The sequence below is a fragment of the Acomys russatus genome, chromosome 12 (genome assembly GCF_903995435.1).
Source record: "Acomys russatus chromosome 12, mAcoRus1.1, whole genome shotgun sequence".
In the NCBI taxonomy this organism is placed as follows: Eukaryota; Metazoa; Chordata; class Mammalia; order Rodentia; family Muridae; genus Acomys; species Acomys russatus.
In genome coordinates, this window is record NC_067148.1 from 47,538,058 (window position 1) to 47,762,942 (window position 224,885).

General features: G+C 39.7%; 1 protein-coding gene across 10 annotated transcripts; it reads left to right on the plus strand.

Moving 5' to 3' along the window:
* The first annotated feature begins 12,529 nt into the window (after positions 1–12,529).
* Pam (peptidylglycine alpha-amidating monooxygenase) lies at positions 12,530–191,868 on the plus strand. Of its 10 annotated transcripts, none has more exons than XM_051154406.1 (25): positions 12,530–12,824; positions 13,781–13,901; positions 48,336–48,393; positions 58,357–58,444; positions 70,358–70,443; positions 71,676–71,759; positions 97,434–97,482; positions 98,427–98,494; positions 99,619–99,699; positions 99,980–100,056; positions 101,141–101,244; positions 113,363–113,547; positions 123,151–123,222; positions 135,449–135,766; positions 147,487–147,616; positions 158,779–158,895; positions 170,427–170,499; positions 171,755–171,965; positions 172,195–172,395; positions 172,927–173,042; positions 176,485–176,584; positions 181,302–181,355; positions 187,345–187,548; positions 190,339–190,392; positions 191,026–191,868. In XM_051154406.1, exons 1-25 carry the CDS (start codon positions 12,730–12,732, stop codon positions 191,205–191,207), a joined length of 2,928 nt encoding a protein of 975 aa, XP_051010363.1. In that variant the 5' UTR covers positions 12,530–12,729; the 3' UTR covers positions 191,208–191,868. The 10 variants fall into 10 exon arrangements, with proteins under 10 accessions (XP_051010363.1, XP_051010364.1, XP_051010365.1 ...); XM_051154407.1 differs by having other exon boundaries at positions 187,348–187,548; XM_051154408.1 differs by lacking the exon at positions 190,339–190,392.
* Positions 191,869–224,885: the final 33,017 nt, after the last annotated feature.

Below are 224,885 nucleotides of genomic sequence, written 5' to 3' on the forward strand. Positions count from 1 at the left end.
TCTTGTCATTCCTTCCCAGATGCCCTGGAGTAAGCAGCTCTGCTCTGTCACTCCTGTCTCAAAGACAGTCTTTGTCTTAGCACAGGTACAAAACTATGAGGCCAAGACACAGCTTATGGGGTATAAGCCTCAGTATCCTCCTCTTAAGTTGTTTGCCACAGGTATTTTATCACAGTGGCTGAGAGTTGAGGTGTTGCTGTTAAATTATCGTTACTATTAGGCCTACCACGTTGGGTGCCACTTGTTGTTTATTTATCAATATGGCCTAATAATGTTTATTATTAGGCCTATAAGTATTATTATGGCAGTATTTTATAATCTGCTAGCAATCAATCAAGACACAGACACCTGTTATATTTTAAAATAGCCTTAGTTAACCTGGGGCAGGGCAGATATTATTCTTCTAAACTACTTTCCGTAGTAGGTCAGGTACGGGATCCCTGCCCCAATCCCATGCCATCTGCCTCTAATAATTTCTATCAAGCTACCTCCCATCCATAATCCCAAATATTTGTTAATGTTCTACATCTGGGCCAAATCCTCCATCCACGCTGGCCATGTGCTGCTCTTCCATCTAACCCATGGTGGCCTTCTCCTCCTCTCTTCTCCTCTGGGTCTCTCTTCTTCCCAAGATTCTCTCTGTCTCCCCAAGACCAGGAACCTTAGCCATGCCTATCTCATTTGCCCTGTTCAGGTATGATGGCATTTTATTAATTAGCATCAAAATACGTCAAACCAACATTGAGGAATAATCCACTGAGTATAAATTGGAATAAATATTGACTAGGTTAATGAAATGGTACATGTTGAAATTTTAACTGACAGGGTTACTATGTTTGCTCTCCTGCCACATTTTGCGCTCTCTCTCTCTCTCTCTCTCTCTCTCTCTCTCTCTCTCTCTCTCTCTCTCTCTCTCTCTCTCTCTCCCTCTCTCTCTCCCCTTTCTCTCTCCCCTCTCTCCTCCCCCTACTCCCTCATCTGTGTGTGTGTGTGTGTGTGTGTGATAGGAAGGCTGAATTGAACACTCAAGGTGTGCTTTTTCTCAACTCCAGTAATTGTAAAGTGTCTGCTGTCTGAACATGGTCTACTGTCTGGAAAGCTACTTGAAGATGAGCTATAAATAGAACCGGAACGAACAGTGCTAAATTGGGAAGATCAAAGAAAGATTTTATATCTTATCTGCTGATAAAGCCTAATCTGGAACCCTTAATATTATATTATGATTTCACTGGTACTTTATTCTTCAGAATTGGCCCCAATTGTTTTGTTTCTTTCAAGAACCCTTTGATGGACCGTTTAGCACGGCCCTCACTTTAAGCGGGTGTGAAGTAGATTGCTAAAATAAGACTAGGATCCATGTTTTCTGACTCCACTTCTAAGATTTTTGTCCTCTATTTCTTACCAGTAAGTTTTTTTTCCAAATGCCCAGAAGAGAGAGGGGTGGGGGTGGGTGAAATTAACTATAGGAAACAATTAGCATGCCTTATTCCTAGGTGTACTATTGAAATTAATTATGCATGATAAAAAATGAATTCACTTAGGAGCATTGCTGAATCAGTTATTGTTCAGTTAGCTTTTATGTATTTTCATATAATACTAGAAGTATAACCTGGTGGCTGACAGCAGTTCCTGCCTTTGAGGTTGGCTGCACTTAAATTTTAGTCCCTGTCCCTCTCTTTAAACAGGGCACCAAGCTTCTTAACTTGTCAGTTTCCTTATCTGAAGAGGAGGTAATAGTGAAACAGTTTGCAGAATGTTGTGAAAATTAAAACACATTGTATGTACAAGGTACTTAATGCACTGCCTTCTATAGCTTTTATTCTGCAGTGTTAAATATTGAATTCTTACTAGTATCATTGTTTTGTTGAGTTTTCATCCCAGCACTCTAGAGGCAGAAATAAGCGGATCTCTGTGAGTTTAAGACAAGACTGTTCTACAAAGTTCCAGGTCAGCCAAGGGTACATAGAGAAACCCAGTCTCAAAAAGAAAAAGAAAAAAGAAAGAGAAAGAAAGAAAGAAAGAGGAATACTGTTTTAATGTATAGGTCCTTAAATGTCTTTATGTTTAAAGGGGAATTTTCTTCTTTAATAGAATGAATCACTTTTCCATGTAATCTTACATCTATCTCTATTTTGATTGAAACTGGAAAAATGTAACTATTTCACATTTTCCCCCATGAAAACTTGAAAGTCCAACACTTAACTATAAGTCAAGTTCCAAGCTAGAACTTCAGTAATGCAGAGAGAAGGAAAGCGAGATGAACTAAGTATGTTCAGGCCTGAGTGTGGAACCTTAGCGCTGGGACCTGCACCGAGTGGTCTCTCACTTGGAGGCTCATGGGCATCCTCTTTTCTGAGCTTTTGGGTTCAATTCTAGGTGTGTTGCAGCTCTCTCTGGGAGACCTTGTAAGAACGATTAAAGGTAGGGAAGAGCAAAGCCATTCTGCAAGCACAGTGTGAAAGCAAACCACGTCTTCCTAAGCTCAAGACAGCGAGGGACAGTTTACTAACAATGAAATAAACTCGCCACCTGTTTGTACAGCAGCGTCAAAGAAACACGAGACTGCTTTGATCATTTTCAGGCAGAAGAAAATTATGACGTTCTCCACCGACAGGTTCATGGGGAGTCTGGGGAAGCTGATCAAAGAAAACTGTTATTAATATGGACCAGAAATTTAAATCTGCATCCATGCTGCTGTACTATGCTCTGCCTCTTTCACTGAGAAATTGCATATTTAAAACTTGAGGTGGTCCCCCTTATGATTAGACAGAACTTTATTGTAGCTTCTGTGCTGTCTAAGCAACTGTGTTCAACCATGTCCATTTGATAATGACGTTCAAGTTGCATAGTTTGGAGACTGAGTGAGCAGCGTGTAGCATATAGTTTGTTTAATCCTTTTAGGTTACTGTAAACCCGATTACACAGAATTGTATAAGAGAGAAAATGTTTTGACATCCTTTCATGATCTTTAAGAAAAAGTCCCGTAAGTTTTCAATTATGTAATAGAACTATAAGACTATAGATTTCACTTTGAACACTATAATTATATAGCTGAGAGGCTTAAAGAAAAGAAGAGCAAATTTTATAAAAGGAAGAGCAGTGTTTAGGGGGCATTTTATTGTAAGGATTCAGATATTTGAAATGGCGAACAAAGAATTGTTTGCAAATACCATTCACTGCTGTTAGAGGAAAAAAATTCTTCTGAGGAACACAAGAAACAAAAGAAAATTCACTATTGTTTTCAATAGATTTCTTGAGACAGGTTTGCTCTGTGTAGCACTGGCTGTCCTGGAGTCACTTTGTAGACCAGGCTAACCTTAAGCTCACAGAGATCTGCCTGCCTCTGCCTCCCTGAGTGCTGTGATCACAGGTGTGTGCCGCCAAGCCCAGCTTCAATAGAGTTCTTAAAGAAAAAGAATATATATTCTGCAAGGGCATGGTCTAGGCCTGAGCCAGCCTAATGTGTAGTTAGAACTGCTGCCTCTGAGGTTGCTGGGAAGCATTTAACAAAACAGAGATGACAGTGCTTCAGGGATAAGTATGCCTGAGAAGGTAGAGCGATGCATAGCAAAAGTCATCAGCATCTCATTAAGAAAGTGTTGACTAATGGCTAGAGAACACAAGGACAGCAGGTCCCTGTCTCCACACTGCATCGTCAGGAGTCCAGCAGACTGACATTTGCCTTTAAACTCAAGAGGCCACCCAGTCTGTGACATTCTAAGTTTCTCTTGAGTAGAGGAAACTGCTAACACAGAGAACCACAGAGGAAGGTGTCAGTGCTAACGCGAAAGATCTTAATCTTTTAATACCTGTCAATGATTCGGTGATCCATACTTTATTGCAACAACCAATTTGACATTTCAAATTTAGTCCGATCATTGGGATTAGTTCCAAACAACTTCCTGGAAAAATTCACTGAGGATGAAGAAGCAAGCTTATTAATTTCTGAAGTGTTCTTTGGGACCGCTTATGGACGTGGCTCTTGCTTGCTTCTTTGGGCTAGGACAGAGGTTACTTAGAGAAATCTGTACGAAATATCTGTGAAATGATGTTTACACTCAACAAGGATGCTGTTTAAAAGAGAAGCAAGGTAGCAGCTGGAGAATGGTTTTTACTTTGCTAAATCTAAATTCTATGCTTATAAATCAATAAACTACATGGTGGGCAGATGAGCAGGATGCCGAGGCACAGTTCCACCTCAGTGACATCATTAGACACTGCTAATGCTTTTCTGTACAGGTCAGGACACTCAAGGCCCTGCCAGTGCAGCTTGGAGAGCTGCAGGACAGCACTGCTTGAAAAACCAAGGATTTCTTATTTTACAGGAAAACATGCTGGCAGTGAACTAGGTGCATGTGTTCACAAGTAACGTTTATGTTAGCCGAAGCTGAGAAACTTTATTAAGAACTATACCTCTTGCTATTTTACGAAACCAACTCATTTGATGACTAAGGGACATAGGTAAAGGGTGTGCTGTGCAGCAGATCCTGCATGCCATAAACAAACAAACAAACAAACAAACAAATGTGTGTTACTGTTGACAATTTATAAATGTAGTGGTCCTGTGCTGGAGGATGCCTCTGGGACTTCTTAGCATATATATTCGAACAGATTCAAAGCCCATTTTGACTTGCAAGTGAAGGATATTTCAGAGTGGCAGCGTGTTAGGAGAGATGAGTCTCAAGTAGATCCAAGAGCATACCGTGGTACCAGATGCCACCAATCTGGTGTCTTGCTAATGAAAAGAACTGCGGAGGGGGAGTGATTTAGCATTTGTATATGATAAACTGCATGAATACGTAGGATGAATTATCCTTCCTACATAAAGAAAAAAAAAAAAAGAAAACAAAAAAAACCCCTAAACATCAACGTTCACAGCATAAGTGAATTTAAAGTATCCGCCAGTAAGTGGAGGAGAAAATGGCCTAGCTATAAAAAAGCAAATAAAGGACAACTATGATGATGGCATGTTTGTAGTGGAACAGCGAAAACTACTTCCGACTTGAAGGTCTGAGAGCATAGAGGGAGCAATGGAGACTGGCCATCCAGACTGCCAGCCGGACTGAAAGAAAAGGCGTGACTTGCCAGAGATGGTTGATGCCAGGTGGAGATGCTGGGAATTTGACTTCGATGTGAAATTTCGTAGCATTTGCTCCGATTTGGGGAAGCAGTTGAGAAGACCCTTGTCAGCCAAACATAAGCTACTCTGGAATCAAATTTGAAGCGCAGCCATTGCCTTTGCTGTTTCCCACTGTGCTATCCTGATGAGCAATGTCTGTAAGGTTGTAGAGGAAGCGTTAACATTTCCCACTAAAGGGGGTGGGGTGCGTTTTCATTGTGCAGCTGAGCAGTTAATGTCTTGAAGGGTGGTGTGGGAGCGCCATGCTTGTATCCTGGCTGTCTCCCCTGAGTAGGGTTGCCACTTCCTGCCATATTCCGCTGCTACTTCTGTAAAACAGGAATAGGCCACACAAACGTCATAGAGGCACACTGAGAATTAGGAAGAACTAAAACTATATGAACTGCCTACCACCCAGGACCCGGGTATAATGATTGCTCCATAAATGTTGACTGTGATGATTTCTTATGAGAAAACAGTATTCAGAAGATTTGCTTATTTAAAGAGAACCTTCTCTGTAAACGTGAAGGGTTTGTTTATTTGTTGGATGGTAGGAGTTAAGAACATAGATGTCGCCAGGCGTGGTGGCGCACGTCTTTAATCCCAGCGCTCGGGAGGCAGAGGCAGGTGGATCTCTGTGAGTTTGAGGCCAGCCTAGTCTACAAAGTGAGTCCAGGAAAGCCAAGGCTACCCAGAGAAACTCTGTCTTGAAAAAAAAAAAGTAGCCGCTCAAATCCAAAAGTCAGGATTGGAGTCCAAGCTCTACCACTATATTATTAAAACAGTAAATGAATTTTTCTGAGACTTAGATCTATTAAACTGCAGTGATAACCCAAACTTCTGTCAGAATTCAATGAAATTTATATATATTTATATTGTTTTTATATTTATATATTTAGCATATTATATTTTTATATTTATAATATACTATATATTATATAGTATATTACATGTTATTATATAATGTATATGTTATATATAATATTATATATTTATATTATATATATTTATGTTATTTTCTGTTTATAAATACTCTTCAGACATTCCATATTCATAAACACATTCTTAGACTTTCATGTGTATTAAAAAGGAAATGACTTTGCATTGGTTAACAAACTAAACTTCATCTTAATGAAGTACAGCAAGAATTCTCAGGCAGGGTTATTTTACCCTTCAGATGACATTTGACAATGTCTGTTGACATTTTTGGTTGCCACAGCTCAGAGGATTGCTGTTGGCTTCTAGTGGATGAGGGCCAAGGCTATGACTAAACATCTGGTGATACATAGGACAGCCTGGCACATCACAGGACTCTTCAGCCCAAATGTTAATAGTGCTGAGCAGCTGGGACACTACACTACAGCTGTGTCACCACCATAGCATTTAGTCTGTAATCTTGCTAAGCAAGGAACATAGTATTGTTTTCTCTAAACATTACCCAACTGTAGGTTATAAGGTAACCTATAAATTGAAAAATGAAGAGCTTTGTTCAATAAAATATGTTTTAAAGACACATATGTTTATTTTCTTGTGGCCACAAAAGAAACCCTAGCTTATGAAAATTAACTTTAAATTTTTTACAAAAGCATATCAGCAGAAAGCAGTAGCCTGTCACACTTTCATATAAAATACTACTTGAAATGCAATAGTTTAAGTTGGAGGATCTCTGACTTTTAAATACATACATTTGCTTTCCCTTCTTTTCCATCCTAAATCCATTAGGTAGAGCACAGCGGGGTAGACATCAGGTTATTGGACAGGCTTTGAATAGCAGGGAAGGAAATGTGAATGGGTTGGATTGTTGACATGGTGTTTTACTCAGCTTTCTGTCTGTGTATCCTGTACTTGAGATAATCAGTTTGTAAGGGGACCGGCATCCATCCACAATAGGTTGGCTCATTGCTTTTGGGCAAGTGTCGAGGCAGCAGACCTTTCAGAGAGAATTGTAGAGCACAACCATTAACGTCATGGCTAGGAACACAAAACAGAAAAGAGGAAGGATCTCGTGTCTCTCCTTATTGGCTTTAAAAGCATGCAGTCAGATACTCAAGACTCCCTTTAGGCTTTACCTCTTAAAATAAAGGTCCTGTCACCTTCAATTAGTGCAAAACTGGCCACTGATTAGTGACATAAGAATTGTGGAGAGCATTCCAGTTTCAAATAAATCATATGGCACTATCAAAATCCAAGTAAAGTCAACAGTCTATTTGGGGATGTCAACCAAGGCTGAGTGGGAGGAAGAAGGGAAGGGAAAGTTCTGATAGTCTAAGAGTCATGGGCAGTTGGCAGAGAGACACAAGGGTGCCTTTGAAGGACCACAGCCCAGATAATTTTGGCGTCAAAGCAATGTACTTAAAGATGGTAACTGATTAAAACCCACTGAACAAAACAGAACCATAAGCCCATTGTGATGCAATAAGGAAAATAAGTTGAAAACCTGATGAAGAATTGAATATCTAAAAAGTAAAAAATAATCACCACTACCACCACCATCACCAAAAACATTAATTAAAGGGGAAAATGGTAACTGTACAGTAGAAACCATGGTGGAAAGAACATTTAAGTAAGTCAACACGAACATGATCTCAACAAGACAAAATGCTCTTGCCGTCTGATGAAAGCTTCCGGGGTAGAGCTCATCTGTGTGGCCAATAGGAAGGTATTTTATAGATGTTTTTGACTTTTGATGCTACAAGCATTTGGATGCCACTACACTGGGAGAAGCCAGCTGCCATTTTCTAGGGATACCCAAGCAGCCTTCAAAGGACGATCGCAGAGTGAGGACGTTTGTCTGCCAATGTCTAGCACTGGCTGATAGCCACGTTGTAGGATGCACTTTTTAGCTTTTGTGTATGTACGCATGTGTATGTGTGGGTATATGTGAACATATGTAGAGAGCTGGGTTGCTTCATGTGGATCTTGAGGATCCGAGCTTCAGGTCTCCAGGCTTAGCAACAAGGGCCTTTGGATGATGTGGCATCCCGGGCCAGATGTGCTTGTTCTACAAAGGAAATCTCTCTCAATGTCCTAGCAGTATTGAAGCAGGAGGTGAATGCTTTTATCATTAGTGGTTTTAGAAAAAAGATTATTTGTACTACAATTTCAACTCTGTTTGAGAGTCTTAAATTTTTTAGTTATGCAAAGTGAAAAATAGTGTATTCCAGGCCATGCTCTTGGCTTTAAAAAGAAACGTGTGTGCTTAAAAGGAATACCTTCATACCTGGGTTTTCTAGGTTTTATTTTTTTTTAAAAACTTACCAATCTGCTTTTGATGTACATTTAAGTGGCTTCCAGTGCTACTATTAAAAACACCTAGTTCTTTGTTACTTTGAACAGTACTATTGAATATCTTTATTGACATTTTTGTGCCATTGTTTAAACTTTGTTCAAGAATAAATGCCCAGAAATCAAGTTACTGTGTGAATGGATATGCATCCTTTGGTCAGTCAGTCATGTCATTCTAGGAAACCTCATACAGTCTCCCTCAAAGTTAGAAAAATTCATAACTTGTTAGATATTTTGTTTCTCTCACACACTAAAAAGTACTTTCTGTAAAACTGGGAATTTATCTGTCTGATTATCAGTCATGAACATTATGGCACTGAATATGTATTTGGAGCAGTGATAATTGCAAGCATTTGGTACATGCTTGGCTCTGTCCTTAGGAGATTAATTCACTTATTCCTGGAATAGTTTTTATGAAGTAAGTGTCTGATCATTTCTGCTGTTGAAGAAACCGAAGCACAGATAGACTTTGTACTCAGTCAAGCAGAGCTAGACACCAGGCAGTTTTCCTTCAGTTTCCCAGTAGCCATTCTTCTGTTCATCTCTCCCATTGAGTATGTCAACCCATAAAGAAAACAAAAACAAAAACAGTCAGCATGTTTTCTTGAGTCTTTGACCAATTACAGGTTTCAGGGATTTCTTTTTTTCTTTGTTAAATAAAAGCAGCAATAATGACCAACTATTGCCAGTTAGTTTTACAGTCCTCCAATGCAGCCCTGACTTACTACCTAATGGTCTGTTTCTAGAATTAATACCCATACAGGCATAAACTGTAAATCACCCTTGCCTGGTGAAATTATGGAGATATAAACAGGATATGTGCTTTGTATTACAGATAAAATGGGGCATCCAGGCTTCCTGTCTCCAGGAGACAGAACCTTTATTACTGCCTCTCAAACACATCATGTCCTCTGCTGCACCTGGGCTCCTGTGGTCCTGCTGTCCCCTGTACCAGGCATGCCCAGGCTGGGCCTTCTGTTGAAGATGTTTATTTCATCTTGAAGATGCTTCTCTTTCTCAGATATTTGAGTTTCTTTAATGATCTTCTCTAGGGAGAGTTCTTCCACCAATTATGTGAAGTTCTCACCTCCTTAATAAATTATCCTCTTTTTAGTTTTAGTCATCTTAAAGAAAACCAAATATGGATTACAAAGTTTTGTGCAATACACAAAATTAAGTATTTTTGAATGAGCATTATCTCAGCAACATATAATTTGAATAATCTTGAGAGAAAATTTGGACTGTTCCATACACTATATTAATTGGAAGTATGAACTAAAAAATGAAATCGTTAAACATATTTATTTTCATATTATAATGTGTATTCCATCTTTGAAAGGCCTAAGAAGCATAGTTGGCTTTCATTCCCATAATAAGAGGTATTGTGTTTATGGTAACAGATACTATCCTTGCTTCCACCCACAGCTTCAGGTGTCTGTAAATAGTTGGTTTGGGGACATCAAAGATAATACAATCAATCAAACAGCTAAATGGAATTTTATTTCCAAGGATAGTACTTGAGGAAGGGCGTGTTCCTGCTATAGAATTTTAACAATGAGTTTATATTCGAGTGTTTTGTTTACTACTAAGCCTTCTTGCCAGATAAAACAAGGGCTGTCCTTGAGTCCTGTTCTGAATGAAATAGAATCCATTTCCTAATAAATACATTTAAAAAAAAGAGAGCTTTGGAATGTTCTATATTGTCACTTGACAGTACAGTACTTGGTTGGGAGCAAAGACAAAAACCCAGCCTTCAACGCCAACACCCCAGTCCCTAGGAGGCCATGGGTGGTGTTGCTCATCTCAAACAGGGAGCCAAAGACAAAAGTTCAAACAAACATTATCAGTCTTGTAAAATGTCAGTGGGCATATAAATCACCTGTGATCCTTGAGTGCTGTGAGCCTCAGCGTCCCTGAGGTACTTGAACGTTAAATTTTAGTTTATTAATATTTGGTGTGTGGTGTGTAACTTAGTGATGACTGTGATGAATTTGTTCTGTTTTACAGTTAATGTTTATTTATGTTTTGGGGGTTTTACACACACACACACACACACACACACACACACACACACATACACACACATGTGCACATCTAGTTTAGCTTCCCTATACCATGAGTTCAATAGGGCAGTTTAGAAGCTAACAGATTATTGTCAAGAATGGCTAAATTATCCAAGTATCATTCATTTTTCTGGTACTAGTAATTAAACTCAGAGCCCACCGTGTGCTAGCCACACAGGGTGGAACAACTGTCCCCTAGCTCCTGACTTTTGTTATATTTACTCTAGGTCATCAGATCAACTGATTTGATATTTTTCTGGACTGTATGGTATCTATGATTACAGATTAAAATAGGCACTTAGAAGCATTATGGTATAGAGGTTATCTCACAATGCGATACGCTTTAAATAATTTTCAGACTTAACACATAATCTGAAAAATGTTCAGCCCAGCTAGTGACGTCAAAGCACGATTTGAGTGTTTAGCCTACATAAGTCCTAGAATTCCACCTAGCTGAGTGTGGAATGTCCCTCACACTCTTTCTGTGTGGCTTCCGCAGACAACAGGGAGAAATTTCCCCTAAGCCCAAAGTGGTTGACAGTGAAGAGCTTTGGACAAAGATCAGCCCATGGAAAAAGCATACAAACTTAGACACTTGCGAAATGGGAGGTGAAGGGAGGATCACAGTACAGTAAGACAACGTTAGGATGGGGACTGTCCCACTAGCCAGAAATATTCAGAGACATACCACTTTTTCTACAAGGGAGGTGATGTGTGCAGAATATGGACTATAAATTTTTACTGGAGTAATTAAGGCCCCAGAAAACCATCCCTTTGGCATTTGTATGTGCCTGGGACATGACCTGGCCATGGGAGTCTGTCCAGTGGGGTTGCATTCCTGCTTTCCCTACTTACTGAGTAAATAGGCCTTCAGGCCTGAGTGTGGAAGACAGCTGTGTTCCTGTCTGCAGCTGAGAGTATTTTTATGGGGGTGGAGGTGAGCTTGTGAGGAGAGGAGGAAGAAACGTGAGAGGACCTTAATCTAGAACCGTCTTTTAAGGCTGTTAATTTCCTTTTGATAACAGTACTCAACAAAGTCGGCCCTGGTTTTGAGGTATCCTTCCCTGAGCCCGCCCTCACGTCTCTTATTTATATTACTAGGAAGTCCTTGATCTTGGTTTTTCTAGAGATACTTCATTCGGTGGATGGTTAGATCCTCCCCCACTCTACTCCCACCCCTTTCTAATTCTGTTATTAGTTTCTAAATCTTATTTATGATAGGGTATCTTTGGGGATGCATGCCGCATTCGGAAGAAGTTATTGCTGTGTATATTACATGCCAGATTTTTAATGAGCATTTGCAAAGCACAGATCATGTTAACTGTAGAGTTTTAGTCTGTTTTAAAGTAATTCTGAGAACTTGGGCAATTACTTACATAGAGATACCTGTGCAGGCAGCGGGTGGCTTTGCCTCTTCTCATCTGTAGCCCTGTGGTGCATATACATGAAATGCCTTTGTTCTGTGTTTTCTGCCCGATTATTGTGGTTTCTAAGTGCTTTGTCTTCGCCTCTCTGGTTTATTCCTTGTGCCTTAGTCAGTGATTTGAGTGAATAACTTTGTTTACATTCAACTGCGGTATGGAGCAAGGCGGGTTTTTGTTTGTTTGTTTGGTGAGATGAGAGAATGATAGAGGAAGAAGCCTATAGTGGGGTTGATAGAAGGGGAAAGCAGAGGGAAGAGATAGGTTAAAAAAAAAAAAAACAGTAAAATAAAAGACAAAACAGAACCCGGAGTGGGTGTAGGGGAGGAAGAACAAGCTGAAGGCAGGACAGGGGCTTCACTGCTCAGGGTCTGTGAAGTCGCAGGGGCTTGTCGCGCAGGGGTAGAGAGAAGATCAACAGACCAGCATTTTCTCCAGGCTTGGGCGCAAGCTTGTGAAACTCCTCGTGTATTAAAGAACCTCGGCTGGGATTTGCTGAGGACAAATGCTGTAATGTGTTAGTCATCCATTATCGGCTTCTATTTTTACAGGTTCCGAATGATGACTGACGCGGGTCTGCGCGATAGCCTTCACAGACCCTGGCGTTGCGAGCGATAAGGACCTCGCGCGCCGCGTCCGTCTGTCCATCCAGCAGCCACACTAGCCGCTCTGGAGGGCGGGCGGCTCCCGCGGGCGGAGCGGACTCCAGCGCCGCTTCCCACGCCTTGGGACCAGACCTCGCGGACTCGGCTGGCCGCGCGTCTCCCGTGGCCATGAAGTAGCGCCGGCCACCAGCCCTGCTCTCCAGCCCGCCTGGCCGCTGCCGGGTCCCTGTGCGGACATGGCCAGACGCGCCCGCAGCCTGCTGCTGCTGCTGCTGCTCGCCCTGCAGAACAGCTGCCTGGCCTTCAGAAGCCCACTTTCTGTCTTCAAGAGGTGCGTGCTCAGGCTTGTTTGTTTCCTTTAGACAGGAGGAAGGAAGGGGGGGGGGGGGTGGCAGGGAGGGACGGGGGTGTGCACGCTCCTTAGAAATGTAGTCACTTGTAGTAAACAGGTTCTTGAAAAAAAACATCTCTACAAGGCTGATTTTTCTCTACCCCAAAGAGACTTGGAATTTTAGCTGAGGAACTTCTCCTGAAGTGCCCCTTGCAGAAAAAGCCCACCCATCATCCTGTAGCCGAGCTGCTACCCTGGCTTTCAGAACTCCAATTAGAAGTTGTGACTTCCAGAACTAATCGCTGCCTCTTGGGGAAATATTTTAAGAACTACAATATAGTTTAGACTTGAATGCCTTCCTATATGTAACAGCTGGAGGAATAAAATATCAGGAGCGATCGGTGGTGGGGAGAAGATCATTGGCTGTAATAGCTCACTAGGAAATAGAGAGCTGTATACACGCACCTCGTAATTACCATATGAAATATTTATGTACTTGTACATTTGTAATGAATATCCAAGTCTTTACTTCGCCGCCATACAACTGTACCCAGCAAGATTATGCTTAGGTTATTTTTGTTGTTTGTTTCCGATTAGTACTGTTGGACACTCATAAATGTTACCAGGGACAGTTCATAGTCTCACCACTAGAAAATCAGCATGCATGTGAGGATGAAAACGTCTTCCTTAAGTAGAAATAAATATGTATTACAAGATTTTGCTAAGCTGAACTTTAAGTATACCCTGCTTAGTTCCGTTGATTTTATTTTGCCTATGAATTGGTTGTATGTTGCTCTTAGACAACAATGTGATTCTGGGTGTTAGGATTATAACAGAGTCATTACATCTTACAGTTTTTAATAGATCTTACATTAATAACCCTTAAACGTAAGGTCATAGGACTTATTTCTGCCTTTCCAATTATGTTCAAGAATGTTCAAATTTGTCTTCTTAAGGTTTAAAGAAACTACCAGGTCGTTTTCCAATGAATGCCTTGGTACCACCAGACCAGTAACTCCTATTGATTCGTCAGATTTTGCACTGGACATTCGCATGCCTGGGGTCACACCTAAAGAGGTGCGTGGACTTCTATGCTTTATTATTATATTATATTATATTATATTATTATATTATATTATATATTAAGATAAGGAACTTGCACGTAAAGCTGTGGTAAATTCCTTACTTTCAGACTCCCTAGATGAGGCTACAGTACCATCAAGTACTTCAAGGCAAATAAATATTCAGTCAAATTATGTTTGTGAAAACGTTACCCATTTTGTTATTTGTGACTTGAAATGGAAACTTGAAGTTTTACATTTTGAGATTCTCTATGGAGGAATGGCCTCTGCAATCCAGCACCTAACTATGCACTAAAATAAGACAAAACGTCCTAATGAAGGGAGCAATGTTGATGGGCTGCATACACCAGATCACTGTGTTTTAAAATGCCCTTCCAAAGCAACCACAATTAAGACAGAAAATTCTGTTTGCTGCCAAGGATTTGAAAAAAAAAAAAAACACCCCAAACATTCCAGTGTTTTGGAAAGTTTGGGAAACTATTCATACAGGTGGCGGAGTGAATTTTCTAGAGGTATATTTTGAAGGATTAGCAGCAGCAGTGCTCAAGTCGTGTCACAGAGCACGTGAAGTCGAACAAGGTTGCCAGGCATCCCATGTCTTAGCACACAGGAGAAGCTAACACCACGACTGCCGTTTGTAGAAGGTGTTTCATTAAGCATGAAAAGGCCAGAATTCATTATGCTCTGTAGCCAGGCAGTGTGGGATTTATGCATGTCATTAAAAGATAGCCCTTTGCTTTTAAAGGGCTGCAGACAGAAAGAGGCCTGGACGTGGTACAGCTGCAGTGGCTGATGACTCATTCTTGCAGATAATGTACTATTTCCTCTTTTTCCCTTTCACCACTGGGAAAATAAAAGTATTCTGTTTATTGAGGGAAATGACTGTTGAAATGGACAAGCAGAGCACTAGAAAATACTCAGGGCCCTTTATTTCAGAGTAAAACCTGACAGTATTTGAAGACTCGAGCATGGTTGTCTGTACCCACGTTATAGCTGTGTCAGAAATGTCCCTTACAGTCTCCACATATCCTTGTCACCATGCAGATACCTCTCCTGTACATCTTGATAGTTCTGTCCTGGCCCTGAATTTCACAATTACCTTATTTATTATTGAACTAAGATACTAAAACCAGAACACAAAAACCACTGTCCCCCAATAAATGAACTGTTTGTTGGTTTGTTTCTTATCAGTTTTAAAATGGGGCTTTTCGGTATACTTCTTTAAACATATATTATTGGGGTTTTTGTTTGGTTGGTTGGTTTTTATTCTTGTTTTTCGAGACAGGGTTTCTCTATGTAGACTTGGCTGTCCTGGACTCACTTTGTTAGGCCAGGATGGTCTTGAACTCACAGCAATCCTACCTGCTTCTGCCTCCCGAGTGCTGAGATTAAAGGCGTGTGCCACCACTACCTGGCAAATATATATACATACATACATACATACATACATACATACATACAATTTTCACTAATTGGTCGTCTGTTTTTCTTTTTCTTCTCTTTTGTTTTTGTTTGTTTGTTTGTTTGTTTTTTCCTCCTTATGATTGTCTCTATACTGTGAGCTAGCCTAAAGCTCCTGGAAATCCTCCTGCCTCAGTTTCCTCGTTACATGAAATGCAAAAGTGTGTTACTATTCCTAACTTCAGTGACTGGTCGTTTAGCATGTTCCTCACAAGGACATTATTGTTTTAATCTCAATTAGCCCTATTTGAAAATACCCCTTTGTCCCTATAACAACGATAATAGACAATTCTGCTGTAATCACTACTCCTAGAAGGTGTAACCATAAGAGCTGATTTTTTAAAATATGGAAGAGCTCAATTTTCATAAATCTCTATTCAATTTTATAGTTTTATGGTTATTAAAACAACCACATGGAAGGAGAGCATGCAATGTTTAAATGGCTGCTGTTTATTTTCACTATAGACACAAGATTTCACTTTGTGCAGTGAGTGGCCTTTGCAGCTGAGTCTCTCTCCTCCTTGCTTTTTCTCTAAGATCATGTGGTTCCCAGGAGCCATCTCCAGAGGAGGACTAAATGTACTATTGCCAGCAGATGGCTGGGTCTTGCCTCCCTTCCACAGTGATCAATTCAGAAAACATCTGAGTTCTGGAACAGCCCAATCAACTTTTAGGACTTTTTCTAAGAATGCACTTTTCTGTCTCATGTGTGTGACAAGCATGGAGTCCTGGCATTCAATGGGCCTATGAGAAGACTGTGCCTAGCATAGCACAACCGAAGAACCACAGGAAGACCGAAACAATGCAAGTTCTTGGTGATTCATTAGTGGTGGCCTTTCCTATTTCTTCCAAGCTGGGTTGAGGCTTGTCTGACCTGCCATTACCACTATCTAACTGAGTGAGGGAGTCTGTCACTGTGAAACAGCGTAGACCTGGTTAGAATGTGTCCCCATGTTCTTCGGCATGTTTGATTTAATGTGTTCTGTGTACTGGCTGACCTACAGATGATGCAGCTTGTAAACAGTCATGAAAAATGACAGGCTGCCCATGACTTTGCTGTTGGTTGTGGCTCAAAAAGAGACACAGAATTCATACAAGGTAGCAATGGAGCAGCAGACTTTAGTGTTGCTAGCCAAGAGAAGTATATCATTCAATCTAGATTTCAGGAAGTACTGCCTGTGTTTTGGAAATAATGAGAGTGGCATGGATTTTTTTTTTTCTGACAGAAGTCTTTTGCTTGAGAAATGAGTCTGTAGGCTGGGGTAGGAAGGCAAGCAGATGGTTAATACGAGTGGAGGAGACCTGAGGCACAATTCATATAGTATGGCTAACAATTACATAGGTGGAATACAGCCCTAGATTAGTATCATGCCAAAACACACCTGTTATGCCAGGCCTCTGCATCGCCGTGCCTCCTGATGCTACAGGAGTTCAGAGAGGCCATTATAAACATTACTCGATAAACCTGAACCAGTTTGTTCAGGAAAAGTAACTGGGACTCTATTACAAGATCATTTTAAGTTTTCATTCTGTTTATAATTATTAGTATGTATGTGAGTGAGGGGAGAGAGAGGGAGGGAGGGAGAGAGGGCGGGAGAGGAGGGGGAAGGGAAGAAGAGAAAGAGAACAGAACAGATGAGAAGAGGAGAGATGAATGTGTGGGGAAGTCAAAGGACAACTTTGTGGAGTTGATGCTCTCCGTCCACTGTGAGTTCTGGCAACCAAACTCATTGTTGGGTTTGTGAGACAAGCACCTTTTACCTGGTGAGCCAACCTACAGCATAAATTCTTTTTTTCTGTTTTAGCCTTTAATAATCTTCATATAATCAAAACAAAACTCCTAAAGTAAATTCGGAGGAATTAGATGATCGGTAGAGCATGTGCTTTGTGTCCACATGGCACTCTAATCAGTCCTCAGTAACAAAGAGCAAAATCAAGAGAAAAGCAAACAAACAACGGAAAAACAAGACAACAAAAAAACCTAGACTGAGAACTAAGGCGTGCTGAGAGCATGAGAAATTCCTTCCCCAGGGAAAAGCACCAATTGGTTATCTTGTACCAAGTGAGTGGCCAGCGCTGAAAACAGAAAGGAACATTATGTAGTCTAAGCAGATTGCATGTATATACCCAGGAATACCTACACACACACACACACACACACACACACACACACACACCACCACCACCACCAACAACAACAACAATAACAACAACAACAACAGCTAAAGAATCAAAGGCCATGAATGTGGAAGAATGCAAGGAGGGCTATATGAACGAGAGGGTTTGGAGTGAGGAAAGGGAAAAGGAAAAATGATTATTATACTTTTAAAAATAAAACAATGTAAAATTTAAAAAATATTAAGTAAACAGATAATAGGAAAAAGGCTTTTTCAGCACATATTTCTGAAATTCACAGTATCACTATCAACAAAACAGTCAAAGGCTAAAGGAATTCAATAGAATTTTTTTAACCTAAAAGCTTAATTAAACAAAGAACTAAGTAACCAGTCTTTCTTCTTACATATTGAAAAACTGGATAAAGGCAAAAGGCCCTGGGAGTTTTAGATCCTTTATGTAAAACAGCTTCAAAAGAAGGAGGTGAAAATTCAGAGGTGCAAACACCACTGGTATAATGCGATCAAATTCTGAAAGTCTCTACCCGGTTCATCAAGAAGTGTTTTTACAGATATCAGTGCCATGAGATGCAAACCGTAGGGCTCTAAGCATGGGCTTTTCTATATCAACATACAGCCTGTCGATGAGAATAATACTATAATGAAGGCTCTGTGGCTTTGATCATACACAGTTAAACTCACTCTTCTCTGACGTGGGAAGTTCTATGTGTTTCCCACTCTTTTATTAGTTTCCCAGTCATGGGTGCTTGGGCTTTCATTTATTGGTTCGGTTCCAGATTTGAGGAGATGATGAGGAAGAGTAGCAGCTTTAAAGCTTCCGCTTCCTGGTGTCCAGTGATGCTGTTTCAGACACTGCAAAGCCAGGAATTGACAATGCATTAAGACTCCTCATTCAGTGCTTTTTCTTCACTGAAGCCCTTAGTCATCTGGGACTCTGAACCGTGGCCGTGGCCAACTCACATCTGCAGTGAAAACAGTTTGGTAAACTGCGTGTTCATTTATGATCAGTGTATCTGTTCGGTGAGCTAACTATCCCATGGATGGTTGGCTTTAAAATAAAATAATCGAGGCATAATTATGAATCAGTTTACATATAGTTTGTTTTCTAAACTAAGCCAGATCCAGGAGTTGAAAGCCAGATTGGCAGTGGCCTTAGCCCAGCTCTTCTGTGACCGATTCAACCACGCTTCTTAGCTCATCGGTAACTTACTTCTGTCCCTTCTCCTGCCTACAGAACGGAGGTTTGCCTGACCCAGGGTGTTCTGAGGAGTGAGAGTTACCAGCAGCTCTTTCCTCTCAGTTTTGTTGCCCACGCTGGGTAAGCGGTCAGAATATGCCTGCGTCCCGGTGTTGCTGCCCTCGGCGTATATGTTCAAACAACCGAGAGATGAGTTTTAAGATGAGACGTGGCTAAGCCTTGTGCTTTCCACTGTGACCCTGTGCAGTCAGAGTGACGACGTAAGGATTTTAAAGGTGAGGGAAAGATCTTAAAATTGAGGCAAGGTAGAAAGCATCAGCCTGAACAAGAGAAAGCTAAGTAGAGTAAGGAGAAGAGGCGGGACTCAGTGGGCTGGGTCACAGCAAGGAATCCAGGGACAGTGGCCCTGTGAGCAGAGAGGGGAGGAACATTGGCATTAAACACCTGTTCCTCAGCCTTTACACATCTGTTGGAGTCCTTGCAAGAGACGTTTTCCAAAGAAGAGATATCAGTAGGAGTCTCATGAGTGTGTTAGCTTGACTTGTCCTAGCTTCCCCTTCTGACACTGACCTTATAAAATAATAAGCAACACCAGCAAAGCCTCACTCATTTCCAATAGAAGTGATTTCAAATCCCGAACTTACATAGAAGTTGCCATCCATTTACTGTTCAGCTGACATTGGTCCTCTCTGTTACTAATGGCAGAGCTGGCAGTGATAGGCACTGGATGACTAAAAAGGAAAAGCCACTACCTTGATCATTTAGCTTCTTGTCCTTAAATTGTTATGAGAATTCTTTTTCATTTTAGTTAAGACTGGTGCTATGTGCCAAATTTACAAATTATATTTTATTTCTGTATTGAGTTCTTGCTTCATTAGTTGAAGCCAATTATATGTATTAAATAAAACACAAAAAATACTAATAGGTTCTTGTAAACTACAAATTACAGTGGTGTATAGTTTGTTTTTAACTAATTAAGCTTAAGTTATTATATTTTGTCTGTGTTTTCATGGAAGCCTGTTTGGTGCTCAGTTATGGAAGTCCTCTGATGTTTCTTACTTACATTTGGGACTGCACATATGAGAACACACTGATCATTTTCCATATTCTCTTCCTAAAATATAAGCAGAAGAAAAACACTGTGGGCCAAGTGATATGGCTGAGAATGGGAGGGCATTTGCTGCCAACCCTGATGACCCGAGTTCAATCCCTAAGACCTGTATGACTTGTATGGAAGAAGTAGATAACTGGTTCCCATAAGTCTTTCTCTAGCCTCCACACACCCATTGTGGGGGGCACGCGTGCGCGTGCACACACACAGACACAGACACACACACACACTAAAATTAATGTAGATTTTTAAAAGAAGGTTAAAATTTTTAATTCATCTTATATTAATTTTTTAATTTTATCTGGTGCCGCAGTGGATGTCGGGGAGGCACCCGTGCAGTGGAAGACTACCTTGTGACTCCATTTCCTCAGTGAGATCTGCCTTCTCCTTACTATGTTCTGTTCCAATTAAGCATCTTTAAGGAGAGAACATATTTTTGAGTGTTCATTATGGACTACTATTATTGGACACTTTACAACCACTGCCTAACTAATTAGCATAAAAATCCTACTCAAGGACTTATTATGTTAATTTTTTTTTTGCACAAGAAATTGAGAGGGAGAGATTAAAGTGGTCTGCCTACAGCCAAATGGCAAGTAAATAGAATACAGCTTCAAATGTATATTAACTTGAATCTGAAACTAATGCTTACTTGATAATTCTGTGCCACAAATCTGTTAACTGTTGCTGTGAGGAGAAATTTAGCTATTATCAATGGTACAGTTTACTAAAAGACAAAGCAGCCATATACCTTGGACACCAAGAGCCATAACGCCAATCATATACCATAAGTAATATATAGTAACAGAGAGAATGTTGCTATGTTTATTTTATATAAACATGTATTTTAATTATACATACTTGTAAAAAATATATATATAATTATTTTTGTTAAAATAAAGATTACTGACACCGTTCTAAATCCCCAAACATACTCTTCTTAAACACTGTCATGTAAAAAGAAAGAAATGCTGTTGGTCTCAATTCTTTCAGTCATTTCCCACCACCTAATTGTTCACGCATTATAAGCAAGTTTACCCTATTTTATCCCAAAGTTTTCATTACTCCTGTCTAAATATAAACCATAGTTTAGCCAACTATTTCTTAATATTCTAGATAGTAAACACTTTCCACTTGTATGGCATACAGTCTCTTGTCTGTTGTAGTTTAAAAGCAACTATAGGTAATATATAAATGAATGGATTGGCTGTATTCCAGGACAGAGTTGTATCTACTAAAACAGGCAGCTCTAATTTCTATATCCCTGATCAAAACAACTGCATATGTCCATCATTTCGCCTGATAAATGGATTTAACCTTTGGTATCTAATGAGCTGTGTGTGACTTACAGAACAGGAATAAAATTATCAATGCAAGGTAAACAGTGCCTTAATCTTTGTTTCTTAGTTACCCATTCAATATTCATGTTTAAATGACCTTGTAAACCTGAGTTCTTTTATTTGGAAAATGCATTTCCCACTTCACTATCTCAGAAAGTAGCAATTCCTGTCATATAATTCTTCTAGATAAAATATACTAGCATCTTTATCTATGTGCCGTTCTCCGTCATGGTTTATAAGCAATATGCTAGTCCATTCTGTTGGCATCATCAGCAAATATAGCAGCATCCAGGCTTTCTGTGACCACAGCCGTCTTTCTCATTCTGGTAGACAGCCTTGTGTTCTTTCCACACTATGATGGTAGCATCTATGGCCTACGCATCCGTAGAGTGTGGTCCATGCAGCAGCCACGGGGATCTCATTAAAGCACAAGTCAGACCACATCACCCTCATAGAAAACACTTCAGATGCCGCCAGCACCACTCACACTTAAAACCAAGTCCTTTAAAGTGACCTCCATGGCCCTTCATTTTCCTGATACCTTTCCCATTCTTTGTCTCCTAACCTTCATGCCTGTGTTATAAGTCATGTCAAAGGTAAACAAGACTGACTGCTGTAAAATGGTATGACACATTTTGAAAAGTAATAACTGTTGCAGCAAGGTATAAAATCTGATGTGAACTGAGCTCAGCTGCAATATGTGCTGACGGGACTGAGCGTGGTCAGTGGGGACTGGAGAGTGAAGGCATGTAGCAAACAAGCAGGGACTCAGCAAAGTCACAGAAGTAAGAAATCACAAGGGTTAGCCAGAATCAGTGTGATCAGGCTCAGTGTGTCCGCTTGCTGGCAATGGCCAAGGTTGCGATTCTGTCCAATTAAAGGGTCTGGGATCCAAAGGCTTTATTTTCTCAGGTGTGGCTGGGGTGGACAGCAGCGAATTTGTTTCTTAAACTAGAATTTTCTTAAGCAAGCTCTTTAAGAGATTTTTCCCAGTTCATCTTAGGGATGCAGGGTTGAGCCGTGAAACGTTGTCAGTGCTTGCCCAGGTCTTTATAGGTGAAGATTAAGCTGAGCTGAGGAGAAGGAGTCTTGGAAGAGCCTGGCTTGAGCTGGGTCGTAGGTATTCTGTAGGCACAGGGCTAGCTGCAGCATCTTAGGGTAGATACTTCCATTGTTTCAATTATGCAATGGGAATTACAGTTTCTGATTGGATTGAAGGGAAATCCATTAATATGTATAAAGCTCAGTAAATGTTGTTATCATTTCTGCTCTGAAAAACATTATGATGGATAAGTTAAGATGCACTCAAGTAGGCCGTAGAAGGCTCTGCACAGTGAGCCCTTCACTAGTGTTAAAATGAACAGTGAGGGTCTTCTGGAGCATCTAGAATTTGCCTTGTTAGTTAAGAAGATTACAGTCAACATTTTCTGGAGCACATTGTAGAAGCAGGTTAGTGTCTACATCTCTCCCACATGTGCATCCTTAAGAGAATGTCTATGGAGACAGTAAAAATTGAAAAAAATGAGGTAAGGAAAGATAATTGGAAACAAAAAACCAGCCTGTCTATAAAGATAGCTCTAGAAATAAGGTTATAAGCAGATGAGTGATCAGAACTATAACCTTCATAATTTCATGTGTTTAAAAAGATCTAATAATTGAAAAGTCAATTATCCAGTAACAGAACAATCATATACCTTAAGTAGCGAAGTATCATTTCAAATATGTAAAATAAGCATTCAAAGTAAAGTTGATTGAAATATAATTATGAAGTTACATGTATGTGCTTGGGAGACGGCTTCATCAGTAGAGTGCTTGTCACAAACTGAACATGGGGACCTGAGTTCAGGTCACCAACATCCATCCAAAAGAGCTCGGTGGGTGAGAGGGCTTGCTGCACGGGCATGGGGCCCTAAGTCTACATCCCAGCAAAAGGGGAAAAGGCGGGTATGGCTGCCTCTCACTCACCTGTTATCCAGTGCTGTGGAGTACAAAGGCGGAGGGTTGCTGGGGCTTGCTTGCTGCCACCGCAGCTCCAGGTTCAATAAGAGTGGGGGAGGTAAGAGTAGAACACCTGACACACGTACGTGTGCATGCGTCATACAGGTGTGTGTATATATACGTAAAAGTAGTGTGAAGTGTGAGTCCACCTTAATTAAAAGCAGTTTAACACAGTGTCCTGATACACACCCGTCTGTTAGACTAGATGTTTTTCACATCCGTTTGGTTGTATTTTTACCCAGGTGATGTAGCTGTGGGCAGAGGCACTTGTGATTCTTACCCTTTGTTTCCTTAGAGAGGGAACAATGGAAGAATATGACAGCAGATTTTTTGCATTATTTATCATTAAAGAGATTATATATCATTTTACAATACTAATTGTAAAGTTGCCTAAAAAAAATAAAAACAATGAAAGAAAACAAATAAGCAAACCACCATCCCCAATGAAAACAATGCAGCTGGGCCTTATGTTTGTCTGATATAAATCCCTAATGTTTAGAAATCTCTACAGGGGGTTTTTCCATACAGTGCCTCTAATTGATAAATTTTTAATTCCTATTCCTCTGCTTTGCAGCAGTGCCATTAAGAGACTCTGATTAATTAAAGAATTTAGGAATTTGGTACATGTTTAGAAGCAAATAGCGGCGGATTTGTAGGCTCCTTCTTCTATTTAGTCAGTCTGAAGATATTTGTAGAAGGTGACCTCGCATCGTTTCCACATTAGCAAGGGAAAGGACCCTCTCTGCACCGATTGACCGCCAGTAAGATCCTGTTGTTTCACTTATTTTCAGGTTCACGTAGTCTGAATTAATATTTCACTAACTCTGTTCAAGAAAAGCCTTTGGAGTCATTCTGCATGGGTGTCACATTCTTTGAAGAAAGTACAGGCTATGCTCTTTCAAGGCAACGGTAGCTCTTCACAGACAGTGCAGCATACTTGGTTGTGTAGAAGGAGACAAATCAGATACGTACATTCCAAGGCTAGTTGCCCATCCAGCAGCCCTCAGAGCACTGTAGGAGGGCAATGTATATATAAAAATAGAGGCTACTTTTCTGTTGTACAGTGTGTCTCTCTCCCACCTCCAGCTAATCCTTTATTAAAGGAAAACATTTGCCATGGCAACATTGATTTACAAAGGGCAACTGATGTTTCTCAGAGATTGAAGTATTTCTTTTCATACATCTCCTGTACACATACAGCCAACACTGTAACAACCTTATTTCATAATTTTGTAGATAACTAAAAAGGCATTACCTGATTAGATATTACAGTTTGGAAATAGAACTATGAAGAGTGAACTCAAAACAAAAACTTACATCACATAAACCACAAATTAAAACACCACTGAAGTATTTCATTATTTATAGGTTATGAACATTTTATGTTTTAAGCCTACTGAATTAGGGTTTTCTTTTTTTCCATTTAGGTTTATTTGCTTCCAACTACATGATCATTTTGCTATGGAAATGCAAATACTTTAGTTCCCATAATTGATTATCCTGGATATAATATTAAGTTTGACATTGAATGCGTGTTAAATATCAACTTTTTCTCCTTATTTTTTTCATATTTTTTCATAAATGCACAGCACTCTTCACAGAGAATGTCCTATTGCCTTTTCGTTTACTCAAGGCACAGTTTGAAAGCAGTGCAGACAGGAAGGAAGACAGAGCAGTAGCCAAAGTAAATGTAGGTATTAGCAAGGTGACCATAGCGGGGTCAAAGAAGTTTACACGTTAACAAATAGGAGCTAGATTGTCTTTCTACTATTATGAACACTCCATGGTACCAAATACAGAAAATTGTGCCTGGGAGTTAGGAAATTAAGTTCCTGCCCTAAATAGTCTAGAGCTGAGAGCAAAAATTTATCTCAACATGATATTTTTTGTCTCTGCCAGAGGTGAATATCATTCTGCCTTCCACCTATTATTTCTTTAATCAGCACAGTAAGCTTGCTTTTGGGAACCCACAGATACCAAGTGAAGAATTCTAGTCTTTCAATCAGCTGTGGCGGGAGTCAGCTGAAACACAAAAGGCACTTCATACAGTTACTTCCCATAGTGTTTATTCTGCTTTCCTCTTTGGTTTGTGATGACCTAAAAACAAAACAAAACCCTTTTGATAGCCAAGGAACGTTGAAGGACCACTGAAGCGTGAGAAACCAAGAGTGTGTTGTTTTAGTGCTTTGCATTCTGCTGCATGCGGAAATCACTATTCATTAGAAGGTGGTGTTTCCCTTCCTTGCTCACACCTTCCTTCTGCAGTGTGTATGCTGCAAAACCCAAAGGTGTCATTTATAAAAACTTAGAGGTATGTGAATCTCAGGTGGTTTGCTTACTTTTAAAAATAACCCCTCGGGGCTGGAGAAATGGCTCAGTGGTTAAGGGCACCGCCTGCTCTTCCAGAGGTCCGGAGTTCAATTCCCAGCAACCACATGTTGGCTCACAACCATCTATAATGTTATCTGATGCCCTCTTCTCCAGATAAAGTACTCATATGCAATAAATAAATCTTAAAAAAAAAAATAACCCCTCGTAGTTAAGGACACCACAGGAAGACCGACAGAGTAAACTAAACTAGTCCCATCAGGGTTCAGAGACTGAACCACCAACCAAAGAGCATGCATAGGCTGGACCTAGACCCCCAACACATATGCGGCAGATGTGCAGCCTGGTCAACATGTGGGCTCCTTAACAGTAGGACTAGGGGCTGTCTCTGACCCTGTTGCTTGCCACTGGATCTCTTCCCTCTAGCTGGGCTGTCTTGTCAGGCTTCAGTGGGAGAGGATATGCTTAGTCCAGCTGCAACGTGAGGTGCCAGGATGGGTTGGTACCCATGGTGGCCTCTCCTTCTCTGAGTAGGAGAGGGAGGAAGGAAAAGAAGGGCGCGAGTGTAGGACTGAGAGGAGAGGAGGGAAGGGGGCTAAGATCAGGCTGTAAAGTGTATGAATGAATGAATGAATGAGTAAAAGAACCCTGTCTAGAATATATTTATTGTAGCTAAGAACTTTTTAAAGACAGCGGAGATTTGCAAACCTATTTTCCCTGCCTGCTCACACTTGTCCCGAAGAGCATTAATTTAGCTAAGATGATGCTGTCTTTTCCTGTCTGTCAGTGCATGACATCATTGAGGAAGAGCATCTTCTGCAAGGTGAGTGGGAGCCTAGTGAAATCTCAGCATGTATGTTAGTACTCACAGAGTCAATTCAGGTACAAGTACCAGCTTTTACAAGATACTGTGGCAAACAGCGCAGGGCCTCACATTAGACAAGTCCTCTACTACTGAGCTATACCCACAACCCAATGGCTTCAAAAGCCATTTATTCTAGAACACGGAAATATACACAAAACTATTGTCTTTTATTAATTTATTTAGATTACAACTCAATTGTTATCCCATCACTTGTATCCTCCCATTCTTCCCTCCCTCTGGCTTTCACCCTATTCTCCTCCCCTAGGTCTATGACCAAGGGGGACCTCTTCCCCCACTATATGGTTATAGGCTATCAAATCTCATCTTGGTAGCCTGCTTATTCTTTCTTTGAGTGCCATCAAGCCTCCCCACCAAGGGGAGGTGGTCAAATATGGGGCACCAGAGTTCATGTCAGAGTCAGTCCGTGCTCTCCACATAACTGTGGAGAATGTCCTGACCATTAGCTAGATCAGAATAGGGGTTCAATATTTCCTACTTGTATTGTCCTTGGTTAGTGCAATAGTTTGAGCAGACCCCCCTGGGCCCCGATCTACCCATCACGATGTTCTTCTTATTAGTTTCCAGGACCCTCTGGGTCCTTCTATTTCCCCATCTCCTATATTTGTTTTACCTAGAGTCCCAGTAGGATGTCCTCACATCTATTCCAATCTCTTGGTAAGTGAAGACTTTCATGGGACATGCCTTTTGAGCTAGTGCCCAATTATAAGTGAGTATTTACCATGTGAGTCTTTCTGCTTCTGTGTTAACTCACTCAGTATGATCATTTCTATTTCTATCCGTTTGTCAACAGATTTCAGGAATTCTTTGTTTTTAATAGCTGAATATTATTCCATAGTGTAAATGTTTTCAAATCTTGTCTTAGTAAATATCGGTCTTCCGGGCTACTTCATAGCCCCCCCCCCCCCCCGGTGCTTCTATATCTTGTCATTATTGTTCCTTATATTTCTTCTCAGTATTTAAATGTTGCTCGTTATCATGCACTTAACATGTTATATATTATAATGAGTATAGTAATCTTACCAGCTAGCCATTATTTATAATATTACCTTTGCTTGGGGAAGCAAGAAGAAGTCTGAATCTGAGTGTGTAGCACTCCAGGGCATCTGCATTTCATGCCTCTTCATTGAAATACCTGCACTTGTATCTTTCTTGAGGTGCACCGTTGCTCTGAGTATAAATTTCCTATGTATGTGCTAATCACAAAAGTGATAAAAAGTGAAACAGTGCATTAGTGTGTACTTCAAAACTATGTACTTCCCATGATAAACACGTGCAATTTTGCCTACCAGTTAAAATAGATCCCTGAAGACAATAGACAGACACGGAGCATGTGGCTTTACGATTGTGTGAACCCCCCACTACCGCCATCTTATTAAATCCTGACCCATGTTGATGGCAACACCTCCTCGTCTTGTTCACTACTCTGTATACATCAAGCCTGAATAGTTCTTGCTACCTAATAAAGGTCCATTGAGTAAAGTTAAAATGAAAGAAAAAGAATTCTTTCCATATCATGAACCCATCCAACTCACAAGCACATCAGTGTTTATTAACGTGGATGATGAGTTAGGGGCCTCACTCTCAGCCCACTCGGGTATAAGTGGCATCCTTAAGTTAAGTGCTTTTGTTCCCACTGCTTCCTAATTTTGCACTTTCGTGTGATTTTTTTTTCCTGCTTTTGATCAGCTTATTTGGAATATACCTAAAGTTCATGAATTTTAAGTGTATAATTCAACAAAAATTTGCAAGTGTGTGCTTCTGCGTAATTAACACCCCAAAAGACATTTCTCTCACCCCAGAGAGAGGTCCTGGCCTCTGTGCATGTCACTCATTCCTTACTCACCTGCCCGCTGGTCTTTCTGTTGCTGTCTTGGCCTTTCCTCGACGTGTATTACTTACAGACACATACACACAGCAGAGCCTTTCACCTGGCAGTCAAGATGCATCTGCAGCAAGTAGTGAAGGTCCTTTGTGCCTTAGTTTATTTAGAGGCGTGGTTTCAGAGAAGCTGTTCTAACTGCAATTGACTCAGGAGCCTGTGCCTTTAATCTCATGCTATGGTTTTGATAAAACTTTCCCAGTCAAAAATCTCTTGTCTATATGCATTTCCTATATCGTGGTATGGCATTATTTTCCTGCCATATGCCCCTATTTGTGACACTTTTAGCCACTGCCTGTTTGTTCTTCCTTGAATCCCCATTTCTACCATATTTGGTAGATTTGTTATTCTTTTTCTATGTGTGTGTGTGTGTGCGTGTGTGTGTGTGTGTGTGTGTGTGTGTGTGTGTGTGTGTGTGTGTACACAAGTGTCTGTGTGTGTGTATATATTTGCACTGCATATGTGTCTGGTGCCCACATAGACCAGATGAAGGTTTCGGACCTTGGAACTAAAGTTGCAAACAATTATAAAATGCCACGCTGGTGTGGGGAGCCACGCCCATATCTGCTGCAGGAACAGTGAACATTCTTAACCTCTGAGCCATCTCTCCAGCCCCACCTTTGTTCTTCCCAGCAGCAGCTGTCTCTGACCATCTTGATACCCTTTGGACCTTGTGCTGTTCACATCATCACCTGCTGAGATCATCTCTCACTCACGTATAAATCTGAGAACCTTCTCCTGTGAACACACCAGCGTCTCTCAAACTGATGGGAACGCCATGCTTTACACCACTCTTAGAGACCTACTCCACTGTCACTTGTGGCGATTAGCTTTTCATCTTTTAAACTTCTCACAGTAAGACAACAAACTGATGGGAGTGCCATGCTTTACACCACTCTTAGAGACCTACTACTCTCTCTCTTGTGGCGATTGGCTTGGCTTTTCATCTTTTACACTTCTCACATTAAGACAACAGGTCTCTGGAAGCAGCGATGGCATAGCATTCCTCCTAGTGCATAGTCTGCCAGTGAACACTCAAACTGAACAAACAACTGTCTCCATCTGTATCTCCTTCCTACCAGTCCTTCAGAAGATACTGCTTACATATTGCTTTGTACTGTGTAGGAAGATGGCTCAAGGCCCAGTACCAGTTGTCTGAGTTATTAGAACTGAGTTCTAGAACTGAGTTATTAGAACTACATCTTCAGTGCCTTGTAAAGTCCTTGAGACTTTGGAAACATCACTAGGTACATGTTAAGGATTGCTGCATACTAACCTAAGGAGATAGACAACTCAGTGTGTAAGGTGTTTGTCATGTGAGTAAGAGTGGACTGAGGTGGATTCCTAACACCCATGTGAAGAAGCCAGTTGCTGCAGTCCATGCCTGTAATCCCAACACTGGGTAGTCAGAGGCAAAAGGAGCTCTGCTGCCTGCTAGTCTGCCAGTCTAGCTGAACTGATGAGCTCCTGGCTCAGTGAGAGGTCCTGTCTCACGCAACACTGAAAGTGACCGAGAAAGACAGCTACTGGCTTCAGTTTCTGATCTCCACAAAGCTCACACACCAGAAGAATGGTTATTTGTTGGTTGTGCTCTTTGGTCAAAGCACAAAGCATATTAGCAAATCCACATTGATTAGGCAACAGAACTTCCAAGGAATTTATGGTTTAGTGTGCCTCTTGTCTCTTTGGTTAAAATGGTTGGAATTACATCAAACTGTTTAGGGCCTTAGACACTAAATTTAGACCTTCCTTTGAAACCTCATAAAAATCTGTCCCTTTCCTGCTGTTTAGTTCCCTGGACTTTCTGTATTCATTCTTAAGACTCTTGGTCATGTTCAGCCTTTGCATGGCACGCCACCACCACATGCATTAAAAAAAAAAACAAAACAAAACTGTTTTTTAAAACCTTACTTTTTTTTTGCCATGCTAGCTTCTAGTTCCTGGGCTCAAGAGACTGACCAAGGCCTCAGCCTCCCAAGGTCAGGGACTGCAGGCAAACACCTCCTCCCTAGCTGCGTCCCTCCTGGTTAACATGTTGTCATCATCCAGATCTCAACCTACACATCAGTGTCTCACAGAGAAAGACCTTCTACTCCCTCCAGCTTTTTAAAGTGTTCTCTTCTCTCTGTATACTTCTTCTGGGTACCTGCCACTCACAACTAAAGGAAAAACTCGTTGGTAAGTGCCTGTATTTCCTCAGTAGACTACCTGCCGCACAAGGGCGGGAAACACGTCTGTTGCTCACTGTAGCTCACTTCTGTCCAGTGTGTGTTAATATGGGCCTCGGTATATATTTCTATAATAGACAGGCATACGGAACATATGGTTAATAAGTGGAGGAGTCTCCACTGCTGCTGCTTTGCTAACGTCTTTACCCAGATCGATGGTAATGACTTCTGGTCCGTCTCCTTTCTCACTGTGCCTCCGCTGCGGCTCTTCAGTTTCATCCAAGTTGTCTTCTTACAGAAATGTGTTCGTGACTCATGGCACGTGTTTCCCTCACACCCCACAATGAACACGCCATCCAGTACATCCAAATTCAAATTTAGATCATATTAAAATTCTCTCATCTAAACGAGAAGACATATTTTAGTCAACTCCGAGTCCTCCCCATCGCCCACACCCTTTTATGTAGCTTTCTTCCGTCTTTGCAGCTCCTAGTCTCAGAGTTTCCAGACCTGTAACTTTGGTGCCCAATTAGCAGCTATCAGCGTCTGCTCTGTATCTCAAGGTTTTGTTCCAATTAATTTTTCAGCTCAGAGAGTCTTTCTCTTATGTTCTTCAACCTTTTCCCCTCCAGTATTTCAGTTCAGCCTCTCTCTTTGGAGACCCCAGAAGCTGAGAGAAATCTATGTCACTGCCTCTTGTTCTCAAGGTTTAGATTTTATAATTTTCTTAAAAAAAAAAAAAAAAAACAAAAAACAAAAAAACAAAAACAAAAAAAAAAAACCTAGTGCCAGAGCAGCGCAGCGATACAAATTCAGGGATGGATTTTGTGCTCTGGATATTCTCTGCTGACTTACCAGATGGACTTTTCTGTCCTACTGCAAGCTCCAAGGGACAAGCTGTGTGGATGTGCCACTGAGATGCTGCCTTGCTTTCTGGCTTCTTTATTGACTTTATTATTCTGAGGGTCCAATGGCCGTAGCAGTTTCCGGTTTGGGTAGTTCTTCCTCTCTCGCTTGATAAGACCGGGTGGGAGTAGGTTGCTGCTTTTTCAACCTCTTGGGTGTGTTAGCATCATTTAGCTGCTTCCTTTCACCTAACCGGTAGCTTAGCATTTGTTTTCTTGGTTACAGTTTCCTCAGTTGCCCCCTTGATTTGTACTTTGCCACTCCTAAGAGAAATTTGGTTAATTTGTTTAAAGATTAAGTGTAACATGTAATGCTCTCACCCGGAAATGACGGCGTATAAAGTTCTGTTCACAGGGTCTGGAAAATACGTGAGCTCAGGGTGCCTTGCAAGTGCTGAAGTCTGGTCACGAAGCGAAGGCTGTGGCCAAATTTCTTTCAGTCCTTTCGTTGGTGTCTCACCCTGTGTAATCTTGTGAAGTGACAAGGCCTCTCTCTGAGAATGGCAGATCTAGTTGAGTAGGTGTCCTCCATTATCTCTGGTGACCTTTTTCTGGGACCAAATAGTTTCTGTTCTCCTCCTGAATTCCTGTCATGTTTCTAGTCCTCGAAGCTCCCCTATTCCTCATGGTGCTTTTCGCCGCCTCTGTGAGGCGATGAGATTTCTAAAATTTTACATCAGTACACGTTGTTGTACAGTGTGTAGGGTTTATTTTTTAAGAAGCAACAATTTGTGGGAGAAACTATATATTTCTATTTCAAATTTCGATATGCAACATCGAAAGGCTTGTATGATGAGCTCCCGTGTCTTACCTGTCTGTATTCCTCCACTTCACTCGTTCCTCAGCACATCTTGAAGTTATTTGCTGTAGACCATGTGGTTTCCCTTCATAGTATTTTTTAAAGATAGCACCCTTATTTTTAATAACATCACATAATGAACTCATTGTCAAATGTCTCTGGTTGCTGTATTGTTTGAATGTTAATTTGTTTCTATTAGGCTCTAATATGTTACAGATAGCAAATCTTACTAAAATGTCTCATAAGAATTGTAGGGATTCCATTTTCCCCTCTTCCTTGTAATGTGTTTGTGAATAAAAGTACTCAGGGTGTGTCTGCATTTTAGGGTTTGCTGACTGCATCACTGCTGAGCCATCTATCGTGTCTCTATCCTTTGTGTTCCTTCCTCTGTTACTACTAAATGCTTGGTCCATTCAGGTTTAATTACTGTGCAGTACTATTTCTTAGGTAGTAGGTGATATGTGCCACCAGCAGGAGATGCATGATATTTGAGTTTCTCTGTTCTTGTGATATGGTAGCATCCTTTAATGATTGTAAGATTTATTCACTCCTATACAGTCCCCTACCAGCTCTCACCTCCTGACTTTAGTTTGGATTAGTAGCTGCAGATGACTACCGTTGCCTAGATTCATTTAGAAGTGGTACATGACCAGTATTTTACTCCTGTTATTCTTTACCAATTTGTAAGTGGGAATGTTTATGTACAAAGTAGATTTCTCTCATAAACTATTTAATCACCTCTTAACACAGTATATGTTGTTTATAATAATTATGGTCCAGAGGTATTGGCTGCTACATAATAACAATATAAAAGGCAATTTTCTTTTAAATTAATTCACAAGTTAGTTAATTTTGAGTGAGAACTTTACTGTATTACCAAAGTATATCTTTAGTACTTGGCACCAGCAATCTTCTTCCTGTAGCCTCAAGAGGAGCTGGGATTGAGGATACCCAAGTGCCACACCCAGCCTGAAGTTTTCTTAAAAGAGCCATGAAGGAAGCTTATTTGTTTAACAGTGATATTTGTTTTAATCAACACATTGTGTATATCCATGTATATTGTAAGCCTGAGATAACAAAGGAAAAACAAACCTTATTTTAAAGCACCAAATTTAGCTTTCTACTATTAGCAGATTCTCAAACTCTAAAGAAAAAGGAATATCTACTGAAGTGAGATGGAATATTTATGTTTACGGTGTCAGGTGGGCTGATAGCGAGTAAAAGCGTATCTGGAAAAGGGGAACTTGCAGTGTCCACAGCTTCTTGGCTCACCTTTACTCCATTGGCTGTGTGACAAGTCCCTACCCTTTATAGTTTAGAAGACAATATTTGTACAGTTTTCCTTCTCAATTATTGATATTGAAGTTGGGAGATTACAATGAGATAAATTTGATTTGATAGCTTTTTTTTTTTTTTTTTTAAAGCACAAATAAAAATGCTTAAAGGAAAAAAATGATCCAGTGGCCAGGGACTATTTTTGGAGCAGTAAGCCCTTTATAAACAACTCTTAGTCATGTACATAACAAAACCAACAAGCGGACTCAGCCAACAGTTCCAGTGCCACATGGTCCCTGAGCACAAAGAAGAATTAACCAAGGCTCCAGCCTTGAGAGCAGGGCGCAGTACCTGGAAACAGAGTGGCTGAGCCAGCTTTGTTGTAACTGCCTGTTGCTAAAATAGAAATGTTTATTACATGCAGAGGAAAACCAAAGAGTAGTCCAAAGAATGCCTTCATGTTTCATTTTATAGTTCCTCTTAAAAGTTCAAGGAAAAGGATGCAAATTTCTTGGAGTGTTTCTTTTATGGATGGAAGTTTGAGAACAATGAAAGTGTCACTCAAGGACAATAGGGACCAAACGGAATGACTTGACCTTGATCACTGTAGTTAAATGTATGACACCATCTTTAAATGCGAGTACCCCATGCATGTTGCTTCACAAGCCTCAGTTTTTAGAAGGCCCAAGTCCCTTACGTTAGGCTGGACCGACTGACTGACACACTCTCTCCCCTGGCACTAGAGTTACAGACAGTTGTGAGCTGCCATGTGGGTGCTGTGAATTGAAGCCAGGTCTTCTGGAAAAACAGCTCATGCTCTTAACTGCTGAGCCATCTCTCCAACCTGCCTCCATTTCTTACATAGCTAAAGATCATTAAGCTTACTAACTTGGGCATAGACATTTTATATTTTTTATTCTTTGTTCACCTTACTTCACAAATTAATCACTGTAGCTGGAAAAGTCTAGATGGATATATTGAATTAACTTTGTTGTATCACTAGACCAAAGGAAAAGGATTCCCAAAAGTTCTGAACATTCCAAGCTAGTGAATTAAAATGAGCTCAGTTGTTCAAAGATTAAAATTAAGATATGAGGATTTGGTTTTGATTTCACAAATGTGCTGTTCTGACCTTTTTGTTGTCCATAAAAAGACTCTTTCTTTGTGCTGGCATATGTTTACCATGTCCTAGTCTAGTATTTGCCATGTTTAGCCCAACTCCATCTGGGTTTGACAAAGACAGTTGTGTTCTCTGCATTTTCCTTGTTGATAGTTGGATTAGAATTGGGCACTGAGGTCTGAAGGAAGTTCTTCTGGAGCGAGCTGTACTGCTTTTATTCTTAAAGAAGGGTGTTGTGGAAGAGGCTGCCTCTGTGCTGGCTTTGGGAGCTGGGTTGTGTGTTTGTGATGCTGAGCTCTAACTGTGTTACTCCACCCATCATGCTTTGAAGAGACAGTCTCAGAGACAAAGGGCACAGTTCTGCAAGCTGAAGTGACCTAATTCCAGCTGGTTGAAATAATGCTCCCAGATGTGCCCCAAATGCAGTCATGCTACTGATGATTCATTCCTAGTCTTCTTACATGCCGATGAGATGGTATATATGATCTGCGAGTTAGTTCAGTGTTCCTGATGCTGTTCAGAAGACCATGTGCTTGTAGGTTCTAGGAGCAAACACTTCAGAACTCTGACAATGCCCTGTCTTTTTGTGCTTAGCTGGTGCGCCAGCTTTAATCACCATGAGCAATGAAATAAAATATTGAAGTGGAAATTTTCAAATGGAAAATTCTGCTAGTAATTGCTATGTATCAATACATATATTGGAGCTTAGGAGACAACCATTCAGGAAGTGGACTTATGCAGACTCCAGTAGTCACTTTCTAACAACTACTATGAGTGCAAGTAGCACATTGTTATGTAAATTCTTATGCACACATATATGTAACAGCTACAACTCATGTACTATTAAAATGTACAAAAAAATTAGTCTTTCAATTTCACTGTATAGCCCACCCATGTTGGCCTTGGACTTGCAGGACCTCAGCTTTCTAAGCACTAGAGTTTCAGGCCTGCATCCCTACACCTAACTTTTACTCAGCACCTTGATCTCCTGATCTCATAACAAGGAGGCAAATATTTATTTATTTTTTATTAATTTATTCATATAACATCTCAATGGTAAGGCAAATATTTTAAAATTATTATTCAGAGTAATTCCATGTCTTCTGGTTCAAATACTCGATAGAACTGTTTATTGAGCTGTTTTTTCTCCTCCTCCTCCTCTTTATTTGTCAGTAGGGCATCTGGGTATTTGGAAAGAATGGCCTTGGGCATTTTATGAATAACCTTAAGCGAGAAAGTCTCAAATGAATAGAGTGTATGGCTGGCTGTCTGGAAGCTATAACTGGAACTGCTCGTTCTTTGTTCAGGGGTCTTTCTTTTACATCTCCGCCATATGGTTTCTCCCTTTTCTATTCCTTCAGGCCATAATGACATGCCTGCTGTAGAGCCAAATATGATTTATTTGAGGGAGGAATTTGATAACAGTTTAATGTTTTACAAATATTAGTCTCCTTGCAAAAATATGTTGTGTTCTGTAGAACTGAAGCCTTGCCCAGAGCTGTCAGAATAGTCTAAATACTCTGAAACCTATTGGATTGGTACTTTAAATCATCCATTTTAATCTCGTTTTTCCTTATTCTTTCGTTTGAAAAAGTATTCACTTTTATAGTGTATCGCTTCATTAGTTCTAATGCATAACAATACATTTAAATTTTGTATTGGAAGAATTCAGCGTTCAGATGCTAAGATGTGTTGAGCCCATTAGTCTATGAACAGAAATGGTTTCCTGGGTTGGGATAAACTAGGGTCCATTGACTGTTACTTCTCTGTGTCAGTATATTCTGATAAGTATATCCTACTTAATGATGTCACTTATTTCAATTTTGTCCTACATCTTTCTGTTTTGAATATTGGCAAAATTTTAAATGACCTATTAACATATCCTTCAGCCTTCTAAATATATCTGATTTTTGTTGGCACTACTGCAATGTTTATTGTTTTTCTGATTCTCTTGATGTTAATATTCTTTTATCCTTGTTGTGCATGTCACCTTGGCCATGTGGCCATCACTGGGGAATCCAGCAGGAAATGCTTGTGGTAACTGCCGTATATAACTGTTGCAGGCCTGGAGACAGTACAGGGCTAGAAATGTCAGGGAAAGTCACAGGTGCAGTGAGTGTAGCTGCAGCTGACCTTACCTGGCCTTGAGAAAGGCTTGAATCATGAGAACAGAGTCATGGTCATAGTCCTTCCATGAAGATCCATAAGGAAAAGTATGTTCTTTAAAATACATTAGGGTCAAAAACAAAAAGTAGATGTGTTGTTATAAAGACAAAAAAATCCCAAATGTTGGATTTTGCCAATGAAGATTCAGGAGCCAGATACTGGGGTGAAAATGTACAAAGAGGCAGAGAAAGCCACCCAGCTGAAATTCCCACTCAGCTCACATGCCAGAGGGAAATGCCCCAAAACCTCGCTAGCTCAGCTGACATCCCAGGAGGAAAAGCCAAAGTGCTTGCTAGTTCAAAGTTCAAAAAGCCCCTTCTTCTTATCTGCACTATCTTAAATACCCTTCAACTCAAAGTCCCTCCTACTCCTTAATCCCTGTCAACTGGTTTCTTGCTCTGCAAATTAACCTGGGGTTAACTTTATTAAATCCCGTGTACGGAAAGCTCTTGGGTTAAAGGTGTGTACTAGGGCTGGCTGAACCATACCATAATCACCTGTTTACAGTAAACAGAAAGTTCTTGGATTAAAGCTGTGTGTTAGGGCTCAACCTTGCCAAACAAGAAACAGTTATATAGTTCACAGTCTCGGAGTTCACAATGGGATCAAATATCCTGCAATATAGATGAATATGAATATTTTATTCTAACTGTACTTTTGAGGGCACCACTAACATGGACCTAGCTTGGTACCCTCGCTCAGGATGTCTGGTTCTGAGGTGTTCTCCTCCACTGGCTCTCTGGCACAAGATTCACATTATTTTCCATACTACTTCCCCATTGTTCCTTGGCCACTGCATATTCCTGTCAATTCTTTTTGACTTTCCTCTTTTGTTTTTTTATCTTTTACTCTCCTTTCTCTCATGAAGCAAAATCCTAGTCTATACTCATCCAACTTTTATGCTATACACATTTATTTCTTAGGGTCAAAGTTCCTCCAAACTTCTGGTGACCTCCTACCCTTGAAACTTGGGTGTTGAATTTTCAAAAGAACCTTAAATATTTTAAACTTTGTCTTCTTGTGTTCTGTATCTCAAAGGGTGATACAAATTGTACAAACCACGTATCTAGACCACTGGTCCTCAACCTTCCTAATGCTGGGACCCTTTCATACAGTTCCTCATGTTTATGGAGATCCCCCTCCATCATAAAATTTGTTTCACTGCTACTTCATAACACTAATTTGGATACTGTTATGAATTGTAATGTAAATTGTTTTTTTTTTTAATAGAGGGTTGACAAAGCAGTTGTGACCCACGGGTTCTAATTTCATTTTGATGACTGTGATAAAACACTCCTGGGGGGGGGGGAACCTTAAGGGAGGAAACGACTCATGTGGCCTATAGTTCCAGGTCATGGTCCATCACTGAGGGAAGACAGTGCAGGGATTTAAGGAGGAACTTGAAGCAGAAACCATGGAACATTGCTTGATGGATCACTTGCAGCTTCATTCTTAACTCGCTGTTGTGGATAGCTCAGGAAATGGTGATGCCCACAACATACTGGGCCTTACTCCATCATTTTTTTTTAAACAATCAAGACAGTATGCCACAAACATACCTATAGGACAATGTGACCTGGTTCGTTCATCCATTGGGAATCCCTTCTCAGCTGTAAAATTGGCAGCTAATGCTAACTAGGACACAGGCCATCCTTGACTCTGTTTCCCCTTTCCACTCAAGCACACATACAAGTCATATTTTACCTTTTAACCATCTCCAAAATCCATCCTCTTCTTGTCTATTTTACCGTCATGTCATAGATTCAAACTATTATCATTTCTCTGAACACCTAAATATCCCTTTACAAGGTTCATCTAATTCTTCCATCCATGTCAGTTTCTATAAGAAATGCCAGCGGTTTGCTGCTGCTGTCGAGAGAAACAGGATAGCTAAAGCCTGTGTCAGTAATGGCAAGCCCTATGGGTGCCTCATCTGCTTTTCCAATTCAGCTAAAAACATTGTACTCTGCCTTATGGTATGGCATCTATTTCCTCCATCACGCCAAATTCTCACCAATGACACAGCCATTTTGCTGTGCTAAACCATTGGCAACTCTGCTCCCATGGACCATTTTTTTATAGCTACATGTGCTTTTCCTATACAACATTTAAAACAAAAACGTAATATTAATTTCTGTGATTATTTTCTGAAAAATGGCAGTATGTAAACTATGCAGTGCAGATGAGCCTTACGCATGCGTACAAAGCATAGTGCCTGCTTCTTGGGATTTGCACGGCTGTTGAAGTTTATCATTTGATTAAGTAAATATCGTGGTAAAAAGATACATTTCCTTGTGGTAGAAGTGGAGGTGTAACAATAAACAAGTGTTAAAGATGTGACTATGATAAAAATAGATACATTACAACAGGAGAAGATCATACATAAGCTATTTGACATGGAAATGCTGTGTTTAGGGTAGAGATGGTGGGACAGAACTTTTCAAGGTGGATAGAGTGAGTACATTTGACTTTGAGATTTAGGGTACATCTCTCTCTCTCTCTCTCTCTCTCTCTCTCTCTCTCTCTCTCTCTCTCTCTCTCTCTCTCTGTGTGTGTGTGTGTGTGTGTGTGTGTGTGTGTGTGTGTGTGTGTGTGTGTGTGAAGGGTGTAACTAGTTAGTGTTCCCATAAAGTTCAGAATTGTTTACACATTTCAGAGAAACTTAATGACAAATAAGAAGCCACTAGGTTCAGGTTGGGAAAGCCCCTACTTAAGACAACAGAGTCTCTGTCACATAAATGTCACACACCCCTATCTAGGGACCCAAGTACAAGTCTATTACTTTTATGTTAAACCTTGTTTTGGAAAGCCCATTAATTATACCCCGATACAGTGAGAGGTATGACAGCATGGAAAGATTCTGAGTGGCGTCTTCCTTCACCAAACATCCATTCCCTCCATTGGCTCATTCAAGTTTGTGATTCCTATGAGCTCTTGCCAGGAAAGTCACTTCCATTGAGCTACTTGGCACTGATAACATGTCACCATCAGCCACAGTGTGATTATAGTCCAAAAATAAAAATGGGATTCTAGAAAGAAGCAACCTAAGGATAAAATCCACTAAAACTTGATTCTATATAAAACTCTAATAAGGGGTATCTATGATACAAATTCAGTTCAGCCTCTCTTAAACCATGAATATATTGACACTAAAGAAGATTAAATGTTGAGATTTCAACAAGTAATTTTAGAACTCCCAGTGTTTGCCAGGAATTCTAAATGCTGATGTTTGATGACACTGGTGTGAGAGAGTTACATTCTAGACTGGCATAGCTCTCCAGAGTCGGTAAGGTACAGTTACATACAATGAAGAAGATGAGAAAAGACTTAAAGAATCACTGCAGATGGCATCATATAAACCGTTCATCCATGGCTTCTGCTTCCAGACTTAAAATGGAGGAAGACGAGTAGGACTACATGAAAAAGTGACATCTTGGCATTGTATCTGCAACGATGGCAGTGTATCTGTGTATGCACGTTTGTGCTTGTGGGTGTGTGTGTGTGCATGTACACACATGTGCTTGCATGTGTACATGTAGGAGCCTTTTCTAAATCACTCTCCCTAGTTTTGGGGGCAGAGTCTCTCACTAAATGTAAGACACACTAATAATGCTGGCTGGCTATCTAGTGTGCTCTCTGCCTCCTTTTCAGCCCTAGTACTGCGGTTATATGACACCACCCATGTATTTTTTTGGGGGGATGCTGAAGATCCAAATCCAGGTCCTCCTGTTTGTACAGCAAGCACTTTAACAAATGAGCCATCTTTCCAGCCATTTTCAGTGAACTATTTTAAACTCTAACTTGAAAGAAAAAGTAATTTAGCCTGAGTTTAGTGTGTTTGCCTGAGGAAATCTTTTATTCTTTGAATGATGTGCCTTTGCTCCCGGCTTCTTTTTATCCCGGGGTGGGATGGACGGTATATGTTCCTCCGAGTTCAGCTCAGCACCAGTATTTTAGTCAGCAGATCTGCTGCTGTGATGAAACCATGACCAAAAGCAACTTGAGGAGGGCGGAATTTGTTTTGTCTTACACTTTGGACTCCGTCCATTATTTAAGGAAGTCAGAACAAGAACTCAAGGCAGGAGCCTGGAAGCTGGACCTGAGGAAGCTGTGGTGGAGTGGTGCTTACTAACTGGTTACTCAAGGCTTGCTCAGCCTGCTCTCTTGTAGCACTCAGGACCACACTGCCCCTAGTAAGCTGGGTCCTCCCACAGCAACTATCAACCAAGAAAATGCACCACACACTTTTCCATTAGGCAGTCTGGTAGGGGCATATTCTCAATTGAGATTCCATTTTCCATCGTCTAGAACGATTGTAGCTTGTATCAACTTGACATGACCACTAGCCAGCACAGTTTCTTATGAATATATTCAAGTCACTTCGAAAAACAGCAACTTTATTCCATTACCTATTGGGGTTATATATTTGGTCAAAGTTCTCTAGAGATACTGACGTGATAGTAGGTACTCAGATTTTCATCGGTATTGATGCCGTAGCTTGAGATGGAGTGGGAATACACATGGGTAATTGGGTCCCATAGTTATCAAGACTATGAAGGCTGATTGCAAGATAGAGGCCCCGTGTGACTCAGCCCAGATCAAATGTCCTGAGAATCTGAGAGCAACTGCCATAAATCCTACAGTCCAGAGGCCACAGAGTCTGGAATTCTGATGCCCAAGTGCAAGAAATTACATCCCAGCTCCAAGTAGGAGAGAAAGCGACAAGAAATTATCTTTTCTCTACTTTTGTTCTTTCTGGGTCCCTAATTGATTGACTTATGGTCTGCCACATTGTTTATACCAGTTCACTCAGAATAGCACACAGATTACTTCTACAAAGATGTGCGCATGCGTGCACATACACACACATACCACACACACGCATGCACATGCGCATACACACTTGCACTCATGCAAGTATGAGCATGCGTACATACACACAAGCTTTCCCACCTCTCTCAAATTCCTTAATTCAGTTAAGTATGAAGTAAATCAACCCAGATAAAGTAAAAATACTGAAAAATATTTTATAAATGTTTTCTTCCTTGTAATAAAAATTCTTGCCAGAGAAACCTGCTCTTCTTCAGTCTTTTCCTCATTTGTGCTGACAGAAACTCCAGTCATCCTGGGACCTCATGGTCTTTGCATAGAGATAAGTGATTTAAAGCACAGTGAATGTAAAGAGCATGGAGAGCTTTGTGGATCCTTTACGTTTTGGCGTGGATTGTGTGTGTGTGTGTTTCTAAAGAGGTTATGACCTACTTTCTGAGTAACTACTTACTCTGAAACACAAAACAAGTTTCTATGTGAGACGGTTCTGCTTTTGCTGGGCATTGTTTTCTTCATCTATATTTTATGGTATACATCATGGTGATTCAGTGTGTACACACGCGCACACACACACACACACGCACACACACACGCACACACACACACACACCATTAAGCAAATTATACACTACTGTCCTTCATTGTCTCACTATTTTGATAGGTGTGGTTACTTAACAACAGATAATTATGGTAAGTTACCAGAAACTATGCTATACACAACAGAATATTTTCCAAAGACCAGACAGTTGCAAAGCCAGGAAACTGAGCCATATTACCTATTTGGAAGCCTATATTGGTCACTGCATCCTCTAGTCTTCCCCGTAAAGCCAGTCTGGGGAATTCTTTCGCCTGCACAATAAAATGATATTATCCAATCAGGATCAAATCATAGCATTCAACATTAGAATGGAATGGTACCTTTGGTTTCCCAAAACAAAAATTACTGGTTTTATGTTAACAGCTTCCACATGTAATAGTATACAGCTGGCTTTGTTTGTCCCATAATAATTTAAATAAGCAGTTGGCTTTATTAGCCTCCTTTTCCATAGAAACTATTGCATCTCAGTTTCTTTGAAAGGACAAAATAAAAACAAAGACAAATATTTCTTAGATTAAGACGGCCATTCCTGAACCACTGTCTCTATAAGTACTCATCGTTAAAAATGCTTAGTAATTGTATATGACAGGAGCTCCTAAGCAATAAGGTGTGTTTCTAGCATATCATTTTCTTTTTAAGGAAAAAAATATGCTTTTTCCTATATAGTTCCCAATAACTGCAGTAAGGAGGCATCAGCATTACCATATCTCCCTTGACTCAGAGTTGGCTGATGTGCCATAACAGATAGCACTAGAAACTGTGAGTATGTAGATTCCTATTATTTCTCCCTTTTAAACATCTGAGCCTTATTCCAGCAGTTGGAATTCGCAGGACTTTGCAGACAGTCCCCTGGCACGAAGCTCTAATTCAGTGTTCTTCCTAGTGTAGAAACAAACATTCACAATGATGCTGATGTACAGAAGAACACCGCATCAGAGCTTGCTGCTGGCAACTGGGTCATTATTGAAGCATCCTCCCCAGGACCCTGTGTTCAAAGGAAGAGACAATTATGGTGGGCAACAAGGTCCTATTTTGGTGTCTTCCACAGACATTAGGGAGAAGCATTGAAATGAGTTATGAATATGTGCTCAAATAACTTTACTTTGCAGAAGCTCAGTGGTGACAACTGAATAGCTGTGCGTCTGCTCTAGGCCACTGCCTTCCATCATCAAGCTTTTATGAAACATTTGCAGGTGCTACTGGGAATTTAGGGGACTTGGATTCAGCTTCTTACTAAATTCTTATATGTCTTTGATTTTTTTTGTGGCCTCCATTAATCAGATAAACAATTGAAGTTGTGTTTTAAGAATGATAGTTTTCAAATATTAGAGACATTAAAAAATAATCTTTAACTGTTCCTTTTATTATTTTTCTGTTTTGAGATAACGTCACACTATATAATCTTTGCTAGCCTGGAACGTGTATGTAGACCAGGCTGGCCTCAAATTCAGTGATCAGCCTGCCTCTGTCTCCTGACTGATGGAATTAAAAGGGGTGCACTCCCCCACCTTGCTTCTTTTTTCCATATTGTAAAGTAAAGCACTTTAGAAAACTGGATATAAATTTTATTTTCTCAAACCTAGATCATTGCTTTTCCTACATACAAGTTGATAATCTTCCGTGGTTTAATTTTTACATCTTGAACAGAATTCTGTCATGAAGCTATCTGATGGTGTTACCGTGGTAAACAGCTGAGATGAAAACTTCTGAGAGGAAACCATAGGCTCAGTAAATATTCCTTTAAAAAGCGTAATAGGCTAAATTCTGACAGAGTGCATAAACTATTTGAAATTTCATTACCTTTTTATATTTGTGTATGTGTATCTAAGTGTATATGTGTGGGAACTTGTGTATTATGATGAACGTGTAAAAGTCAGGGACAACATTTGGCAGTCACTGCTCTCCCTCTACTAGGTAGATCCTGGGGCTTGAACTCAGGCTGTCAGGCTTGACAGCGAGCCCCTTCTAACACTGTTGAACAGCAAAGGCTGAAAGATCGAGATATTGTTAAATAACTAGTGTTCTTAGTGTTCCTCATTTAAAAAGCGTAATTGGTTTTGTTGGCCCATATCATTGGTATAATGATTTCCTCAGTTATTTATATGTCATGAGAAAGGATCTTGCTGTGCTGTTCATTCTGGCTATCCCAGAAGTCACTAAATAGCCCAGAATGGCCTCAGACTTTTGGCAATCTTCCTGTCCCCAGCCTCAGGAGTGCTGGGGTTATAATTGTGAGCCAACACCACTTGCACTCACTCTATTTAACAATGTGCAGCCCTCTTTTCTTAACCACACTGCCAGTGTGCTGCTTTGTAAAAGGTTGCTTGATCACTGATTTATCACAGTTAATACACAAAAGACACATAGTTATAGTACTTACATCTAGACAGACTGGATCTTACAGCATGTGATTTCAGCTTAAAGCGCATGTGTTATTGGTAGCCAACTATAAAATTAATATGTTCCAATATAAAATTATAATCACCAATATAATCTAATGCTTTGACAAATACCATTGCCCAACCAATTTTCTAGTAAACTATACCTAAGGAGAAAAAATTATACATTTACTTATGAAGAAATTTAATTTTATTTGAATATAGAATTTACTCTTTCTAAAAAAGAGTCATGAGATTTTTAAGGACGAGTCATAGTCACAAACTTAAATAGATTAAATTTAATGCCACAAAGAACTAAACCTCACTATCTCTGATGGTCTTACAGACATAAACTAGAAGGTTTTTAATCCAAATCTGACACTAACCACCTTGGTGGCCTTAAATGAATCAACACAGTAATTGTTCTGTTAAAAAAAAAAAAAAATAAAGAGATGTCCTGTCAGCTAAGCGTCGGCAAAGAGTGTGCATACTCACTCCCCCCAACCTTGAGAAGAATGAAGATGTCATGAATCATATGTACCCCCATTTGTCTCTCTAGTTGCACCCCGAAAGCGGTGAATACTTCACATAGATTTTGGACTTTTACCTTAATTCTAAGTACCATATTGTGGTAACAAAATATTTCAAAACAGAAGTCTGTGTGGTTTTCAGAGCTTTCAGCCAAAGGCAAATTATTGATTTGCTATGCTGTGTTTTAAACGTCCTCAATTTTAGGGAAATGCCAAATATTATTTTCTCCATGCAGAAATTATTCTTTATCTCAAAAATAGGGTAGTAGTCAGATTGTACATCAGTCTATTATGGTTCATGGCAGACACTGATACTGATCCATTATAGACTTTCTCTCCCAAAATAATTGAGTAAGAGACTTGTCTCCTGCCCACTTCATTGTTTTCTTCCTTTCTCTCCTTCTAGCTCTCATTCTCCCTTCTCTCCCCACCCCCACCCCATATTTTTATTTCCTTTCCTGTCTTTATCTTTTTTGCAATTGGCTTTAGCAGCCTAGGAAATAACCAGCAGAAGTGTAAGCATTTCATTGTTAAAGGAGTTACAGTGGAAGGATATCAATTCCTGAGAAAAAGACATTCCCAGATTTCCCTGATTTAAATTCAGCAGCTCATGAGAACAGGAAGCCCATGGATCTGATTTCCAAGCCGTTTTCTGTGTTGTGTGCATTAATATATATATATAATCTTCATTTATTTCATTTTTGCTGTAGCTTTTATCCAGCGAATCAGGTCATACAATTTGATATATCTTTTAACTCAATAACTTCCCTGTTTCAGAAGTCACTTGAACTGGATCACAGCAAAAGACTAAAGCCAAGATTTATTTTTTCAAATTAAAAAGAATTTTGGTTTCATTTCCATTTCATGCCAGCCATTTGGATTTTGTTGTTGTTGTTGTTAATATATGCTTAACTACTTTGATGTACTTTTGTTGCCATGTTTGCTTTTACGGCATTCTTTGTCATACAGTGTTGGGTTCTCTGTGACACGTTAAATAAGCTGCTGTCCTTGGGGGTCTCCAAGGCCTGATGCGAGTTAAAGTAGATGGGCAGACTCTGTCCTCAGGAAAGCTTATCCACGTTGAACTACGTGAACCTTGCCTGAGCAGAAAGGAGGCAACCTTTTAGATTTGGGGTGTGCTGGCGATCATGAAGAGGTTTGCCTCTGTGCACAGCTCATCTGGATTTGTTAATTGGCATGACTGGGAGGAGAAACAAGCTTATTGTATCTTTATGGCAGGATGCCTTAGCGTGGGCCAGAGCAGGGCACCAGAAGCTGAGCAGTGTCCCTCCAATGGGAGAAGACAGTTTGAGACAATAGATTTACATCTTAAGAGGCGGAGGAAGGACTTAGAATCGTAACCTTTGCAAAGTACCTAGTTTAATAGGCATCCAGGGACCTAGCCCTGTGTACTTATTTTAGGCTGGTGCAAACAATAATTTTTGTTTGTAGAAGGAAGCAAGAGTCTTAAGAGATGGTGGAAACTTGGGTTAGTGTGTGATCAAGTCTCTTGTGTATATTTATATGAGAGAGGCAAAAAAAAAAAAAAAAAGGTTTGAGCTGAGAATCTGAAATTTTGGAAGTCTAGGGTTGTTGAGAAGAGAGCTCCGAAGAGTGTGACTAGAATTTGATCAATGGGACACCTTTGTCTATAGAGCATCCTTAAAGCACTATTATACCCCGGATTGCATTGGATTCCCTGTGTACCAAGTACATTATAGCAGTGTGTTTTGAGGTTGAAAGGAACCAATTTTTGAAAAAACATGGCACTTAGTGACATCACAATAAATGTTAATTATTTTTATTACTAGGTTGAAGGTGGAGTGGCCATGTCTGCCCACTGCGTTGGAATCTCTTTAAATAGCACAAAAGAAGGAAAACAGGAAGCTTGTGCTTGACACAGAATAAGCATGATTCTGGAAATAGCCGCAGAGGTTATAGTCACAAAATAGATGTGTTCTAAATTTCTTATAGCTCTTGATGTTCAAATACAAAAGAATATCAAGATAGTTACTTTCGAAATAGTAATGTTTTATAACATTAGTTCTATAACATTATAAAACATTTATGAATTATTTTAGCCATGGTTGTAAGATGTTCAGAAGCTATTTTGTCTGTGTATCTCTTGGGTTCTGTATGCAAAGCTCATTGCTCCAGCCCTCTTGTGCCTTAGCCTCCTGTGTAACTTGTAGCATTTTGCCACCTATTTTCTAGAAGAGATGTTAAGAAATGAAACTGTTTTCTCTACTTTAAAAATGTCATAAACAAAAGCAGTAATAATGACTGAATCATATTTTCATATTTTTTCAAATTTTACCCTACCTGTTTTGTGTGCTCCAGCCTCTTTGTTTTCTAAGACAGAGGTTTAAAAAAAAAAATAGCTTAAATGCATGAGTTTTAGCTGCTAACTGTACTTTAGAGCCACTAGGATGGTCTAGGTCCACATTGCCGGGGTCTGTTGATTCTAGCACTTTGCAACAGTAATGCATGAAGGATGAATTATTAACTGAGTGCAGCTCCCTTTGTGTTATGAACCACAGCACACACTTCACTGCATACAGATTTCCACTCAGGCCTGTTGCAGAAGCCTGCTCACCTCAAGTTGAAGCCTTTGTTGGGCAGCCTCTCTTGTTTAGTTTAGAAATAGACTCTTGCTATAATGTGCAGGCTGGCCTTGAACTTGGGGACTCAAGTGGTCCTCCTGACTCGTTTCCAGAGCACATGAGACTATAAGCACACACCAGTACACCTGGCTCACTAAGTAGTGTAAGGTTAATGTACGTGATAATGCAGGAGGAGGGGCAATTTAGAAAAGAGGACACAGTAACTGCGAAAGCAAGGCTATTTTGATATTATGTTGATTTCCTAAATGGATTACGTGAAAAGTTAAAATAAGAGAGTAGCCATATGCAGTATTATCTCTAAAAACCAACTTTTGCTCTTAGTATTTCTAGCATAAGTAAAATGATATGAGAAATTATTTAATTTTATGAATAGCAAAGGTCAGAACCACCTCTTACAGTTTTCAAACCAGATCCATTTTCTATATTTTTACTGAAGCATTTAAAATGTTGCCTTTTAAATATAACTCATGATGGTGACCCTTGTAAGCAAGTTTCAAAATTGTTCATAAAAGCACCAATGGGGAAAAATTAGTATATCTAAGTTATTCCAACTTAGTCCGTCTGCGTTCCTGCTGCCCAGCCCTCAGCAGGCTTTCTCGCTTCAGAGGAGCAGTTTTCCTGCTGTGTATTTAAGAGTTCTGATTTCACCTTTAGTCTTCGTCACTTAACACGGATTTTATTATGTTCCTCTTTTTAACAGTCTGACACGTACTTCTGCATGTCCATGCGTCTGCCTGTGGATGAGGAGGCCTTTGTGAGTAAGTACTCCTTGGATAGCGGAGGAAGGGTGAACAGCCATTTGAAATCAGTAAAAGCTTCTCTCTTTGACGGTTCTGAGCATATTAATCTTCTGTTGTCAATTTCCAAAATGCATTTATCATGCCTAATGCGAAAAGAAACTACAAGCAGCCACTGGAGACAAGATTACAAACTGGATCTGGAGAGATTTATGAGTAGTGGTAGTTAAGGAGTTGTGTGCAGATGTCAGCGATCACCAGGGCTGTGTGGTCCCTTTTGTACAGTATTGGCTTTCTGTCTGTGTCTGGATTCTTAATTTCTCTTCATTCAACAAAGCTGTTGACCTGATGGCTCATGTTATAGAGAGACTATGGTTAGACTCAACAGTGGGAAGGTGAATATTTTACCCATCAAACAGGTCGGTGTAGAAAACAGAGAGAAATGGAAGAGAGGGCAGGAGGGAGAAGGAATGCCCAGTCTCTTATTTGTATAGTAGGCTAAGAAGACTCTTAAATGACAGGCCCTTTCCAGGTGTGTCTTTCAGTCACCTAGGAGAAATGACAAGGTGCCATCTGTTTCTATCTAGATTGTTTTAATTTAAGCATCCCTTGTGATGGACGTTTACTGTTTAGGGAAAGAATGAGACTGACAAATTATTTGTGTTCTTTTTTTTTTTTTTTTTTTTTTTTTTTTTTTCCTTTTGTTTTCTGCTTTGCTTTTCTGGTTTAAAATGTTGATGTTTAGAAGTTAATGATAATGAGAGTTGTACTTGGGTCCCCTGCAACTAATTTTCAAGTGGGTTGCCAGAAACGGCTATTATGTGACGAGCAGAATGTGTACAGTGTAGCCATGGGGCAGACAGAGAATGAATTTTCATGAAGTGCTTCCCACAGGGATGCCCATTATAGACCTGCAAAGCCAGAACGATTTGCATGTAGCTTTTTTTTTTTTTTTTTTTTTTTCTCTTCTCTGCACTCTGCTGCAACGAAGACGACGACAAAACACAACCTATAGCATCACTCTGTACAGGATTGCTCCGTGGTTGATCCCTCGGAATGAGAACAGCACCTCGACAGGCAGAACATGGCCTGAGGGGCTTTCCAAGAGCAAGCTTAGGGACGTCGGTGTTTTCCGAGTCTAAACTGAGTAACTTTAAAAATAGAAAAACAACTTAAGTCCCCAATTATAGTTCTTTGAGTAACTGCATATGTAACTTAAAATATGTTCATTCACATCCCTGTGTTTGGCAGCCTACGGGAGAATAATATTTGCCTATAAAATGTGTGTGTGTGTGTATATATGTGTGTGTGTGTGTATATATATATATATATATATATATATATATATATATATATATATATATATAAAATCAGTATTATGTCTTCTCTGTTTAAAGTTCAGGGGTGGCTTTAATTTCTCCTGTTTCACATTTGTTTTATGGCGAGGGCCACCCTGCGCACCTGTGTAAATACAGTTGTCATAGGTTCCAGCAGTATTGGGCAGTTCACACTAACAGTTACTGATTTGTCTCTGGAGGTTGGCAGTGTATGGTTTCAGGGCTGGTCACTCTAAGGACTATAAATACACCCTGGAATGTGTTGTTGCTGCAGGAGTATTAACGTGTTTACTTTCACATAATTTAAAATATGAAGTCCAAGTAAACATCTTCAGTCTTGGGGAACACATGAAGCTCTGTGTTAGAATCAAGCTGCCAGCGTTTCTTTATTTCCATATGCATCGCCTTTCTAAGGTTAAACCATGTTCCGGCTCGTAGGTCATCACACAGTCTTCTGTGATGCTAGCACTTTTTAGCATTTCTTCCTTTTTTTTTTTTTTTTTTTTTTTTTTTTTTATTGCTCTCATGCTCATATTTTCTTACTTGTTGGACAGAGGATTTCTATCAAGATGAGTCTTTTGGGGGTGCCACCCAGCAAGTAGCCTATCAGAGCCACTGCCTCTGAGTGTCTCTAAAACACCTTTTAGGGCACCGCAGTTCAGTGGTCAAATGCAGATTTGACCTTTGGCAGTAGCCACATTCCAAGTGTAGAACTGAAAGCCAACTGCTAGCACCAAGTGATCATTTCTACAAAGGCCTAAGTAAGAGAGGGGCTCAGTGCCAACACTGCATGTAGGCAGGTGACTAGATTGGCCTTCTCAGAGTCCAGAAGTATAAGCTGTGGTTGTGTGTTAACTGGAGCTCACCCATTCTGGAGGAATCTCCTCAGACATGATCTCTGTACATTTTTGTGGCCTGTTCCAGAGTCTGAATCTCAGAATTTATCCTTTCTGATAAATAAGATTTAGTGAGTCTCCTTTAAAGATTAGGTTGGATTTTTTTAAAAGTTTTTTTTATTTTTAAAAAAAAAAATGGATTATGTCAGCTCTATTTGCTCTTCTTAAGGTGCTTGGCTCCTGAGGACAACGTCCTCTCTTCATGTATGTGTACACACATAGTACCCACACATGCATATGCATGTACTCATACAAAATATTAATAATTCTCAGTATTTGTGCCTATGTGACTTATTTAACTCATTAAAAAAATACATGTACTTATTGAGAAATACCATGACCACCATAATGAATTTAATGTACATACACATATGTCAAACTTATGTGTGAGCATATAACAACTATACCATATTTTAGAATTATGCTGAAATAATAAATTTGAATTAAAATAGGTATCACTCTAATGACAATACGGAATTTTATATTTTGAACAAAATTGGAGCTTCTCATAAAACACTGACTTTGTTTATAACAAGAGTTCAGAGACTTGCATGGATGGAGGTAAGATAAGATCTGCATTTGACCACTGAACTGTGGCACCATCTAAAAGGTGTTTTACAGACACTCAGAAGAATTGGCTGTGACAGCAGCTCACTCAGCCAAGAAATCTGACTGTCATCTTCATTCCCTTGCGTCCCCTCACATGGATGGCCAGTAAATAAATGTGTCTTTTCCTTATGGCCGCTCCCTGCCTGCCAGATTACTCTGTAGACACGTAGCTGAACTCAGAAGCAAATTAAATTAATCTAATGATTCACTGTTTTTCTTTTTCTTGCACCTTTGTGTTGGTTATCAATGGACTTCTATTACAGAACTGCAGTTAGAATCGAGTCTTTCCAAGTGTGACTCTTCTTAAACGACATTTATGCTGAGGTAAAAGCTATAGAGATGCCGATGTTAATGGTGCTGTGAACCCGCCAGACACTATGTCAGTGAAGACCAGGGGCTAGCAAGATGCAGTGCTTAGATGCACATTTTAGGACCTTGACAGCAGTAAACAAAAAGGTGTGTGTGTGTGTGTGTGTGTGTGTGTGTGTGTGTGTGCACGTGCACACGCACATGTCATGACCCTCCTGATTCCAAACAGGTGACTTGGTAGCTTTTCTTTTTGTAGTAGACTTTTATCCAACATAAAGTACATAGCCATCTGTCTCTCAGATGACCACTGAGATCCTGCCACCGGGCACCATCAAAAGCTCTCCCAGTTTGTTGTTGTTTAGTGAAAGCTACTATTGATAACAGAAATAAAGTAAATGATATGAGAGGTCTCTGGTGAGTGCACAGAACCTCATTTCCTCAATTATAATCATGAAGTAAATGTTATAACTGAACTTTCCCTCAGTGTATTTTTCAATGCCCTCAATTCTTTAGTCACTAAAACGTCCGTGTTTCTGACATGACCATACCTCATAGCTTCTAAACTTCGTTTGTATAATAAAGAAGTGTAACAACAGGAGTAGGAACTGTTTGATTATGTTTTATAAGTCTTTAATTAGATTCAGTAGTAGAGTCTGCTCGGGGAAGTTCCCAAGAGGAATGTAGGCAAGTTTTGATCCGGGCCTGGGAACTTGACCTACTGCATATAAACAGGGCTGTATAATATTCCAGGGCTCACCCAGAATGAGCACCGAGGAACTCACTGAGCACAACTATGAGCAAAAATATCCAAGTGGTTAGAAGTAAGTTGCAACTAGACCACTGCCTTCAAGTCCCAGCCTCCTGTGTTCTGGCTGCATGATGAGGGATGGGCTGCTACACTGCTCTCTCCAAGATGCACCTATCTGTAAGGAAGAGAGTCCTTACTTACAGTGGTTTTTAATGAGAAGTAAAGATGTGTCTGGCAAGGGTACCACCCAGCAAATGTTGGCAGGTGTATTGCTGGGAAGGAGGGTGTATAGGGTATTTAGCGTGCTGAAATCTGAGGTAGGAATTGGCCTAATATTATGAATGGCCTCAAAAGGCCAGAGCAGGAATATAGGTTTCATTCTGTAGGAAATGAATCTGCGACCACTAGCGGAATAGCATACAAAAATAGATCGTAATGCCTATACCATTTTGTGTCTCACAGCTTGGCTGATAAAATCCATTTATTGATTCTTTAGTTTGTTCTCCTACCATCGTTAAAGACAGTTTTAAAGGGCCTGTCATCTGGAAGTGTAGTTCCTTTTAAATGCTGAACTTTTTTTTTTCCGTTCATCAGGATTATTCCATTTGTAATGGATGCGCCATGTGTTTCTTCACTAATCCTCCAACAGCAGCCACTAGCCCTCATAAACTATGTTACAGATTCATTATAACTCGTGAATCATTGTTGGCATTGGTAAGAGTAACAGCAGCTCTCTATTAAGCTTATTGTTTAAAAATCTTCAGGCAGAAGAAGGTCCCGCAGTGCAGCATTGCCCTGTGTCATGGGGCAGCTGGTAGAAGAGGGCAGGGTATGCTCGGCTTCGCACATGCTGCCAATGGACCATCATGCTGAGATCTTTACAGCTGGGTTCTTTTCTCAACTGAACATTAGGTTCATCATATCCTACATTTAAATTACAGTCTTCAGCTCCTTCAGCAGTTTTGAAGTATAATCTTTATTTTGTGGGGATGAAGAAATGCTTAAGGGAGTAATACTAAGAACTGAGGGCTTTTTCCCCCCAATAATATCTCATTCAGTTTCTTAGGCTATAAACTTCCCCAGTTCTATTGAATATGGTTTGAATCACTAGAATATTAATACAGTAAATCATTTTAATGTTTTAAAAGCCTTTTTGAGGAGGCAGATGCCATAGTGCAGGTGTAGAGGTCAGAGGACAACTTCTGGGAGTTCTCCTTTTAGCACCTGGGGTTAGGAATCAGACTAAGTTTGTCAGGCTTAGCAGACTTCCTTGGGCTGCTGAGCAACCTCTAAAATGCCTGCTCTTTATCATAGATACAGATTTAGTCAAAACCCACTCCGTGTGTGTGCTGGCTACCGCTCATCAAGGACATGACGTGGTCTAGTATAATAAAGCTTTAGGGATCTCTCAGTAGGGCAACTAGAAAAAATCTCAATTTTTATCTTTAAATTTTATTTTTCAAAGAAACCTTATCTTACTCTGTAAAGTTAAAAGATCAAGGAAATCTAAAGTTTACTAATAGTAGTTAGTCAAAACATGAGTATGCAACCACAGCAGAATATATTCAGCTACTAAAAGTCTTGCTGAAATTAGGATCACCTGATAGACACTGGGCTAAAACCCAAGCCTACATTAACAAACTTCCTAAGTAATTCTGAAGCATAACACAGGCTGCGAAGTGCCATTGAGGAAAATGAGCCGACAGCATCTGGTAATGGCCATAGTATACTAAAGGAACCCTTTCTTTATACAGAGTCATCCTACTGGGAAGACATGGAAACAGTAAAGAACAGATGTCTCAACAGCCTTACGTAGGCCCAGGCACGTGTGCATGTGTGTTCCATAGGCTGTACTCAAGTCAGTTTCCCTCTAATCCATGCCTTAACCAAACAGGGCTGTGCAGCCCCTTCCCTTTGTAGCAGTGCTGCTCGCACGCACCTGGATATCTTCCGGGTCGCTGGTTCCTCCAGCAGTGCTCTCTACAGTCTTTCCACATCACGTGTTTGACGCATCCAATTTGACACGTAGCCCTAGACCCAGAGATCCACTTGGAAAGGAAATACAGAGAGAGAACCACGGGGTCAGTGACAAATTCTCCCAGATCACAGTCCTAGAAACCTGCGTGTCCCTGGTAACAGTCTGATGCTAGCCAAAGGAGGCCATACGTCCCCCGAACTTCATGCAGTTAGAACAGTCTTTGCCTAGAGCTCCAGAAATAGAAGTCATTGTCTGTCTTTCTTCTCATGTTCTTCCCACACACTGTTGTCTTTCATTTTGGGTGACATTGCCCTCTAGGGGGTCCTCCAACCTGTACCTTTCACTGTCACCTCTTTCCTTTCATTGACGTGTCTGAGTTGCTGTTTCTCCAGCCCCGTTTTCCTTCAAAAGTATTTAGTTCCCAGGGCTTAATTGATACAATTTTCCCTGCTCAGTTACAGCATCGTTTCCAAGTAAGCCGCTGCTATCTTCCTGCCCACCTGGAAGACTGGGGGCAGTTGCTATCTCCTCTGCTGTAATGCCCCCTCACACCCTCTCAAGGTTGTGTTCTAAGCGATCTGTCACCCTTCCAAGGCTTTGTTTATTCTCCCTGCTTCAAGAGAACACTCACAGGACACTTCTTTTTATTATTATTACCTCCCACCTCCTTTTCCCTGGGATTCTTTCTTTCTTAGGCATATTGTCATATCAGAGGAATAGAGGGAAAGGAGCGATTTCTTTTAAGATTTGATTTTATTTTCATAAATTTTGTTTCACATTGTGTTGAGATCTCCAAAACTGCAGGAATGGCTTCCGCTTTTTAATCCTAGTTACAGGGGGTGGAGCCTGAGTATTTCTATAGGAAGTAGGAATCAAAACAGCCCAGGAAATGAGCCTGTCAAACTCTCTCAGCATATTTATCGAATTTAAATGGAATTTTCTCAGCACTGCCTTATTGTAAGTCATCCGCTATTTGCTTTAGATTTACATTTCAATATGACTTTGGGGGGCTTTTTTTTCTGGAGATATTTTTCATTTAAGTTTGCAATGAACTGTACTGTGAGATATAATTATTAAAATACTTAGATACATTTTTTCATTAGGATATGAAAAGAGATGGCTAGCATCATGTTTTCACCTTGTACCTATAATTTCTTTAGCATTTAAATTACATCTTGAGTCTGGGTGGATGTATGAATCAAGAATGTGGAGAGCAGGACTGACTGTGACATGAACTCTGGTGCCCTCTATTTGACCACTTCCCCTTGGTGGGGAGACCCGGTGGCACTCAGAGGAAGGGTAAGCAGGCTATCAAGATGAGACCTGATAGGCTATGATCTTATCATGGGGGAGGGGGGTGGAGACACAAGGTCCCCTTTTGTCACAGACCTAGGGGAGGGGAATAGGGTGAAAGAGAGAGGGAGGGGGAATGGGAAGATACAAATGAGGGGATAGCAATTGAGATATGATCTGAATAAATTACATAAATAAAAATTTTTTTAAAATAAGAGGAAGATTGGGGGTATTTATTTTAGGATAGTTCTTATGAGTGGGAACTGTGAAATCTTCTCTTGCCACTGCTTCATGATGGATTTTTCTCATTTCAGAAGAAAATTCAAAGTCATATCTAGTAAAGGTTTGATGTAAAACTATAAGTACTTAAGAAAGTGGGTTTTTTAAAATAGATGATTAGGGAATTTCCCTTTTACTGCACAGAGGATGTCAGAAGGTCCTGGGGTCTAAGCAGACACCTCGATATGCTTAATCTTTCTTTCCTTGTAAAAGCCAAGACATGGCTCATCCTTGCCTTCACGAAAGACCCCTCTCGCCTGAATCTCCTTTTATAAATCACTGATAGCTCACCTGTTTTCTCCAAGAACGGGTTTTTGCTTTGTTTCTCCGCAGCGGCTTCACAGCGTTAATTAATATTAAACAATCCAACTGATGTTTTCTAAAGGACCCCTGACAGCTCAGGGCTTTCTCTGTCCCTCTGTCCTGAGCCCTTTCCAAGGTTCCTACTTCTGGCCATCCCTCAGCTCCACATTTAATCTGTGAATGACTCCCGAATGGAATGTTCTCTCTCTCCCTCCACCCCCGCCTCCAATAGTCACACTCAAATTCTGCATTGATTCAATGGTAGGAGAAGTATATACTCCTAGTAAGATAATCTAAGGGGTTGAAATCAAAGGTTAAACAAGAGCCCAGAGTCAGCCTCTTGAATGCCAGTCACAGATTTTTCACGCTTACATTGTTTGATGGGAAGATAAGCACCAAGTAGGGCCTGGAGAAATGGGTGAGCAGTGAAGAGCACGCCTTGTTCTTTCAAATTACCTGAGTTCTGTTCTCAACATCCACGATGGGCAGTTCACAAGCACCTGTAACTCCAGCTCCAGGGCATCTCACACCCTCTACTGACCTTGTAGGCAATTAAAAATGTATGGCATGTAGTCACACAGACGCACATAAATAAAAATAAAAATAGACCTTGAGCACTCATTAGAAGGTTCTAGCAAGGGTGCAGTTACTTGTTTACCCTGACCAAAGACTGGTCCTTTCTATTCAGGGAAGTTCTTTCTCGTGGGATCATGTAGCTTCTGGAGCCGTGAGGGAGGAAAAGGACACACACCCAGCCAGCCAGATCAGCCTAATCAGCCTTAGCCGTCCATGGGGTGACAGATGTCACAGCCAGGCTGCACTCACAGCCTTTTCCCTCTTCCATTTCTTTTCTAACAAATAATGAGTTTCCGTGGATTATGAGCTGTTGTCGCTTTCAATTTATTCTTTGCTTCCAAAGCAGCTTCAGTCTCCTAAAGCTCCACTGTATTCTTTGTTTGAGAAAACAGAGCCTCAGGTTATAGTAAGCCCATGTTCCAGGCGTCCTCTTTGTTAGCTTTTTAAGTGGTGGCACTTATGCTTCAGACTCTTATTTTCAGTGCAGTAAATGAAAGGCTATGGTTTCCCGTGAAAATGGTAAGTCAGGGTAGCAGAGAGTACGTACTCTGTACCTTCTGACCTGCCGTGCCCTACAAGTCCTGTGCCACAATTTGATATAGAAAGGTTTTTATTTGATAATACTCATGACTTAGCATGTGTGTTAGCAACAAGTAATGCTTTACCAATTTTGTCTAGGAGCCAGATAAAAATGGACAAATTTGCCTTAAGACACAGTTGATATTGGACAACTTAGATTTTTTTTTTTAAATATAAAGTGGTGACACATAAACATCACAGGTTGCACTTTCAGTGAGGACAAAAGGGGACAAAAAAATGTCATCCATGAAAGGGAGCCAAACAGAGCTCAATGTGAACCTAGTACAGCTGTGAAATGTATATCTGTGTTCTGCATTGGGTTTTTTTTTTTTTTTTCCGCTTATTGTAGTATCTTCCACTGCTGACTTTGGGAGAAAAGGAGAAATACCTTTTCTAGTGCCATTCTAGCCTCAGGTTCACCTACAATAGAATTCCACTTCCATTTTTATAAAGATAACCTTTGCACATATATTTGTGTTTGTGGGGGAAATATCTGTGTGTGTGTGTGTGTGTGTGTGTGTGTGTGTGTGTGTGTGTGTGTATCCTGGCTGTGCACAATGACTGCTATTCTTATTTAAGGTGATGTAGATACGTTGTGAATCCTCTTGCCCATGTTTTGACTCCTCACTGTGACTTCCATTTTACTGCACCATTGTGCAATGTTTTCTGGTACACAGCACTCTGCTGAAAGTGGAAAGGAAATACATTGTGAATAAACAGCCTGGAGCTTTCACGTTATACCCACATAATGCACTCACCACATTAAAAGGGGCAGTCCATTTTTAAATGTGTGTGTGTGTGTGTGTGTGTGTGTGTGTTAATAGCAGTTTTCACTAGCCTGTTATTATTTATCTTTTAATATGCAATAGTTTACTATATTCCTAAATCAAATTATTAACTTATACTCATCTTAAAGAATGTCAAATATCAGGGCATTTTGTCATCAAAGCATCTTTTTTATGTAGCTTTTTAAAGACCTAGTCCCTTGTAACATTCATACACACACACACACACACACACACACACACACACACATACACCCTGTATTCACATTTGTGTATCATTTTCTCTTGACAGTTGACTTCAAGCCTCGTGCCAGCATGGACACTGTCCACCATATGCTACTCTTTGGATGTAATATGCCTTCATCTACTGGAAGTTACTGGTAAGGACTGATGGGCTCCCATAGAATACCTGTGCTTTTCACAAGTACCAAGTGTATTTGTGTAAGGATTTTACAGTTGATTAATAGGCAGCTAACACTGTTCGTTGACATCATGTAATTAGCATAATTATTTAGCCCACTGTTCAGTGTCAATTTTTGTCACTGACTAAATGTTCATAAAAAGCCTGTAAGTTTAATTTTCCACCCCAAAAGCATGACAGATCTGTGCATTGATGATTCTTTGGTCCTGTATGCTATGTGAGGTAATCTGTAGATAAAATTTCATTTATCCTGATGTCTCTGAAAAGCAAGGGTTCTTATTCAAGTTTCACAGACAAGAAGCCACAAGTTCAGGTTTGCTAACTTATTCAAGGGATCAGCTGGCAGGGATGATTTTAATCATTTTGTTGAGCTTTCTATCGTGCCATGGTTAATCAATAAAACATTATTAAATGCCTATTGTAGAATTGCAGTAGATGATGTGGGGAAAGTTAGTTCTACGGTAAATATGCCTTCTATCCCAGAAACTTCTGCTATAGTTATGTCTTGAAGTTTTCCTTTTCATTTTGTTCTTCAGTGATATTGAAGATCTGTGAAATCTGAAAATATCAGTGCATCCAAAGCCTTCTATTTTCATGGACAGGCAGAATCAGGATTACATATTCTCAGTCCAGAGTGACTGCCATGTTTTATTATGCACCGAGAAGCGGTTTGTGCTGGTACCCTGTTCCCACCTAATCATGTAGACGGGTAGCCCTTTCTCAGTGTACCCTAATTTTCACTAATCTGATGTGAGGCTTGCAGCAACTGCTTTCTAGTAATTTTTATAATAAACAATTATAATATGTTTTTGAAACTGTGAAAAGCATGAGGCAATTAGTGGAAATCTCCACGGACCAAGTGCCATCAAAGCATTTGTTAATAGGCTTAAGTCATTTAATGTAATGGGCATATCACAGAGGAACCAAACTCACGTGACTAGGCTTATATAAAAATGGAATCAGCAAATCACACTTAATACCCTTTGATATCAACATTATTGTTTTATCTCTTTCATAAATTTTTATAAGTAAAATTCTTCATTAAAAGATTATTTTTGACAGTCCTTTCTGAATGTTGTCAACAAATGACACCCTTTATTTCATATGCTTTAATAATATTCCTCCTGCAACTAGTAATGTAGACTTTTAGATTAGAGTGATTAAATAGCTAGAAGAAGGAATGCAAGCTCTTTATATGTGCTTTGGCTTCTCGTGGCCTGGGAGGAATGCTAAATAACACAACAGCACTTAAAATGCTGTGACGATCCTAACTGAAAAAAAAAAACCCTATGTAAGATGAAAGGTCTGTTTGCTGTCTTCATAGCAAAGGAATATCAAAATAATCACATTATTTTGGCACATTAAGTATTTTTTGGCATTCTTAAATATACTATATTGAAACTTTCTTTTTGTAGAACCTTTATATATAAAATGTACTGCTAAAGATTTCCAGGTTTTGGGGGGTGGTTCTAAGAAAATACCCTTGAACGTGGAATTGTGTGATGATGTCTGTGTGTCTGTGTCTGTGTCTGTTCTGCTAAAATTAGTATTTGAAAGACAACAGGAAAAAAAAAAAGTGAAAAAGCAGCAAACCCATGGCTGGATGCCCTGTGGAGACTACTTAACTTATTAGGTTTATTGATGTTTAGATTTATGCTGGGTCAATCATAAACCCCCTTTATCCTAATGTTCCATAATTCTGTAAGTATGCACTGCACACTTCTATGAGTCAACTCAGAAAGGCGTGACTACAAGAGGCTGGAGACGTGTTCAGAGGGTGACTCACCTCAAGCACCTGTCTCCTGTGCTTTGTCAGTGTGAGGCACCATGGAGTAATTAGAATTTTGTGTAACACTGAATCCATATCATTTTAAATGTAATTGAAAATATCTGCCTGGTAGCCTGCATTTCCATTTGATCTATAGATTTGTAACAATTGGCTGTGTGGCCATAAAACAAGGAAAATAATTGATGCTATTATTCATCTTCTCTTAGCTAAGCCCAAAGCCTTCGTTTAACATTTGAAAGTAGATACAGGGGCTGTTCAATATGCAAAGTAGGAGACGTGCACTACGTAAAACTGCCTTCCTCCTCGCTTGGACTTCACAGTTACAGTTAACATAGATTATTTTCTCTTCATTACTTGGCAGGCTCCATTCCTCTCTTTAAAAAATTGGAATTCATGGCACTTTTTGGGCTGAACCGGAGGACAGTCTCCCTCCCACCCCACTGCTTTGTACACTAGAGTCTGTGCATGTTTTCCCAGCATTTGCCTCCTTTTCCTCCCACCCAAGTCAGTGTCAAAAGGCCTGTGGCTTTGTTCTGAAGTGTGAGTGACAAGTTTTATCACATTCATTTTAAGTTGCAAGTCTAGTATTCAAGTCTTCCAAAATAGACAGCATTTAAATAAACTCCCCGACTCTCACATATTTTTTTAGTGTGACATCTGTACTGATTTTTAATATGTAATGATATCGATAACTCATTTATGCCCTAGGAAACACTTCAGGGAACACAAATATATTTTAATAAAGTCATAACACATAGTAAGATTTTTTTTTTAACCAGTCAAGCTTGGATTTTCTGTTTCCTGTTGGCTAGTGGGATCCTGTTCTGTCCTTCCTTCCTCAGTGCCTTTTTCACATGCAGTTTTGTTTTTGTTGCCAGCTCATTGGCAAAAAGGCATGTGTCTTTAATATAGAAAGCATTTTTTTCTAAAATTATGAAGTTGTAATTCACCCTCTGTCTTCAGGCAGCACTTTTAATACGGAGGCAAAGAGCTGCTCTGGTGTTTCACTGCGGAGCTGCCCTCCTTGGCTCTTTGTAATTGCCTCTTTCTACTGTTCATTAAAATATATTTACAGTTATATTAAGTTTACATGAAAATAGTAGACACAGCATGAAGCAGTTTTCATTATGTAGTCATTTTAATTTTAAAGGTTTCTCTCTTCCACACACATTCTAGTCTTTTGTGTCTCATTCCAAATTAGCAGCTCACACTGTTAATGTGTCTAGTTAATTATATGCATGTGCACTTAAATTGCATACATTGATGCGAACCTTTTAATATACTGTGGGGTGGTCTCTTTATAGTTCGAGTGGGCCTGATGCGCAATTCCAAATTAGCATACCACTGGAGGATGCAAATAGGGACCAGGTGCCGGAGCAGCCTCTCTGATGACCCATGTAAGGAAGGCAGCGGTACCTGTCAGTGCCTGTTAATGCAGGAGATGATTAGCCAAATCTAGAGACCAATGGTGAAGATGGGAGCAAAGATGGCAATTGTATGATTTGGTGGATTGTATGTGAGCATCAACACTTATGCACAGCAGATCTGTTGGCTGATTTTGAGCATAAGCAAGTGCTCTGTTACTTGGCAATCTCTAGCCCCTCTTTTAAAGATAAAAAAGAAAATGTAGGTTGTAAATACTGCTGAATTTACATGTATATACCTCTCCTAATAAGTAGCAAATAGGTACATCTTGGAAAATAAAATTTGCATTGTTCTGTTCCACGAATGTGTTATTGTATCTTCACTTGTACAGTATTTTAATCAATAAGTAGTTATTCACTGAAGGCGTCAAGATTAAAATTCACAATTTTTATTTGGATAAATTATTTGGCATGCAAAGTAGTCGTTTTGAAGTACTATCTTTTTTAAGGTTGCTCTATTTTTATTTTATGTGGTGTGCCTGTGTTCATCTAATTCATGTATGTATAGCATGCTCATGCATGGTGCCCACAAAGCCAGAAGAAAGTAGTTTACAGAGGCCTGTGAGCTGCCATGGATGTAAAAGAAACCAAACTCAGGTCCTTTGTAGGAGCAGGGAGCCCTCTTAACTGTCAAGCCAACTCTGTGCCCTATAGTGCTTACTATTACTATTATTATTATTACTATTTAATTTAATTTTTTAAATATATGATTGTAGGGTTCTACACTTTCTTTTCTGTTGAGTGCAGAATGTGGTGCTTAAATAACTTAGGCTGAGGGGCTGGAGAAATGGTTCAGCAGATAAGAACACTGGCTGCCCTTCCAGAGGTTGTGAGTTCAACTCACAGCAACCACATGGCGGCTCACAACCACCTATAGTATGACCTGATGCCTTCTTCTGGCCTGCAGGTGTACATGCAGATAGAGCATTTGTATACAGACCTTAGGAAGCTAAAAAACAAGGAGGACCCTAGGGAGCATGCTTAATTCTCATTCCAAAGGGCAAATAGAATAGATACCGGAAGCAGTTGAAGAGAATTGAACAGTCAGGAGCCCACCACAGAGGTCCTCTAAAGGATTCCATCCAGCAGGGGATAGAAGTAGATGCTGAGACTCACAATCACACTTTGGTGTGGAGCACAAGGAGCCTTGGAACAATTGGAGGATACAAAGACCTGGAGGGGACAGGAGCTCCAAGGGAAACCAATGGAGCCAACAAAATTGGGCCCTGGGAGGGGGTGTGCCCTGCAGAGACTGATGCACCAACCAAGGACTATGCATGGTGAGGACCTAGGCCCCCAGCTCAGATGTAGTAGGTAGGCAGCACCGTCTCCTTGTGGGTCCCATAATAGGGGGAGTAGAGGCTACCTCTGACATGGACTCTGGTGCCCACTCATTGAGCATTTCCCCCTAGTGGGATGGCCTTGCCAAGCCTCAGAGGAAGAGGATACAGGCAGTCCAGGTGAGAATTGATAGGGTGGGGGTCAGGTGATAGGGGAGAAGGGTTCCCCCTTTCTGAGGAGTAGGGGAGGGGGATGAGGGACGGTGGGAGGGACTGGGAGGCGATGAGGGAGGGGGCTACAATTGGGATGTAAAGTTAATAAATTAAAATTTTTAAAATTCAAATAAAAAAGAACAACTTAGGCTGAGATTTTTGTCTTCAAAATATTGGCTGAATCAGGGTCCTAATGCAGAGACTGTGACTGCGGATAATAATTGTGTGCTGCATACTTTAAGAAGATAAAGGGCTTATTTCAAAAGTTTGATAAACACTTTGAATGTTCAGGGGCATACATAAGTGTAAACCAACTTAGACATCAAATATTGCATGGTACTCCACTAATATGAACATTTTTATGTTATTTGTGTATCAGTGAAATTATTTACATGACCCAAAACGCCATGATGACAAAAACACAGAATAATAAAAACTGGGGGAAAAAAACCCTAAATATTAGTCTGTTAGAGTTAATGGACTTTTAAATTTGTGTCCAGCCTTGTGCTTTAGTACGGTTGTCTGTGCAAAGCAAAAACTATTTTTGGCTCTTATAATTAATTTTTTATTTTAAAACTATTCCTAGTTATACTTATGACCAACTCATCTAAAAATCAAAGAGGGCTTCTACAAGTTGTTTGATGTTTTTTTTAAAAGGAGAGTCCCAACTGGCTAAAGGAGGCCATATCCAGCTGTTCTAACTTAGCATCATTCCCAAGCTAAAGCAGTAGAGTGCTTTCCTGTCCTCTGAAGAATTAGCTTAAATCCCTTTCAACTGCGTCTATTTATTAACCACCTGCTGTGTCTTTTTAAATGCCACTATCTCTACAGGGTTATAGATGCTGATGAGAGGAAAGAAAAAAACATAGCTGGAGCCTATGTAGGCCTGTTTGTAGCACACTCCGCCTGGTTACTCATTTAAATGGCTTTTCATCTTAGTGATGACATTTCCTAGATAAAGCCACAGCTTTGCTGCTTGCTCCTGATCATAATGATTGTCTGAAAGCAGGGTTTGCGCATCCTGCCTTGTGCAGCTTTTCTGCATCCTGGATACTCATCATCGCACTCTCCATAGCAACATTCAAAAATGTTTTCGGCTGTACTTTCTCTGTTTCTCCTGCCATAAGAAACTTAAAAATAAAAATCCAACAAATAGGACATCTTTCTCAGCATAACAAAAAGTTGCAATCCTCCAAAACCCATACCGCCCTTCATTTTACACACTATATGATGGGCATTTAAGTGCAGTGTTCTGTCACAGGTTTTTGATGGACTTGAATTAACTGCCTTCCTTTTCCCTTTATTCGTTATGTATTTGCAAAGGTCTCCACTCCTTGCTGACCTTGACCTGATTCTTGACTCTGTCTTGAGTGCTAGGGTTAAACTGCATAGTCTTGCTTATATTGTGTTAGGGATAGGGCCCTTGCCCTCTTATAAGCCAGGTAAGAAATCTACCAACTGAGTTGCAGCCTCAACCCACCACTTCCTTTGTTTTAGCTTCATATTGTAACTGAGTCACATTAGGAGAGGACACATATATCCACAGGTTAAAACGCAGTTGGTATCTGCTCTAACTCTGATTCAGCAATGATGACTACGACCCTGGTTAATAATTTTCATTGTGTGCTTTAGAGTTGATGGTAGGTGCTCCTTAGCATCTATCTGGTTACTAGTGACATGCTTGTAAACATTTCTATAGTTTCCACAGAAAAACACTACACACAAGGGGCTTGAGGCTTGGGTGGGCGAGAGACATGGTTCAGCAGTTAAGAACACTAGATGTTCTTCCAGAGGACCCAGGTTCAATTCCTAGCATGCGCGTGCCAGCTTGCAACTGTCGGTAGCTCCAGTTCCAGAGGACCAGACAGTTTCTTCAACATCAACACAGAAGAACACCTGCACACACACACACACACACACACACATACACACACACACACACACACACACACACACACACAGAGACACACACACACATACACAGACACACACAGAGACACACACACACACATACATAGACACACACACACATATACACACACAGAGACACACACACACACACACACACACACACACACACAAACTATTTTTAAATGAAACATGCTGTATGGTTTGGGTTATCTTTCCTTACAAGAGTAGCATCCAAGTCAAACAAAACAGTGACGTTATGCCGTAAAACACAATTAAGTACCTAGGGTTCAGATTTTGCCTTAGTAATTGTCACAGGCATTATTTAACCAACTTAGCCTGTATTGGCGTTTCTTTATCCATTAGGCAGGGCTTCTAACCTGCCCTACTGGCTGTGAAAGAGGAAGCTCTGAGAGGTACATAACATGCTTGCTGTGCTGCTTCCTTAGAAGAGATGGCTTTGTTCGGAAGGCGAGCTTGAGCTGCGCACCCTCTGTGCTTACAGACTTTATTGCCTTTCTCACTGGGGTGAGGAGTTGTCAGAGGTAGTTCCTATGATTCTGTTTATCAAGCTGTTACCAATCTTATTTAGCTTCCTAATAAGGTGGTCTTCAAATCACTGTACAGCTGCATACCTGCTGCACTCAAGTTCACAGAGTAATCCGAATTGACAGAAATAGTCCATAGGTTGTAAAGCGGTTAATGATATTTGGATATTTACCTCAGAGCAGTGCAGTTTTGAAAGGTGACAATATCCCACCCGTGACATTTATTATGTTGTGTTTCACAAAACAAAAAACCTCTAGCCTTGTTGATTTTCTGGCTATGGTTGCTAGATACCTAATGCATTGTAGTTGGAATTTAAGGCCTACCCATATTATTTTCTTTTCCTGTTTCTATAATAAAATTCTCTTACAAAAGCAACTCAAGGGAAGAGGATTTATTTCAGCTCACAGGCCAAGCAGACGTCCACATGGCAGGGGCGTGAAGGCAGCAGGAGCCTGAAGCACCTGGTCACATCACATCTCCAGTCAGAAGCAGAAAGTGCTGAACGCTAGGGCTCAGCTCAGTTTATCTGTCTAATACATGATCGAGGGTCCCCTTCCCACAAGATATGGTGCCAGTGGCAGTTGAGAGGAATCTTACTACATCCATTCACCTGCTTAAGGCGGTCCCTCACAGGCATGCCCAGCAGCTGAGTAAACCTACAGGGCTGTCTCTGGAAACGGTTTCCTAGGCGACTCCATATCCTGTCAAATTGACAGCTCATACAAACCATCACAGATTTAGCTCCATGGCCTGACAATTTGGGTTTTATTATTTTAGCCAAAAGAAATGATGCGGTCTCATTGCCCGTCTCGCCTAAGCAACCTTAGATTTCAGATAGCCTTCAACACATATGACCAGAGCTTGCTTTAACAGTCACTCATATGGATAACTCAACATGACAGGCTCGCTCTCCTCAGTGCTTGGCACAATCAAAATATCCGTGCCATCCGAAAGGTTTCCTGTGCATGGGAGGTAAAAGGGCTTCCTTAGGGAGAGTCCAAGGATCCAGAAGCATCTTAATTTCAAGTGTTAATTGTTGCCCTGCTCTTTGAACTATCAATGCCATGTTTTTGTTAACATAATGTGAGGCTGTTTTGTGCCACTCAGTTGTGTAACCATCAAAATCCATCTCTCTTGACCTCTCATTTTACTTTCTTATTTAGTTCTCACACTAATTACGTTAAAGATTATTTTCAGTACCTTGGTATCTTTCTGTGAGTCATCATAATTTGGTCAGGTATTCAATACAGATTTTTAAGTATATATGTGAAAGTTGTTTTAAGTAAACCAGGATTTAAAAACAAGTATTTTATGTGTGGGGTTCTTTTGCCTGCCTGCATGTCTGTGCAGGCATGACCTGTATGTAATACCCACAGAGGCCAGAAGAGGGTGTCAGACCCTCTGGAAGTAGAGTTACATCTATTTCTGAATAGCCATGTAGGTGCTGGGAACAGAACTCAGGTCCTTTGAAGAATAGTCAGTACTCTTAACCACTGAGCCATCTCTCCAGCCACAAGCTACGCTTTTTTTAAAAAGTGTGTGTGTGTGTGTGTGTGTGTGTGTGTGTGTGTGTGTGTGTGTTATGCAGGTGCCCATAGAAGCCAGAAGATTTATCAAGTGCCTTGGAGCTGGAATTGTAGGTGGTTGTGAACCCAATGTGGGTGCTAGGAACCAAACTTAGGTTTTCTGGAAGAACAGTGAGTGTTCTTAACCACTTGGTTGTCTCTGTAGTCCCAAGATCTGTTTCTGAAGTTGTTGTTCTATCAGACCTGAGAAACATAAAATGTGAGATTGTTTGACTTTGTGATTCCACCTGAAATTTGATTTTGGAACTGCATGTACAAATTGCATCAGGAACTAACAGTTTTCTTCATATGGTATTCTCTACCTGTAAATCTCTGCCTGTAAATCAGTGTCATGGGTTATGATGGAAGTGTGATTGATTAATGGCCAGAGCCCTGAACTGTGGCTTAGTTGTCTGACCACTGGAAACACTTGAATTGAGCAACTCAGTCTCAAAGTGCAGCCCATTTGCAGCATTCCTAAGACAATGAGGAGAAGCCGGGCATGCAATGATTCAAATATGTCGGTGTTTATATTTTGCTTTTATCGTAAATGGTTTAGTTGGGTTTTTTTTTTCTTTATTTTTTATTTGAATAATTTATTCAGATTACATCCCGACTGTTATCACCTCACTTGTATCTTCCCGTTCCCCCTCCCTCCCTCTTTCACCCTATTTATCTTAAATTTTTAATTCTTATTTCACATGTGACAGTGCAATACCCCAGTCAACTGGGCTATTTAAGCATCCCAATGTGTAAAGTGAAAGAATCAAACTGCGCCACCTATTGCTAAGTGCCAGGGGCCAGGCAGAATCACCCCAAACCTCGGGAGCCCCCAATCTGGCTGACAAGACAAATGAGGAGGCTGAGTCTGGGACTGTGCTACAGTTAAGGAAGGGGATTGGTGATGGGGTCAGAGGAGGCTTCCCTGGGGGGGACAACTGACATGCAGCCTTGAGGTTGACTGCGTACTATCAAGCAGAGAGTTAGGAAGGATTCTTCCAGACAGCGATCACAGTGGAAACAAGAGAAATGAGGAATGAACAGTGGCTTGAACACAGGCGTTGTCTCTGGAAATATAAGGTTCCAGATCATAAGGGGTCTTATGTGCTCTGCTACAATATTTCAGTTTCATTTTGGGGAAGCATCTGAAACATTTTGAGCCAGCAAATGGCAGAAATGTATAGCGTAGAAATATTTACCAAACCGACGTTCTCTGCTTTGTGTTCATCTGCTTCTACATAGTCATACACTGAAAACTGACTTCCATGTCACAGAAAACAATTATCTTAACAATGTCATCACACTGACGCTGGCTGGCACTTGTACATTTATGATCCTTGTTGAAAGGTATGAAAATTGCCACCCAGAGATGTAAGTTTTCAAAGCTTACAAGAAGTAAGATAGGAAGTCCATCACATCTGACAAAGAAGCCAAGAAAATGTTTAGACTTTTGGGCCTCTTCCAATACCCTCAGTCCTTTAACACATTTGGCATGAGGATGTCACAGACTTTGTTCCAAAATGCAGTTCTCATATGGTGATGATCCTTCATCTTTAGCGTATGGCACTTGACAGGAACAGTAAGAAACAACTGCTTGATGTGTTTTACAATGCACATTACACAGTCTCTCTGCAGCCTAATTTATAGAACTAAGAACATTTTCTAAGCATAACATTTGGGACGCCCTGGTGCTGGGTCTCTTTCCTAATTCTGAAAGAGAATAACACTGTCTATAATGACTTCAGTTTTTCTACCCCCATTCCTGTCTGTGACAAGATTTCCTGCCTCTGAGCTTGAAGGAGAGGTGGACTCACTGGTGTTTCTGTGTACACAGTTACCCAACCTATGCACTTCCAGGTCTGTAGGCTGAGCCTCTAACCTGTTTAAGAAGCCATGGCATCTGCCTTTGCAATCTCTCCAGACCACAGGTAGTGCGTATTTTCCCCTCTGTGAACCAGCTACTGCCAAAGAAGCTGCATTTGTCTGTGTGCTTGATAGTTTTCAACCTTTATGATCAATTTTATTTTCTGCCTCTGACCTAGTTTGGCCTCAATTTTTCAAAACACAGACATAAAAGCAGTATAAAAAAATGTATTGTGGTCATGTTTTAAACAAATCCAATTCAACAACAGGACAAACTGAGAGTTACAGTATGTTGGAAGCAATATGAGCTGCCATCAGCTTATTATATATTAAATTAGGTCTACCAAATTAGTATACCAATTAGTATATGAGTTACTGTACATACATGCATCACTACCGTAGCCCTGTCAGAGGAGTTTCCACCTACGAGCTACTGGACTTTTCAAGGGCTGATGACCACACCCAAGAATCCCAGCTGTTGGGGGTGGTCCAGGGGTGGAACTGAAGACAGACCGTGTGGCTGCGGGCGCTCCTTGCCATCCATCTCTATCCTCAGCAGGTAATTGTTTACAGAAAATGTTTTATTAAATAGTGCATCACAACATATAGTGCCTTGATTAATAAAGAGCTTTCCTCTTATATTTCATTTGATTTGCAGAATAACAGTGAGGCAAATATCCCTGCAAAAACACTAAGTCAGAAAGACTAAGTAGTGCTTGTACCCCCACGAAATGATTTACAAATGCAAGCCAGTGTTTACAATCTTTTAAAAGTAGTGTGTGTGTTTGTGTGTGTGTGTGTGTGTGTGTGTGTGTGTGTTGTCAAATGTCTAACGTGTGTACACATATTATGTTTTTCCTTCTGACCACACATATTTGTTGAGAAGGTCAAGAATGAGTTGGCAGCATCACCCCACTGGACCCTGAAGGTCACACATGGATGATGTTCTTGTCAGCATTAGCCTTGGCTTACACAGTGCAATGTTTGGAGTTATGATTTGGTGTCCACCTGATCGCATAGAGTACATTTCAAACAGCAGTGTATCCAAGTGTAGGCTGTAGAGCCACAATGCGGGATTGTTTCAGCTCCCTCTTCAGGTGCTTTTTCCTTGCAGCAATTGCTCCAGATTTCCTTAGGTTATTAAGCCTAACAATAAATATCTATTGACACATCTGACTTTCCCTGCCCAGATATGGAGCAGTTAATATATTTCACTACCTAAGTACTCATTATAGCTCCTTTTCTTTTCTCTTCTCTTCTCTTTTTTTTTTTTTTTTCCAGGTTTTGTGATGAAGGAACCTGTACAGATAAAGCCAATATTCTGTATGCCTGGGCAAGAAATGCTCCGCCGACCCGGCTCCCTAAAGGTAAATCATCTGAAGTGTCTCAGATGGTGTAACTAGCATTCATCGGCTTATTAATGGTCCTTTCTAAGAGAGTGTTGCCAGTGTTCATGTTGTAGTTTCTCACTAAAAGTGCCAGAATCACCTACTTTACACTGAAAAGGAGTTAGCTACTTTTTCTCTCCTCATTGGTAAGAAGTTTGCCCTCACGGCAGTTTGGGTCAAATTATAGAATGATCAGGGATACTTCAAGCCATCTGTGGCCTGAGGCACATCAGCCCTTGTCAATAGGACCATTTCATGAGCCGAGAGAGCCCCACATAGTAAACAAATTGCTATTTCGGCAGCAATAATATTTTAAGTCCTGGAACCTAGGTATTTAATGTAATGCCAAACCTAGCTGGTTTTCTGACTTTGCCTGAAAACTGTTGATGTTTCCAATGTCTGAGTGAACTGCCATCTCTCTTCTTGCCTAAATGCTTCAGAATATTTAGGAAGGTGTATGAATCTGTTGTGGAGTGCGTGTGCTGTGGTACAAAGATGGCTTTAAGATCCTCTCCGTAGCTCATGATTTCATCACTAATTGAACTCTACTTTGCCTTGCTTCAAATCAGCCTGAGAATCGTCTCTGCAGGTTGCTATGTACCAATCAATTGGCCTAAACACCACAGAAGGTCTGATATTTTGAGAGCAGATACATGTTTCTCAGCCTGTGAACAGTATGTCTGTATATTGTAGACACGTCAGTAACAAACCCCGTAGAGCCAGTAAGGCCATCCCCAGACACCTGGGCTTTGTGACCTAGTTGGCAACCAGTTTCCTCTATGTCACTTTTGAAAACCATGTTGTCATACGGGAAGGAAAGTAGTTACCCTAGTATACTCCTAGGAGTCTATCTCCTATAATTACTTAGAAGATGTGTTTTTATGGATATTTATTAAACAAAAATAGAATCATTTGCTGAGTCTGTTACAAGGTCAACAGGGACAGAATTATGTTGCACTATTCTTTCAGAATGAGTGATCTGTTCGGCTAAAAGACCAGGGCCCATTCTGGTTCTAAGTTGGAAACTCTGAGTGTTCTGGTTAAACATTAGGGCCTATGTAATTTCTTTTATCGTCTGTATGCTAGTTTTATATGGTATAAGTTATTTTATTTCCTGCGTATTTCATGACCAGCCAGCTAAAATTACCACTATAACTCATTTAAGCATAAATTTCTGTGATGCCAGTTTACCTTGTTTTATAACTATTTAGGTGTTGGATTCAGAGTTGGAGGAGAAACTGGAAGTAAATACTTTGTCCTTCAAGTTCACTATGGGGATATTAGTGCTTTTCGAGGTAAGTTTTGAAATGTTGGGATGGAGCAAATTGTCCAATACTTTATTACCTAACCTAGGCATGCCATTATCTGTGTAATAAAATGAAGAATAACACATACACTCTGCCCAGCAGGGATAACTGCTTTTAGCTGCTTTAATCCACAACTACTGAAGGAATGACTTTTTTTTTTTAAGTTATCTCTACAATGCAAACTTCATCCCACTGTGCTTGCTTTCTTTCTTTCTTTCTTTCTTTCTTTCTTTCTTCTTTCTTTCTTTCTTTCTTTCTTTCTTTCTTTCTTTCTTTTTCTGGTTTTCAAGGTGTTGTCTTATCTGCTTGTGTCTATGCCGATCAGAAGTGTCACTCATACTAGTCAATATCATTAGGCTTATTGAATTTACTGTGAGCAGGATACAAGGGCATCTGCAGGTTCTGCAATACCCAGGAGGTCTCCAACTGTCGGGCACCTGCTGTGTTTCATGTATAATTCACACCCACCATTGTGTTCATGCCTCCATTGTCCACTGCAGCAAGGCACAGATCTCAGTCACTGCTTAACACACCAAATACTCCTCCACTAGTCTCTCTGTCTGCCATCACCATGCATTTTATTTAAGTGCCCCTTCTCCTCTTACAGAACCATCAACACCAGGAATGGACCCTGTCTCCAAGGCAACCAAAATTTGTGCTTCTTATAAGCTCTGTGGCCTGTAGCCACATTCCAGCTAGGTTTTGATTTCATGCCCTTGGTTCTACAGGAACAGAGCTCTCTTTGACTTATTAGCCACTTTCCTTCCTGTCCTGTGCTGACATACACTTCCTCCAGAATTCTGTAATATGCTATGTGTCATAACTGACCTCACACATATCCTTCTTAACACATTTGATTTCTATCCAGTTACAAGTCCCAGAGTCAGGTGTCTCTCTGTACCTATGAAATACACTCTATGACAGTCTTTCTCAACCTTCCTAAGGCTTCAGCCATGTAATACAGTTCCCCATGTTGGGGTGACCCCCAGTCATAAAATTATTTCCATTGCTACTTCATAACTGTAATTTTACTGTTATGAATTGTAATGCAAATATCTGATATGCAGGATATCTATACGTGACCCCTGTGAAAGGTCATTCAACGCCCTCAGAGGGGTTGCGACCCACAAATTGGCAACCACTGCCATAGAGCTTTTCCTGAGAGAGCCTCTTGTGGTGTCGAGACTTCGTAGATTCTCCACCCCCAGCATTGAAGCACTACCTTATCCTCCTCTGGAAAAGTACATTGAGAGAAATAATTTTATGTAACGGAAAACTTTTAATTAGACACAGCATCAGCTAAGCAAGAACCTGCAGACCAGTGTACGACCCTAACTTACAAATATTATATATAAAAAAAAAAAGAATTCCAGTTATAACAAAATAGTTTTCCATCTCTGCACCAGAACTTAATCGTAAATTGCCAGCAGTGGAGATTGCTGAGAAAAGGTTTTACTGAAAGCAAAGGAATAAAATAATGTTTGTGCTTGAGGAACAAGGCCAGAAAGCATTTGCTGTGGAATGCTGCCTGCAAAACACTGACAGAGCCTTGCCTTGGGAATGGCAAGCTTGCCGCCCCTAGTCCCATAGCTGGACCAGCTGAGCACACCCACGCACACACAAACCAGATTCTCCGTCCCTTAGTGAGACAGTGAATTTCACTGTCAACGTAATTCCTCATAGATTTTCTAGAACTCCTGACAGGCTGGCTTATATCTTAGAGAAAATGGATGATAGGCACTGATGTTAGCAAAACATAACACTTTAACAATTTAATTTCTTACTGATGAGTTCATTTTTTATAGTTCATGTTTAATATTAGGACAATAATATACTGATGTTTTAATATATAAGTATATAATTGTTTTTACTGTAAGAGACAGATAAGAAATTTCATGTAGTGACTTTTTTCTAGACTAGTTTTTCCCAGAGAGGCTACATAAAAGCAGAAAGTGTGCTAGCATTAATATTCACAGAGTGTACTATAACATAAAATAGTCTATCACTTTCTCTTATAGAAAAGTGTTAAGAATCATGCTCATGACTCATTCAGTGCCATTAGTTGCCTGTTACATGGTATAGAACATAAAGTAGGCACACGGGAGAATAGCAAATCCCGCTGAAACAATGAAAGAGACGTTTTACCTTTATTGAATTTGGGATGAATAGGAATTGAATTATAAAACTCAAGACTACCAGACTTGGGTAAACCTGCTATAGCTTGGGAGGCCTTATAAACTAATATACTGTTTTTAAAAGCAGTCTTTCCATTTTGTAAAAATTTATTATTTAGTAGTAAAAGTTTTCTAGATGATGAGGTTTTTTTTTTTTTTAATGAGCTACATATTCACAGTGAGGTACCATTAAAACTGTTAATATGAAAAGATAGACAGCAAAAAAGGTACGTAATAACATATAAATGGACTATATATACTTTATGTGTGCTTGTGTGTTTAGGAGGATCATACAGAACACAGAAAAAAGGAGCGTTGGCAAACAAGAAACAGTTGTGTTACGTTTTGTAAAGAAATGATCATCAGTGTCTTTTCAACACTGTTTTCATTCCAAAAGTAGAATCTCCACATTACTCCTAAGTATGTGTCCATGAAGGTTCTGTGTTCCCACCATACTAGCTGACAACAAGTTCCTATGCTTGAGCATAGGCTCAGGCCCTCAGGAGTTCCCTGAGGAGCCTCGAAATGGGTTCTGTGTAGGATCTCTTAATTCTCTTTGTAAGCCATTAGGAGAGGAGAAAACAGCATCTTCTATATTAAAATGTGTGCTGTGTGTCTGTAACTGTGCACACAAGTACATGAATATGAAACGTCACTGCTTTGATATCAATGCCAGTGCAGATTTTAACTTTATGATTTAAAAACTAGGGATGATATTTCATGTATGTAAGTTGTGGATCAGAAGGAGTGTGACACTCCTCAGGAAATGTCCGTTTCCTACCGAAAATTTGGCTATTTGGCTATTTGGCATAGGCGAGTAAGCATTTTTCCATTTGCAGAAATGACTTTTAAAGAAACAAATAAACCTCCCGCAGTGACAGTAAAGGAACTCCCTAAACTTGTGGGACTGTGGACAATCGGAAAGCAGGGTCTGAAGCCAGACAAGCCGTGGACTTTAGTCTCTAGCAGGGGGAGGAAGATGGCCTGGGAGTTCTGTGAGATGATATGCTTGTTTGCTTTGTTTTATAAATCACCCAAATGTGAAGCTGTAAAAGCTTCGCCCAAGAACACCTGGCTTTATTAAATACCATGCCACTCGTAGGAAGGCCTGTGCTGACACAGGATGTGCTGCCCTTGCTGCCAGCCAGAGCTTATCCTAGCACTAGTGCAAACACAGGACTGTGTGTGCAGGCAGTAATAGGCGAGCATGTCATTTGTGGAGGCTGCAAAGAGGTAGGGGCACACAGCTCAACCCCGGGAGGACAGGTGTGAGCCGGAGGAGGAGGCTTCTTGGAAGGTGGAAAGGAGCTAGGTTCTGAGAGCTAAACTAGAGCTCCCGGGTCTGAGGCTCAGGAGGGAAGATCATTCCAGACAAAGGTAAAAGCCCTAAACAGCCCTATGCATGCCAAACTCTTGGTGATATGATGCTACCAGAGAAGGGAGGACTGGCAAGTAATTAGAAAAGATGTGTTCGGAGAGGGACGTCCCTGGTAAGAAGAGATCTGAGAACACTCCCTCCAGAGCTGTTTGAATCATAGTCTCAGTTTGTAATGCTGGACAGTCCCATGCTTGAGCTTGCAGAAGAGTTACAAATCCTGTAAGCTGGTGGCCAGAGGAAGGCAGGATGAGGCTTAGGAAAACCAGAATGATTTATTTACTTTTCTCTTCTTTCTTTGTTATTAATTTTCTTTTTTACATATACATTTTATTTTATTGCACATAATATATGATAAACTACCTACAGCAAGAAGAACCACAAAACAACCAAGAATTATATAACTGTTACCATTCATAGTGTTTTGGCTATTTGTATTTGGCAACCTTGATGAAAACATCTTTTCAGTTTTGGTGTGTCTAAAATTCTGGATGTAAATCAATATCTATCATATTTCATCTCTATCAACTTAAAAGATCTATTGAGACCTAAAATTGTCTTAACTCCTAAACAACTAAGCTAAACTGTAAAACTAAACTATCTGGTCTTCAACGCCGTCAGACTTGAAAAAGAATAAAATTAATTATCTGAGTAGACAGGAAGTGCAGGTTAGCAGCTCCCAAAATGAGAAAAATGACAAACACAGTTTGCTGCCTGAACAGTCACCCAAAACTCTATAATGTTGGAGCATCACCTTCTTCTGGCCCAATAGATCTGACAGACATATTTGTGAGGCAGGAACTTTTGAGGACGTGCTTACCCTGTCTTGTCAGGTTTGGCCATCAACTCTGCCTGCATCCAAGCTTGCCCAGTTTTAGGCAGAATTCTGTCTGTGGCAAAAACGAGGACATTTTGCCCAGTGGCTTGTTTGCCACATTTGAAGCCAACTCCATAAGGAGGTTCACTGATGCTCATCATCTTCTTTGAGATAGGCTGAGTGTTAACCTATCTTACTGTCAAAGAATCTTTAAAATAGTAAAAACATCTTTAAATGGCATATTCTGTAGGTCTTTGATGTTTTTGAAGACCTTATCTAATTATTTTACCCTATCTATCTATAGAATCGTATCTATCAGTTAAACCTAGGGTGCATATTCTTGGGATACAAATAGGCTAGTAATTGACATGACCATGATTTTATCAACTAACAATTAACTTGTATTACTTAATTATCCTAAGAGGCTTGCAAAAGCACTTTCAAAGTATTGGAAGTAAACCTTGTATTGTAGTTGAATTAAATAGCTACAATAATTCTTATTAGAGTAGAAATATAAACAATGTGTGTGAAGACTAATCTTAAATTTGAATTCTATACCAATGTATCAAAATTAAACTTATTTTGCATCGATATACAAAATTCTATACCAATGAATTAAAAATAACCTTGTGAGTAACAATTAAGGCCTTAAGTTGAGGAGTAGATTCAATCAGAATGATTCATTAAATGTACGCTGGTTAATTATTTATAAATTAAATTCCATTGAAAACTGCAGATAGTCTAATAGAAAATGATAGCTTTATGTGGATAGTAGCATGGCTCAGCATTTAATGACTCTAAATCCAGATGGCCTGATAATGGCACATGCTAAGTTTGTTACCTTTACCCAGTATGCAGGCATTTCTTTGCCGTCTTCATCTATAGAATTGGCCCAGTCAGTGGCTCACACAGAATTAGCTGCATTCATTACTGCCCATATAAACATATACTCCTAAGCAGAATCTTTTGCTATAACTGTCCACAATATAAAAAGGGATATTTACTGTTTTTCAAGGGCATTAGGGTTTAGACACAGAACATAGATGTTCCTGTCCATCAGTGTTGTAAGGAGTGGTCCAGTGATGTGACGTTCCCTGGTCCCTGAGCAGTTTTTATTATTTACAGTTAGCTGTACAAGAAGCAAAACCCAACTCCCTACATTATGGCTAATATTATGAGCTTGACGGGATACAGTCATCGGGGAGATGCCTCCAGGCATGCCTTCCGAAAATTTCTAGACTCTGTTGACTGAGGTGGGACACCCACGTTAGCTGTGTGTGCACCACCCATTCTGTGGGTTTGGGCCTAGCCTGGATGAAGAAGAGAATGCGAAGCAAGAGCATCATTCCTGACTGAAGACAGCGTGGCCAGCTGCCTCGCAGCCCTGCTCCTACGATCCTCCCACAAGGGACTGTGAACCCAAAAAAGGCCCTTTCCTTCTTAAATTTCCCTTTTGTCACAGCAACGGAATGAGTAGCTAGTGTGTTCCTGAAAAACATTTTCTTTTGTCTTTAGTTTTTCAACAAATCTTGGTCTGAAAAGAAAATTCTCCTGAGATTCTTCGCAGAGTTATTGAATTATTTTCTGCAGGATTTTAGCCCAGGGGAATATTGTCAAAACTGCCTCTCATTTCTAGGGCTCCCTGGCATGGGTCACTAGGGTTGAGCATTGAGTCAGTTTCCAGGTCAGAAGTGTATTGGACTCACCAACTGAAGTTTCAACAGTCAGAGAACTTTTATACTTCAGCAAAGTCCCAAGACACAAAAAACATCCCTTGTCTACTGTCTTGCTGCAATAGAAAGACCCCACAGATGCATGCCCATAGACACACACACATATACACACACATACACACACACATACACACACATACACACACACACACACGCACACAGACATCAGTCAACATTGTAAGAAGTGTTCCAGTGGTATGCTGTTTCCTGTTTCCACACCTCCATCGCAACCCTCAAAACACACCTGTGTTTCCTGCATTTTAGCATGCTTTTGGGTATAGAGGTAAAGATTCATTTTCCTGAGATGAGCTAATGCCTGCATTCTAAATTAAATGAATTAAATGGAGAAATCTTAGGTTTTTTTAAACTCTCATTGTTGAGAACTCTAAAAAAAATAATAAAGTTTAGTTTCTAAATTTCTGAATTATATGAGTAAAATCAGATCGTCAAACTTTAGTGAGAGCCTTCGGGGATGATCTTTTTTTTTTTTTTTTCTGTTTTAAAAGACCTTTTATTAATGAGTAATTGTTTTAAAAAATATTGCCGTGGAAGCTGTAGTGTGTTACCATGTGATCATTTTTAAATAGCAGCATTTTCTAGAAAGCCAACACTTCAGCCTGTTAAGTACCATAAAACATTTTAGTTAGGAGCTACAGAGATGGCTCAGCCTTTAGGAGACCCCATGGGACAGCTCCCAGCACCCATATCAGGCAGCTTACAGTCGCCTATAATGCTAGGTACAGCAACATCTGACCTGCATGGGCACCTGTTTTATGTGCACATAGTGCACGTACCCACACAGAAAAAGACACACATGAATATAATTAAAATAATAAAATTGTAAGTAAAGACTTCTGGCTAGCTGTCACCACAGAATATATGATGCGTTTTGTGAAGTTAGATACGATATGTTAGATGCCTACTATAAGTGTCAACCTGCAGCCGATATATTGGCAATAAATGTTAACTCAAAATTTGCGTGCCCACTCACCACTTTCTTCATGATTTTGGTGTATCATACTAGACAGTAACTCTTGTTCTGTGATTGTGCATAGGGTTTTGCCACGTGACTGGGCATTAGGCGGTGTCTACCTGCTTTTCTGTATTCTCTGTGCCTTCATTTGTTGTCCAGTTACCGGTTAAGCTTATTTCATTTCAAATAATGCATTCTGTGGAGGCAGAGAGAAAAGTCTGCCCTCTTGTAATTTCCTGGCAAATACAAGTACATGCAAATGAAAGAGTAGGCATAGTAATGGAAGCCCATAGATGGGAGGGCTGGGAGACTGCATGATCCTGCCTACTTTATTTCATTTTTTAAAATATATAATTTGTGTGTGTGTGTGTGTGTGTGTGTGTGTGTGTGTGTGTGTGTGTGTGTGTGTGTGTGTGTAGGAGCATATCATTACAGATCCCTCTGGAGGCCAGCAAAGGGCATCAGGTCCCCTGTATCTGAAGTTACAGGCAGCTGTGAGGCACCCAACACGCTGAGAACCAAACTGAGCCTTCAGTAAAACCAGCATGTACTGTCACCCACTAAACAATCATGCTGGGTCTCAGTCACATATACTTTAGGAAGTTTTTGCTTTGTTTTTGATGTGTTTCATTTTACATCCAGATTGTAGCCCCCTTTCATCATCTCCCTCCCTCAGAAAAGGGGAACCCTCCTCCCCTATCATCTGACCCCACCCTATCAAGTCTCATCTTTACTGCCTACTTCCTCCTCTTCTGTGGCCTGGCAAGGCCACCCCACCAGGGGGAAGTGATCAATGAGTGGGCACTAGAGTCCATGTCAGAGGGAGTCCCTACTCTCCCTATTGAGGGACCCACAAGGAGACTGTGCTGCCTACATCTGAGCAGGGGGTCTAGCTCTTCACCATGCATGGTCCTTGGTTGGTGCATCAGTCTCTGCACCCCCTCTCCTCCGCCCGGATTTGTTGGTTCCGTTGATCTCCTTGTGGGACTCCTATCCCCTCCAGGTCCTTCTGTCCCCCAGCACTTCCAAAAGACTCCTTATGCTCCACCCCAAAGTTTGGCTCTGAGCCTCAGCATCTGCCTGTTCATTCTCTTCAACTGCTTGTGTCTATCCTGTGCTAGGTGGAGTCTTTCAGAGGACCTCTATCATAGGTTCCTGCCTGTTTCTTCTCTTCAACTGCTTCCAGTGTCTATTCTATTTGCCCATCTGAATGAGAATTAAGCATTCTCCCTAGAATCCTCTTTGTTATTTAGTTTCTTTAGGTATGTGTATTGTAGAGGGCTAATATCCAAAATATATAAAGAACTCAAGAAATTAAACACCACCAAACCAATAATCCAATTCAAAAATAAGGTATAGAACTAAACAAAATTCTCAACAAAGGAATCCAAATGGCTGAGAAACACTTAAAGAAATGCTCAACATCCCTAGTCATTACAGAAATGCAAATCAAAACAACTCTGAGATTCTACCTTACACCCATCAGAATGGCAAAGATTAAAAAAAAAAAACAAAAACAACTCAAGTGACAACACAGTTGGTGAGGATGTAGAGAAAGGAGAACACTCCCCTATTGCTGGTGGGAGTGCAAACTGTACAACCACTTTGGAAATCAATCTGACACTTTCTCAGAAAACTGGGAATAGTGATACCTCAAGACCCAGCCATACCACTCCTGGCCATATACCCAGAAGATGCTCCACCACACAAGGACATTGCTCAACCATGTTCATAGCAGCCTTATTCATAATAGCCAGAACATGGAAACCACCTAGATGTCCCTCAACCTAAGAATGGATAAAGAACCTTTGTTACATCTACGCAATGGAACACTACTTGGCTATTAACAACAAGGGCACCTTCACATTTGCAGGCAAATGGTTGGAACTAGAAATGGTCATCCTGAGTGAGATAACCAATACCCAGAAAGACACTCATGGTATATACTCACTTATGGGTATATATTAACTATATAATGCAGGATAACCACACTTGAGAAGGTTTTTAGCCTGCAAGACTGACTTTCTGTAGCAGCCCTTCTCCCGTATTCTGATTTTGTGCTTTACAGTTGGACTCTTGGCACCTAAGTTTCATTTCATTTCGTTTCTCTGTGAATGTAGAGATAACTGAGTTGGGACCTTTGCAGGGAGATATTTGTATAAAGTGATGGGCGATGTGGATGTCTGGGCTTGGTGGCCTTCAGACCGCATTTCTCCTTGTTTCCCAGCATTGTTCCACTCTGCCAGTGACCCATCTAGATACGGCTTCTCCTAATCTTAGTTTCAGACAATTGGGTGTTCCTAAGCATGGTCGGCAGGCCCACGCATGCATTTACATCCAAGAGGAAGCTGCTTTGCTACCGAAGTAGAGCAAGCGAGCAGGAACGGGAGGAGCGGCAGGATGAAGCGAAATGGGATTTTAGAGGAATTGTAATTCTACTGGTTCCAGCCATCTCCAGCACTTACAAGGCTGTGGCCACAGGAGTATTGGTGGAAAGCTTTGAAATTGTGAGCCCAGGAAAAGAATCCCTTGCTAATGCATTTTTGAACAAGATAGAGCAGAGATCAGTGGCAGAGCAGCTGCACTTAAAAATGATTGCATTCCAGCGCAAAGCAGAGTGCTCACTTGAATGTGTGTGAGTGCCCCCTACTCTCTGATGCCTAAGTGCCGAGCCACAGGGAAATTGGATCAAAGATTGCTCTCCATCGCTTCCTCTGCTGTCTCCCCTCCGTCTCCACAAGCAGCTTCCACCTATATATGTTTTCCTGCAGTATGCACCAAGCCTGTTTTTACTCATTCCTCTGCAAAGTGAGTGCTACTGTGAATCCTAGTGTTTAAACTGGGTCTTTTAAAACCATTTTGTGTTAATTTACTTATTTAAAAACCTCCTTTGACAGCAGGTGACTGCAATCCCCAGGACCTACATGGTAGGAGGAGAAAAGCGACTCCTACAAATTTTCTTGTCACTTCCACAGGCACACTGAGCCAGCACACTGACATATGTGTACACACACATACACACACAAGTCAGGGTGTGAGAAAGGAAATGAAAGAGGAGGGAAATCTTTGACACTACAGTTTCATGCAGGTGTGAGAAAGTCTTGACTCAGAGTTGCTTAAGTTATACCCCCCCAACCCCCAACCAGTGAATAAGGTTCAGAAAAATTTGGGGGGTAGATATCTAGATATGCTATTTTGGATCACTGAATGTTTAAGAGATTTTTCCAAATTATCCAACAAATCACTTTTTATACTTTACATTCCACAATAAGTAAGCCAACTTCATTTTCTCATCTACACTCAGTATTTTAATGCTGTGTTTTTATGGCTTTTTTTTTTTTTTTAACAAAAGAACTACTATAACTTCTCATTAAAAGAATTAGAATGAACTGGAAGTTCCTAATAGAGTCACCTCTAAAGTGCATAGTCAAGCCAAGGAGAACCTAATCTGAGGACCGTTTACCTAAGACTCCTTTGTGCTTTGTAATAGACCTACTAGATGCTGTGCACAGTCAGGTGCAGGTTGTGATGCTCTGACGTTGTCTTGTATGTCACCAGAGCCAGCAGGAAATACTCTATTAAATATACAGCCATCATACTTTTTGTTTGTTTTGTTTTGTTTTGTTTTGTTTTTCAAGACAGGGTTTCTTTGTGTAGTCCTGGCTGTCCTGGAACTCATAGAGATCCACCTGCCCCAAGGTGTGTGCCACCACTACCTGACTTCAGCCCCACTATCATTTAAAAAACTAAAGTGAATAAGTATTGATAGTTTACCACTTTGTTGATATTTTGCTATTCATTCTGCTCTTGGTCACATTTACATATGCTCAAACCATTGCAATAGTATACATTTCTTCCTAGCTCCATGTTCAGTGACACTGATAAGAAATCAGCCTTACTGTAAACATTGACACCATGGAAATGAAGAGTTCTTCATGTCAATCATTTACATACTGGCTTTTTTTTTTTTTTTTTTTTTTTTTGTTTGTTGTTTGTTTTTCTTTTTGCTTAGAGCAAGTAAAATACGGGAAAATAATACTCATGCAGATTATGGTGAATGACTAAAATAAATAAATAGCTATTATTCTAATATCCCCATTTCCATGATAGCAAAGATTTTTACCATGACTAAAGAACAAATGCAGTTCCAACTCATATCTTTATTGCTTCAATGAACCAAACAAACAAAAAAAATCACTAGATGTTCTAGCTGTAACTATACATTGCCCATTTATAGCCACAGGTATATTGTGAAATGTTTAGAAAACCCAAGAAAATAATTTGTGAGGCTCAACTATTTATATAGAATTTATAATAAACCATATTGTATATTTTATCAGTTTTTACAAGTTGATGCTACATATTTTTGTGAGTAAAACCTACAGTAAACATATTTTCATGTGCATATCTCTTCTGCAGGGCTTATGCATTATCAGCCCATCCTTAGACCCAGGAGCGTGACATCTTAACAGGCCTTCCCGTTGATTTTTGTACAAGCTAAACTTTGAAGGCAGGAGCTCAGATATTACCATTAAGGGTTGAAGTTGGTCCTCCTCTGCTCCTTATTCTGCACGTGTATCCGCGCAATCCCCTGGGTTTAGGACATGAGCAGAGTAATGTTCATTGACCAAAATAGGTTTAATTAAATCTCAATTCTCTTAAGAGAAGGGGAACTTTGAAAGGAGAAAATGCATTAATTACTGTCTGGTTCTTCCCTCACTTAATTTCACTTAGAAAATTTTAAAGATAATTTATTTTTATTCCTTCAACATTTACCCACAATTTGAACTTTGGATTTCAAAATACTATGAGAAAAGCCACTCGAGGTGCATGTGTGACATTCTTGGGGACTCTCTTCCTGCTTTATGCCCACGTATGGTGTGCAGATATCCTGAGTCAAACTTTTTTTTTTTTTTTTTTTTTTGAGACAGGGTCTCTCTGTGTAGCCTTGACTGTCTTTGACTTGCTTTCTAGACCACGCTGGCCTTCAACTCACAGCGATCCACCTGCCTCTGCCCCCAGAGTGTTGAGATTAAAGGCATACGCCACCACGCCTAAGTCAAACATTTTGAAGCTTCATGTACTTTTACTTTCTATGTGAATCCCTACATGTATGTATATGCACCGAGCGCATGCCTGGGGAATCCGAAAGAGGGCAGTAGTTCGCTTAAAACTGGAGTTACAGGCAGTTGTGAGTCCCCTGTGTGGGTGCTGGGAACTGAACCCAGGTCCTGTGCAAGAGCACCTAGCACTCTTCCTTAGCCACTGAACCATCACCTCCGCAGCCCACAAGGCAAGCCTTTTGAAAAGACCAAAACAACCATAACCCTCCATTTTTATGAGATTTTTAAAACTATAAGTGAAATATGCGAATGGCAGACTACAGAGGGAAGGAACGGAGAATCGGCGCTAAAAGAGCCCTGAGGGTCCAGTGGATGGCCTGAGGGTCCAGTGGATGGCCTTCTAACCTTCACTGGGCCTCCTGGGTCTTGAGAGATGTGATAGGAATTCACTTCTCTTCAAAAAGGAAAGTAGTTAAGCCAGTAGGTTTTCTGTGCTGTGAACTAATTCATTTCTAAAATCAGAGATTGGGACAAGTAATAGAATAAGGACACGGAAGAGGAGGAATTAGCTAACCCGGCCCTCCCACCTCACAGAAATGAAAATCAATGATCAGAAAGGTTATGCTTTGCCCAGGGTATCATAGCAGCTAGTTCATGCTATCGAAACTGGAAGAATTAGGTTTGTGTTGTAGATCTCATTTGTATGCGTGCCAGAGTTCATGCCCTAACCATGTAAGGCAAGAGTGTAACAGAGGCAGTGTTTAGGACAGCCCTTTAAGCTGTAACTACCTAGGGAAATAAACTCATGAAAACACGGAATGTGAGTAAAGATCAGGATGGGTCAGCTCACTTCATCAGTGCCCTTTCTTTTTGATTATGAGGTGATGTATCTCCTGCATCCTTAGGGTCACTTGTACATCAGGTTGTTTGACAATCTGACTCATTTCTGGAGACTCTTGCCGGATACTCCTCTTGTTTTTCTGTGGCCTTCACTGAAAACAAGCAGCTGATATGAGCCCCATGCATGTCTTAGGACCATTGAGTATTTCTAAAATGATCATATAGGCAAACCTCTGTCCCTCGGCATGTTTTTCTTCTTCTTCTCAGTGTGTCCATAAAAATGAGAGCTCCATAATTCATTAGCTCCCTGCATTTCAACCTTGTTAATCATCTGCATTATGAAAGACTAGCTGGTCCTTATTCATCTCATTCATGCCATTGGATGCCTATTTTTTGTTCATACCTTAGTGTAGCCACTAAGCACAGAGATCACTCATTTAGTTATATAAAACACTGCAATAACATTTATTCTCTCAAAGACTGCATTCAGAATGTAATACATAGATTTTAAGATAAGACAATTTAAGGTATTTAAGTGATCTTTTTCTTAGGGGCAAGGAGAACCTTTATAAATGTACTTTAGTTTTTCAAGCTTTATGTGTAGTTTTGCGTGTTTTCAGAATGCCTATGCTTTGCTTTCATTTATCCCATTGCAGCTTTTTTTTTTTTACATATTTATAATTATGAGTTCCATTTTCTTTTAGTCATGTATTACCTTTATTTATTTACTGTGGCATGCCGTGGCATACGTGTGACGTTCTTGCACAGTCTTTGTCTTTGGAAGCTGTCAAGTGGTTTTCTCCTTCTAGACTTAATTATGAGTGTGTGAGGAAGAGCTTATGAAGACACAGGGAGCCATATGAAAAAGGAGACTGCTCTCTTCTTCCATTTGGAACTTTGTTATTTATCAGTCTGGTTCAAGTTTAGTTGTTTTTGTTTTGTTTTGTATTAAAATTGCCACCAACAATTTTGTTCTGAACTGTTAAATTTTGAAGTTATCTTATGGCTTTTGAAAATGTAAAACTTCCAATTTTCAAAATGTTGTGGAATGATTTTTCTGACAAGTTCCCTTTGTTTATCATTCTTAACCATGGAAATTAAACAAAAGTAAAAGACCACATTGTTGCACAGAATAGTTAAGATTACAAAGGGTTGGAAAGATAAACCTTTTTATAGACGACTAAGGATACCCATAAGATGATTCAAAAGCAAAAAGTAGAGCGCTGTTAAGAGGAGTATACTTTCAGTTTTATATTTCAAAATGTATGTGAAAGAATTCCTCTGATGACCCCTCTTCAAGTCTCTTTTGATTCTCTAACCTGTTTTGCCCAGTTCTATCTGCCTGATCCCTAGCCTGTGTCTGATGCTTTCTGGTCTCAGTGGGAAAGACAAATAATAGTTGGGAAATTCATTTAAAAAAACATTTAAAATATGAATATATGACATATAATAGCAATAAAGAAGTGGAAAGTGATTGGAATGGAAACAAGAAAAACTTATAAGCAAGTATCACATTTAAGCTGTCCAACAAAACACACTAATCTAGAGAACAAGTTGGTTGTGAATATATCTGTAATTAGCCACAGAGCAACGTCTTTGGTATAAATAAACGTTTAAGTGTGGGATTTGTACAATATAGAATATTTACATCTAATGCTTTTGGAAGAGACAAATCGGGTTTTTTCTTTTTTGATTCAAGTGCTGACTCTGTGTGTGTGTGTGAGAGAGAGAGAGAGAGAGAGAAAGAGAGAGAGACATAAAACTCCTGTATATGTCCCATTTGATTTGTGTGCCTATCTGTATATTATAGTTTAATAAGGAGTTTTAAAATGACATTTAACATTTTATGACATTTTAAAATTGAATTTATCTAGCCTTGATGGGCTGTCATTTTACTTCTGTGGATGAATGGATCAAGTAGGTGTGTAATTCTGAGAGAAAAAAAAATGTGTAAATTGATATTTTTGCTGCAGATTCATTTCTTATTTGTAGTCCTGAAAGGTAATAACAGGGAAAGACTCTGACAATAGTTATAATCCCACACCTTTCGCTCGCACTGCCGTTGTAAGAGTAGGGTTTTGAGCCTGCCCGCCTTCTATTTGATCTCTTGTGGGAACACACGGGCCATCATTTCTAAAAAGTTGTCTTCTTGAAGGCTGGATAAATGCATTTTCTCTTCCTTGCCACAAGGCAAATGGAAGCTAATAATTTCTGTTCCCGTAGCACTGAATACAAAATCAAAAGAGTCTAACTTACTGCCTTGACAACTTCAAAGAGAATTCCTTTTTGAAGTTCGTATCTCTCCTTCACTTAGTACTGAGGCTTCTCCGCTAAGCCTGCTTCCAGTGGTCGCGGGAACCCTCTGCTGAGCTGCGACATGGTAATGGTACCAGTTTCTACGTCCTGTTTGTCTGAGCAGATGCACACAGCTGTGACAGCTGAAGGCAGCAGTGCTTTGCTAAGGGGCTGATAATCTAAGAACATGTTCTCAGGCATCCAGAAATTTTCCAGGAGAAATTTGATGATCTAGGTTATGTTTTGAAGAAATAAAAACTAAAAATAAATAAAAACCAAAAAAAGTAAAACTTGATATTCTCCTTCATCTCCTTAGGTGATCACCTTCTTTTCCTGAGCTATATTGAGTGGGGTTTTGTTGTTGTTTGTTTGTTTTGGGTTTTTGTTTTGTTTCTGTTTGTTTGTTTGTTTGTTTCATTATAAAACCAGGGTTCATTCAGGTGCCTTTCCCCTGAGTAAGCAAAAGGATTGATCTTTTGCATTCTCAGTGGTGTTTCTACTGTTGGCCTCTTGGGTCTGTGTCCAAGTTTCTGCAGCGGGATTTCAGTTGCACAGAAACAACCTCCATAATAGACCAGTACAAAAATACCTTTACAAAAGTCAAACTCAAACAAACTCACACAAAACAACAACAACAACAAAGCATGGTCTGGTTGACAGCACTCTCTTCCAATGCCAAGGAAACTGGATTGTGCTGGTGTGTTAAGAGACCCCAGTCTTCATTCTCTCTAGGGATTTTCAAAGGAATTTTAATTCTGTGAAATTTTCCCTGACTTCAGAAAAGGCTTCTCAAATAATCTCCTATTTCTGATCACCTTGGGTGCTATGATTTTGTTTCAGAAAAACATCACCTGTCTCATTAAATCAATGTTACTAATAAGGAACAAAGAGCTGTAAGGTAAAGATCAAGACAACATAACAGATATTAACATATCTATGTAGTGTTGTTTGCTCCTGCTGTGACACCTTTTATTTATTATTGTTTGTATGTTCAAGACAGAAAAGGGTTCTTTGTATTTAGAACATTTGGGGAGGCAGGGAGAGTTGATAGACATGACAGAGTTTGGAACTATTTGCTTTTTCGCACAAGTCTTATTGTTAAAGATGTTACCTCTTTGTTTTTCTAACATTTGTTAATGGCCATTTCCTTGTCTTTCCATGGCTTCATAAGGAAAATATCCATTATCTAAACTGTGGCTTAGGAGACTAGGAAACAGATGTACTTCCTCACTTCCCTTCCCTTCCAAAGGGAGTATAGGGAATTGAAATCTATTCTACGGTCTTTCTGAAGGACTTGTCCAATTAGTGGGATATAGTTTATAACAACATCCTGGCTCCCTAAGGATTTATGGCTGACCTATTCTTTTATTGAAGCAGGAAACAACCAGGACAAGATGAGCTCATGGAAGGAGAGCTTTCTCTAGAGAGAAAATCAGGAGAGGCCAACAGACTTCTAAGAAGCCGAGATGGAATGGGCTATGGTCATGCATTATTCTACATGCTTACTTGACTGCTTAGCTATGAATCCAAGCAGGAATTGCAAGCTATTATTAGAAAAGCAAGCTAAATAGTTTGGGATGGATAACCTCATATCCCATGCATTCAACTTCCCATTAAGAGAATTCAGCCTCCTGCCTAAGTGGATGTCTTTAAGTACTACTGGCTACTTATCCATTCTAGCTGGAGTTCTTTATCTGTGTTTTGGGGTATTTCATAAAGAACATGCCTCTGACATCTCTAAGATATAGGCCTCTCTTTCAGAAATATGTTTTTAAACATTAACATTAGAGAATTAGCTTTGATATACAAGTTTGTCACCAGTTACTTGAATTCCTTGAGCAAAACTCATTCTCTGAAGCCCATTTTCTCCTGTACATAAAACCCAAGAGTTGGCATCCATCTTCTCCAGGGTCTCTTTCAGTTCCTGAATTCTATGAGTCTATGTAGTTGATAAAATACCTTGCTGTGGTCATCCATCTCTGGTCAGGCAAAAGAGAGTGAGTTCTCATAAAAAGCAAGCTGGGAGTCTTATGAGGTGGCCATCCTGTCTTCATCGTGCTCAAGATTAGATTCTGATAGAGTGCTGATTCTGAGCCTCCTCCGTGCTCTGGAAAATACTCTTTTCTCCCATTGCTTGACTGCATATTAGCTCTTCAGTGGTATCCTGGGCTGGGAGAAGCTCCTAAGGCATTTTTAAACTTTGTTATTTTATGTGTCCCTTTTAAAATTATATTTCACCTTTTCCATTGCATCCTGTTACTACAGCTTTTTATATGTGCATACAACATTAAAAGTGGGATATAATGAGGCAATTACTTATCTTCAATGTCATCAGCTATCTAGTAAATGAGCCTTCCTCTCCACATTTTGAAATCCATTAGTCCACACTGCTTTCCTCAGGGCAACAGAACAACATCCGCAAAGTTCTCCTTTAACATGAGTATCCTGTATCCAATTCCCTATAAATATGGAGCTCAATTAAAAATCAGATATTTATCATTTTATGTCATTGAGAGAGTAAACTTGAAGACCAACTCAGTGAAGGGAATAATTCACTTTTTAGTAAGAATACATGGAAATACCTCAAAAGAATAGTACTTGAGACTGTGCCTCGAATCTGGGTTGAAACTATAATTTCAGCACAGACAATACTGGCCTTGGTGCTTTTTGCAAACATGGGGTCTTATTGGACTGGCTGTAAGTCCAGAATGCAAATACAGTTAACCTCAGATCTAGTCAAGAGGAACACTATTACTAAAGTCAATGGTCTTGAAACAGCGTGTTGGCACATTTGTGGCCTTCTTGACAGACTCAGGGCTTCTAATCCAGGAATTTCAATTTAACTGGGCCATGGCATTTATCTCACTAAAATTTCCCTTCTTCACTGATGACTTTGCTTCTGCTAGTTAAAACTTGAAAATCTATATTCAATATCATTGACAACAAATTACAAGTGTAATTTTTAAAAGGAAACATTTATGCATTTATTTTGTGTGTGTGTGTGTGTGTGTGTGTGTGTGTTCTTGGGTGTAATGTACACCACATGCATTCAGGAACCTGTGAAGGTAAGGAAGGGGCCTAGAGTCCCTGGAACGGGGGTTACACAGCGTCACGAGCTGCCATGTGGGTACTGGAAATGGAACTCAGATCATCTTGAAAAGCCATAAGCACTCTTAGCTGCTGAACCACCTCCTCAGCTCTGCAATTCTTTTTTAAATAGTCATCTCTTCACCTTTTTCTATCCCCATGTTATTTTCTGTTTCTTCCTATTATGAGTTAGAGAAGTTGGGACTGCCTTTATTTTTTCTTCTATCTAAAATATTTTAAATTTTCAACTTTGAAAATACATTCCATCATAAGCCGGGCGTGGTGGCGCACGCCTTTAATCCCAGCACTCGGGAGGCAGAGGCAGGCGGATCGCTGTGAGTTCGAGGCCAGCCTGGTCTACAAAGCGAGTCCATGATGGCCAAGGCTACACAGAGAAACCCTGTCTCGAAAAACCAAAAAAAAAAAAAGAAAATACATTCCATCAAAGTAAAACATTTTATAGTAATTTTTAGTGTATTTGCTCAAAAATAAATAAATAAATAAGTAAATAAAAATAGGCTGGAGGGAGGGCTTAGTAGTTAAGAGCACTTGCTCCTCTTCTAGAGAAACCAGCTTTGATTCTCAGCACCCACATGGAAGCTAATAGCCATCTATAACTCCCACTGCAGGGGACTTGGTACCCTCTGCTGGCCTCCTTGGACCAGGCATGCACATGATGAACACGCTTTTCTACATATGAAGTGATAAATTCTCTTTATTTTTTTTTATTTGTTTTGTTTTTCCTAGACAGGGTTTCTCTGTGTAGCCTTGGCTCTCCCGCACTCACTTTGTAGAGCAGGCTGGCCTCGAACTCACAAAGATCCATCTGCCTCTGCCTCCCTGAGTGCTGGGAGTACAGATATGCACCTCCACGCATAAAATATTTGCCAAATTCCCCCCAAGTTCCCAATCTAATGCCAACTTCTTTACTCATCTCATCTGTGCACCAGGCTTTCTTAGTGCTAAAAATATTGCTCGCTAAGACTACCAAGAATGAGTGTAGATCACACCAGTATTAAGTGAGAGGCCTCTGAAAGCTACCATCTTTTTTTTTTTTTTAATTTCTAAACTTGGCCATAGAGCTGTATGATTAAAATAGGCCAAGCCCAAACTTTCTCTCTGACAAAACTAGAATGTACAGCATTATTCTGAATGCGTCCTCCTCTGCCTTTGAGTCACACAGATCAATGGTACAACCATTTCAGACCGTTTTGGTTTTCACTTACTTCTGCTCCCACCTTTTTAACACGTTGGGTTCTGTTTGTCTGCCCCGAGTTAACTTTCCCATCTATTCTTTCTTCCCTCTGTATTCTTGAATTCTAGTCTCAGAATAAGGATGTGTCCCCAGTTTTCACCCAGTGTGTGATTTTGATGTGCCCAATCCCTTTTCTACGTGTGCCTTAACTCTCTCCATTCTGACTTCAGTTTCTTTCCGTTTTATTCAGTAATATGTTAGCAGTCATTGTATTGCTGTTATGGTAAACTTTTTTAAAAAGTACTTTTCATTTTAATGATGGTACATATCAGAGACAGATGTCGCCTATAACCTAGTGAAATGAAATTAGTTCATTTTTATATCGGTTAATTATCATGTGGCCTAGTGGTCCATGCCCCGTGAGTTACAGCAGCAGGGCAGTCAACACCAGGGCACGCTGCCTGTCAGTGAAGTATGCAAAACTATCTGGTTTATGAGTTTACCAGAAGATCGGGGTGGAGGTTATGAAAATAATAATGAATCACAGTGGCAAGGGATATGTTGGTTTGAAAGGTCATGGTCGTTGCACCAAACATTAGGGCTGAAATGTAAGCCGCCATCTTCTGTATGGGCTGCCATGGGTCTGGAGCGCACACACACTCTCCCTGACAGATGGGGCTCAGGTGGCTCCACTAGGACTCTTGCTGGGAATGTGCAAGCACATGGGGTCTTTAGGTCAAGCTGCAGAAAAACATACTATTAGAGGTCAGCATTGCTTCTAGCGATAAAATTTGATTTTGCAGTAAAGAGTAGGAATAGACATCAGCAATGCCTAAAATATATGTAACTAGGCTGTAGAAGTAGTTTCTTTGAAAGAGCTTTTAGAATTTTGTTCAGCAAAAGATTATTAGAATAGTTATTCATCCGCTACATAAAACAAAATCAGCATCATTATTTTTTTCAGGTTTTATATAGTTTTAGCTTAGTGAGTTCCTCACTGACATTTTCGCACATATGTATCTTTGTACTTTATTCATGTTCATTTCCTGGTCATCTCCCCCAATTTTTTTTTCTCCGTCATCCCTGATTCCCTTGTTCCTCCCATCTGCGCTCTCTCTCTCTCTCTCTCTCTCTCTCTCTCTCTCTCTCTCTCTGTGTGTGTGTGTGTGTGTGTGTGTGTGTGTAGGGCCTGTGGTGTGCATGCATGTGTATTAATTCTAGATTATGCATATGAGAAAAATATGTATGTTTTGGCTTTCTTCTTATTACTGTCTTGTTCCCTCCCTCCCCCTTCCTTGGGATTCTTCCCCCTTCCTCGCTGCCTCATTCTACTTTCGTGTATAGAATATATATGTTTATAAACAAAGTATAACTTTTAAAATTCACATTTTAATTCTATAAAACCAAACCAAGATTTAAAAAAATGATAGATAACCTGAAGGATTATCCATAATTTAAAGTCAAGATCTACACACACAGTTTTAAATGCTTGGACCAGACAAACTTAGTGGGAACAAATAATTTTGTTATTATTCATCAACTGTACAGTAAAGTCTTGAAGTGTTTTTGCTTTTGTATGTTCAGATTTCTGGAGCTTTTTGTAAACTAGGCAAGGGTTTTGTGCTGGATCTGTGTGGCAGCCCAATCCTACGCAATGTTTACCTTCTGTAAGACAGAGCTCTGAGTCACTAACTCTGGAGCATCTCTGTAAGTCACTGAAGGGCAAAAGCACCAAGGATCCATTGTGTTTGTCTCCAGGATGTTTCTTGCATTACTATTTGATTTGGTGCTATTTTAAGACTACTGGAAAATCCTTTGATATTTTTATAGGATATGATATTTATAACAGATTATTATATTTTTAGCTAAACCCCAAAGGAAGAAAACCATAGGGGCTGGCAGGATAGGTCAGGAGGTAAAAAAAATTCTGTTGCACACACATGGGCGACCTGAGTTTTGTTCCTAGAGCCCTTGTAAAGGTAAAAGGAAAGAATCAACCCCACAACGTTGTCGGCTGTCTTCCACGTGGCGGGTGTCATTCAGATACCCCTCCCTCCGTGCACATGTTACATCACACACAATAACACTGCATTTCAATGTTTTGGAATTTAACATTTAATTTGGAAAAAATATGATAAGAGGATTATAAATGCTCTTAAATTTTGCTCCTAATTGATGTGATTTTACAAAAGCTATTTGAACGCTTCTAATACACACTGGTAATGAGAATATGCACCGTATTATTGCCCTTGGCAGGAGCTCTGTGACAAGATGCCATGAATAACGTTCCTACTGCTCTTACTTGGTTTCAGCTTTAACGCTAAAACCTTGATGTGTGTGTATTTTGAAACGACTTTTAGAATTTTGTTCAACTTTTTTTTTTTAGTGTTTTTAGTAGTCCGTAAATGTCTATTTAATTGCCAAAGTAAAAAAAAGAAAAAAAATGTAAAATGATGATAAAGATGATCAGCCAACTTATGTAATAAAAGTCAAACTGTGATTCGCTCACTGATGTCAGGCACAATGTAATGAAAGTACAGAGGACACTTCATAGTGCACGTTGTGCTTGGTGCTTACATTCATATTGCATAGGAGGCAAAGCTGGCCCTTCAGATGGAGTAATTAGAATGAAAACCAGTGGGTAAGGCGTGGCTCTGTGACCAGAGCACCTGCCTACCACATGCACAACCTTTGGTTTCATACCTAGTGCCACAAAACCACCAACCAAACAGCCACCAAACACTATTAGACTTGACATCCCGTAGTTAGCGATATAATCCATAAGCCCCAGGTATTGCTATGTGGGCACTTTGCAAGTCCCTTTCACTTGTTGCGTGGCTTCTTTGCACATAGCATAAAACTGAGCCTCAGAACCCACTATGCACACACTGAGGACTCTCAGTTTCCAACCTCCTGTCATCCCACAGCCCATGTCTACTAAATGTTTTGACACTGGCCCTCCTGTCCCACAAACGTACCCAGTCCTTCTGAAGCCCTTTAATACCTTCCTACCTGTAATGTCCGTTACCAGATCTTGCAGCTGCATCGTTTCACTCAGCTCTGGGCTCCTGGTACTTTCCTATGGGCTAAGCTCATATTGTCTTATTGCGTGCACTTTATAGCCATTTGGTGGTGTGTTTTTCTGTACCTCTCCTCCTCCGTTATGTCTATTAGAGAGCAGGAAATCAGTGAATACCCTCCTTCACTGCCTGCTAGCTACAGCCCAGGGCTGAGTTGTCCACATGGCTCCATATTAATTGAATGAAGATGGTTGTCATTTCTTAAAATGACCTTTAACTTCAGTAAGATTTTCATGCACATGAAAAATGCTTCTTGCAATTATCTAATTGGGCAAGTCCCTAGAGTTTGGAGTTCATCTGCTGTGAATGAAGGTCTACTTTAACTATCCTCTGTCAATCACCATGGATATTCACGTTTCTCGATGACATCATCAACTAATCGTTTTGAAAGTAGCATTGACTAGATATGTTTTCTAAGTTGCATGTACTTCATATAAGGAAGTCTATTCTCGAAAGTCAGTGTTCTTATAAAACAATGAAGGCATAACATCATCTGTTGTTTTATTTTTTAAAACAAGCAAAGCTTAAGATTTGCTTGTGTTCATTATTCAGTATTATTCTTTGCCGCCTCGGTTTTTAACCTCCCTTTAAACTCTCATTCCTTTTTTTAATTGAAAATAGATTTTTTTCATATAATATATTCTAACTATTTTGACCCCCCCCTCCTTCCAAGTCCTTCCCACCTTACACACCCTTCCTTACTCTCCTTAGAAAAATAAAATAAAATAAGATAAAACAAAAACAAGTTGGAAAAAAAAAAAAAAAGAGCAGAAGACAAAACACAGACCCATACAGAAATTCCATAGAAACACAAAACTGTAAACTATAAAGAAGGGGGCATGGAGAAAATGCCCAGACAAACCATGATGAGGGAAAGGGCAACCTTCAAAAGGACCATTGAGCTAGTCTTGTGTTGACCATCTGCTGCTCGGCGTGGGCCTGCCCTCAGTTCTGGTTTGTATACCAAGGGAGATTCAACTGGAGAAAACTACATATTCCTTTGTAAGCAGTTGTCAGTTGAAGACAGCTTCTGGATCAAGGTCTGGGGCTTGTGTCCTCTTCCCCTCTATGCTCTGAGATGCAGTCTGACTTGAACCCATGCAGGCCCTCTTTATTAATGCCATCATGAGCTCATATGTGTGTCAGTCTTGATGTGTCTTGAAGTCCTTGTTTTTCTGTGCAGTCCATTTCCTCTGGCTCTTACAATCTTCCCACCTCCCCTTTCTCAGATTCCCCAATCCCTAGGGGAAAGGATGTGATGGAGACATCCCCGTTGTAGACTCAGCACCCTAAAGCCTCTCACTCTCTGCACGTTGTCCTCATGCAGGTCATGGTGTTAGTTCCCATCTACTGCATAAAGTAGCTTCTCTGAGGAAGGCTGAGCAAGACGCTGATTGATGATGAGTACAGCAGCACATTGTTAGGAGCCAGTAGTCTTTTCTTTTCCCTTGGGTCCATGGCCTGCTTAGTCTCAGGTCCTATGCCACCTGAGCAGCGTCAGGCATGGGTTCCGTCTCACAGAGGGGGCTTTAAGTCCAATCATATAGTGGCTTGTTAATTCCAAAACTTTAGCGCCACTTTTACACCAGAGTATCTTTCAGGCAAGTCACCACTGTAATCAAAGGGTTTGTGGCTGGGTTGGTGTCTACTTTTCTCCTTTGGTATAGTGCATAGTGCCTTCCGGTACCACAAACACTAGTCAGTAGCAGTGAGGTCTCAAGGTGGACACCAGCGCATCTTCTCCATCTTCAGTGAGTTGCATAGACACTGTGTTCAGCAACAGAGTCTTGTTAACAGGTTGTGGAGAGCAACCAATAGCCTTGGCAATAGCCTGAGTTATCGGCGGCTTCCTAGGGTGCCCCCTTGGTCAACAACTTGACTAGGTGTACCTCCTCCTGTCAATGGAGGCTTCATTTTGTGGCATAAACTCTCATTCATTGAAAAGCACTTTAAATTATCAGGAGAGAGAGAGAGAGAGAGAGAGAGAGAGAGAGAGAGTTCTCCGAAACTTTTTTGAAAATCGCACTTCCAAGAAATTGATTAAAGGAAGTAAAGAGAGATAATTGTAAAACAAAATGCTAAAAAATAATAATAATAATAATAATAATAATAATAATAATAATAAAGGAATAAATATTAAACACTGACTTAGCTTCTTTTCTGGTTAGTGTCATAAAATACTCTGATGAACTAAATTTATAGAGAGTTATGGGTGACTGTTTAGGCAGTAAACTGTCTCTGTCATTGTTTTCAATTTGGAAGCTGCTAACCTGCACTTCTGGTTCACTCAGGTAATTAAGTTTTATTCCTTCTCAAGTCTCTGATGGGGTTGAAGACCAGATAGTTTGTTTTACAAATAAGATTAGTTGGTTTGCAGTTCAGATGCTTTTAGGCCTAGATAGATGTTTTAAGCTGATAAAGATGAGATATGATAGATATTGGTTTACATTCAGAATTTTAAACTCACCAAGATAGGAAAGATGTTTTCTTCAAGGCTGCCAAATACCAATAGCCAAAGCACTATGAATGTAACATTTATATAATTCCTGATTGTTTTGTGGTTCTTCTTGCTGTATGTAGTTTATTATGTATATATACATATATGTGTGTATATAGTTGCATATGTAAAAAAATAAAATATTTTAAAAAGAGATGTGGACTTTCTTTTAGCTCACAGTTCAGTTTCCTGACCATCATGGCGGGAAGTCAGAGCAGCGAGGAAGGCTGACACAGCCGGGGGTATCAACGTCACCAACTTTCCCAAATGTTTCTGCAATGAAGCCTGTGCAGAACACGGCAGCTACTTGCTCCTGTGCCACCCTGTCTGCTGTCAGGAGGCAGTTTGTCTTCACTCTAGTGAGTGTTTGGTGGATGTGTGAACTGATGAGCACAAAGCTGCCGTGAAGTACTTCAGAGAACAAATGTCAGAGTTTAGTGCTTTAGGATTACTGGTTCGGTATTAACTAAAACACATTACCTTGAGGTCTGTTTCCACATGTTCATACGTAACATGTGTTTGTGTCTTTTCAGATAATCACAAGGACTGTTCTGGTGTGTCTCTACATCTCACACGTGTGCCGTAAGTGCCTCCAGTGTTCGCAGATTAGATCTTTGCAAACCTGAAAGTGTTTTCATTATCTGATGTAGATTAATTAACCTGAAATGACAGGATCAAATCAGTAAATATTTATTATCTCGGTGTCAGGGGTCTGGGCAGACGTCTTAGAAAAGGGCTTCAATGAGAGGCTGTATTGGGGTTCAAGCATGAAAGAGCCACCTCCAATTTCTCACATAGTTGTCAGCAGGGTCCACGTCTTTGCTGGCTGTTGGCTGGGGCTCACCCTCACTCCCCCCACCTCACAGAATGTAAACAGACCAAATGACAATATATTGCACGGAGGGAAGAAGTTAAAGGAATGAGGACAGGGATGGGGCGGAGGGTGGGGACAATGAGGAGACATTTCATGGGACTGACAGGTCCAAAGATGTTGGACTAACTGGAAACTGAGGACAGAGGTGACACAGCTGCATTACTGACTCAAGGGGCAGTGTGTAGGGAGAATGTCATCATTTCAAGGGAGCTCAGTCTTCTGTCTTAGGACCTTCAAGCCTGGAATGAGACCTACTCACATTATGGAGATTAATCTGCTTTATTCACTGTTTAGTTTTAAATATTAATTACATCTAAAACAACAACAACAACAACAACCAAACCTTTCCCAGTGATACCTACATTGGAGTTTGATTGAAAAAACAGACTCCTTAGCATAAACAAGTTCACATATAAAATTAGCCACAGTATACCTTCACAAAATGAAGGAAGCAGTGGTTAAGGAAGAAAGATGCATGTTCTCTCTCTTTTCCTAATCAGCTCATTTTTATTTACATGAGAATCACATTTATATACCAGTATCTCGTTTATTTCCAAGAGAGTATTTTGGCTTTATCATGGATCTGAGAGAAGTGTTATTTTTATATATATATATATATGCAATATTTCAATTTTTTATTTTATGTTTTCAGACAGCCTTTGATTGCTGGCATGTACCTTATGATGTCTGTTGACACTGTTATACCACCAGGAGAGAAAGGTGAGTAATGGCCACTTAGTATTTACTGTTCTGTCACCAACTAATCTATAAGAACATATGTATAGCACATTCTGTGCACTTATAAAATAGTCAATATTTACATGCATATCTGAAAAATAAATCAGCTTTTTAGTGTCCTTGGATTTTTAAATGGATTTTTAAATGGATTTTTAAAAATCATTATAAGCCAATAACATATTGATTTTTCAATATTTATCTATAGATATGCCAAGAATAAAGGTCCATGGGTTGGTTGTGTGTTGTATAAAGACTAAATTTTATTTTATAAGTCAGCTATTCACTCTTTTCATGTAAAAGTTAAACTGCATAATATACAGTGGTATGAACTATTGTGTTTGGAAAGCTTCAAAAATCAAGAGGCTAAAAAAATCTGACATGGCTCAGCGTGATCCTTAGATGTAGTAAGTTCCCTGTTTGCAAACTGGAGATAGCACCTGATACTCCTAAGCCTGAATGAACTACAAGAATACATATAGTATCTTTGGTCCAACAAAAACGTCACACTGCATGTGGCATACATGTGTGAGTGACAGTCTTTTAAAGTTATTCTTAATTATGGTTTATCTATTAATATTTTAGAAGCATATTTATTTGATCTTTATTATTTGCTAGACTGTAAGAAATGCAAAGTATATAAAATGTTTTAAGCATAAGCTACCAATGTGTTCATTCTAGGCATTTATATTCAATTTTCAAAGTTCTTTTCGCATTAACATAAAAATAAGTTTAATTTTTTTTCAGCAGAACAAATTTCAAGAAAAAGATAACAAAGAAATCATGCCTCTGCCTTTATTCAGAGCTCTTTGCTTTGTCCCTATCATTGTGCTGTTGAATGAAATAAAAATTTGAGGGGAAAATAGGATCAAAGCATAGTGTATGAAAAAGATTTGAATAAGTAAATATGAGGCAAGAGGCTCTTAACACACGTTAGTGAAATGTCAGGCACAGAATTAATGTTTGATGTCTGCTTGGTGATGAGTACGTGTTTATTTCATGAGAAAGCCAAGTGCTACTACCCGAGACTAACCAAAACAAAAACAAAAACAAAAACAAAACAAAACAAAAAAAAAAGTGACTGCTCTCTCTGGTTTTGTTTCCCACAGTAGTGAATTCTGATATTTCATGCCATTATAAGATGTATCCAATGCACGTGTTTGCCTATAGAGTTCATACTCACCATTTAGGTAAGAACTCAAACTGCATGCTAATTTATAAATATCTGACATACGCTTGCTGGTACTGTAAATATACAAATTGAATTATACTTGGCCTTAAGAGCATTTCATTAAATTCCTTGAACTTTTATGCTGCTTCATCATGATTTCGTTAAGATAGTCAGTACTTTGAATTCTGTACCTTGAATAGTTAGACTTTATTTTTTTGAAAAGGAAGTAAATATTAAGTATGTCTTTTGCTTTTCTAATAGTTTGTTACATTGCACGATTCTGATTTGTGTTCATTAAGGTAAGGTCGTGAGTGGATACAGAGTAAGAAATGGACAGTGGACATTGATTGGACGCCAGAGTCCCCAGCTGCCACAGGTGTGTAGAGTCTAATTTAATCCCAAGAGGAAGTAAGTTCCTTTTAATTCCTTATGTAAGTCTTTCATGAGTTTTTCTAGGATCCAAAAGTCTCTGACCCTGTTTTCACGGTATCTATGTACTATAAATTCCAATTGGAACTCCAGTTTGATGTTTTCCTTATCAGGTCTTGCAATGTGATGGCAGTGCTTTTCTTTTTTCTAAGAAGTATTTTTATGAATTCTATGAGACTTTCATATCATTACCTTGATCATTCCCAGCCCTCCCCACAAATCCACCAACCTTCCCAGGCACCCAACTTCAAGTTCCTGTGGAGTCCCATTTATGTTGCTGACTGCATTTCTGAGTGGGCCCTACCCAAGGGTGTGGTCAGCCTAACCCAGAATCACACCATTAAAGACTACTGACTCTCCTTCCAGCAGCCATCCACTGATAGTCCTCAGTTGGTGGAGGGACTTCCTGGCACCTTCCCCACCTCCATTCCAGAACATTCTGCTTTGAGCTTGCACAGGCCTTGTTCATGCTGTCACTTCCTATGTGCAACTTGAAGTCATCCAGCACCTCTGGCAGTTAGTCTTCTGCACTCTCTTCTGAGGAGGTCTGGCGTGATCTGGACACCCCATTTAGGGCTGAGCATTCCAAGTTGTCTTCTCTCTGCTTGCTGATTAGCTGGGGGCTCTGTGAATTGGCATCTGCGCAAGACAGAGCATTTTGATGAAGGTTCTGAGATGCAGGGATCCACGGCATAGTAACATCTTTAGGAGTCATCTTAGGGTGATAGGATTGCCCACCCCGTCATTCCTATTTCAGAAAGTTCTTCTCCCAGTCTTACTGGGGGTGGCGTGCTTTATAGTGTTTGTTTATTTTAAAGGCTGGCACCTGTGGTATAATGTGGAATTGATGAGTTAAAGGGGAACTCATTTTATCTTGCTATTACTTGTGAAAGAACAGGAGAGCTATCCATGTGTCTGTCTTCATCCTTTCTACCCACAATGCTCCAAGCCTCACATTAGTCAAACATGTAGTTCTAGGTAGTAGTAGTAGTAGTGATTTTACTGAATTGATGAATTTGTCTTCTGGGCAGGCTTTCTACCCTGTGGAACACCCTGTAGAAGTTACTTTTGGTGATATACTGGCAGCAAGGTGTGTGTTCACTGGTGAAGGAAGGACGGAAGCCACCCACATCGGGTAAGATTCTGCACTCCCCTATTCAAAGAGAGTATATTAGGTTAAGCCATGGTTGTAGGTAACAGGTATCTCTGTGGATGAATGATACACGTGTTTGATATCATGATAAATCATAACAAACTAGCATTATATCACTCCCTAACTGACTGATTTAGGAAAGTCCTAGAAAATGTCCTCGCTTTTTCCTACATTTCTTCCTGCCTTCTTGTTGCTTTGCATAGTACAGTTGCTGCAAGACCCTGTTTCCTCTTTGGATTTGTCTTAGTAAAGAAACTAAAACGATCGCGAACATTTTCTTTTCACAAGAGTCCTTTTGCCCTTCTTTTAAGGTTAAGCAAACTAATCCTCAGACGTGGTTCTTTCGGTGTGCTGCAGCTGATTTCAAGTCTGTAATTCTCAGTTGCTTGTCTACTGGGCAGGGATGGCATGCATTCCCTTTGCAATAAGAGATGTCAAGACATGTAACCACTTTTGAAAATGCCTAAGCTCCTTCAAATAATTTTAATTCATGTCATAAAATATATTGACAATTTCTAAAGCATCAGGAATCTTTTTTGAAATAGATTAGAAATATCAAATGAAAGGAAATTTTTCTTAGGCTTCCTGTTAGAAAAAAGGCAGGTGCCTCATTTCCATGTTGAAGTCAGTTCAAAGATACTTCCTGAGTCTGTGTGGAAGTGAGAAAGAAGTTACAGAAAGTAAAGTTGATACAGAAAGAGGATTATCAGAAGAGTGGCAACTGTCAACCAGGATCCACCCTGGAAGGGAGAGAGGAAGGACAGAGGAGCATTTGATGGACTTTTCATGTCACTCTAAGATGCATTTTCATTTTATCTTAATGGGAAAACACTGTCAATTTGTACTTACGAAGCTTTCCAATAGTCTTCCTATTGTATAACGTTTCTTAAATTTTTGGAGGAGACTGGAAAAAAGCAATAACATTACTGACAGTATCGTAAGAATGATCATTCACGGGGGAGCCTTGACAACTAGAGACAACTACAGGGGGAAGAGGGAGCAGCCACTCACCCTGGGTCAGTCTTTGACACTGGAGGTAAAGTGACCCAGGGCCTATTGGTCAGCTGCTCTGTGCTCTGTGCTCTTGTGGGGCCACAGGAATGGTAGTTAAATGCCAGGGGTTGTTTTGTTAACCTTCTCAGTAAGTAAAAGATGTAGTTCAAAACCGACACTTTCAGAGCCTTGCACGTATTGATGCGCAACCTAAAGTGCGAGGCAGAAGATTTTAGCCTCGAGGACCTTAACAGTTTAGGTAAGGGGCATAATTATAGCCTTGGCCAGATTGTGTCCTTGGAGTTTCCTCTCTGAGGTAATTTCTGCCATAGACATTAATGGCTTGTTATAGTGCCAGAACAAGGAACTGGAGTGGCCTCCAGGGACATCTTTCTGATTCATGAGTACAGAATTCTTGTCTTTTAAAATTGTACATCTTGCTTTAAAATAATACCCCAAAATGATGACAATACTCTATTCTTTTGTAGCTTTCTTGGAAGATAAAGCAAATACTATTTTTAATAGAATTGAAGTAGAAAGGATTATAGGAAATTAAGTTATTAAAGGATGAGTGTATATTTTGAATATTTAATTTATACTACTGATACATTTTCCCAGAAGAATGATAAACTAATAAGACAAGTTTGCAGAAATCTAAACCTGGGTAAGATTTTTATTATAGTGTTGCATGCCTATAGTTCTTACTGTGCCTTTTAAATTTAGAAAGAGAGCCAGGCTCAGTGGCACATGCCTGTAATCCCAACACTCAGGGAAGCAGAAATAGGTGGATCTCTGTGAGTTCAAAACCAGCCTGGTCTACAAAGTGAGTCAATGACAGCCAAGGCTCCACAGAGAAACACTGTCTCAAAACAAAAACAAAACAACAACAACAAAAAAAAAAAACAAAAAAAAAAAAAAAGAAAGAAAGAAAGAAAAAGGAAAAAGCTTAGAAAGATGCTGGCTGCAAGTGTTTCTGTTTTATACATTAACAGGTGTAGTCTCCATAGGGTACTATAGGGTGATAGATGAAAATGTAAACAGAAAAAAATGATTCCTTATTAACCTATACTCAGTAAACCTCCCTCCTTCTCTCCCTCCTTCCAGCTAGCACATACATGTTTAGGCAGCCAAGCTCACTGGATGTAGGTCTGACCCAGCTTGAAGCGGTCAGGTGCAAATCACAGTTGCTTCAGGCTAGTTGGGGGCCCCTTGGTGTTCCTAGAGAGTTATCAACTAGACTTGGGAAGAAGTTTGCCCTATACCACCCTGAAACCAAGTTGGTTGGCCCCCTAGGAGCATTTTCAGCTAAGTGATATTTCACGGCAGCCAAGTTAAATTCCTGTTGTCTTATGATTTTAAGAATAGAGAGAATTTGGCTTAGATGAACCGATTCTGATTAACTGTCAAAAGGGACTTTAAAAATGGAGACTTTAAAAAAAAGAAAGTGTTTAGGTAATAAAAGCATGAAATGTTATTATATTACTTTACATTTATTTCAAATATTTTATTAAAGAAAAAGTAAAATAATTTGCATGAGAAAATGGAGACTTAAATTTCATATTAGAGATTCATTTCAATATATTGCCATTGAGAAATAGATGCAGGCGTGGTGGTGCCTACCTGTTGTCCCAGCTCTTTGGAGGCTGAAACAGGACGATCGATCACAGGTTTGAGATCTTTCCGGGCTACCTGGTCAGTTCAAAGCCAACCTTGGGTCTGACATGACTTTGTAGGAAAATAATGTCTCCAAACAAAACAAAAATAGGTTGATTACCAACCTGCATGTCTATCATGAGTGAATAGAAAAAGAAAATATGACCACCAAACCAAATAACCCAATTGAGAAATGGGGCTTGGAACTGAACAGAATTCTCAACAGAGGACTATCAAATGGCTGAGAAACACTTAAAGAAATGCTCAACCTCCTTAGTCATCAGGGAAATGCAAATCAAAACAACTCTGAGATTCCATCTTACACCCATCAGAATGGCTAAGATCAAAAATTCAAGTGACACCACATGCTGGCGAGGATGTGGGGAGAGAGGAACACTCCTTCATTGCTGGTGGGAATGCAAACTAGTACAACCACTTTGGAAATCTATCTGGTGCTATCTCAGAAAACTGGGAATAGGGCTTCCTCAAGACCCAGCTATTCCACTCCTTGGAATATACCCAGAAGATACTCTAGCACACAACAAGAAAATTTGCTCAACCATGTTCATAGCAGCCTTATTCATAATAGCAAGAACATGGAAACAGCCTAAGTGCTCATCAGTAGAAGAATGGATAAAGAAACTGTGGTACATATACACTATGGAATACTACTCAGCTATTAAAAACAAGGAATTCCCGAAATTTGTGGATAAATGGATTGAGCTAGAAATGATCATAATGAGTGAGTTAACCCAGAAGCAGAAAGACTTAAATGGTATATACTCACTTATATCTGCATACTAGCCCAAGGGGCATGTCCCATGAAAGCCTTCACTTACCAGGAAACTGGGACAGAGGGAAGGACATCCTATTGGGACTCTAGATGAGAGAAGCATGGGAGAATAGCAAAGTAGAAGGATCCAGAGGGTCCTAGAAACCTACAAGTAGAACATTATGTTAGGCAGATTTGGGCCCAGGGGTCCTGCTCAAACTAAGGCACCAGCCAAGGACAATACAGGCGGTAAACTTCAAACCCCTACCCAGATCTAGCCAATGGTCAGAACATTCTCCACAGTTGAGTGGAGAGTGGGATATGACTTTTTCACGTACTCTGGTGCCTCACATTTGACCACGTCCCCTGGAGGAGGAGACCTGGTGGCACTCAGAGGAAGGACAGCAGGTTACTGAGAAGAGACTTGATAACCTATGAGCATATACAGGGGGAGGTAATCTCCCTCAGGAAGGGGAATAATGGGAAAATGGGAGGGAGGGAAGAATGGGAGGATACAAGGGATGGGATAACCATTGAGATGTAACAAGAATAAATTAATTTTAAAAAATTTAAAAAGAAAAAGAAAATATGGCATATTACACAATAGGATACTGTTCAGCCTTTAAAAGATAAAAGGGAAAACTGATTTCTTGCATGGATGAATCTGTCTTTGTGCTAAGTAAAATAAGCCATGCAGAGAAATACTGAATGATATTCCTTTTAAAAATACTACATTTGTGTGTGTGTGTGTGTGTGTGTGTGTGTGTGTGTGTGTGTGTGTGTGTGTGTGTGTGCCTCACAAACATCTGTGCCCTACAGCATATGTGTGGAAGTCAGAGGGCCACTGGGAGGAGTCAGTTCTTTCCTTCTACTCTGTGGGTCTCAGGAATTGAACTCAAATCTTTAAGGTTGTTGGCAGGTGCCTTTATGCACTGAGCCATCTTGTCAGGCCAGTGATCTTACTTGTATACATGCAGTCTAAAAGTGCTGAACTGAAGCGTCAGAACAAAGGTCAGCGGGGGTCAGAGTTAGACAGAATAAAGTAGGAATGAGGAGAATTGTTGACTAGAGGATGGATATTTTTTAAAAGAACATGAAAATACATTTTTATTTTCTGTTAGACAACAAAGTGACTATATATAATATGTTTTTTTTAATAAATAAATGAATTGCAAGTGCCTGACTATTAAGAAGTGGTAGTCATGAAAGGTGGTGGATATACTAAAGTAATTTAATTATTCTTCGTTGTATGCACATGTTCCTAATAAACGTAACTAAGTAAGCTTCGTTAATCAAAAGTAATGTTAAGTGTACATTTTAAACAGCTGCATTTAAGTCTAGATCACCTAACCAGTATACTTAAGAATAAAATGTTACATGTAAATGTGTATTTATCTGAAATCATAAAATAATGTATTTTAGAGAAGGCTGCATAAAGTATATGCTAGAACATTGTTCCAGTGAACCTGATATGCCGGACAGTGGTGCAGATTTCACATTCAGTGAGACTTCTCTAAATTAATTTAAAATGTTTAGTCAGGTTCAAACAATTAGAATCTATTTAAGCAGTCAATTGAGCTAATTAAGTCAGCTAATCACCCAAAAGTTTTTAGAGTAAAATATCTAAATCCTGAGGATTATTAGGTAGCATTTACCTATTTGATCATTTCATTAGTCATATTTTCACTTTGAATGTGTTATTTCTTGAGAATATGAGCAGAAGAGAATATGACTATGAATACAAGATATTTATACAAAACAAGTACAAAACTTTCATTGCCATTTTAACTTACTTTTCACTGTTATTTTATCATAAACTAAATAATGAAAGTTGATTGTGAATTTTTATTTTTAATATATTTTATTAATATTTTCATATTACATCTCAATTGTTATCCCATCCCTTGTATCCTCCCATTCCTCCCTCCCTCCTGCTTTCCCCCTATTCCCCTCCCCTATGACTGTGACTGAGGGGGACCTCTTCCCCCTGTATATGCTCATAGGGTATCAAGTCTCTTCTTGATAGCCTGCTATCCTTCCTCTGGATTATGACATTTTATATATGCATATAATATACTCTATTCATAGTCACCCTATACTACTTTGTCTTGTTGCCTCTCGTCTTCTCCAGTCCCAACTCCCTTCCAAAATAGTCTCCTTTCTACCTCATATCTCTTTATTAATTAACATTTTAAAGTACAGTATTTGCAAGCACAGTATTACCCCTTATTGTATATCTTTAAAAGGATGTAACTTTGATAAGACAAATTCTTTGACATTTCATATTAATTTCCCAAATGTGTATGGCCCGTTGTGTTTGTACCGAAACCTAGCTTCTGCTGACTGTAAGAAACAGGACTTGGGAGAAACAACCATGTAGCTTGCAGAGTGTCACTGCCTATAACCTATGCACAACCCATGGACTGGAGAGGTTTCTAATGATCCATTTGAGAACACTTGCCACTTTCTCCAGTCTCCATTTTGTACCTTTCCGTTAAAGCTCCTGTGACACTGAGATTAATGGTAGATATGTAAATACAGATAAATGCTTTTCAGAAACACCACAGAAAGCATGTGCATTTGGACTAACTCACCATCCAGCAGTGTGGTGTATCAGAGCCAGCGCATTAGAACATGAAAGACGACGGGCAGTTAGTTAGTCAGCAAGGTTGTTCTTCATCATTCCCCACTTGTTTCGAGGTGTTCTTTCCTTCCAGGCTCAATAAAGCACATCAGATTTAAAGCTACTCATATTAAGTGTGCTTAGTGTAAAGGAGAAATTATGGTGCGGGCACTTGATTGTGGAATAAGTGCAGCGCTGTAGTGTAGGATTAGTGCTGGTACCCACACTCATCATTTTAGAGAACACATTGGCATTTGGGAATGTTTAAACAGACAGGGGCCTGGGCAGACACGCAAGCACAGCCTTGCTCCACCACTACTTTTCCATGTGAGTAACTATTCGCATGAGTGGGTGAATTGCTTATGTTGACCGCTGGAAAATAATGGTCTGCATGTCAAAATACTCCCCACCCACCCCCGGGAATACAGAAAGCAGTCCTTGTGATTTTAAGCTCTGGGTTTGGGTTTTTTTGGTTTGTTGTTTGCTGTTGTTTTTTTAAGTGAGGGTGGGGGGGAAGCCAGGAATGATTGTGGAATAACGCTAACCAGGTGTGGGTCTGCTGCTGCACCCTGAGTTCTACCCATCCTCTGCATGGGCTGGGCTCCTGTCAAACAGAAGGAGGAGCTCCGCTCCCTAGACTACAAGGCCAGTTGGTGGTAGATAGGAATTAAGTGTGTTCCTTTGTATTCAGCCTTTCCACTGAAATTTTCCTTACGACAACCAATGTTTATCATTTATTTGCCAACTCATTTTTGCATCCCAGAGTCAGTACCTCAAATGAACTCTGTTGGTGAGCAGAATGTTATTTCTCACAGAACCACATGCTTAAAGATGAGCATGTTTATATGTCTTCCTGATGAATACATGCTATTAATTATATTAGTGTACCATGTGAATAGGTATGTGTGCGGTATAAGCACATACATGTACAATATATGCATTTGTATTTTTATGTGTAAATTCTTTCAAGCAAATATATGGTAAGATAATTCATGTTGGAAGTTGCTACATTATATTTTATTTTTTAAAAATTTACTAAAATAATAAATAATGATATTAAGGAATAAAGAACAAAGTATTATATTATTTTAAAATACTTAACCGTTTGTGTATAACCATATGCATTTTTCTTATTTTTGCTTGTTTTATTTTCGAGATTATAATTACAACATTTCTCCCTTCCCTTTCATCTCTTCCATATACCCATCCTTGCTCTTTTTCAAATTCCCGGCTTCTGTTTTCATTTGGTTATTGCATGCATATATGTATGTACATATATATTCATAAATGCAACCTGCTCAGTCTGTAAAATGTAACTTGAATATATGATCTTATGTCTGACCACTGGGTATTAGATAACCAATTGGTACACTCTTCCCTAGGGATGACTATTACTCCAAGTGTCAGCATTCCTTACTCCTTTATAGCAGTTCTTTACGTAGAATTGATGCCCCATGGATTTTTCCCCATCCAGTCTGTCATGTATATTTCTGTCCGTGTTCAGCCCATGTTTGGACAGTCATATTGATGAGACTTTAATGGGTGTAGCCTCTGACATTCTTAGGAGACACCATACCACACCTGACCTTCTAGTTAGCTGAGGTTCTTTCTGACTCCTCTTCCGCCATGTACCTGGAGCCTTAGCTGCAAGAGTGATTGGTAGATGATTCAGATGGACTGGGAGCTGACACTCTGCATTTTGATTGGTCTTCTCTTGGGGTCTCCATCTGTCCCTTAGTGAGGGGAAAGGTCACACTTCTCTGTGTGTATAAGAAACAAATGTAAGCAGGTTACCAAGAAGAGACTTGATACCCTATGAGCATATACAGGGGGAGGTAATCCCCCTCAGGAACAGTCATAGGGGAGGGGAATAAGGGGAAAATGGGAGGGAGGGAAGAATGGGAGGATACAAGGGATGGGATAACCATTGAGATGTAACAAGAATAAATTAATTAAAAAAAAGAAACAAATGTATAGGTTATTACTAGGGGTTGCATTGACTCAGTGGCACCCCGCTATGATGACCATGAACTGCAGTGGCATGTACAGCATGACAACTGTAAGGGCGCAGTAGTGGCACACGTACTTTGGCTCTCTCATTGGACTGAAGACCCACTCAACGGGAGGGAAACTATGCTTGGTAGTGGAAACCTAGCTGACTTCTCAGAGCTAGTAAGGCGTGGATACTGGAGAAGAACCTACAACCAAATGCATTTTTCAAATGTATCACCTTGTACTTTTCCACATATAACTTTTAAACTGGTCATTGTTCTCCTTGCCTCTGGTATTAGTGTAAAATTATTTTAGTTTATGCTACTTTCTTATTTCATATTCTAACATTTATTAATTGCTATCACTGACTTGTTCCTAGTAACAGGAGTAAATTATTTTCCTTATCACCGTATGGGCTGATAATTCTATTTAGCAAACATTTCACAGTTCAGTTCCTTGTTCCCAGATTGATTACCGTTTGTGTATAAAATCATATTGTCTGCAAATAAAGATACTTTGACTTCTTCCTTTCCTATTTATATACAATTGATATCCTTCAGTTGTCTTATTACTCCAGCTATTGAATAGATATGGGGAGAGTGGACAAACTGGTCTTGTTCCTGGTTTTAATGAAGATGCTGAGTCTCTCTCCCTTTGAGGTTGGAGTTAGCTGTGAGCTTCCTGTACCATGTCTTCATCATCTTGGGACATATTTCTTGTGTCCTGTAGTGGCCAGCTTTATATCAACTTGGCAGAAGGTAGAATCTTTGGAGAGGAAAGAGCCTCAGTTGAGAAAATGCCTTCGTAAAATTGGACTGTAAGCAGGCCTGTAGGGCATTTTCTTCATTGGTGATTTATGCGGAGGGTCCAGCCCATTGTGGGTGGTGCCACCTGTGTTAGTGGTCCTGGGTTCTATCAGAACGCAGGCTGAGCAAGTCATGTGAAGTAAGCCAGTAAACAGTACCCCTCTGTGGCCTCTTCATCAGCTCCTGCCTCCAGATTTCTGTCCCGTTTGAGATCCTGCCTTGACTTCCTTTGATGATGAACTATAATGTGGAAGTGTAAGTTAAATGAACCCTTTCTTCTCCAACTTGCTCTGGTCATGGTGTTCATCACAGCAATAGTAACCGTGACTAGTACATAACCCTGGTCTCTCTAGGACTTTAATTATGAAGAGGCACTGAATTTTGTCAAAGGCCTTTTCTGCATCTAACACAGTGGGCTTTATCTTTCAGTATGCCTATGTGGATGGATTACATTTATTGATTTAACTGTTGAACCATCCCTGCATCTCTGCAATGAAGCCAACTTGATCATGGTGGATAATCTTTTTGATGTGTTATAGGATTTCGTTTACATGTATTTTACTGAGAATTTTTGCACTTGTTTTCAAAAGGATATTGATAAATAGTCCTCTTTTTTGTATAATCTTTATGAGGTTTTAGTATCACAGTAATAGTGGCTTCATAAAAAGAATTCCTTCAGTTTCTATTTTGTGGGAAAAGTTGGGGAGTATCAGCATTGCTTTTCCTTTGAAGGTCTGATAGATTTCTGTGCTGAACCCATCTGGCTCTTGCTTTTTGTTATTGTTGTTTCCAGGCTTTAGTATTTCTATTTCAATGGGAATTATGGGTCTTGGGTTAGACAGAGTTCTCTAGAGGACAGAGCTTCTAGAATGAATCTATGTGTGTTAAAAGGAAATTTATTGCAAAGGCTTACAAGGCTGCAGCCCATCTAGTTCAACAATGTCCGTCTGCTGATGGAAAATCCAAGAATGTGAGAGTTGTTCATTCTACAAGGCTGGGTGTTTTTGCTTCTCTTCAGTATGCCTTGGAATAGGTTCCAGTGCTGGTGAAAGAATGGCTCTGCATCAGAGATGAACCTCTCTGCACGAGTGAGGGCAAGCATGTGAAAACCAAAGGCTTCCTTCTTCTGTGTTCTGTTCTATGGCACCACTTGGTCCCTGTAGAGCACACAAATTTTTGACCAGCCCTAAAACTGCCACATATAAAATTTGGATGGTGTTTTGACACTATAAAGAAATGCATAGTGAACAGGTGTTGTTTTGGGGTTGCTTCACTTCACCGTTTGCTTTTATTTCATGGAAAAGGCTGTTAAAATGACATTTATCAGATTTGCAGTAGGAAGCCAAATGATTTCTAAAAGATAACCAGAGCCTGTCCTCATTGCAAGAACCAATTCCTGAGGCCTCACAGGGGCCATCCATTTCCACAGTTTACAGGAATCACATCCTATTTGGAAAAGGTTTTTCCCTCTTTTCTTGCTGATGTCATCTATGTTGCTATGGAAAGGAATTGATTGCTGCATGGCACTGCTGGAAAAATCAACACTGATGAAATTCTCCAGAGCAAACAGTCTGCTTTAGAAAGCTGGGTTTTGATTAGGCTTGCTAAAAATTGTTATAACTAATAACCAAAAGGAAATGTTGTTTTTCTAGAACTAAGTTGCTGTGCAAAGTGTGTGGCCACAAACCTCCTTAATTACCACCGAGGGACATAAATACCTGGTAGTCTGTGTTGACTGGGGAAGGGAGCATGCTTTGTAGAGGATCAGGTGTTATTTCTGTTACTGTTTTCTTGGACATGGCTCTTTCGTTGTTTTAAACATCTATACTTAGCATTATCTGTTGGCTGCACAGTCCTCCCCGGGTATGATGTGCACCCCTTAGAAGCTGTTAGTCAGACTTCCATGGCAGTCTCTGTTGGCCATTCTTTTCCTTCTTTGCTACCTGACTCTAGTTGCAATGTCACATATCAGGGATTATACTTAGGATGCTTTAGGTGGCCCATCAGTATAAAAAGGAGGCAGTGAATCCAAAACAAGCTTCTAGATACTGGACAGTCAGGGTACTTGCAAATAATGCGTGATGTTCCTATTGAAGTGTTTTAAGCTTTGCCATCTGTTCTAGTTGCGTTTCTGTTTGTTTGATAGCATACCCTGATTTAAAAAAAAAAAAAAAAAAAAAAAAACAGCGCAAGGAAGAACGAGTTCATCCACTCCCAAGTGCAAGCTGCAGACCACCATTGCAGGGACGTAAGGGCAGGTGGAAAGTGAAGCCGTTTGTGACACCCACAGTCAAGAGCAGAGAGAAGGCAAATGCATCCGTGCTCTACTCAACCTCTTTTAGCTCAGGGCCCAGCCCAGGGAGGGTACCACTAATGTCATGTTCTTCCCATGTCATTTAAATCAGCCAATCACCCACAGTCAAGCCCACAGGTGAATATTACGTAGATCATTCTCATTGAAAGGCGCATCCTTTCCCAGACACCTGACTTAGTTTTGACTATCTACGTGGTACAGGCTACAGTCATCTGAGAGCCGAGCCTCAACTGAATGATGGCACAGATCAGAGTAGTCTAGCCTCTTGCTTGATTCTTGGTTGATGTAGGAGAGCCCAGTCCACCATCTCTAGGCTGCTGGCACTGGGCTTCTAAGGAAGTTGCCTAAGCTTAAGCCTGCAAATGAGCCAGAAGATTGTGTCCCCACACCATTACTGCTTCACGTGCCTCCTTGAGCCTTGGCCCTGACATCCATTAATGATGGACTGTCACCGCTAAGCTTAAAACACACCCTCTCCTCCCAGGCTTTGCTTTTGGTCAGAATGCTTTCTTTCGAGCAACAGAGATGACGCTAGACTACCAGATGGATCTAGATTGTTGCAAGTTGATACTCAGAACTAGCCATGGCACCAACATCAAATATACGATGTAATTTATTAAAAATGTGACTGGTTTATGTATGGGCTTTATAACACAGCAGGTAAATGAAGAACAGAAGGATTTAGGAAGGAAGCTACTTAGATACTATTTTCATCTGGGATACTGGGTGATGGCCACAGAGCAACCAGAGACCAATATTTCAGTGCGAGAGGGAAATATACCTTTGTGTTGGAGTCTATGTTAGGTTTTAATGAAAAATATAAAGTAGATGCAGTTTTTTGCTTTTGAGTCCATCGTTGGCAGTCTTTCAGGCTGCATTTTTCCTGCACTAAGGATGTGTTTTATATGAACAGTTTAAATGGTGTGTCTCCTTTATTCCCCCTACAGTGGCACATCTAGTGATGAAATGTGCAACTTATACATTATGTATTACATGGAAGCCAAGCACGCCGTTTCCTTCATGACCTGCACACTGAACGTGGCCTCAGACATGTTCAGAACTATACCAGCAGAGGCCAATATTCCACTTCCTATAAAGTCTGATATGGTGATGATGCATGGACACCACAAAGGTGAGTGCAATGTTTACCATAGAGTACCCTCTGGTTCTGTGCTCTGTGTTTTCGTTTGTGTCTCATGTAACTTGATGTTGACTCTATTTCTTAGCAATTAAACTTTATTATGCAACCCAACTAGCTTATAAAAGAAGGAAAAAGGTTAAAGGGACGAAAGAGTGAACCTTCCGGTAGCCGTTCCACGGGACGGATCCTTAGGTGTCTCTCTGGCAGGCGTGCTGATCCAGCTTGTCCGCTGCTCCTGCACCCTCTCCCTGCAGCCGACTTTGTTTTTCTCTCTTCCCCAACTCCCTCAGTCACGTGGGGAGGACCGGCTCCTTCTCCCAGTGAGGGTCCATTAGAAAGACAATAGACCAGGTGGGGTTCCCAGGTCTGCTTCCAGAATTCCAAACCCAGGATGGCTCCACTCAGTCTGTCACAAGGTATTCATGGGGTGCCCAAGGGTAAAGCCCACCAAGACTGCTCCCACCTGTGACAAAGCTTACTCCTTCCCACACATCCCCCTTCTCTTTAAAAAAATTAAGAACTATAAACACACATATACATATATACAAAATCATCAGGTATCAAGTACATAACCAAGTCCTTTTATACTAGTTAACCTGAGAAAAAATATTCCACTATTCTACCAAAGAGAGTCCCTTTTTTTTTTTTTTTTTTTTTTTTTTTTTCATGAGAAATTTCAATTATCCATCTATAAAGGTGTTTTTAATTCTTAAACTAAAGCTTCTAGTAACACTGTGGCTATCTAGTCTTCAATCCCATCAGAGATCCAAGAAGGAAAATCTATCTAATAAAGGATGTGCTGGCAGGCAACTTTCAAGTTGCATAGGACAGAGAGAGCAGACTGCCTGGATATTCACCGAAGTCTCTCCTTCATTGGGGCAATCAGTCTTCAGCCTTATCGGCCCAAAACATCCAACAAACTGCTTTTTGAAGCAGGAAATCCGACGGTCCGGTCCATCTAGTCTCTTCAAAGCTGGACAGTCAACTTTCCAGCATCACTGTTGATCATTGCAGCCAGTCAGCCTGTCATCAGCAGTAGAGATAAGAGCATTTTCTCTGTCCAGTGACCATTCTGTCACCTGCGTCTCTTGAAGCCCCCATCTTCAGTGATGCAAATGGAGAAGCGGCCAGGAGTGGATGTCCCTCTCTGTCAGGAAAGCCCTCATCTTTAAATGCCATATTCTGTGGATCTCTGAAGAGTTTGAAAACCAACTCTATCTATTCCTACAGTTAGCTACTATTCCTATGGAGACATATACAAGAAATTAAACAAACCTGCTCTATGACAAAGTAAGTTAGTATCTAGTAGGATTTCTTCGTAACTAAATATCAACTCTTATCCCCAATCTTCCTGAACATTTTTTCCTAAGACATTAGTGGTACATGAATAATACATTAAATAAACATTGAATAAAATGAACTTAAGTTTCTAACATACAATATATAATATTTTGTCAACATATAACATACAATACATAAGGCAAAAATGAAAGACAATATACAATTTAAATTTTTATCAATGAAGCAAAAGTTGAAGTCTTAAATTTCCATCAATCAAAAGTCTTAAATTTTCTTCAATCTACAATACCAATGTAAGATTTTTGAAGTTAGTAGATTCAATAATCTACTTTTAGTCTACAAACATGTGTCCTCCCTTCCTTCCCCCCTTTCCCTTAATATTAAAAGGGATAGAAAGTAAGAGAGAAAGAAAGATAGAAGAAAGAAACCCCCAAATGAACGTTTATTAATTGTAACTAACCCCGTTAGGCAAAGATGAGCATTGGTAACCCACCAAAAACACCCACTCTACCTACTGGGAATGGGGGCGTCGTGTTCTCAAAATTACTTTATGCTGTTTCGGAGAAAAATCTTTTTCGGGTACCCTAGAAAAATAATATATTGGCCAAGTGCTGGAAAAGCTAGCTGTTTTTGTCCAGTCCTTTTGGGATCGATCTTTTTGGCTAGCCGATTTATTGTTAATATGCATGTAAATTCGGGAAGAAGCAGTAGTGCCAGTGGCAGAAGTTCGATCTTCATAATTGTCCTGTTTTTTGCTCTGAAAGTAAACAGACTTTTGAAATCATTAATATGGATGTTAGTACATGTATAATTTTTCAAGGAAACATCAGTTGAGGCACCTTGCTCAAGATGCCAGAGGCATGCTTTTGAGGTTAAATCACCCATGCTGTCTGCTTTGTCTACAGCCTTGTCCTGCTTTTTGTAAATACAGGGCTCTACCTGCATATACACCAACAGGACAGAAGAGGGCATTAGTTCTCCAAGCTGTAAGAAACAATGTCAAGTTGTTAAGGACCAGGTAGCTCTTAAGACTCACTTGCTATATGGTCAGATCTAATCTTTATAAGTTTAGTTGGTAGCCATATTTTTTCATTTTCTGTGGAAACATATGCATACCCACGACCCCATCTCAAAACTACCGCAGGTTTTCATTTCATACTTGACAAGTCCTTGTAGAATATTGGTTGACCCAATTCCTCAGTTCTTTCTATCACCCAATGTCTCTCCGCAGCTGACGTCCCTTCATCATTTACATTAAGAAAATTTAGAGTCAACAAAGCATTATTTAATCGGTCCCGGGGTGTCTTTACCCTTCCCTTTTGTTTAATAAGCATTTCTTTTAAGGTACGATTAGCTCTTTCTACAACTGTTTGTCCTGTGGGGTTGTGAGGTATACCAGTAACATGTTTTATATTATAATACATAAAGAAGTTTTTCATCTTAAGGGACACATATGCAGGAGCATTGTCAGTCTTAATTTGTGCAGGTATTCCCATAAATGCCATTATTTCCAGCAAATGAGTAATCACACAGTCAGCCCTTTCAGAACTTAAGGCAGTTGCCCACTGAAAACCTGAATATGTATCAATGGTATGATGCACATACCTCATTTTCCCAAATTCTGCAAAATGAAACACATCCATCTGTCAAATTTCATTCCTTTTGTTACCTCTAGGGTTAATTCCCACAGGTAATGGTAGTTGACTATATAAGGAACATGTAGGACACTTATTAATTATTTTTCTGGCTTGTTGTCAAGTGATAGAGAATCTTTTCTTCAACCCCTTACCATTGACATGATGTTTTTCATGAAATTTTGAGGCTTCGAATACATTACCTATTAATAATTTGTCGATCTCTTTATTTCCTTGTGCCAATGGGCCTGGTAAACCTGTATGGGATCGAATATGAGTAATATACAAGGGATAATTTCTGCTTCTGATGACCTGTTGCAGTTCTATAAATAAGGTAGTCAATTCTGTGTTATCAGGGGTAAATTCAGCAGTTTCTATATGCAAAACAACTCTTTCAGCATATTGAGAGTCAGTAATTATATTAAGAGATTCAGGAAAATCTAACAATACCATAAGGATTGCATATAATTCTGATTTTTGAACTGAGGTAAATGGGCTTTTAATCACCTTGGTCATTTTTTCAGACTTATAACCAACCATACCTGATTTATTTGCGTCAGTGAAAAAGGTGGGTGCCCCTGAGATTGGTGACCTCTTTACAATACGTGGAAGGATCCAATTAGTTCTTTTTATAAACTGTATACGTTTGCTTTTTGGGTATCTATTGTTAATGTCTCCCAAATAGTTACTACAAGCTCTTTGCCAATCTTCATTAATTACCCATAAAGACATAATCTCAGAATCAGTAAGAGGCACTACAATTTCCGTCGGGTCCATCCCTGACAGTTGGCGCAATCTTATTCTTCCCTTTGTAATCAATTCAGAAATTTTTTCTATGTATGTTTTCAATTTTTTGTTCTGTTTATTTGTCAGAAATATTTATTTTATGATCTTGTCTTCTCTTTGCATAAGAAGCCCAGTGGGAGAATGTTTTGAAGGCAAAATAACCAGAATGCAACCAAGTTCAGGATCGATTCTATCCACATATGTCTTTTGAAGTTTTTGTTCTACCAGAATTAACTCTTTTTTTGCCTCAGCGGTCAGACATCTAGGACTGTTTAAATCTGAATCCCCTTGTAAAGTTTGGAACAAGTTACTTAGCTCATAGGTAGCTAACCCAATTGTAGGCCTTAACCAGTTAATATCTCTCAATAATCTTTGAAAGTCATTAAGAGTTTGCAATTGATCTCTACGGATCTGTACCTTTTGTGGTCGAATTTTTTGTTCACTTATTTTATAGCCTAAATAGGTAATTGAATCTCTTCTTTGTATTTTTTTCACAGCAATCTGTAATCCCCAGTATGGTAGAATTTTTTGTGCTTTCTGAAACATTTTTTCTACAACACTAGGATCAGAATCAGCTAGCAGAATATTATCTATGTAATGGTATATGATAGATTGAGGAAATTGTTTACGAATTATTTTTAAAGGTTGCTGCACAAAATACTGGCATAAAGTTGGGCTATTTAACATTTCCTGTGGAAGTACTTTTTAATGATATCTCTTCATTGGAGAATTACTGTTCAGAGTAGGTACTGAGAAAGCAAACCTTTTCCTGTCCTTTTCATGTAAAGGTATGGTGAAAAAACAATCTTTTAAATCAATTGTAATTATATGTCAAGACCTAGGTAGCAAGGAAGGCAAAGGAATTCTAGGTTGAAGTGAGCCCATGGGTTGAATCACCTTGTTTATGGCCCTCAAATCTGTTATCATTTTCCATCTACTTGATTTCTTTTTTATCACAAACACAGGGGAATTCCAGGGACTGGATGATTTTTTGATGTGTTGAGCCTCTAGCTGCTCTTTCACTAACCCGTGAAGCGCCTGTAACTTTTCTTTTGTTAAGGGCCATTGTTCCTGCCATACAGGTCTGTTTGAAATCCATTTTAGAGGCAAGGCGGTTGGTATCTCAGCAGTGGCCCCTCTTAAAAATTTTGACATTCTAAACCTGAAGAGTTTTGAGGTTGGACAATGGGCATAGCTTGTGGTCGCCCCTGATCACTTACATGAATCTCTTTCCCAGAAGCATGTGCCAGTTCACCCATAGTTTTAACCTTGTTTATCTCAGTATTTGCAGGAATAGTAATCTGAGTACCCCATTGCTGTAAAAGGTCTCTTCCCCATAGATTTATGGGAATGTCAGCCACATAGGGTTTTAGCCTCCCTATCTGCCCATCTGGTCCCACACACTCAAGCCACTGTACACTTTGTTTTATTTGAGATAGCTTACCAATTTCTACAATTTCTGTACAAACCTTCTTAAGTGGCCAATTTTGGTTCCAAGACTTCTGGCAAATGATGGAGACATCGGCTCTGTTGTCTACCAAGCCTTTTATTTTAACACCATTTAATTGTACAATTAACTTAGGTCTCTGATCATTAATTATTGTTTGTCAGAACACCCGGGTCCCTGTGTTTTTGAATGCACCAGTCTTTTTCACTGGAGCGGCTTTGTCCTTAATGTAAGGAAACAGTAGGAGTTGAGCAATTTTATCTCCGGCATTGATTTTTATCTCTTTTTTCACACATGTCATGATTTTTATTTCTTCTTTAGAATCTCTGTCTATAATACCGGGATGTACAATAAAACCATGAGAAGTCAGCCCACTTCTTTTTAGAACCATTCTTACTGTGTCTGAAGGCAAAGGTCCGAAAACACCAGTATTTAATTTGTAACATTTAACCTGGGGAGATAGGGCAAGAGACATATTTGAAGCCAGATCTAAGGCTGCACTGCCTTTAGTAGCATGCATTAGATCACTAACACTCAGTTCCCGTTTTCCTGTGGGTTTGTCACTTCTTGACTGGCCAAAGGAATTCGGCTGGCATTGTTTATGGGGGCCCGAGCCGATGGCCCCCTCCTGCCGTTTCCCGTCGGCAAGATATTGCCTTGTACATCTCTCTTAGACTGACAATCTCGAGACCAATGTTTCCCTTTTTCACAGCGACTACAGTACCCTGGGAGTCTTGGCACCTCATTATCATCATAACCAGAACCTCTTTGTTTTTTCCTACGAGTTACGTTTTCTCCTGGGTTATTGTGCCTTCTATCTCTACAGTTTCTTTGCACATGACCAATTTTACCACAATTGAAGCACCGAGTATTAGGATATCTGGGCTCTCTGGCTAAAGCTTGTCCCACAATATTATTTTGATACTCTTGAGAGTTGATATTAACTGTCTCCTTTACCCAGTCATCTAGTGGAGCGCCTCTTTTCTTTAATGGTCTAAGCACCCTCTTACAGTCAGCATTTGCATTCTCATAAGCCATGATAAGTTTTAATGTCTGTTTGTTGTCAGAATCTGGCATCACCTTATCCATTGCAGATCCTAACCTCTGCAAGAATTTTGTAAAGGGCTCCAAGGGTCCTTGGAACACTTTAGTAAAGGGAATAGTTGTTTTTCCAGGTTCCTCTACCAGTTCTCAAGCTCTCAAGGCTGTCTTACGACATTGTTCAATCACCCTATCTTCAGCTTGAATTTGTTTTCTAATATTAGTATATTGTCCTTCACCAAGCAATTGATCTTTATTAATATTTATTCCCTGTGTCGTATTTTCCTGTTCTATTTTTATAGCCTCTGTTTGCCACCATGATAACCACTGTAACTGTTGTGTTGCTTCCAATACCGCTGAAACTAAATTTTTCCAATCTTGGGGAACAAGTCTATTTTGTGTGGCCCAGCTATTTAACATTTGTTTAACAAATGTAGAGTGCATACCATATTTGACGACGGATTCCTTAAAATGTTTTAAATCCATCATGTCTATAGGACGCCAGGCCATTTCATAACCCTCAGCACCATTTTGCTCAGGCACATGTCTTATAGTGACTGGAAAAGCTGAAGGTGTCTGGGCGACTGTGGAGGTATCCTCCACTGGGACATTTACTTTCAAAGACCTTTTGGTCGGTCTAGCTTCCTTTGTCTCTGGTTTTTGACCTTTTCTATCTTTTTTAACCACAGGTGCCTTCTGCTTTTCCAGCCTTTCCAGTTTTTTCTGTATTTTGCCCATTTGTTCAGTCAAGTCAGTAATTTTTTCCAAAAGGATAGAGCTTATTGACTCTTTTGATTTTTTTTGGCTTTTTGGTCTCTCTATTTCCTGTCCTTCATCACTACCAATTACCAAAAATTCTTTTTGCTTTTCCATCTCTTTATTTTCTTTTCTCAGCCTTTCTATCTGTCCAGTCAAATCTGCAATCTTTTCTAAAAGGATAGAACTTACTGTCTCTTCCGGCTTTTTTATGTCATTAGCCTTTCTTTTAATCTTTTTAAACATGAAATATTGTAATAAAAGGATAATGAAAAAACAGAGAATTTCCTCTAAGTATAATGCAGGAAAAAGTTTTGCAACAGCAGTTGTAACTTTGTTGATACCCTGAAACAGCATTTTTATACCTTTGAATACTGACTCTTCCTCTGTACCCTTAGGGACTGTGGAACCCATCGGGCCCCACGTCGTGCGCCAGATGTTGACTCTATTTCTTAGCAATTAAACTTTATTATGCAACCCAACTAGCTTATAAAAGAAGGAAAAAGGTTAAAGGGACGAAAGAGTGAACCTTCCGGTAGCCGTTCCACGGGACGGATCCTTAGGTGTCTCTCTGGCAGGCGTGCTGATCCAGCTTGTCCGCTGCTCCTGCACCCTCTCCCTGCAGCCGACTTTGTTTTTCTCTCTTCCCCAACTCCCTCAGTCACGTGGGGAGGACCGGCTCCTTCTCCCAGTGAGGGTCCATTAGAAAGACAATAGACCAGGTGGGGTTCCCAGGTCTGCTTCCAGAATTCCAAACCCAAGATGGCTCCACTCAGTCTGTCACAAGGTATTCATGGGGTGCCCAAGGGTAAAGCCCACCAAGACTGCTCCCACCTGTGACAAAGCTTACTCCTTCCCACATAACTTCATGATGAATCTAAAATTATTGTAGCCTCTTTAGCCAATCACTATGTACACATACCCTTATTTCCTCTTTCTTTTGTATATAATCTCCACTCCCTGACATATCTCCATCAAAGCAGTAAATGAAGGCACTGGAGAAGTGGCTCAGCTGATACAGTGCTCGGCACAAAAGCATGAGCCCCTGAGTTCACGTCCCCAGCACCGGTGTAAAGGCTAAGCACAGTGACACACATGTATCATCTTAGGGGCACACATCTTTAATCCTGGTGGCACACTAGGAAGGCAGAGGCAGAAGGAACCTAAAGCTCTCCTGGCCACCACCCAGCATGACCAAATCGCTGAGCTCCTGATTCAGTAGAAGACCCTGTTTGGAAAAGTAAGAGTAATTCAGAAAGATATCCGGATTGACATCTGGCCTCCACAAACATGCACACTCATGTGCAGAAACAGCCATATCCACACACACACGGACATAAATACACATAATCAATGAATGAATACACACACACATTTTTTTCATGTACAGATTCGGGCGCGGGGAACACGAACAGAAAAGGGGGCTTGAGAGATGGCTCAGTAGGAAGAATGCCTATCATGTAAGCACAGTACCTGAGTCTGCTCACGGGTCAGTAGCCCTAGCCGTGCAGAGGTGGAAACAGAGGCTATCTGAACTTTGCTGACCAGCCCGTCCAGCTGAATGAGCAAGCTCCAGGTTCAATGAGCTAACTCCATCTCAAAACCTATCATAGAGAATGCTTAAGCAAGACACCTGTAGTCAAGCTCTGGCCTGCACGCGCGCGCGCGCGCGCACACACACACACACACACACACACGCACACACACACACACACACACACACACACACACACACGCACGCACACACACACACACACACACACGGGTCAAATGTCAGCCAGGAATTAAAAAACTGTTACTTCTGTGGCCAGTCCCATCAATGTAAACTTTTCTTCATATAAGTTCTGTTGTTGTCACTTTCCTTAGGCAGAAATGACTTCCATGACTTAAACGTTGTGCTGCACCCTACATGCTTAGCATCCTCAGCCATATCTGTGTAATGTGCCTTTTCAAGGAAAAAAGTAATTCTTGGCATTGCTGGTCTTTGCTCTCGGGCCTTGAGTCTCAAGCCCATGCTTTAGCTAATTGTTCATGTGCAGAATGGTTGCACTCGACTGTCATTCCTTCAGTTTAAAATCCCAAACCAGAAAATAAAATAAAATAAAATCCCAAACCACACACTCTGTCTTGCTCCACAAAGTATACTGAGACTTTATGGAGTTTTATAAACTCAACCACCAAATGCCAGGGCGGTTAGTAACCATGTCCCTTACTAGGGAGTTAATATATTTAGAGAATATAAACTTATATTTTTAAAACTGTCTTAAATGTATCAATTTAAAGATAAATATGAAACATTTTAGTGCTGTGTAATTTACGTGTTACCAAAAGTAAAACAAACAAACAAAAAACAACAACAGTTGGCCTGGTTATGTCACAAGCCAGGTAACTGGTAGTTATGCTGGGGGTAGGGGGTGGAGAGTACATCTACCATGAAGTTCTTTTTTTTTTCTTTCTTTTTTTTAATTAATTTATTCTTGTTACATGTCTCGAAAAAAAAAAAAAAAAAAAACAAATACCATGAAGTTCTTGATCATGTAAATGAACATGAGCTCCTGCCGTTTTGATGGTAGAATCCCAAGTATGTAATATATGCTGATAATTCATGACAACTTCTTTGATCCTTTACAGAAACAAAAAACAAAGATAAGAGCGCTTTAATACCGCAGCCAAAACGGGGAGAGGAAGAGGTATTGGAGCAGGGTATGTATACTAACTTCTGTAATCGGCCTATCAGAGTACTTGTTATCAAAGCAGGCAGCCAAATTACGACATTGCTATTCTTATATGATTCACAATTCATTTATAAGAAAGTGGTCATTTATTGCTCTTAGACATGAAACAAAAATTTATTAGTGTAATTTACTCCTGTTAGGCTTTTCTGTCTTTGCTTCAGTTTGCTTACTATTTTAAACTTTTGATATAGTTTATAGAAGGTCAGATAAAACCTGTGAGAAATGAGCATTGGGCTGCTTTTGAAATCCAGTGAACTTTTCCATTTAAACATTTATGTTACTAACGATATTTGTATTTTAAGCAACAAGAAAGTGAGAGTTAAGCCTGCATCTTCTGTGGCCTCAGCAGGACTGGATGGTCTGCTGCTGCTGCTGCTGTGCCCTCATAGTCTCCTGTTAAGTTGCCATCTGATGAGTTAAGACAGCATCATTCTCCCTGTGTTCCATGTATTAGAAGTAGAACTGTTTGAAGCTATAACATTGTAAACCACAATGGGACAGTGGTCTCCAGAATTTTGGTCTCTTACCAGTTGTTTGGAAGATAGGGTTTTATGCCTGGTATTAGAATATATCATCTTATTAAGTCACCTGGACCTAAACATGATATGCTTTTAAACATTCGCTTAATATTTATACAAAGATATGTCAATTTAAGACAAATGAGAAATGGGTGTTTTCTATTCACAATGTGTGTAAGTTTGGGCCAAGGGAAAAACACTTGTTGAGCAAGCACAAGGACAGAGTTCAGGTCTCTCCCACTCACATAAGAGGAAGCCAGGCACAGTGGCCCATCTGTAATCTTAGAGCTGCTCGCAAGGCCAAGACAAAGGCTCCCTGGTCAAAAGAACTGTGTAGACCAGCAAAATGGGTGAGCTCAGCATTCAGCAAAAAACAAAACAAAAAACTTTCAGTAAATAAAGTATAGATCAATGGAATAAGATACCTACATCAACTGCTGGCCTGCACACTCACAGGCACATACATGTGTACCCCTACACACACAAGTGCAAACACACATATGTGCATATACACCACACATCCATACATAAGCAAAAGAAAATATTGTATTAAAATGAAGCATTTTAAAATGCAGCTTAGACTGAAATATTTCTGTTTATAAGTTAAGCCAAAACCAGGGAGATGACTTTACACACAAAAAAAAAAAAAAAAAAAAAAAAAAAAAAAAAAAAAACCAACAAAAACAACAACAAAACTATGGGTATAAGTTAAAATAGCTAAATTTATCAATCCTGTTGATACATTTCATAGGAACTCAGGAGTAGCAGCCTAATTACAGACCATATTAACAGCATTTACTGCAGCTATACTGAAATTTGTCCAGATTTACAAATAATCTGAGGCTGGATTGTTGTTTCCTTTTGATGTTATTTAGTTGATCAATGTTAAAAACCTAAAGACCTTATGAGAAAATCGGTTTCCTTTCTAATCACTAGGGTCTCGCAAGTTCCCAGTATGTACACTGTTGTCCCATAAAACACCTTCCTGTTCTGCTGTGCGTTTATGCCTTGTTTCATAGCATCAAGCTTTAAGTGTGCCCACACTCTTAGAAATTCCAAAGGAAATTTTTCCTCGTGTTTCTGTTTTCTTCTGTTTATAACTGAAAGAGAGGGAGGGGGGAGGAGAGGGCAGGAGACTGTAAGGAAAGTAAGACAACTTGGAAAGAAATATTATTCTGCCCCGGTTGTAGAAAATAAGCTGTGGTGCTCGCACGTTGAAACGTGTGTGTCTATTATCCCCTGCACATTATCCCCTGCCGTGTTCTGTGAAGTCGTGACCCGCAGCGCCAGGCCAGGGGCCACTGTAGTCTGTGTTAGCCTGCTGGTCACTAGAGACCATCAGCTGAATATTTCAGTGGAGATACAGAGATGTGCACATTCATACATATTATCAGATTTCCTACTGACGTCAGTCTGTTTCTTTACAATGCACAGGACAAAGCTACTCGTTAATGTAAAGCAGCTGGTTCCTTGAAGAGACATTTGTTTACACAAAATATCTACTTATTTCATTCCCTAGGAAGTCATGCTGACCAAATAGATACTAGGAGGACTGTAATCATTCAAATAAACTATCCCATGTCTTATAACTTTTAAAGTAAGCCCTTAAACTAAACCCATAACTTAATTTGTTGGTCGGGCCCAATTTGCACCCATTTATTCCTCAAAATTGCATTAACTCTTTCAATGTTTTTACCTTCAATTTAAAAAGTATTTCTGTATGGCTAGTCACAAGCCAGCAGATATCATCCATACTGCTTCCACAGAAAGTCTCGGAGTATGATAAGGAGCAGAACAGTTGTGAAACAAGAAAAAAAAAATGAGCTGTAATATCAGGGCCCTGTTCGCAAAGGCAAGCTTTGTACTGACCCCAGGTTGTTCTATACAGATAGATCTACAAACATACACATATATTTACACATACACATAAAATAGTAATATACTAGCTATCTGTAAACCTACATATAAAAGCATGTATGCAGCATTCATTAGAAAGCCAATAGGTGGAGAAAGGACATGATATGTAATACATAATGTCTTTTCATGAACCCATGTTTGATCACTTCCCCTTGAGGCCTGGTAGCACTCAGAGGAATAATAGGAAGGCTACCAAGATGAGACTTGATAAGCTGTGATCATATGGTGGGGGAGGAGGTCCCCTTCTGTCATAGACCTAGGAGAGGGGAACAGGAAGAGACAAGCAAGGGGATAAAAATTTAAATGTAATCTGAATAAATTAATAAAAAAAGGAAAAAACAAACCAAACCAAAAAAGCTTTTTAAAAAAGTATTTTAAAAAGGATAAACTTAACCAAGATAAAATGCACGAGGAATGTTGATAAATGTAGATTCAGGGGCTTGGGCGATGTCTCAGTGGGTAAAGCTCTTGCCATTGCAAGCATGACTAAATATCTGAATTTGTATTCCAGCACCCACATAAAAGTAGGGGGGTGGCATGCATTTGTAACTCTAGCACTGAGTGCGTGGAGACAGAAGGATCTCTGGGGCTTGCTGGTCATCTTGACTAGCCAATCAGAGTTTGTCTCTCACATGGAGAAAAAAAATCCTATTGAATTCAAAGTATACTTTTAACATAGGTCCATCTAATACTTTGTTTCTTTCTTTGGAAATTCTAATCACTAAAATTGCTAGCTATTAACCTTGTTCCCAGAACATTGATTTTGACTGAAAATCAACTGACATCTGAGTCACGTGAAGCCATATGGTGTGGCCTCTGTTCTTACTCTTATCACACTGGCCCTCCACAGCATCCTTGACAAGCAAATCTCAGACTCTGACTCAGATGTTGTCATATCTGAGACATCAAAGAGTCACTATGACATAATAGGTTTACTCTTCAAATGCAACAATTGAAAACATCTTAACGAGCTGTTACACAATTCTGCAGTTTTTTAAAATAATGTTTACCTTGAGCCTTTAAATATTTATTATAGACAATAACCATACAAACTATAAATAAACAAAAGATTGATAGTACAAAGAAACACCTGTATATGATATATAGTAAACATATATTTAAATATGTATACATGCATATATTTTATGTTAACAGTATTTCTATTAAATTATAATATATATAATTATATTCATTTAAAAACTATCATATCTTATATATATATATTTCCTAAAATAGTAAAACTGTTGGCAGAGGTGATTGATTCCAAGTAATGCTAGGCAAGTATTAACCACTGAGGTACGTAGCCAGCCTGCAATTATTTTTAGTGGCTGTATAATTAGGTTATACTCCTATTGATTTTTAAATATCTCATTTCTCTATATATGAGCTTATATGTAAACTAATTAGCTATATGTGCTTACATACATAGATAGCAATATCATCAGCCCTTAAATCATTGTGAGGAATTACCTACATGTATAAGTACAGTGAACAGTAAAAAATTACTTGTATTTAATAGAGTAAATAAGTGAGCTACGGCCTACATGTATAGTAAGTACAATGAGTCAAACAGTGAGCCATTATATATGTGTGAATCCAATTACAGTGACTGTGAGTGAAGGCCAAAGAGCGCTCGCAAGCTATCTGAAAGGAAGTGATGTTGAAAGCTTTCAGAACAGACATGGACACAACTCACAGACATGTCTCACAGGCCTCAGATGACACTTTGGGAAACTAATGCATGTTTTCTATGTTTTCCTTACTTTGTCTTACTCTTGTCTGCTGTAGCAGAGGTACAGCCTGAGGTCTCTGTCAACTTTATTTAGGAATAAGAGCTTACTTGCCTCAAGCAAGAATCTATATAAGTGTATCGAGAAGCTTTGGAATTCAGGATTGCTCTCCTTAAGATTCGGAATGCAGTTGTTGCTCTGAAATTGTGTTGCTTGCAGCAGTGTGGTTCAGCATTTCCTACAACTCAGGGCATAATGGAAAGCTCAGGTGCACAGTCCCAGCACATCCTAAAATGATGCATTTTCCTCTGGACAGCACTTCTTTTGCTGTAGAAAGGACCTTAGATGGTTTATTCGGTTTACTTAAAACTCTTCTCCCTGTGGTCTTTGTGCCGTCCTGTAATCAATCTTCCTACTCAAAGGGCAGATGGAGCTGCTATAATCCCAAGACAGGGAGAAAACGACAAAAGTACAATTTGTAGCGGGAAAACACTCCATGGCCCCAGACAGTTAAAGGCCATCAGACACCTTCTGTAGAACAGAATAATTTCAGAGTGGTTTTATGCTCACAAAAATGAATTAACCCTGGCATGTTTTATCAAATAAGCAAAATCAAGGAACAGAGTTGCAAATTAAAAACCGCACCAGTAGATGGAGCGCCTCCTGGAGGAAGAGCTGGTGAACTGCAGGAGTGAACCGCACCCAGGTGCGATGGCTGAAGTGCGTATCTGTTTGCCTTGTTCAGAAGGAGACAGTCCTTGGATCTCCTTACAAAGATCGCGTGATTTCAATATCATCTTCTTAGCTGATTCCAAGGACTCTCACTACCATTTGGCCTGGTTTTAAATAAAATATAGTTTTTAAAATGTGCTCTCATTTGTTAAAATGTATGAGTTTGTGGTGATTTATGAGCCACTCATAAGTCTTTATTTATTGAACTCATCTATCAAACACAATTCTAAATACCCGCAAGCCTCTGGGAAGCTACTGAATGCTGTTTAAAACTGGTCCCCTAATAACAAAATAGGCAGCTGTGACGATCATTAATCACATGGCTGTCTTCCCATATAGATCTGTATGCGCGGTTACTGCAAGAGCCTCCTCCTATACGATATTTCTCAAATATCTCCTGTAATAAGATTCATTTCTTTTGTAAGCCTTGAGCTGGGCATAATGATCTCCTGCTTATTTCTCTACAGCTGAAGAATAAATAGTGTGAGTTAATAACAAGTAAACAATCAATAAACCAAATTAAATCAAGCCAATAGAGAAAGTCAGTTGATAACTTGATTATAAAAGAAAATATCAAACTATTTTTAAAATAATGCTTTCTTTTTCCATTCCACACATCCTTATCACTAATCGGTTATCTTAACATTATTATTGTCGGGTTTACTTGGCATATCTTGTCAGTGCTTAAACTGCCACTGGCTGCGTATTTCCTCATAGTGTGCCATAGAAGCCACATAGCAGTAATGGGAGCTGTTCTCTGTGTTTAGTAAGCTCCAGTGACTTATAAATAAATGGTTATTTATATCCTAGAGAATCACTACGAGCTTCTTAGTCATTTTAATTTTTCATTTCTTTATTGTATGCGTATGAGTGTTTTGCCTACATGTATGAAGTGTACCGCATGTGTGTAGAATCCACAGAGGCCAGAGGTGTTGAATGCCTTGGATATGGATGGTTGTGGGTGCTGGGAAGCGAACCTGCGTCTCCTGTAAGACCAGTCAGTCCCGGTGACTGCTGAACCATCCCTCCAACCCCTGCTCCTGCTCATTATTTTTTAAGGTGAACCATCTGCCACAGTTCAGATTTTACATTTTCTAAAAGTTAAAGGCAGTTATGTTTTTCATCCAATTATCTTTCTTTAAAAGAAACTCATACCACCCTTTTTTCTTTTCTTCTACATTTTTCCCTCTTTTATGAGAGGGCCTTTTTTGAGACAAGTGCCATTCTGTGCCCCATTGCTGACCTAGGCCTGGAATCTCCCAGCCTCCACCTGCTGAGAGGTGGGGTTACAGATGTGAACCATCACATCTGGCCTCATGGCTCATGCTTTTTTTTTTTTTTCAATGCCTGTTTTCATTTATTTTAGGTTAGTCTCACCTTGTTTATGGAAGTATGCAAGAGAAGCTCTTTTCAGATAGCAGGGAATAGTAAATGGTTCCTACTAAATAGAAAAAAAATCATATTGCTCCCTTAAGTAGTTGATGCAAGCACACACGACTTGGAAACATAGTTTGATCGGTTGTGTTTACATTTGAGTGTACTGTGCACTCCCATTATTCTCAGCACATTAATTGCCACTTTAATTGTGTTTTCCAAATATCAAATGAACACAGTGAAATTAACATCAGAGACTTGCCTGTGCAATTCACAGGAATTAAAGTATTAGTGGGTGTTGGAGGAACGAATGAGACTTCTCTGCAGTATAAAATTATCAAGAAAAAAATCGTTGTATCTACTGATACAGAAGCAAAGTCACTTCTCATGCTAAAATCATTTATTGGACACTCCCATGATAGGAACCTTACTGAACAGTAGGAATATGCCAGGGAATGAGAAAGGGGAGTTATTTATTTGTTGACATTTATGTATTATAATTTCAATATTCCCAGAGCTAGTTCAAATGTGTAAAGATTGTTTTAGCACATTATGTACAAGTTGATCGTGCATGAAAGGTTGTGTTGATGGTGGTAAGTAAAATTGGTGAGAAAAACAGTGTACTCTTCTACTTTTTCATAACAAGGAAACTAGTAATTATCCTTTAATTCTGTTTTATAAAATTACTGTTGTGAATATGCACTAATTAGTTTACAAGTTTCACGCATTATAATAATGGGTTGGAACAAAGAGAAAGTGATTTCATTAAAAAATAAACCTGGCTTCTGAACTTGGAAGAAAGATAATTTAAAAGAAAAATTATGTAGATTGGCAGATTAGAAGTAAAGTTATAGGAAGGGACTTATAGCCACTACAGGCAAGAAAAGGACCCTGGATCCAGTACAGGGAATCATTTAAAAGGTATATTTGTCTCCTTTATTACTGTAACAAAATACTCAAAAAATGTAACTATATTTTTAAAAGAGGTTTATTTATCTCACATTCTGGAGGCCAGATAGCCTCCGTCTGCTAATGGACTTCTTTCTATAGAATTCTGAGATAGTATAATCTGATTAAAAAATCTCAACCATATTAATAATTAACAAAAAATAATAGTGCTTGACCTGTAAATACTTAGGACACACAATTGTACCCAAACCCCAGTGGAATGGAACTCAGCAAGACTACGTGCTTAGATAAGTCCCTGCTTAGCCTTCTACCAGTGGGCAAGATAGAATTGCCTTTAGTTTTCACACAGAGAATGAGGGGAATAGTTACGGCTATGTGACAGAGATAAAAATGTGTTCAATTATCTGAGGCGGTCAGCAAAGTTATGAGGTCATACTAACCTAAGACACAGAGCTACTGCCTCCAGGTCTATACGCTACTTGTAAGATTGTTATCTACATGGTAACAAACCAATTCCCTAGCGTTGTCCATGCCTTTCCTAGTGTAAATATTAAAGACATCCCAGTTTGGGGGGCATGGGGGTTGGGGGCGCAGTTTCAGCATCATGATAGGCTTCAAGTCCAGACCGACTGGGATCTGTTGGGAGGAAAGGTTTCTAAGCATGACAGACAGAGGATGATGGGAATCCCTGATGAATACTTCCGGCCAGAAAGCAACAGATGTTCATAGACAGCGTAATTTGGACTTTGTAGTAACTAGTCAGAGAAGGGCAAATTCAGTAGATTGAGAGAATAATTACGAAAAGATATAAAAATGGAAAGCAGAAAAATAATTCATTTAGACTTGTTAAGTTTCCAATGTTGATGAAAAGACATCAAAGTAGAAATTTTAAGAACACATGAATTTTTAAATTTTTTTTTATTAATTTATTCTTGTTACATCTCCATGGTTATCCCATCCCTTGTATCCTCCCATTCCTCCCCCCCCCCATTTTCCCCTTATTCCCCTCCCCTATGACTGTTCCTGAGGTGGATTACGTCCCCCTGTATATGCTCATAGGGTATCAAGTCTCTTCTTGGTAACCTGCTGTCCTTCCTCTGAGTGCCACCAGGTCTCCCCCTCCAGGGGACATGGTCAAATGTGAGGCACCAGAGTATGTGAGAAAGTCATATCCCACTCTCCACTCAACTATGGAGAATGTTCTGACCATTGGCTAGATCTGGGTAGGGGTTTAAAGTTTACCGCCTGTATTGTCCTTGGCTGGTGCCTTAGTTTGAGCGGGACCCCTGGGCCCAAATCTGCTTATCATAAATGAATTTTAAAAATATTCTTTTTAATGTGTGTGTGTATGTGTATGCATGTATATGTGTGGTGTGTGTGTGTGTGTGTCCACATGAGTGCAAGTGCCTTCAGAGATCAGAAAAACTCACATCCCCAGACACTGGAGTTACAGGTATGTGTGAGCATACCAACATGGTACTGGGAATTGAACTCAAGTTGTCTGGAAGAGCAATTTTCCCTCATGTGCAAGGAGTCTTCTCTCTAGACTTCCGAGTCCAGTTTCATATGTGAGTTTGGTGCTAGCACAACTGTAGATTTAGGTGTAATTTTCCTGGAGGTAAGAACTTTAGCAGCAAATGAGTAAGAGCACTGAGAATGAGGGGGGAATATCCAGGGTAGACCCCGAGAGATACCAACATTTCTGTATGCCCATTACTCAGTGTTTTTTTATAGAGCTACTGAGTCTAATTAGGCTTGTTTCCACGATCAAAGGTGTGCTGTTATTAACTGAACATGGCCAACATACCAGTGGCTACATCACTGAAGTAAATTCCTTCCTTCTCACCCATGCCAGTTACTGCCAATAGCTCCCTGTCTCCACATCCACGCTAGAATGTTGGGGTTCCATCTTGTACGGTAGCCACAGTTGCTCTGAGTTCAGGAGGGCAGTGGTCATGACCACAAGACAGCATTTCACAGCAGCAGCCCTCCACATGAACTGGCTCTCACATTCTCTCTTCTGCCTCCTCGGAAATGACCTTTGAGCCATGGAGCAGGTTATGCAGGTGACTCATTCCTAACACTCTGCAGTCACAGTTATCAGCATTCCAACCTGTATATTACGAGTCTCTGTACTAACCACCACTTGCAGGAAGCATCACTGATCTGTGGGTGTAAATGCCCTTGTTTCCCTAGTAGCCTGCACATGCTCAGCAGGCCATCTCACCACCCTGATCCAGAAAGGGATCCTCGATTCACATTACCAGCTCCCACTGCCTGAGGGAGAAGGCCTGGCACCATGAAAGCTAGCCTGCAGAGAAATTTCGAGCTCAGTGCCAACTTGATGTCCTTCATGTCTTGTAATGAAAGTGAACGGTGTCTTCAATGATAGTTTTTTCGCCTCTAATTCTGGATGAGCAACCAAAAGCAGGGCAAGAGCCTCCATTGATTTGGGCATCCGCACCCCCCCCCCATCCCCGCAAGATGCCCTGACACACCTGTTCATAGGGAGGTATCCCATGCCTGGTTCTGGGATTTCTGTTTAATAATCTGTGACTTCTGGGAGCAGCATTATCTACGTATACATGGTATCTCAATTTGAACATCTTTTAAAAGTATGGGTTTTAATTAGCTTACAAAGGAGTGAGTTTCCAGACAGCCTTCTCATGTATCCTTGGTTTTGTTTAACCCTCCCCTCCACTTTCTCCTTCCTTCTATGCCTTCAGCCCAATCCCCTCTTAAAGAGCCATTGCTAACACAAAGGTGTCAAAAAGATACATTGGAGCCTCCTCAGTAAACACTGTTGAGAAAGCTGAATTGCCAATATGTAGATGAATTAAACTAATCCTTGGCTCTTACCCAAATCAATTGAAAGTGGATCAAAGACCTTATGGAAGATAAGACATTCTGATACTGGCAAAGGAAAGCTTGGATGAAACACCTCAATGTGTAGATATAGCCAAGGACGTTCTCAGAATGACTCAGCAGCTAGAGAAATAATAGCAGGACCTGACAGTTGGGGTTATACTACTAAACAACTTCTACACAGCAAAAGAAAACAATCTGCAAAGTAGGAACACCTTACACAATAGAAAATCTTTCCTGGCCAATTTCTTCCTTGCAATGTGGTCATCAGACCTGTTTCCTAAGTTGAGACCTTAATGTGTCTAAGAAAACTGGTTACCATTGCAAGATCCCATCCATCCAGAAGCCGCCAAGAGAGAGGGATTGATGAGAGATTGACTGCTCTTCCGTTCCTGCATAAAAATGTGAGAGATAGTGAGGCAGCCATCTACTGGTGTCTGGAGCTGTGTTTTCACAGTTCGGTCCGAGCAAGCCTATCATGTTGCTTTAACATTTTGCTTCCCCGACCCAGAGATGATTTTAGATGACTGGTTCCAAGGAAGGCTGGTGTTTTGCATTTGGTATCTTACAGCAGTAGTGGAAGGACTTTGCCAAGCAGTCAGTCTGTGTTCCTTCTTTCACATTAACCTGATGACATTGAATCCAGTTTGAAATAATGTTTTTTCTCTCCTTGAAATAACAATTGTCTCATTCCAGAAGTGTGATGAACTGTTTATACTTTGTGAGAAAAAAGAATTTAGCTGAAATGGATTAACTTTCTTCTGCAAGGCAGAGTGTGACTGTGACCTGACTGGTTGGGTTGAGGCATGATTTGTTTTGTTGCCTTTAAAGAGATGGCCCCATAAGGTAGTAATTGTTTTCTGATTGAAGGTTTCGCCGGGGTTCAGCTGATTTCATGGGCAAGAATTGCAAACCTACTTAGAATTGTTAAGACATGATTATTTGTAACTATATAAAATAGTTACAAATTATTATATTACAAATAGTTATAGTTACAAACTTATGCTAGCCTAAGTTTGGAAAGACTTTGTATCCTTTTGCAGGAATGTCCTAAGAATATATTCTTGAGTGGCCAGCATCACAGCTAACCCATTTATGACTTTTTGTCTTCTCGTGGCCATGAACCAGCTTTATAAATATTAACCAGTGTTTCTGTGGATGTAATTAAAATCTACAATCATGATTTCCTAGTAGCCAACCTGTAGAATACATTGAGAACAGGAAGACCTGAGGGTTACCAGGGGACCCACATGTGTGTTCTTCATTCACATAGCAGGCAAAGGGGGGTTGACTACATAGATGATGGCGACTGAAATATTGTATGGGCTTTCTTTAGATGTTGTATCTAACCACAGTTTATGCATGGTTTTCATAAGATCCTACCCAAGTTTGTTCTAGTGATATTGACAGATAACCTAGCTAATGATTTTCAGGGTTTTTGCCTTTTATGTTCTTTGTTTCCCACTGCTTTTAAAGGATTATTATATCAAAAAATAATTCTTCTGGAGAATCTTCACTTCCTGCTTAAGACGAACAGTTGGAACTACTTACGGTAGCTACTAGGGAAAGCCTAAGACTGGTTTATCATTTGCCACATATATACGTGTCCAATAGATTGCTATGTTTCACAAATATTCTTGAAAAAGGTACTTGATTTCTTGTAGTTTATGCTTTAACAGATTTTTAAGACAAATTTGAATTGTTTGGTTGTGATAGTAGCCGTCTCTAACGCATGGGTGGCTATTTTAGTTTTGAAACCTGATGGATTCCTAAATTCTCAATTTCCATATCAGTTCATCTACTCTGTGAAAACCAGTGATGAAAACATGGCATGCAACCATATGTGGATTATTTTGTGTTATTTCTGCTAATCCGTTAATGGTCAGAGTCTGGGGAATAGCAGGGAGAAGACAGTACATAAATGAAATGTACATTATGTTTCTGATGTTTGAGTTCCTTCTCCCCTTTTCTCTGTCCCTTCTTCTGTCCCTCCCATCCCTCTGTCCCTCCTATTTGTGAAAGTGTGAGAGGCAGCCCTGCCTTTTTCTATCACGATCAAGAGACAATGTTTCTAAGGCACCACATTTTGTACGTTTTACTGTCTTATAAATATTCTGCCTCTTTATTTCTCTTCCCTTCCCCCCTACAGGTGATTTCTATTCACTGCTTTCCAAGCTGCTAGGAGAAAGGGAAGAAGTTGTTCATGTGCACAAATACAATCCTACAGAAAAGGCAGAGTCTGGGTCCGACCTTGTAGCCGAGATTGCAAATGTAGTCCAGAAAAAGGACCTCGATCGGTCTGACGCCAGAGAGGGTGCAGAGCTTGAGGAGAGGGGCAATGCTATCCTAGTCAGAGACAGAATCCACAAATTCCACAGACTAGAGTCAACTTTGAGGCCAGCTGAGAGCAGAGCTTTCTCGTTCCAGCAGGCTGTCGAAGGCCCCTGGGAACCAGAGCACTCAGGAGGTGCGTTCAGGGTTTCTTTTAAGCAATGAAATATGAAAAACTGCACTCCACATTAGCAAAATCTGAAGGGAATAAAAATAGGTAGTAAAATTCACAGTAAAAAGAACTTTTGGGAACAAATATGACTCAGATTTGAGCTGTCAAATAGCACATTTGTTTTTCTTTTATTTTGTGTTGGTCCAGTACTATTCAAATTTTACATTTATTCAGCAAGTGGCTCCAAAGTGGACGACACTTGAGTCATCTGGAAAGGATGATATGTGAAATTCAGAGTAATAAATCAACACTTTCCCCTTGGCTCAATGAGAAGAAATTGACATTTCAAAACCTCACCTGTAAATGCCAGTGTATATAACGCATACACTATCTTCTCAAGTAACTAATGTCTTCTCAAAGGAATCAAATACTCTGAACATTCTCATCCTACTGACTTGTAAAATGTAACCATTTTACGACTGATTTCTTAAGTTCCATAATCAGGTATTATCTTAATTGAAAATTGAATATACATTTCTGAAGGGACCTCCAGTAAGTCAATAATTATCAGATTTATCTTTATTTCTACCCAGGATTGGTTTCCATAATTACAGAACAACTTATTCCCTTCAGGTTTCTGTACCAGCAAGCAAGAGATGCCTCGTCTTTGTCTTTAATTGTGCTATGGCCTCTGTGATGTTGATTGTGTTTCGTGTGACTTGCTAATGTGGAAAGCCAAGTAATAGAGCATGTGGAGAGACTCGCCAAAAAAAAAAAAAAAAAAAAAGTAACAGATATGCGTGCATGGCAGCTGTCCACGAGTGGGCTTGGATGGCATGGGCTGCCAGCTTGATGTTTTCAAATTCAGCTTTGCAGGAATCCATGAATTATTCAGCACCCAGCCTATTTTTATTTATAATTGAAAAAAATTAGCATGCAGTGCCTTTGCTCACATGGAAGTTTCAAGTATTGTCCATTGGGACTGGCCTAATGGTCTGTATGAGGTGTTAAGTGGAGCCTACATTTTTACCGCCTTATATTTTAACAGGCTCTAACTGGTTCCAAATTTGTCTAATAAAACTGAGGGGAGTAAGGGGAAAATGGGAGGGAGGGAGGAATGGGAGGATACAAGGGATGGGATAACCATTAAGATATAATAAGAATAAATTAATGAAATAAAAAATTTTTAAAGTGAAAAAAAGAAAAGAAACTATTTCTCAAGAGGCGATCCTGGGACTCTTCTTGAGAACTACCTAAGATGTTTAAGAAAAACATAACTTCCATATCTTAACAAAAGAAGGGGTGAACTGGTATCTGTGAGTGGGGTAAGAGATGTGCAGTGTATTGTGCCCTCTACCTATCTCATAACAGGCGGGAGGTCTGTGTGAGCCTCTGTGCTAAGAATACCACCGACACATACAAGGCAAAAGGGCCTCCTGTCAAGCGCAATTCTGTTCACATATTAAATGTTAAAACTGCAGCATGCGATAGTTCATCACTTCTCTTTTTAATGTCTGAATTTGAGCTATCATGATCACTTTTTAATCAGCAGAAGCAGCAATGGGGGGGGGGAGGAAATCACCATTCACGGACTAGAGAAAGGTTTCAGTGGTTAAGAGCACATAGTACTCGCAGGGGACCCAGGTTAGATTCTGAGCACGCACATGATGGCTTCTAGTTACCTGTAACTCCAGGAGATCCTGTACCCTCTTCTGACTTCTGCAGCATTGAGCATGTGGTGCCCATAAATACATGCAGGCCATCATAATAGATGTTTTTTTAAAAGAAGAGTGTGCATTTCCGAAATCTTAGTTTTTCTGAAAAAGTAGGAGATACTTTTGCTCCTTTGTCATTTGCTATTCCCAGAGCTAGTCATGAGGCAGTGCTCAGGAGAAATTTCCTCTGAAGTTCTCCCTGGGGAAGCTCCTCTTCCTCTCATGAATATGGGTAAATGCCACTAAATTTAATGAGTCCTTGACTGTTAGACAGCACATCTCCCAGTTGTTGAAAGAACTATATGTGCATTTTCTCTCTGAAATGGTTTTCATGTTACTTGACTATTCTATCTCCAAAATCTTTAAAAATATAATTTACATTTAATGAGTCTAGTTGTAGTAGTGTGGGCATGTGTTTTTTATCTAATTTATTGAGATTCCTTATACCTCTACCTCCCTTCCAACCCCCAACACTAGGTAGGAGAGAAAGGTCAGAAGAAAGGCGGGCAGTGTATGCCTCTTTAGACTACTTCCTGCTGTATAGGGATGTAGTTCCTTGGAGCAATCCAATCTTTATAGTCAGGACACCCATCATCCATCCAGTAAACCAACAGTAGCAATCGCAGCAGCAGGATGAAACCGCAGCAGCGGTAGGTGGCAGCAGGTAAAGCAGCAGCCCCCACAGGCCCTCTTTTGGTTCTGACATTTATACCCCTTCATAAGTTCTCAGAACTTGTGATCATGCCCCTGCTAGTGCACGAGACAATCATAGTTAATGGCTGTGGACAAACTGGAGCAGGCCCATATTCCATACTTGGGATTAAAACAAAAAGCATATTCACATAACATAACTGGATTTTTAAAAAAACCAAAACTCTCACTACACAACCACCTTTTTCCTAGTCCCCTGTCCTGTTTGCTGTTATAGAATGCACCATGCAATAGCAAATAAGGTTTGCTCCAGTGTCGTTTCATTACGTAAGTCAGAGGAAGCTGGAATCCGCAGCAGGCTTTCATTCTTCCAAAAGAATGCAGCAAGTTTTGCACCATAGACAATTAGTATGTCTAATTTATGTGTGCTTCTCTCAGTATTGGCAAGGAGAATAGACGTGATAGATAAGGTCCTATTGTTTATCTTCTGCCCTTTCTTTACTCCACTCAAAACTGGGAATGACCCTAATGCTCTTATAGGAATTAACTGTCTCTTTAAGTGCCTAATCTGCTAGATGGAATTGTATTAGCTGCATTGTACTGGCATTGCACTGAAGCAAAAATGCAAGGCTATTTGGTCACTTAATATTATAGCACAGAGTCATTTCAGATATCTTCAAGGCATGTTAATTTTCAAGATAAACCAAAGCCGAGAGAAGTTAACCAATTGAATGAGGTTCCACAGACTAGATTTAAAACTTGAACATTATGATTTCCAGTATGCGCTGTCTAGTGCCTTAATTTCCATCAATTTTGGCTTGGTTGAAGTTGCTTGCCCAGTTCATGGAGTGTCTCTTAGAATTCTGGCCCCTCCCTGCTCAGAGGCTGAAGGTGTCTACTCGAAGCCCTGTCCTGCATCCCTAGTTCTTGCTATCTGCACAGCCTGTGCCAGTGATGTGTTCAGCAACAGCACTCCATGTCAGCAATTCATGTCTCCTATGCCTTTGATTTTTCTTCTCTTCTCCCTAACTTGGAACTGTGATGTGAAGCTGGATCCCATCTTGCCGACTTGAGGATTCAAAGGTGCAGTGAGTAGTAGATCAGCTCAAAATTTTGCAAGTGACACGATGCTGAAGGCCCAGGGGCTTAAGGGTTTCTAATCAGTGCCATCTATGGATGCTTAAGTTTGTCAGGGTTATACTTTGTTCCTCATCCTATATCTGCCTTCATGCAGGTTTCTCTACTTCCTTGAGGGTCATCTACCAGTAGGCTTAGCATTCCTCACAACAGAGCTTCTATGCTGCGTGATCTCTGTGTTTCTAAAATACATACCCAGTAAGTGTAACTCCCCACTTCCCAAAAAAGTCTGCGTTTAGCCCAAATAAGATTTGAAAGCCCCTTACCAGAGGTCATGTGATGCAGCAGACTCAGCTATTGGTCCTGCCTGCCTGCCCTCAAAAGTTCCAGCCATATCATTTACTCTAATACCTTGATTAGTTTTATTTTTCTTTTAATTCTCTAAGCTTTGGTTTTCTCATCTGTAGAATGAGGATTACAATCTTCATAGAGTTGACACGAGGCTCAGATGAGATTATATAAAAGTTGCACATAGAAAATATTGAATAAGGGGAGCTAGAGAGATGGCTCAGAGGTTAAGAGAACTGTTCTTCCGAAGATCCTGACTTCAATTCCCAGCAACCACATGGTGGCTCACAAGTGTCTACAATGAGATCTGGTGCCCTCTTCAGGTGTGAAGGCACACATTCGGGCAGAATACTGTACAAACAATAAATAAATGTTTTTTTTTTTTTTTTTTTTTTTTTTTTTGTTTTTTTTGTTTTTTTTTTTTTTGTTTTTTGAGACAAGGTTTCTCTGTGTAGCCTTGGCTGTCCTGGACTCACTTTGTAGACCAGGCTGGTCTCGAACTCACAGAGATCCGCCTGCCTCTGCCTCCCGAGTGCTGGGATTAAAGGCATGCGCCACCATGCCCAGCCAAAAGAAAATATTGAATAAATATGATGCTTTAATAATGATCATTAACACATTAATATATTAGATTAATAACCCCCCAAAGTTAAGCAAAGCATAAATATTGTTTTAATCAGAACTTCTGAATAAATATTCTTTCTTAGTGAGAATCATTGAACAGTTTTATTTTTTGATAATCCCATACATGAGCACAATGCATTTTGGTCATATCTGCACATCCCTGAAACTTTCCTGAGGCCCCTCACTCCCCTTCGCAAACCTTTTCCTCTTCGTGTGTGTGTGTATGTGAGTATGTGTGTCCATAGCTTTTGAGAGGTCATGGGTTCCGCATACCTATCATGTTGAGAAAATATGACCTTGCTCCAGTCTTCCTGGCAGTTTTTAAAGGAGGGTTATAAAGTGGCAGGTCTCCCCGGGGGCCTTTCCACACAGTCCCAGCATTGTATATGCCTCCTCCATGCTCCCTCAGCTTTAGTCTCCCACACTCTTCCCTACTGAAGTCCTCTACCACCACCAGGCTTCTGTTTCTCCCCTAATGGCTCCTGCTGTCCCCCACTCTACAGAATGTTCTCTCCTCTTCCCACAATGCTCCTGTTTTACTCTCCTGGTCTCTACCTTACTCAGAGTTATGCACTCCAGAGAAAAAAAATCCAGAGCTAAGGATCCACAAGAGAGAAACACACATTTGTGTTTGTTCTGCATTGCCTCATGCAGCACATTTTCTTGAATCATATAGAAAGGAAGAGATTTTTCACACAGTAGTGAATTGTGGATGTTTGGTAGTATCTTATCATAGAGAGTTTGTGCATCCTCAAATCTCTGACCAATTTCATTGATCTGCATTGGTGTTTTATGAGATACATGAATTATAGGATGAAAATCTTCAACTCAGTGACTGAAACAAATTTTTGCACGTTTTTCCTTAATCTTGCTTATTTGTTGTCATTCATAGTTTAATGTTTGTATGGAAATCTCATGATAGAGTAGAAATAAAATCTTAAGTCGCCTTCTGAAACCTGAACAATCAATGAAAACTTAGTTCTATTCATTTTAAGCTGGGAGATTTTTATCACACAGTAGTATTAGCATATGGAAAATTGGTTCAGCCATTGAAACCCTCTGTATATTATAACATAGTTCCTTGTTTGGTTGACACTTCTGATTCAGTAGAAGAATCCAGAAGTCTTTATTCTCATGATTCATTACATTTTTTGTGACTGCTAAAATCAAGATTCACTTAATTTTTGAAGCCCTCCTCAATACGCATTTCAGTCATGTGTTTGTATGTGGCGAAGTCTTACAGACTTCCTAGGTTAAAATAAGGCATTTAGCTATGACTTTTCACCTTTGGATTGGATGAGGATGAAATGCTGACAGCAGACAGCTACTTAGTGCTTACTTTGAACAAGCCTCAGTGTCTTCCATGTACTCACCCACTTAATCCTCACAACAGCCTATTGATAACCACATTCTAGAGAGGCAGAAACTAGGGCATGTGAAGATTGCATTACCTGCTAACTGAGCCAGACATCTGAAACCAAGAAGCAAAGCCATGCAGATCTGCTCCTGAGTCTTGCTTTTCAGTAAGTTTGTCAGTCTGTGCCCTCATGGGAATACAACCCAACTGTAAAGACAGACAGACAGGGAGATTTCTCCCCACTTACCCCATCACCCATCTCAGCCCACAATTATGATAACCATAATGTAGATTACTTTTCTCATATGTTCACTGTCTATTACTAGTTTGGCCACAATGAAACCCTACTTGTTTCTCCTTTCTGAAGAGACTATTAAGAGTTGTTAGAAGATGGTGAGTTTGCTTTCAGGGTGTGGCCCCTGGTGGGTTGACCACAGTCTGGTGGATGGCCGCACACCTGAGTCTGAGGGCTGCTTCGGAACTTAGACTGTGTTATTAAATAAAAAAGACAGAAGACATGAAGTTATGAGGTGGTAGGGGTATTTCTGGGAGGACTTAAATGGAAGTGTTGGAGTAAATATGATCAGAATGCACTGCAGACATATATGAAATTCTCCGAGAATTAAAGACTGGTTGAGTCTCAACTAGATCCAACTGGCTACATCTTTCTAGTTTTAACATTATTCCATGAGAGTGCCGTTTAAAGTGTACTTCAGTTTGAAATACATTTTCAAGTAGTATAATAAAAAGGTTGTAGCAAACTAACTCTTTGCTCTTAAATATATATAATTATAATTCTTAGACATTTTTCCACACTCATTCTGCCACTGTTTTTTAGGCTCTGGCTATCTCTTTCCTCTTTCTTAATCCAATCCTTACTCACTCATTAAATGAGACATTTCAATAATGCTTATTTTCTTTTTGACTTTGTCATTGATTAATTATACTTATTGCTGGCACTTTAGATAAATAAAAAATCTGTCAGGTATAGATCATATTTACTCAACTAGTAAGAAATGACAAGTATACAGGAAGCAAGCACAGCACTTTGTTGAAAAGTAGTGATTTTATCCATTTTTTTCTTGTCAGGACTAAATGTGAGGAACCTTGCTATACTGAAATCAGGTCGCAGTCCCGTGCTTAAATTTTGTCAAGCTCGAGTTTTATGTGGCTGTGTTAGTCCTCCCATGGCACAGATAAGTGGATGCCCTTTTAAATGCTTATTAATAAGATCATGTGACAGTGGCACTGATCACTAGCATTAATCTCTTTCTTGGAAAGGTGTGGGATTCTTTTAGTGATTTATTGATATAATTTTAATAGTAATGCCTAGTTTTTCTATCAGTAATTTTTTTAAATGTCTGACAATATGAAGCTACACATTGTTTTTATAATAAATGCAAGTGTTCCTGGGAGAATAATATAATTTGTTACAAAAGCCTTAGCTGTCATTTGGAAAGAATGTCATCTAAAGTCTCAGAGGAATGATTTCATCTTTCTTGACATCTTTTTTTTTTTTTTTTTTTTTTTTAAGATTTGTTTGTGTATTATTACATATATAGTGCTCTGCCTGCATGTACACCTGCAGGCCAGAAGAGGGCATTAGATCATATTATAGATGGCTGTGAGCCACCATGTGGCTGTGGGGAATTGAATCAGGACTTCTAGAAGTACAATCAGTGCTCTTAACCTCTGAGCCATCTCTCCAGCCTTCTTGACATCTTTTTAAAAATGTTGAATTGTGCAGCCGGGCGTTGGTGGCACACGCCTTTAATCCCAGCCATCAGGAGGCAGAGGCAGGCAGATTGTTGTGAGTTTGAGGCCAGCCTGGTCTATAAATTCTAGGACAGCCAAGGCTACACAGAGAAACCCTGTCTTAAAAAAATCCCAAAAAATAAAAACAAAAATGAACTGTGTTAAGGCTCCTAGGATGTGCAACTAATATGTATTTACTTTATTTTTATAAAATGTTGTTTCTTCTATAGTATTTTCAAATCTAGGAGTTTACAAACAAGCAATTGATCTTAACCATGTTATTTGCTGTCTGAGTTTAACGCGGGTTACATTTTAAGAGTCAGGGATGGTTTTTCAAGGTTATGGGTGATGATTTTTTTTTATTTATTATCTGGTTTAAACCAGAATTCTGTAACATTTAACTAGTCATATGCTGAATCACCTACATGAAGAATAAATCTGAAGTACATTTTCCCCCATGATTGAAAATATCAAATTAAAGATAGAACCCAACTATGTTTTTGTAATACCATTTCTTTGATGAGGATTTTAAATGTTCCTATTTTAATAATTAGAGAAAATCATTGTTTGCATTGAGATATAAAGTCTGACTAAAACCTAAGTTTCCATTCCTTCAAATGAGAAAACAAGGTAGATTGATTCGAGTGCAGTTGGAGGGCCCTGACTCTTGAGAGCTTTATAGCAGGGATAAGAGCAGTCACTATTAGATCCATCTTCACTAAGTATTTCTAGATGACTTTCTTAATTTTATTCATTTTGTCTTAAAGGAAGTAACCTTTCATACTAATAACCTTTCATAATCAATAATGATGATGATGATGATGATGATGATGATGATGATGATAATAATAATAATAATAATAATAATGTTACACTGGAAAGGAAAGCATTCATTTCCTGATCCAGAATGCACAAAGGAGGACATGAACTCACAGGGCCCAGGAACCTAACTTTCATGTTTTAACTGTGTAGTCCTAACACCTGCAAAGCTATTGTAAATGAAATTAAAATGCTTCCCAAACATTTCCTGCTAAAGGCCAAGTTCTTCATAGTGTTAGAGTTAATTTCCATAGATACCAGCTCTACTGTATTGAAAATTCCTGAAAGCGGACCTTTCAGTAAATGCTTTCTAGATATTTATACTGCCTTTGTGTTTTGAAAAATCCCTAACCATACTGACAAGTACGTTGATGTCATAATTGGTGTGGTTGGGCCAAAAACAACTTGTACATAGCTCTCCTTGCAGACTGTCTGCTTAACCAAGTATGGTCCTATGGTGTGGGACTGTTCACAGCCAGACAGAAGTTCTTTATACAGTAGTTCCAATATTTTATAAAAATTTATATTTGACACCGACGCAATGCGTGCTTTTGCATGTTGGATACTTTTTATCACAGTTAGTGGCATTCATCCTGATGGGCACTTAACACCACCCATGTTTGTGGTCTAATGAACTAGAAGCTGCAGAGCAAGGGCCTATGTGCATTCTCTTAAATGAGAGAAGTTAGTGAAGTCTCATCTTTACTGAGCAGTCTTAGATGCTTGTCAGTACTACGTTAGGGTAAGAAGAGAGAGAAGTACCCGTAAACTATGGGAGTGTAAGAGTGTGAAAATGCTAGCTTTCCTGACAGACACTGGAGCAGACATGAGACTTGACAAAACAACAAGTGAAAGGTGTGCAACTGCACTCTTTCTCACCTCCTGAGAATCTGATTAAAGCAATTAAGAATCCACGTTGGTCTATACTTCAGATTCACCTAGAGTCCATCTATAACTTCCAGAGTTGGTTGCTCAGGACAGAATGGTGACAACTAAATGCACCAGCCACAAACATGATAAGAATGAAATACACCTGAAATCAAGCATCTTAAAACTACCTATTTGTAATGTCTATTTATAATCTCTAATTATAAATATATGTATGCCCTTGTTTCTAAGGCTAAATTTCAAGGGCACAATTTTAATAATATCATCCCATGCTTAGAAACCTTCAGTGACTCAGAGTTAACTGTAGCATCAATTTCCAGGCTTTTCTCCCATTTGACAAGCGCATGTGGCAGGTGATGAATGCTGTTCACTGGAAAGCTCCATCACATCCACTGATATGCCCAGGGTTATTTGCAGATTCAGGCATGCCAGCTGAAACTCTCCCCCACTTCTCTCTAACCCAAGAAAGCCTATCACAGCACACATGAGAGAAAATGCCATCAGCATGTGCTCCAATATATCTCACAGTCAATTGTTTCCCAACTCTGTGCTTTACTACTATGCAGAATGTATTTCATCATGCCTTAAAAATAATTATAGTATATGTCATCACTAAAAAAATAAAAATAAACCAGCAGTCTCCTTGTTAAACCCAGGTTCTTTGCATGGTATATAATACATTTCCTGTCTGAGTTCAAATCAGATGGTTGGCTTGCTCTGTAGCCATGCTTTCCACAACCAGGTCACACAGGATCCATCTCCTAGATCAGGATTCTAACATTCTGAAATATACGTGGAGTTATAAATGTCCCTTCACTTTTCTTTTTTCTGAAAAAATATTCTCTTCCAGCTTCTTAATTCCCCTCAGCCTCTGCTCACCCATGCTTAACTTGACATAAAAGCACATTTAGTTTTCACTATCTAGAACTTCTAAAGAGACAGTCACTCCATGCTCTGCTAGCCAAAGCATCAAGACAGACCATGGGGCCACCTCTGTGTTCTTATACCCTTTTGTGTCTCAAGAATATGGTACCTGTTTTCCCCTGTTATAGTCATCTTCCTTTTTTCATTCTTCTTGTATCTTTATGTTCCTCAAGACCAAGAACCATGTGTTATATCCTCATGTTCCTAGAATTCAATGCAAAGAATGCATTTATCTGTTGAAATGCTGTATTAAAAGTCATTGGTAGGTAGTAGCTTTTTGTTAACTTATACAAAAACCTGTGTGTGGAAAAATAAAATGACTTACATGGACAGGTGACTTTACCTTTGCATAATTGAAGAAGATTATTTGTAAGTGCTTATTCTTATATTGGCACTCTCGCAAGGGTCCCGGTGCCTGTCATACAAGATCTGTGCTTTGCTTTCTTTGGCCAGTCTTTGATGCCTCTTTTTGAGAGCTTCCAAGTGCGTCATCGCACTCTTCAGAAAGTGGAGAAAAGCAATGGAACTTGGGTTGATGCTTTAAATCTCTTGTTGAAGCATTTTGGGGTGGAGGAGGGGAGGTAGCTGTGATGCAGCAGCTTTCTAGGCTCTCTCAATAGTTAAATATCATCAGTACAGGTAACACTGGATTCAGTAACTGTTCATGATGAGCTGGTTTATGACATGGATTAACACAAATGAACTCAGGTAGTCTCAGAAGATTGTATACTTCAGCACACAGAATAGGAATGACAGCATCAGAAATAAAGATGATTTGTTAGTCAGTAATAGAGTTGTCAAGGTTGAAAACAATGAAATACGTAGAAGGACAGAGAACCCCAATTTTTATATGAACACTGAAGCTAAGACAAATGATACAGTTGTCCTACATAGTTCCAGGTATAGTGGATAATCAATAAATAGCTTATCCTAGGAACTGCTGTCTATTGATCATCCAGATTTTGTTCGGATGGATGGTAAGGCAGGCAGGCAGACAGACAGACAGACAGACAGAGAGACCAGCAGCAGAAAGTGATACATTGAGGAATTGGCCTTTTGCTTATTCCTGCTGTTTATTTTTGTTTTAAAAATTTATATGGCTCAGCAGTTGAGAGCACTGACTGCTCTTCTAGAGAACCCAGGTTCAATTTCCCAGGACTCACATGACAACTCACCACTGTCTGTAACTCCAAGATCTGACATCCACACAGACATACATGCAGACCAAACACCAGTGCACATAAAATAAATAAATTTTTAAAACCCCTTCAATGTTGACATAGTTTTCAACGATACTAACTTAAAACTACAACTCGTATCAAGGAGGGAGAGACTTCGGGTTGGCTTTGCTGTAGCTTGAGGACTGTTTGATTTTGCAGGTGTCCCATAGCGGCAACGGTACGCAGGTGATCTCAAGACAAGTTCGGTCATTTCCTCTTATACCTCAAGAGGCTGTTTGGCATGTGCATGCACTGGATTTCCTGCTCGATTTTGGTTTTGGTGTCTTTGCATGAGTTTTTAACGCTGATGCTGAGTCCTTGTTTCTGTTTTCTTATGCTGAATACATGTGTGGATTTCTCTTTTAGATTTCCATGTGGAAGAGGCTCTGGAGTGGCCCGGAGTGTACTTGCTTCCAGGCCAGGTTTCTGGGGTGGCACTGGATTCTAACAATAACCTCGTAATTTTCCACAGAGGTGACCATGCTTGGGATGGAAAGTAAGTAGTATTTTTCTCCAGAATGTGTATGAACATAAAATAATATGCATTGTTATTCATTAAATTAAGAATACTTACAGGTGAACTTTTGCTTCAATTTTTTACTTTGATTTTCCCCCAAAATTCTGAAGGAGTGCAGGTGTATCTGTCTGGAAACATATGAGAGTTAGATGGCTCTCCTTACCTGCTGTCAGCTCATGATGAGTGTTTGCTGGAGTCACGACTAACGTTCCGCAGAATGGACGCTCTGCAGCATTTCTTTGATTATTTCTTTCCTTGTATCTCTATAGTATAAGGGAGTTTCTAGAGTTACAGTGTGATATGTGGCTTGCATTTTCATATCATTCTGTTTCTGGGCATGATTTTTATACAGAAAACGTGTCATTTTAACATACAACTATGATACATAGCAGTGGCGAAACCTAGTGCATTTTCAAACAGAGCAGTCCCACCCACCGTCTATAGGAAAGGAAGAAACAGCCTGCCACCCTCCCTGCTTACTCTCCGCATCTCTGCGCCCTGATGTTGCCCTCCTTTCCCAGGTGAAAGCATTAAGAGTTCATCCCTACACTCAGGACACGTGTCAAAACTTCAAAGAAAGCAATTCAGAGAAGCAATGTCATCTAGGGCGTTACTAGTTGGCTACAGAAAAGCATTTTGTTACTTCCCTGGTTGCTTTAAAAGAACCCCAAGACCATCTGCCTCCCATGCAACTGACAACAGTGCCCCTTGTGGTCACAGTGATTGCAGGAGTTTGGGCTGCCACGAGTGTGGGAGCCATGAGTTCCATGCCCTAGGACCACTAACTTCTGCTGCGTCTTCCTTTGCATTTCCTTTCTGACCTTTCATGCCTTATTCCACTCTATTCTTGGACACTAAGAATCATGTCTGGGATTTGTCGTTTCCTGTAGGCCTATGGTCTATGCACGGTTTACTGTATGCCTATTAAATGTTATCACTGTGACCATTCACGTTTTGCAAATGAAAAGCAAATGCTTCCCAAGGTGGTAGGCAAGTGGCAAAGCCAGGGCGAGGTCCTTTACATCTGAAACAGAGTTGGCCACTTAATCACTTGGTGATGCTGCCTTCAGTGCGTTTATAAGTATACCCAATGGTTGTTTCTTTGGGTGTGCCTCCAAAATTAGTACATTATTTTGATTCTACTTACCGATAAGTATCTATTTATTGTTTCTATAATTGTAAATTTAAACAGGAAAGTAAAATTTTAAATATGGTTTCAGTAAATTTTAATGAGCCTTCCCCTTTTATATGTGCAAGTATAGAGTCCTCATTGGGGAAACTGGGAATCCACTCCCCTTTTTATGAGCTTCCGATTCAAATTGTAAGACTAATTCTGTGTGAGTTCTTCTTATAGAGTTGCCTATGGAATTTAGCCAACATTTTAAAACAGATGAATACTTTCACTGCTGTTTAATTGTCCCTTCCTAGTTGTCACGCAGATTGAACATAAGAATGATATTATTTGGAAGTCCAAAGCAAACAATGGTCTCGGCACGCTCGCCACGCAGCTCTAGTGCATTGGCTCGGTTGTTATGGAACATCTAATGGTATTTTAACAAGTGCTCTTAAAAGCAAACTGTCACTACTCACCGTGGCACAGTCTTCATTTTAATGAATACTGCCACATCTTCTTCTACATGGATTTCTTACCAACATTTTGCCAGACAAGAAAAAAAAATTTCAGCATCGTTTTCTTCCAGTGATAGAATTTCAGCTGGCAAAAGCTAAAACTGGACAGAGTCCAGGTTTCCACTCTAGCATTCTCTTCACTCCAAGTGAACAGCAGCGGCTGGAATAGTTCAGTAGCAAAGAAGAATTAGCAGAGGCAAGCACGGGGAAGGAGACAACACAGGACTAGGAAACAAAAGCCATTGGGAGAACATTCTATGCAGCCTCTGCAGCAGTCCTAGCTGTGAGCTGGCTTCCCCACCCACCCCAGCACCTAGCGTTCATCTAGGTACCCAGAATCATGTGAAAGTACAGCCACCGAGCCTCATGCGTCTGCCCTGGTAAATGGCATCAGTAAATGGCTGAGGAGAAACTGATGGATTAACTCACTAGCTGTGTCACCTTTCTCCTCAGCTTTAGGTCTTAGGTATAAGAACATCTGTGGTCTCTCTTTCCCTCCCTGGCATTATCTGGCGACCACAGCTAGCTTTTCCATTCATAGTTCTGAAGACTTCTTCAGGATCACCATTCCACACTTTTTCTGCTTTATTATTCATAAAGTTTAGAAGCAAGAGATTACTCTGTAGTGGGTTTTGTTTGTTTGTTTTTGTTCTTTTTTTTTTTTTTTTTTGGATTTATTTCAAGAAAAGCCTTCGATTCTGTTGTTTGCATGGTCATGCATGGCCACCTTTCCTGTACATATGAATTGGTGTAAATTAGAAGGAAAACATGGTTTTCTTCATTAAAAGGTAGGCAGGCATTGCACAAAGGTAATGCCTTCTAGTAGAATTTATGGCATGCTGTTGAGAGGCTGGAATTAAAGATTGGTGGAGATTGCATTCTGCTTGTTGCTCTGTTCCAAACTAGTGACAAGTGATCTCAGCCCAGAGAAGCCATGTGGCAAATCTTAATGGTCATTTTCCTTGAAATCTTTCCTACCTGGTTTCTCAGCACAGCAAAACTCTAAGCTTCATGAGGCAAAGTCTTGCTCTAAATCGAACCCAAGTCATTTTATCTCATATTTTTTAGAAAGTGGTCCTTCTCGTGTATCAGACAGAACTTGGAACAGTCTCTCGCACTCCCCCAAAGCTCCTTTGATGTTATTGGAGCAGCTGTCCTCAGCAGTTGAAGCCTGATAACGTCCATCAACTCTCACTCTACTAAACCAGTATGCCAGCCGAAAGGAAATTAGTAAAAATCCCGAACCACTTAACATCCCTGGAGAAAAAAAAAATGATCTTTCTTCCTGGGTTTGATGTCAATTTTCCTCCTGACTATCCCCAGCTTCAACATGGCTACTTTTAAAATGTTTCTTGGAGCAGAAATAGGAAGTGCTTGTTGCCAGCAGGGAATAATGAATCTTTAAAGAGCCTCTGTCTGCCCTACTGTTGGGGCAGCTAGTCTCCTTTAATCTTTAAATGCCTCCCAGCAGGAGCGAGGTAACTCTTGTCTCACTCGGGAAGGGCTGCTCGGGCCTTGGCCTGTCCTTCCTTCATCTCAGCTGTGGCTGGGTTGTGGTGAATGACTCACCACAAAGCCCTTGGCTAAATGGAAGCCTCTGCCCTAGTTTTTAGTGTTTAAAGTGGTATCTCCTGTGTCATTTATTGTTTACCGCATGGAGTTGAAAGGGATTTTGGAAACTATCTTTGATTCAATTTTTTTTTTAATGCTACTGATAGGAAAGAAAACAACATAAACTAGGGAAAGGCAAAATTTATCATATATATAAGTGAAAAGGCCAAGCTTGTGGTAGGCCAGACTACATCACCAAGATCCGTATTGGCATGTTATTGTCACCTTGACCTCATAGATAATCTGCATGCTCACAGTACAACAGACTATCCCTAAGGTGAGTTTTGTAGCATATTTTGGTATGTCTTACTTTTCTATCCTTGCCAATATCAGAATTTGAGGCCTTGCTAATACAAAATGGGATCTCATGTGCTGAGCAGAGGCAGAGCCAACCCCACCGGAGGGCTTGGTGTTAGCTGCCAGCGCATGGTTTCTGTGCATCATCAATAATTGTCCCATGTTGGACTTTTTACAGTGTTAAGAAAGTCCCTGTGTATGGTGCATGCTGCCCAATTCTTAGGCCTTCCCAGATGTCAAAGAGGCCTTCACATCTGAGTCAACCTTCATCATGATAATTTAGAGTGGGGTTTTCTCCTGCCTTTCCATGTCTCTATTTGCATTTTGTAAGCTGAATGTTCCCCAGGCCCTCAACCTGTCTTCATGAGGATATGATTATGTTAATCAGAAAGCAGCTTGGTTTCTTGGACCTTTAATGTCTTTCCTTTAGAAGCAGACACATCACCTCACATGTTAAATCCAGCTAGTGATGCAATTACCTTTCTTTGATGTGTTTTCTAGATATCTAGTATCAAAGGATCATATTCGCTGTATGACTGTGTCTGTGTGTGTGTTTGTATGTGTGCTGTGTATGTTAGCATACTGCCCCCAGGCTGCCTCGAAACCTATGACATCATCACCTGCCCTCCAGTAGGCTGGGCCAACTGCCCAGGATACAAAAAGGGCAAACCTATGTCATCTCTCTCTTGCTCCTCTCTTGTTTCTCTCTTCCTCTCTATTGCTGTCTCTCTGTCTCTCTCTTTCAGGAGTGCCCCTCCCCCTTCCCTGCTCTCCCGTGCTCCTATAATAAACTTTTCCATATCATATCTATTGCCTGGCATCTTATTTTTCATATTTAATAGTGTGTCTAGGGGTATCTGTGTATTTGTATTTATCTGTGTGTGTTTGTGTATCTGTGTATGTGTGCATGTGTGCATGTACATGCATGCATATATGCATGTGCCTGTGTATGCCAGTGTGTGTGCGAGTGTGTGTATGTGTGTCTTTTGCTGGGAACCAAATACTCTGTCACTGAGCTTCCCCTTCAAATCATTATTTTATTTTTCCTTTTAGTAGTTCTAACACCATATTGCTCTCTGTTTAATTTTTCAGCTAAAATTTTCAAATATATTCATAAAATAAGCCTAAACATTTTCCAGAAATGTATATTTGCTATTTTGCAGAATATTAAATTTAAGACTTTGTCCCAGCTATGTGTCACTGCAGTAGCTTTAATATTGTTCAAATTTACAGATATTTTAATCCTAGTTACCCAGAAAGCAAGATGATGTCCCTCCTAACCTTGTATGAGGTATCTGACAAACACAGCATTCATGCTTTATTAATGTAGTTTAAAATGTGTGACTAGGGGATAGAGAGATGGCTCAGTGGTTAAGAGCACTGGCTGCTCTTCCAGAGGCCCGGGGTCAACTCCCAGCACCCACATGGCAGTTCAAGACTGTCTATAGCTCTGGTTCTAGGGGATTTGACCTCTTCGCACACACTTACATGCAGGCAAAACACCAATGCACATGAAATAATAATAAATATTTTTTAACGTGAGACTAAGTGCATGGTTTATCCTGTACACTTGGTGTGTTTGTACGTGTGTGTCTGTGTATGTCTGTGTATGTGTGCATGGGTGTGTGCATGCTTAGGTCCTCTTAAAATCCTCCATTTAGCTTACAACTCTGTCTTCATTGATGCCCATCTCGGTAGAATGTTGCCTAGATTTGTTGGTTTAGAAATTGATTTTTTGGCCAGGTGTGGTGGCGCATGCCTTTAATCCCAGCACTCGGGAGGCGAGGCAGGTGGATTGCTGTGAGTTCGAGGCCAGCCAGCCTGGTCTCCAAAGTGAGTCCAGGACAGGACAGGCTACACAGAGAAACTCTGTCTCAAAAAAGAAAAAAAGAAAAAAGAAAAAAAAAAAAAGAAAGAAAAAAGAAATTGATTTTATTCCAGATTTGAATTAAAAATTCACTACAGGATTCTTCTGTGGTTTTCTGGAGCCCTCAATGAGTTATCTGACTGAAGTTTAACTTCAACTCTTGCTATTTCTTTTATACCTTCAGATTTTATTATGCCCAGCAACACAGCTTCAAGTAACTGAATTGTTCTGAATTTCTGCATATCTGAGAGAAAGCTGAGCTCTACGAAAGGAAAGCTTACATTTTCCCTTCCTTTCCGCCATATTGCAATCACCCAAACTGCAGAAGCCGTCTTCTCCCACTTTGCTGCCACTCTTTCTGATTCATCAGTTCACTGTTCTCCCCGCCCTTCTGCATCTATGCAGTCAACTGGAATCATGGGAATTCTCTAGAATTTAGAGCCAGTCTCTAAAAAGAGATGGCCATGTTTTTGCCTCTGCCTCCCAAGTGCTAGGATTAAAGGCGTGCACCACCACCACCCTGCGAGGTGGCCATGTTTATAGTGACGGGTAATGCAACATTGTCTTCATGACTGCTGCATAGCTTTGAGATATGCATCAAGACATGTGGACTGCCCGCATGTGAGCACCTCGTCTAAAACAAAGTGGGGGTTTTAATGATTACCTCATATTGGTTCATAACACCATGCATTTTGTTATATCACAGTGGTCATATTGACTGGACACCATCTAGAGCCCAGGAGTCTTAAAAATTGGTTTCCATATACTCTTCACTGCTTACTGGGGCCTCAGAGTCTAGGCTCATCAAGGGTAGCAAGCAGCTATTCTGGTGTCTTTGTCTTTCTCTTTTCCTTATCACAGGGGTTTTCCAAACTGCATGCATTTGGGGTGTTTTTAAGGTAATTTTTAAACATACCCCGACTTAGGAGGGCTTTATAAGCTGCTCCTCTAACAGTAAAGGCACATTTTTACTTATTTGTTCGACTGAAAGCCCACGGTTCTTTCCCAAGTTTCTTAATTTATATAATTACAACAACATGTCACCTCTTTCTTCACATTATTACTTATTTCGTATTCCCTTAATTTTGATTGATGGCGCATAAGTTTATTTTCTACTTCTTCTGGCCCTTTGTATATGTGTGAATATGGAAAAACGTTTCTTCTCAGCCTTATCTAAACTGTTTGATTAGCTGCTAATGTGCAAAATCATTAATAGGGAATTCAAACTGTTAAAATAAAGAACTGATGAATTCCAGCCCATAGGTCACTGCTCAGTCTTTGTAACAGTGCTTTTTCAGAGAGGCATTCAGAATCCATCAGTGCTCTTGGCACTGTGTGAAATGTGCAGGGTATTATTATGCCCCGTGAAAAGTTAAATGTGGTTGAAATAAAGACTTTTCTGTGGCACAGAAGTGGGGGGTAGTGGCTTTAAAACACTAGTTAATCAGTTTGCTATAGCAAAGACATAGTTAGCTCTATAATCTGACATCCATCTGTGAGCTGTTCAAGGGTTATCTTTCTTTGAATTACAGGAGAGTTTATAAACTATTTTGTTTGGCAGATTGTGTGTGTGTGTGTAGTGTAGTGTAGTGTGCAGTTTTGTCATTTCAGAAATAGTGTATGTGTTTATTATTTGCCCTGTGAAATACTCAAGACCAGCTGTTAGTTCCATGGGGCTCAAGCCATCTCAAGTGAAAGGATTAAGAAGGACAACCAATCATTTGAGTGACTGACTGTCTCTTGGTGTTGCCAGTTTAAACATTCAGACATCTGCTAAAGGATGTTAAATGCTATGGTCAAGCCCATTTCATTGTGGTCAATGCCTTTGAAGCTACATTTTCCCTAAGAATTTCATACTTTCCTTATATATTATTACTGTAGATAAAGGCAAATTACTATAATTAAATGATGTTAATGTAAGTAGACTGTCTAATAGTTGGATTTTGTTTTCTTTCCTTTGTTTGCAGTAGCCAAATAGAGAGTTCCTTGTTAGTGACTCGGAAACATACCTACTCACTGAGACACCCTTAGCAGATATATCATAAGTGTAGTAGAAATCTGTAAAGAAATCTAATTCTGTGGAAAAGTAACTACCTCAGTATAGAAGATACCATGTTTACACACAAATGACATAAATGTATCTGGAGATAGCAAATCAAACAACACCACAGTATCCCATTGCTATACTATCATACGGTGTTGGGGAACACATACTGATAAGCTGAGAAAGCCGATGGCGTCGGTTGTCCCAAATTACGATTATAGAGATCGGATTTCTTCACTTTGTATTGTCAACTCTTGTTAATATCCTCTCTTTCAGTTTTCCATTTCATACTTTTCTACCATTCCATGAGGAAGTAAACTGATGAAATAAAAGGGAATGACCCCTGGATTCATTTTACTACTTGTTACCATTATTAGGAACCTGATGTGTCTAGACTGTAAACGTAGATGCCATCACACACGCTGTGCCTGTTTGAGAAGAACACGAGTTACTTGGCAGATGTTTGGCTACACTGTGAGCAGAGCAGGACAGTGTACTGCATGACGGGTCGTCTTCAGCCACAGCGATCTCTTTTGACCTGCCTGCCATAGGACCCTGAGTCTAAGTTATTTACCTCTGTTCATTAACACAGATTTCATTCTCAGAAGCCAAGCCCAGTGTTTTGGGTGTGTGAAAACAAGGGAATAATAATTATATTTCTTTAATTTGGGGATTGAAAATAAGGCTGAACTTCAAAAATGAGGAAAAGCCTTACTTCTTTATATCAATTAAGTTGAAGGGGTTTTGTTTCTGTTACTTGTTTTCAAAAATATTGCATGACCAGAGATTGATGGTGAATATTTAAGTGAGGAATAAGGCAGAAGGGAGGCAGTTAACTTGCAGCTTTACTACAACACATTATATTAGAAACCAGCTGCAAGGACATCTTCTGTGCTCTGTGTGGATTATCACTCTGCAGAGGGGGATGTAGAACTAGGTGCGTTGAGGTCTGCTATGCTGCTGCTTTGGGAAGAGACACAGTGGGCCATCAGAATGCCACAGTTAGGACTTGCTAATGATGAATCAGAACAGTCCCTACATGCAGAATGCACAGCACTTGGTAAGAACTGTAAGGACTCAGGAATGTTCCATAGCACCGAACGCTAAACGTGCATTCAGTCAGAAAAATAATGGACCCATATGCTCTACACCCAAGCAACAAAACCTTAAGTATCAATACGACTCTTTAGTAATATAAAGGGGATAAGGAAATCAAAATATAAGCAGTGGATCTATCAATGTTCGTACCCTAGTCATGATGTTCTGTGTTGTTTTACAAATTGTCATTATTGAGGAAAGATGAATATCATATACACAGAAGCTGTTATTTCTTATAACTGTGTGAATCTAAATTCATCTCAATTAAAATTTCCCATAGAATAGGGGGGAAATATAGTCAATTTATGTAATCAGCCTAGATATATATCAATAGATGAGTGGTTAAGTAAAGTATAGCATATGTGGACAATGGAATTTTATTCACCATTGAAAACCGAAATTATGTCATTTGTAAGTTGTGCATATCAAGCAAAGCAACTAAAACTCGGAAAGCAAAATACCGTGTGTTTTATCTCATACAAATATCAATTTAAATTATTATGTGATATGAAAGTATAAGTGTGACTATTTGGAATAAGTGGGTTATCATAATGGAGGTGAGTATAAATAGAATCAAAATATGTAATAGACATGTATGAAAATGTTATAATAAAATCCATCATTTTGTACAATGAATATACACTAATGTTTAAAACATCAAAGAATTAGCAAAATAAAGTAGATTTCATTATATGAGAGACATTATAACTGATGCTATGTATGTTTATAAATATATGCTTTTTTCCCCTAGATACTGCTGTGTGGTTTTAACTACACATGATAGCTTAAGCCAACAATTTTACTTAAGTTTTAGGCTGACAAAGTTAAATCAATATTTTGTGTTTAATTGAATACATCATTAATAAGGACTACTTCAGGGACTTGCTGCCATCTTTCAGGAAAGAATATACCCCAAAGACTTTCCTAGTCAAGAAGCTCAGATAATTATGTGATGGATATTTTTAATGGCAAGAGAGTATGATTTAAAACTTTCTGTGTTCCTACCTCTCTATCAGTTCCACAAAAAAGATACCAGCCAACTAATAAATGGATTCATGATGGATTTGAGCAGTATGTCACCTTTCCCATGTTGTCAATATATCTCGACAGATATTTGCTGTCATTGCAATTCTTTTGATTACCCAGTTAAAGAAAAAGAAAACACATATATACATAGTTTATTTAGTCACAAGTCTGTGGGTGCTGATTCATTGAACATGTAAGAAGTGTCTTGGCACCTGGCTCATTTACATCTTTGCTATGTAAGCTTAGAGAGCAGCTCACCTTTGTCACATGCACCAAAAACATACAATTGTCTCTTTATTCGAGTTTTCACTTTCTGTGATTCCAATTACTTGCAGTTAGCCCAGTCCAAAAATAATAAATGGAAATTTCTAAAAAGGAATAATTATACATTTAAAATCTATAACTGTGTGTTATTCTGAGGAATATGATAAAATCTCCTATATTGCCCGAGACTTGAATCATCTCTTTGACTATCATCAATACACTGGATCCATTAGTCTCTCAGCAGCCATCTCATAACCAAACCTACACATCACTGTGTTTTGTTCAAGTCATCCTTCTTTATTAGGAAAAAAATGGCCTCAAATACCAGGAGCCATGACGTTTGCAATTTTAAAATTCCATTGTATTTATTTTGTTATTAGTTATTGTTTCTGGTCTTGATGCTCCCAGTTTATAGCTGAAGATTTCTCACAATGTGGCTGCATGGGAAAAACTGTAGTAGACTAATGGTTTGGTACTATATCTTTAGTTGCAGGAATCACTGGGGTCTAGGAAGGAATCCCCTCGAGATGAGGAGGAGCTATGTAAACTTTTAAAACAAGAATTGAAAGGAATATAGTATCTTTTATAACTGGCATTCTAAGGAAAAACACTACTATTTGAATATATATTTGAAATATATGTACATATTTATCCATAACATTTTACAACCCAAAAGATGCTTTCTTAAAAAAGTGTTACTGCATTCACTTGAAACCAATTCTATAATTATCCATTTTGGAGTAATGAAAAGCTGCTAAAAATAGAAGTTTCATGGCTCTAAGTGTATTTTTTGTTTCAATAATAAATCCTGCTTTCTTTTATTGAAATACTCTGAATTTTCTATTTATATCCTTTTGTGTTCTCATGTTTTACCTTTGGCTAGTACAATGATCCTTCTTATCCCTCCCATTCCACTGTAATCATTACAGTGAGATTTTAAATAAAATGAGCCTCATACAATTTTAAAGAAATTATCATTGATTTATAAACTGTGAAAAGCTTTTCAAGATGTTTTAATCACCATAACAGCTCTGGATCAGGGCTTCTCAAACTCTTATGTGTTTGCTCTTTCTTCGGGTCTCGTGGGTCCAAGACTATGTGGCCTACCAAAGCCAATGCCACAGCACACTGACCACCCATGATGGTTTATAAATCAGCTCAAGAGAGCCTGAAGTCAAGTGTATGCAGCCCCCTCTGAGTTTGTATTGAGGTTCTCAAGCAAGTGGTCTGCGCTTCTCAAGTGCCCCAGAGTTATGGGTTGTTAATTTTCCATTCTAATTTCCCATTCTAATGTATTTTGTTTAGCTCTTTCGACAGCAAATTTGTTTACCAACAAAGAGGCCTTGGACCAATTGAAGACGACACTATTCTGGTCATAGATCCAAATAATGCTGCAATACTTCAGTCCAGCGGCAAGAACCTGTGAGTAAAATGGCTCACGTGCTATTCAAGCTTTCTCATCTCTACTGGGTATAAAGTACAATATTGGGTCATGAATGTGTTGCAAAGCTACCTTTAAACTGGAGACTAATTGGACCACTCTTTCTTGTGCTTTCTAAACAAATGATTCTGAAACTTAACTGAATGTTAGAATCATCTGTGCTCAAAAAATTCTAGACATACAGGAAATTGGCCATTCGTGTGTCTTGTTTCAAAATGGCTAAGAATACATCTCAAATATGTAGGCATACATTTTTAGCTATTTTATTGGGTTCTTATATCTACCACTCTTCTCTACCCCAATCCCTTCCAACTTCCCAAAACAAGGTAGGTGAGAAAGAAGGTTAAAAAGGGGAAAGGGGGCATAGACCTCCTTAGGCTACTTCCTGCTGATCAGGGGTGTCAGGCTCCTACAGGCAAGTCCAATTTTTGTCACCAGAATATCCAGCAATCCAGCAAAAGCAAACACAGCAGCAGGGGCATCAGTGGGGGCAACAGTGAGGGCTGGAACACAGGGGAGCAGAAGCCACCTCAGGCCCTCAAAGGGATCTCCCATCTATACTCTCAAAACTATCTGAAGATAGCAGGATCTCCCATCTATACTCTCAAAACTATCTGAAGATAGCAGGATCTCCCATCTATACTCTCAAAACTATCATCTGAAGATAGCAGGATCTCCCATCTATACTCTCAAAACTATCTGAAGATAGCAGGATCTCCCATCTATACTCTCAAAACTATCTGAAGATAGCAGGATCTCCCATCTATACTCTCAAAACTATCTGAAGATAGCTGTTGACTCTGTTTCTTATCAATTAAACTTTATTATGCAACCCAACTAGCTTATAAAAGAAGGAAAAAGGTTAAAGGGACGAAAGAGTGAACCTTCCGGTAGCCGTTCCACGGGACGGATCCTTAGGTGTCTCTCTGGCCGGCGTGCTGATCCAGCTTGTCCGCTGCTCCTGCACCCTCTCCCTGCAGCCGACTTTGTTTTTTTCTCTTCCCCAACTCCCTCAGTCACGTGGGGAGGACCGGCTCCTTCTCCCGGTGAGGGTCCATTAGAAAGACAATAGACCAGGTGGGGTTCCCAGGTCTGCTTCCAGAATTCCAAACCCAGGATGGCTCCACTCAGTCTGTCACAAGCTATTCATGGGGTGCCCAAGGGTAAAGCCCACCAAGACTGCTCCCACTTGTGACAAAGCTTACTCCTTCCCACACATCCCCCTTCTCTTTAAAAAAAAATCAAGAACTATAAACACACATATACATATATACATAATCATCAGGTATCAAGTACATAACCAAGTCCTTTTATACTAGTTAACCTGAGAAAAAATATTCCACTATTCTACCAAAGAGAGTCCCTTTTTTTTTTTTTTTTTTGAGAAATTTCAATTATCCATCTATAAAGGTGTTTTTAATTCTTAAACTAAAGCTTCTAGTAACACTGTGGCTATCTAGTCTTCAATCCCATCAGAGATCCAAGAAGGAAAATCTATCTAATAAAGGATGTGCTGGCAGGCAACTTTCAAGTTGCATAGGACAGAGAGAGCAGACTGCCTGGATATTCACCGAAGTCTCTCCTTCGGCCCAAAACATCCAACAAACTGCTTTTTGAAGCAGGAAATCCGACGGTCCGGTCCATCTAGTCTCTTCAAAGCTGGATAGTCAACTTTCCAGCATCACTGTTGATCATTGCAGCCAGTCAGCCTGTCATCAGCAGTAGAGATAAGAGCATTTTCTCTGTCCAGTGACCATTCTGTCACCTGCGTCTCTTGAAGCCCCCATCTTCAGTGATGCAAATGGAGAAGCGGCCAGGAGTAGATGTCTCTCTCTGTCAGGAAAGCCCTCATCTTTAAATGCCATATTCTGTGGATCTCTGAAGAGTTTGAAAACCAACTCTATCTATTCCTACAGTTAGCTACTATTCCTTTGGAGACATCTACAAGAAATTAAACAAACCTGTTCTATGACAAAGTAAGTTAGTATTTAGTAGGATTTTTTCATAACTAAATATCAACTTTTATCCCCAATCTTCCTGAACAGTTTTTCCTAAGACATTAGTGGTACATGAATAATACATTAAATAAACATTGAATAAAATGAACTTAAGTTTCTAACATACAATATATAATATTTTGTCAACATATAACATACAATACATAAGACAAAAATGAAAGACAATATACAATTTAAATTTTTAAGTCTTAAATTTCCATCAATCAAAAGTCTTAAATTTTCTTCAATCTACAATACCAATGTAAGATTTTTGAAGTTAGTAGATTCAATAATCTACTTTTAGTCTACAAACATGTGTCCTCCCTTCCTTCCCCCCTTTCCCTTAATATTAAAAGGGATAGAAAGTAAGAGAGAAAGAAAGATAGAAGAAAGAAACCCCCAAATGAACGTTTATTAATTGTAACTAACCCCGTTAGGCAAAGATGAGCATTGGTAACCCACCAAAAACACCCACTCCACCTACTGGGAATGGGGGCGTCGTGTTCTCAAAATTACTTTATGCTGTTTCGGAGAAAAATCTTTTTCGGGTACCCTAGAAAAATAATATATTGGCCAAGTGCTGGAAAAGCTAGCTGTTTTTGTCCAGTCCTTTTGGGATCGATCCTTTTGGCTAGCCGATTTATTGTTAATATGCATGCAAATTCGGGAAGAAGCAGTAGTGCCAGTGGCAGAAGTTCGATCTTCATAATTGTCCTGTTTTTTGCTCTGAAAGTAAACAGACTTTTGAAATCATTAATATGGATGTTAGTACATGTATAATTTTTCAAGGAAACATCAGTTGAGGCACCTTGCTCAAGATGCCAGAGGCATGCTGTTGAGGTTAAATCACCCATGCTGCCTGCTTTGTCTACAGCCTTGTCCTGCTTTTTGCAAATACAGTGCTCTACCTGCATATACACCAACAGGACAGAAGAGGGCATTAGTTCTCCAAGCTGTAAGAAACAATGTCAAGTTGTTAAGGACCAGTTAGCTCTTAAGACTCACTTGCTATATGGTCAGATCTAATCTTTATAAGTTTAGTTGGTAGCCATATTTTTTCATTTCCTGTGGAAACATATGCATACCCACGACCCCATCTCAAAACTACCGCAGGTTTCCATTTCATACTTGACAAGTCCTTGTAGAATATTGGTTGACCCAATTCCTCAGTTCTTTCTATCACCCAATGTCTCTCCGCAGCTGACGTCCCTTCATCATTCACATTAAGAAAATTTAGAGTCAACAAAGCATTATTTAATCGGTCCCGGGGTGTCTTTACCCTTCCCTTTTGTTTAATAAGCATTTCTTTTAAGGTACGATTAGCTCTTTCCACAACTGCTTGTCCTGTGGGGTTGTGAGGTATACCAGTAACATGTTTTATATTATAATACATAAAGAAGTTTTTCATCTTAAGGGACACATATGCAGGAGCATTGTCAGTCTTAATTTGTGCAGGTATTCCCATAAATGCCATTATTTCCAGCAAATGAGTAATCACACAGTCAGCCCTTTCAGAACTTAAGGCAGTTGCCCACTGAAAACCTGAATATGTATCAATGGTATGATGCACATACCTCATTTTCCCAAATTCTGCAAAATGAAACACATCCATCTGCCAAATTTCGTTCCTTTTGTTACCTCTAGGGTTAATTCCCACAGGTAATGGTAGTTGACTATATAAGGAACATGAAGGACACTTATTAATTATTTCTCTGGCTTGTTGCCAAGTGATAGAGAATCTTTTCTTCAACCCCTTACCATTGACATGATGTTTTTCATGAAATTTTGAGGCTTCGAATACATTACCTATTAATAATTTGTCGATCTCTTCATTTCCTTGTGCCAATGGGCCTGGTAAACCTGTATGGGATCGAATATGAGTAATATACAAGGGATAATTTCTGCTTCTGATGACCTGTTGCAGTTCTATAAATAAGGTAGTCAATTCTGTGTTATCAGGAGTAAATTCAGCAGTTTCTATATGCAAAACAACTCTTTCAGCATATTGAGAGTCAGTAATTATATTAAGAGATTCAGGAAAATCTAACAATACCATAAGGATTGCATATAATTCTGATTTTTGAACTGAGGTAAATGGGCTTTTAATCACCTTGGTCATTTTCTCAGACTTATAACCAACCATACCTGATTTATTTGCGTCAGTGAAAAAGGTGGGTGCCCCTGAGATTGGTGACCTCTTTACAATACTTGGAAGGATCCAATTAGTTCTTTTTATAAACTGTATACGTTTGCTTTTTGGGTATCTATTGTTAATGTCTCCCAAATAGTTACTACAAGCTTTTTGCCAATCTTCATTAATTACCCATAAAGACATAATCTCAGAATCAGTAAGAGGCACTACAATTTCCGTCGGGTCCATCCCTGACAGTTGGCGCAATCTTATTCTTCCCTTTGTAATCAATTCAGAAATTTTCTCTATGTATGTTTTCAATTTTTTGCTCTGTTTATTTGCCAGAAATATCCATTCTATGATCCTGTCTTCCCTTTGCATAAGAAGCCCAGTTGGAGAATGTTTCGAAGGCAAAATAACCAGAATGCAACCAAGTTCAGGATCGATTCTATCCACATATGCCTTTTGAAGTTTTTGCTCCACCAGAATTAACTCCTTTTCTGCCTCAGCGGTCAGACATCTAGGACTGTTTAAATCCGAATCCCCTTGTAAAGTTTGGAACAAGTTACTTAGCTCATAGGTAGCTAACCCAATTGTAGGCCTTAACCAGTTAATATCTCCCAATAATCTTTGAAAGTCATTAAGAGTTTGCAATTGATCTCTACGGATCTGTACCTTTTGTGGTCGAATTTTTTGTTCACTTATTTTATAGCCTAAATAGGTAATTGAATCTCCTCTTTGTATTTTTTCCACAGCAATCTGTAATCCCCAGCATGGTAGAATTCTTTGTGCTTCCTGAAACATTTTTTCTACAACACTAGGATCAGAATCAGCTAGCAGAATATCATCCATGTAATGGTATATGATAGATTGAGGAAATTGCTTACGAATTATTTCTAAAGGTTGCTGCACAAAATACTGGCATAAAGTTGGGCTATTCAACATTCCCTGTGGAAGTACCTTTCAATGATATCTCTTCATTGGAGAATTACTGTTCAGAGTAGGTACTGAGAAAGCAAACCTTTCCCTGTCCTTCTCATGTAAAGGTATGGTGAAAAAACAATCTTTTAAATCAATTGTAATTATATGCCAAGACCTAGGTAGCAAGGAAGGCAAAGGAATTCCAGGTTGAAGTGAGCCCATGGGTTGAATCACCTTGTTTATGGCCCTCAAATCTGTTATCATTCTCCATCCACCTGATTTCTTTCTTACCACAAACACAGGGGAATTCCAGGGACTGGATGATTCTTCGATGTGTTGAGCCTCCAGCTGCTCTTTCACTAAACCGTGAAGCGCCTGTAACTTTTCTTTTGTTAAGGGCCACTGCTCCTGCCATACAGGTCTGTTTGAAATCCATTTTAGGGGCAAGGCGGTTGGTATCTCAGCAGTGGCCCCTCTTAAAAATTTTGACACTCTAAACCTGAAGAGTTCTGAGGTTGGACAATGGGCATAGCTTGTAGTCGCCCCTGATCACTTACATGAATCTCTTCCCCAGAAGCGTGTGCCAGTTCACCCATAGTTTCAACCTTGTTTATCACGGTATTTGCAGGAATAGTAATCTGAGTACCCCATTGCTGTAAGAGGTCTCTTCCCCATAGATTTATGGGAATGTCAGCCACATAGGGTTTCAGCCTCCCTATCTGCCCATCTGGTCCCACACACTCAAGCCACTGTACACTTTGTTTTATTTGAGATAGCTTACCAATTCCTACAATTTCTGTACAAACCTTCTTAAGTGGCCAATTTTGGTTCCAAGACTTCTGGCAAATGATGGAGACATCGGCTCCGCTGTCCACCAAGCCTTCTATTTTAACACCATTCAATTGTACAATTAACTTAGGTCTCTGATCATTAATTATTGTTTGCCAGAACACCCGGGTCCCTGTGCTTCCGAATGCACCAGTCCTTTCCACTGGAGCGGCTTTGCCCTTAATGTAAGGAAACAGTAGGAGTTGAGCAATTCTATCCCCGGCATTGATTTTCATCTCCTTTTTCACACATGCCATGATTTTTATTTCCTCTTTAGAATCTCCGTCTATAATACCGGGATGCACAATAAAACCATGAGAAGTCAGCCCACTTCTTCCCAGAACCATTCCTACTGTGCCTGAAGGCAAAGGTCCGAAAACACCAGTATTTAATTTGTAACATTCAACCTGGGGAGATAGGGTAAGAGACATATTTGAAGCCAGATCCAAGGCTGCACTGCCTTCAGTAGCATGCATTAGATCACTAACACTCAGTTCCCGTTTTCCTGTGGGTTTGTCACTTCCTGACTGGCCAAAGGAATTCGGCTGGCATTGTTTATGGGGGCCCGAGCCGATGGCCCCCTCCTGCCGTTTCCCGTCGGCAAGATATTGCCTTGCACATCTCTCTTAGACTGACAATCCCGAGACCAATGTTTCCCTTTCCCACAGCGACTACAGTACCCTGGGAATCTTGGCACCTCATTACCATCATAACCAGAACCTCCTTGTTCTCTCCTACGAGTTACGTTTTCTCCTGGGTTATTGCGCCTTCTATCTCTACAGTTTCTTTGCACATGACCAATTTTACCACAATTGAAGCACCGAGTATTAGGATATCTGGGCTCTCTGGCTAAAGCTTGTCCCACAATATTATTTTGATACTCCTGAGAGTTGATATTAACTGTCTCCTTTACCCAGTCATCTAGTGGAGCGCCTCTTTCCTTTAATGGTCTAAGCACCCTCTTACAGTCAGCATTTGCATTCTCATAAGCCATGATAAGTTTCAATGCCTGTTTGTTGTCAGAATCTGGCATCACCTTATCCATTGCAGATCCTAACCTCTGCAAGAATTCTGTAAAGGGCTCCAAGGGTCCTTGGAACACTTTAGTAAAGGGAATAGTGGTTTTCCCAGGTTCCTCTACCAGCTCCCAAGCTCTCAAGGCTGCCTTACGACATTGTTCAATCACCCTATCTTCAGCTTGAATTTGTTCTCTAATATTAGTATCTTGTCCTTCACCAAGCAATTGATCTCTATTAATATTTATTCCCTGTGTCGTATTTTCCTGTTCTATTTTTATAGCCTCTGTTCGCCACCATGATAACCACTGTAACTGTTGTGCTGCTTCCAATACCGCTGAAACTAAATTTTTCCAATCTTGGGGAACAAGTCTATTTTGTGTGGCCCAGCTATTTAACATTTGTTTAACAAATGTAGAGTGCATACCATATTTGACGACGGATTCCTTAAAATGTTTTAAATCCATCATGTCTACAGGACGCCAGGCCATTTCATAACCCTCAGCACCATTTTGCTCAGGTACATGTCTTACAGTGACTGGAAAAGCTGAAGGTGTCTGGGCGACTGTGGAGGTATCCTCCACTGGGACATTTACTTCCAAAGACCTTTTGGTCGGTCTAGCTTCCTTTGCCTCTGGTTTCTGACCTTCTCCATCCTTTTTAACCACAGGTGCCTTCTGCTTTTCCAACCCTTCCAGTTTTTTCTGCATTTTGCCCATTTGTTCAGTCAAGTCAGTAATTCTTTCCAAAAGGATAGAGCTTATTGACTCTTCTGGTTTTTTCTGGCTTTCCGGTCTCTCTATTTCCTGTCCTTCATCACTACCAATTACCAAAAATTCTTTCTGCTTTCCCATCCCTTCATTTTCTTTCCTCAGCCTTTCCATCTGTCCAGTCAAATCTGCAATCTTTTCCAAAAGGATAGAACTTACTGCCCCTTCCGGCTTTTCTATGTCATTAGCCTTTCTTTTAATCCTTCTAAACATGAAATATTGTAATAAAAGGACAATGAAAAAACAGAGAATTCCCTCTAAGTATAATGCAGGAAAAAGTTTTGCAACAGCAGTTGCAACTTTGCTGATACCCTGAAACAGCATTTCTATACCTTCGAATACTGACTCTTCCTCCGTACCCTTAGGGACTGTGGAACCCATCGGGCCCCACGTCGTGCGCCAGATGTTGACTCTGTTTCTTATCAATTAAACTTTATTATGCAACCCAACTAGCTTATAAAAGAAGGAAAAAGGTTAAAGGGACGAAAGAGTGAACCTTCCGGTAGCCGTTCCACGGGACGGATCCTTAGGTGTCTCTCTGGCCGGCGTGCTGATCCAGCTTGTCCGCTGCTCCTGCACCCTCTCCCTGCAGCCGACTTTGTTTTTTTCTCTTCCCCAACTCCCTCAGTCACGTGGGGAGGACCGGCTCCTTCTCCCGGTGAGGGTCCATTAGAAAGACAATAGACCAGGTGGGGTTCCCAGGTCTGCTTCCAGAATTCCAAACCCAGGATGGCTCCACTCAGTCTGTCACAAGCTATTCATGGGGTGCCCAAGGGTAAAGCCCACCAAGACTGCTCCCACTTGTGACAAAGCTTACTCCTTCCCACAGATAGCAGGATCTCCCATCTATACTCTCAAAACTATCTATCTGAAGATAGCAGGATCTCCCATCTATACTCTCAAAACTATCTGAAGATAGCAGGATCTCCCATCTATACTCTCAAAACTATCTGAAGATAGCAGAATCTCCCATCTATACTCTCAAAACTATCTGAAGATAGCAGAATCTCCCATCTATACTCTCAAAACTATCTGAAGATAGCAGAATCTCCCATCTATACTCTCAAAACTATCTGAAGATAGCAGAATCTCCCATCTATACTCTCAAAACTATCTGAAGATAGCAGAATCTCCCATCTATACTCTCAAAACTATCTGAAGATAGCAGAATCTCCCATCTATACTCTCAAAACTATCTGAAGATAGCAGGATCTCCCATCTATACTCTCAAAACTATCTGAAGATAGCAGGATCTCCCATCTATACTCTCAAAACTATCTGAAGATAGCAGAATCTCCCATCTATACTCTCAAAACTATCTGAAGATAGCAGAATCTCCCATCTATACTCTCAAAACTATCTGAAGATAGCAGAATCTCCCATCTATACTCTCAAAACTATCTGAAGATAGCAGGATCTCCCATCTATACTCTCAAAACTATCTGAAGATAGCAGGATCTCCCATCTATACTCTCAAAACTATCTGAAGATAGCAGGATCTCCCATCTATACTCTCAAAACTATCTGAAGATAGCAGGATCTCCCATCTATACTCTCAAAACTATCTGAAGATAGCAGGATCTCCCATCTATACTCTCAAAACTATCTGAAGATAGCAGGATCTCCCATCTATACTCTCAAAACTATCTGAAGAAATCACACAGCTCCTAGATCCTGAGCTAATCGTTGTTAGCGGCTGTGGACAATCTGAAGCAGCCCCATATTCCATACCTGGGATTAACACAAAAACATATTCACATGTCATAACTGGTTTTCTAAAGAAACCAAAATTCCCACTACACGAATACTATTACTACAAAGACTGTTTGTTATCCTAGATTGTTAATTAGCTTTATTTAAACGCTATGGGTTGTTTTTCATATCTCTTTATATTATATATTATACATATAAGCAATGTTCATTTGGTATTTTATATTTTTTTTAAAAATTCTATCGTGACTTGGTCTGGGCTATGGCTAATGCTACTACAACTTTCCAAGTGACTATTGTAGTCAGGGTTGAGATGACTGTTGATAATCTAGGATGAAGTAAGCTCTTGGTCAGCTAGACTGGTTTTTTTTTTTTTTTAATCCTTTGCATAAAAATTATATACTCAACTTACCAAGTAATCACTGATAAGAATAAGAGAGACCTCCCTTCCCATCAAAAAGTGAAGACAAAACAAACACCATTTTTAGCTTTCCCTTAGCTTGCACATGTAATTTGGATCTGAAACCACTCATTATTTGGTCAGATTCCTAGATGGCATTTGGCAGGCAAAAACAGTTGGCTGATATTCATGGTCATTGAAAGAAAGCGACACCTGCTTCCAGAGTTAGCCTGACCCATTATAACCTGGCAGCTTTCAGGACTATGCCCCACTCCATCTGCTTACGCCCAGGGAAGGCCGGCTTCTTTGAAACGCAGACACCCTCTGCTTTGAATACCGCAACAAAAAGAGATTGCTATAATGAAGCTTGTTTGTTTTTTTTTTTTTAAATAGTATTTTCAGATAAGTCAGGGGCCAAATTATAATGCCGTCTCTACTGTATGTTTAAGCCTCTGTCTTTAGAGCTATAGCCAATAATCAGAGTCATCCTCATCTCAGAACAGAATCAACATGGAAGGTAGGACAATGGTTGCTAAGTCAACTTGGCCAACAACAAGGTGTCAATGTGGCAAGCAAATGAAAGCCACACTTTCAGTGGCCAAAACAGGCATCGAGTTCAGTCAATTAGTCAAGACCAAAGTGTTATGCACTTGGCTCATGAAAAAAAAAAAAAAAAAAATCCTGGTGCCAATACCCTGCTGAGGCTAGAAGCAGACAGAGAAGGCTAGGATGTTCAGGTGGCCTTTGAATGGGGCCACCTTCGTGTATTTCCCATGTGTTCACTAATTCTGCTTTCCAATCCTGTGGGCCTCTGCGTGCATCAGTTAGATATGCTACGTAGATTGGTCTCTTTCTAATGATTGTCCAGCTAACCAATCCACTCTGCCTGGAGGGCCACTGCCCTTCTGAAAGTCACGGTCTTTATGCTTCATTGCCCCACAGCCATTCTTAAAGCTTTTAAGTCACATACATGAGGCTTTATGTTGGCATGCTATCACGGGGCTGGAGAGGTAGCTCAGTCCATAAAGTCTTTGCTGTAAGGACCAGAGTTTGGACCCCTGGAATCCACATAAAAGCTGGACACGGTGCACATTGGTAACCCCAGTGCTGAAACCAAGGTGGGGCAAGGGGACAGAGACATGAGGACCCTTGTAACTTCCTGAAACTCACCATTCTAGCAAAGTGGTAAACTCCATGTTCAATCGAGGCCCTATCTTAAGAAATAAGATGGAAAGGCACTGAGATACACTGGACGTCACCTCTGACTACACTCGTGTATGTGCCTACATCGTCAACACTCACATACAAAAAAAAGTCCGTAACACTATTTTTTGTTATACTTTATTTTAACTACTGCAACTATAGAACTCCACTATTATTTCTCAAGGTAATTTGTATTGTGTACATTCTGAAACATTAATATTTTTTTAATCTAAAGCCTTGCTTTGGACTTGATCTTATTTGTGCTACATGATAAAGCATACTTCATAGTAAATACTTATAATTTTATGTGTCCTTTATAGATCTTAATTTGATTGATAACTTCTGCCTAAGCTTTGTCACAGGAGATCTCTGCCTGTTCTAAACAATTCACTTGACAACTCATTTTGATCTTTTCTATAATTATATAAATATACTGTTATTATTTTATAAAAAGTATATTGCTCTATGGTTTAATTACAACTAAATTTCTCTCAGCTATGCTTGGAGAACTATAACTGAGACAATTTTTTTTTCAGGTTTTATTTGCCACATGGCTTGAGCATAGACAAAGATGGAAATTATTGGGTCACAGATGTGGCTCTTCATCAGGTGGGTGTCCCACTTGGCAGTATTCACATAGAAGCTAAGATGCTTTGGTTTTCAAAATGCTCTGGATTTTACTGAAACTTTTTCTATGGCTAAAAAAATTAGTAACAACAACAGAAAAAGGGACAGTCATATCTTAGTAAGTGCAGTGCACCAACAAATTCCTTTCTCACAGATCTAAATTCTGGGCATCTGAGATCAGGGTACCAGTGCAGTAGGATTCTGCTGTGAGCTCTCTCCTGGCTTCCCGCCAGCCATCTTCTCAAAGTATCCTTCCATGAGGAAGGAAAAGAGAGCAAACCCTTGTGCCTCCTCCTCTTGCAAAGACACCGACCTTTCTCATGAGGTTTCTCTGTGATGGCCTACTTCCTTCCTGCTCCCATCACAATTGAAGAGGAATTTAGAAAACACCAATGTTCACGCTATATCCATCATCAACTCAACTTTTTTCGTTTTGTACTCTGCTAGGAAAATTCAACCTGTTATTAAGTCTCTCTTCTCCTTGAGCTCACAGGATGCTAACAGCCAGGTGTGGAGCGTCCACATAATATCTACAGAGCCTTTCTTCTTTGCTTTCTTCACTGCCTATTATTTTCTTTCCTTAAGTTTTTTTTATTTCTTCCTTTCTTTTAACTTTTGCTTATGTTTAATAACTTTTTTACTAAGCCAACTTAATATTCTATAATTAAGGCAAAGTCTCTACTAAGTATGTAAGAACATCAAACTTTTGTCTTCTTCAAAACATACTATATTTTAATCATGGAATTGACTTAAAGCCTCACACCCATAGAAGATAAGCTTGTTAAACATAATGATGATGATACAGAGCTAAAAAAATATATATATATAGGAAAGAGTGGAGAGTTTCAAAGACTTAGAAGTGAGTCCCCAACATGTTCTTCAAAGAGTTTCAAACATCAGTGAATACCTATGCCTTATGTGCTATCTGGTCATTGCAGTATTGCCTAAAGAAGAAAAAAATGAAGTGGAGATTAATACATTATTTAAATACAGGTTCCTAATTGCTATTTAACTGGAAGGCTTTGGGGAAATAATTTCCATATGTCTAAATGTGAAATGAGAATTAGGACAGATGATTTCTAGGGTCCGATTGAATTTTAAAAGCATTTTCTTTTGAATAAGTCTCTGTCTGCCATTTATATATAACTCTAATTTGTTTCAAATGATCTTCATTATGTGAGTGTGTGTCAGCCATAATCATGAAAAGTTGATAAAGTGTTTGTTGTTTTTTGAAAAGGTGTTCAAGTTGGACCCACACAGCAAAGAAGGCCCTCTCCTAATCCTAGGCAGGAGCATGCAACCTGGTAGTGACCACAACCACTTCTGCCAGCCCACTGATGTGGCCGTGGACCCCAGCAGTGGGGCTGTCTTTGTATCAGATGGTTATTGCAACAGTCGGATTGTGCAGTTTTCCCCAAGCGGAAAGTTCATCACCCAGTGGGGAGAAGGTACCCATTACAACTCTCTTGATGTCTAATCAGAACTCTGAGTCAGTAGGACCAAAAAAACCACACATGGATTTGACTTTTTTATATATAATCTGTAATGTGTCTGTAGTCAATAAATGTAAATGGCTTATTTTCATGGATTTGGAAATTTACAAAGCTGTGACATCAGACTTTGAAATGCTTTATTGTCAGTGTATCTGAGGTTTTTGTCATCTTTGTTGTTCTGTAGTGTCTTCAGGGAGCAGTCCTAAGCCAGGCCAGTTCAGTGTTCCTCACAGCTTGGCCCTTGTGCCTCATTTGGACCAGTTGTGTGTGGCAGACAGGGAAAATGGCCGGATCCAATGTTTCAAAACTGACACCAAAGAATTTGTGAGAGAGATTAAGCACCCGTCATTTGGAAGAAATGTATTTGCAATTTCCTATATACCAGGTATTTCACTGTTATTGTATGTCTCTAACCATCTGAAATACATGTCTCATGTTTATAAGATGGAGTTGCCTAAAATCAGATTATTTCTTCTGGGTACTGCAACTCCCCTTACCATCTTTGCATTCTCCTCTTCCTCTTGCTGTAGGAAGACAAACACCACATAGTTTTCAAAACATAATCAGATGCTCTGAGATGATTGGCTTTAATAACTTGACATTCCCTCATTCTTACTGAGGATACATATTCTATTTCCCTATATTCCAATATACATGTGAACTATGTACCCTGATATCGCTTCCTAAGTGGAAGAGGCCCCTCAGCTTCTGATTTTCTTAATACACTAAGCTTAATCATCTCACCTGTTTGGCCCAGATCTGGTAACTCACAGGACATATTCTAAGAATGTTGTTGGCAAATATAGGGACCAGGTTAACCCCAACTACATTGTTTATTTGCATGATGTTCATTGCTTGTATTTCAAAAGCCAAGCTTAATCCATACTTTAAAGAAAGGGTACATCTCTTGTCACAGGTTTTCTCTTTGCTGTAAATGGGAAGCCTTACTTTGGAGACCAAGAACCTGTGCAAGGATTTGTGATGAACTTTTCCAGTGGGGAAATTATAGATGTCTTCAAGCCAGTACGCAAGGTACTTGCATACACTGCCTAGTAGAATTTTTATAATAAAATTAAAATATGAATATCAATATTCAATTTTTTTCTTTTAAACATCAAAGATGTAATAACTTTCTTAGCTGACTTGACAGTCATATCTTGTTATGATGTTTACTTTAAAATAGATATCCTTGTCTTTCCCTAGACTATCTGTATTTCCAGATGAACACTAGCCTGTAGAGTTCTAACTTTGTAGCAAAGTGGATATGACGGCAAGCTTAAACTAACTATATGTAGCAAGTCAATATAGATACATTCATTGACAGATGATAGGTTTTTTTTCCCTAGTTTTGTTCAAGTGGTAAAGAAACCACATTGTAAATGTACTATCATAGTTCCCTTTAGCACCAGCAAGCAGCTTGGATATTTTTGTTGTTGCTGCTGTTAAGACTTTAATACCTATTCAAATTCTGATGATTTGGGTAGGCGAGGGATTAAAGGCTCCTCAATAGCTTGCCCCTATATATTTTAACAGTGATTTGTACAGATAGCCTGCTAAAATGCTCAGGCAATGGCTATTTTTCAAAATATGGAAAAGCTTATTGGATTTACTTAGATCAAAATGCAACAACCACAAACTACCGAACAAAGACTGTCTTGATGCTTTAATTCTTAAATTGACTGTTAGGATACCAAGACTGCCAGATGAGAAAAAAAAGATCTTCAAAATGCCTCAGAATTTTAGAAAGTGCTCTGTAAGAAGATGCAGAGTCTGGGTCCTGTCAACGTTAACTGTAGATTATGGACTGGATCTTAAGGATGTAAGCATGACCAAAGACAGTCCACCTTTGTTAGCAAAGGTTAGAGCCTATGAAACACAACGAATAGCCACTAAGGATTCCATCGCAGTTCTCGTCTTTTGGGTCTCTGTTGATAGTTTGCAAGCATGAGTTTTTCGGAAGATATTTTCTCTAAAAAGCAATGTGCAAGCACATTGACACCATTGCGTCTTTTAGAAGAAAAGTCATTATGTTGAGGATACATATGTTACCTGCCCAGTGTTTTGAATTTGCACTGATTATCTGATCTTTAGAGCTATTCTTCTCTGAGCTAACTTCCTCATATTTATTGATTAAGAAAAGAAAATATTACTATTCTTTCAGGTTTACAATTTGTCCGATCCGAATATCTGTCTTTCTGGTCCTTTTAGTGACAGTGTACTGTATCAACTAGGTTATTAACTTCTAATTGAAATGTACTTTCATACATCAAAACTTAAGTGATAAGCAAGAGACTTCCACTTACAATAATATGCATAGGTCTGAACTAGAGTTTTATTGAGCATTGTTCCTGAACACCAGACGTGCGGTGGTGAGTAAGTCACACTGTGCGGGTCACTCCAGGGAGCCTGAAGAGAGTGCTGCTAAGAAAAAACTTATTCTTCCTTTCAGTAAACGATTTGTAATAGCACTTCCCCACACACATGAGAAAGTGTTCTGCGTTGATTCAGTAAAGTGTAACAGGTTTACAGATCTCTTAGAATGCCCACTGAGTTTATCATCATACGGATTCAAGATCTGGGTAATAGAAATAATGTGGCATAACAATTCACTATTGAGGTCAAAGGTCGTGTTTTCTGCTGCCTTCTCTCTATGTTTATCTGTTGTTTCTTCCCTCACATAGTTTGAGTCTCTCCCTTTTACTACTGCATCCTTTAAAAATGTTTACATCTGATGTCTGATCTCTATGTTCGTGTAAGGTAAATAAGCTACTAAGACTAATAAAGATGATTTCCTTCTTCTGCATATGGACATACAGGAAATCCAATACCATTTGCTGAAAATACTGTCTTTTTCTCCTGTGTATATTTTCAGCATCTTTGTTAAAAATGAGGTGGCTGGGCTAGAGAGATGGCTCAGAGGTTAAGAGCATTGACTGCTCTTCTAGAGGTCCTGAGTTCAATTCCCATGCAACTACATGGTGCCTCACAACCATCTACAATGAGATCTGGTGCCCTCTTCTGGCCTGCAGTTGTACATGCAGACACAACATTGAATACATAATAAATCTTTAGGGAAAGTGCATGTAAACATGTGTAGATAAAATATTTTTTAATGAGGTAGCTCTGATTGTGTGAACTTAAGTCTGGGTCTTCTATCCTGTAATCTTTCTTTACAGTGAAAGACACTGGATGCAGAGATGCACACGACTGCTCAAGGTGCCCAGAATAAGGGAAGGTTGAGTGGTCAGCAATAAGGTTTATGTCACCACTTCTAAGGCTCAGGGAATGCTCTAGAAAAGAAAAGAGAAAGAACAAATAGATAGGAAGAAGGGCAAGGGAGCACATCTGCTGGATATAATATGGCTGTCCCAGTCATGAGCCCAGTGCAACTGTACTTGTCGACACGGAGCCTGTCCTCAGTACTTATGAGCAGTGTCTGCCCTTGCAGAGGCCCTAAAGTCCAGTTCCCAGCGTCCACACTGGTAGCTCACAACCACCTGTAACTCTGGCTCCAAGGAGCCAATGCCCTTTCTTCGAACTCTTTTTTGTTTGTTTGTTTGTTTTTTGAGACAGGGTTTCTCTGTGTAGCCTGGGCTGTGCTGGACTTACTTTGCAGACCAGGCTGGCCTTGAACTCATAGTGATCATCCTGCCTGTACCTCCCGAGTCCTGGGATTGAAAGCATGCGCCACCACGCCCAGCCTTTCTTGGAACTCTTTGGGCACTGTGCTCACATACATATACCACCACCCAGACACGTACAAATATAAACACAATCTTAAAATAATAAAACTTTAACCTTAAAGAAGAGAATGGATGTATTAACAACCAATCACGGAAGCAGGCGCTTCCTTGCCACCATTGGTCCCCCACTGCTGACCCACTGGCTACTGATAAGTTATGGGAAATGAGGCCTTACTGCTGTTAATCATGTAAGCACTGGTGAATCGGCCAGGCTCAGGTGGAGATTTCAAATCCATACTTACATAGATAGCCCCAGCTAAGCTGATTGCGACGCAAACAAAACCAGATACACATGATAACTATGGGAAGGGGACTTATGGGGAGGAGAGAGGGTTGAGAGGAGTGAGGGGGACATAAGCAAAAGTACTCGGAATTGCTTGGTATGCATGCATGGAAGATGTCTAATAGTAAGTTTCTTTTTAGATAGAAGAAATAAGAACGCAAAAGGTAAGCCTACATATGACACACAACACGACATAAACCAGCTATGAATTTTTCAGTTTTTAGAAGAGTTCCAAGTCAGTGGTACGGGCCGCTTAGTGTTTCTCAGTGCCTAGGATTGTGCCTAGCGTAGTCAGGACTCGATGAATGACTGCCTTTGCCTAGGGCTGCTGTAATGTGAATTAAGGTCGCTTTCATCGTAGTTACATGCCGTGACTAATTTTTCTGCTGTTCTGTAATGGATTTAAGTAAAGCCTCGCCACGATAACGAATCTCTTTGCATTCGGCAGCACTTTGATATGCCTCATGATATCGTTGCTTCTGAGGACGGGGCTGTATACGTTGGAGACGCCCACACAAACACCGTGTGGAAGTTCGCCCTGACTGAAAGTATGTTGGGATTTTCTTCATTTGTGTGTGTGTGTGTGTGTGTGTGTGTGTGTGTGTGTGTGGTTTTTTTGGTTTTTGGTTTTTGGTTTTTGGTTTTTCGAGACAGGGTTTCTCTGTGTAGCCTTGGCTGTCCTGGACTCACTTTGTAGACCAGGCTGGCCTGGAACTCACAGCGATCCGCCTGCCTCTGCCTCCCGAGTGCTGGGATTAAAGGCATGCGCCACCACGCCCGGCTTATGTGTGTGTGTTTTACTGTGTAATTTTTCATCTGTTTTCTTGTTTGAAATCATGGGAAACAAAAGCGTTTGCTCTTGTTCTCCTTTTTAAAGCGTTGGGAATAGGAAATCGGGATATAAGGGATTTGGGGGTTGGTCTTTGGCACATGTCTGGCATCTTAGGCTTTCCATTCCCTATACTACAAAATAGAGGGGAAATGAAGCGGGAAGAGAGAGGGGCAGCGGGGGGCGGGGTCTTTATTTGCTATCTATTTCAGGGATGAAAGTAATTTTTTAAATATGAAGAGAGGGGTTTGGTGTTTTGGTTTTTTTTTTTTTTTTTTTTTTTTTTTTTTTTTTTTTTTTTCTTCCTGGCAGTCATTGCCTTGTTTCCAGAGACACTCACAGGAAATTTCTGATGTGTTAAGTAACGTCTGTTACTTTAAAAGCCACTGTTAATTCCAGCTTGCTTACAGAAGGGAGAGACAGCTTTGGCAAAGCAGACGTTGACTTGTTGCCACAAGACATCACCCCTCATGGCTCTCCATAATGCTGTGCGTCAGGGGACAACAGCATCCTTCTCTGACACGTGCGCCCAAGCAGAGTCATTTTCTGCTTCTCATTTGGACCTCAGCTTCCTCCCAAATACTGATTTTTCTGTATTTGTATTTAACTCAGAAGATTAAAAAAAAAAAAAAAAAAAAAAGAACAGATTTGCTCCATTAGAATGTAGCCAGTTCGCGTACACGTGGTTAGGTTTTGGATTCGGGCGTGAGGAGGGAGACTCAAATGGACACTGAGATTACTTTATGCTAGGTTTATGGAGGGGGCTCAAGGGGACATCAAGCTGGGTTACTGGGAAGTAAGAAGATTGTTAGAAAAGTTAGTAATGCCATGGATAGACAGATGGGAGGCACAGCATGGCGGGAACTCTCAAGAGAGTTCAGGCCCCAGCAGCAGAGAGAGAAAGAATGGCGGAGTCCCTGAAGATAGGAATCAGAGCCCCTGAAGCAGGAGCGGGGTCTGCCCTTACAGTGGCCGGATGATGGGTGAGGTTTCACAACATGAGCCCCTCAGCGGGCTCTCTGAATCCTAGGCAAGAAGCCGAGAAAAGAGGGTAGGGAGCAGGATGATATAGCCAAATTTTCTTTAAATGTTAACTCACTTCACAGAGGAAAACTGGTCCCCCAGATGTGTGATAGCCAGGGACTCACAGTGTGTCCTAGATTGCTGCAGGTACTGTTGCCTGAGAAGAGGCTAGATGCCAGCATTGTATTCTTAAATTGATGTTAGAATTCTCTCCCTTCAACTTGGACATCGTTAAAAGCATGCTGGTTTCCGGCTGTAAGCCACAGTGTTCCTTATCTGAAGTTCATTGAATGTTTACTTGGCCAAAAACATCTATATCCAGAAATGCTTTTTAAATATGGTGGGGTCTAAGCAACAGGAGACAGTGGTGATTAGCAAAGGAATTAGGGATGACAAATTTCAAGTATCAAAACCTGCAGCAGATAGTAGAATTAGGTTACAATAAGGACGTGAAAACATGATTAATAAAATTATGTTAATAACAGCATAAATTGAAGAAAACAAATCATTAGAAGAAAAGTAAAACCAAGAGTCTATAAACTTCAATCAGATATAATGTAGGTTTTTATATCTCCATTTGGCCAATGCTGTATTCAGTAACTTTTGAGTCTGGAATTAACCTTTGAGTAAATTTTACTATTCTGAGCTAAGAAAATTAGAATATAGTGAATATAGATTCAGCCATTAGGAATCTTTGCACATATGTAACAAAAATGCCCATAAGGAAAGAGTGTATTTTACCTCATGATTTCAGAAGGGATCCGTCCTTGGTTGTTTGCACAGAAAATCATAGCAGCTGGAACATGTGACACTAAGGAGCTTACGACCAGGAAGCAGAGAAAAGGGATAGAGTGGTAGGCACCACTGAGGCACAGCCCTATGTCTCCCAAGGCCCTGCCATCTATTTACCACAGTGCAGTAAAGCTGTCATATCAGTCCCATACAGGAAATGATCCACGGTTAAGTCAGATCTATGTATCCCTGGAAGTACCCACACAGACATACCCAAGCATGCTTTCCAGCCTTTATAGGCATTTCTTAATCCAGCGAAGATTATGGAAGGGCCTCCCAACGGCCCATTCTGTCCCCCAGAGTCACTTCACCTTTGCCCTGTAAAAGTTGCATTCAGCACTTACAGGGTTTGGGGGTTTTTTGTTGTTGGTGGTGGTTTTTTGTTTTTGTTTTTGCTTTTTGTTTGTTTTTCAAGACAGGATCTCTCTGTGTTAGCCTTGGCTGTCCTGGACTCACTTTGTAGACCAGGCTGGCCTCGAACTCACAGCAATCCACCTGCCTTTGCTCCCAAGTGCTAGGATTAAAGGCATGCACCACCATGCCTGGCTAGCACTTACAGTTTTAACAGGGACCTTAAAAGCATGGGCAGACCAAAATAAAACTAAAGATAAATAGATACTCCTCAAATGACTGACAAGTTAGGATTTAATATATATATGTTACTCTTTTAACAATGAAAAAGACTATAGAAATATGGCATTGTCTTTTTCTTTCAAATACGATTTTGTTGTTGTTGTTTTAGTAAGCCATTGTTTAATCCTCAACAAAAATGTATCTTTGTCACATGAAAACAACTTTCAAAGTACAGGTCACCAGTCCCTTCTCAAAGTCTACAGGAGAAGTAGGAATGATGGCATGTGTGTTTTAAAATTTCCTCCTAAGTGGTTTTGATACAACCTCTGATCCCTGACTATAAAGCAGCACAATATAGCATAAACCTTCAAGATAAAAATCCTTCAGTGTAGTCAAGACCAGAATAAATCAGGGGAATGGGACCACTGGTCTACCTGTGCCGTCTAGTGTTTAGTCAGATTCCTAGAAGACTGCTGCCCTACCTGGCTTCTCTGTTGCTGTGTTAAACACTGACCAAACTGACCTGGCTACAGTGGCTGTGTGACTTCCATGTTCCTTAAGTCACTGAAGGAAGACAAAACAAGACCCTGGAAGTGGGAACCAAAGCAGAGCCCATGAAAGGATGCTGTTTACTGGCTTGTTCTCCATGCCTTATTCAACCAGTCTTCTTACACAACCCAGAACCATCTGCCCCCGGGGGGGGGGCACTGTCCACAGTGGACTCAGACCCCCCCATAAACCTTTAATCAAGAAAATGCCTACTGTGTGCCCAAGCCTAAGCTGATGGAACAATTCCCCAACAGAGGTTCAGTCTGTTTCCATCAATGTGACAGATACTACTAACCAGCACAGCTTATGCCCTGGCGTGGCAGAGTTCTAGAATCAGGTGCCTTCCCAGAGAATCATCACTCCACACATTTAGGAAATTAATAAAGGGAAAAGTTCTTTAATTACATCGTGTTCTGGAAAAAGAGAACCATCCTGGAACAGAGAATTGTGCCCATTTATATGGGTCCGAGGCTGATCTATTCCACATACACTGTCATCCTTAAACTTCTTTTAGATCCAGGCCCTGCCTAAGACTTTGAACAATTTAAACAGACTCAGGACACTGCACATCTGGCTGTTTGGGTTAATGGGAGACTTACACAGCAATATACTGTCAGAATTGTGTTATTGTTTCCGATAGTTGTTGCCTAGGATCGTCAGGTACGTCTGTACTGTTTCTGATAAGAGTCCAGGGGCCTTAATGGTAGAGCAGGACTTAAAGGAGGTTGTGAGCCTGCACTGCTCCTCTGAGCTGTTCACCAGTGAACAGTCTTCTGTGCTGTGAGATGGTGTCCTCAGGAGAACAGCATAAGCAAAGGCCAGCTGAAACCACTGGGCTATGACTGTGACCTATAAACTGGGAGCCGTGACCACTCCATGGGTGAAAGGACGGGTCTATTGGGGATAAAATGGCCAGGCTATCTCTGGGGCTGGGGGAGCACAGAGAGAAACAAAATGGTGAGAAAGCAAGTGGATTTTGAATGACAGTCAGCAGGGTGGGGGCATTTAGCTGATGCAGACTGTTCAGATTAACTGGGAATTAGATGGTTTTGCCCCAGATAGTTGACCTTTGAGCAGATTACGGAAGTTCCTGGTAAACAGAGATTCCTGGGGAATGCTGAATTTAAGCTTCTGTTTACTCAGTTACAATCCTTCTGTTTAGGACACAGTCACCACCACTGCCATCTAGGGGGAGGGGAGGTTGCAAACAGAATTTTGTCTTTAGCACTGCCATTTGGCCCTTAGAAACAGAACTTCCTGGTATTTAAGTAACAATGTAATATTATGAATTCCCAAAGGAAAACCATATTCTAAATATAAAGTTATTAAAATACGATGTCAACTTAGCCAAGGAGGTTTTCATAAAGGGTTCATGAACTGGACCCTCTAATGAGACTCAGGAAATATACATAACAGAATACAATGGATAGCAAGGTTAAGTTGTTCGATGTTCGTTTAGAGGTTCCTGACTTTTTTCTCTCCTTATTGTGCTGTTACAGAAATGGAGCATCGATCAGTTAAGAAGGCTGGCATTGAGGTCCAGGAAATCAAAGGTTGGTCAGAGTTCCCTCTTAACTGTGAAACCAAAAGCAATTGTGTTGGATTATTTTTGGTTCTTGATTGCAGCTTAAAAATTATCAGGCTAAAAATATATAATGTGGTTAAATTATCCATGCCTCCTGGCTTTGTGCTCAGCCCTTAAGCCTGCATGTTGCTGCTGCTCTGTGTGATACAGGAAGTGCTCTTAAGGACATCCAATCACTGATTCTCAGAGATGGAATATGAATGAGGATCTAAGAAATCTATAATTAGTGAGCCAGAGATGTGCAGAAAGGAAAAATGCTTCGCTAGTCATACCAGGAATTATTGTTGACCTTATGCAAGGTAGAGAAAAGATTTTTTTAGTATGCTAGAAAAGCCTGCATGACCCTCACATAAACAAGTGAAAAACTTTGGTGAGTAAATTTCATCTTGATGTGAAACACCAGCGTGTCCACCAGCTCCTGTCACAGTACCCCTCAGCCAGCAAACTGATTGAGGGCTTCCTTGTGAAAAGCAATGTAGTAAGTCTAAGAAATGAAACTACATCTGACCTTGGGGAGGTTACTGCCCTGCCCATGTAAAAGCATGCGAAATAAAAGACACATATCTACATGTTCCAAAACACAGGTATCTGAATCGTTCACATACCGTAAAATGACCTTAGCTACCTGTAAGCAGTTACTCTTCTTGTTCAAAATCTCTGCGAAATTACTCTTCCCTCTCCAAGAACCAGCGTGAATTTGCACTTTCTCTACAGTGTGCAGGCTTGTGACTGGTCTTGTTAGGGACTCACCATGCTTTAGGCAAAGCAATTCCATCCTTCAGAGTTAACCCCAGGCTGAAGAGGTTCAGTCTTAACTCCAAGCATCTATGTTTTCCTGCTTATGGAAGTGATTGAAATCAGGGAATGAGCTAGTGGCAAGATGGAGTTATATATAAATAAGTGTAGGCTTATCAGAAGCAGCTCTCCTCTCCTGTGTGCACTTTCCTTGAGATTTTGAAAGAGAAGAGTAACTGCTTACAGGTAGCTAAGGTGGCGCAAACTGTCTGAATTGTATAGTGAAGAGACTCGGGGAGAAGGAACGCCCTGCCCCTGGGCTAGGGAATTCAGGGTAGAGGGCAGGGTGTGGCAGCCATGCCCTGGGGCAAGTAGGGACCCAGGGATGCCTGAACCAAACGTAGTCGTGTAAAGAAGCCAGAACCAAAAGGAAGTTTATGTAGGCAGAAATATAGTAGGTGCAGCATTGAAAAGGCTGAGGTAACATTGTCCTGCAATTGTTTGCCATTTGTGGAGACTCTACATAGGTACTGAGTGATGTTCATATTTGTAGACTCTACATAGGCACTGAGTGATGTTCATATTTGTAGACTCTACATAGGTACTGAGTGATGTTCATATTTGTAGACTCTACATAGGCACTGAGTGATGATGTTCATATTGCTCAAATACACGCACAAGTCTTAAATCATTGCTATTATATTGTATTATTATCAGTAGTATTGTTGATAATTATGTTTATCCCCAAACAAGGGTGATATGAAAGACGTCACTGTTAATAACAGCTATTGTTGGAACACTAAAAATGAACACTACAGAAACTACCAAATTTAATCATTATGTTAACCACGCGACATCTTACATCTGAGGAAATAAGGATGGTTATTACTGAGGAGACAGTAAATGTTAAAGTCGGGTTTTAAATACAAGTTTGTTCAATGTCGAGCCCTAAGTTCTTAACCGTGGCTGGACTAACGAGGGCAAATCAATCCTGTCAGTTCATCAATCAGTTCACTATAGATTCTTCCAAGAAATGCAGGTTAGGGATGATTTTCAGTTTGTGTTGAAATCTCTAGGATGTAAACTATTTCAATCTATTTCTGTTTAAATATATTCCACCAAAAATTCCTATGGTGTATACTAGTTAGCACACTGAGAACAAATAGCCTGGTTATCCTGACCTCACCTTGAGTACTTGCCAAGGAGAAAACAATGAGTCCATTTAGATGGAAACCCTCCCAGTCTTATGACAGAATCCAACAGTCAAAATAATAAGTTTTATTGAAATGCCTGCTCTGAAAGTCCAGTTTTTTAAAATTTGTTTATTTCTTTCTTTATTTATTTATTCATTATGAATACAGTGTTCTGCCTGCTTATACCAGAAGAGGGCATCAGATCACATTACAGAGGATTGTGAGCCACGATGTGGTTGCTGGGAATTGAACTCAGGACCTTCAGAAGAGCAGTCAGTGCTCTTAACCACTGAGCCATCTCTCCAGCCCTGAAAGTCCAGTTTTAATAGTCAGAAATACCTCAACTCAAATGGAGATCCTCTCTTCCTTGAACACAAATGCCCTTCATCCTGTTATAAGATTATATTCGTAGTACAAAAGAAATGCAGATGCTATCTATCATCATCAGAGGCCAAAGAAGGTTCATACTTGACCGCGTAGGTGTCTGTTGGTTTTATAACTCTAAATAGGAGTTACTTTGGGTGATGCTCACCTCCCCATGAGCAATCATATATGTGACTAGTTATAACAAGTTCCAGAACCAGCCTTTTAAGGGAGTTTCAGAAATGAGAGAACTGGAGATGGAAAAAAGCTTATAGAAAGGATTTAAAATTTCAAATAGTCACCAGGAGTAAAATGGGTCAAAGCATAGCTCGCACCATCACTTGTCTTGGCTAAAGGTGACCATGGTGATAAGGCTCCAACAGCAGAAAGGAAGCAGCCACTGTGCTGGGCCTTTTCGGCCTTACTGGCGGAAGCCTTTATAAGGGGCCAATGGGAGAGGGGGAGTGGCTCACTTATGCTGTATATAACTCTCATGTTTCCCTAAGTTACATGCTAATGTGATTGCTAAAATCTTTCCCCTTCAGATGTGTCTGTTATTAGGTAAGTTACAATGTCTGTACTACTATATGAAGAATGCACCTTCATTCCTGTTTATTATCCCAATCGCTTTTATTAAAAGAGAAAGGCTGCACGGAGTGGGGAGGAGTTCAGATCTCTGCACCCACACACAGACATACACAAACACACACACAAGTGCATTAACACACATGCAAACATGCATGCACAGAGATGCGCGCGTGACATTGGTTATAGACTGAAAGAACCAGTTTAACATTCACAGAAAGTAGAGAAGGCACAGCGATGAACTTGCTATGTTGCACACCACTTCAGACACTCTTGGCTCCCGCAGTTCTGGTATTTTGGATGTATTCTACTGAAAATACTTGAACACTATAATATTTGGAACAAACTGAAATATGTTTAAGATTTTAAAAGTGCTATATTTTTTCAAAGAGGGTAGTTTTAAAATGCCTTTATCGCAAAGACAAAAATCATCCCATCAATAAAATAATAGCAAGGTGCAAATGCTATGTGGTTACTCTCACAAAGAAGTATAGCTAACTCCCCTTTTAAGAAGGAAAAAAAATACTTCTTACCTCTCAGATCTTAAAACCTTGTTTATCTCTGGATATCTAGAGATGCGTTGGCAGCTGCTGATTTAGGAAGACTGTGAGACACTTTTGTTCCAGGCAGGCTGCATGTGGCATCTTCTGTGCTAGGAAGGCAGCATGTTCTTTTCCTGTTTATCTCTAGAAACTCAGGTGTAGACTAATTTTTAAACTATCAACCTCTTCACACCTCTTCACCAGAGATGCTTAAAAATATGGGAATATTTAATAAAGGAATTTGCGATAAAGAGTGAAATGGTACAATTTGGATTATTTATTATTATTTGAGTGCAATTCCTAGGCTCTTTTGTGGTGCTGTGTTGGACTTTTCATTTTACCTATTTTGTTTTGTGCCTTCAGAACAGTGATGTTGCTTTTCATTCTGTGGCCGGGACATTTTTAAACTACCATCTTTAGAAAATAGCGCCTCTTTAAATCTTAAACATATTTCATCAGTTTATTCCAAATGTTACAATGTTCAAGTATTTTTAGTAAATTTCATCCAAAATACCAGAACTGTGGAAGCCAAGAATAGCTAAAGTGGTGTGTATCTTGGCAAGGTCCCCGCTATGTCTCATCTACTTTCCATGAATGTGAAGCTGATTCTTTCAGTCTCTAACAAATGTTCTCTTCATTTAGTGTATCTCAGTCCTGCCTCTGCCACATCAATGAAACCAGATATAAATTGGTATAAGCAAAATCAGGCAGTAAGAAATAGAAAATACTAGGTAATGATTCAGCTAGTGTATACTGCTTTCAAATAGCAGGAGGCCTTTCTTCTAAAGGCAACACTTTCATTCTGGAATACCAAGATACAAATTTGTCTTATGATGTTTAACCCCATGATTCCATTCTTTCTAAGTATTCTTTTCTGTTTAAATATGTAACAAGTTTAAATGTAGAATAATTGTGTATCTATTTTCTGTGGTAACAAAGAAGGTGTCAGACAGAACAGTGGTCAAATTGGTGAACTAATCCTTTTTCTTTCCCTGCTTTTTAAATTTCAAGAGCCAGGCAAGTGAACATGAGAAAGTGTAGTCTCCCCTTCTGTTTTTTGTTTTTTGAGACAGGGTTTCTCTGTGTAGCCTTGGCAGTCCTAGACTCACTTTGTAGACCAGGCTGGCCTCAAACTCACAGCAATCCACCTGTCTCTGCCTCCTGAGTGCTGGGATTAAAGGCGTGCGCCACCACCACGCCCGGTTTAATCTCCCCTTTTGTAAAGTGCTGAGGGCATGAAGACTTTAAGGCTGTCAGGAAAAGGGTAACAACCTGCTCATAAGCTGTGTCTGTAGGTTAAAGCAGAGCAGCACCTAGCACAGTGCAAGTGCTCAGTGAACATAACCGAGACTGTGAAAAAGACAGCTCAGAACACCAATGGAAAAAGTGTCAAAAACTCCTCCGTGTGTTTCTATCATAGACTGTATGTGAAGCATCCTGAGTAGTTTCAGAAACGTGTGTCCGGGAAGCTGTTAAACTATCTACGTGTACAACACATTAACCAATTATCCCAATTGTGTTAAACCATCTCTTCTAACCAATTTGTCAAAGGCTGGGGTTCTCTGCACCATGCTGTCTATATTATATTGAAGGGAAGAATGATACAATAAGGAATTAAGATTCGGGAAGTCTTGTGAGTCTTTTAGCAAATGGGACCGTAACATTTCTCCTGGCTAAATTCTAAACTGTTGCATGTAGGGGTTTTTATACTCAGATACCCAAGTGCTTCTTGGGGATGGCTCCAAATCCAGACTCATTTCAAGTCAATAATTATTAAAGCTTCTTCAATAACCTCTATAGCGTCACTGGATCTGTTTCTCAATGGCACTTTAGCCCTGATACTGACCCAGCTCCTGTTAGTGTCTCAGAAAGTTGATAAGTTATTTTCATCACGAATAAAGTGATATATGGTATCCTTATATTTTGCTGAGAACTATATAGAAGAACACAAAGAGACAGATGGTTTTTCTCTTTGTCATTCTAGAAGTAATGTTGATAACTATATATAGAGAGTACTAAAACTTTCATAGAACATAAAAGTGATTTATAAACTAAAGATTATAGAGAACCAAATACCTATGAAGCACATCCCTTGTGACCCCCATTTAAATCAAAGCTGCCTGAAGGTGATGTCATCACACATTTACAAACTGAGATTTGGTAATGCGAAGATAACTAACTTGCCCAAAGTTATTCTGCTAGTGCATCTGAGCTCCAGTACGATTGATTCCATGTGTGCACCATGCAGTGTGTGAGTTTAACCTTGGAAAAATGCAAAAGGATATATATTTTACGCACTTACTACCTCAAGGGGGGAATTAAAAGTAGATCAAAGAACACCAGTTGGAAGGTGAAAACTATATAGCAGTCACCATAGCTGCTGTTGACTTTGTAGATGCCAACATTACAACCTGACCCCACATACACTGGTCTTAACACGCTCTTGGCGAACCACTGTTGATTTGCCTGGGTAGGGGTGGGTGAGAGGGTTTGAAATCCTTGAACCAGTTGCATACTGTGAACTCTTCTCTCCCTGAAGAAGCCGAGGCAGTTGTTGAACCCAAAATGGAGAACAAACCCACCTCCTCAGAATTGCAGAAGATTCAAGAGAAACAGAAACTGATCACAGAGCCAGGCTCGGGAGTGCCCGTGGCTCTCGTTACAACCCTTCTGGTTATTCCTGTGGTTGTCCTGCTGGCCATTGCCATGTTTATTCGGTGGAAAAAATCAAGGGCCTTTGGAGGCAAGTAAAACGAGCCCCTGGAATTTGGAACCCTCCTTTGAAAAGCATGTCTGGCCTAGTTATCGTTAGGAAGTTTGTCATGTTGTCTGTTGGGTTTGGTTTGAGTTAGTTTGGTTTGCATTCTCTCTACCCTTTTATGGTGTTATTGTCTGTCTCTCAAAAGGTGATTATGATTAATTGTGAATATAAAATAGATCTGGAGCCTCTGAAATTTAAGTAGTTTGCCTGTACTAGAACGTCTCCCATTACCTTTTAGCACTTGCCTTAAGCCCAAATAGTATCAATGTAGAAAACTGTGAGGCTGTGGATCCACTGTAAATCATCTTACAGATCAGATAGGAGCATATACCTGCTGTTGGGGATGGGCCAGCACTCACAGTACTTGGGTCAGGTATATTGAGGTTGGGTTCTCTCCCCATCTGATTGGCTCTAGCTTCTAGCTGCATGACATTGGGCAAGTTACTTAATATCTCTAAGACAGTTTTCTTTTAATGGATAAAATGAATTAAAATGAGAGTGTATAAAAATTAAGTGGAGTAATGGTCATTAAGCATTTACCAAGTTTCTGGCACCTACTGTGTATTAAATACCCTTAGCGGGCATAAAGAGTAATCTTGGTAATAGAGAAATAAAGAGATGACCATCTCAAGACTCTGCTTTATTCAGAATCCTCTGCTCCTAACAAACCACTTGGATTTTGCATATTCTTAACGTTGGCCTTTAGCCTTTCCTAACTGAAGAAGGCAGGGTCCAGTACCAAAGTCAGTATTTTTAAAAATAATTGTCATAGTATGAGACCCTTTCAAGATATTCAAGTAATTAATTGATGGCATCCTTATCTAGATCTTAAGGCAAGTATCTATTGTTATATCTGGGGCAGAACCTAGAGCATTGTGGGAGGCAACATTTGGTCAGAAACCAAAATCGGGTCTTGTTTGAGGTCAAGGTAACAACAGCAGGGATTCAGATACTCATGGAAAAAAAGCCTTGACCCATAAAAAGACACAGAGAATGGGAGATTCAATTTTTTGAGGGGAAGATTCAGTTTAATAAGCTGTGAAAATAATGTTTCTTAGATTTTCCTTAACTTTTTATTTACTTCAAATAAATCTTTGAAAAGACTATAGTTAAATCTACCCACACCCACCACCACCAACAACAACAACAATAACAAAATGGTCCAGAATTATCATAAGTACAAAGAAAAACAGCCAGGTAGTTAGTCAGACATAAGCTGTAAGAGAGCAAGCTGTTATATGTGGTATTTAATGGATGGACCTAGAACAAATAGCTGTTACTTATACTAGTGATTCAATGAGGTAATTGTTTAAAAAAAAAACAGACAAACAAAAACAGATAAGTACATGAAACTCACAAAATGGATGACACAAAAAAAGATGATATAAATCTGTAATAGAAGATGGTAATGTAGTGAAAACTACAAGAGATGCTAGGAGTACATAAGGCCTTGGGCATATGGCAGGATCCAAAGCAGGAGAGGAGGGGCTTCAAGGGTCAGGAAGGTTCATTTTCCTGTTTGCTATTAGGGACATGTGGCCTGGAACTGTAGCATAAGGCTGTGTGGGAAGGTAGCAGCCCAGGCCAAGCAATAAGAAATGGTCGCTGATCCTCCATTTTTGATTTAAGAAAATTGTAATTTCATGCATATATGTTACATTTAGCTGAAATGGTAGATTAACCTGCCACCTATTTTTAAATATTTTTTTTCCTCAATGGATTTTATCTAAAGTTTTTTAAAAACTCTCCTAAAGGATTTTCACTGACTCCACGTACTCTGATTGTGTACTCCATTGCTGCTCCACATAGACACCAAAGTAGGCATGGGGCACACAAGATGGGCCAAGGAATACTCCTCAGCTTTGTGGAACTGTGTGCAAATTTTGGCTCTCTAACAGTTCTTCTTTCTCTATCTTATTTTCTACCTGTCCTGCCATCTGCCTTTTGGCTCTCTTCCTAAGGCCACCATGCACCCTCATGTTTCTCTGAGTATAGCCTATGAAGGGATGATGAGACCAAGAGAAAACAGGAAGAGGAGACAACAGGAGCCCTTTGGGGGTTCTGCCTCCTCGTAAAAGGTTTTAGAGACGGGAGCCACAGGGGAAGGACTGAACTAACCCTGAGTGCATGGAAACTGTTCAGGGGTTCATGTCATTTGCCTTAACTTAGGCTTCCGATGAGAGGGGTATGCAGATCCAAAGCAAGGCTGGCCATTACTGCTAACAGAAAGGGTAAAGCATAACGCAAGTATCCCTAAGTTGTAATAAAAGCTTCCGGTGTTTTACAATATTTTGCTAACTTAATTTTATACCAATACTAAATAATAAATAATAATAATAATAATAATAATAATAATAATAATAATAATAATAATAATAAATGTTGAGCATTGCTCAGCACGGTTTTACCATTTCATATAATACCCCGTCCTACGTGTCACAGGTATGGAGAGAATGATCTCTTATTTCTCAGAGAGAAAAAAAAACCTGAGGCTCAAGGAATGATTATGTCAAAACTCTAGTCTATAAGAGACACAGGCAAGAGCCTACCACTTAATACATCTCAATCTCCACAGTTTTCAGCCTCCTTTATATTTCTCACTAGCATGTAACCTCTTCAAATTTGCGTGTAAATAAAACATTTTAGTGAGTTCCTGATTTTATGTTGAGCCCTTGGATGGAGAAGGGTGACTGAGACACATTTAAATATGTGCCATCTTTTTTTTTTTTTTTTTCTGTCTGTCTTTTTTGGTTTTTGTTTTGTTCAAAGCAGATCATGAACACAAACTCGAGTCAAGTTCTGCACGAGTACTGGGAAGATTCAGAGGTATGCCCATGACCTTCCAGAATCGTCATGTTCAGTTCAAAGTCAGCATTGTTTCCTATGCTGACTCTGAATACCTACCCTAGTGGGTAGTGTAGCATCCTGCAGTGTCAATGCAGAGGGAAGACCGTGACCCGGGCCGCGCGGCAGGCACATTTCCCAGTCTTGTTTCTTTTTTCCAATTTGCCACTCTGTATTATCTCATTCGTTTCCCCTGCCTCCCATCTGTTTGCATTTGTCTTTTGTAAACTTGCTGTCACTGGTACTGCTGCCTGTCAGTGCTTGTCTTAGGGGAGATGACCTTTTTCATAAAGGCATTAAAATGAAAAACAGCTGAGGGGTTGCCAATTCAGGAGAGCTGTAGAAAAAGAGACTGAAAAATGAATCTGAAATATCCCTGCAGAAACATATTCCTGGGGAGCTGAGGGTTTTATTATTTACTTTGATAAAGTCTGTTGAGTAGTTTCCATCTGATTCTGTAAGGCAATTTTTTAAAATATCACTCTTTCAAACAAACAAACAAACCCTACCTTTTTCTGTTCCCAACCTCTGTCTTTGTTTAATGTTGAAAATTTACAAGGAAACAAACTTGTTTGTGCAAATTTTAACAATACAATGTCATTTGGTCTCTTTCAGGGAAGGGAAGCGGAGGCTTAAACCTAGGAAATTTCTTTGCAACCCATAAAGGCTACAGCAGAAAAGGGTTTGACCGCCTAAGCACAGAGGGGAGTGACCAAGAGAAAGATGAAGATGACGGAAGTGAATCCGAGGAGGAGGAGTACTCGGCCCCACTGCCCACACCTGCCCCTTCCTCCTGAACTCTAGGCTTCCGTGTAGGTTGAGTGAAGTTTACCAAGAATGCCAGATTCCTTTTCCTGTAGCACGTGTAAAGCTCTGTGCATTTGACTGTAAACTGTACCAGTCTATGTGGGACTGTACACACCTTTTTTCCCCTTCTTTGGTTAAGTTGGCTTCTGTTCCTAGGTGAGGGGTTTCCTAACAGTTCACTACAGTGCCATTGTCTTTATATGAACATAGAGTAGAGAAACTGCCCTCGTCTTCTTCGATCATAGCACTCCAGCCCCGCGATGGAAGGTTTGCTCATTCACATCTGGAGCCTTGTGGTGGATGTAAATAGCCCCATTCTCTGCTTGAACACAGTCTTTTCCCAATCCACGCCCATTGCCAGTGTCTTTCTTTGGTGCCTTTCCTATTCAGCATTCTCAGCCTGTGGCAGTAAAGAAAAACTTTGTGCTACATGACGAAAAGCTGCTAAATCTCCTTCTATTTTTTTAAGATCACTAGCATTATATTGCAACGAGAGAAATTTTAAAAAGTCGCTATTTAAATTCTTTTTTTAGTTTCTCTTCAGTTGGTGTGTTCGGGGATGTCTTATTTTTAGATGGCTACACTGTTAGAACACTATTTTTCAGGATCTGAATGTAATTTGTGTAATAAAGTGTTTTCAGAGCATTAGCAGTCAGAGTGTACTTTGTGATTTTTTTTTGAATTCTTAAAACATTTTATACACATCTTTTAATAATTACACAGATCAGAGAGTGGAACTAGCTCATTCTTTTCGCCCAAAAGAAATGCTTTGTGTAAAATTTAGAAGATAATTTTATGTGACCAAGATACTTAAGAAACTATGCTGAGTATTCTTACATGAATAGAACCACGTTCCCTTTGAAAACTCATAATTTTTTCATATATAGCATATCAAAGAGTAAAATTAGTTGTAGGGAAGGAACTTATATCTCAGATGTCAAGCACAAATGGGTCCGGCAGCATTAACTCATCTTTGAAAAGTGTTTGTCCCCACTGGGGTCAGGGCCCCTTGCAATACAGAGAAGTCCTCACACTGACTACAGAACAGTTTTTGAGAACGTTTTTTTATGATCCATCAATGAAACATAGTAAAAACGTGAAAGCTTTCCTTTTTTTTTTTTTTTTGAGAGGGTTTCTCTGTGTAGCCTTGGCTGTCCTGGACTCACTTTGTAAACCAGGCTGGCCTCGAACTCACAGGGATCCACCTGCCTCTGCATCCCGAGTGCTAGGATTAAAGGCATGTGCCACCACCCCAGGCAAGCTTTCCATTTTTAAATGATTTGACTCTAAAAAGTTTCTATTAAAATTCCTGCTTGTTTCAACCATCTTGTTAGTTGAAATATTAATGAGCAGTACTTGCTGAAAGATGTCGCTGTTTTAATTTGTATTGAATTGGGTTCTTTTCTTCCTAACTGGATATGATTGGAAGTGTTTGTCACTTCCATATTTTGAGCTAACCCTCAAGGAAAAGCTTCACATTTTTGATTTCCTGTGTTTTCCCTTCTCAAATGAAAACATCCATTGTCTCCTTCTGGTCATTCCTTTATGATTTTTGGTGACAACTACAAAAACAGTATTTGGATGTGTGCGAGCTTGTTGCAACTCTATTTTATAGCTTTCTATTTCAATGTCAGAATTATTCCAATACTCAAGATGTGTGAGAAATAGACTGGCTTGGATGCAGTCCAAGGTTTCTTATGATGAGCAGGTTAGTCAGACTTATACCAACACTACCTTTTGTGGTACAAGATTTTATCATCAGCTCCATTTGCTATACTTAGAAAATATGTATATCAGATCATACCTGAGCAGTTTTATGATGGATTAATTGGTACAAAGAATGGTAACATAGTAAGGGGACAAGAAAAAGGAAGAATGCTTATTAAAATGGAATAACTGATACATGCTTGTGACACCTGCTCATGGACAACAAATTTGACTCCATATTTTCTAGTAGCTCATTAAATAATACTTGATTACTTATATAATTCATGATTTCATCAAGCATTTAGTAGTCTTAATATTAAGATCCAAACAGTTGGCTCATCGGTGTCCTCAGACATCTAATGCCATGGAGGGTGATGCAGAGTAGACAAGTACACTTTGCAGATCTGTTTTTTTGCGTGTCTCTTAACATAAACATGTAGCATTAGAAGAACGAAATTTATGAAAACAATATTTTCTCAGACATTACAACCATGAACCATGGTGCCACAAGTGGTCTACTTCCATGGCTTAAGGTAGAAACTAGAAACAAATGGCCTGCCCTTGACTTCAGGCTGTCTTGCCACAGATTACTTATTGTTCTTAGCTGAACTTTATTTACTGAGTCAACTAGAGATTGCCCTCCCTGGGACACACCCTAAAGGAATGGCTCCCAGCCCTCAGTTGACAGGAATTTAAGAGCTTTGTCACTCCTCAGACACCCTTCTTTACTGTAGTTGGCCTTCAGTAGAATACAGCTGGACGTGATGTCCTTAACCGTCCTGTTGATGAGTCTAATGTAAAGCCAGAGCTTAAAGTCATTGCATTAGCAAATGGCCATTTCTATGTATCAGTTATATTCAGGTTGCTATAGTTTTGATAAATTACAGTTTATAGATGATTTGAAAGGAAAGAGATTCTGAAGTTGTTTTTTTTTTTCTTTGACAGTTTCATACATGTTGATAATACATTCTGGTCACACACTCTGGGAACCTTAATTATTCAGTGTGTTATATTGCATATTAAAATGGTATAATTGGCTACTTAAAAAGTATAGGTAAACAGCTGTGCTTTTGTTTTTATTGTAATTAAATTGGTCAGATACTATTATTTGGTGAGGTTAATGGCTTTGTTGTCCACTGAGTTGAGCCTAAATTATTATATGCATAAAAGTCTTTTGTTCTTAGCTTTCTTCCTGCTTTTATTAAATCAGTATATCCTTTCAAATTTCCCATGCATCCAAATTTTCTATAAATCAAATACTTAAAGACAATGACAATGAAAGTCTTAGCACTTATTCGACAGTTACCTAAATTGTAAGTCAATGTTGATGCAGCCTATAGCAATACTTAAACATCAGGGTGGCTAAGAGCAGGAATGCTCTTTTCAAGAGAATAATCTTGGATCAATTCCCATAGTTTTTGATTCAATACTTGGGTTGCGATCCAGAAAGTTGCATTACTAAGAAATACCCTGGGTCATATGGATTCACCTGTTCCATGGCCCATGTCCAAGATATGCATGTACAGAGATCAGCTGAGCTTGAGTGGAAATAGAATATATAGTGTTATAAAGAGGTAATGGGGAAAATAGGATATAAAAGTTAAGTGGGGTAGGTGATGGGGGTACAGGGTAGATGAGGGAACATAGGCAGGAATAACTAACACTAAGGCCTTTCAAAAAGGAAAAAAAAAAAAAAAACTATGGAAAGTACCATTGTACAAGCCTCCTAAAATATATACATTCAAAAGGAGTTTAAATGGAGTTATCCTATAATTGAGAACAGCACCCCAAATAGACACTATATATATGTCAAATAACATCCCCTCCCCTGCAGTACTAGGAATGAGTCCTTTTGTTTGTCAATGGAATTCTACAGAGGACACCCCACTAACAGGCTATTGTCAATGCTACTGGTTATCCTCCAGAATTTGGTGGTGAGACCTTATTGCTGAAGACAACACGTACTTGAGTTATAGAACATACATAAATCTAGCATCATCCATACTTAACTAGTGCTCACAGTGCTGAACAGTGCTATGCATACCACTGGAGGAGAAAAGCAATCACGCGTCTCACCCAGTATGAACTTTGTGAACTACAGTAACAGCCTGCCAGCACTGTTGCAATAGTGGCATGAATGTTATGGTAGTACTCACCTACTTCTGGGGCTAGGGGTAAGAACTGCTACAAAATGGAACTCATATGGTGTTAGATTGGGATTGATGGAAGTGACATGAAAGCAGATTGTCTTTTATTGGAAAAATGAAAGGCAGCTGCCTCTCCATAGGAAATGGGAGCAGAGACTATTAAGAGGTACAAGGAGGGTGTGGGCTTTATAGGGCAGAAAAGGGAATTTTGAGGGTAATGAATCTCATATATAGCTCTGTTCCTCTCCAGTCTCAGAGTTGTAAATGCCAATGGAGATGTATGTTAACTTTCTTATCAAGAGGTTCTAGCTCCTAGCTGCTGGCAGTTGTTACCAGTTTGTCAACTTCCCTGTCAAGAGTTTCTCAGCTCTCTGAGACCTTTGAAGGTCATTAGGCCTTCCTTTCATACTCTGAGGACAGGTCAAACTATGGGAGAAGCTTTAATCCGTGGTGGTCAGATAGAATGCAAAGTGTTATTTCTATTGCTTTGTCCCTGTTGAAACTTGCTTGGTATCCAAGTATATGACCAATTTTGGACAAAATTCCATGAGTTGCTGACTGCATTTGAGTGAAATATCTTTCACTCACTTTTAAATATCTGCTAGGTCCATTTGGTATATCATGGCTTTTAGTTCCAGAATTTCTGTTTAGTTTTTTTTCTTTATGGCCTTTCTACTGTCAATAGTTGGTTGAGAATTCAAGTCACTCACCACCACTGTATGAGGATCAGTATGTGATTTTAGCCATAGTAATGTTTCTTTCATGAAATTGTCTTTTGATGCCTTTAATCCCAACACTCAGGGACGCAGAGGAAGGCAGATAGATCACTGTGAGTTCTAGGCCAGCATGGCCTTCCAATCAAGTTCAGGACAGCCAAGGCTACACAGAGAAAAACCCTGTCTTGAAAAAGGATTTTTTTTTTTTTAATTGCAATATTCTCTTTTTCCTCTCTAGGTAGATTTCTCCTCTGATAAGTATGTAACATCCTTCTCTATTTCTTCTGATAAGTTTTGTGTTGAAGTCTATTTTATCAAATATTAAAATGTCACATCAGCTTGCTTATTGGGTCCATTTGCTTGGAATATTTTTTTTTCTATCCTTTTACCCTGGGATATCTATCCTTGATGTTAAGGTGTATTTCTTGGATGCAGCAAAAAGAAGCCTTTTAGTCTAATTTGTAGTCTATGTCCTTTTCTTGGGGAGTTGAGACCACTGATGAGAGTTATCAATTAGCAGTGCTAGTTGACTTCCCTTATTTTTTTGTGGTGGTTAGGGTATTCGCTCCCCCTTCTTTTGATTGAATGGCCTGATATATTTATTCCCTGTATTTTCTTGGATGACTATCATCTTTAATTTGAAGCCCTTCTGAAGGGCTGCTTAAATTTAGTTTCTAACAAGGAATGTCATTCTTTATTGTGATTGAAAGTGTTGTTGGGTATAGTAGTCTGTGCTGGCATCTGTGGTCTCTTAAGAGTTTGTAGAACATCTCTCTAGATACCTCTGGTCAGGTGTTACTTGAATACATCTGCTCTTATATGTTACTTGGTCTTTTTCTCTTGAAGCTTTTATTATTCTTTCTTTGTCCTATACGTGTAGCATTTCGACTATTATGTGCCTGGAAGAATTTCATTTCTGGTCCTGTTTATTTGGTGCTCTGTGTGTTTCTTGAGCCTTCATAGGCCCCTCCTTCTTTTGATTGGGGACATTTTTTTCTATGATTTGGTTGTAAATCATTTCTAAGTCTGTGACCTAGGTTTCTTCTCCTTATTCTATTCCCATTATTTATAATTTTTTATAATGTCCCAGATTTCATGTATTTTTTAGATTTAATATTTTTCTTTGACTACAGTGATTATTCTATCTTGTCTTCATTTCCTGAGATTCTGCCTTCCATCTCTTGTATTATGTTGGTGAGGCATGCCTGTGAGACTCTTGTGAGACTTCTTAGACTCTACATTTCCATTTTCCCCTCAGTTTCAGTATTCTTTATTCTATTTCTATGTGCAAGTCTTGAACTGTTCTTTTTTTTTTTTTTTTCATTCTACTCTCTGTGTTTTGATTTCTTTAATGAATTTATTCATTTCCTCTTTAAGGAACACTAACATATTCATAACATCTATTTTGAAGACCTTGTCTTATGCTTCAGCTACATTGCACTGTGCAAGGCTAACTATAGTAGGGTTGTTGGCTTCAGTCCTGGTTGTTAGTTGTGTTTTGCTCTGGTGTCTACTCAACTGCGCTTGAGAATGTTATATGTCTAGGTGCTGATGTCTAGTCTTGTCTTTGTTGGGTGGGTATTCTGTTCCTTGGTTGCTATTGCCTACTCTGTTTCTTAGGAGAGTGTGGTGGATGTGGGATGTCTTGTAGGGAGTGGTGGATGTGGGATGTCTTGTAGGGAGTGCTTCAGAGACCCTGCTAGATTTTGCTACTAGGGGTTCCAAATACAATGTGTTTCTTGTTATTGGGAACGGGTACTTTTTGATGGAGATTGGCTAGAAGTGTAGCAGAGTGGCCATATTCCTGAGAAGATCTACAGGGGGCTGAAAGCAAGAGGCCATAGCAGGTAGTCTACTACAGAGCACAGGATGTGACTGAGTGGTTGGATTTGGAGGAGAGGAGGGAGAGTGAAGGTCTGAAATGCCTCCCTCCTCCCTGGCCTGGGATTATGTCCACCTCCCCCCCCCCCCCCCCCACACACACAATCTTCATTGTGAAAGGGAAACAACATACAGTTCTTAGTAAACACATTGTTAGATTGGGCAGAAACAAAAGCAGATATGTGTGGAACAAAGGACTATCGAGGTAGAAAAGAACATTTTCTCTCAGAAAAAGAAGGGCGCAGAGATAACCAGGCATAAATAATAGCCACTGAGGCCTAGCAGAGCCTATGCAGGAGGCTCCTCATGGGCAGCAGCTTATCTGAAATCCATGACAAATTTCAAAGTGTTAGTTATCTTTGTTTCTAGGCCAATGTTTGAGGCTCATGGCTGGGAACTCTTGAGTCCTCCTTAGAGGCTAGTAAATGTATCATATAAAAACTGTTTCCCAATTAAAACAAAACAAAACATTCAAACTACAAATATATATATCAGAAGAAAATAGGGCACACACACACACACACCACTTTGAAGGTCTAAAGTTTAACCTCCTTAGTCTAACATAAAAAGGGATAAAGGGAATTTGTGAATGCTCAGAAGATCTTCAAAGTCTTAGAGATGTTGTCAATTTGATGGAGCTCAGCTCCATGGTAACTTGAGCCCATGCTCCACCAAGACACAATGTAGACCACTTTTCTTTAAAAATAGACTTTAGTTGGGTTAATATGGATGTAGGAGGAGACGGTGATGCCCTGTGATCTGGGCAGGCAGGCCAGAATTAGCAAAACCGAGTAGGGAGCAGAGTCCACACACACGTAGAGTTAGAGTAACTGTTATCAGTGTGAGGGCTCACTCAGATGGATATCGAGGGAGAAGAAACATTACCATCATTTAATTTTAGTTCAACATAGTACTGGGCCTGTTTCTATCTCAAGGCTGCAGAAGAGACAAGAGAAAGATGGGAGGCACAGGAATCTGCATAATATTAACTGGTATATAATATAATCTGTATAATATAATAATGTGCAATATAACAAATGAAACAGATTTGTTTATCAAGTGGAGAGTAACTTCCCGAATCTAAGTAACATTACCAGCCCAGTTCCCAGGTGAGAGAAGGGTGCCAGCTGCAGGACAGTCACCCTTTTGTATCCTGTCTCACTCTGGCACAGAGGCTGGACACTAGTTGTAATTTTTTTGTCCTTTTACAGTAGTTGTTTTTCATGTAGACATTTCTATTATAACATAAACAGACAACAATAACCTATGGTGAAAATAGCCATCCTTCAGAGTACAATGCCTTTACTCAACCTTTCTGTTCTTTTTCCTATCACAGAGTCACCTTACCCAGGACAGTGATTAGGAGGACATTTGGGGACAAAGATGCTGCACTCTGAAGTGAGAGAACCAAATCCCATTTCCAGAGTGAGCTCCTCAATGAGTTTAAGCAATACAAGAAAGACAGTGTGTCTATGTAACCTTTGCATGCTGGCATCCTGCCACCATTGCTTTTTACCTTAGCAGCTCTCACTTGACCCCGTAACAAATAAGATCTTATTAGGGAGCATACCTGGAATAATTTAAAACCAGCATCAACCTCACGGACCAGTACTGTCTTGTTCTGGGTAGTCCCAGATTTCAACTGGATCTTTTGTGTCAAAGAAAAGGAGATCTAAGTGGCTGCAGTTGGTCCCTGCAGCATAGGGAGACAGAGTGGAAGAGAAGGTTTTTGTTTGTTTGGGTTTGTTTGTTTTCAGTTTTTTGAGATAGGGTTTCTCCATGTAGCCCTGGCGGTCCTGGACTCACTTCTTAGACCAGGCTGGCCTCTAACTCATAGAGATCCATCCGCCTTCCTCTGCCTCTCAAGTGGTGGGATTAAAGGCATGCACCACCACACCTGGTTCAGAAAAGTTTTATAGGGAGAGGTTCATCACCCAGATCATCACCGAAAGTCTAGGGAACTGGATTTTGAGGTCTGAGCTGGTAAAACCTGATGTGCAGAAATGAAGGGACTGACAAGAATGGGGAAAGAAGGAAACCTTAAGGCAGCAAACTTCAGGCCATTTGCCATTCCCTCTTAGGAAGTCTGAGTGCCGTCGTCTGGGTCTAGATCTCATCCATGGTGCGCTAACCATGCCTCACTGAACTTTGTTTTCAGGCAAACCTAACACGTATAGGAGTAGAGATCTTGGGCCCCATTTTGTAAAAGGTAAGTATGAGGCTCGTTTCTAGTAATAAATCCTCACAACCAGAAAGTGAGCAGGAATGAGAGACCGGGGGGGACAGACCAGGTGTCCCCAATTCCAATAACCTGGAAGGCACAGCCAATGACAGAACACTGGAAGAACACTTAGGGTTTGGATTTTAGCACCCTAGCAGGAAAAGCCAAAGACAGAAAGCCAATGAGCCCCCAGTGTAGGCATAAGGTTATTGTATAATTTAAATGTTGATTTCTGCACGCACACACACACACACACACACACACACACACACATACTCCATAGCTGATTGCAAGCCTTTTTCTGAGAATCTCCTGTCTCAATCTTGTATAAACCCGACTCTAATTGTCCCCTTCTATACCAATAAAGCAATTTACATCCAACCACTGTAAGTGGTTGAGAGAATAGGGCTGGGCCTCCTGCCAGCCAGAGGAGGAGACGTTAGAAGAGGAAGTAGAGGATACAGTCACAAGCAGAGGTGCAGGAGAGATGAAGATTCAGCTGGAGCAAAGAAAGAACCAAAAAGCAAGTAAGTTGGGGGTTTTAGCAAAGATAGAGTCAGGATAACATGGAGGATTAAGAACAGACAAACTGCCTTATAAACAAATATAAAGAGCCTCAATTATTTGTGTGATAGCCGGTTTAAGAAAGAAACTAAGAGAAAGAAACACAGGCATATAAAAATAACCTTTACAGTGCAAAGTTAAAGCCAAACCCTTCGTGGGTTTGGCACCAAATGTTAAATCTCCACAGATAGAGGTGACATGAAAAGAAAGGAATAATCAACCTCAATAGAAGCAAGCTGCCCTTTATTAGTGCAATGAAGGGTACCTATCTCCCCATGGGAGTGGAGACTGTGTGAAGAGGTACAAAGGTTTGAGGGTTTTATAGGACAACAAACAAACAAACAAAAATAAAACAAACAAACAAACAATAAACACGGAACTTTGCTGGTGGTAAGATCCAATTGCAGCTCTGCCCCACTCCTTGCAGCCCAAGTCTGAGTTGTAAATCCCAGTGGAGGTTGATACAATGACTTCTCTTCAGGAGCTTACTAGCTCCTTGCTGCCTGCAGATGCTATCAGTTTGCAAACTTTCCTCTCTGGAGTTTCTCAGCTCCCTGAGGCTTTTAGGTCATTAACCGATCACTTCACACTGTCAATGAGGCCAAGAACCTAAGGCTACATAGGCCATGGCCCTGGGGAAAACTTGTAATATCATTCTGCTAAATGGAAATAGCAATGATACAAGTCCTAAAGTCGTAGTTGCTATTTACAGTGCATCACTGTAAATGCTGTTTTTATTTCTGAGAGGATACGATGAGAATTGTACCCAAGCTTTACTAATACATGGTTTGGGCTGAGCCCAGAGTATTTCTATCTAAATATCCCTAGGCTTAAGTATGGAAGCTTCTAGCCTCTGTATAATCTAATCTTCTGCAAACCCAAACTTTGAAGGTTTCATCTTCCAGCCTTCATCTACTAACCTAGGCCTAGAATGTTTTCACCTTTCAAGGCTTACTGCTGGCCGGGCATGGTGGCACATGCCTTTAATCCCAGCACTAACGAGGCCGAGGCTGGCGGATCGCTATGGGTTCGAGGCCAGCCTGTTCTACAAAATGAGTCCTGGACAGCCAAGGCTACACAGAGAAACCCAGTCTCAAGAAAAATAAATAAATAAATAAATAAATAAATACTTATTGCTGAATAAACTCACCCTTTGCAGTTCTTTCTGAACTCTGGCTGGTTGGTTCAAGTCATCTTCTGGCTCAAAACTCCTCAAGTTGACTGATTCAAACTGGCTTCTTTGATTCTCACTGAATTGCTCTACTTGGAAAAACTGCTTCTGGATTGCGTAGAACTGCCTGCGTTGAACTGAACAGAACTGCACCGACTGTGCTGACTGTGCTGACTGCATGAATGTTAGTGTATTCCTGCACTGTACTCTTCTCCTTGTTGGCTCTGCTCCTTAACAATTAGGTTTTATTATGAATTTATTAAATAAAAGTATCTTCCTTACAACTCGGCTACTCTAAGAAAGAAGGAAAGGAGGTTAAAAAGAACAAGAATAAACCTTCTGGGTCTCAGTTCCATGGGATGAGCCCCTAGGCGTCTCCAGGCCTGTATGCAGATCCTCTTCCCTATCCAAGCAATCCACCCTTTGTGGTCCAAGAGCCTGCTGTCCTCTCTCATCTCTCCATCTCTTTCTTCAGTCAGTCCCCTACTCCTGGTCTCCTTTCTGGTTCCCTGCTCCCATAGATGGTCGATTTGCAATACAATAGCCTGGACCCCCCCATGGTTCCTCTCAGTCCACCACAATGTTTATCTCAGTGAGATATCCATGGTGTTTCACAAAAGCCAACCAAGTCTGCTTTCACCAGGGACCAAGTCACAATCCTTCTAGAGGCAAATCCCGACAAAACTGCTTTTACCTTGGGCCAAATCATATTCCGTCCACACCTCTTCATAGTCTCTCTGTGCTGCTCTTAAGTAGCTTCTCTTTCCTGCGGTTATCATGAGACTTGGGGCATATCCTATTTCTGACTCATTCTGTCAAATTTTTCTCTGATTCATCACTTTGTCCCTCAATTAGACATCATTATTTTGGACTGAAAGTGTGTTTGTATTCCAGACAGAGGGATTAAAGGTGATCACACAGGCCTAGGTCTTTGGGATATGATCCCTTACCAGAGGAGCCTTGTTGCTGCATTAAAATTCCACTACACATCACTCAACCATCATCAGAGAACCTGCCTTTTTGCAATATATTGCACTTGATATAGAAATCCACAACTTAACTCCTCAACATGTATAGAATCAGAGACTTCAGAATGCTTAGACCTAAACTGTTTATCACTCAGGGCTCAAAGATATATGCAGAAAAATGACAGGAAAATTGAAAGAGCCATGAGCTGTGGGTAACTTCAGGGAAGCAGTGTTTTCCAGACACCACAGGGCTGATTCACATATGAACTCACAGCGACTGTGACACAATATGCACAAGATGAGTTCAAGCTAAAGCCAAAAAAAAAAAAAAAAAAAAAAAAGGCCAAGCATGGAGGGGAAATACACACGATGTCGCACCTGCAGCCAAGAAACTGTTGTCTTTTATTACTGCTAGGAAAGGAAAGAATCAGTTTTCTTCAATGGAGTACACTTGGTATACAGACCATACTCTAAGGCATGCCCCACCTCTAGTAGTCAGCCAACACAAGCTGGATTGTATAGGCTTGGGGGTGGGGGTGATAAAGTTTGGTTAGGAGGTTGGGGGAGATCTAGAAGGAGTTTGCGCAGAGAAATGGATACAATCAAAACATACTGTGTGAAATTCACAAAAATACTACTTGAAAAATGTGAACAAGTGATGTCTTCAGCAGGATTTTTAATATTTTTGAGGTCAAAGATAGATGGCGTAATGTCACAGCATACTTCCTGATCCTCTGGCACTTACTTCAGTCCCCTTTTCTGCTATGCTTCCTGAGACTTAGGTGTAGGGTTTATGTTATAGATACATACATTGGAGATGGCCACCTCACAGCCAGTTGTTTTCTGAATTTTGCATATTTCTGTAATGGTCTCTGCTATAAAAAGAACTTTCTTTGATGAGCAGTAACAGTTATACTTATCTGTAGGTATAAGGATACGTATTAGAAATGCAGTTGGAAATTATACTGCTTTAGGAAAATGGCAACAGCCAAGTTCTCCTATAGGGTCCATGACCTCACAAGCTATAGGTGATTTCCTAGTTTCACAGTACCAGGGATGATTTTCCTTCTATTGAATTGGCCTTAAATACAACTAGATAGCTGTTGATTATCCCTAGGATATGAGTGCCAATATTGTACTCTGGGGAGTACCTTACCATGCTGTTCATTGTTATGGTCCATAGATTTTAGAGATAGGTAGGACTTTTAATTGCTCTTCCCCATTGGCATCTTGCACAGCACCTTTCAATGCTATGAGAACTATTCTTCAACATAGGGGAAATCTCACAGGGGCCTATCCGTAAATGAAGAGCTATAGACAATTAATGGCCACTAAGAAAGGGAGAATTGGTCTTTCCCAGAGGCAAGTTTCTGATAAGTTATCCCATCTCAAGTGGTCATTCCCAAATACACACACCGTTAAACGGACTCGGCAGGTTGTATTTATAAACACATATGTATAAATGTAATAATGATAGTTAATAAGAAAGCATGAATTTGAGAAAGAGTGGGGGCACTGGAGTGGAAATGACATGAAATGCCACCCTGGGTCTGCTTTTCCCCCCCTGGGGTATCCAGGACTGATGGCACACCAGGCTGGACTGGAGGGGGTGAAACTTGGACTGAGGGTTGGTTAGGCAGGATCTCCATTAGTGTGAGTGCAGAAGAAACAGCCTCAAGGGTGGAGAGCTGGGGGTGGGGGTGGGTGCAAGAAAACTTGTGTGGGGGCATGTAGGCCCAGAGCAGGAAGGAAGCAGTCCAACTGCTGCAAGTCTCAGGATGAGATTTTCGCAGTTTGGATACATCTGGACCTCACTTTTGCTTTAACCAGATCCCCTGGTTGCACAACTTTCCAACCCCACAGTAAATGAAGTACTCATGTATGAAAATTTCAAAATATAATAAATATTAAAAGTGAAAAGGGGACAATGAGTGATTGTCAACACTTATTATGTCTGGCCCTTAGGCTCTTATAAATAATATTCAATAAAAATGAAATTTTATTTTCATTTGCTTCATTTTACACACACACACACACACACACACACACACACACACACACACGCAGAGAGAGAGAGAGAGAGAGAGAGAGAGAGATCGAGATCTAGAGGCAGAAATCTGAATTCAAAACACTGTCATCTTTAAGATTTCTATCTAAATCATGTTGATAGAAAGAGACAAGTAGCTTCGGGTCAATAAAATAGATGTTTGCCTTAGTTATAAAAAGATGAAACAAGTGGCCAACGTAGCCTGGGAATCAGGTACTTCCTGTCCCCAGCTGCAAATTCTCCAGTCTCACACCCAGTCTTGTAGCAGACCACTGTCACTGCTCTCTGCTACCATTCCCTGGGAACTCTACCAAACTCTTAGCAGACTACCTTCCCTCCTTCCTGCATACACTCTCACCCCACATTCACGCCCATTCTTATCCCTCTGTGTCAGCCACCAATACCAGGAGGCACGCTCTACTTGGAAACCCACTGACCACACCAGGCTAGGAATCTGGTAGGTAATCTTCATGGTCCTTTCTATCCTCTACTGCACATTCCCTAGTCCATCTCCCACTCTATCTCCATTTTCTTTGAACTCTACCAAACCTTTCAATGAACCCAGATTTCATCCTTCCTAGGTCGTCCTCAACCCCTTGCCGTTCTATTCTATCTCCACTTCTTCCCATCAGCCACCAATAATTAGAAACATATATCTAGGACCCCCAGTGACCACAGTTGGCAGGGACTCAAAAGCACTCCCTACCAAACATTTCGCAGCCATCACACATACCAAATAGCCAGAGAGTACAGCAGAAACCAAGATCTGGAAAACCCACTCAACAAAAACAAGACTAGACACCAACATCTAAAATCACAATCATCATAAACAGAGATGCCTGAACACCAGCACAAAAGCAAAATCATTAACACCCAAGATAATCGGTCTCCACCAAAACCCAACAACCTTAATACAGTAGGTCCTGAGATATGCAAAAATATAGCTGAAGCACAAGACAAGGACTTCAAAATAGCTATTATAAGTTTGTTCAAGGGCATTAAAGAGTATATGTATAAATCCCTATGAAAACACAAACAGTCGAAGAAAATGATGGAAACAGAAGAAATGGAATCACTAAAGAAAATCCAACCTGAAATAATATTAGGGGAAAAAAGAAATAATATTGGAAATGAAAAATTTAAGAAATCAAACAGAAACCTCAAAGGCAATCTTCACTCACAGAGTACAAGACATGGAAGAAAGACTCTCAGGCATTGAAGACAAGATCAAAGAAAATGTTAAATCTAAAAGCATCCAACCCCCACACAAAATCCAGAAATTCTGGGCATTACAAAAAGGCAGAATCTATAAATAGTAAGAAAAGAAGAAAGAGAGGAAACTAAAGTCAAATGCACAGGAAATATTTTTCAATCAAATCTTGGGAGAAAATTGTCCTAACCCAAAAAAGGAGATTCCTTTCAAAGTATGAGAAGCACACAGAACACCAAATAAGACTGGACCAGAAATTAAATTTACCACAGCACATAATAATCAAAACAATAAATGCACAGGACAAAGAAAATGATTTGGAAGAGGAAAAGAACAAGTAAATTATAAAGACAGACCAATTAGAGTAGCTTCTGACTTCTCAATAGAGACTCTAAAAGCGAGAAGCATCTGGACAGATGTTCTGCAAACCCTAAGAACCCACAGATATCAGCCCATACAGCTGTACCCAGCAAAACTTTTAATCACAATAGGTAGAGAAAGACATTCCACAGTGAAACCAGATCTAAGTAGTCTGTCTACAAATTCAGCCCTAAAAAGGTGCGAGAAGTAAAACTTCAACTTGAATAAATTAACCACCTATGAAAGCACAAGAATTAAATAATATCAGACCAGCCAATCAAAAGAAGGGATTAAAAAAACAACCTATACCACAACAAAATAATAGGACCAACAAGCATTGATAATTCTCAACATCAATGGTCTCCATTTCCCAATAATGAACACTAACAAACCAGATTCAGAAACAGGATCCATCCTTCTGCTTCATCCAAGAAACACACATTAACATAGAGAATAGACATCATACCTCAGGATAAAAGGATGGAAAAAGATAGTCAAAAGATAGTCAAAGCAAATGGACCTAAAAAGCAAGACGGTGTATCCTTTTTTTTTTTTTTTTTTTTTTTAGTTTTTTCAAGATAGGGTTTCCCTGTATCCTTGGCTGTCCTGGACTCACTTTGTAGACCAGGCTGGCCTTGAGCTCACAGGGATCCACCTGCCTCTGCCTCTCGAGTGCTGGGATTAAAGATGTGTGCCACCATGCCCAGCCGGTGTGTCATTTTAATATCTGACAAAATAGACTTTAAACCAAAACTAATCAGACGAGATAGTGAAGGACACTACATACTCTTGAAAAGAAAAATCCACAAAGAGCATATTTCAATTCTAAACATTTATTCACCAAACACAAAGGCACCCAATTTCATTAAAGAAACACTACTATAGCCAAAATCACATACTGCCCCTCAAACAGTGGTAGTGGATGACATCAATATCCAACTCTTGCTAATAGACAGTTCATCAAGAAAAACAATCAAACTAACTAGACAACAACAACAAAATGCTAGAGATACATGACATCAGAACATTGCACCCAAGCACAGAACAACAGACCTTTTTCTCAGCAACTCAATGAACTTTCTCCAGAATTGGCCACATGCTTGAACACCAAGAAGTCTCAACATATAAAGAAAACTGGTATAGCATTCTATTAGATCACTATGGATTAAAGCTGAATATCAACAACAGAAACAAAAGGAATCTTACAAATTTATGAAAACTGAACCACTCATTACCAAATGAAAAATGGGTCAACAAAGAAATTAGGAAAAAAAAAATCGAAATTTTTTAGAATTGAGTGAAAATGTAAATACACCATACTTAGACGTCCACGTTGCAGGATATTTGATCTCATTGTGAACCTGGAGATTGTAAACTGTAAAAATCTGTTTCTACTTGTGTAGTGGCTCAGCCCTAGTATACACTGTTAAATTAAGAGCTTTTTGTACACAGGATTAAATAAAGTTAACCCTAGGTCAAGAGGCAGAGCAAGTAACCAGCTGACAGGGATTGAACAAAAAGAAGCGACAATGAGAGAAGGGGATTTAAGACAGTGTGGAGAAGACCAACTTTTGTTTTTTTCTTTCTGGGATGTGAGCTGAGTAGGAAGGTCAGCTGAGTGCTTCCTCTGCCTCTCTGAGCTAGTAGGTTTTACCCCGATATCTGGCTCCTGAGTCTTGATTGGTAAAATTAAGTGATTAGGATTTTCTTCATTATAACAACACTTATGGGAAACAATGAAAGCAGTTCTAAGGGGCAAGTTTATAGCACTGAGTGCCTACCTTAAAAAAAAGAAGTGGAGTTATTTCCTATTAGTAAGTAACTCAAAATAATACCTGAAAGCTAAAAGACAAGAGGAAGAAATAACATCCAAAAAGAGTAGACAGCAAGAAAAAAAAATCAAACTCAGGGCTGAAATCAATAGAATAGAAACAAACAAGAAAAGTCAATATGAAGAATCAATGAAAGAAAGATTTAGTTCTTTGAGATAATTAGTAAGATTGACAAACCCTTAGCTAAATTAACTAAAAGGTGGAGACAGAAGATCCAAACTAACAAACTTTAAGACAGAAAAAAATGGGCACATAACAACAGACACAGGGAATCATAAAAACATACTTTATTCCAACAAATCTGTACTCGAACAAATTAGAAAGCATAGAAGAAACAGACAGCTTTCTTGATATATACCACCTACTAGATAATCAATTTAAACTGACCTATAACCCCTCATATAGAAGTAGCAACTACGCATCTACCAACCAAAGGGAAAAAAAAAAAAGCTCAGAGCCAGCTGGATTCAGTATAGAATTCTACTGGTCTTTCTGAGAAGAGTTGGCCCCACTGCTCAAATATTCTACAAAACTAGAGTCAGAAACAAAAATAACATTGCTGAATTCATTTTATGAGACAATTATTCTTATACCTAAACCATATAAAGATTCAACAAAGAAAAAGAATCGCCAACCAGTATCCAATTTGAATATAGATGCAAAAATTCTAAAAAAAAATACTTGCCACTTGAATGCAAGAACGCCTAAAAAAAAAAAAATCATCCACCACGATCAAGTAGGCTTCATCCTAGAGATGTCGGAATGGTTCAACACATGAAAATCTATCAATGTTGTCCACTATATTGCAGACTAAGAAAAACCACATGATGATCTCATTACACATAGAAAAGGCCTTTGGCAAAATCCTAAACCCCTTTATGATAAAAGTCCTAGAGCAATTAGGGATACAATGGACATATCTCAACATAATAGAGGTGATTTACAGTAAGCCCACATCCAACATCAACTTAAATGGAGAGAAACTCAAAGCAACTGCACTAAAATCAGTAACAAGACAAGGTTTTCCATTTTTTCCATATCTATTTAATATAGTACTTGAAGTGTTGGCTACAGCAATAGGCCAACTGAAGATGATAAAAGACAATTAAAGAAGAAAGAAGTCAAAGTGTCTTTCTTTGGAAACAATCTGGGATTATACATAGATGACAGAGGAAAAAAATTCTACTAGGAAACTCCCACAGCTATTGAACACTTTCAGCAAAGGAACAGGCTACAAAACTAACACACAGAATTCAGTAATGTTTAACAATACCTCCCCTTCAAACACAACTTACTGAGAAAGAAGTCAGAGCAGGGAAGTAACACAGCCCCATCCCCTGGAAGCCATCTCCATTTAAGCACAGTTTGCAAAGGAAAAATTACTTTTTCCCAAGGGATTCTCACTGGGGATACAAACTACTGTTAAGGGCAGCCACTATGCCCAGTAGGAGATGACCAACACAAACCAAACTAAATGACATTTTTGGAAGGATTTGTTTCATAATGCTTTGCCCGAGGTTATTTTTTTTTTTTAAATTACAGGACTTTTGTTTATATATTATGGGTTATGATTTTGTGTTCCTATGAGATTTCTGTGTATGAGTGTTTGTTTCATGTCTGTGCCTCTTGTGCCTTTTTTTTTTTTTTTTTTTTGTACTTTAATTTTTATCCTTTTCTGTTTTGTCTTATCCCATTTCTTTTTTTCTTTCTTCCTTTTGGAGTTGCCTACTTTTTGAGAGAGAATAAAAAAGTATGGATTTGAGTGGGCTGGTAGAAGTTGGGGGAAAGGAAGCAGTGATCAGAATATATGTATGAAGAAATGTTTTTTCAGTATAAATTAAAATAATAAAAATATGAAGATGAAATAAAAATATGATGTTTCGATCCTATTTATTCTGAAACATGAAAGCAAATTAAGATGCTTTATTTCTTGACATTATGAAATTTTCAAAGCTACAGGAAATAGTAAAGACAAATACAATGATACTTGACCTCTCTTAGATTCAACAGTGACTAATATTTTGTCAATATTTCACTTTCTCTTTCTCATATGTGTATACACGCACTGAATTTTTTCAAATTTCCTGAGCCATTTGGAAATAAATTGTGCCATGTACGAATTTTGCATTACAATTATCTTTCAACAAGCCTCATACGAGTTAGTGTTTGTTGTAGAGGAATAAAGGCAGCAGATTGAATATAGACCATGAAAAGTGATTTATCAGATTGGCTTACATGATAGTCGGTGAGTACTCCAACAGTGGCTGTCCACATGCTAGAGCGGTTCAGCCTGCAGAAGCTAATCAATTCATGAGGCTTACTGTCAGTCTCATCAGTCCTGATCTTGCCTAGAAGTCATGGAAGGTCTGTGGTAAGTTGCTGGTCTTTACATAGCAAAGTGAAAAAGCCCAGGATTTGATGCATTAGCCCTAGCAGCCACGGAATAGATGCACTTACCATTGAGAGATGCAAGAAGGCAGGCAAAAACAATGATGTTTCTTATTTGGCCTTATCTCTGGGCCACACCCATTGACGGACAAGAGAGTATGGTAACACAGTGATCTCTGAAATCCGTATGGGAATATGGGGCTCTGGTGACTTTTTCTGCTTCCCTCATGCTACTTCCATTTCAAAGCTCTGGCTTTCCTCATATTGGCTTTATCCTCTACAACATTATTTCTATTTGGTTTAAGATATGTATTTGTCAGGTGCCTGGGAAAATTTAAAGAGAGTTACTCCTCCTTGCCCCGTGTCTTCATACAATGCTCTACAACATCTCTATCAGCAGAAGGATGGAGAAATACAGTGACACTGTGCGGTGTGTGTGTGTGTGCGTGTGTGTGTGTGTGTGTGTGTGTGTGTGTGTGTGTGTGTGCGCGCAAAGTTATACTATGTAATCATAATGGATATGCAAAGACTTGTTCACCAGCCCTTATAGCTTTTTTTTTTTTTTTAACTTTACCTCAAAGTAGCTACAAGCACTTCCCTTTACATGCTGGATCAACGTGTGGACGACTTCAGGGCTAAGAGAATGGGATTTTTTCAGGATGCTTAGACTGACTTAAGGAGCTTGGGAAACAAACATCTCTCAGGCTTCCAGAGCCACACAAGTGTCAGCCAAAATCCGGCTGGAGAGAACAGCAATGGCTTCTGAGCAGGTAAGAAAAAACTACAGCCTAGGCTGGCTGCAGGCCATGCTGAGGTAATGAAATGAGGCCCGTTAAGAGCCTCGTTAAGTTTGTTGACCTAAGGTAGCCTGCCATCTAGAAGGGACGTAAAGTATAACTTCATTATATCCAGGTCAATAATGGTTGTTGATCCAGGCACCTCACCTCATAGAAAGTTGGTGTGAGAGTCCACAGAAATGTGTTAATGTGCAGTGGACACTGCATGAAAAAAATTCCAAAGTAACAAAAAGGCTTACTAACTACTTTAGAACAAACACTCAAAATATTCCACTGGTCTCAAAATTACTAAGGGTGGAATTGGGAAATTCAACCCAAGTATATACATGGTTTTGTGTTATTTTCACATTGGCCTATATGAATGCTTAAATATGTTAATATATTATTTTCCTCAGATTAGCCAGATGTCCTTGTCACTTGTAAATTGATTGATTCCAGTGGATATTTGAATTCTTAACATTTTGATTGATTGATTGGTCACTGAATAATACCCTGGTGGTCAAAGTAGAGAAGAAAGAAAGAAGAAGAGAAAGACAGATAAGTGGTAGCCAGACATCCACAAACACACACCCTTCATAAAGAATTCTTCGAAGTAGCTCTTACCAGCATAGTGAATGGCTGACATCTGGTGGTAAAACCTGGGAAGAATTCTTGTGCAGATTTGTACATTCAGAAAAGCAAACATATATATCCTGTTAAATGAATAATGGTTCTGTCCTTAAGAAGAAGAATTTTAATTTAGCTGCCTAGATATAATAAAATATAACTTACCTGTTTGACTGTTTTATCTTTGTCATCCCAAACATTTGAGTGTTTGTAAATATCAGGAAAGTGAGACTTTCTATAAGAATGGAAACTGTCCTGTCCTCTTAACAGTCTCTATTATCACCTTGTAGAGGACTAAACTGTGCTATGCTTGGGGAGGAGCTGGGAATAGAGGTGCACGTCTGTAATCTCAGCAGAGGCAGGTGGATCTTTGTGAGTTTGAGGCCAGCCTGCTCTACAAAGCAAGTCCAGGACAGCCAAGGCTACACAGAAAGAAAGAAAGAAAGGAGAAGGAACACTTTTAAAGGCTCACAGGTGTCAGTGAAGCTAACTGATGATGCTTTTACCCTATCATCTTCAGGCTAATTAGATTTCTAGGTAAATTTATTTTGACCTATGTCATAGCTCATAGACTGAAGAAAATGTATTGAAAACTGTGAGAAGAGTCAAGCTGCTTATGAAGGCAGACCAACCAGAACACCACCAGATAATTCAGTAGAAATATTTAAAGCAAAAGAGTCCTGGAAAAATGTTTCCAAATCTGCAAAAGACCACAGATGTCAATATAAACTAATGATAAAAAAAAACCCAATCTATTAAAATAGAAAGAAAAACTTCACATGATAAAAATAACCTTCAAAAATTATGACCACTAAATAACCTCTGAAGGAGGACTATTTTGGAAGGAATATTTTGATCTTAAAAGAAGAATTAACACACTGAAGATGCCACACAGCATAAGTAAACAGTAACAGAAACTACTGAAAAGGGACTAAAAAGAAAAACTCACAAATCCACAAACATGACAAAATGTTAAACATTAATGTTCATCTTTCAAAAAAAAAAAAAAAAGGGACAAAACCAAAACCCTCTGAACACCAGCAGTTTTAACTTTCTCATAAAAAGAGACTAGCAGATTGCAATAGAAAATAAGATCCATCTTATTGTTGCCTGAGAGAAGCAAACGTTGCCATAAAAGATAGCCACTGACTTGGGTAAAGGGATAGAAAGCTGTTCCAAGCAAAGCGATGAAACAAGTAGGTATAGCTAATCTCCTATCTACAAACTGGATTTCAAACCAAAATTACAGGAGAAAAGATCACTTCACAATCATCAGTGGAGTAACTCAGTAAGAGGACATTACAGTCCAAATACATATACAACAAACATATACAGCTGATTTCATAAAACTAATATACTAGATGTAAGGTCACATACTCAACACAACACAGTGCTGGTGTGACTTCCATACCCTATACTTACCAATAGACTGCTCATCAAGACAAAAACTAAAGAAAAATGTTTGCATTCAGTGAAATCATAAATCAAACAGACCCAACCAGCATTGACATAATATTCCACCTGAATATTAAATACATATTCTTCTCAGCAGTCTATAGAACTTTCTCCAAAATTGGTCAGATATTCGCACATAAAGCAAGACTTAAATAATACAGAAAAAGTGAAATATCATCTTTCCCTCTATCTGACAATCTGGGAATAAAGCCAGATACTGACAACTGAATCTACAGAAAACACATAAATAATGGGGATGAATCAATACATCTTGAAATGATATGTGTGTCACTGAAGAAATCATGCAGAACATAAAATTTGCAGAATTGGAATGACAATAAAACACATATCAAAATCCATGGGACACAATAAAAGTTTATAGTTCTAAGTGCCTATGTAAATTTTTGAATGATCTCAAATAAGTTAATTATGATACACCTTATAGCCTTGAAAAATCAAGAACAAATCAAGTTTCACATAGTAATCCAGGAAAATAATCAAGGTCAAGCCAGAGATTAAGTAAACTCAAATTTTAAAACAATGCAAAAATTATTAAAATGAAAGATTTTTGAAAATATAACAAAACCTGACAAACCTTTAGTCAAATTAACAGAAAGGAGAGAAGACACAAATAAAATTACGGATGAAAAAGGAGACATTATGTTCTACTTGTAGGTTTCTAGGACGCTCTGGATCCTTCTACTTTGTCATTCTCCCATGCTTCTCTCATCTAGAGTCCCAATAGGATGTCCTCCCCTCTGTCCCAGTTTCCTGGTAAGTGAAGGCTTTCATGGGACATGTCCCTTGGGCTAGTATGCAGATATTAGTGAGTATATACCATTTAAGTCTTTCTGCTTCTGAGTTAGCTCACTCATTATGATAATTTCTAGCTCAATCCTCAAACTAAGGCACCAGCCAAGGACAATACAGGTGGTAAACTTTAAACCCCTACCCAGATTTAGCCAATGGTCAGAACAGTCTCCACACTTGAGTGGAGAGTGGGATATGACTTTCTCACGTACTCTGGTGCCTCACATTTGACCATGTCCCCTGGAGGGGGAGACCTGGTGGCACTCAGAGGAAGGACAGTAGGTTACTGAGAAGAGACTTGATACCCTATGAGCATATACAGGGGGAGGTAATCCCCCTCAGGAACAGTCATAGGGGAGGGGAATAAGGGGAAAAGAGGAGGGAGGGAAGAATGGGAGGACACTAGGGATGGGATAACCATTGAGATGTAACAAGAATAAATTAATAATAAAAAAATAAAATTAAAAAAAAAAAAAGAAAAAGAAAAAGGAGACATTACAATGGATAACTATGAGATTCGGAAAATCACAGGTACACACCTTAGAAACCTCTACTCCACTAATCTGAAAACTTAAAAGACACAGATGAATGCATATGACATACCAAAATTGAATCAATATGAAATAAATAACTTCAACATATTGATGACAAATAATAAGATTGAAATAGTGATAAAAAAGAATCTACCAACTAAAAGGAGCTCTGAACTCGATGGATTCACTGCATTCTTCCACCAGGTCATCAGAGAACTAACACCAGTACTGCTCAAATATTCCATAAGCCAGTAAGGGAAGGATTCCAAACTCTGTCTACAAAGCCAGTATTACCCTGATACCAAAACCAATTAAATATGCTATGTAAGAAAGAAAATTACAAAACCATCTCCCTGAAGATATTTGCAAACGAAAGATTAAAAAGACATCCATTAATACCAAGATGACTTTCTTTGGGAATTGCAGGGGTGGCTCAGCATATGTAAATGAGTAAGTGTTTCATTATGTAAAAGACATAAACTGCATGATCATCTCAATAGAGAAAAAGATCTCTTGACAGAATCCAACATCCCTTAATGCTAAAAGTTGATGAAAAAGATAGGAATGGTAGGAGCTTATGATATGGTTATCTACAGCAAGCTATAGCCAACAAACATCACGATAAAGGAAGCGTCAGCGCATACTCGCTTAAGTTCAGTATCAAGACAAGAGTGTCCACTGTCTGCACTACTAGGCAATAAAGTTATCAAAGTCTAGGGGATATAAAAAAGGGATGAAAGGGATGCAAATGTGAAAAGAATAAAAGTATCCCTTGCAGATTACAGAATTCTATAATGAGACCCTGAAGACCATGGAAAACCTTTTAACCTATCAGCACAAGTGGAAGAACGCAAAATTAACACACAAAAAAAGTAGTAGGCTTCCTATGTGTGCATGATAAACATACTGAAAAAGACCAAGTAATAATTAAACACTTTGGTCTGGTGACATTTACTTAGTCTTTGCCTCATCAATACCAATTAGAGTCTTGCATAAAATAGTTCTCCCTGAGTAATAAACGTGTTTGTAGAAAACAAAATCTTGAAAGTGGGTATTTTTTAAAGAAAAAAAAAAAAAACCCTCATTTCAGTTTTTACTTATTAATTATAATGCACAGAAACTCCAAAGGTAGATGTGGCCCAGTCATTTTGAAACAATAAAACAAATTATTCTTTTACAGTTTTCTGAGCAGTAGAGAAGTAAGCATAATAGGGTTATTTTTTTTTTCCAAGTTTCAGCTAGAGATCCAAATAAGATGTGTATACAGAAGGCGATGAGTGGAACTTTAAAATTGCTTTTAGTGAAGGAATGTAAACGCACTAGCCATTATTCCACTATCCTGAAATATGAACTCCAGGAAGGCAAGGATTTATGTCCTTAAAATAACTTGGCGACAAAAGAATATCTAGGACAAAGCACACACTCTGTATATACTTTTATGACTGAGTGGATGAATTTCATAGCTAAACGGGTGTTCAGTTATATCATAAATCTTAGTGACTTACTATTATACATAGTCACATAACAAAAACCATCCTTGAAATGTTAATTGCATTTATAAATAACTTTTCAAATGAACACATTGTTCTCATGAAAATAGATTATCTAGTTCCTTCCATATCACTTCTTTACATATTCATGAAAACACCACAAGGTGGCATACAAAGCTCCACGTTTTAAAATTATTTCAGTCAACATTTTATTCCTCATTTCATTTTTGAAGTAAATTGTAGTAGCCTAAATACCACCAAGAGATCCCTATTGCTTGAGGAGTAAGCTGTGTCCAGCTCTAACTTACGCCACTCACTGCAGTGTTAGACCTAAGGACCCAAGGTTTTCCGGTAGTCTTTATTTTTATTTTGTTGGCTTACCTGAGGGGCATCTTTTAGGGTCTTGCTGATTTGTCCCTATTGGGTAAGCAATTCTAATGGTTGGGCTAGGGATAGGATGCCTCTACAGGATTTGGGGTCAGTTGTCTTTGGAGAAGGACAAGGATGGTAGAATGTGTATTCTGTGAGATTTCTTTTTCTCCGAGTTACTACACAAAGACGGGAAAAGCCGTCTGTGTAGCCCTAGAGAATTTCTCTATTGGAGCACTCGTCTCCAAAGCCCTTCTGGCCCGTCTGCTTTCCCGTTCCTCTAGAATCTGTACAGCCTCTCTGGCTTCCCGTTCTTTCTCTGCCCCCTTCTGCATGCAGGTGCTCTGGACACCCGGCCTGAGGAGCAGGTTGGGGCAGCAATTGTGGGAAACACTGGCTCTCAACTACCACATGTTTTCCCTTTACCAATGGCATGTTTTTTGCTTTCCAAATGCTTCAACCTCTACCCACAAATTCCCTAGTTGTACAGCCAACTCTGCAATCCTTTCTAGAACAATGGAATTAACTGATCCTTCCAGTTTTCATATCTTATTGTTCTTTCTTCCAATCTTTTAAAAAATGTAATACAATAAAAGACAAAGAAAAATCAAAATTTCCCTCTGGGTATAAAGCAGGAAAGAACTTTGCAACAGCAGCTATGATTTTGCTGACACCCTGAAACGGCATCCCTGAATCTTAAAAACCTGTGTTTTCCTCCACAACATTAGAAGTTAAATTACCCATTATGCCCAAAGCACTTTGGATGTCCCTGTAGGCTCTGACCTTTTCCAAATCTACTTAATTTGAGGTTCTTTAATACTTTATACTTCCTTGCAACCCACCTACCTTAGAAAGGAGTGAAAAGAGGTTAATGGGAACAGAAGTAGACCTTGTTGAAGTCAGTTCCTGGGATTCCTCTGGAGGGATTCCTCTGGCGTAGTCAGCAGGATTTCAGCAGACCAGCAATTCCACCAAAGTTGCTGCTGGAACCTGGAACAGCAGCCAGAACCCAGAACCCCGAAGCGGTCTCTGGAGCGGTTCTCTCTAGGAGTGTCTTGAAGTGGAGCAATGAACAGCCAAACAATACGAAGATTCCTCCCAGAGTCTATACTAAGATGTGTTTCAGCTGGCAAAAAACAAGCCCCCGCACAAGGTGGTCCGTCTTCTAGTGGATAAACATCACCTGTTCTCTCACAAGTCTGTTCCCCATCCCACACTTAGGGTCAAAACAAAAACATGTTTAAGTCCACTACATCAAGTTGTTACCCTCAGGTGTGAGCTGTATGGAGGCCCTACTTAAGACTTTAAAAAGGCATGTTGGTTTATCAGTTTAAATCATAGTTTTGAAATATTTAGGTATGTGGCATGTAGACTGCTATTTTCTACTCTTAACACTGTGTGTATACTGAAGAGAAGACTGTGGATATAAGATCAGAATATTATCTTTAATGTTTTTCCTTTTTGTTGTATATAATAAAAATCTTTAACAAAGATCTGTATAGCTACTATTGTTATCCACTAATATTCTAGTTTGCCTTTTTCTGGGAGTAGAATTCACCTGTTCATTATTAAGTGTGACTATATAGCTTATGTGGCTGCTTTGTCTTTTTACCTCTGTGGTTTAGATTTTGTTCTTGTTGTTACAATACTGGGTAAGCAAAGTAGGGCCTTGTTCATGCTAAGCAAACATTCCACAATAAATAACATTCAAGGGTTAGGGGGAGTTTTTGTTTTTGGTTCTGTGTGTGTGTGTGTGTGTGTGTGTGTGTGTGTGTGTGTGCGCGCGCGCGCGCGCATTTGTTTTCAATGATAGGTCTCTCTGCATTGCCTAGGCTGGGCTTGCCGTGAATGTATGATTCCACTGCCTCACAATTCTTAGTACCTGGGGTTAACAGGCCTGGTTTGTGATAAAGATAATAACATGTTTAAAGAGATGGAAAATATCAGAAATGTATTAAGAAGTCTGAACAAATTCCATGCAAGGTTGGCTGGGATAGAGTAGCTGGGATAGGTACCTTTGAAGTCTTTTTGTAGCTGCATTGTTTCCAGGTAAGAATTGACTGTTAACTGAATCTAGAATTAGTGAATTACTTTTACTCCTCTATTTATTTGCTACGGTTTAGGTATAATTGACCAAAATTATGAACATCGTCATATACAAAGTAATGTTTTCATATGCATATGCATTATGAAACAATTGCAGTAGAACTAATGAACACCACCACACACAGTGTAATGAGGCTGACAAGATAAGCAAGCACAGGAGGAGGGCTTGCTAAGAAAATCAGCACCACTAGAAAGCTTCCCCTGACAGGGGGCTATTTTGATTCCGTCTTTGAGCTTGCTGATTCTTTTCCTAGATTCTGTTGTAGACGTTCTGGACTTGGCCAGGCTTTATTCACTGTAGGCTCAGGGTGAAAGATGTAAAAACACTTGAAAGATGTGGCTTTAAGAAGAGACTATCAGGCCGAGCAGTGGTGGTGCACGCCTTTAATCCCAGCACTTAGGAGACAAGGGCAGGTGGATCTCCATGAGTTCGAGGCCAGTCTGGACTACATAGCGAGTTCCAGGATAGCCAGAGCGGTTACACAGAGAAACCCTGTCTTGAAAAACAAACAAACAAACAAACAAACAAACAATCAGAGTGGCTGCTTATAAAGTGCATCCTATGAAACTGTTTCTTCATGCATATCGAGGCATCTAGGGCTGCTGCATCTGTAGTCCAAGCAAGCCTAGCTATATAGGTTTTATCCATCTGATGTTTCTTTCAGGCACGGAGTATGCAGAAGTTATCAGATCATAGACAATTCCACCGAGGCTTCATACAAAGCGATGGTAGGCCAGAAAATGCGTAGTAGGATTTGAGGCTGTTGCAAGCAGCCTCTGGAAAGGGCATGTACAAAGCTGCCTTTTAAAAACCCTCTCTGGTGATATGAGAAACATGCTCACCTTCGCATGATCTGCTTGTCACAGGCCCACTGTTGGCACCAAGCAACTATGGACTTCAATTTTGTAAAACAGAAGCTTATATAAAAGTTTCCCTGTTATGTTGACCTATTTCAAGTATTTTGTCATAATGATTGACTAATAGTTAACATTTTTGTTAATATAAGATTTACCATCAACAATGCAGAATTACTGACAAATTCTACATGGTATGCATTAGGTATTCAGAATATAATCTTCCTGGATAATCGAAACTTTCTACCCATTTAAAAATGTCTGCCCACGCCCAGCATTTCTTTTTTAACCAACTCCTGACTTCTGCAACCACCATTCTACTAACAAGCCCTATGGTTTCTAACATTGTGAGATTCCACACCGAAGTCATATCGCACAATATGATCTCTTTATGTGCTTTGCTAAAAACTATGCACATTTGTGCTTGGAAGATATAGAATTTCCTTTATTTGTAACACTGAAAGATATTCCTTTTAATTCAGTGTCACATGTTCTTGACTATTCCTTCATTGTTAAGTGTTATATGATTACTGTTGTAAAAGACATGTGAGTGCATATATTTCTTCCAGATATGAACAGTCCAGTGCCTTTTGATATATAACCAGGAGTGGGATTGTGTTAGCCAGGATTCTTTAGAGTAATAGAACTTATAGAATGAAAATATCTCTCTCTCTCTCTCTCTCTCTCTCTCATGACTTACAGGCTGTGGCCTAACTAATCCAGCAATGGCTGGCTATGAATAGAAAAGTCCAAGAATGCAGTAGTTGCTCAGCTCACAAGGCTGGGTGTTTCAGCTCATCTTCAGTGCATGGTGAAATCCCAAAGAAATAGCTTCTACTTACCAGTGAAGAAAGACTTGCTAGCCAGCAGCGAAGGAGCAAACATTTCCTTCTTCCATGCCCTCATATAGGCTTCCAGCAGAAGGCATGGGCCAGGCCAGAGTCAGGTTTGCTAATTCAAAAGATCTCGATTAGAGGTGTGTCGTCCTATCTCAGAGATTCGTGTTTCAAGTTGGTCTTCCCACTTTAAAACTCTCTCACAGGCATGCTCTCCATATTGGGGGTTTTAGTTAATTCCAGATTGAGTCAAGCTGACAGCTAAAAAGAGCCACCATACTGCTTCATCTTAAAAAAAACATTATAAGCATTACATTTCTTGATTTTTACTCTCTGATCACTGACAACATTTTTCCCTCCATTTATCTGCTGTCCATGTGTCTTTTTTGGAAAAATGTCTATTAAAAACTTTTGTCTGTTTTTCAACCAGTGTTTAAATGTTATAGTTTAACTACTGAGTTTCTTATGTCCTTTTTATATTGACATCTTATCTGTACATTTTCTCCTATTCCATAGGTTGTCCCTCTTTGTTATTTTAGTTTAATGTAATCCTATATGCTTAATTTTACTTTGCTTGTTTTTGGGGCAAAATAAAAAAAATCATTGTTCAGATGATTATCAACAGGGTTTTGTAATTTTCTAGTAGCCTTAGATGTTACATTTAAGTCTTTAATCTATCTTGACTTGAATTTTTACATTATACAGTAGAATTATATGTAGATAATTTCTCCAAGATAATTTACTGATGACTACTTTCAGCACTTTGTATTCCAGGAAACTGTTAATGACCACTTAACTCAAAAGGTGGGATGGCTCAGTTGGTAAAATACTTGTTGTGTAGTTTTGAAGACCAGAGTTTGGTGTCCAGAACTTATAGAAATGCGGATGGACAGAAACAATTCCACAAAGTTATTCTCTGGCACACTCTCTCCCTCACCCTCTCTTTCCACCCCAACTAAAGAATAAACAAAAAAATAAAACCCCAAAAACTTAACCATCATTGCATAGATATTTGTCTTAGGGTTTCTTTTACTCTGACAAAACTCTGACTATAAGCAATGTGGGGTTTGGCTTACACTTGGCATAAACTCAAACAGGGTAGGAACCTAGAGGTGCGAGAGTCAGGGAGGAGTGTTGTTTCCGGGACTGCTTTCTTACAGCACCCAAGACCACTGCCCTGGGGTGGCACCACCCACAGTGAGTTGTGTTCTGCCACATCAATCATCAATCAAGAAAACCCACTACATGTCTGGAAAAATACTGCTATAAGCTCTGCTGCTCCTGAGCTCTGGCACCCAGAGAGATTTTGGAGGCATTACCCTACTCTTGGCCTGGACATTATGACTTAAAGTCTCTTAATTGGCTTCAGCACGGTTGTTGGTAATCGTCTGGAGCTGGTTGTTTCACTGTGAATTGAAACATTCCCACAAGGAAAGAGCAGGAGGCTCAAGAGACTTGTGCATTGAACTAAATACACGAGTGGAAAAGATGACACATACAGAATTGATGGGAACCCTCTCCCAAGGATTCAGAAGCAGTACACAACTACTGGGAGGGGAGAGTCATCTGCCTACATACCAAGAGGAGATTCTCCCACCTGTCCAGCCGCCTGGAGGTCAGGCAGAGCTCTGGGGGTTTTGATTTTTATCACCTGTCTCTCATGTTGGGGTGGGCTTTGGTGACGCAGCTGCTTTGTGTCATCTGCTCCTGTGAGTAACCCCAATAAAAACTCATTGGCTCACTGGGGGGTGGGGGGAGACTCACCACAGCCTTGCCCATAGGCCAGTCTTGTAGGAGCATTTCCTCAGCTGAGGTTTCCTCCTCTAAAATGTTTGTAACTTGTGTCAAGTTGATATAAAACTAGCCAGCACAGTACGGTTCTGTGGTTCTGTGCTGCTGTGTCATGGTCTGTATGTTCCTTGTTCTAGTAGTGCCATGGTGTTTACCATATTGAGGTAGTACACCTTGAAAAGATGCTCTTTCCCTGCTGACTTAAAAACTGTCTTTGGTTTCCGAGAACTTGATCGTGACAGGTAAAGGTATTTTTACATTTAATATAAACAGGGCTAATGAGTCTGGATATTGGTTTTCCAATCTGGATATTGTAAGTTTCCAACATTATTTTTATTTTTTTAAAAAATGTATCGGCTGCATGGATGTCTACATGAGAGTGTCATATCTTGGAGTTACAGACAGTTGTGAGCTGTCATGTGGGTGCTTGGATTTAAACCCAGGTCCTCTGGAAGAACAGTCAGTGCCCTTAACTGCTGAGCCATCTCTCCAACTCCTAACATTACTTTTCAAACACTTCCTCACCTTTCTGTGTTGTGAGGTTCAATTAAATTCAACATAACTTAAAATACCAATCAATGTGATGACAAGAAATTATTGTAATCAAGCCACTACTGACTTATTAGGGCCACAGAACAGACTTCGGAGCTGAGCTGCGATGCTGAAGGGACATTTTATAGCATATTTAAAGGATAAAACCTAAAGGGAGGGAAGCTGGGAGGGCTGTAGCACTGTCCACTTATTTGGACATAAGGGGTTGAACAAGGGAGTTTCCATCAGTCAGGATAGGAGTAGGTTCCTGGGGCTGGAAATATGAACTTTGACACTGCCAGGAAGATGGAGAAGTTGTCCTTGAAATGTCTGGATTCAGACAACTGTTTCCACACAACAGAAACTGTTCAGCTATTGGGAAGTCCCTAGCTTCCCTAGGGCCTCAGACCTTGAACTTAAGTTTCTCCCTATGATTAAATAGAGTCTATAAATGAAATGATAGTACTTAGAATAAGTATTTTTTGCTTGTTCACAACATTTGGAGCAGAAAATCAATATCTAGATGCAAGTGCTTCAACTACATTAAGTATAAAGATCTTCAGCAAGGAGAGTGGAATAGTTACTCCATTGCTGTTGCTTCTTAGGAGCAGAAAATCCCTTGGGTCTTTTATTTTCACAAGTTGGAAGTTTAACCTAGGTGGTGTTTTGCACTTAGGGTACCCCTCCATTTATCCCAATGCAAATGACTCTTTTAAAAAAAGATTTATTATGTATATAGTGTTGCACTTGCATATACACTTGCACACCAGAAGAGGTCACCAGATCTCATTCTAGATGGTTGTGAGCCACCATGTGGTTGCTGGGAATTGAACTCAGGACCTTTGGAAGGGCAGCCAGTGCTCTTAACCTCTGAGCTATCTCACCAGCCTCCCTGTAGATCACTCTTAAAATAGATCATCCTTCCCCCACAACTAGGGGATAGTGCCACACAGTGAGCGGGCATCTCCATCTCAAACAACATAATCAAGACAATTTTTCACAGACAAGTCTACATGCCAAGCTAATCTAGACAATCCTTCATTTAAATGCTCTTCCTAGGTGATTCTAGACTGTGTCTGGCATATAATTAGCACTATCTATCACAGCTTCTTTTTGTTAAACTGTTCGTTCTTTTTTCCATGTATTGTTTCAATTTTTTAAGTTGTCTATGTTCACCTGATGACTATTTGTACTTCTTTCAGACAATCATTTTAATTTTTTTTCCAAGCACATTTTATATATAAGCGTCTTCAGGGTTGGCTATTGGTGATTATTCAGAAACTTTGCTTGTATGTTTTTCTGATTATTCATGATTCTTGCATCGTATGTTGGTGCCTACACACCTGAAAAAGCAGCCACCTCTCCAGTCTCTATGGACTACTCCAGCAGGGAAAGCTCTTTACCAGTCTGACCAAAGGCTTGTGGGTAGGTTATCTGACAACAATCTTAGCAGGCTGTTCACAGGGGTCTGTTCCCCAGGTTCATCCTGGTGCCATTATCAACTGGGGAAATATGAGCACTGGGTAAAGGCAGAAAGCAAACCTGAAACACTCTTGTAGATGGTAAAATTCAGTGGATATTTATATGTTCACACAATAAAAATTATCACCATTAATTTTAAGACAAAATGAAAGTCTATACCCCCAAGTAGTATATGACATTGAACAATTGTACTGCTTTGCACAGTTCTACATGTCCCCCTCCCTTTACCACGATGCACAGTGTCATTTCAGAAACTAAGCTCCATCACGTGACATTTTGAGGATGAAACTACAATCAGTCATGGATGACCAAGAAGGATATGTGGATTGCCAAGAAAAAAAGCTTTATTCTTTTAAGCCACTGAGATTTGGGGATACTTTGCAAAAAGAATAATGTAGCCTGATATGACTCATACACACATAATAACACTCTGATGAGAAATTACTGAGGAAAGGAAAACTATTTTCAGATGTTCAGAATCTGTGACTCAGAAGTGAGTCTGAAAGCTAACTGGCCTCCTTAAATAAAACAAGCAAAATAGGCCAATTTCAAGTCAGATGATCGCTAAAAGAAACTTAGAAGAAAGTGCCTTCATTGAGACGATAAAGGACACGGCTGCCTTATCTACCACGTAGGCATTGCAGCAGACTCCCTTCAGAAACTGCTGCACTGAGGAGAGCAGGATAAGGCTTCTATAACCATTCTTTTTACAGTTTCTTTCTAGAATTCCATCTGCAATTTCTTTGGTTTGTAATATGATGTCAGAGACTGAACTGCTTCCCTGACTGACAGTTG

What these genes read in the sequence shown, in the direction of transcription:
- Pam (XM_051154406.1), top strand. Translation starts at nt 12,730, where the DNA reads ATGGCCAGACGCGCCCGCAGCCTGCTGCTGCTGCTGCTGCTCGCCCTG. An exon ending in GGATATTAGTGCTTTTCGAG is followed by an intron (nt 71,760 to 97,433) that starts GTAAGTTTTGAA and finishes GTGTCTTTTCAG; the next exon opens with ATAATCACAAGGACTGTTCT. An exon ending in ACGGAAGCCACCCACATCGG is followed by an intron (nt 101,245 to 113,362) that starts GTAAGATTCTGC and finishes TTCCCCCTACAG; the next exon opens with TGGCACATCTAGTGATGAAA.